At 42.3% G+C, this 288358-nt stretch overlaps 11 protein-coding genes and 1 long non-coding RNA gene across 24 annotated transcripts; 7 read left to right on the forward strand and 5 right to left on the reverse strand.

The window, feature by feature from the left end:
* Positions 1-3522: 3522 nt before the first annotated feature.
* dap1b (death associated protein 1b) lies at positions 3523-6047 on the reverse strand. Of its 2 annotated transcripts, none has more exons than XM_070976043.1 (4): positions 5806-6047; positions 4591-4687; positions 4176-4242; positions 3523-4043 (listed from the first exon to the last, which is right to left on the reverse strand). In XM_070976043.1, exons 1-4 carry the CDS (start codon positions 5873-5875, stop codon positions 3927-3929), a joined length of 351 nt encoding a protein of 116 aa, XP_070832144.1. In that variant the 5' UTR covers positions 5876-6047; the 3' UTR covers positions 3523-3926. The 2 variants fall into 2 exon arrangements, with proteins under 2 accessions (XP_070832144.1, XP_070832145.1); XM_070976044.1 differs by having other exon boundaries at positions 4176-4239; positions 5806-5964.
* A 2432-nt stretch (positions 6048-8479) lies between these two features.
* pkp4 (plakophilin 4) lies at positions 8480-82351 on the reverse strand. Of its 7 annotated transcripts, none has more exons than XM_070975934.1 (23): positions 82159-82351; positions 67082-67215; positions 51675-51787; positions 44475-44509; positions 39319-39441; positions 38726-38919; positions 37598-38180; positions 36136-36162; positions 29871-30041; positions 27489-27699; positions 26291-26423; positions 24861-25074; positions 18418-18601; positions 17458-17575; positions 16656-16847; positions 15831-16004; positions 15397-15547; positions 14289-14481; positions 13794-13878; positions 13460-13577; positions 13211-13351; positions 12364-12428; positions 8480-9536 (listed from the first exon to the last, which is right to left on the reverse strand). In XM_070975934.1, the coding sequence occupies exons 2-23, from the start codon at positions 67208-67210 to the stop codon at positions 9291-9293; spliced, it is 3600 nt and encodes a 1199-aa protein (XP_070832035.1). In that variant the 5' UTR covers positions 67211-67215; positions 82159-82351; the 3' UTR covers positions 8480-9290. The 7 variants fall into 7 exon arrangements, with proteins under 7 accessions (XP_070832035.1, XP_070832034.1, XP_070832041.1 ...); XM_070975933.1 differs by having other exon boundaries at positions 39313-39441; XM_070975940.1 differs by lacking the exon at positions 67082-67215.
* A 1448-nt stretch (positions 82352-83799) lies between these two features.
* LOC139340730 (coiled-coil domain-containing protein 148-like) lies at positions 83800-107309 on the forward strand. Its single transcript, XM_070976667.1, has 14 exons — positions 83800-83854; positions 84269-84390; positions 87598-87701; positions 89042-89133; positions 89240-89391; positions 91592-91687; positions 91836-92017; positions 92461-92599; positions 95729-95935; positions 103263-103403; positions 104730-104848; positions 106148-106265; positions 106452-106586; positions 107166-107309. Exons 1-14 carry the CDS (start codon positions 83800-83802, stop codon positions 107307-107309), a joined length of 1806 nt encoding a protein of 601 aa, XP_070832768.1.
* Positions 107310-107452: 143 nt separating this feature from the next.
* On the reverse strand, positions 107453-110966 carry upp2 (uridine phosphorylase 2). Its single transcript, XM_070975993.1, has 7 exons — positions 110125-110966; positions 109847-109961; positions 109600-109758; positions 109338-109452; positions 108988-109197; positions 108704-108850; positions 107453-108513 (listed from the first exon to the last, which is right to left on the reverse strand). The coding sequence occupies exons 1-7, from the start codon at positions 110175-110177 to the stop codon at positions 108371-108373; spliced, it is 942 nt and encodes a 313-aa protein (XP_070832094.1). The 5' UTR covers positions 110178-110966; the 3' UTR covers positions 107453-108370.
* LOC139340251 (uncharacterized protein C7orf57-like) lies at positions 110812-115260 on the reverse strand. Of its 3 annotated transcripts, XM_070975996.1 has the most exons (8): positions 115142-115210; positions 114825-114871; positions 114426-114581; positions 114228-114327; positions 113736-113859; positions 113073-113152; positions 111464-111561; positions 110812-111173 (listed from the first exon to the last, which is right to left on the reverse strand). In XM_070975996.1, the coding sequence occupies exons 1-8, from the start codon at positions 115150-115152 to the stop codon at positions 111169-111171; spliced, it is 621 nt and encodes a 206-aa protein (XP_070832097.1). In that variant the 5' UTR covers positions 115153-115210; the 3' UTR covers positions 110812-111168. The 3 variants fall into 3 exon arrangements, with proteins under 3 accessions (XP_070832097.1, XP_070832096.1, XP_070832095.1); XM_070975995.1 differs by lacking the exon at positions 114825-114871 and having other exon boundaries at positions 115142-115260; XM_070975994.1 differs by lacking the exon at positions 115142-115210 and having other exon boundaries at positions 114825-115035.
* A 2955-nt stretch (positions 115261-118215) lies between these two features.
* Positions 118216-145080, forward strand: LOC139340089 (activin receptor type-1-like). 3 transcript variants are annotated; one of them, XM_070975699.1, is made up of 13 exons: positions 118216-118257; positions 118439-118603; positions 130658-130731; positions 131336-131590; positions 132452-132724; positions 132953-133219; positions 135031-135236; positions 138544-138643; positions 139360-139506; positions 140259-140534; positions 141761-141958; positions 142851-142981; positions 143102-145080. In XM_070975699.1, the coding sequence occupies exons 3-13, from the start codon at positions 130665-130667 to the stop codon at positions 143234-143236; spliced, it is 2055 nt and encodes a 684-aa protein (XP_070831800.1). In that variant the 5' UTR covers positions 118216-118257; positions 118439-118603; positions 130658-130664; the 3' UTR covers positions 143237-145080. The 3 variants fall into 3 exon arrangements, with proteins under 3 accessions (XP_070831800.1, XP_070831799.1, XP_070831801.1); XM_070975698.1 differs by lacking the exon at positions 118216-118257 and having other exon boundaries at positions 118288-118603; XM_070975700.1 differs by lacking the exons at positions 118216-118257; positions 118439-118603 and adding an exon at positions 118629-118929.
* Positions 145081-147775: 2695 nt separating this feature from the next.
* On the forward strand, positions 147776-162503 carry LOC139340090 (activin receptor type-1C). 2 transcript variants are annotated; one of them, XM_070975704.1, is made up of 9 exons: positions 147776-148188; positions 152945-153175; positions 155949-156191; positions 156317-156547; positions 156641-156808; positions 157224-157380; positions 158118-158242; positions 158369-158499; positions 159245-162503. In XM_070975704.1, exons 1-9 carry the CDS (start codon positions 148119-148121, stop codon positions 159368-159370), a joined length of 1482 nt encoding a protein of 493 aa, XP_070831805.1. In that variant the 5' UTR covers positions 147776-148118; the 3' UTR covers positions 159371-162503. The 2 variants fall into 2 exon arrangements, with proteins under 2 accessions (XP_070831805.1, XP_070831802.1); XM_070975701.1 differs by having other exon boundaries at positions 158118-158499.
* Positions 162504-164649: 2146 nt separating this feature from the next.
* On the forward strand, positions 164650-168387 carry cytip (cytohesin 1 interacting protein). The gene is made up of 8 exons (XM_070976038.1): positions 164650-165187; positions 165543-165592; positions 165759-165813; positions 165956-166058; positions 166273-166366; positions 166502-166568; positions 166843-166909; positions 167131-168387. Exons 1-8 carry the CDS (start codon positions 165020-165022, stop codon positions 167607-167609), a joined length of 1083 nt encoding a protein of 360 aa, XP_070832139.1. The 5' UTR covers positions 164650-165019; the 3' UTR covers positions 167610-168387.
* Positions 168388-169895: 1508 nt separating this feature from the next.
* Positions 169896-171460, forward strand: LOC139340091 (surface protein-like). The gene is made up of 2 exons (XM_070975705.1): positions 169896-170641; positions 170721-171460. Exons 1-2 carry the CDS (start codon positions 170128-170130, stop codon positions 171110-171112), a joined length of 906 nt encoding a protein of 301 aa, XP_070831806.1. The 5' UTR covers positions 169896-170127; the 3' UTR covers positions 171113-171460.
* Positions 171461-171523: 63 nt separating this feature from the next.
* Positions 171524-178053, reverse strand: LOC139340088 (polypeptide N-acetylgalactosaminyltransferase 5). The gene is made up of 10 exons (XM_070975697.1): positions 176506-178053; positions 176261-176427; positions 175312-175431; positions 174298-174433; positions 174089-174208; positions 173886-174003; positions 173467-173796; positions 173196-173276; positions 172721-172870; positions 171524-172536 (listed from the first exon to the last, which is right to left on the reverse strand). The coding sequence occupies exons 1-10, from the start codon at positions 177612-177614 to the stop codon at positions 172396-172398; spliced, it is 2472 nt and encodes an 823-aa protein (XP_070831798.1). The 5' UTR covers positions 177615-178053; the 3' UTR covers positions 171524-172395.
* A 990-nt stretch (positions 178054-179043) lies between these two features.
* LOC139340214 (uncharacterized) lies at positions 179044-201533 on the forward strand. The gene is made up of 3 exons (XR_011602942.1): positions 179044-179090; positions 201141-201179; positions 201440-201533. It is a non-coding gene; the product is annotated as an uncharacterized lncRNA (long non-coding RNA).
* A 56485-nt stretch (positions 201534-258018) lies between these two features.
* Positions 258019-262244, forward strand: nr4a2a (nuclear receptor subfamily 4, group A, member 2a). The gene is made up of 8 exons (XM_070976664.1): positions 258019-258183; positions 258661-258762; positions 258935-259806; positions 260304-260433; positions 260612-260775; positions 261167-261369; positions 261537-261715; positions 261831-262244. The coding sequence occupies exons 3-8, from the start codon at positions 258937-258939 to the stop codon at positions 262085-262087; spliced, it is 1803 nt and encodes a 600-aa protein (XP_070832765.1). The 5' UTR covers positions 258019-258183; positions 258661-258762; positions 258935-258936; the 3' UTR covers positions 262088-262244.
* Positions 262245-288358: the final 26114 nt, after the last annotated feature.

Genomic DNA, 288358 nt, shown 5'->3' on the forward strand with positions numbered 1-288358 from the left:
CTATCGTTATTTGGTACTCTGCAGATTAAGATTTTACACAGGAGATATAAAGAAGCTCATAAAACACAATGCATCGCTGCATTAAATCATCTGAGAGCATACAAAGTAACATGGACCATAAAATGGTGCTTTGCATCAAAGATTTATCACTCTGAGGTTTTATAACAAGCACTTATACTATTAACACATTTTGCTGTCAGTGCATGTGTACTTTTACATATTTAATTTTATTCTTTTTATGTAAATAAAGAATCTGAGCACTTTTTCTACCACTGTCTGAGTAACACATGTAACTCATTTAAAATTAGATTTAATTTAAGTAGCCTTTTGATGCACAAATTAAAAATTACCAGTTGTCCCACTATTAGCAGTCTCAGCAGGTAAACTGTGAAACGTCCTGCTTGCTGATCACTAGAGGTTGAAACATGAGTTAAAGCTTTTATGTAAATGTTGTCTAATTGACTGAAGTTTGTGTTAGTGGCTGGTAAAAGCAGGATTTCGCTCAGTAGCTTAATGCTGAATCTGAGTCTACTGAAGGCACCTTGACTGCAGCGTACAGCTTCATTTATATGGAGAGGCAAAGATGTTCTCAACGTGCAGGCATACAAAACACTATCTCATGGACTTAAAATCTAGCAAAAACTTCAAAGGTGCGAATTAATACATGAGCTGCTGCATCATTGTAATAAAATATGTTGCAAGGCTTTCTGGACTGGTCATGTTCTGGCCAGTGAAGCTCACAGAACACCTTAGTCTAGGGTGACCTCATGAGGTAACAATATTTTACACAGCTTGCTTCATGTGCAAAGTTTGATACATGTTCAACAGAGGCGCAGCATCGTAAAATCATTTTATTTTATTGTAATTCTCAATTGTTTGCTGCCTAAGATGCAGTATGAGAGCATAATGACTGCACAGTACGCCTGCATGCGTAAAAGTACACTGTTGTGATAGGAGAACATTTTTGGGCCGCAAACCGCATCCCAGTCCTCTGTGTGAGGCGGTGTTATACAGTCGGTGTGTGCAATGTTTTCTCAGCAGTGTGGTGAACTCCGCGGGGTCAGCGAGGCCCCTCATATGGCTGGGAATGGGCAGGCACTGGCAGTGAAATGCACCATGTCTGCAAGTCAGAGGACCACCAACTGCTCCACTCCTCAAACAGAGCTGAGGAGGGCTCTGAACTTCACACACAGATGGTATCAAAGGCATGTGCGAACAGCATGATGAGCATCACAGAGAATATAAGGTCGACACGTCGTGTTGACAAGACTATCATCAAGTACTTTCTCGGCGTACCAACGAGCAGATATTGTTTGTTGACTCTGCTGATGCAAACAAATAGGCCCATGTATGAACACACACACAGGAAAGGGGGCAAACACGCATGCATGTTCACACAGAGGGGAAAGAGTTGCCTTTGTGTTTCTACACTAGCAGGGATGTTATTTTATTGAAACTGATAACTTACACACAAAGGCACATTCTGCAGTTTGCAAAGGAGGAAGGAAGCAGATCAGGAAGGAAACAGGTGCTCTTCATTGGTGCATGTGAAAATACAAAAAACGGGATCCAGGAAGTCTTGCTTAATGTTAAATGGTGCAGATAACCAAAAACCAAGAAACTCCATCCTCATATGAAATAGTGTATTGTAATACTAGAGTTATACTTTTTCAGCATGTACAAGGTATATTTTTATTTCAGAGACGCCCTCTCTGGGTTATGTACCAGGCCCCAAGAGATGGAAAGATTGCCACCTACTGAAGACTTACAGTCAATATGCATGGGTTGCTTTTCTGTCTTATACTCAAAGATAGATAGATAGATTTGCCCACTTTAGAGCATGATGACATGTAAATGTAAATGCAGTAGACTAGGGATGATGCTTCTCTTATTGCATTTTAATAGTGTTTTTTTTTTTTTTGTAGTTAAATCTTTGAAAGTGAAACGTTAAACAGCTTTTCCATTTTCATTTTAATATGGCCATCGAACACCTGTATGAGTGTGTGAAAATGAAAACGATAATTGGATAATTGCATTTTCATTTTTACCCAAATACACACACATAAAAGGCCAATTATGATGCTAATGTAGAATTACATTTTTAAATTTGCATTAGCATTTTAATATAGTTCCTTATGGGCTTCCATAGTACCGCATGCCTTGGTTTTTGAATGTCTGTGCCATTCAATATCAAGCAATAAGCAAGACTTCCTGCATCCTGGTTTTTTTTGCACATTCTGTGGGTGTGCACAGCATGTCCTATAGTCAGCTTACACCCCCTGTAAATTAAAAGTCAGTACAGTTATTGGACAGGAGAAGCACGTGCACAAAAATGGCATGGTTTAATCCAGCCAGTGTGCTACTGAATCTGCCTGGGAGGAAATGGTCTCAGCATGCCCAACGTGGAATTTCCTCAAATATATCTTAAAACTGGACTTTAATGGATGATGAAGCGTAAAATGAATTGCACTTTGTTTTATATTGGTCTTTACTGTGCATAACTATCCAAGAAAGAGGTTATTCAGAGGACATTTTGACTTATCACAGATGTAAATAATAAAATCAGTGATGGCTGTGAGCTGCTTCAGTTTCGGGGTCCTGGTACTGTGCATACTGTCGCACTGTCATGGCTCACTGGCACACTTGCATAGAGCAGAACCAGCATTTATGTTATCAGTTACACCTGCGCTTTTCCTACTATGGCAAGTCAGTTAGTCCCCTATGAGAAAGGCCCGTGCGCAATCAAATCCATCAGTTTGTTCAGCACAAACTCAATGACAGGAACCTGTCAGGTAAGCAGACTGAAGGATGCAAAGTGCAAGACAACAAACGGTTTAGGATTCAATTGGCCATCCATCTCCTCTATCTCTTCTTCCACCTCATTTGCACTGCACCCCAGGCCCGTGTTCATGAATACAAGCCGGCATTCATCAGTTATCCCAGAAAATGAGTGAAAATCTAAGAATCACTTGTCCCACAGCAACGGTGATACAAAATATACTGTGGTCTTTTACATTTTGCATTCTGCATCCAGTCTTACATAAACAAACCTCTGGGTGGTTGTCTTGTCTCATCCATACGGAGGCGCCTTTCTCTGCACATGTACACAGTGGTCAGGATACAACAAATTTGTTGTACATGCTGCATTTCGTTCCAGTGATTTTCTTCCATTCAGACCATTTAGCTATAAATCAAAGCTTGAACAAAATGCAGTGATCCAGAGAAAACAGTTCATTTGGCAACATGGAGGACTAGTTTTCTGGAACACTTCAATAGACAGGATTTGGTGATTGGAGCTTCTTGTTAAAACCTGTTATGGCAACACACAGAGGTATGCTTAAAAGGGAATACATGCTTTAAAAAGTGATCAAGTTCGGAATTGTTATGGTGCATGCACCTTAGGCTGATTTGGGAAGACTTTTGAGCCTCCAGTTTACAAACAGTCAAACGTTGCCATCTAGTGGTCACTGAAGCTTACAGCATAAAACACAGGAGAATGATGAGATCTGCAATCAAGAGGATGCCATGCAATGTATTTTTTATTAAATCTAATAAGTGCCAAGCAATACATAGTGAAGATTATACTGGAAAAAAACAGCCGCAAAAGACCCACTTTACAACCCCCAACCATCACATTAAACATACCTAAACAGCATCTGTTTTCCATCAGCTGGTAAATTCAACTACAACATTTCTTACAACACTAGAGAAAGGCATATTAAATGCTGATTTGCAGTATTCTCACAGATAAGCACAGACTGGAAAAGCTCATTTTCTCTTCTAAATACAGAGCTCGATGAAAGCTTTCTTTCCATTGACACTTCAGACAACCCGTCAGTCCCCTCGTGTGTCTCACACTTCATGTTTGTTGCTCACGGTTGACTTAACACGGCTCCCTCTGGGGCGCTCTTGAACACACATGTTGCTCAAAACTTCCTCGGCTGCTGGATGAAAAAGGTCCGGGGCGAGTGGGACTTCTCCACTGCAGGTCGCACCTTGCTGTGCCTCACACTCACGGGCGTCTCTGGAAAGTCATGGCTCAGCTGCAAACACGTCAGGCAGTTTATTACTACCCACAAGGCACTGGGGCATGAGAGGCAACTAAATAATCCAGTTTGAAACTTGTCGTGCAAAGTTATAAACGGCTTTTTAAAAAAGGGACTGTTGATGTTTACCTTGTCAAGAGTTCCTGCCAGAAGAATACCGACTTGTTGCATCCTGTTGGAGGTGGCGAGGGACCTGCTGCAAGATCACAGGCTTCAAACAGGAGTTTCGCTTCAGTTTAGAGCAAATTGCAGTAATGCTGCTGGGTACTCTAACATCCTAAGGTTTGAAGTAACATCCATTTTCATGTTCTTTGAATTGAAACTTCAAATAAGGGCTGCAACTAACAGTTACTTTCATTATCGATTCATTTTTCTTAAAGGCTAAATCAAATCCTGACATTCAAAAAGCTGCAACCAGCAAACGTTTGACATTTGATCTTTTATTAAAAAAGCTGGCTATTCATTTTCTTCCCATCAACTAATCATGACAGCTCTACTTCAAACCCATTTCTTCCATGCTGTAGATGCAGCAGACTGGGCTTACCTCAGTTTATCAGACCTCTTGGTCTCCTTCTCTGGAGTCCCATGGGTGGCACTCTCTTCCAAGCTTTTCTTGGCCACCCGTTTACCTCCCGCCTTCACTGTTGACCCAGAGAAGAGAGGTTATCTGAAAAAGCAGTATTCTGTATGCACCTGTGTTTGGCAGGGATGCCACCGCTGAAAACAAAATCCTCCATGAAACAACCTTCAGCCGAGAATCCACAGCAACAACAGTCTGAACCATTTGAGGTAGGACTGCTTTTGCTGTGGTATAGTGTTGTTAAAATACTAAACAGATGGTCAAAGAATGATAGCAGGTCATTGCTCTATAGTAACTTCAGCAGCCTACATCTTAAACAGTTGCTTGCAAGCTGGGGGGGTCAGGGATAATCTGAGAGGTCACAAGCGGATTAAAACAGGAAGAAAGAAAAATACTTTCCTCATGCAAAACTGCATTTTTCTCATTTTTCATGATGTCTAATTTTGAGGTCCCACTTTTAAACGCTCTTTAGGCTCCTAAAAATTATTACAGTGAAACGAAAATAACAAAAGAAAGCGACGCTTTGGTTCAGCTACTCATGTACACACTGATGTGGGGTCACACAAGTAGACTTCGCTTCATTTTTAAAGGAGTCACGAGAAAAAGAGCCACAGACTCAAAAGCTTTGACATGCAAAATAAGGCTATTCATCCATTTCAGCATTTTCACATAAATTAAGTGCAATGCTCACTTAATACATGCACGCAAAAAGTACGCAATTACAAAAACACCTGCAGTAAAGAGTCAGTTTAAAGTGACGCTGCATTATTAATGTGCAAATGCAAAGGAATACAGGCACCACAACAAAACAAGAGTTAACCACAGCGCAGGATGTTGCGTTAAGTTGTGCAAATCTGCGGGTTGAAGCAGCGGGAACACCGTGTCACTTTCCTGAGGCCTGCGGGAAAACAAAAGCATGTGGCTGAAAATCACGGCGGCACAAGCCCAGCCAGGCAGTTATCACGGAAATCAACAAATCACTTGGTTTCCCGAGGCAACCAATCAATCAATCAACATAAGAGGAGAAAAGAAGTGGATTAAAGTCCCTGAAGAGGAGTTTGGTCCCGACGTGCACGGACCTGTGCCTGGGTCGAGCGGTGAAGAAAAACAACAACGCTTTGGTTAAAAAACACAACAGAAACAAACAAGTGCGTGAAGTGAGAGTGAGCAGCAGTTTACCTGCTGGAGGGTGGCCAGCCTTCAGCAGAGGAGGCTCCTTCGACCCGCATTTGGACAGCTGCTGCACCATTTCTACAAACTTTTCCGGAGAAAACGCAAACAGGGAGCAAACTGTGCTGAACGCCCACTTCGCTGCTTTTATTCTCAAAGGCAGGCGACGTCAGTGTGTCTGCAGGAAGCCGGAGAAACGCCTGACTTCACTGCTCTCACTGCTGTTCATCCTCAACTCGTGAAGTGACACTGACACAGATTCACCATTTACTACAATAAACGCCTCAGAAATACGTGTTTGTGTGCATCAATTTAAACAGCTCTGACTTAGATTTTATCTGCCTCTTATTTTGAAAAGCTCGGGAGCCCATAACTCCACCCGCCACACAACTGCAATAACAACAGTGTGAAGTTTAATGCTGTTTAACAGTTATTTTAGGCAACTGCTCTGAAACTGTCAATCAATACTTATATAAATATAAGTATATAAAGTCAGCATATGAAGTATATTGTATATTACATGTATAAAGTCAGTAGAATATGCAGTACTGTGCATCTTGAAACACTGATGTCAGTGTAGATCTGCACTGTGGGGTTTATTTTCTTCATACTTTCATGGTTTAAACTAAAGGTCTTCTAGATCTTCACAGGTGGATCCAGTTTATTCTGGCTGCATATTGTCGTTTTTTTTAGAGCTTCTCGTGCTTCAAAGTGCCGTTTACCTTGGTGATGTCCAAACACACAGGTGAGTCAGGAGGAGGGCAGTCAAACTGTGTGCAGAAGAAGAAGCACATTTGGCTTCCAGCCTGCTCCTACAGTTACACAAAATACAGATCGTTTGTGTCTGCAAAGTGTCCTCTGTGGCTTCACTGCAGGTTGGAGCAGGGTCACTTAAATAGCTAAAATCCTCTCAGAGGTTTAAAACTCAGCTGTGCTATGGTCAAGGTTTTTTTTTTTTCAACAGTCTGCATGACAGATGTCCATGTGGAGTAAACTGAGGATCCTTTTGCATTTCTTTGACACAAAATGCTTTCATTGAGCGCATTGAGCTGTTTTCTCGTTTCAGCTCACCACCACCAAAACATTTATTTCCACTCCAGGTCTTAACCTGACATCACACAGAGTTCATGCGATTTGCTGCATTCTGTTACATCTACATATAAAAATAAATGCAAAAAATTCTCCCGGTAGAGACGTACAACAGAGTGTCTGTTTTCTTTCCTTGATGACCTCTATGACTTGTGCCAGGTGAGGCATCCTGAACTGTATGGGACGATGTGATGTTTCTCTTCTGATCAGACTCGTTTACAGCCCATTCAAGCATGGTGTTACTTTTTCCTCCACCTTCCTCTCCATTTCTCAACCCCACAGAGATATTCATCTCCTCGTGGAGGTGGAAAGTTTAAGACCAGCAGCCACGTGATCAGATGTCCCTCTTGGGCGAAGTGAATGCTGGATGTTTGGACTTTCCTGCAGAAGATTGCCAGTGATGGGTCGGGCTAGATTCTCTCCCAGGTGGATCACAGGAGAAGACATGAGGCTATAAAAGTATGAGAACTATAAAAGTATGACGTATAGTTTTGTACTGCATCGCTGAAATGACTTAAATTTCATGTAGTACATTACTCTCTGCAAGAATGGCAACATACAGCCAACGTAAGCACACTGCAGCATTTCTGTGACATATACTGTTGCACTATCCATTCAAACATGCAAGTGATGTCTGTGTTCTGGTGCAAGAGTTGATCCTGAGACAGGTGTGAAGTGTTTTGGTTGCATTAGTGCAACCTGTTGTGATGAACCCCATGTCATTAAAAAGAATTGTGTATTATTCATTTACCTACAGACTACTAATATCCTCTTAAAAGGGCATGTGAAAATGTCAAGTGCTGTGTTACTCCTCAGACTCTTCGCAGTCTCCTCTGCCATACCATTGGCTGGTAAATGCAGGGATTTGCAGCCAATCACAGACCATTTGGGTTATATGAAGTGAAGGCTGAAGAGCTGCACATCTGGTCCTCATGGCCTTTTCGTCATTGTTTGGACATTGAGTGCAGAATCAGTCCCTCGGTCATTGTTTCCTTTGTGTAGCCGGGGAGTTTGGTTTAATACTGCAAAGTGACATTTTCTACTTTGCTAGTGTGATTTTATTTACTTTTTAATCCAGAGCTAGTTTGTTGTTTTGGCCGGGTCCTCCGTGAAGTTTAACTTAAGCTTCCACATTTGGCAGCAGCCTTACCTTCAAATCCCTCACTGTTAATACATTTACACTGTGTGTTTGCACTCGGTGTCAGTATTTGGAAAGAACCCCTTTTTGAAATATTTTTTTTTGATCCCAAGGGAATAGCTGATTTGCCACAGTGTAAGCACAGGGTCACCGACTGATCATTGTTGGTAGGATTCAGCGTTCTGCTGGGGGCGCCTCCGCAGTGCAGTTTTATGAAACACAGGTCCGCTGGTTCAAAGAATGTTTGTGTAAATACAAGTTAATGAAACATTTTGTCCCACGGGAGCCGAAATAACTGCAGAGAAAAACCTTCAAAAAGAGACAAGTGTTTGATTTCTCCTCTGCATCTCCCCGCATCCACATTTGTTTGTGTGCACAGAAAGGCAGTAAACAGGGAGCGTGAGAGATGTTTGCTCTGTGGCTGTGAACAGACGCAATTCCACAAGGTGTTTAAAAAACAAAACTGACCTTTATTATTTTAGCATGGTTGTGTTATGATGCCATCTGTGTCCACATATTTCTTCATATATTTATATATCTATAGAGATTTTAACATGGCACAAGTTTGTTTTTTAACCAGTGCTGATGAGTGTAAACCAGGTAACATGTTGTTTTTTTTCTGTATTTACAATAAAATGAAAGAAATGTACAAGACTCCATGGCATTACACAGCTTCAACATTAAGTACAGGTACAATTTGATCCCTCTGTACAATCTAACATTAGTTTACTATCTTTTTTTTTTTTTTTTTTTTTCAACAGATATGAGTTCATGATCCATTTTGGCTTCGGCACATACATGATTCCCCATCTTGGCTCTTACCGCAGACCCTCGCTCACATGACTCACACCTTTCATCATGCTATCACAGCTAAGAGTTTCATAAAGAAAATAGAACTAACATCTAGACAGAGCAGGACGCACGTCTCCTCACGCTAGTGTCCGGTATCGTCCCTCCGCAGACCCCCAGCGTGATTCCCTCTTCCTCTTCTAAAATAAAAAAATAACTTAAAAAAAAACATTCCTTGATTTCCTTCTTTGGCACACATTCCATCTTTCCATCTGCCATCGCTCAGCTGAACTCCCCTCCATACACACACATTCACTTTACAACAAACACACTTATAAAGCCAAAGTTCATGAAAAAGTTTCAGTTCTTGTGTGCTGGCCGGCTCCTCGCCTCTGCCCCCAGCCCCTCCTCGCACCCTGAAATGAGAAATCGGGGATGTAAAGAGGTTCTCGATCGCAACATGGGACCGTCTCCACGACTATACCCAGGAGTCAGGAGAGCCGGGGTACTGCTCCGCCCTGTACGAAGGCCTCCGCGTGCTAGCGTAAAAGTCCACATAGTTGGTGGTGGATTTCAGTCCGTGAGGCTGGGAGCTGTAGTCGACCGTGGGCGGGTAGGTGATGACGTCCTCCAAGTACGGCTCGTCGTAGCCGTGGGGATGCTTCAGGTACATTCTGTACGTATCGTAGTTCCTCCGGCCCGGCTCCTCTGTATAATACACAGGCTGCAAGGAAAAGAGACAGGTCAGCTACGGTGAGCTGATTTCCACTGCAATATAAGCAAGGGGCAGCAGTGGCAGCTAACGAACTACATTTACTAAAGTTACGATCCTCACGAAATCAAAGTTACTGCTTTTGGTACTCTTCATGGTTGACATCTTTCAGCAATTCAGTGCATTTCCTTTCTGTTATGCCCTCTCTATGTGTAGCTCAATGCTAATGCTCATTAAAAGCATTCTACTGGCAAAACAACAGGTGGATTTTATTGTGAAGCACTGACAGGAAACACAGAGCATTTGTTGCTAAGGTTAGGACGGACTGCAGCTCACTGATGATGTGTCTACCGAACAAGATGTGGTCGTTTTCAACATTTCTTTTGCAGCGGAGCAGTTACTTGTGTGCATTTCCATTTTTATACTACTTAAAACTTCTGTATGTTTGTACTACTGTAAATACTGTATGTTTTACTCCACTACTATTATGTAACAGGGACAGTTAGTGGTTACTTTGCAGATTCCAATTTTCATTCAGAACTTAAGCTCTCATGATGCATCGTTACCTGGTAGCATATGAACTAACTATGTAAAATTAAAATGGTGCGCAGATATTAATTCATCATCAGTGTTAGCAATCTAATAATTTATTATGCTGCATAATAATTTAACACTAACAAGGGCCAGCAAGTGCTTTTATTTTTTGTTTTCCTACATTGTTCTACTTTTACTTGACGGAATACTTTTTGGGACATTTTGGGAAACATGCGGAGAGTTAGATAAGAGCATTGATATCTCTCTGCTCTCATGTCTGTCTGTTAAATGTCAGACTACAGCCAGCAGTTAGCTTAGCTTAGCATAAAGACTGAAAACAGGGGGACAGATCTCACCTGGGCCTGTCAAACAAGATCTGCCAGGCAGCATCTCTAAAGCTCATTAAAATGTAAAATCCTGTTTGTTAAATCTGTACAGAAACCATCGAGCTGTGGATTTATGGGGGTTTGGCTAACTAATCAAAGGACTTCAATACTTCTTCCACCACTGTCAAGAATACAAAGAAAGCATTGACAACACAACCAATCTTCCACTTGATGGCATTAAAATGACACAGCATACACTACCATCTCAGCAGCATCAGCATGATTTATCAGCCGGTAAGCTAATCAATCACCTTCTAGCACATGTCTCTGTCCATTAATGCAACAGGAAACTGCTTCAAGGTAAATGGCAGAAATCCAGAAGATAGATGGAATTGTGTTTGTCTGAAATAAATGGGATAATGAGTGTCCCCACGCATTAACTAAATGTGATGGGATGAAGGACACAAGAGAGCTCTCTCTTTGTCTCCCCCTTCTCCTCCCTCCTTCTCACCGTGCCCATTATCTGAATGGGCACACATGGACGTGTCCCGCAGTGGCAGGTGCCCGAGACGCACCCAGACCATCCCAATCCCAGCAGTCACATTCACTCTGGCTCAGACAATAGCTGATGTGCTGGGTCATTCCCAGCATCGCCGTTTATCCACAGTGGAATACGTGTCAGTCTCTTTGTATTAGTCAAGTGGGGTGGAAGAGCTGCTCGCCCCCGCCAGATCATACAGCGCTGCGCAGGGATCTCAAACAAGGGCCTAGTACCAATACTGTCAAACGTTTCCGACAACCCCCATTCCAAAGAAGTTTGGAAACTGTGTAAAACTTAAATACATAATAATCATTTGTTTACTGTGTTTCACGAAGTGTTCCCGAGTCCATGTAGTAACATCCTTTATCCAATCATGTGTTCACAAAGTGGTGAATCTCGCTCCATCCTCGCTTGTGAAGGACTGAGCCTTTCCAGGATGCCCCTTTCATACCCAATCATGATACTATCACCTGTTACCAATGGACCTGTTTACCTGTGGAATAATCCAAACAGGTGTTTTTGGAGCGTTCCACATCTTTCCCAGTCTTTAGTTGCTCCTGTAAATGTTAAACTTTATCTTGTTCAAGCTGCTTTTTCTGGAACTCCCCGCAGGAGGATCTGAGGCTCCAAGAATCAAGGACATCTTTAAAATAACTTTTTAGAAAAGCCTTTGTATTTATTAATGCTATGACCATTCTGCTTTATTTCCACTGTGTTTTATCTGTTTTATTAATATTAATATTGTTGTTGTTCTTATCTCTATTTTGGGGAGCTTTATTCCCTTTTATTTTTGCATCATTGTAAGCGTGTTATTTTACTTGCCCCAGTCCTTTCACGTTTTAATCCTGTTTCAAGCATGTGAAACACAGTAACTTTGTTTTTGTTCTGTATAAATTCAGTATTTTATTATTATTATTATTATTATTATTATCACCCAGGGCTATGGGAAACTGTGATGGGTGTTATCAACTAATTTCTGACATTTCATGGACTAAACGATAATCAGAAAATAATCAACAGATTAAACGATAATGAAAATACGCATTCGTTTCTGCCGCGGTGCAAAACTTTGTTGGTTTCCTTTTGATGTTGAGCTTCTGACTTCAAACATGCAAACTTATCAGACATTTCCACCAACAGCTGAAGCACAGTGACATCATGACAGCAATAATTAAAAATTGTACACGCACATCACTCTGTGCTACATGCTACCAGTGTGTGTTATTGTATGTGAATCCTGTGATGCTATTACGTCATTGTGATGGAAGCTATGTACTGTTGTCTACGTAAGTTGTAAACTACTGTATTAATAACTGAACTACGGTATAAATAAATAAATATTTTGCACAATCAACTTAAAAAATAAATGCACAGTTACAGACACAATGCAGAGCCAGTGAAGTAGAACCAAACATCTATGCAGAACGGCGACACTCACCTGTGTTCTTCTGGGCTCCTCTCTTGTGGGTGATGAGTAGTAATATGGAGAAGGCTGTCCAGACCCTGGAAAAAAGCCAAAATATAAGAAGCAGTTTTGTGGGACTTGCAGATACACTTCATTTCATATCAGTGAAAAAGTCAGAACATCCCCACTGGGCAAATGTCTGTATTTAGATAGAGCAGGATCAAGAAGTGCTATGCTGAGCTGGGGAGAGAAATAACACCAAATAATTGAGTTGGCCACTGCTGTTCTGTTGTTTACACAACCCATGGGATGGGTATTTTGGTTGGCACTTCATCTGACCGGTGGAATCCTGAAACACAATTTCCACTTCGCTATGCAGAGCATGGACTGTTGAGGCTGCGGCTCATTTTGTTTACTCTGCCCGCCCCCTGCGCCCGCCAACCAGCGCAGGCTGGCGAGAGCTCTCGACTGGCTGTAGTATGTCTGGGTACCCACTCACTGCCCCTGTCTGCATGCTGCGACTTGGGCCTGCTAACAATGGCATCATTGTGGAGCGTCCACCACTGGCTGGCCAGTTCGCTGTACTGCTGCGCAGACCATCACCAGCACAAAAACTGCTCTGAAGGGGTCTGAATTAAAGCAACTGACTGTCTCAGTGCTGGCAGGCTTTGGTGCAGATAAGAGAGGACTGTCTGGCATCAGCTTGGAGCTTTATGAGGGATAAAACAGATAATGCACCGCATGGAGACGACCACAGGGCAGCCTGTGATTACAGTCAGGTACAGATAGTGGATACTGTTTGAACAGGATTTTAAAGACCACTGATATGCAAGCTGTAAGTGCTCTAAATAGCTTTCAGATGTGTGCATTGTTTAAGTACCTGTATACTGGTTTTTATGGATACTGTTGTCCCCTTGGTAATTATAAAATTGCATAGTTGACTGTGCTCTCTGATAATCTCTGATAGCGTCTCTATGCTCTTTGATGCCCAGCACGGCAGGAGACGACGTGGCACTGGCAGCTGTGAGGAGGAGAAAACCACATTTTAACATTAAATTCCAGAGGTTTTCCTGTTTCACTGGCGGCGTCTATTTTCATCTGGCAGAGTCTGTGGCGAACTAGAGCCTACCAGGGTGGTTGACTGGGGACATCTGAATGGTGCTGGTAGGCAGTGTGGGTTGGGATTTGAACCGGTCCCGTTCAAGTGTTGACACTGGAGTGAGGAAATGGTTTTGGTTCCATCCATCCTGTTGGGACAAACAGGAAAAATGGTGGTTTGAATAACTAGAGCAGTGCTGGAAAACTCTGTAGCAGCTTTAAAACTGCTCTTTCATGGCTAACACATACCCTTTGGTATGTGTTAGCCATGTCTTTCTTTTCAATTAAACTCCAAACATGTTGTACAAATGTAACAATGTTGAATTAGGATCATGGACGATTACCATCAGTCTCAATGTTCTTACTTTCTTATAGATGGTGCGCAGATCCCGGTACTGCCACAGGGTGTTCAGCACCTGAGCAGTCGCTTTCACCACCTTCATAGAGTACCTGGAAAACAGACAAAAAGATAATCATGCATATTTGATTATTCCTGAATCACTTTTGTAATTGCACTGTAAATATTCCGGGACAGTTTGAACAGAGTGTCCTCAGAGTGTTTTTAACCTGACACATTGCTGAATATAAAGCAGGCTAGAAATAGCTACAGTACTGTTCCATCATTCCACAGAGACTTAAACCTCAATGCACACAAAACCACCTTCCCTGCAGCTATATTAAATGCCTGTGTGTGTGTGTGTGTGTGTGTGGGGTGGGGGCGGGGGGGAGTGTTTGTGCAGAACTCCCACTGTACAATGTCCAGGATAATCTGCACAGCACAGCCACATACTGCTGATGACCAGCAGTGCATCTGAGCATGTGCACATGTTAAATGAGAAATACATGCTGCTGTAACGTACCTGTCTCCTCGGCCCTTGGTGATGTTGACCAGCTTCTCGATGCCGCCCGTGTCGGCCAAGGCCTTGGCGTTCTCCATATTTTTGCTGGTGACCTCGTGCAGGGTGCAACAGATGGCCGCTACGGTCTCGTCCGACAGCAGGCTGGTGTTCCCCCCCGGGAGACGATTGACCAGGTCCCTCATTGCATACTTCCCTGAGAGGGAGGAGGGGAAGTGAGACATGCAGCTACCACATTATGACATTACTGTACAGCAGGTTTGTGACCAGAAGGTTATGCACGGGGGGAGGGGATGGGGTTGCCGCACATACACATTTTTTTTTTTGCATGCTACATAATGTATACGTGGATGGATAAGCCACAGTGACCTAAACTATATTTTGTTCTTTTTCTATCATGAATGATATATTAATTTTGCTTGAGACTGCAGGGAGGTAGATAGTTTTCCTAAATGACATTGCATTATCATCACAAGGACGTCAGACTGTGTGCATCCTGGTGTTAGAGAAAAGGATTGTTTCCCCTATCTCTCCTTCAGCAGAGCAGCCCAGCTGAAGGTCCTGTGCATGCAGCACAAACTCTCTCTCTCACACTCACACACACACACGCGCGCGCGCGCACGCACACACACACACACACACACACACACACACACACACACACACACACACACACACACACACACACACACACACACACACACACACACACACACACACACACACACACACACACACACACACACACACACACAAAAGCACCTTAAACCAACACTGCTGCAACTCCTCCCCCTCTGCCTACAGCCACCACCCCTGCATTGCTGGAACTGTAACTCCTCATCAATTCCACAGAGAGAGCACATAAAAACTTGTTTTTCATTAAATGCGACTGTTTAATGGAGTGAGCTGAATGAAAAACCATACCGAATCGTTCAAATCGTTACACAATGGCCTGTTTCTGTTTCTGCGGTTCACTTTAAAAACTGATTTTAAACACATTATTTTGACATCTTGGATGTTGTCAGCAGGTTAAAGTGCATGTTTGCGTATCATCTTATTCAACTCATCTGAATCCTTTACAGTCTGACATGTTTGTCGTGTGACCCCTGACCTATGAGCTCCTTGTTCCTGACATCCAGTGCCATGTTTCTCAGAGCGGTGGCAACCGAGCACACCACTCTGTCGTTATCCATCCGCAGCAGCTCCACCAGGATGGGCAGTCCCTTCTCCTTCCGCACTGCTGCACGGATGTATGCTGCAAACTAGAAACACAAAAGCACACACACAGATTAAACCTTCAAAAGAGTCTTGATGCCACACAGGAAAACAGACATCTTGATGCTGCATTTTAGCACAAGTGATTCCAAGTGTAAAACTGACGTCAGCTTTGACTGACACAGAGGAGGTGAGCTGTTAAATCCTTTTAAACCAGTTGAACAGATGCTTTGTTTCCGACAATATCACATTTAACAGTGTGCAAAAAAACAAAAGAGGATGTGTGTCTTTGTTTGTGTGTACACAGATACACAAATATTGGTGCAGTACCTTCCAGTTGCCAGCTGACAGGTTCTGGAGGGACCCAGCGGCGCCCTCCAGAGTGGCAGGATTTGAGCTCTCAGCCAGCAGTGTCAAATAAGGCTTAACCACCGAAGGGTGCCACAGCATCTCTGCCCCCTTGGGAGACTTGGAGAAGCCAGGGATGGGTCCCACACCGTCCCACTGAGTAAACAACCACAGTGTTTTAACATCGATAAGCAAAATTCAGACACCAAATGCATTTATTTAGATTTGTAAAAGTTTTGGACTAAGGAGGATCCAATTCTGATCAAGCTGAGCTCAGACTAACCTTCTATTTCTATGCTGAAGTTTTGTGAATAGCTTTGCTTGAGCAACACGCCTGTTAAATCCAACTTATTAGACATTATTGTGCACTTGACACTGAAACAGGACCCTGTTCCTATTTAAATCTGCACAGATTCTGATGCTTAGCTTCATTTTTTTCTTCTTTTACCAATGAGTGGTGAGTTCTTATATTATTATGTTGCTCAAAGGCATCTTTGTCTCTTTCTGTCCTTTCACTTGTCAGTCTGGTCCAACCATTATACAGCGTTTTGTTCCCCGTGTACAAAACACAGCTTTTGTGTAAACCCTTCATACAAAATAACATATTTGTAAAGAGGACTTTCGACAACATAAAAGCATGAAAGACCATTCAAAAATGTAGAGTAGTCCACTCAGCCACACTGTACTGAATCACACTTTTGTGACAGACGATTTCATACTTCTGAACAGTAGTTTATGTGTTGAACAAACGTTGATAATGCTAACTTTTCACTGATCTGAGCCTCAGTTTAAAAGCCCCATACTCACTGTCTCTTCCTGTGAGCTCTTTTTTTTCTTCTTTTTCTTTCTGCTCCAGCAGCTGGAATCGACCTCTTTACTGGGCGAGTCGCTGCCCAGTAAGCCGTCCAGCTCCTGGCCCCCTGTGAGTCGGGTGGGGGGCATCTCCAGCTCCAGACGATATGACAGGTTCCTTAGAGTGCAAATACAGTTCTCCACAATCTGACGGCAGGCAGAGGGAGACAGGGCTTTGGGTGGGTAGTTATAGCAGCAGCTTTCTAAATCACCATGACAAAAGCTTCACTACAATAAACTGCGTGCAGCACACTACAGTATCTACAGCCAGTGTGTGGTACACAGGCCTGCTATTTACAGCGTTACAAATCAATTAGCTATGAAATGCAAGGGTCTCCAGTTGGAAAGAATATCTGGACCAGAGCAAATAGATTTCATTCCACACTGTTTGAGTGCTGTGCAGGTTTTACCGCAGATAACGTCAATGAGCAGATGCATTACGACACAATTGAGACGCGATCTCCACATCGCAGACAAGCTATTTGACTTTTAATGTCTTTAATGGCGCACAGTGATTTAATTTCTGCTGCTGTTATTGAAAAATGTCGATACATTGTAAACCAGGCCACTGAGCTGGTCTATCCGATTCTGAATGTCTGCTGTTTGATTTGGGTAAGAAAGTACATGAAAGACTTGCTGAGAGTCAGACATTAAAATGATTCAAACAGGGTTAAGTGGGATTTTTCCCCAGAGCCTGTTATCATGTGGTAGCATGTTTTCCTCCTAGCTAAGTGTGTGTGTGTGTCTTAGTGCGTACCTTGCTGTCGAAGTCAGAAGTGTTTACACAGGCTTTGATGACATAGAGTAGTGAGTCAACTAGGCCCTCACAACTGCGTATCTGTTTTCTGGCCTCCTCACCAGCTGAACTCAGGTTCCTTTTAAAAAGAACATCACACAAACGCATGCACGCACACACGCACACAGACACACACATGCACACAAATGAATTAGGCCTTTGATTCAGGGCTTTGCTCAACAAACAAATGAGCATACCCAAATACACAAAAAGGCAGCTGTGTGTTTCTCTGTGTGTGTTTCTGTGTGTGTGTGTGTGTTCTACTTGAATGTGTAATGTGGGTTTTGCCATCCCAGTACACCATCCATAATGTATGAAGTGTGTGTGTGGTCTGACTGAAGTCATTATAGCACTTTGCTGAGTAAATAAAGAACTAAGTGTGCCTGCACACACAAACAGCCATATCTACACATGCAAAGAGATACACACACAAACACGCACACATACTCAGTTCAACTGGCTGTCACCAGTTAAAGGCTAAACTCCTCATACGCCACAATGTCTTCAAAGGAAGTAGCCTCAGGAGAGAATCTGGGAATATTACATCATTGACTGTGATAGTCTATGAAACGTACATGGCTAACCAAGACAGGTTAAAATACTAGCTTTTCATTAAAATGTGCATGATAACAAGTCTGTCCTCTGCACTTTGTGCATTAAGACCATTATTTATGAGAAAATACACACCGTTCTATGTGATAGCCACGTGAATGTGACTCATCACGGGTCTCTAAAAATGTCTAGAAAACATGTTTTTTGTTTATGTTTGTGGTGGGTCACTCATTACATACAGCATTACATTTTCTTCAAAGGCAACATGAACATAGCTATTTACAGTATGACCTCCAGCCACACTGGATGTAATAGCACCAGTTGTCCACCTTGGGGTGCTAGTGCCAAGTGTGTTCTTCAGGTGGTTACCTCAGACAGCCGGTGGTGTTCCTCAGCACCAGGGAGGAGTGGAACTTCAGCTTGTGGTCGTCGTCAAAGGTGGAGCTGCTCCATCCAGAGTGAGGGATGATCACAGTGTTGGTCAGAGTTGTTAAGGCGTCCCGGATGATTGTCATCTTGACGGAGTCACATGACGACAGGTTCCACAGCACCCCTGCGGAGACACCCACATGCAAACTTGTGCATTGAGAAGACAAGCATGTGAACCCCCAGTTATGTCAGCTGTCACGTGCAGTTAGGGTAAACCTACAGAGATACCAACAGCTTGGCCTTTTAATAGCTGAGTGTGTGGATGTGTCCACAGACACACACACAAAAACAGATTCTCTCTCTTTGTCTTTCTCCCTCTCTCTCTCACGCACACACCTAAACCATGCGAAAGTACTTCACAAACAAACAAAACAAGAGCTCTACCAAGGCATCAGACGTTCACATCAAATTTCATCTCAGCAGAATATCCTCGGAGCGAAGATTATTAGCTTGAAATGAAAAAAAGAAGGGAACAAGAAAGAGGACGGGGCGGAGATCCATATGGCAAAGGCTCAGTCATTTGAAATGATACCATCGTTTCACTCGATTCAAATATACTTTTGGTAACCACTGATAATCATGCACATGTTCTGGCAGCCTTTGATGCTGCATCTGCCGAGGATTAGTCAGCATGTAGCATGTTCTTCTAATTAGTTGCCCCTTGCTGCTAGGCTTATACTAAAGCACGGGCTGACTTCTGCCGGGCACCAGCCACCTTGGAGGAGGCTAATGCTGCCTGAGCTGGAACTTGCTGTAAGATGAAGGGCTACCTACAAAAATGCAGCTACAATAAAACTACAAAGTGCATGTACAGCATGCGTGCCAGTGATCCAAATATGACGGCCTCATGACTTACTTTTATTCACAGAACATGATCTCTGTGTGTGTCTGTACCTCGTACAGGAAAACGCCTCAAAACTAATCACTGACTTCTTCTTTCTTAACCTCACTGTTTATTTTCTCTCAGCATTCAGTTCCCCCTCTCTCTCTCTCTCTCTCTAATTGAACCAAAGGAGACAATAATAGTCTGTAATATGGCCCAGGAGCCCAGTTCAAACACACCGCTGGCAAGAAGCTATATAGACAGATACAGTATGCGTCTGCCAAGCAGCGTCTCTTCCAGCCATTTCACTTACCATTATCCTTATTAACACCACATCAAAGTGCTTTAAAACCAGTAAAAACCATTAACTGAACGTCCATCATTTTATTTTGACAAAATATCAAGACAAAACTGAGAATTAAGTGACTTGGCTATGAAAAGTTAGTATGCAGCGTATGCTTCTTATCAGAGCTTGCCAGCAGTGTACGTGGGGCTGCATGTCGAAACACTAGCATCAGGTGGGCGAACGTCTTAGCTCTACTCAGGCAGTGGGATACATTTCAATCAAGTCCTACCGTGGTGATCCTGCTCTGCTCCTTGCGCAAGTACGCTCAGGTCTGTGTTTACCTTTCTCACGGGACACTTGGACACACAAGGATTGCCCTGAAATAGGACCACTATTGCGCCAATAACACATTAATTCTCACGCCTGCTGACCAACCTCGCTGGTCCTTTTACCTCCACAGTCTGCATCCCTCTCAGGCAAGTTCCTCCACACCCACTCTAATGTCAATTTGTTCAACATTCTCTGCAGGATTTCAGACCGCTCCAATGGAGGCAGTAGTGTGTCGGAGAAATCAACAGATGAATTCACTGAGCTGTGACTGACAGCCCTGTCAGTGGTGCACCACTAGCGGCAATACCCATAAGTCATATCTGACAGTCAGATGGAGCAGACCTGTATGCGTGTGCGCCCTAAACTGTGTTTGCCGCACCGTGGCATGTTCTCAGGTGCCTTGGCCTGGCTTTGAAACACTGGCCTGACGTAAACACTATTGTGACATCAGGGCCAGCAGCCTATCCAGAGCTAAGCCCCAGAGAGCACATGGAGAGGGAGAAAATATGAAGCTTGTTAGAACGTCTAACAGCTATTGAAGCATTGATCCAGCAACCAACTGAAGTGAAAACTGGATGGACATTTGCCTGCCTCCGCTCACGTTATCCACAACTGTTCACTAGTTTTGTATATTAATCAATGATGCCACCCCTTTATTGAAAGTTTTCTAATTTCGCCTGCTCTTTTTCCTTTTCTTCTGCCACAAGCAACTCTGCAAACTAACAATGCCAGTGCAAAGAAACATTTTACAGTACCAGTTGAAACCTTTTATTAGGCATACTCTCATTCTTATTATAAGCATATAAAGACTCTGCTTAAACAGATTCATAGTGGTATGAAAATGTCAGTCTGAATTACAGATTAGAGGTTAGGGTTAGAGTTATAATCTGAGACCCCTCTTCCAGGACAGACATGTAAGATGTGATGTGTATAGAAGAAAACAACAAGAAAATTGTAAAGCATCTCAACCTGTAATTTTAGTATAATAGTCCATCATATCCAACTACTTCAAAGTTACCTTCTCTACATGTTACTGTATAACCTGTTAGCTAGCAAGCTAGTCACCAAAAAGATGCTTCTTTCCCAACACAGATTCACCACAGTGTATTTTTCACTGTTAATGCCAGAATGCTCAGTTTCTCCATGTTTCTAATCTATGTGCTCACTCACCAAGCTTAAATACAAACCACGACTACCTCTCTACCACACACGCACAGATTAAATTGATCTTTTATAGGTTGATTCCCAAGAAGTCGAGCGCTACTTTGACAACCTTCATCTCTTAAACCACAGGTCAGCATGTCATCGACTTTGTGAGGTGCGGTGAGTGGGTGGGCATTTACTTCACTCTGTGAGAAGCTGCTGACCATTCAAAAGCTGCCCAATTTATTAACCTTTCAATTTTTGCGAGTTGAACTGGAAACTTGTCAATGCTGCATCGACTAAAGCTCAGACGAGCAGCCTGATGTGTGCTTTTGAGGTTAGTGGGCGTCTCTAATTTTCTCCCTGCAATGGAAGTCAGTGCATTGCTGCTTACAGCTATAAACAGATTTATTTCTGGATCGAAAATAGTTTCTCATTTTCATATGATCAAAAGGTCTTAACCTCCTCATTCTTTGCTCTCAAACAAAACAAACACAGCAATCGACACCAGCACTGGGTTTCTGTATGCTGATGCTACTCTGCTAATCTTTGTGTAAACCCAGAAAACTTTTCCAAAGAAGTGTTAGTTTGACAAACTGGAAAAAAAAACAGTTAAATAGATGGAGTACTACATTTTTCAAGTTCACCAGTTTCCAAAAAAACTATACTTTTGATCTGTTAGATCAAACAATATCTGACCAGACCAAAAAAAAAAAAAAAAACCAGGATGGTGTTAAAATATGTAACCTTCACTGTGTAGTTGTTTCATATTTCACTGTTCTGTATGTAGGTCAGAAGGATTAGAGTTGTAAAAACAGGTTTTAATCTTAATGAGTTTGCCATTTTGCTAAAGTGCAACTGACCCCAAATGTAATTAAATTTGGCAAGTTCTTAAATGCCATCAAATACAGCGCTGTGTGTAAATACCACGACACTCGCTGCGGCTCAAAATCTCCACAAAAGAATGAAGCGTTTCCGACCAAGCCCTAGTATGACTGCAGTCCAGTGTGGCGGTGGACGGTAGTGTAATAGTACAGGAGGAAGATGATGATTAAGAACTGGCTCAGGTACTTTTGATAGCCCTACTGCTTAACCAAACAAGATCCAGAGTTTTGTCTTTTCCAGTAACAAATGGAAAGTATAGATCACTGCACTCGAGTTTGCCAAGTCAAGTCAAGATAAGGGGAGCAATTTAATATCTAACACTGGGTAACAAAACACTGCCTTTGTGTGTGTGTGGGTGGGTGGGTGTGTGCGTGTGCCAGTTTCAGGTGTCCCAAGTATATGGAGGCAGTGCTGTGAGGCTTGGCCTTTTGATCTGAGGGGCTGTTTGAGGACAGAGCAATAACCGCAACAGCTGCAGGGAGACGAGGCAGGTAAGGGAGCCGAGGTTGTGTTTGTGTATCCCCACAACACGACCTCTGACCTGTAACAGGGAGGGGGACTGCTCTTACAGCTACTTCTAATGAAGCACAGGTGACACCTGGACCTCCCAGCGGTGTCGGCAAAGAGCAAGGGACACAAAGGGAGCCCCAAAAGCTTCTCAAGCTAAGTTCTGGCTCAGAAGTTTTGACAAGAGTGATGCTGCTTTCAGAGGAGTTAGAATTCATTTATGTATACTACTGGCCAAACAGCAAAAGCAGACACGAGGTGAGTGAACGATTGCTGTCTGAACCACTTCAAGCTCTGGTGTGGGATGCCCTTGTCATCCAGCTGAAAGCTCTTTATGTGGATTGTTCTCATCAGCTGTAATTAACCAGAGGTGATGCAGCACTGCTGACCTTTTCTAATTGCTCCACATCCTGGGGCCTGAACTACCAATTAGCCGCAGCACACTCTCAGACTAGTGGATGGAAGGTAAAAAACTTAAAAACAGAGCTCACATTGAGGCTGCTTACTCTGATTGGGCAACACGTGTCTGTACAACCTTTAGAGATTTGAACAGGGAGGGAGCAAAGAATTTTTTTTTTTTTTTTGTGGTTTTCAGCCATTAACTCCCATGTACTTAATTGTGCTATAAGCCAAACACAAAATGAGCAGAAACAAAATGCTTTTTCAAAAAGTTGATTATTCTGTCCTTTGGTACGTGTTAAGCAAAGTAAACACTCAACTGAAACAGGAAACTGAAAACAATCCCCTCCTGGACAACATACAAAGGCTCCAGAGTGTTGTGTTCGTACTCTGGTTGTATTGTTTTCCTTCGAGGGACCGCTGGACCGTAACCCGAGACCATGTTAGAGTGTGGGCTGGAGTCGAGCTCAAACAGCTGACTCAGCCACCTGGGAGCCAAATGCCTTGGCTTGCTTATTTCTGTAGTGCTCCACCCTGATCCTAAACAACATGGATTTATACCCTGTTTGCAGAGCTTAGTGATCACAGTCCAATGCAGAGAGGAGGAGACAGACAAGCTGACTGTCAGCGACGGTTGTTTTCAGACAGAGAAGGAGCTAAATCTCTCTGCATATGAGCGCTGCGGAAATGTGGCTTCATTTCTTTGCACCTATAATAAGCAGCAGTGACAGCAGTCGCAGCAACTTAAGGAAAAGCGTGTATGACTGTGTTACTACGAAAATCATAATCTTAGGATTGACCACGTTAAGCAGCCTGTTTAACCGCTTAGTCAGAGTATCTTAATTCACTTTTAATCCCTAGGAGCAACACTGTATGGTTAGCCATGACAGGCAGCACCAGATAAACATGAACTACATTCAGAGACCACATCATCAGTCATGAGCAACCAGACCAACGCAGCGCTGTAACCAGCCCTCCTGAAACACCCCAAGGTTTGTCAGGTAAATAATTCAGCGCCTTCTGCACAATGTTCCCGTCCTGCTGTAACCTCACGACAGACAGCCTAAGGATCTAATGTAAAAACAAAAACAAGATGATTACAAAACAAAGGGGGTGGTGCTGGAAAACAACGGCACTGGAATGAGTCGCTTAATCTTTTAATCGTTTGACCAAACATTAGACAACCACTTTGGTTTGATTAATCAGTTAAACCTGCAATACCTGACTCTTTTGGCAGTTGTGAACACAACACTGATGCATCATCAGCTTTTCAGTTAATACAGTGAATTTGTTAGCAAACAGTTGCATATTTAAACATCCAGCAGAAAAACTTAATCATTAATTTCAAGCTATGTTTGTGTTCGCCTGAATAATGTAAGTCCAATATTCACTCTGTGCTTTGGGAACCATGAGACTCTTTAGCTGCTGCTACGCTACCAGCTAGCCTCTAACTGTCCGTCTCCTGTTTGGTGATGAGCAGGTGGTGTACAGTAGGTTTATAGAGCTCTTTTCACTGAAAACAGCTGCCTGCTGCCGTTAAAAACAATTCCATAAAGAGCGGTGAGAGTGAAGCTCGACAGCTAAACATGAGCTGATGCTCATGATGAAGCTTTGTGAAGCTGTGGAGCAGCAGATTCAGGTGACTGTTGTTCTCACATTATCATTTGATTTGTTATTAAAAAATATATTGATTATGTAAAAAAGGTCAAACATTCTCTGCCTCCAGCATCTTAAAGGTGACGATTTGCTGCTTTTCTCTGTCTTTGGATTTGATGTAACTAAACTCTGGAATATTGTGATGGAAATTAGTGAAGAAATTAATTATCAGTTCAAACTGCACATGAGAGGAGGAATAACTTTGCATTCTTTAATGCCACATGGAGGAGCATCGTTATGTGGAGGAATGTAACAATGGGGTGGAGGGATGAACGCTACATAATGCAGGAGAAACCATCAAGCTCAGAATTCATTTCACATGTGCAGATCTGTTCTCCACACACGCTGACTTACCTGTGACAAGCTCCCGCACTTCTGCATCTACAGTCTTTCTCAGCAGGCGGAGCAGAGCTGGAATCCCTCCTGCGTTCCTCACAGCAGTCTTGTTTTCATCCATAGATTTGCCATAAACGAGGTTCCTCAAAGCTCCGCAAGAGTTCCTCTGGACCTCGAGGACCTTGTGGTCTAGTAAGTCCACCAGATGTTTAATTCCTCCCAGTCGACACACCTATGGACAATGTGAATGAGATCACACACCATTATCAGGTGGGAAAAATATTCTGGCCACAAGCAGCATTTTTTTTTTTTTTTTTTTCCCAGCTTACGCTCTATGGAGGGAGAACTCATGCATTTATTCATGTAACAAGAGAATCTACACACAGGGAATTTATTCATACCAGAAAAAAATAAATTATTTGGAAAAGTAATGCTAATCCATGGCCATCGAAAAAAACCTTAACCACAGGAGATGGTACAGTAGGTTGACAGACTAAATTTACATTTTGATCTGAAGAAAAGAATCAAGCTACAAGGTAAGAACAATTCTATTAAAATAAGCTTCATGCTTTTTATTGTACAGCATGAATCATTTTGTGATATACTGGCACTTGACATCTGAGAAAAAAAACCCCACATTCTTCAAATCTAATCTTAGTCTTAATCCTCTTTCTGTGCCTTCTTATCAAAAGCTCAACTTCTTTCACCCAAACACATTACGGTGAGAGAGGACGAGCTTGACCTTTAAGGTTTGGTGAGAAAAAATAAAAAAAAGATCTTTTTTTTTTCTATTCAGTTTCTGCATGCTATGGGTATTTTATCGTTGGCTTATGGCTTGAGTGAGTGTTGTGAATGTGTCTATGTGAGGGAATCTGCAGCAGAAGGGTCTGCTGAGCCACTGTGTCTCGCTTTGGACACACTTTTGGTACATATATAATTTGCGCTGTCTACACCAAAATAATTTCTGAAGTCTTGGAATGTGTGCTAAAAGTGCTAAAAATAGGCCCTATCATGCAACAGCCCACACCGAGATTAGCCAGAAGATTTGGCAGATTAGCTACAAATGAACTGGGAGGCAAAACCAAAAGTGAACCAAACTTGCTTATAATCACCCGCTGCACATGAAAGCTGTGAGTGTGCACAATTACAGAACGTTTGCAAGGTCAGGCTAAAATAAGAATGTTGGTCTGTAGACGGTGATGCATGATTACATGTAAATTCAATTGTTCGCCTTTGATTTTTGAGTACAATGCAACAAATAGTTGTAGCTTCCAAAATAAAACCCTGGTTATAATAAACTGCAGCATTCCTTTAAACATGAAGCAACTGCCACTGATGAATGCACAAAAAGTCTCCAAAATGTGTAAGAATTACATTAAGTTAAGGTGGTTTGAGTACAGATGTTGACAAAGTCATTCTCTTTGACACAGCGTGGGATCAGTACCTACCTCTGCCTTAACCCGGTTATCGCCATAGCACAGGTGCTGCAGGTAGGCGGCTGCGTTAGCCTGCACGGAGGGGAAGTGGTGCTGCAGCATGTGAATCACCTCCGTCAGCTCTGGGTCACGCCATGCAAATTCTCTAGAATTACAAGTGGGGTGCAAAGGTATCAGCATGACGACAGGGGCAGAAAAAGAAACGCAGGCACAGTTTCCCTCAAAATGAATACTTCAGCGCCTCAGGGCAAACTGATAAGCCCAGGAAATGACATTCACATCCGGTTCTATATAACAATCCACTTTGGTCACACTTGGATTACTGCTTTTCTGTACGCAGTACACTGAAGAAAGGAGCGAGGAATGTATTGTCTCCGGACTGCAGCTGAAATATACTTAGGAACCATTTTTTACTCTCTAAAGTAAATAAAAAAAATGCTGCTTATACCAACTGGCATGTTACTTATCAACATTTCTTTTGTCTTCTTATTTGATGAAGAAAACATAATTAGCAAAGTAAGCAGCTTCCTACATGGATCCAAAACTAGTTGCAAAATAAGATTACCAGTGTTCGAGTTGTGGCAGACATGCTATTAACTCACTAGCTGTGTTTCCATATCATAATCTACATTTTGAAGTACTGCATTCAAAAAGTTTGATGGAAACAGCAAAATCTGAAAAAAAAAACTCCTCAATTTCGCAAAAATGTTTTCACACTCCCATGAGCCAATGCTGAAAAACATACAGGTGGATTTCCCTGGATACAAATCCTGTCAAATCTTCCAGGGGAAATGTACTCCTGGTGCACTCAAATGAAGTAGTTACACTACAGCGACATACATGGGTGTAAAGAAAGCTCCCAATGTGCAAAGTCAGGGGTTTACTGCAGAGGCCAACCCACTTTCTATGCTCACATGTGTCTGTACGACAAGAGCAGACGCAGCACTTCAGTATATGTGAGAATCTATTGTTATGTGGCCAGGCATAGTAGAGCCAGCTCAAAGGCCGGAGCTGCATGTGACTACCAGGGGGCTCCCTGTTTGAATAGTAAGAGGAGACTGGTGTTGACCCAGCAGAACAGGGATGCCTTATAAGCACATGAAGTCCCTTTGGATGACTGGTTCCTGCTACACTGGACTGATTACTAACCACTGACTACATTAGGCAATGTAGAAACACAGCGCTACAGTAAAACGTGAGCAGTGCTTACCTGGGATCCTTCTGAATGCTGTCTATGGAGGGAGAGCGAGTGGCACCGTCATCCATGACAACAGCCTGACGAGCGTAGTTGGGATCGGAGGGCCGGTACTGCGCTGAGCGATACGGGTCGGCATAGGTGGCTGCCGTGTTGAGAGCATAGTTGTTTCTTTGGTAGATCATGGCACTGCGCTGACTGGGTGTCCGCTGGAGACTCCCCACACCTGGGGGCCAAAATACAAAACATTCAGGAAAAAGGTTTTAAGAGAAAAAACACACACGAGCCAACAAAACCATGTGAGTGGAGATTAGCAGCATTCAGACCTTTTCAGCTAAACTCTGAGTCTTGCACGCCGGTAGCATACAACTTTAAACCAAGCTAAAATACAAACATGCGGCCGTTCCGACAGACTCAGCAACTTCTAAAATCTGGAACCAATTAATGACGAGGATAAAACACAGCTCCCATGGTTCCACAAAGCAGAAGTCCTCTTCAAGGGGCGGTTCACTCGTTGTTTTGTTTTCACAAGATTGTGTTAAAGCAGAGGGATCCTGCTGTTTTCAAAGAGGACAGGAAGCCTCAACCTGCTTGATGATCCACAAATCCTTTCCTCGCCGCGCTCTCAGTCCTTTGCACCATGGTATTCTGAGGCTAACTTTGCCAAACACAACAGAGAGGCAATGGTAAACTATGACCAGGTCCAGAAACAGTCAGAGATACACTACTAAAGCGGAAGCATCACAAGCACAAACATGCAGAGAAGCCATCCTTCCGGTCCAATATTTAGCCTGACAGCATCTCGCTTCAGCCATCTTTCCTCTTTCATTTGCTCCGAGTGATATTAGGACCTAGTTTTTTTAACACAATGGGTCACAAACACAGAACTGCATAAACAAGCGCTTTGGATTTAGCCCTCCTTCTCACCCGAGCCACGTGATGTGTGGCAGCATGACTGCTGCACCGGTCAGATCCCTATCAGCCTACCAACAGCACTGAGCATGTGCGTGCTCAAACTCCCTCCTCCCAGAAGCCAAGACGTCAACTTGTGGTGCTGCTCCAAAAACACAATTTCTCACATCAGTGCATTTCTGTGTTGGGCAACAGCACCATCCTGCAATATGTTTATCTACCAATGTAACCTAACAGAGCCAAAGACACTGCAAGACAAATTACAATCAACATAGTGCAGCTTGGCAGTTTTAGCAGAACTATTTGGATTCTATTCCTTATCTTTTCATGCAAGGATCAATACTTCTACTTAACATAAATATCTCCCACTCACACAAAAAAGTACAGTACAAGCTTCATGAAAAAGCCAAAGAATGCACGGAAAGCCTGTGGGGGAAAATGGCCCATTCAAAATTAATTTCTAAACATGACAAAGAAAATGCTGGGATCAAATTGGATTTTTCCAATGAGGTAGCTCTCACAAAGACTCCTTATTGAACACCATCCCTCCAGATCCACCCCACTCGCCTTTTCTCAATATAGCTGGCATAAACACATTACAGTGGCTAGTCTGGGGGCTTCTTCACAGCATCAATAGCATTTATTAGTGAACTTATCGGTCTAAGCAGATCTCCTGTGTGCCAAGAAGAAGGCTGAATGAAGTGTGCATGTGTGTGTGTGAGTGAAAGCTGAGCATGTGTATCTGAGGCAGGAGCGATGATGAGATGAGAATGCCAACATCCGAAGAGCTGGAAGGCTGTGGATGCGGGTAACCAAACTGTCCCCTGGCCCCTCCATCCTTCTTCTCATTCTCAGTGTGACACACGGGTAATGGACTCCTTTGTGGCAGGATGACATATCAGTACCTGCCTATTAACTCATGTCTCACCCTTTCTGTCTGACAGTGGAGAGAGGAAGGGAAGGGAGGCAGGGAGGGAGAGGGTGACACAGAGGAAGGAATATAGAAAGCAAGAGAAAAAAAGCAAGACAGAAAGACAGAACATACGTAGTGCTAAAGGGCAGATGGACAGAAAAATGGTTTTCTCTAAGAGTCAAGGGGCCCTAGATTACATGAAAAAGACTGAGAGATTTGAGGACAGAGGGAGAACCTGCAATAGATACAAAAACAAAGCGCTAATCTTGAGCTGCATGACTCCACAGCAGGAAGATGCAGAGACAGCACGAGAAAAGAGAAGAGTGTGATGTGTTGCCAGTACGCTCAAAACACAAAGGCTGCAAAGAATGACCAAAATAACCATGATCTTATTTAGAGTATCATAGAATATAATATGATATCCTCTCTCAAATGTGTGATTTTTTTTACTCATTTTAGCTAGCTATGCGCTAGGACACAAACTGCACCTTGGTTGGTGTTATAATGGTGTCCTTTGTGGGTGGTTTGTCATCCTTACATGAGCTTTACCATATAAATAAAGTGGGACCAACCTGAGGTGCTCCTGTAGAGGGTGCCCTGCTGGGTGTGGCTGGGACTGCGGTACAACGGGCCCTGGAAGGTGCGATCCTCGTAGATTGGTGCAATGTGGCGGTCCGGGGACATGGCTGACCTTATGTCCTGGCCCAGCTGGCTGTGTTGACTGGCATATGAGCTCCGGACTCCTGAAGATGTAAGAGAGCGGTTAGCGGATAAGTGGTTAGCAGCAGAGTGGTCTAGTGATTACACGGCCAGTTTCATAACTGAAATGTCAAAGGTATGAGCCCCGCAAGAGCAAAAATCTGTCACTCCACTCCCACCTGTCCTGTCAAAGTGTCATTGAGCAAGACACTGAATGACTTTCAGCTTATTAACTGTAATTCTTTCTGGATGGCAGTATCGGCTAAATGCCAACAACATATAAGAGTGCAAAATAAGAGGGAGATGAAAAGAAACAGTAACAGGACGGGATGTTTGCTTTATATATCAACTTGTCTTAGACTTTCAAATGCTTTCTCCAAACTTTCTAGACATCCATTGGTTTCCACTTATTCTGTTACAGTATGAAAAACAGTTTGAGAGACTTGACACAGGCTTGAGTCAGGTAATCAATCATATTAAACAACATGTCTTCTTTAATTGCTGTCAAAGCTAATGTCATTGTTGCATGGTCATGCAGTGCACTGCAAAGTCTGCTCTTCATTACCATCCAAAAATAATGCAGCCCTGACTAAAATAAAGGTAGACGTGATGTTCACTGTGAGCTCTCATAAGCTAAGTACGTTCATTTTCACACTGGATGGAAATGAATGCAAACCATTTGGCTGCAGAGAAGGTCAGAATTTGTTTCCTTTATTAAGAATGAAAAGAATTATGAAATGCTTGGAGATATGATTGTGAGTAACACGCACATATAAAAGATAAGGGCAGCAAATAACAATACATGATTTTTGTACAAGAGCATAGAATAGTCATCCCAAATAAATATATATATGTATAAAACTTCCAATTCTCCATGAAACCACACAAAGGCAACTTGAAAGAACTCTCATTGACAAAGACGGATGGCTGCATGTCCTTGTGTCTTGTTGTTCATACAAACAACACAAAGACTCATGTCCGGCAAGTTGCCAGTTGGCCGTCAAAACATTTACGTACACTGCGAACTCGCCTGAATGGAAATAATTAATCAGTATTTGTACTCCACAGAACATTGTGGAGAGAAGAACAAAACAAACTAGCCAACCATAACCATGCCACTGTGGATAAGATTAAACAGGCTGGTATGCTCAAAATACAAATTGAGAATATGTCTGATAAAATAATTTAAACTGGCATTGCATTTTTGTTGTTTTTGCTTTACATCGGCGCAGTCAGCCTGTGGTCCTGTGTTTGTGGAGGAAGAAAAGGTGTAAGGGAATAATAAATACGCCACTAAATTGTTAAAATCAACCACTGATGAAGGCCAACTAGAGCTGACAGTGTCGGACCGAGAAGGAAATGAACCAATCAAAGCCGGAGCAGATGTTAGGAAATGTGTGATGTGAGAAAACAGCTTCTGTAATCAGCAGCAGGCTAACGTGACAGGGGGGAGGAAAAAGAAACACTCAGGTGAGCTCTCTAATTAAAGGTCCTTTCCAGAAAAGTCACAGGCTGCAGAGGCAGCGTGAAGCAGCAAGTCCTGTCTGACTCAGATTCAGTCCAGATGTGAAACAATAACAGCAGAATGAGGTAACAACAATATCTGTCGCTCCTTCCAGGGCCCCAGCTGTGAGAGTCCTCACCCCACCCCCCTCTGTTCCTTGCCCAACGCACCTCAAAATGTTTTCAATGTTATTCACCTTTCATGTTAGTCCTGCCATTTCCCAAAGATCAAGAAATATTAAAAAACAAAACATCCTCTTGTATAAGTTGTTCACACTCGTGTGTTGGCTGTTCAGATTTAGCTGTGTTCAGGGCATTTTCACAGCAAGCCGGTGGGACCAGGACACCGTGAACCTGTTGCACGCCACACCCTCCCAGTGAAGCCCATTGCTGACAGGTGAAAGGAGCCTGTTGGTTTACACCCTCCCCAGATCAACAATATGGTTAACGGGGACAAATGTGCAGTTTGTGTTAAACCTCACATCAGTGAAGCTCACCAAACTGAGAAGCCCAGTGGACCACTATACAGTTGGCAACTAACTGCTCATTGCACATTTCACGAGGCTCCAAACGTCACTTGGGTCTTCTCCAACTGCAGGCGCAGACTGCTGCTTAACAAGAACTCTGCCATGCAGAACCAGCTAAATGGGGGATTCTTGTCACAGTATGAGACCAAGTAAATTAATAAATAAGAACGTTTGCCTCCTCTGGGAGCAGGGTGAGTGAAGATTTTAGATGTAGATAGCCAGCTAACATCTGAAGCACAAAGTCTTTAGGAGTTACGAAGCCAGGCTCTTGGGGGTTGCATCTGACAGCTGGTAAAAAGACCCCTTTAACCCCCCCAGCTGCATAACTGAAGGAATTAATTAAATATGTATTAAAAAGACGGTTGTGGTCCAGATTGTGTGCTGGCTGAGGCCGGTTAATAGACTGGACTATACTATATTCTTTTCAAATATTAATGCTCTGAATGAAAACCACAGCTTAGAGTATATCTGTACCCTAAGTTCTGATTGGGCAGCAGGTAGTGGCAAAGTGGTAATTGAGAAAAATCCCAGTGGGCCTCTGTCACTCTAGTCTGACAGGGTTAACACAGCTGTGAACTGAGCTTGTAGAGCTTTCTCCTCACACACACACACACACACACACACACACACACACACACACACACACACACACACACACACACACACACACACACACACACACACACACACACACACACACACACACACACACACACACTCTTTCTCTCTCTATTAATGTACTCTGGTATTCCATTCAATGTATATCAGGGTGTTTTCAGACCTGTAGTTTGTTTACTTTGCTCCGATTCATATCATGTTCAAGGGCAGAACAGAGCAGAAATATCACCAAGGAGATTCACCTCAAATGCTTCCTTCTCTTCCTGTTTTCTTCACTGTAATGGAGCACGAGCAGTGTGGAATGCTAACTGTTTTCATTGCGTTTATGCAGTTCATATACAACCAAACCTGGATTAGATCGTGGACACTACACGTTTTGAAAAAACTGGTCCAAACGAGCTAGGTTTGGATACAATAACGTGCATTTTGTGCAGGTGATCAGTGCAAATGCAAGCGATTATAAACACTAACTTAACTGTCAAGATTATGGTAAACTAACAAACGAACAAAAAGTCAGATTTTTATTTTATCACTGGCCATCTAGTTAAACAGACTAAGTTGAAAACGAGGCTGTGGAGGCCAGTTATTAAAGCAGTTATTAAATTTTTAGAAAGCTTATTTGTTGATTTCCACCTGTCAATTGAGTGCTATTCTGGTGGTGTGGTGTCTGATGGAGGATTTTGTGGTTGTGGCTTTATTACCAAATAATTCCTTTAAAAAAACTTAACATAAAATTACTACATCAACAATCCTGCCTACTTCATTTGCCTATGCAACAGGTTGGCCCCTCTAATAACACCCCACCTCCTGTAGACCACCCCACTTCGATGGGCCACCCAGCATTGATTAATTCCTGGACTGAGCAGTCCCACTCCACATGTGCTACCTGCTTCTTTCTCCATTGTTTAAGAATAGCCTGACGGAAAAGAACGGTCATTTCAATTAGCCATTAAAAAGAAATTCTTTTTCCAACACTGTTTAATAAAAGCAATGAGCCACTTAATGCAATGCTTTTAGAGCAGCTTAGAGGGTTTTAGGCACTCCAGTGCAAATGTCTCTTAGCTTTTAGTGTGCTCTCTCGTGGCTTTTTGCTAAATGAACCACTGCAGCTGCAATATATACTGTAGGTTCACAATATTAAAATTATCAGTGGGTTGTGTTAAATACTCAAACAGCCTTGAGACATGAAAGAGTAAACTTTACTACATAAAAAAAAATTGCTCTGAAATGGCAGGCGTACTGTAGTGCAGGGTTGGGAGTAAAACAGAGTAAACTGAATAATGCTGCTGCTGCTGCTGTGTGCTGTAGTGGCACGCTCAAAAGCCCAGGAAGCCTTTCACTCTGTGGCAGTGCACACAATAGCCACTAGCAGCAGCTTGGCAGGAAATCAGTTCAGCTTCTCTTGTTCAAAGGTTTAAAAGGAATGACGATGCGAAGAGAGAGGAGGTAGTGGGAAGCCATAAGGAAAGGCGGGAGCAACAGAGAAGAAAGCAGGAGAGAATACAAGAGGGGGAGGGAAAGAAAGGATGAAAATGAAAAGAGGGTTAATGAGGCAGTCCAGGACCATCAGAGACTTCTCATCCCATGTAAAGCCTGGCCACATGAAGCGGGCTTTTGGCACAGCTGTGACCGAGTGAGAAGGACAGAATCTACCACACACAGGGGCTTTCGTGCATATCTCTCCCTCTCAGCAGCCGACTCCTGAAAGTAGCAACATTTAAACAACCTTAGAGGAGACTAATCCGTCTGCCTTCTGTATTCTGCTCCCCTGATAGAAGGGCTGCAGTCCCTTCTAAAAGCATCTGCAAATTGTCAGGGAGAAATAACATACTGCTGTCTATTGAGGATGAATGGCCCACATTCCTGGTGCGTTATAGTCATTTAATTCTCCCCCTCAGCCCTCTCACCGTGGCTTTAACAGATTACACTTGGCAGAGGCTATATGAAGGGCGGTGGCGGCTTGGCGCGTGCTTGCTCTGGAGAAACAAACACTTAAATGGATGCAGCTGACTGCATTCCTCAACAAAAATCATTTTCAAGAAGCCTCTCCAAACAAGCAGGAGAACTGGCGTGATCACCAGAAAATTGTTATATGTAAAAAGTGAGAATAGCTGTAAAAATAGTGTTCCACGGTTAAAGCGACCATGTTGGGTTGGTTGAGAAGGCACACACCATTTCCCCTTGCTCTTTCTTCGTCCCACTCTGCTCTGAAATGAACAGAGCTGTAATGAGCACATTATTAGCGACAATTTGTCTTCATTTTCCATTTTTCAGCTGTAGAGGGAAGGTATGACTTCCTGCCAATGAATCCAGGGAGGGCAGCCAGGTGGGAGGTAGGAAAGAAGGAGGGAGGGGAAAAAGATACGTCACGACAGAAAATACACATGAAAGCATGGAAGTCCGTTGAAAAGAAAACAGAGGTGAGGAAAGGAGGAAAAAAACCCCAACATCTTCTTATAGATACCGACAGAAAACCCCCCACAGCAAAAATATCAAGGTTATGCTGTCGGATGGTGTTTGCTGAATTCTTGCAATTGAGCCTGATCATGTGGTTGTACCATTTCCTTCCACTACGGCTCATCAAACACTTGTGACAAATTACTGTTAGGGGTAAGGCCCCAATGAAGTGCATGTGAGAGTAAGAGGGAGGCGGGGAAGACAGAAGGGAGAGGAGAGGGAAGACACAGGAGGGATGCTTCAGCAGAGAGAGAGAGAGAGAGAGAGAGAGAGAGAGAGAGAGAGGGGAGAACTAGGCTGGTGTCTTCTTCTGCTCAGAGGACAGACATTGAAAAGCCATTTGTGTCTGCCTGAGACATCATCACTCAGCAGTGTGACATAACTGCGTACTTACAGGAACCTGCAAATTCCCCCGAAAATGAACGTCTGAGAGAAGGGTAATGTATCCCCATGAGATGGGGAATTCTGGCAATGAGAGGTCACACAGCCTCTGTGATTTAAAGACGGTTTGGATCGCTAATGTCCAAATACGTCCAGATTGATATCTGTTATGGGCGACCTGAGCCAACAAGGCAGGGAACACAATAAACCTCTTCCACTTTGTCTGACAAATGTACCACCTCACCCAGTTGACAAAAAGTGAAGAGATTGCAGCCCCAAGGTGCTAGCAATAGCACACACGGTAGCACCAACGTCAAAACAGTCAGCAGTGACTGCATTTTCAGCCTTTTTATTACACATGATTGGCTGGTAGTATCTGCTGGTAACAGGCCTGTCACCGGCATGCAGGCAGAAAAACACACTGTGATAATATTTTAGGCTGTAAGTCCCGGCCTTACTCAGTAGAGTGTGAAATAAAATCAAAACACTACAGTAAACACATGCGATGGAAAAATGGCGATTGGTTGGAGATTATTATTTCACAGAGCAACAAATACCAGACACATGTGTACATGCAACACCTACAGGCAAACACATCCACAGACTGAGGAAGATGGGAAACCGATGTCACACAACAACCAAAAGTGTTCACCTTGAACGTCATCATCAACCAGGGCATCTGAGGATATCCCCAGGCAGCGGGAAGTCAAGCAGAAAACAGTCCATTAACCTTGTAACAATAATACAGTGATTTGCTGAATAAGTGCTTCTTTTACCGTTTGGAGGAAAACAAAAACGTTCTTGGATTTTATGGCGGAACGCTGCTTGCAGCAGCGATAAATGACTACTTTAATTTCCTTCTCAAGTTGAAAAACGTTCACTGTATTTTATTATTCGCATCTACAGGTGAAACCTTAAAAGGTTAGGGCTGAGAATGAGGACAGGACACATGTTGGGCTAGAAAACAATAGCCAGCGCTTGCATTTTCCTTCTTTCTCCTAAAAGGAAGAAACACAAGCTAGTTTGGGCAGACAGGTTCTCAAATCATCATGTCGCTGAACATCCTGAATTAATTCTACATGCAAATAGTGACGTCATTTTTTTTCCCTTAGTGAGCGTCCACAATATGGAATCTTCCAAAACACTTCATGGTGACATAATAGCTATGCGCTACTATACAGTATTAAGACCACTAGATTTGGCTTCTATGCTGTTGTTAACAACAAAGCTAACTATGATTAGCTATTAGCTATTATACTCATCGAGCTAATATTTGTCTTCTTGCAGGAACTATGTTTTGGCTCCTCTTCAGGACAACCGCTGACCTCAGTCACTATTTGTTTTCACATTTAGTTTGCTGAGCACAGAGACAACAACAAGCCAACAAAAGTATACATGTATCACTGTCCAAATATTCACAGCCCGCATTTGCAAAAGAGGAATGTATGACAAGCAAGTCTGTGACAGCACACAGCTACATTAAATTACTCATGTTTTTTTATATGCTGGGAAGTTTATTACTTTCATTATGTCAATGTTCTGAAGTGTTATAAGATGTTTTAAAGTAATACACACTTTAACTCAAGATAACTTCTTACATTAATGGATTGAATTAATTTCTTGTATGTTACATTATTTGAAGTTAAAGCAAAAACTATACATTAAAACATTTTATCTGAATGTATGCCCTATTATTAATGTTGGGGTGAGGGGGTGGGGGGGTTGGCTCTATTAAACAGTTCATAGACCATGGTGTGAGTCCACATTGCCCTTGTTCCCATACACCACACCACACCACACCCACACCCACACAGACATGCAATGACAGAGTGATTCATACAGCTATGCGCCAATGGAAAAGAAGGGATACTGAGGCTAAATAAGGAGGAAAACACCATGTACTGTACTCTTTTCCTCTCTGAGTTGAGAAACGGTATTTCACTATTGCTCTTAAACCTTTTTATATAACCGCAGCAAAACAATACAAATATTTGAAAATAGTTATTATCTGATCTGAGAGTCTAAGTGAGTTAGAGCAGGCTGTTGAGCTGATACACTGTAAATGGCAGCATGTGTGTATGTGCGTCTGCTTGTGTGTGTATGCATTGGAGCACCTGTGAGGCTGTCTGGTCTCGTCATCCTCTCGTAAATGTCGTAACTCTGGGGTCCATAGGGGTCGGTGTTGTGGAGCATGGAGCGGGGCAGAGTGGAGCTGTAGTGCTGGGGCACAGCGGTCATAGTAGCCCTGACTGGAGACGACGAGTGACTAGGTTGCTTAGTCAGCGGAGGGTTGATGCCATCCACCATCGTCAGAGGTGAGCCCATGCGGCCTGATGATGACCCCGCAGAGGCCTGATAGGGCGAGGTGGTACGGCTAGCGCTGCCCGATCGCGAGTTTGTGGAGCCCATGCGTCGCAGTGCAGCGGGGGAGTTTTTCTGGGTGGAGTAGGGTGAGCTGCTGCCAACACCGCCGGTGGTACTGGTGCGCTGGGCAGAGGGCAAGGTTGTAGAGAAGATGCTGGAGAGGGGTTTGGGTTCAGTTACAATGGGGGAGCCGTAGGCACTGCCAACTGAGGTACGCAGGGAGCCTCGGGAGGGGGACATACTGCTAGCGTAGGCTGGCGAGTGAGAGCGAGAAGGCACTGAGCTTACCCTCCGCATAGCACGGCCAGGCACTGCTGTCGTCACTGCTGGAACCTGCATGGCCGAAAGAAAACAACATCGCTTCATGTATTTGTTTCTTAAGTCCTTAAGGACCTATAAAATAATAACAATCATGTTGTAGTCTCTGGTATGAATTGACTTTTGCACAAGTAATGACATGCTAAATTACACAGCATTGCATAAACCAATTCATTACAGAGCATGACTTTACTCTGGGCCATATTTATTTTCTCTTTTCCACCCCCCTCTGTTGTCTGTGACAGTGCCATTTGGTTTCTCAGTGGTCTCTGTGTACAGCGCTGTATGAAGCATGTTTATGTTGCAGTGTCGCGTGCGCCTCCTGTGCCCTGAAGCAGTTCATTGCTATCTCCTCAGAAAAACGTGCAATTTGGGTGTTTCCCATGAATTAAAAGCTTATGGTGAGTGATGTAATTAAACTCCTGAACACTGTGAACAATGACCGTTTCAATTCAAAATATGCTGTCTGCATTGTAGTGTTGCTCAGAAGATAACTCATACACAGACATATTTTGTGCCTGACAACAGGAATATGTTGCATATGCAGTTGCTGGCAGTACCTGGGTTGACGTCTGGCCCTCGGCCCTAGCATTCCTCACCAGGGTACCAGTGCCAGCACCTGGGAAGGAGTGCTGCATCCTCAGCTCAGCCTTCCCCAGGTTCTGGCTGCTGAGGTAGCCGCTGCTGGCGTCCTGGTAGCCGCTGTCCGAGTACGAGTTCATCTGAGTTGAGCTACGTGAATTCCCTGCTGACCCTGAGAGAGAGAGAGAGAGAGAGAGAGAGAGAGAGAGAGAGAGAGAGAGAGGAACAGGAGACAGAGACATCAGAAATGGTTTCATAATAGACCCGACCTTTACCTAGACAGCATTACTAATGACAAATGGCACAGGAGGAGGAGAACTGTTCTAACACCCAGTGATTCAGTGTGTCATGGCACATCATTCAGCCTTTCATAAGCTGTGATGAGGGATCTGTTGTTTTCCGTGATACTCGAAGCATCAAGGATCAGCATGGAAAAGCAACGAAACAGCACTCCATGTCATGGAGGAGCAAAGAAACCATTCGCAGCTGAGGAATTTTAGAAAATAAAGATGTGGGTTAGAGAGAAGAAAGATTAGCAGAAAATGAAGAGAAGGCAATAACAGACCCTCACTTTCATGGAGGGACTGCTCGGGGGAGTACAGAGACACCTGCTCTGACTCAGTCCTGATGCGGTAGCTGGGCGACTGGGAGCTGTCAGTCACCCGAGACTTTGTGTCCCCTGAGGCTGAGGCATCTGGGAAGACACAGCAGAGCAGGGAGTCAGACAAAGGGGAAGAGCTTTGAGTCTGGAACCATTACAGAGTTTTAGCTTTGGATGGAAAGATTATAAAAGTCATTAAAGCAGTCAAGAATTTTTGGAGTTGAGAGTAAACAATAACACAGTTTCTGCAACATTAGATTCATGCTTGAGTACAGTTGGTGTCATTAAATTTTACTGCCAGACTAATTTGGGATGGTAAAATTGGGTAGCTAGTCACTTCAACTGTGTATACAGCCATGCTCCAAATAGTTTCACTGCTTTTAACATTTCCCTGCACCCACACTCTCTTCGTGCATGACAACTAGCAATGTGGAACTGGAATTAGCCCTCTAATGTCGCTGTGCACAATGTTTTTCTATAATCACAATCTAGTTAAGCGTGACCAGTGTCAATGGGTTACTCTGCAATCACTAGAACAATGGACAGCAAGCGGAGGGGAACAGGGAGGCAAACATTGGCAGCCGGGGTCTGCCAAATCCTGCCCAGTTAGCTGCTGTGAGAATGAAAGTTGAACCCCGTGAAGAAGGCGCCTTGTTGCCCAAGCTGACCTGTTGAATAAATCTATTGACACACAGGCCTAGTGTGTTTGGCAACCTGGCACTTTGCACTCCCACCTCTGACGATGTCAGGGTGTTTGTCCGTTTACAGATGGGACTTACAGATGGGAGCGGGTCCCGAGTCAGACTGTCAGAATACACATCGTACAAGGCCTGTTGTGCCGGTACAGTGACTTCAGCAAGTCCTGTCTGTATCAAACATCCTCACGATTTGCCGAATGTGTCACGTTCAACAGTGCTGCTATTTGAGATTCAATGCACAACCCTGTTTGAAAATAACAACCTCATAATTTTAAAGTTTTAGTTTCTGTTTAGTCTTGCAGTATCGCTTGCTCACTTACTGTCTCTTTCTTTGTCTCTCTCATTTGTATTTTTAACAAAATGACAAAAGATTAATGTGGGACCTTTTTAATTATTAAAAAAAACAATAATGGGAAATCATAAAAAGAGTGTTGATATTTCCATTTTATTTTACTTTTAATTTTACATATATAGTTGGGACTAAACCAGGAGGGAATTGACAAAGCTAATATTTTTCAAATGTGAGTGATCTTCTGAATTAATGCATGTAATGCATTTGTAATTTAGCCCATAAAACCAGGGCAGTACAGTTAGACTTAATTAGACTTTTATAAATCTTGACAGAATCGCACGACATTCTGTCAGAGAAACAATGTAAGTGTATGAAAACAGCCTAGTTAAGAAATGTAGGCTACATTAGTCATCAGTATAACTACACTGTCACAAGGTCTCACTCATGCCAATGCCAAACCTGCTGTGCTGCCGTTGCATTGGACTGCGTTTTGTTCATGCTAGAGCTGCCGTGTGAATGTGGTCCAAACCTTCCCGCCACGACAGATCAATAGGCCTACAGACAAATAACTACAGGACACTGTACAAAATATTATACGAAACCATCTGGAAAGCACACGGCACCTGGGGGTAGGGTTTTTTTATTGAACACATTGCAGTGGATGGACCAGTCTGGTTCCTTTCATTGTACTTACACCCCCCTCATGCAGAGAGAAAGCTCACAAAAAGATCACATATGATATAATTAAAATTTTAATCTGGGTGATGAAATGAAAGAGACTATTTACAGTGCAACCAGACGCTTCTATAAGATCAGAATTTATATGTCCTTTAAACGCAAGTAATGACATTTCTGAACGAGTCTTTTGTCTCCTTCCATCCTGGCAGTGACTCCGTGTCTGGCACGCAGCGTGTCGTTTCAGACCACAGGGTTTTTATACGGAGCCTTGACCCTGTTTGATAAATGAGATGCCAAAAAGCCGGAACAGTGGAGAACAGGAAGAGAGGGAGACAGCAAGACAGAGAGGGACAGAAGCCCCTTTTTCTTCACACATTGAAGATGAAACATTACTGGCTTTGAATATCCATGCTTGGCAGGGGGTTTTGGCGTCCACAGCTAGGTCTCTTATATGCAATAATTTATTGTTGTCAGAGTTGTTGAACAGAGTTATCTGTTCTCACACAGGTCGCCTCTGTGATGAATTTTAAAACTTATTTTGCACTTGCTCTTGCTTTGGTAACCCTGGCTGTCTAAGCACCCTGTGGCCCTAATACACTGTCTCGTCTATTATTAATATATTGGAACTAGAGTACCGCTGCCCACTTCACAAAGTCCAGGAGCACCCACGCAAATATATCTATGTCTAATAAGAGTTTTAATCCCATTTCCCTCATGTGCTATTTTGTAGTTACCTTGCGGGGCAGCTGAATTTACGAGATCACACAAGATCACGTAAGCCGTGAAGCCATTTAGCCAGGCTTCAAGCTGGCTTGTCACTGAATCGCACTCATTTGGACCAATCAGCATTCTCTGAGAGCTACTGACAGTTATGGGCGTGTTCTATGTGTGTTTGTTCAATGCAATGGCAGCTCTGAAAGTGGTTAGCGTAGATGCTGCCATAACGAGTTTTATCTGAACTGGAGAGTATTTCTTGAGAGAGGAGCAAAGAACAGCACTGACGGCTTCTCTTGATGGAAAAGATGTTTCACTCCTCTCCTGCCTGGCTTCAGCAAGAACTTTGCTCTCCTAATAAGTCACACGGTTTATTGATCTGATTGATTGAAGTTAGCCCCTGACAGGTGGTGACAGACAGATGGTTCATCCAATCACCTGCCAAGCATTTTTTGACACTGCCTGGCCTTTTCTAAACCATGGATGTTTACTTTTGTAGGTGTTTTATAGAATTTAATGAGCAACCTTAAGTTTGCCGTCCTCAGTTAATTAATGTATTGGAAAATGATATGGACTTCCAAAAAGATATCACACAATAGAGAGTGCTAATTTTGAGACAGGAGAGGTTGAAATTACATATTCATAAGGATATGAATGATCATAGCCTTATAGTTTAAGCATCCAAGGGGCTGGGAACACGAAGGAGTAAGGAGAAATAACTGTTGTCAGTGAGAAATTGAGCTGCGTTGTCAGGAGAACCAGTGGAGAGCAGTGGAGGCAGGTGTCTTGGTGAGTGACTGATGAGAGCTACTAAATCCTATCTCTCTGATGTTTCACTTCACAATGTGGTAAAGTTTACCATCATATATCATGTGATATCAAACTTAGTAGTGATTGGCTATTCTTTCTTTGAATATCTACTATGAGGGCTTATAAAAAAACATGTAAATGGTGTATTAACTTTTCAAAGCATTATTTCCAAGAAACCTTAAGTGTAAATTCAGTCAGAAATTCAACCTACAAATTGCTTTTCGAAAACGATGAAGAATCAGTAGACTCTTGTCATGCATATCGCAGTTGTTTTTATCAGAAATGACATGGGGTTATTAAGGGTTTTTTCCTCCTCTTTCAACAAAAGTTGCAAACATCTAACTTAATGGAAACAACAAAAAAATAAATTGAAAGTTTAAACCCTTAACTTTGTTTCCTGTGTCCTTTATAAATATGTTTGTCCCTTCTTATGGGTCATAACAGACATGTTAAACTGTCATGTCTGAAAAAGAAAAAGCAGCTAAACAGAGAGAGACAGGGGACAGAACCAGAAACAGAGAGAAAGATTTCATTCTCGAGTATTTGTCTTCTACTCTCTGTGGACATGAGGTGTGACTGCATTGACATTTCCTGGGGCTAAAAGGCTTGTTTCCACTGTAACACTTCTATCCTAAACTCTCAGACAGTGGAGACATACGGTGGCTCAAGGGGGCCTCCCAGACAAATGTGTCCTATTATGCTCTGTGCCACACATCAAGACTTTAATTCATTCAGATTGGAAAAAGTACATTACCACATCTGACTATCGTTTGTCATCTAAGGTACAATGAGAAATCAATTTGAAGCAAAACAGTGATTGTGATTAGTCCCCGGCTCTGTTCCAACACTAATGAAATGCATTCAGCAAGGAAATGGGGAGTGGGCAACAAATGAGAAAAGCGTGTAGTATTAATATTCCCAGCGCATGTGTACAACTATAGCCTCCCATGGGCTCTTCTGACGGGATCGACAATAAAAGATTAATGACCACTGCAGAAATTCACTAAGTTCCACTACGTAATTAATAAGCCATGAAATACATTAGTATATTCAATTCATTATCTGTTCTCTGCTGAAGATCCTTGCAAGGATGTGGACTAAACAAACACAGACCAAAGGGGTCTGTGAGAGATCCTTCCGCTCCCCGTCACTGATGGTGTTGTGAGTGAGTGGGCAGAAATAGCTCAGTAAATATTAAAACAAGCACACGCCTTAGGCTGTCCATTACTGTGAGCTTGGTTGAAAAGGCTCATGTTTGCAATGATTATTGTGGAAATGTAAAACACGTCTGCAAGGGGACACACACACATGCACACGCACACACACACTCCAGACAATATTATACAATAATTCAAAAGCACTTAGCTGAACAGTTAGGCCTTACTTATGTTACGCATGTTCACTGTTTTAGCTCCATAATACCTAACAGAGCCGTCTCATCCACTGTCACTTGGAGTGGACGTCACAAGGTAAAACCAAAACATGGAAGCAGATGGGTATTTATGGCGGTTACTGAACACTAACTTTAGGTCTTAATCTGGGTCAAACATTAACATAAATGAAATATGAATACTTTGAGAATGTAAGCCAGCGTCATACACAACAGGCTGCTTCTACCATGTAGTGAGTAAATACATCCGTGTATTTTGTGACCCAGAGAAAGTAGGTAGCCTTGTGACCCATTATCTTACAGTAAAACTTAATGGAGTGAGCAGTAATTTGCTGTTCCAAGTTAATAGTTTGACAAATACTGCAGCACGCATAATTGTGTGATTACTTCAGGTCTGGGTGCAGGGTGAGGTGCGGGTTACGTTTGCCTCAATACTCCTACCAATGACATGAAAGGTGTTCTGAATGCATGTACACAGGGTAAACATGAAAAAAAAAAGAAGACTGAGAGCTATCCAATCATTTTAGTGTTTGAGTTGACATACCTGCAGTCCTCCAAGGCAGGGACTTCTCAGACGAGCTGTACAAGGCGAAAACAGGAGATGAAAAAAAATGAATACATGCAGTACAAGGCAGAAACACCACAGTGAAATACACGAGTGAAATCATCTGCAAGAGACATGTTGGGGCTTCATATACTCTTTCCTGGGGCCTTTCACAGCAGGGTCACTGATAGTAATCACTGTGTTTGAGATAAAACAGCTAGCAGGTCAGAGTATATCGCCTAAGTGCAGATTTAATGTTTACAACTCACATATAAAGTCCATTGCTGTCATCTGTGTTTATCAAGGCCTAAAGGTGCCTTTTGGTGACAGCTAGTGTTTTGTTTGAGGACCCATCAAAAAACTATAAATGTAGGACTGGAAGCTGTTTTTCACTTGCAGCTTTAATAAACATGCCAAGCCAAAAAGTACAAAGGGCCAGGGGATGGAAGAAATCCTGATGGGAGCTGAAACTGAGCACAGACGAGCGAGGCAAGCTACTATAGAAAATCAGAAGTGATCACACAGTACATTTGCACACACTCAGTGTACAAGCACAGAGTGTCCTGACATCCTAACATAATCCTGACATGCATGCCAGTGTATAGTGCAGCAAAGAGAGAATCTCACAGGGATGCTCAGTCTCTAGAGAGTAGTGCAGGCGGGAGAATAATGGTCCAGCCAGAGTGTGATGGTGGTTTGTGACTATTACTCAGCCACAACCGCTGAGGATACCAAGCGGCATAAACAGAAAGGATCTTGTGACAGCGTGCAGTGATTGATGATGAATCGTCCTAGATCAGTGGATGAAGGATGACACTTAATAGTGAGAGAAGGAGAGAGTCAGACCAAGCCGCCAGTAGACAATGGCACACATCCCGAAAAGATCCCAAATGAATTGTCAGAATCTGCATATTGTCACCAGCTTTTAATTGCCCTACTGCGCTCTTGATCTCATTTGGAAAATGTCTGGGGCCCTCAGTCGCTATGAAACGTGCCTGATGTTTTTGTCTGTGGTTTTCTGGTGGGCCACCCCACATCATTGACTTCTCTTCTGTTGCACACATTGTTTTGAGCTGGGTTGCGAGAGAAATGTGAGATGTCTTCTGACAAATGATCATGTCACATTTGGCCTGAGTTATCAAACCCTGACAGCAGGAAGGCTGCAAGGCGACATTTAGCTAGAGTTTTACTGGTTAAGAAGTGTCCAATCACAGAGGAGCAAGCTGTGAGAAGAACTGCTTTTCCTGCCATTTTTCTGCTTTGAGAACTATATTGCGGGATTTATAGCTGATCAAAGGGGTTAAAGGGAGTTCTGCCATTCATATCAATGGTGTAGGTTTTGATAGAGAGTCGAGCTTCTGATTTCACCAACTGACATTGACATCGCAATGCCAGATACTTGGATTGTGGTCATGCCTACATTGTATTTCCAGAAGTAGCTCGAGTTGAATTCATTCATTTACTGTGTGATACAAAGTGACTAGGCACATTCTTAGAACAGGAGCCGTATCCAGGTAACTTAATGTTATTTTGCCACGGCTCATTACTGAAAACTACTGCCACACAATGTGTTTACGCTCATTCAGTCATAGAGAGCGGCAATCTTGGTGCACAGGTCTGCAGTGTAATGGATTCGCTTGATGTGTGTTACTGAAAAGGAGATTACTGAGAGTTTCTTTTCAACTTCCTTGATGATATTTTCACTCTGAACAATCTCGAACAGCATCAGAAACAGAAGAGAACACAAGCAACTTATGTTAACCAATCACAGTTCCTGTTGTCTCCATGTAGTACCTCAGTTGCTGTAGTTATATTTTTCAGGAGCCTGTGCAGTTAAATGCTATAAGCACGACATAACCCTTTACCACAAAAGCATAACTCCAGCTTATGTTTTAACATTAAATTTATGTAAATTCAGCGCATGATCAATGCTAGTACATCATAATCAAGAAAACAGTTGAATCTTTAGAAGAAAACACTAATTTTAACCTTGTTAAATCCTACCTCAGAATGGTTCTAAAAATGCAAATTCAACCTTAAACAGAAAGCTGAAACTGAAAACTAAATTATAACCAGTCATTTTCAGAAAAAAAGTTTGTGCTGTAAATATACCCTGAAAGCTTAACAAAACTAAAGTGGAACTGCAAAGAGATCCGGAAATTACTTCGAGTCAAACCTTCAGCAGAAAGGAAAATGCAGAACAGGCATGCAAGTCGCCTTAATAGCCACCTAATAAATTCACCATAGGTATGTACCTCTGAAAATACATCCTGACCAAAGGGAAGGGAGAGCTGTCCCCTTTCTCAAAGCCATTTTTCCAAGGCTGGTTTTACCGACAGGCAGAGGCCAAGCAGGAGACCTCGGAGCAATGTTCCCACCCTTCTCTTATTAATACCCTCTATTTGCTGGTCATTACTATCAAGCGCCTGATGTTGCAACTGCTGCTATTTCTCCATCTAAGGTGACACTCAATGAGCTTTAAGAAGCATGGCTCTCAGAATTTTAATGAGAATGCAGGCAATTAAAAAGAGGAAGTTGGGTGAGTTGTGCTCCACTGAACCATGGCAGATGAAGTAGAAGAACGGCTACCATAATGATGATGCACCATGCGTACTGCATGCCGACCGGCTGGCTGGGTGAAGGCAGCGTAAAGTGATTGTAAAACTGCCGATGGTGATAAACAGCAGGCCTAACCCTGACAGGACACTTTATTTCCCATCAACCCCTTTGGCTGAGTGGAGGTCACATCTTTTAGGTTTTTTTGCCAGAGGTCAGGTTTGATGACCACCCCCCATATGCTTGTAGAAAAGGCGGGAGTGGTCAGCTCTGGAGGTGTCATGAAATGTAATGACTCCCATCAGAATCTCTAAGTGTGCTGTCGCCTCTGCTGCCGTCCTGCTGAGCTATTGAGCCAAGCAGTGTGGCCTCGATGGTTAAAGCTAATTTCCATTCACACAGAAATGTTTAGTGACAGCCATTTTACTTGTCCTTCTCTGGAGTGAAAGAAAGGTGTGAAAATGGTGTTACATGTTTTCTTTATGCAGTCCCTGGGGAGTAGCGGATGGCTACTGGTCCCCCAGTGTGACAAGTGGCTGCATTTACATGTAGTTGATTTCTGAAACATGCACATAAGAAACTTGGATCATCATTAGAAAAGGGGGAAAAAAAAGAAACCTGGATAGCTTAGTCACATTTCTGCTGATGAGACCTGATTTTATAGCCATTATTTCTGATAGGTCTCAGATCCATTTACATGCAAAAGACACGTGACTTGGAAAGTACTGGTATCTCTACGGCTACAGTGAGGTAAGGTCAAAGGAAAGTGCTTAACTGCTGTTTGGGGCTGTATCCAAAATAATTAAATCCAAACTCGAAATTTAACTGAAGAGGAAAAAGTATTGATTTTTCTGCTACAACTAAAAGCTTGAGCAAAATAAATCAGGATGCACAGCTAGGCAGCGGGTCATTTAGTCAATTTAAATACAAGGGCAGAGTGAAAACGGCCTAAGTCAGACCAAATGTTCAAAATCAACCGCGGCCTCGTATCACTTTACGGGCGATCATGTCCCCTTTTGACTGAACAGTCCCAGGAACTAAACCCTGGAATTAAATCAGGAACTGCTAATCCATTTTGAAAATCCCTGCTTGCATTCTCTTCACATCTGAAGAGTTGTGAAGATCAGGCGAGTAACAGACTTAAAACAACTTTGAGTGAGATGCATTTTAAACATACACACCAGTAACACAGAGACACCATGATGTTCTTTGTAGTTTACTGTTGCACCAGTCACACAACAGACATGCAGGGGTGGGGAAGGACCCTGAAAACACCAGTCGATTATGTAGCAGTAGAGTGTTTAATGGTGATTGATTTTTGCTTAACAAATAACATTTATTACAGTGTTCACAAAAATAGCCAGAGATTTCACCTTTAATACTGACATTAGCAGCAACTGGTGCTTCCATTTAGATCATTCCCAGGTTAATAGGAAGTGCAGTCCTGGGCCTAATACAGGGACTTTTTTTTTGAAGGGAGAGAACTAAATTTAAGCCTTTCGGTCAAAAATGAAGTAGCCTGAGTTCCAGCATATTTCTTCAAAGGTTTTTTGAGTTGAATAGTAGCATTTTACAGCATACCGATTTGGGATGTGTGCCCCTTTTAAAACAACACCACAAGTTAGAACAGCCACATCTATTGTTGACATGAGAGTTTCTCGTTTTAACAAAATACAGCTCTTATTCACCAGTTAAGTACATTTACAAAACAGAGAGGAGTAGACAGACAGGCAAGGTTTCTTACTAAAAATATGTATTCATTCTAAAAAGAATTTATAATGCAGGGATAAGAAATAAGGGCCGGTCTTTATTAGATACAGACATAAATATGTATACAAAAGTCCCTGTCCCTGAGAAATGAAATATAATATAGACCCACTTTAGGCTGTGTATGCCTGTATTATGCAGATATAAGCTTAAAAAGGGAAAAGATAAATAAAGGGTGACATTCAATGCTGGTCATTCACTCAACATCAAGTGACTGATGCTGCCAAGCCTCTCAGCTGCCAATGACGGGCCAGTGAATTAAGACGATACTGGTTTTCACTGTGAGTAGTATAAAAAAAAAAAAAAGGTTCATATTTTTAGACAGTCATTAGATTAAGCATAAAAAGACTGCTTGGTCCTCTAGCTTTGATTCTAAAATTAATCTTGATGCCACTCAGCATGTTAAATGTAAATGTGTGTGTGAGTGGCTGCAGCACAAACACAGGAAAGCAAATGTGACACTTATATCTCTAAATCTGATCACTGGCGTGGTTGGATACATTAAATCTGAGGTCTAAAATACAGTACTTCTTAAAGAGGAAATGAAAGTAAAGAGCCTGACTGTGAATATTTTCAGAGAGCTGTTGTCCAGACCTTTTTGGCAGCACTTGAAGCTGCTCCATACCTGCGCCTCTCTAAAAAGGGAGAAAGGGGAAATGGACTCTCTTACTTTTGAGTACTGCAATTTGCTGGTAGTTGGTGGGTGCCCTTTTTGCAAGTATGCAGGCTGGAGTGCAAGAATGCATCATGTAAGAGCATCACAAAGCCAGAAGAGACCACAGAGAGCCATTACAGCCTCTGCTGAACCAGCAAGCGGTGACCAAGTGTCATGTATCCGGATATATCCCGATCGTATCATGATCCATTTGAGAGCAAATGCAGCTCAAACCTGGTATCAGAATGCTTACTGCAGTTTGGGTGATGGTCAAGCCTCCAGCATGTTAGGAAAGCAATCGACACCTTTCACAGTACTGCTCAGCTAGTACGAAACAGTGTCAATAATCATGCTCTGTGAGGGGATGTTGGGGAAAAAGATGGCGTTTAACTTAACTAACTGCAAATGACTTACGGTTCAATTTGAAGTCTCAACATTATATCCTTTTGTCAAAAATAGAGGTCTTCACAGGCCCAAAAATTTGTGCCTGAACCCAAAAAGACCCGCAAACGTACTCCTTGGAACCAAACCGGATCCATCTATTGTTTGAAAGCTAGGACCTGGACTCAGACCCAAGTATCACCGATTTCACAGCTGATTGCCATTAACAAGCAAATATTAATTTACAAGTTGTCATAACAAAATTCTGTGCCTTAGCTAATGTAATGTTAGTAACCTTCTTCCATGTGCCTAACCATGATGCATCATCCATCCTCCTCAAGAAAGCTGGTAAAATACATCCAGGTTTTCTCTTATTCCTCTCTTGCTGATTGAAACAACATGAATCATCAATTCATTATTTCAGCTTTAAAGTCCACTTGCTGTCACGATGACGATGACCCAGACTTGGCTGACGGTATAAAATGTGGATCCGAACCCGTAGGGATTTCCAATTAGGTCTCAGGTTCTGGTCTACCTGTGAAGACTCTAATCAACAATCTTATATTCAAACCATAAACTTTCCAACTAGACATCAGATGACAAACATTTTTCGTTTAATGGCTGATTAATCATTTGTAAAATACCCACATAATACAGCAGTATGCTGTGCCATCAAAACTGCTGGCCTTGACTGAATCAAATAAGCAAAAGCAACAAAGAACCAGCATGTTCATTTTCCTGAAAAATCTGACCATTAAGCAATCTCTTAAATGTCACAGTCTATTAACCTCTATTGTAATTTCCCTTGCCACTTTAAGGAATTACATTCTTAACCAGACCTCAAAGACGGTCCTCATATTACTTGCTTAGCAAGTGCATGAATGTTACAACACACATAGATATTTAAAACCACCTTCCTATAACTTTCAATGTAAAATACCGACGAATATAACAAGGTTAGGTCTATCTCAATTATTACACCATGACACTTTATTATTCTGCAGTACTTTATTAGCAGCCCTAACCATTTTGGAAAAATACCAGCACTGGTTTTTACAGCTGTTATTGGTCAATGCCAATAGCATTCCTATATATCGCTGCATCTTGATGTCTCCTGCATCTTCCACAAATGACATTAAGGTAAACCATCAAAGCTGTCTGATAGTATCAGACTAGTGTCAACCCATCTTCACAGTGGGTCTGTGAAGCCCGCTGGGATATTGTACGCGGTATTGAGCTGTACAAATGAACCTGATATGTCTGAGCCACAGCAGACAGGACAGAATGTGCGGTCACTGAGGTGTGATGATCAGGCAGCCTAGTGCCGTAGCTGATGAAGTGGGAATGAGTTCCCAGAACAAACTCAGAAGCTCCATACTCCTTCCACACTGACAGCAGCGCTTCACTGAGCAAACAACACTCCACTATCATGCACATTCACAGACGCATACACATGCTGTCACTGATAAACATAGGCTTAACACTTTGCCTACAAAGTCAGTTGTATATATTTTCATTTCAGCTTAAAACTTAAAAGTGACTTGAGCCTTTAGGCAGGAAAAAATTCTGCACTGATGTGACTGTGTTTCTGATGAGCTTAGATAACAATGGAGCAATTCTATTTTAAAACAACAAACAGGATTTGCTATGTCTAGATTTACAGGTGAATCAGATTTCAGCACACTGGGTTGCTCCATCACTATGCCATAAGGTTACACTATGGAATATGGCCACTGCTGTGAAGGATGAAAAAGCCATGTGTTGGATTGTGGCTCTGTGTGTGTGTGTGTGTGTGTGTGTGTGTGTGTGTGTGTGTGTGTGTGTGTGTATCTCCTCATTACCTGCTGCTACCAGCGCCTGGTGACTCGGCCCCGAGTCTGCATCTTTCCAGCTGACTGGCCACAATCTGCCTCTCCACTTCCAGCTCCCTGGTTAGCCGCTCAAACTGGAGCTCCTGCAAATAAACACACAAAAAAAAGCATGGGCCAGAGGGTCAGGAATACATTCTCATCAGAGGGAGCTTTGCATACTTCTATTGACAGATATGACAAATTTGAAGTCAAGATGAGACAGTTTGCTCCAGTGTTGTGCTTCATCATGGCATTGAGGTTAATAATGACACAAAACAGGAGCTTAAGGCACAGCAAACAAGCAAATTCAACATAGAAATGTTTGCTCACAAGTGGCTTTAAAAAATAGGCACCATGTACATTCCCACACACAAACTTAGGGGATACACAGCGCACACAAGCTATACCGTACTGCCATTTTTCCAGCCCACACAGAGACAAGCACCACTTCAGTGGGTGATATTTAGCCTTGGTGCCACTGTTCCTATGGGAGTCGAGTAGAAATCAGCATTTGACTAATTATCTAGCCTGGGCGACGCTATTACTTGCACGGCTCTCTAGCTTCAAGGACTGCATCATGACACTTATAAGACATGCACGGGGTCTTCTGTACACAGAAAATTATTGCTGATGATAAAACGGGTCTGCACACACACACGCACATACACACACACACATTTGCATACCTTAGGAATACCTTTTTACTCACCCACATCACTACCATGGCAGTATAAAGAGTATCTGCACTCTAGCACCAACACTTATGTTCTCTTAAAAAGGCCTCGCTCACCATAACTTTATGTACAGATGGCAGGACTGTCGCCTTGCTATCCTTAGTTGTCCCTTATAATGTCCATTAACATGGTCAATTACATTCAGAGCCAGCTGCAGACACTCACGGCCCCACACTCACACACACACTCACACACACACACACACACCGGCTCTCAGCTTCTTTTGTGACCTGTCTGAGGAAGTTTAGTCAGCCTGTGGCACTTAGACCAGCCTACTTTTCACACCTACTCTCAAATGTTCCCTGAGGGCGCATTGAAATTTCCCTTTATATTGTAGACATGTTCTGCCCACCCCTCCCCCAAACTATTGCTTGATATCCTCCACTGCTCCCCTCTCCTCTACCTCAGTTGTAGATATGTGAAGCTTGACTGCAGTGAGAGGGAGCATGCAGGAGGGAAAACTGCTAAGTCCTATTTTCTTAACATTATGAATTTTTTTCCACGAGAAACCCCCCATTATATCTTGTCCTGATAAATCTATATTTATCCCAAAGGAAATGTTTGCACCTCCAATGGTTGCTATAGGTGGTGAAATGAACATATTCACACGTCAATGATATAAGAAGAACAGCATGATATGGAGACAGGTTATTGTTCACCTTCCTGATGTGGTGGAGGCTGTTGTTAGTTTGCACAAAAGATGGTAAAACCCTGTACCTCACAGTGGCTATATCCTCCGGTAACATTCTTCCCCTGCAATATTCAAACCCAATCCACTGACAAAATAGTGCAGAATATGTCCACATCTTGTTGTGTAAACCAGTTTTTACTGAACAATAGCGCAGCTTACAAAGCACCAGAAATCTTCAGGACTGATAAAAAGAATTTCCTGTAGCTGTTCCTCAACAAAAGCTTCCTATGGGTTCCAGGTGGAAACCTTTTAATGCTAAGATGCAGCAAAAATGTTTAGTTTGCATTAGCAGCATATTAACACAGCAAATACATCTCCAGTACAGCTGTGGTGATGCTGATATCAGTTTCAAAGTGTGAAGAGGAAACACAGAAACTAAACTCCTAATCACAGAAATTCAGTTACAAGCTTAAAAAAATGGTGCCATCTCTAATAATACCAAAGTGGCAGATAAATATGCCATGCCTTTCAAAATATTGGTAGAATCAAACAGTTAAAGAAAAAAATTGCACAACTTTTTCTGTAAATGTCATGTTTGATTACATATAACTTTACTCCTCCAATTTAATTGGCCTTTGAGCCGCGACTTGCCGTGAGAGAAACACTCGAGAAAGCAGTGTAAATCCCCTGGATACCAAAAAACTCAGCATAAAAAATGTTCATTTTCAGATCATTAGCCCAGCATTTGACAGCATTAAGAGGCATTCCTGATACAAACACACACTCACAAGAGTGCAGATACACTTCAGGAGCAGGACAGAGATAGATTGGCCACAACACTGATTTACTTAGAAGAAGAAATGGGCCATCAATCCTCTGTGTGACACAAAACCCCCAGAGAGAGATTTAGACACATGAAAATTGCCAATTTCAACCTTTCATGCCAACCAATCATTCTGTTCTCCATTCTTACTTTTTTTTGACTGATATGACAGATGTGACTCAGTATGAATAGTCAAAATTTGAAAATCGGAATTGTATTTTGACACTATGTATGTGCAGATCGTCAAGGGGGGAAGGACATATTCAATTCATATGCTGCATTTGACACAGCATTCGTTTTAAGAAATTGACTTAAAAAAACCTTTCTTTTAGTCATTAAATTTTGAGATCTGAAATCTTGGTCCAGCACGTACTCAACCAAATCCTTCCAAAATCCACATGAAGCCTGAAGGTCACCGACAATATGGCCAGTTCTCTTGCTAAGCCCCAGGACTGAACCCTTCTAAGTGATAGACAATTTGGTCGTGCAAGTCGGAGGATCGTCCCCCCCCAGAGACAGTCAAAGGATTGAGCTATTATGACACCATTTCTGAACTCACACAAAGATAACTGTATCTTGAATGCATATACGGGGCCTGAAATGGCTTCTGCTAGCTGCTGGTTTGGCACACAGAAGATAACTTTACAGAGGAAACCACAGGGCAAGAGTTCAGGTTTGGCCTTGGATGTAGAGGAGAGGGAGGACATGGGATAATGGTGACAAGAGGGTGAGACGATGAGAGAGAGCGAGGGACAGAGAGGATAAAGTCTAACTGTTGCTTATTACAAATGTAGAATAACTCCAGTGTGTGATTCTGCCTGCAATGTGCGAGACAGAGAACATAAGGTCAAAGTGACAAGAGATGGGTATAACTCACATGGATACTGACATATAAAAGGAAGGAAGGAGAGAAACTTAACATTCAAACATTTACATACAGCTCAGTGCCACTATATGGTAGTCTGAGAACACTAGGTCACTGTCATATGCATGACTGTAAATGGGACTAAGACAGTCTAAATCCACACTGACACATATGCTTTCTCACCCACTCACCATCGAGTTTCAGTATGCACTTCATGTATGAATATGTAGCAGATGCTTATGGAACAGAGATTAAACATATGGTGACAGATAGACCAAACTGTCTTGTTTACTGTCTAAATGAAGACAGAGATTTCCTGCTCCTGCAAATGTCACTATTCTTGGCCCACCATTCCTGTGCCTTCTTTCATTTAAGCTCATTATCCAATTGTTTTGTTTGGCAGCACATCACCTTCTCGAGTCCCGCGACTTCATCTTAGGCGGCACTTGTCATTATGGAGCGGTACACGCAGGCAGGGGAGAAATAAACAGCCGTGCCTTTCTTAATACCTCACATAAAAAGTTGGCCTTCAGTCCTGCTGATTAGATGGTCTGTGATCTTTATCAAGCACAGCAGAGAGAGACATCTGCTGTAGACATATGGCACAGAGGTCTGCCACTACTGATATTCATAGCTGCCCCAAGCCTATGGCGGGCGGCATCCTGCCTGCACTCCCAGCACAACCCTGCTGTTTTCTCACAACCCAGATTCCAAAAGAGTTTGGGCGCTGTCTAACACAAATCAAACAGAATGTGATACCTTACTAATCCTTTTTGACATATACTCAACTGAAAACAGTACAAAGACAAAAACAAAATTATGTTCTACCTGACCACCCTCATTGATTTTGTAAATATATGCTGAATTTGATGTCAGCAACACATTTCAGACAAGCTGGGAGAGGAGCAAGAAAAGACTGGGAATGTTGTGGAATGCTCCAAAAACACCTGGTTGATCATTCCACAGGTAAACAGGTTCACTGGTAACAGGTGATACTATCATGACTGGGTATGAAAGGGGCATCCTGGAAAGGCTCAGTCATTCACAAGCTAGGATGGAGTGAGTTTCACCACTTTGTGAACACATGATTGTGTAAAGGATATTACTACATGGGCTCAGGAACTCTCGGTTTGTTTGCACACAGCTTGTTTGCAAATGACTGCATTGTCTTTCTGTTAGCATAACAGTGTCCCAACATTTTTTGATTTGGGATTGTACTATTGAGAGGCATGGAGGCAGTCCAAAGCTTCCTGCATGGAGCTCCGTCCTCCACGTCTTTTCAATCACATGATAAATCATTACAGCACTATTCTCAGCTGCACAATTGTATCGTTTTTTGTGACAAAGTTGTTTTCATTGAATTGTGTTTATTGTTATTTCCATCGGTGAGAATAGCTAATACTTTTGAGAAACAGGAGGATGGAAGAATTAGGTGGCCAATTCACTCCGATCCCGGAGCCAGCCATGAAACAACAGTGCACCCCTTCTGTCATGTCGAGTTTACTGGCCTCTCAGGTAGCTTTGAGGATTACTGCCATGCCTCTTTACTCTGTCATCCTTAGGCTTTCCCTTGGGGGAAAAAAAGTTTGAAAGCTTTCTTTCTCTCGCACACATCAATAGACTTTCCTTATTCTGCATGACTCATTAACACTATTATGAATATGGATCCAATATGTCCATAATTAGCTTGTGATAGCAGGGCTATGTGCCAAAACGAGCCCTGGTCTGATGAAATAGGGACAAGGATCACACTAGTAAGTAGGGCTCACATTAGCCATGGAGGGAGAGTACTCACTGCTCTGTGTAATTCATTGCAATTTCCATGCTTGGCCCCTACACAGAACGGGACACATTTATTCAGCATAACGATCAGACTGAGCACAGCAGTAATGACCATTAAAACGAGGCCTATGCTTATTTAACGGGTGTGGGCCCAGCCTTGGTTGGTACCAGGCTTAGCTTAGAGAGAGAGGACAGGGACAATGGGTGGCCAGCTTTCCTGTACCAACAAGGCCTCTAATGCTTTTATTTGCCATTACAATGAGCCTGTTGGGTCTGATCTGCCTGTAGTCCAAGAGCTGATTCAGATCCTGTCCCCATGTGTCCTCCGATGGGCCCTAAAGAAACAGATGACACATGGCAGCAGACCGCGCCACCAATATACAGACTCCCTTGTCATCTTTATGGATGCTGACAATACAAGACCCATCTGAAATGCCTGAAGTGGCTTGTGCTTGCTGCTGGTTCAGCACATAGACTGTGGTGCAGCATACCTAGATAAGAGAGGCTTACACACACACACACACACACACACACACACACACACACACACACACACACACACACACACACACACACACACACACACACACACACACACACACACACACACATAAACCCCCAAATGCCATACAGCTAAGGTATCAGTCAAGAGTTTGGACACAGCTTTTCATTCAGTGGCTTCTATTGTTTATTTTCTGCATTGTATATCAAAACTGAAGAAATTCCAACTATAAAACAACACACATGGACTTATTTAGTAAGCAAAAACATGTAAAGAGAGCAAAATAATTAATTTTGTATGTATTTCCAGTAAGATGCATCATTTCACATCCTGTCCATAAAACAAGGAATCTATGACATCATTCATGCCACTTATATGTATGACAGATTAGGATAATGTGATGCTGTGCTTGTGATGTGAGAAACTGTGCTTGAATATTCTTGGTAACTTTATAAGATTATTATCTTTGCCCAATCCTTTATAGTGAGTGTCCAAATCCCACTATTAATTAAGACTTGAGATCTTATCCTTAACACAGTTTTAGAGCCTGTGTGAGCCTGTGTAAAAAGTGTGCTTTGGTAGTGCTGTGATTTGGGCTGGCCCTGTATGTTCATTTGTGATATTCAGATCCATTTTGCATAACCAGTGCAGATGGCATTTCCGCTTAACCAAAGATGGGAATCTACCAGAAATACGTTTGTTCATTAAGCGGCAATGAGGCTTGACAGCTCTGCGTCCTCACTGCAGTGTGGCAGCCCCGTTCCAACGAGAGCGCGACAATGCTGCACAGTGGGAGAATGACAGCAGAGGTTAAAGGATTTCTGCAGCAGCAGGGACAGAAAAGCAGGCCCGAGGTGTGAGCGAAGAGAACGGGCCTCAGAACAGGCTGTGTGACCAGACCTGAAGGAACCACGCAGTGCAATTACTTACAAAAACTGCCACAAAGTCACCTTGTTAAAAGACGAAGGTTTGAGGAAACTGGCTGCAGCGTCATGCCACCATAGCAGAATTATAATAACCACGTTGGATAGAAAGGCATTTAAAAATACAGTAAAGTGGCTTGCTGGGGTAAGAGCGTACAGCTGCAGGCATAGCTATAGGTGAATCAGAGGGAGAAAATTGCTTTAGCACCCACAGCTGCACCACAGCTTTTATACTGTATAAGCTGATAATGTGACAAGGGGCCACAAACAGAAATATGAAACATCATTCACTCACAGATAATGGAAAAGCAAGCTTACAATAGGACATCATTTCTGCAAGGGTTTCTAATGCGGCATGACAAGCATTTCTAGCAGGAAACTTGCAGAGCAACTAAAATGATTTTTTAAATTCTTCTATCAAGAGAATAATGACACAGCAATTATATACAGGCGTGGAATTTAAGGTCAGAGCAGCATAATACTATTGCAGAAGTTGAGTTCTTCCAAAGTGTCATTTTCTGGTCCATATCTGATGCGTTGCTGGCTCCCTATGTCCAATCCCACCCACCATGGTGACCTCTCTGTTGTGCGAGTACACTTTTGCTGCTTATGATTCTGCTCACCATCTTGGATCGCCACTGTAAGCAAGGTTCATAGCAATGGCTGAAAATGCACAGTGTTCTAACAACCACCAAAATACAATATAATCTATCGGACCTTGGCTGAAGTTTCTCTGTCCTCTAAGTTTGGTGAAAATTTTAAAATCCCACACATGGAGAGTGAATAAGCTAAACTTGATGCTTGAAGCATTGCCTTAAAAAACAACTGAGATGTGATCCAGAATATTCTGATTACTCCACGGATGACATGCATCATGTTAAAATGTTAGTTGCACATCCTATCGAAAAGGCTCCGACGATAACAGTTTTCTCTAGACCTCATCACTCCAAAAATAATTTTACGTTGGTGGCATTTCAGATCAAATATGCTGCCGACACAGATGAGTAAGACCGCTGAGAACATCGTTTTCCATATGTGAACAAGGAAAGGAAGTCATATTTGGGTTTGATAATTAAAGTGTCATTAAAGAAGCTGTCATTTGTGTGGTGAATGCTATTAAAGGAGCTGTCATCTGCTTTAGCAAGTGCTGCAGCTAGCACTTGCCACACAAGAGATTGACAACAAAAGAAAGACTGTCAATAACAAAGACATCGAGGATAGACTGTATGGGGGAGAGAAAGAGAAAAAACCCTGTCAGTGCTCACGAACATATCCAATAAGTTCAAAATCTGTTACCAGGCGACTTTTTTCCCAACAAATTCCTTTTGTTGGGAGGATTTTCCCATTCATTTATTTGTCCACTTTGGTAGTTCTGGCTTATTTACAAGGGTGGGCACAATGTCTTATTCTCAGTTACTTTGGGGGCCATGCCTGTCACATATTGTTGGAACAGGCCTCTTGTTTAATAGCATCATCTTACCCATTTAGCTAATGTGTAAAAGCCAAGAGTCAAAAACATGATTTCCAGATGCAAATTACAAAAGTCTTTCCCCACATTTAAAAATCAAGCATTGTTTTTCTTCATCCACCAGGTTGTTTGATCCAACTTTTGTACTCAACCTGCTGTTTAGTGCAGCTACAAGCTGTTAAATCTCAACAAAAGCTCTTCTGTGACGCCGCTGATAATAATGCCATGGCACGGTGGCAGTAAATGAGAGCAACTCACAAAGGCAATCTGTATCTCCTCGATTGGAACAAAAACCCCAAAATGCTGCCGCGGTGTAATCACACAGTCAGTGCAATTCATGTAGACCTGTGAACATACTATTCCTCTGAGAGATCAATAGCGTTGTGTCAGACAAAAAGAACATTGCTCTGGGCCAAAATCAGGAGAGTAAGCAATCTAGGGAGTGTCAATCTGGAGGTTGCTGTAGTGAACAAAGACTGCAGTGACTTGTGCGATTACCTCAGGATCAGTCGTTTAGAGAAACTCATCTGAGAGATGTTTGGGCAGAGGGTGATATACAGAGACATAAACCTCATTGGTGATTCACCCAGTCAAGTACCTTAACTTCCTCAGTGGGCATATGCCAGTCCAAGGACAGGCCAGCAGCATTTACTGTGCTTCCACCTTCCTGAGTACAACTCCTGCTCCCCAATGACCGGGTCCTCTGCGTGTGCTGTTGACAGTGGCAATGATTATAGTGATAATGATGATGATGACAGTGATGGTGATGAGTATTAGCAGGCTAGCTGGGGGGAGATCTCCCAGGGCTGGGTTCAAAACGACAGCGCTGTGCCGTGCCAGACACACACACCACTCTTTTGACATCATGTCACATTGGGAGCAGATTATCTCCTCTTCCTCTTTTCCTTCTTTTCTGTTTTCCTCTGCGTTGACAGCCTCCTGCCACAGCGCTTTAGAGAACCATTCACAGGTGACAGCCTCTCTGACTCTGCCTCCCTCCATCATTCTCACACACTCACTTTTGTCCTTTTCCCTTTACTCACCACCCTCTGCGCCCTTCCTCTGTATCTGAGCGTTTTGTCTTTCCTCTGTATATGAGCACTCTCCTTCACCTGAATCCCTCCCCTCTGAATCTGTCTCACTCTTTCTCTCTCACACTTGTTCTGCTCCCCCATGGGGTAATTGCTCGGAGCCAGGCTTCCATTTTTATGACTATAATCGAGGCCAGAATGCTTATGCCTCTAGATTTCTCCTTGCCTGTGTCACAGTGGCAGCATGAGGGAGAGGAAGGCAGATAAGACCCTGAGGAGTGGAGAAAATCACTAGTCGATTGTAATTAGAGTCCTTATTTCGCCTATGGAGGTGGAATGGACACTATGGCCTGCAGAGAGAGAATTCAACCTTTCTGCTGCACCTATGGCATGGAAACACATAAGGGCATTGCCCTGGCCCCAACTATTAACTCCTTAAGCCGGGTCACTCAGACAAAGATGACTTTGGCTTCATTAAAACATGACAGAAGCTTGCATTGGTATCTCAAGTAGGTAATATTTCAGCCAGCTCATCAAGTCCTTAAGAGCGTGCTGGAGTTGTAGCACTCAAAGCAAGGTCAGCTCATGGGCTTTGCAATGTACGCTGGAGTGTGTGTGTGTGTGTGTGTGTGTGTGTGTGTGTGTGTGTGTGTGTGTGTGTGTGTGCCTGATTCAGATGAAAAGCGGGTCAAAGAGTGGAACTCCACTTTGCTATGGAGAAGCAGGCGGCATACAGATATTTCATGTGTAATGGACTCCGAGGAAGTGGGAAAATTCCATTGTGGTGCTTTATGAGAGGTGGTGTGTTGAAACACCATAGCACGGCCCGCCTGTGAGGCCTTCTTTGCCAGTTGTGTGGTACATATAGGCATGTCCAGGCATAGCTAATAACAGCATTACTCTGAAGGCAAAGCCTCATAATGGAGGAGGAAGCACACCAAAAGACAGAGTTTTCAAGGGCAAAAAACCACAGTCCTGATACCAAAAATTATGTGCTCAACAGCGCTTTAGATTGCAAAGACCAATTTATCCACAGAATTACATTAATGTTTGAGGGGAAATCTCCCCACAACACAGAAAGGATAAAGAACCAAATCAACTTCCTCCTCTGACCCTGTCTGAAGCTCTTATTGCTACAAACCCATTTAAAGTACCTGTCAAGTAAAAAGGCACTGAAATCTGAACTAGGCTTCAGATCATGATCCATGCAGAAACACATACTATAGAGTTTGGTAAGTGTGCAGCTGATACATGTTGACAACAAAAACAAACCTGCTTTCAACACTATGGATGACGCCTGAAGTGTTGTTGATATTGGACATTAGCCAGCTGCTACTCGTATGTAGATAATAACTCTACATTTATTTTTACCTATCTTTGTTCAACATCTTTGTGTTTTTTTTAGTTTTTTTTCCATTTGTCTTGGAGCTGTGTGTAAAACTTGGTCAGTAGAGCAGATTTTGATTCACTATGACTGTGAATGTGTTGTGTTTCTGCAGTAAGCTTTGACATTTCCAGTCGTTATTAATGCTTAATAGGCAAAGCATACATAACAGGTTTACTCTCCAACAATGTGCGAGCTGTAAGGGAGGCACAGGCCTCGTCATCACCTACCATCCTTCCCACTCTTTCCGTTTCTCCAGCCTACTGATGGTGTAACACAAACATAACTAAAATAGGCATACTGAGAAGCCAGTGAACACGTGTGTGTACATTAAGGAGTGCTTGGCGAGGACAAAAATCAAAGTTGACCCAACTAAAAGGCCCCCCCACTCCTGCAGCTATTCCTCTCCTGGGAGATCCGGTAGAAAGCAGAGATAAGGGCAGAGTGATCAATGAGATGCTCTTTAAAGATCTGACCTGACACTCATTGATGCCTGTTATGTGGGTGCCACAGGCTCCCTTTCTAGACAACCTAAGGGCTCCTGTATACTTGTTTCAAAATCAAATCTGGCTTGTTGTCTCTCATAAGGACGCTGGATACAGTGCTGGGTGCAACTACGAGGGTATCCAGCATATACAGTCTATATGTATATTCATCCACATGTTACAGTATGTGTATTTACATTTGTGCACCTGAATGGAAATGGCAGAAATGCTTTGCAAAAACATTGTTCCATAGCGCTACAAGTGGTCAGATTTGGAAGTCATAGAAGAGTGGACTACTGGCCTTGGAGGAGGTCTGCGTTCTCTGAATAGCCTTCTAGTTGTAACATGGATTTGAGGTCTTAAAATCAGCTCTACAACCAGCCTTGCCGTACATTTGAAGGAAGCTATTCGAAAACGGAAATATCACTTGGTTTCCCAAAATGGCTTAAAGATATGTTACAAAGCCTTCACAACAGCCACTTTAATGATGTAATCTTGTGGCACTCTATTTCACAATATTTCCATAAATGTAGTTGGAATCACATTTTGATTTGCATTTTAACCAACATGTTGGAAACTCACCTGACATTTGCATATTATTTGGGTAGAAACAGTCATAATATCTCAAAGCAAAGCAAACTAAGAATGAAAACTAATAACAGAATTTTAAATTATTACCTAATTACCAAAAGCCAATTACCTTGCAGATCAGTCATACTCTAACGCCATTCCAGACCAGTTTTTACTACATTTCATATCTGCTTTCATATCTATGACTTTTGTTCATTTTAATTGAAGCACTGTGTTGTGTTCTGCTGTTGCAAAGGATTTCAACCAGACACAAAAGAAAAAGTATTTCATAGTCTCCTAATCGGGCAATGATGTGGTGTTTTTGTCTATGCATGTACATGCACACAATGTAATCTCAGACAAAATGCAGTCAACCATTTTGCATCAGTGAAAGCTACATGGAACCTGTACCTCCACTCCTTGTAACACACAAACTTGATATACTGGATATAAGCACGAGCTTAAAGGACTAACATGAAAAATGTTCAAGTAAAGATGTAACAGTATCCAGCTAGAGGAGTGTTTATGAGGGCCAGAAAAGAAACTAGTTCATATGACATAGTGTCCAACCACCATAGAAGGCAAAGTGTTGATAGTGGTTCTGAACGACCTCACTGGTGGTGAGGTGAAAAGCCTGCTGTCACAGAGAGGGGGCAGACGTGACAATTGTTTAAACATGGAGATAATGACACACGTTATCAGTCTCTCCTGGAAGGCGTTTGTAGTGCTACATTCGGTTGTTCGCATGAAAAAAAAAAATTGTTCAAAAGTTCAAACCCTTTTTTTTTCCCACTCCTCTGCACACCGGGCCAGTGTTGGTTTTGGGAAGTTACCAAAATTGTTGAATACAGCCTGATTTCCCAATATATCTATTCAAACAGTAACAGTCAAACTTCTGGTCCAAAGCAATTTGCATGGGATGCACCATACTGTGTGGTTTTGACAACATCTCATCATTGTGATATACAGGGATTTTCCTACCAATATTATACTACATTGATACTGATACATATTTATCAGTCAACACTGCATTTACTCCAAAAGTGTGGCATCACTGAAGGGTAGAAGCGTAAATCAACTGATTGTTGCTCCTGCATTTTTAAACTATTTATTATTTATTTTATTTTTTTTACAGCAGGCTGGTTATTGTGCGAGTCCCTGTTACAGTGTGAAACTGCAATTCAACATGGGGCGACCGACTCTAAACCTTTGTCATCAGTCTTTGACAAGCTTTCTTTTCTTTTCTTTTCTTTTCTTTTCTTTTCTTAAAAAAAAAAAAATCGCACCTTGGCAATTTGGAGATCATAGAAAGTCCTGACTTTATTTACCCAATTAACCTCGTTGCCTATCACTCATGCATGCTCCTTGACTGATAACAAAGTATGTTCATATCACTGGGATATAATTCTTTTGGAAACTGATAAATAATAATAATAGTACTATAACATTGACTTATCACCCTGCCCTTCTACGAGTTGCGAAAGCAGAGGAAAAACTGATTTACAGCAAAGATGACAGACTCTCTGTGAGTGATGGGGCAAAGAAAGCTAAGAAAAGGTTGTCAGATTTAGTGTTAAAACATATGGCTGTCGTGTCTCTATACTGAGGGAGTGTCTGACATCCAGTGAGGCAACATATGACATTCATGTCAGATGCCATTAAATCAATTATGCTTTCAATGAGGAATCACCTTGAAAAGGCACACAGTTCATCGTTCAACATTTTACAGTCAGTCAAGAAAACTCTTTTTAAACATAATAAATAAAATCTGATTAGACATATTATGTCTAATCAGACTTTATGTTCCCATTCATGAGGAAGTTGTTGTTTCCTACTGCAATTTACAATAAATAGGGTCCTCTTCTGGCTCAGATTATGCTTTCAGTAACAAGGTGTGAGAGAAAAAATAGGATAAAATGCAAAAGAGCTACTTGAGTGGACTGCCAGCTTTAGAGTTGAATACAAAAAATAATAATAATAGTAATAAACACAATGTACTGCATAAACTGCACAATGTATCAGCTGCAAATGGTATTTTGATAGATGATTCTCATAAGGAATTACTGAGTATTGATTTTTTTGGACACCTATTTTCTTTTTATCTATTCACAGAAACACCAAAAACATCTATGGGCCTAAAAAAAAAAGAATAAAGTCTAAAAAGAAAAAAGTAAAAGACATTGACTACACACACCAGAGTGCTATGAATGCTGAATCTACAGAAAAGACAATCTGTCTGGATGAGTGCCACAGCCGCCTACTGCTTCAATTACACTTAAGATGAAACCGATAAAAAACTAGGTCTTAGATAATCCTCGAAACAACCCCTCTGGGTAAATGAAATTTTAATAAGATAATAAATACTGAAGATGGGAAATTTGTAAAGTTAATTCTGAATTACACAGTTACATTAACACAGTTTTAGGTTATGTGGTTGAGTCCAGCTTGAAAAATAGCATGTGTGATTGTTCAAAGCAAGTGGAAATGTGCAGAAAAAAAAAAAAACATTGACATTTAAACACTTAAAAAGGTCTATGATAATTCATTATGGATGTGACATCCAGATGGTGAATCAGTGCTATTAAAGAGGCACAGAGCAAAGACAGGAGTCTAATAAGGAGGAACTGCAGCACGAATCAAATCCTCAAATGAATGGCAAAAAAATCTGGGGCTTGTTAGTAGTCAGAAGGGAAGGAAGAAGGAAGACACAAGTCAAGGCAAATGAACACACAGGGAGAATGCAACCATAATATGTCTGTGAATCTGTCCTTGTTTGGGCATCTGGGCAAAGCCTACGCAGCTGTAACCACAGCAGTGACAGAAACAAAAGTTTGGAAAGAGAGTGAAGAATATAAGTGAAGGCAGGGAAATCAGCCAATGAAAAGGCAACGAAACGGGGGCAAAACATAAAAGACAGCAGAGCCGTAAAGCAAACACTTACCAAACACCCAGTCATCCTAAGACCCAGCCCCAACTGCGACCACAGCAACAATGCAGCAGGCTTGCATGTTTACATCGACAGCAAAATCCCTCGAAGGTCTGCCTCTTAACAATCACAGGAAAACCTCCCGCAAAAGCACAGAGGGAAAAAACACACTCACACTAACCCAGGCTCTGACCTCCCCCCTCTATTAACTCTCACTCACCCTCTGATTTGCCTCTCCAAGTTAAATACTAAGGAGAACGCTCATTTTACAGCCTCTACTCTTTAGCAGGAATCCCCTTTGAGGCATGTCTCCAGCCAGCCACTCTAAAAGCAAGAGCTCAGGCAGGCTCGCTCTTCCTGCTTGCCTGCATAGATATCTGCTCTAACCGGACGAGCCACTGAGGAATACTCCAGGGAAGGAAGTGACATCGGCAGGTGCTCCCTCCTTCCTTCCTTCATTGCTCATGTAAACAATACCCATTTTCCCGCAGTAAGTCTAAATGCGTGAGTCATTCGTTAATAAATACCAGAGAAAGCGTTCGATTCATTTCAAACTGTGTCACTCTGGAAAGAGAAAGCTATGTGAGATGTCACAGAAGGAAATTAACATCATTAATAGCGTGTAGATCTCTTTAGCCCAGTTTGCCCTGTGCTGGAGTCCCAGGAATATGGAGGGCTGGAGGGAAGCCAGAGAGGAAAGGAGTGTGTGTGTGTAACAGAAGGGAGTGTGGATGAATCACACAGAGACAGGCATAGATGGAGTGAGTCAGAGGGCATGTCCCGCCACAGGCTCACGAACCCAGCGAGAGATGATCTTCCTAGTTGTCCATTCATGCAAGCCAGGCCATGACTGCAGGCAATAAACAACCAATAGCTCCTAGTCAAGCTTATTCCACTTCAATTTTTCCACAAGACAAAAAAGAAATAAACAAAGTCCACTCCGACCACAGTTCTGCTATAAACAAAAAATCTTTTCATCGTCCCACACACAGAGAAATGACAACTTCTGCTGTGAGCTCTGTGCCGCAGAGGTAAGTTATATGATTACAGTGACAACAGGGTGTGTGACACAAATTCGCAGGAAAAAAAAGGTGACATACGGCGCCCGGTGGATTTCTTCTAAGTCAAATGTGTCAGTCACCAGACAATTTAGTGTTCTATAAATGTCATTGTGCAAAAATGGTTCATAAAAGCTTTAACGGTGCCATAATAGGACAGCTAGGAGAGTGAATCAATGGGCTCTTAGCGGAGTGTGAACGGAAGAAACACACAACCTGTTCTTTGACGGAGGCCAGGATGTTGTTGGCGGTGTTGTCAGCCTCCATGTTGCGGCCAGTTGAACTGTCGCGGATGGTCAGCAGAAGCCCCTCCTCCGTCACTGGGCTCTGCTCAGGAGCTGGCATTCCTCCTGCGTGGACAAACACACACGCACAAACACACACACCAAGATCTGGTCACCACAGGCGCTCTTCTGGAATAAAAAAAAACAAAACAAAGAAACTCCACAATCTTGTACACACACACCAGAGTGCGAGTGCATGCATGTGCAAATACACCACACTCTTTGAGTAAGCCACTCCCCGATATACACAGGCGAGTGATGAGCAGTGACTATCAATGGTCACACGCCGCCACCGCCAGCAATACACAAATGTACACCCACACACGCCATATGGCCCAAAGAGGAAAAAGGCTGTCGATGTTTCACGTCTGTGACAGTGCAAATCAATGCCATATGGCCTTGAGACAACACACAAGTTAAATAATGATTTGTGTATGTAATACAATCACATAAAAAAATATAACACAAACAGAACAACAGCCAACGGTTCTACTGAAGGCGTAAGACAATGGAAAATCAAATCCTGAGGATGAAAAAGCTGCCCTAAAATACCAAGCATGTGTGCGCGCAGGTGATGACAACACACGTTTGTGTATAAGATGCAGTGGAAAGGCCGAAGATGAGTGAGGGCAGGCCTTTAAAAAAAAAACAAAAAAAAAAACTGAAAACAAGTCAGCAGCCCCACAGAGGAGATAAGGTGTTCCTGTCTCCTTCGCTCTCACTGGCCTCTTGTCCTGGACTGAAATGAGAAAGTAGAACGAATAGTTATGGTCTCATTATATCTGTTGACAGGGAGAATGTCAAGGGAACGCTGCTCAAGGTGGATCCATATTTACTAGAAAGTGCCTGTTGAGCCAGACAGGGCAGCTAAAGGCTGCGATGGCTGCATCACAGCTCAGGGCTGCAGCCGCAGCAGCAGCAGACAAATGCAAGACGTCTAATAACACAGGAGGTATGTGACTTCAGGGAAACAGGGATTTTATTTTACTATGACTTTTACTGCCTTCGAGATCCACTGCCAGTGTCATCTCCAAGATACCAACATAAAGACATATTCCACCCGTTGGTTTCTCCGCATCTATTGACTCGCATGATTTACTGCACCAGACAGAATGCAGGCGAGGTGATGCATGTTGTGGTGAGACGACATCTTTACATGTAGAGGAACTTAAGCAGTTAAAACCACCATGACCATACAGTAATTTACAAAGTAGCCCCATCGCTAGCAACTGAATCCTCCTTCAATGCAAGTATTACAGTATGCCAATCCATAATGACAGCCTTAGGGTGCATGGAAGACCTGATGTACAGTAGCTTTACTGAATGAGTCAATTTCTTGCCAACAGACACCATTTTAAGGGTTAAAGGGTCATATACTGTCAAGTAAAAGCAGATTTGAATGCTTCTAACACACACACACACACACACACACACACACACACACACACACACACACACACACACACACACACACACACACACACACACACACACACACACACACACACACACACACACACACACACACACACACACACACACGAGTAAGGAATCATTTAGCTCAGGCTGACAGCCAGTTTGTGTGAGCTGGTTGGGTTGTTTACAGTGAGAACATAAAAGTTTTTGGCCAGGGGATGAGGCAGTTGGGGAGGGAGGCAAGGAGTACGTGGGAGGTCCCCCAGACATTTGGACGAAATGTGACCTCGAGGTATTCTGGGAGTCTGTCACCAAGGCTAAACAACATTTCAAGGTGTCTGAGCTGAACTGAGTCATGTGCCAGCCCTGGTGTTAAATGACAGATAAGGTTTTATGACCACCAAGTATGTTAGTCCGCACAGGATATTCCATGTATCCCCCTGTCAGTCTCCCAAATTCCTTTCCTGCTCATTCACATTGTTGCAACATACTGCTTTGACTCCCGCCCACCTCCACTGCAGCCTCTGAATCAAGGACATGGCACTTGATTCCCAGAAAACACAGTAACAGGAAACGGGAAAAGCTGTTTGAATTTTGAGCTGTTGGAGCTCCTCCTCCCTGACTTCTGCACAAACACAGAGGGGAACAACACAGGACTGACTGAGTGCAAATTTTAAAACTGACAGAAGCTGCCAAGCCAGTTGGGGTGGACAAAATCCTTTCTGCTTTTCCTCTCAGCATCTTCTCACAGGAGGACACAGAAGTGCGTGGCTATGGAAGCTAAGCACTGTTATGGTAACTGTTATTTAAAATCACCATATGGGCTATATAATGCCTTTCTGTAACCCTTCACTTTTTGATAAAACATGCCATCCATAAAAAGTGACTTCCTAGCTTCTGAAAAAAGAAAAGTCCTCATGCTTTGACCACAATCTGTGTATATAATCTTTCCAAATGAATATTTCTCAGCAGTGTAAACCTGACTGTAGGAAAGTGCACACTAAGCAGACTGTAGGAAATGGAACCACAGAAAAAACAACATGCAAAAAGCAAAGCAAAACCTACAGAAGGCGGCATTAAGCAAAGAGAAAGTGTGATATGTATCTGAGCCTACCTCTGAAATTCCCCATTTTATCTGGTCCAGAATGATTTCACTTTGCTTAGCTTGGAGTTCTCAGGAGCTCTGGGAGCTCTGGAGTAAAACAACAGCGCTGCTGCCAACCTACCACAGTCCTATAGGCACATGGCTGACTGGTTCTTCAACATTTCTCTTTGTGCTTCCCTCCAAATGCTGAGGGGAACAATAACCTTGCTGAACTGCCTGGCGGTTAAAAACTGTGGTATGTCCAGCTCTTGGACAGTCTGAAGAGCAAGCACAAGTCTGAGAAGTAGGTGAGAAGCTAAAGCGGTGAGGCCAGTCTGTGCACACTTCAAGGCTGTCATTAGGTTAATACCTAAGGACCATACTGCTCAGTTCCCACAGGGTAAAGATGACCTCATCCTGGAGGCAACAAAGAGGCAAACCAGTGTCTAATTATTACCATTCAGGTTATTTTCCTTGACTAAGCAGAAAATAAACAGTCATGCATACGACAGCAGGACAAGCTTTTAGAGTATAGCTAATGACGAAAACAAACCTGCTTATTTTTAACAGTATTTCTCTCAGGGACAGACTTGTCCAGCGTTTCAACATGGAATAATATGCATCTCTTTTACCAGACATGCTTTCAAGCCAGAAGCTAACGCTCCCCTTTAAAGTATCATAATCCTCAACGTCTCCAAGCCTGCCAAGAAAAGTCTTAGTCTGACCCCACCCTGACTTGTCAGACCACGTGATCTGATCTACTGACCTCAGACTCCAGCCACTCCTCTGAGCTTCTTGCACAACCCCTTTTTCTGTGACTCTTGATTAAATGTGGTTACTGAAGGAAGGAAAAGGAAAGCTATGGTGCAAAAGTTTTAAAATCTGACTAATTCTGGCATGTTTCTAAAGGGAATGACGCTTAAAGGAGTTCAGAAAGATCTGCTGTCCCAGACTGAAATACTGCCTTCTTGCATCAATTTCATCTACAGACATGAATTCATCAGCTCTCTGATCCCTCTGAAAGCCACCTGTGCCTCGTGTCACCTTCCCCAAGGAGCACCGCAGAAGCAAATATAATATCAGCTGTCGCACAGGCTACGTTTACATGCACACAGGAAACCAGGGTACTGGGAGAAATCAGGTTAAAGCCGGAAAGCAGAGAACACGTTTACAGGCACCACAATGACATGATTATTGTGACTCCTGTGTTGACATGCATCTGGTCAGAAAAGCACATTTGTCCTGGAGCATATTTTGAGTTAGGACTGCTTATTTAAGTGTACTGGTGATTTATCATCCAAAAGAATAATTTTCTTTTGGGTCAGAGGATTTGGATTGATGGTGCAGTGAGAGGTCAGGCTTTATAGTGGGAGAGCACACTTTCATAGTGCAAGCCTTCTTATTTAAACTCAATTGTTTCAGTTTCTGTTTCAGTCTGACCTTAAATTTGCGTTCTATGAGTGATAATCTTTCCTTTCATTTTCAGAAATCTGACAGCTGACCAGGTGACTTAAATGAACGTGAGTGACTGATGTATTCCTTTGTTCCTCACTTTTACTTCAAGAAGAGATAAACTGCTGTCACCTGAACACATTCAGTGTTGCTGCAAGTCAAAAGACCCATTGTCTGCCAGTCAGCGGAAGGAAGATTTGTCTTCAGGAGGCCGAGTGACACTGGGTCACAGACATTCAATGCAGACAAATGGAGATGAACTGAGAAATAATTATACATTAGCCTGAATTTCAATTGCAGGGAGTCTCAGAGAAGCAGCGGTTCAAACGCTGATTGCTCCGACTTGCTGAGCTGAAAAGGGCTGGGAAATCTAGAGCACAAACAGAGCAGAGAGCTGCTTAAGGAACCTACAACAGGCTACATCTCTTCTATCTACTGCACAAAAGAAGTGATAAGTAACAGTTCGATACCATCTTCATAAAACTCTTTTTGAGTTCCATATACAATCCATAAAGTGAAAGCACAAAAGACCTTCTCGTAAGAGCTACGCTGTGTGCAATGAGCTAATAAATATTTCATCATGCATCAAGCTTAACATCCCATTATACCTCTCAGCCAACATATGCACCCACCAAGTGATCAAAGAACATGCTTGTGTGTGTGCGTGTACGTGTACGTGCACATGTATGTGTACATTTTTGTTCAAATTGGATATTCACTGATTCACCGATTTGTGCAGGAGGAGCCGATTAGGGAAATCATCTGGTGTATTTTTGATGAAAACCCACCTGCCCCCAGGCCCCTGTGGCACATGGTTGCTTATAACTCATCTAGAGTGGCCTAGCAGCATACGTAGCATGTGAAATCTTTTGCACTGAGAAATGAAGTCCCATTACTAGTCTCTCAGCAGCCACGAAAATGTCCCGCGAGACCCACAATGCTTAATTGCTTCTTTCAAACTGTGTATTGACTTGGCTGAATAAAACTAACATTTGTGGTCAAGTATAATTTATCAGAATTCACCGAGACGAACAATAATGCATTTTAGCCTCAGTAAATCCTCAAAGGTAGGAAAACACTTTTGCCTCAGCTCAAAAAGCATTCACAACCACCAGCATTATGCTTTTACAGCAAGTCGCTGAATTCTGAAACAATTTCTGAAATCCCCTACTGCACACACTGTTAGATTGACCATGTGGTTGAGAGTGCTGAGTGAAGCCCTGACAAAGTAATTGCTCCGAGCAGATTGGAGAATTGTGGGTAAACACAAATATACCAATGGTCCTGTGCATACAGCGTGCCCCGGATTAACTGTAAACTCAGACAGTGCATTAAGTATCCACATAGTGTGACTTCTTGGTACCGTGGGTGCCACACGTGGAAAATTCTTCCTAGATTCTTTTGAGGAGGATGGCGAATTCTCTCTGAGGCACGATGGCCTTGCCAGCAGCAAAACACAAAAAGTTATTATTAGATCCCTAGATGTTTCACTTTATGCTCTCAACTGCTGAAAAGGCTTTGCTCATTTTGACACACCCAGCAGCAGGAATGTCTCCTTTCCAGAGCGCAAACAGCCTCACATGCACAAACAATGACTCGATCAATCATTACCCTCAATAAGCTACAGAGAATGATGTAGTCTCCTTTTAATAGACACATACCTGTCCTTTGCTTGCTAGAGGATTAGACAGGGTGAGAAGTGCAGTGCTATACAGGGTGGAGACAATGTTCCGACAGCATCTCCTCCACCTTCTCAACAAAGTGGACATGCAAAGTAAATCATGCAGACGCTTCACCCATGCCTACCTCACACCTTGAACCTCACCCCGACATATGTTGCAATAATCTAAGGCCTATCTGAACATGCGTATCCACAGGGCAGGGCTCGCCTCTGAGTAAAGGCAGGAAACACACTCACTTTACAGTCAGTGCAACACAAAAACACACACTGACTAATGCTGCACGGTGCATGCATACTCTCTGAGCTGCACTTTCTCTTGCAAGATATGTTTACCCAAAGAGGACATGGGGAAGATGACTGCAGACCAAATAATCAATGTTTGCACTGTGCAGCAGTAAAAACACAAGACTAACTTTCCGTGAACAATCATTCACCCTCCACCCCATTTCCTCAAAATACCTCAACTAACGGGGAGCAGAGCGGCTCAGCTGAGGTCTCATCAGCTGTTTTCAACATGTCACCAACACAAATATGTTGTGACAGAACAGGACTTAAATTATTCTGATTGCATGTAAATCCCATAAATAGAATCAGAGTTTCTGCTAGGCAGACTTGCTACATCCTGTTACACATTGTAAGACAAATGCATTTAACACCCGAATGCTTTTCTGCATACAATTACAATCCAAAGACAACAAGTACAGCAGCAACGCTTCCCAAGAAGGAATAACAGCATAATGACCTGTACATCTCCAGAGAAGTCCAAAAAACTCACTCCTCGTGTAACAAATGTCGCACAAGACAAAGATTTTCGAGCCAACTGATAAAGTTGAATGAAGAATTTGATCATGGCATGGGACCTCCATTATTGAACCTCATTTAACAGTTCAGTTAAAAATGTGTTTAATCAATGCTGCAGTGTTATCAACCATACGCACTTCATTTGCTGTGTCAAACGTTTCCCTAGTGCTGAGCCATCAGATGATTATCAAATGATCGTGTTTCAATTTTATGTTCATGCAGGATTCTGAGAGAGAAAGAGGTTTGACAGAAATACCGAGAACATCCAAAAGGGAAAATTTTAAAAAGGAAAATTACCATAACAAATGTTCCTGCTGCTATTGGCAGTCTCCTGGCCCTTGCCGCGTAAGGTGAGCCCACTCAGCACCTTCTATAAAGACCGATTACAGAAAGAGATCGACTGCCCACAGAAAATAATCAATCACAAAGCTATGAGTTGTACAGATTTACCTTAGTTGACTGTGTCTTCATGAAAAAGGACAATTTCGTAGGTTGTTGTGATATGAATTGGGAGATAAAATGATGGCTTTGAAAATCTACTGTTTTACTAGCTCTGACATATTAATGAATGTTTCATGTGCATGAGTGACTGTGTGATAAATAAAGACTATTGATATGACCACATATCCATTTCAGTTTTGTCCATGTCTGGTTGTGTTCTTGTGTTTGCAGGGAGCTCAACTTTTGTTTTCACTCCCACATCAGTGATCCAGTTAAAAAATAGCAGGATTTTATTTAATGGTGTTTATATTGAGAATACTACAAAAGATAGGGAACACATTGCAATTATATGGTTGTATTTCACCATGTTAAAAGGCTAAAACTTATGGATTCCTGAGGCTATGAGTATGCACACGCGCATCATATGAATGGACACAAATGATTTCTCTATAAGCTAATTGATAAAACTTATTGCAAGAACTTAATTGCCCTAAATAAAAAAATATATAAAGATACCGATTATCATGAAAGCATCAATCCACTGTTCAGAAATCTGAATTTGATATTATATCCCCAATGAGAGTAATACATTTTGAATCCCAATTAGATTACGATCTCAAATCAAATCATGGTTATATGAAACATGTTGTTTTACGGCAACACCAACCTTACAATCCCTCAAACCTTGCTGCCAGTATGCTCTGTCCAACTTAATCTCATTTAAAGCAAAACCCCTGCAGTATGACCAAAAATCCAGCGCAGCAATAATTGCAGCTGTTCTACCTGCACAAGAACCACTATATATAAAGGGAGACTGATATGAAATTGATTGATTCATTGAGTTTTTATCTGCCTAGATTGTTGAGCTTGGAAATGCATTTCTGACATCGACCAGGGCCAGAAAGATAATTTTCTACTGATGCAAAACTAGCCTCCCTTTAATTTCAATGAAAAGCTCCAGGCTACATCTACATCTGTAAAAATACTCTCTGGTCAAGCTCTGCTAAAATGTTGTTTGGTGTATTAAACAGGCTGTTGCGGGGAACAAGGATAAAATACTGAGATTGACAGACTGAATTTCTCTGTGCAGCAACACCGACTTCTGAACTTTGATGAACTAAGGAAAACAAAACACAAGAAAGGAAACTCCAGTTCCTGTGAGGTATTATGAAACCATCTTAAAGAGGGAGATGGATAAGCAGAGGCCTGGCCATTTACTCCCGACGTCTGATTTGCATTGGTGCAGCCTACTCAATGCTCTGCGCTTCGGCGTGGACAGGCAGGGGTCATGGAACAACGTGCTGCTATCCATTCAAATGTGAGTGCAGCTACTGATAACTGCACAAACAAACTTTTAAACATGAACAATGGTGATGGACATGAGACCAAGTTGTCCTGAATAAAACAAGCCAGATGATCAATAAGTTTTGGTACAATCAATATGCATAGTTTCAAGGCCTTTCTGGCACTATAAAGTCCTACGACTACTACTGTTAAGTGCAAGGCATTAACTTTTTCCAATATGTGATCATGCAAATTTTGACAGAAATGCCCCAATGCTAAATATGTATTTTTAAGCAATTAAGCTGACTGAAATATGCTGCACTCCAAAATGGTATTTACAATTCTTTGAGCCTCCACTACTTCTAGCATGCAGGTCGGAAAGTGATCTCTCAAAGTCCTGGGATAGGAAAAACCTCATCTATAATTCTGAACACCAGCTCAGACTGGTCGATTCCCTTCAGCAGGTGGCCTTGCATTGGCCTAATCTGAGCTCCTCCTTAACATCAACCACACATTAACATTCACCTTCACTTGGAAGTGAAGAATGAAGTCAAAACAAAGAAAAATGGAAATAAAAAACAAATGGATGAATACATTTGCTGTGCACACTGATTATTTCTCCACACCCTGCGGTAGGTAGTTAACTGTGAGATGTTTCAGAGATGACAGGTTACTGTAAATAATACAGCTTAAGTGGTAATGAGAGTTTAAAAAATACACTTTTATGGGTATTGCACAACTATTTTTTACAGTGCACAATAAAAATCTGACATGCTACTGAATCTTGTCCTTGGTGCACCTGTTAGTGAAGATATTAAAATGAGGGTCGGCACTAACCTTTAACTGATGTCAGAATACACATACTGAATAAAGGCTAGAATATTTCAGTGACTATATCTTACTCTGCTTAACACAGAGTGCTTAAGCAAAGGTAGAGAAAAACAGTCCAGGTCTGTCATTTTGCTTTGAAGAAGATAATCCAAATTGTCTGCACAATTTCTAACAATAAAATCACCTTCAAGATCAAAACACGCTGAGATAACACAACTGACGACTGAGAAAAAAATAGCAATAACTGGAATAAGTGAAACATGTAAACTAATTCACCTTAGCTGTCAGGACACTGGCATGCATTGGCCCATGATGCAGAAAGACAGAAGTAATGTAGTTACTTAAATATCAGGTCAGCCAACAGGCACCAGCTGGCCTTTTTAAATTCTATTTAGTTCATGTGAATATACATGCTATTGGATATCCAGACTTTCATTTATTGGCATAGTTCAGCAAAAGATCCTGGGACTCTTACACAGACTGACAAAAGCCGAATATCTCCGACAGTAATGTCACTGCGTACTGAAGGAAATGTAGGGTTTCTGTCGGCACCATATGGATAATCTATCAAAGGGGATTTAATTGAAAAAATAAATCACACCGCGCAAGTTGTTAAAATAAATTCCCCTTTAGTTGTACTCTGTAATGATTCATGGAGGATGTGTATGACTTTGCAGTTCTGCAGAGGGACGTATGGTTTTATTTGAGGCATTGCTTAGAATTTATATCCTTCGGGTGGAACAGACTACAAGTGTGGGTGCCATCGCGTTCATCACATCACATAGAGATACTCCTGCTGATCTTTTGTTCCATCCAGAGTATGACATAACAATATGCTATTTCTTATCCCAGTCGCAAGAAAACACTTGCAACTCTTCTACTATGTGTAACTAATGTTTTTCAGCATTTCTGGGCTTATCTTGGCTACAATAGGAAATCTTAAATGACGTGTGAGCACCTGGGAGTGGATGTCCATCCAAAAATGAGAGGGTTTGGCATTGTTCAGGGTTACTGGTGCATGCAGAACGGAGTGCGCTTTGGATGCCAGAAAATTGTTCTTCTTGAGATGAAAACAAGTCCTTTAACAGGCTGGATGGACTATTGGCTCTATTCTGTAAGAAGTCATAGTTTCTCTACTTTAGACATGAGACATAAAAATGCTGATTATTATAGGATATTTCTCTGCTATCTAAGCTTTGTCCTAAAGAAGAAAACTTAAAAGAGCAACGTCTCATTCTTTTAAGTCGTATCAATATGTATACAGGTTTTTCAGCTTTGATCTTGTCACTGCATCAAGTTATTCTGACAAAGAAAGAAAAAAATACAGTATAAGCTTCGATATCACACAGTCCATACCTGCCTCTCAACTCCACAACCAAGCGCAAAGCTTGGGATCTAGAAAATGCCATTTTAAATGTCATGTGCTTGAACTGTATTTGTTCATTTCCAATGTCAACAGGTCCCTTTTCAGAGACAATTGTACTTTGCAGCAGTCTTTTAAATGCCTTGACATTTAAGATGTGATTCTTCTGCTTCTTGGTAGAGTTTTATGGAAACAGCTGGGGCAGACAAATCCTGCAGATTGTTTCAGTTTTCAGTTGTAGTTTGAGAGCAGGCGTAACCTGTGGTCATGTAACCTGACATTGAGGAGATGCCTTCACTGTCCGACTAAATCCAGTCACCGAGTCCACGCACATACCACTTTGGGACGTTACCTGATCCCACAAACAAGCTCTTTGAGTTAAAAAAAAAAAAAAAAAAGTCAAAAACAAGCAGCACACAGCCTAAATTTATGTTTGCTTATGGTTATGTGCTGAAACAATGAGCCAATTAAGCGATTAGTCAACTTTAACTCGAGAAAATCAAATGCCTGCTAATGGGCTAATGGTAAGGAAATAAAGGAAATATCCAACGTTTGTCCAGACAAGTTCAAGTCCTTTTTTCACTGCTTTAAACTATCTTATGGCAAGGCATAGACTTCATAATTAACTCAACAAAAATAATCAACATATAAATTAATAATGGAAATAATTACTAGCTGCTGCTGTGCAAACATCAAGTAGAGCTAAACAAAAGCTTAGTGTGTGTGGTTGTTGAATTATTTACAACAGTATTGCATCTGGCTCAAAAATTCGCTGTTCAGCATTAAGTGTCATTCTAGGTCATGACACATTTTTATGACTGTAGTGTTTTCAGGGGTGCTTATTTGTTATGTCACGCACTTGACTGAGATGGACTCCTGCACCACTCCTCCTTTTACCGTCAGTAAAGAGAGAGCTTTCGCCTGGAGTGATTATATGAGTAGCACTTTGAAATATTCAACAAGGTATTATGTGCCCTGTTGAGGTAATTCCACAAGCCAGATAGGCTTAGATAGATGGGAGCGTTTGAGCAATGAGTTTGTAGGAAGACTCCAGTAGTAAGGATACATGTGGAGCAAACAACGGTGGAAAAGCCGCTGTCCACATAGCAGAAACTGATGAGGGGGCGTCTTTCAAACTCAGCATGTCGGGCCTATGGAGGGCTATTTTACCGGACAAAAATCTATTGTGCACCTAATCTCTAAAAGCGCTGACATGCTTTGTGTTCTGTATTATCTTTAGCTGTCTGGCATCCAACCAAGGCATGAAATCTGGGGCTCTTTCAGGAATCCATCTACATATCCAGTTAGATCAACAATCAGCCAGCAGCCGCACATGCCAAGGCTTATCCACAGAAGCCAGTGCAAGGCTGAATGCACTCTATAGAAGCCGTACGGATTTTAATTAAAAATCAATTTTTATGTATGATAAGAAACCACATCTAACACAGGAGTGGGCTGCGGCGCAAACTCATGATTAAGTGTTAAACTTGGACTCCTTCAGCATACTGTGTTGTATTTTCACATTATACAACCCTGATTCCAGAAAGGTTGGGGCACTGTGTAAAGCAAGAAAACATAATGCGATAATTTGCTAACCTTTTGACATATACTCAATTGAAAACAGTACGACGACAATATAATTGTTTTACCTCATCAAGTTAATTGATTTTTGCAAATATGTACTTATTCTGAATTTGATGCCATGTTTCAAACACGTTGGGACAGGAGCAACAAAAGACTGGGAATGTTGTGGAATGCTCCAAAAACACCTGTTTGGAACATTCCACAGGTAAACAGGTTCATTGGTACTGTAGCAGGTGACAGTATCATGGTTGGGTACAAAAGGATGGAGAGAGGTTCACCACCTTGTGAACATGATTGTATAAAGGATGTTACTACATGGGCTCAGGAACACTTCGTAAAACTGTTGTCGGTAAACACAGTTTGTTTGAAAATGGTTGGTTTTACACAGTATCCAAACTTTTTGGAATCAGGTTTCAACATTAAGAATTTATCATCTTCAAATAACTGGTTTGCTTGTTGGTTTAGTCTACAAGTCTTTAGAGCGATATAATAAAAATTACCAGTTCAAAATGGAAATTCCCTACTTTACTCTATGTGGTTTGTTTTAAGGGAGGCAAGAGAGAAACATCAACTTGCTTTAGACCACGCCGTGCAAATGTGGACTGGAAAGAAACTATGTCGGGTGGGATTTGATCAAAAAAGATTTGCCACACCAAAGAATAAATAAGGCTTTTCTTTGGTAGATTGCCACCATGAACTATTATCATCCGACACTGGAGCCACAGCACAGTAGCTGTATCTGTCTATAAATTCTGCATTTATGTTAGAATATACGGATACAATGAAAGATAAATTGAAGGCTTAGCGACAAACTAAATAAAACTCAACAATCTGACTGTCACACAGTAAAAACTCTTTCACTTTTAAGAACACTTGAACTGTGCATAAGGGATGCTGACCTTCTCTTGCCTGACTGATGGAAGAGGCTGATACTTCAGCACTTTATTTAATGCATGCATTCAGGCACAGACAGAAGGAAAATAACCATTTTTTCCATGAGGCAAAGACTGCAAATACTTTCCCTTTCTTAAAAGAGGGAGAACACGCCTTTTGATCATAGCAGGGGAAAAAAAGCAAGTCTGACGTGTAACATAGAGGTGAAGGCTTAAGCCTTGGTGTAGGGCCAGAATTAGGGGGTGAAAGAAATACAAGGAGGAGAGGCCCGCCAAAGGGCGCTGAACTATTCAACTGTTGTCACTTCCCATTAAAAAGAAACCACCAAGAAGACTGGGTCAAACAATCACACCAACTCACAAAAGGTCTTTTGCAAGCATGTTTGTGTTTTTGTCTGCTGAGGCGTTCTTCAGGCGAGTAGTAGTTTAGCACTAGCATCCGCATAATCAATACAGTTTCACAAACATGCATCACTATCTTGCACAGCAAGAGTGATAAACAACATGCAGCATGGCAAATGAAACTGACAACCGATTGGCTGAACGTCTGACCTGCTAAAAATCTCGTGCCAAACACATTGTCACTGCTTAGAGTACAAGCAGAAACTACTAGAAAACAAAAGCAGAGGGAGAGCTGGACTCTTCGAACCAACGTCTCACTGTTCTTTCAGTACACAGTAAACCAGCCTAAATGGTTGTCAGCTGTGTGGCAGTGTGTGTCTTGTGCGGTAACGTGAATCACGAGGGGAGTAACCTAGAGATTCTTCTCTTGAGTGTGTGTGTGTGTGTGTGTGTGTGTGTGTGTGTGTGTGTGTGTGTGTGTGAGTGAGTGAGTGTGTTTGTGTGTGTGTGGTGCAGATCAAGCCGGTGTGAGAGAGAGTTCACACATGATCTCATCTGCCACATGCACTTCCACTGTTGGCTGAAATGGAAAAAAAAATGAACTGCACTATGGTCACATCAGTGATGCAGGCAGGTCAGGTGACCTTTCCACACCTGCATGGCAACAGGAGAGACTTGTATCACTGCTCCCAGCATCTTTGGTGTGACGATAAGAGGGTGAGACTTGACCTTGATTATCCATCATAAAAAAAAACCCCATATGAATAACTGCTTCGGCAATTTTGGGTTTTTTTAAACCAGGCTTCAACATGACACAGAGGGATTAAAGTTGAATGGTAAATTCTCCATTCCCGTTGCAATGACATTTCTCACGCTGGGGTTTAAGTGATAGTTCACACAGACGAGTATAGAAATATGAACTGAAGACTGAGCAAAGGGGTTTTGGTCGCATGTGAGACACACTTTTAAATCAAAGCGGCACACGGTAATGGACATGTGTAAAGGCATAAATCCTGAGTGAGTGTCCTACGTTGTGAGACACCGAGCTCATTAGAAAAGATAAAAGAATACTGCAGCTAAATGCAACCGTCCAGGTAACTTGACTGTTTCTTCGGCAGCTTCCGGGAAAACAAAGGTGAGTCTACCTTATCCTAAAAGGTAGGTAATTCTTGCACAGTGCAAAGCAATGAGGTTCACGTTAAAAGAAACGACCCTGCTTACAATGCAGATTAGGGTAATTAAATATGGCGTAGTTTGAATGTAGCAAGTGAACGTGAGGTAAAGGTAAGCTTATCTGGTGGGAGCAGAGAGCCTGGATCTCCGCCCCTCGGCGACCTCGCATTCCAGAGATTCCCACACTCAAAATCTCACCTGCCTTTTCCTTCACCTCTCAGCACGCTTTCAAGGGCAATATTAGTGAAAAGTGAGGTTTTTAAAAAAAAAAAAAAAAAAAAAGCCACCCGAAAACTAACGCCGAAACAGTTTCTGCACGTTAGCCAGCTAAGTTTTCATCCCAACGGTTATGAGCACGAAATCGAAGACGGCGAGTGAAGGTCCCTCAAAGGTGCGCTTTTGTCGGCGATGAATCGGTCACAAGAACAAGATTAGCGTAGTATTAGATTCTCCCCCGCTGCGAAGAAGAGTAAAGAAGTTTCTCTTGTGCTAGACGCACGCAAAAAAGGGCTAACACTTTCCCTACACAGTGAATTCACGACTTTCTGAGTTCAAGTAGCAGTGCATACCCTCTTGCCTCGCGCACAGATGCTTTTATTTTTCCCTACGTTCTTACAATTATTCAGCAGTTAGTGGAGGAGCGGGGGGGAAAGCAATCAAATACCTTAGGAGGACTGTTGCTGCGCTGGCTGAGCTGCGGCTCGGGTCAACATTGGAACCTGTAAGTTCATCGGTAAAGTCCTGCCGTTTAGTCCCATGCGTGTGGAAGAGTGAAACGCGCCTCCATAAAGGCTTCAGTGGAGAAGAAGCCAACCCCTCCGCTGCTCCCTGCTCCCACCAGCAGTCCGAGGCAATGCGAGCGTGCATGACGTCAGTGGGAATGTGGGGAAGCAGTACGCACTCCTGATTGGTTGCGACGGGAGTGGGGGGCGTTCCCAATGAGGTTCGCGCTGTTGAATTGAGCAATGACAGACGAGATGACAGTTTCCTTGGTTACAAATTTTGTCAAACCGTACACTGTACATGGAGGGATAGTACCAGGTAAGCTAAGCTCAGGAGCAGAGGGTACATGTTCATTTTACTCGCATAGCACAGACTTGATACTAGTCGTGTGTGTTGCATTTAATTATAACACGAGGCTCTGTAAAACTCCCTTCTTGTTCAAAATGTTTGTTACATTTCCAGTTGTCTGACTTCAGTGTAGACCTAGCTAGCTAACTGACAAGATAAAACAACTGCTCCTCCGTGAGACCTTTCCAGCTCATGTGGCGTTTTGTAAGGTTTTGTGCCTCCATATTATTGCAGAACTAACCGCAACTAACTATTCTAGTTCTGATTATTGATTATTTCCTCGATCAATCCAGGAGCTAAAGCTAAAGCTGTGAAAAGTGCCAACGCAGTTTCTGATGAAAGTTGTTTGACTCAGATATATCCAAACAACGGTTCAGTAACCAAAGGTAGGCTTTTCAGTTTGCTATCATAGAGGTCCAGCAAATAACAATCACACATGAGAAGTTTGGTATTTTTGTAAAAAAAAAAAAAGAAAAAAAAAAGATCGAATTGATTAATGGATTATCAAACTTGTTTTCGATTATATGACTAATGAATTGATTCGCCTGTAGTTTCTTCTCTAAGCTGTGTATTCAAAGGTTTAATGTTCCTCTCAAGTTTGGACAATCATCCTGAGAAAAGCAACAGATAATGTTAGACTGCTATTGTGTCCTGAATCATATCCTTAACTTGCCATTTGTTGTTAATGTGAAAAATGCTAATCAATGGTCATCGTTTTAAAAAAGAAACATTTACTTCTACTGGAGATGAGCAAAAAAGCTATTATCCTCCATGGATCCATATCAGCGCATCAGTTTTTATTTCACAGATAAATTAAATCCTTTCCTTCATACTTCACGCCAGCCCTTTACACATTGTGCATCTTAACTGACACATTGCCTGCCTGGCCAGAATTTATTTAAGCTTTATCCAAAACAAAGGCACAGAGAGACACAGAGGCATATCTGACCACACTGGGTGCACCATCTGTCCCCTCCCGAACACTTAAACTTGTAAGAGTTGGCTGATTTTCTAGCAATGTCATGCAGACCTTGATGGCAAAGTTTGGTTTTTGATAGGCTTTATTGCATTTGGCTTGGAGTCTCCTGTTAATCATTTGAATCACCCCACCGAAGCCACATACCTGTGCAGGTGGAATGTTTTATCAAGTTTTGCACTCCCTATTTTTCACATGTAGTGCTATATCTTTTTTTTTTGCAGGGACTATAGTGCATGAAAATAGAGCTTTACAGTGATGAGTGGAAGAGATCTGCATAAGTTCAGTACAAACTACAGAGCAGAGGATGTCGGTAAGTCAGCAGAAATCGCTTTTGAAAACATTGCTGACTTGTGACCCATTGATCTGTTGAACAGATGCGACCTGAAGTCCTCATGTTGATTTCACCAGGTACTGTCAAGTCTTTGATGCTTTTCAGAGGCAGCAGTGCTTCTGTTTATTCACCTGCCTCTTTGAGACACAGCTGAAGTACTCAAAAAACTGTCTGACACAGTTAGTTTGGTCTCTGTAACCCCCCCACACACAATTTCCAAATTACTCATACAATCCTTTAGCACTCATCTGGTGCTATTCCTTTGTCTTTACCTCTACTTCTGTCTTTGCTGAAGTCAGCATAAAGACTTTACTTCAGACATTAAAAGTGATGAGATTTTCAACAATTCCAGTGATCCTAATTCAGCCATATCATTTGCTTTCATCCATGCAGAAAAACTGACACTGCGGATGAAAAATGGTCTTGGCAGCTCAAAGTACAAACCGGCTGAATATAAAAGACTGCAAGCCATTCTTGATGCCAAACGCCTGGAGTCTGATGTAATTGGAAAAAAGGTAAATATTGGGCGCTATCAATATCACGCTTGTGTTTAAAACAGCAATTTATTCAAAAATCTATTCCTCTTACGTTCAATAACATGGTGATTCAACCGCAAAAGAGGAAGAATGTGCAAAAACACTATTATATGAAATGCTTTTCAGGAGAGCTAACAGTCCCACCCCAGGAAGAGCTTGAACTGACAAAAACCCGATTTTAATGTGAGGTGATAAAGCAGCATGTCTCCATTAGTAGTAAAAAGAGCCATTTCTTTCTGTTTGTCTACCTTTCTTTCTTCTCTCTGACACACCACATACTGTAAAGGGATTTCCTTCCATATAAAACAGGCATTGCATAACCTTTATAGTTTGTCCAACAACATGAAACAGAGCAATAATATCACTGCCATACACAATAGCATTGCCAGTTTCATGAATATTCATTTAGCTGCCTGGGGTTTTCTATAAAACAGTTTGAGGTTCATAGTCATCTGACTGAGCAGAGCAAAAAGTTAATGCTGGGGGCAGTGGAGATAAGGCTGTTAGACCTGCGGTGTTTTAATTGGTAAACTGTGGCAGAAGCCTTTTAGTATCATTATGGTTGCCCGTGGCTCCTTCCAACCCTGCTCTCTGCATACCCTAGATAAGACGTGGCTATGTTCACATTCGGTTGCCCTGCTGAAAGGCAGGCTTTCAGAGCATCTCCCGTTGGTGATGTGATAGAGGGTAAATAAATGACCATGAGTTGCCTCAAGCATGGGATCATTTTTGCTCTCCAGGAAGGCACTGGCAGCATTGGTAGATACTAAAACCTTTAAATTTTGCCTTTTGATAAGATTCTCAGCAGCACTGTATGAAAATGTAAGGATATGGCTAACTTACATTACAGTAAAAATATTCAACAATAAACATTTGAAAATGAGGAAAAAAAGGCACAATTAAGGCAAAATCAGAAAGTACGGAATGGAAACACCACCATCCTTGTTAGTTATTTATTAATTTACATAGACACAAAGATTATCTCCGTTTCAAGATGTGGGTTCAAGAAAATATAAAATAGCAAAGACAAGCAAAATTCGAATAAATTCTAATTCGTAGTCCAAATTAGAAAATTGATGATGGCTGAATTCCATTTAGTTGCTTACGTTTTAGGATCCTGGGCTGTGAGCTCATTATTTGCTATTCACAGTAGTGCCGTTTATTTACCCCCAGTGTCCAAATTCTTGGTAAAAAAAAAAAAAAAAAAAAAAAAGTGAATGCATGATATAGTGTACTGAAAAAATCCCACATTGGAAATGAAACCCTGTTGTCTGTGGCATGTACACTGTTTCCTGATCCAATCCCACAATGCAATGTGTAGCATTTTATAGATGCGAGTATAGAGTAAACTACTTAGTGTCTATTATAAAGGGAGCAGTAAATGAGGAAACAATAGAACAGAGTCATTGTTAACACCTGTGCTTTTCCTACTATGACATGGCAAAATGGCCGATGGCAAGCAAGAAATGTATATTACACAGTCCATTGTGATTGGGCAGGAAAACCTGGTATTTATACAGTATCTTCATAGTGAAGTAGAGACAGGACTTGTGACTATATTATGGTCTTCTTACAAGCAGTGGAACATCATTCTTGTATCTTTGATTTTCAACTCAGGTTTCCCATGTGGGTCATAAAACAAAAATATGTTTGTTCAGCCAGATTTTGTTTATGTAGTGTCAAGGTTTTGATTGAGATGTCTGAAAGGCATCAAATATGCCTGGAAATATACAATGGCTGGATTAAGAGATGATATATGAAATGAGATATAATGAGAATTGGGTTACTGCCAAGTAGATTTTCATATACAAGGAACTTGCTTTGGTATTTTGGTACGTAACAATAAATAAACAAATTAACATAGTTGTAGAAAGGAAAAATGAAAAGCAAGTATGCCAAAAAACACATCAATATATAGAAAACATGTAAAGTATATTTGTTTTTCAGATTTTCTCCACATCAGTTTGATCCAAATAATGAGAAAGTAGTGCTCACTGAAATGGTGGAGATGTTTTTTCTTGATGCATTGGGAATGGGAATCTGACTGGACCATCTGCGGCTTAATGTTTAATATAAGATCGATAAGGGTGTATATTAACAGTTTGTTTTATTTGGCATTTAGCCCAGAAATCAGTTGATGCAAGTTTAGCTCCAGGCACAGTTTTTGCAGTTTGGGTGAGTTAGAGGCAATATAGCATATTAAGATCACCTATTACACATTCCCTGGAAGAAGCATGGGATGACATCAATTTGGCCTTTTTCTTTCAGAGCAGCACTAGTTCCTGATTGAGCGCTGTTGATTCCAATAACTATAACATTGGCGTCACCCTGAGGGTAAATGTCCAGCTCAATACATTCAAACTTCTTTTGCAACAACAGCAACAGCAGCAGCAGCAGCAGCAGCAGCAGCAGCAGCAATTTGACACCCACATTGACAGTCACGACATAAATCAACACCCTAACTCCTTTAGATTTGCTATGAAATTGATTGTACCCATGTATTAGTTATGTCAGACTTTCCTTTGTACAATTATCTGAGCCAGTGGCCTGTGTATGAAAACACTGATAAAACACAATGAATCGCTACACTGAGAGTGCTCTGAAGGAGGGCCTTGTTCCTGCGTAATGAAAAAGGAAAACAAATGAGAGGAGATTAAGACTTCTACCGCACCCCACCCCCCATATCATGCTTCATGCATGTTTCTACTTGATTATTTTAATTTGCTGCTGTTTATTTTGCTTTCATTCTTTAACAATGATACGTTTCAGTTGAATTACCTCAGTTTATGAGCCTCCCACAGACACAATAATACTAATAACCGCTGAAGCAAATGCCTGTGCGAAAACATCCCTGACTGCAGAGAGGGAAGGAGCAACTTATTCTTCACCATAGGACAAAAAGAAAAGAAAAATTCCCTATTTCATGTTTCACCGTCCTTGCAACATCGTGATGTATTCACTTTATATTTGCTGTGCTTTTCTGATGTTACAAAATGTTCCAGATAATTGATGCATTTAAGCACTCCAGAATCAGCTTTGTCCAGATGAAGTTCATTATTTGCAGGAACAAGTAAATGTCACAGCTAAATTGTATTTAAAACCAAACACTACAGCGATTTATTGTTTTGGTTTTCCAGTTCCAGGGAAACTGTTTATTCCTGCTGTGCATTAAACCTTGTCTTACAGGTTCAAAAGACTTGCTGTGCAGCCAAGGCAACCAAGGAGAGCTCCATATTACGGCAGCACAGACAGGTGTGGAGCAGAGAGTGCCCCAGGCTGCAAAAGGCTGAGTAAGAGCCCCCTATTACTCCCTGTCATTATCTGCTGCAGTTTTCTGAATCTGCTATTACACCACGCAACCGTTCCACTTAAGCCCCATTGAGCCCAGACAGGAACCTGCATGAAAAAAACAGGGTGTAAAGAGAGGTGGGGGGGACAAAAGTAAGCCCAAAGAGAAAAATGTATGTATGAAAACAAGAAGTGAAGGGATGAAGAATTTAAGCTGATTTTCTTGCAGTGATGACATTGAATTAAAGGGGGAGAAACAGAGAGAAGTGGGGGCTTAGAGCTGTGTAGGGACAGAGGGGTATACCATTCAGATACCCCTCTGTGTGCATGCTGAGGCAGACGTGTGGTACTGGGGCCCCGGCGGTGTCATGCCTTGTGAAGTGAGAAGGGCAGCACTGGCTCTGGGGTGCAGCTTGTTTAGCTGCGTAATGACTGTGTCTGAGCCACCCAAGGTTAATGATGTACACAAGCGTGAGTCTCAGTAATGAGCCTAGTCATGAAGATATGCCACTGCTTGCGACTCTCTACACATATATCTAGTTAAATTACTTTGGGATTCAAAATCCGCCCTATCAACAGGGAAAACAGGCAAGTGTATCTCTATGGTTACTCTGCCTACATTCACAATCACGTCAACCACTGGACCAGTTAGTAAGAAGTAAACAAGAGCTGTAACACCCTCCCTTGGCCTGGTAGAGTCTGAGACAGTGTGTGTGATAGTCAAATGCAAAGATAGACCTGGTCCTTATTCCACTGCATCATAGCAATAGTATGGAATTGGGGCAAAATAACTAAGTAATTTGCATAACGAGTGATCTTAATTTGGATACTTTAAGCATATTATGAGTGTAATACTTATCTAATTTCACAAAAATAAATAGTCATTTTTGAATGCACACTTCCAGAGGACTTCTTCTAGGATTGGTTGCGTGTATTCAGTAAGGAGAATGGTTGGTCAACTCAGAGCTTTCATTGTTGTCTTGGAAAATTGGTCCATTGATTTTAACTGTTCTAACAGTTAATGGTATTCTATTCTGGTGCAGAGCAAGCAAACAGTATGCTAGTTTGCTCAGGTGAAATAAATGTATGTAGGTTAAAAAGATCAGAGTTGAAAGTTCCCTGTCAATATCTTGGAAGCTAATCTTAGCTTAGCAATGCTTCTAGCGAATGCTGGGTATAGATGTGCCCAGAATTATTTGTTTTTTAAAAAGAAATCATTTGAACAAAGTGCCATTATCTTGCTGTCTTTATGGATTATCTAATGTAAATGGTAATTGTAGCTGAATTAACTAATGTCATATGGTTGTATTTAATATGGTTTTATCTTTCTCTCACGAAACAGAGAGAAGGCTGAGAACGATGTCCATGGTTTTCTAGAGCAGATCAGACCAAATGGTGGAACAGACACTGCCATATTCTCACTTCAAGATTATGGTAAACAACACTAACAGTTTTTAAATGGTATAAGTAAAACAACAGTCTGTGCTGGTTGGAAATACTGTACTAATATGTGTCCTTGTATGTCCATGTTGGGGTTCAGGCCTGGTCCTCGAGAAGGAGCGAGAGGCGTTCAGGATAGCCACTGTGGAGCCTGTTCATCAGCTCAAAGATGACCTGTGCTTCAGACTGGGTGAAGTACAGCATCAGCAGCTCACTGCCCATCGATCAGACTGGGAACAAGTGATACAACAGGTATCTGTGTGATATGAAGAGAAGATATGTCTGAGAGTCCGCTGTTGTGACCATAGTTAGTCTTAACAGACCTGACTTTGTAAAAGGTTGCAGAATGGCAAGATTTCGAAATCTCAGAAAAGTAAATTGATACAGTCTTTTACTGCACCTGGCTAGAAAAATAACATGGTTCAGCTTTTGAGAATCCTTGATCTCGCAGCCTGTGTCCTCGGCGATTAGCGAACCATTTGGGAGTGTTTTATTCCATCAGTACACTCAAAGCCTTCAACAATGAATCTTAGCTGTGCTCACTCTCTGCAGGTACCAAACCATAACAGTCTGTCTCAGCTTGCACACAGTGTTGCATTCACTGTCCATGAATCTCTTGTTTGTTAGATGTCCACAGTCCCAAAGTCATAAATGCTGCCTTTGACTCTCAGAGGCTTTTTGCGAGATCTAGAGATGAATGGTGAGATTAAGGAGTAAGCGGGGGTCTTTAAAAACAGACCATACTTGGAATGAATTGTCTGCCAGCCATTTTGTCTCCTCTGTGCAGCCCACTCACGCTTGTTTCTTTCCCATGACCCCCTCTACTCTTGCTGGCCCACAGCCCCTTGCCACCTGATTGCATGGGCACAATAGCACAACCCCCACCCCTCCTTTTGTCTTTTCTTCTTTTCTTTTGTCCATTTGATCTGTTTTTTATGCCACCATGTTGCTTTACTGTCTGACTCACAGCACATTCAGAGAGAGATTCTTTTCAGGTGCTATGTAATTACACTTCCATTCCTGAGTGTTTTAAATGGAAACAAGAAAATGAAGAAAATGGGCACTCTACTGCTGTGGAAAAGGGAATCAACATGTATGAAATTTACCTGTTACAGACTGTGAATTGTTTTGGCACTTTATAGTATCATCCAACAGTCAGATTTGAGAGTCAAATTAAAACTGAAACTGTGAGAAGTGCACCATTTATTTCTATCAGGTCTAATGGCCCAACAGTACTTCTCCTTAATCATTCATTTTTGTATGAGGTGGCGTCTCCCTTACCTCTGTTTATCAGTAATTAGAACATGGAGCACGTCTATGAGTTTGATGTTTTTTTCCTGCCTCCTTTCAAGGCCAAACTGTTTGAATGTTTGCTCTTTCATATGACAGAAGTGCAAATTAAACTCTCATTTAATCTGTCATCATTTTGCCATCACCATAAACAATGTACAGTATATTACATCTGATGGAATAGAAAAGGAGACGCAGCAATGCCCCGTCGAGACTCAAGTGCTGAACTCTGAGCAAACTGAGTGTGCAAAACAACAATTGACAAGCATCTAATCACAGCTGTAGTCTGCAGTCAAGTCTGTAGTCATGCTCGGCTAAAAAGGGTGCTGGTGGGCATGTGATCACTCTGAGGGCCAACAACAAGCTGCTTGAAAACAGACTAGAGGAAACTGAGACACATGTCTTCACTGAGAGGGCAAGATGAAGAAAATGTGTTGCCTTCAAGGACAGAGGAGCTGGTAAATGTCACTTAAGAACTGAAAGGACTGATTTCTTTCATTGCACTTGCATTTTGAATTGTTTTAACATAGTCTTAGTCATAGTTTTTCCCTTCATTGCTCTTCCACAATTTGTCCAATCCTTACATTTTTTTAAATTTCCTTTACTATTTGTCTAAATAAAGATAGCTACCTCAATTTCAATTCAAATCTCTATGTTCCTTTTCTGAAACAGAGAAACAGGCCTAATTAATTTGATAAACATTGCCTCCGCTCCTAACCAGCTGTTTTCCTTCTTCCTCCTTTTCTAGCATCTTGAAAAATAAGCACTGATTACTTGCTTTTACTGAGTCACACTGTCTGACAAATGTTTTTGGATCAAGATGTCTGAGAGGGCAGGGGGGACCTGAGTTCAACCAGTACTGTTGATTTGAGCAGACGTAGCATAACAAGAAGGAAGAAAGTGTTGCAGTCAATAATCTGCTCTGTGGATCCCTACGGTCCAAGATTTGTAGCTGTAAGAAGAGTCTCTTTCAAAGCATTATTGATGTTAGAGGAATTCCTGGATAGTCAGGGCAAGATGTGGAACTCCTGTTGCCCAAAACAATTTAGTCCATTTGATAGTTAGGTGACAGTTCATACTTGCCAGTTTGATTCCCCTGCATGAAATAAGGTGTAGCTTGAGTTTCAGACTATTTTGTGTGCTCATGTCCTCTAATCGCCAGATAAACTTTGTTAAAGACCAACAAGATGACATAGTTGCAAAACTCCACGCAGACTACCTGGCCTTAGAAGAGGAGATAATTGGCCTTGGATTGGAGGTAAGTTTCTCTCTGCTGGTTTTAAATATTCTCCTTCTGTTTCAGCAAATCACCGTTCTGTATTATATCTTACATTTGATCTTAAGAAGTGATCAGTGTCTAAGCATTTCATTCAAAATCTCAAAGACGGCCATATTGTCCTTTGCAGAAATATCTTACTGGTTCTTCAGATAATCTGATGAACACAGAAAACATTCCAGAGGAGGTGTTGGATTCAGACTGCCCTTACCCAGAGCTGAAGGACTCCCTGATCCAGGCCTTCCACTCCCTGTCAGGGAGGTACCAGAGCAGGCTGCAGAGTCTCCAAGAGCAACTGCAAAGAACAGACAGGTAGGCTTGAGGCAAGCTAAAGTTCCCTCTTTGCATAATTGCTAAGGGCTTGCACATTGACTAAATGAGAACACTGTAGTGATTTTTGCAGCTCATGTGTAATAAGTGTATGACGACAGACAGGCAGATCAAGACGGGAGATGTAAAGCTCAGCAGCTCAGCTATCAAACGTGACAAGTCTTCCTCACCAGGAGGTTGATTCTGTCAATATCTCAAAGCCATTTCATAACGTTATTTTTATTTCCACATGGTCGCTATGTAGCACTTCTGGTTTCTATGAGTAGTACGTGACTTCTTATATGTACAGTCTGGAAATGAAATGAAGTGAAACGAAGAAGAAGGAACATAGTGTTGTAGTTTTATTTATATATTTATATTTATTATTTACTTCTGTTTATTTATTTTTTGATCATGTGTTTTCTTGGTTCTGGAATCTGTTGCAGGTTCTGTGGCTGGCGTGCAGATGACCAACAACGCTTCCAGTTCACTTTGTCTCAGTACACTCATGACGTCCCCAACCACAGAGCACTCTGCATGGACATGCTGCAAAGACTCTTCCCTGAGAAAACTAGGCAAGAGCTGGTCAGTCCTTTGGTAAAATATGCTGAGGAAAAAGAAAACTGGTTTAGTACATTATTAAATAGATCAGCTAAATTGATCCAATAAAGAGAAAAAGCTCAATGCATGGACAGTAAACACAGAGGCATGCACACACTGTTCGGCCTTGGCCTGGAACATTGAACATGCAATTAATCAGCAATAATTCAGCAATAATTTTGATAATCAAATAGTTTAGATTATGATTTGCTGGACGTTTCACTGAGAGTAATGCTCTCTTTTTCAAGGGACTCCTGTTCATACTCATACTGAACAGTTCCATTCACACCTGCTTTATGTGCCTTGCTCAAGAGCACTACTGACCACTGCCCTTTAAATGTGTCCCCATGACTGCACTGCACACAATGTATGTGGATGGACACACACACGTGCTCATACTGTATATCAATACACTTTGACACACACCCATCTATAAATGTGACTCCCTCCCTCAGTGTGAAGCATCCCTGCAGTGTGAGTCCCCAACTCCCTGATCAATGCAGCTCAGTAGCCTGAACAGAGTGGACAGACGCACAGATAAGCCTGGACAATGATCCGCTCAGCACACTGCAGGATGTGCCATGTCACCCAGTGTGGACAACTCGCTCACGCCACCGCCCAGCATTGCCATGACAACCGCCAGCCCCGCTCTTCTCCCTCACCCGCACCCAGCGACCTGTCCTCATATCAGTTCCAGCTGGGTGCTGCATTTAGAGCTGTGATCCTTCAGCTTTCGAGGGGAGTCGGGGGGGTGGGGGGGTATAGATGTGTGTCTCAACAGTCTTTCTCCTCCTTCTTCAGTTCCTCAGAAACAGACCCAGAGTTGATGTAATACTGACTCCACCTAATGCAGCTATTAGTCATAATTAAACTGGCTTGTGTGCAGTGGGTAATCAGTGTGAATTACAGACTGAACCCCACTGATTAAGTGCATAAATGCTATTCTGATAGTGTATCAAATCTTGATTTTACACAGGCTTTTTGGGCATTTTCTGTTTCCGAAATCTAAATTAAGTGAACAAGCATGACATCGATTGGTATCCAGTAAGCTCAAAAGATGGTCCCCGAGTTGAAGTGAGCTCTGTGCTGTTGAAATTTTGGCTCTCTCTCCGAAATGAAGTGAAAAAAAGAATCCTGTCTGTTTGGCAGCAGGCTGCTTTGGGCAGATATTCCCCTTGTATTTGTTGTGTGAAAAATAATTCCCATTGCTCTTGGAGACATATGGGTCGATTGGAAATTCTATAGTTAGCACTTTAATTACAGAATTTTTTGTATGGAGTCAGCGTCTCAGCTCTGAGCTTTTCTTATCATTTTTACTTTAGAGTGTTGAAAGCTATTCCTGTTTGAGCATTAATATTTTGCTCACCTGCTATTTAGTTCCATCTGTGTGCAATTATTTCAGGCTGATTGCATCATTTTCTGTTACTGTTGTCCATCCTTGTTAAATTCTAATGCAGGATACAAGAGCTCTGTTACATAACTAGATAGCAAGTGTGACATATTACCACAGTTAAAGGGTTTGTGCAGTGTAACAATATAAGAACCTTGGTGATAAATCAGCTCCTATGCTCTGCTCACTTGCTTGCAGTATCATCTGTTTTGAGCCTTTTTCCCATTTTGATTAAGATTGAGAAAAGTAGTTTGAGAGAGAACATTTTTTAGTTTTACTTTATGCTTTGTAAAAAATATTGATCGTATGAAATTGTTCTCTTTGATTTTGAAGAGAATTATCCTGAGGAAAATAGAGTATGAGAGAGTTTAGAGATTTATAATAGTGACATTTACTCACTTTGCTCTCTTAATTCCAAAATGTTTGACAAAATCATTTCTTGCAACATCGCGTATCAGTGCATATCAATGTCTCAGCAAGGTGCCGCTTTATACCGTCTGCAGAAGCATGTGGACGTGTTTTCTGTGTTCGTTTGCAGTCTCTCAGTTTCACCACCATCAGGAGGCGATACTCCAGCTAGCTCAGAGTGGACATCTCCCTCTGCTGGATGGGGCTCTTTATTGTCTATTATGAGGTACTCTCTGATGCTCTCTCATAACAAGAAGGAGGCCAGAAGAGTACCAGCAGGACTGCATAGTAATGCCCTCATAATGTGGCATGGCAGTATTAGAAATAATTCATATCTCTCACCTATTCTGACTTCATCTGGGAAGCCATTGTTATTTCCTCCTTTGTATGGCTCGATCCTCGTGGAGACAGCACTCCGCAGAGGGAATGTGGATGCAGCAGCTAAACTAAGTGTCGTGCCACTTTAAGTGTGCACTGCAGACACAGTGCGGTGGATGCTTCCACATACATTCTGTATGTAATGTGTTGGCAAAAGTGCATACCTATGTGCAAACACACATTGCGTGACAAGTGCAAACATGCATGCATGCACATACTGTGGTCCTGGTCACTCACCTCTAACAACACAAGAAAGGAAAGGATAGTGAAGGAGAGGACACAGGAAAATGAGGAACAAAGGGTGGATCTTCCTCAAGTTTTAAAGTTGTGCATTAATAAACAGGGTTTGCTTGACTGCCTCTGGCACTTCTGTTCCGTTGCCAGGTCTGTCAGCTCACTCATTTTCAATAAAACCAGTCAGCCGTCTAATGCCATCCCACCGTCAGTTAGCCGCTATTAGCTCATAGATGAATATCATTCCCTCTGTTCCACTGAAGCAGCCAAGTGATGCAGCCTCTGTGAGCGCTGACACAATGATGAATAGCTACAGGCATCCCTCACACAGAAAGGAACTGTTTTCCTTCAGGACATTTCACAGCCAGGAGAGAGGGACCATTTTATACACCAGCAAACCTAGATCTGACAGAGTTTTCCTTATGGTCCTGCTGCCATGATTATAGACAGTATATCATGTTGGTGTGTTTTTGGATTTCTGTTTGCATGTCATCAATTTGGCACAGCACTGTGTAATACAAGTGTTGCCATTTGGTCCGCAGTACTTCAGTCTTATACACTGTTCTTCATATTCATCTGATTATTGTTCAGTTCTTATAAGAATGACTAATATGCTTGACCAGTGAGGACAGCCAGTAATGTCTTTGCGTCAACCCCATCCGATGTGCACACAATGCCTAACTCCATGCATGTTGTTTGTCCAGATGGAGCATGAACGCATGTGGGATTGGCAGCGCTTCAGCCAGGCACAGCTGAAAGCGGTGACCCAGCAGTGGCAGCGAGACCAGGAAGAGCTTCTGGCCAGGGCCCTGGTCACCCTGCAGGAGGCAAGACATGCCCACCAGGAGGAGCTGGAGCTCCACAGAGACCGCCAGCACCAGCAGGACATCTGCTCGCATCTCAGGGAGAAGGTTAGTGCCTGGCATACCTTCACACCAGGAGCTGTCACGTTTCAGGAACATTTCCAACTGAATGACACGGCCCTTTTTATGCTAGCAATTATGCTACATGTCCATGCCTCCAACTCATATTTCATCCCTGCAGGAAGTGGATGTATAACTTTAATATTATACTTGTTCATTGTTCTGCAGCTTACACAGTATGAGCTCTCTGTGGTTCTTCTTCTTTATAAGGCACACTCACTCACATCTACCGATGGAGTGGACAGAATTGTGCATGTTTCCAGTATATACTTAGCATGATGCATTTTTTCCTGTGTCTCTTCCCATCACATGTGTAGATGTGATAGTTGTTGAAGAGACATGTGAGCGACCAGACAGGCAGCAGTGTCTGACTGCCTTCTTGTGTACAGTATATCTGCTGACGAGACCACATTCTACGCCAGGCTGCCTGACAGCATCGCTCGCTTTAGCTGCCACTTGGGATGGGCTGTGAATGCAAACAAGCTAATAAGGATGGTCTTGCAAACATGATGTTGCTGTCTCTGAGGGGTGCTAGTTCGCACTCACACAACAAACAAATTACTCATGTGAACAAATCCATGTGTTGTTGATGCAGTGCTGTACAAATTGAATTTGCTTTGCCTGCTAGTTTTAAAGAAAGTGGTGCTTATGTCCTGTGGCTGATTAGATAACACGACACTCTCATGTGCTAAAGTAGGATCGGTGTGGGCCATCATGTGGGCTGTCTAGTTCATTCACATAACAGGACGTATCACCAGACAAGGGACAGAATGGTTTTGGTCCTAGCTTTGCTTCCTAGAGTTTGCATGTTCTCACTTCACCTGCAGCTTGAATCTCCCCAGATTTAGCTTCTTGTGGACATGCGATTCTACTCTGCACCAGCCCATATTACTACCTAATGCATAGTTTAAGAAGCGAGAACTTTGGGAATTTGTGTATGCACATTTATAGCAATTGCGCATATTCAAGCCAGGTATGTTGTGAACCAACGTACTGAGAAGCCTTCTGCTGCAGTCTTTTCTCAGGCCCTCAGAATCCATTTTTACAATCAGCCTCCAGATACATTCTAATTATTTTTTTCAAAATTTTCCCCTGCCTTTGATTTTCAGTGTTGGCATTTAATTTTCTAGCAAAACTGTGTCATAAAAGCTGGGGCTTTATTTACAAGCTGTGCAAACTTGTAAACATAAACACTCTGATTTACTGCTGCATGCCAGATGATTGTCACCAAAATCTCTCTCTAAACCTAAAACAAAGGTTGGACCGGAATGCAGTTTCAAAAGAGGGTGACAGGTGATTATTTGGAGTTTAATATTATTACTATTATTACTGCCTCACCTTCAAGAAGGAAGGTGCCATATCCAAGCAGCACCGTCTCAAGTGGATTTACTCTACCAAACATGCAGAGCAGTATATGGGAGAAGAGAGGGAAGGGCATGCTGTGTTATGTGTTATTTTCCTATTGCCTTAAGTATCTATGAAAAACATTAATTAGTGTATTTTTCACAGTGAAGGCCTATTTTAAACTGTTTTGCTGGATGTTTGCTTTGAGTCATGGAATCAACATCATGCAGATTCTTTCACTCTGAGGAACATAATCCATAACAAGACTTGTATTGTTGCTCTCCTAACTCATTTTTATTATGCAGCTGATTACTGCATTTGATTGGACTCTTTTCACTTCGTCCATTGCTGTGCTCCGTCTTTTACTACTGGTGCAAGTGAAGAATCAAATTCAGTTCTGCCAGAATGGAGCTACTTTCGGCTGATGTGTCGGGAAAAAACACATCACAGGTTTTTAAATAATGGAATACAACCTTCAAGACAGCCATGTGTATCTGCAAGCTCCTATTTAATGTATTTTTGACATCAGCAGGGGCCTTTGACTTCCAATACAGGGAAACCTGCAGTAGGACATAAACTAAACGCCTCTGACTATGGCAAACACATTTCTGAGTTTTGTTTTCACGGCTCTCTGAGGTAATAAGAAAAATAAAATCACTCAGCCTTTTTCATTTTGGCTTTTCCACATCTATGTTTTTTTGTTTATCCAGTGCATGTGCTCATGTTTGAGTTTGTGTGGAGGCTCAGATGGACGCCTGTTTGCATCCAGTCTTTCTTCCCACTGCCTTTATCATCCCAGCACAGTGACAGTGGTGAGACAAGATGGATTCTCCTCCTGGTGCATCTGCTTCTTTAACACTTTGTTTTCTGCAGCTGCTCCCTCTGACCCGAGCGACTCTCTCACCCCTTTTGAGATTAACCCCATTTCTACACTCCAGATTTTATTATTGTTATTTTGCTTCCTTTTTTATTGTGTGTGTCGCATGGTGGAATGTGATTTGATAGAAGACTTGCACAATGTAGCTGGAAGGGTTCATCTTCAATTGTTTAACTTTGCTTTTCTGCATTTTGCACTGTATATGGGTGAGCAGCCCAACTGATTAACACAACTAAACAAAAAAAGTGCGATTTGATCAAAAAATGTATCCGCATATCTGTGTTAAGGAGGAAAATAAACATCCAAATTGGATTACAAATAGGTGTAATTTTGGTGGTGACCTGTCAGCTGCCCGCCTGAATCAGTAACACATTAACACCAGCTGTTGCAGTTGACAGTCTGTGAAAACTAGTTAGCATGTGACTAGAAAGGTTGAAAATAGTTCACTTAAAGTCATGAACAAACAGCTCAAATTGTTAGTTCATAATAATGCATGAACAGTTGAAATAGTGATTCTAGCTGAACATAATGTTAATGGATAAACTAAAACTAATGACTAAAAGTAATGGATAAATGGTTCAAATGGTTTCAAGTAATGTTTATTGAAAAAATAGTAACCATGCCCACTTTTATATAATTTTAAATAACATCCAGTTAATAATGCATTCATAACATATTGGAGTGGTGCCAGTAAAGTGGTACTTGAGCTCTGTGGAGGTATGCTTAGAACCAGTGGTCTAGATGATACTTGATTGCAAATTTGTAAATGAATTCATTTAACAGAGACCCTCTTGCAGTGGCCTCTATCGATGTTGCAAACAGCATTTTAAAATAGATTAAAAAGAAACATGAAGGATGACTGTAATGGTGCTTGTTGGGTAAGATAGAAGGGTAACATAACTTACTTACTCGTCAAATTTTCTAGCTGTGATTATGCAAATAGCCACCCTCCACGTCTCATCTTCTCTGTGCCTCCGTGGATTCAGATGAGAGCATATATTGGATGATTTTTGGTCAGTGCTGGTCTGGTTCTTACCTCATTATAAGGAGCACGGCTGTGTGCTGCCAGCTCTCGTCTGAGAGACGTGTAGTGGAAAGAAATCCAGGGTAATTGATTTCAGAGTTACCGTGTACCCCTGTTTTGGAAAGGGCAGGGCTGTCACACAGACCACAGCAGCTTCTTGAGAACCACAGATTGGCCATGCAAAGATGACTGGCTGGATTCATATGTGTGGACACAGATGAAATTGCTGATCATATGGCTGTTGTTCAGTTTTCAGAGGGAGCTCCAGATGTGATACACAGTATAAGAACTATAGAAGGTGTTTATTGTGAAAAGTAAAATGAAATGGATGATTAAGATAACTGCTTAACATTTCATGCATGAGATATGGCTTATTCCCTTCTAATTTATCACTGAAAGACAGACTTTTGAGACTCTTTTTCTCAAATCATCAGCTGTTTGTTCTGCAGTGTTCTGGCTGCTGTAATTAGCTGGCATTGTTCTCTGTGTTATTGTTCTTTCCAAGCCTTTTATTCTATCCTTGCTTTAGTTTTGCCTCCCACTTATATCTCACTCCCAGGCATCTTTGATGAGCGATTGTGTTTTCCACATGAGTAAATAAAGCCTGGAGGGATGGCAGATTGTTGCAACATGCTCAGGTGGGAAAGGAACGAGCGGGCCAATAGGACAAGCGACAATAATCAAAAGAAGAGAGATTTTAAGGAAATGTTTTTTCTTTGGTTTATTTTTACATTTCATGCTCTCCAGAGTACATGGCAAAACAAACAGATTAATTTGTGTGTTTATCGGTGTGCCCCTACTACAGTAAGCAGTGTATTCTCTAGGACACTGTGTGCCAGCAGATCCCCTGTCCCTGAGTGTTTCAGTACAGGTCTTCATCCCTCTGGTGCCTGAATGGACGCGACAGAGTCTCGGTAGCTGAGACGGTGTGAGGACCACACGGTGTCTCAGCTGACAGCTCTCTAAGGAGTTAATTGCTCATATGTGCATAATTTATCCACAGCGAAGTGATGTTCTTGATATGGACTTGAGGAAGCTGTGGAAATACAAAGATGACGGCACGGTTAAGTTTTTCTCATCTCTTAATGGATATTAGTTCGAGCCCCTTTAAAGATTCAGAAAATCTCATGTGTCATTAATGTGACTCAGTCGAGTGGTCCCACATATGGAGGAGTGGTGCTGGTCTTATAAATACACCACTCATTCTCTCCAGTTTGCTGCTCTAATTCGCAGCAGAGACACTGTCTGAAGCTCTGCAGTTTTGCATGAGTTCATGCCAAATCTGTTCCTTTCATTTGGTGTGTATTGAAAGTTTGTCATTAGATGACCTGCAATAGAAAATGTGATGGCTGCTGCAACGCCCCCTGACAGAAGACATCATGATAACTGTACAGTTGTATTAACAAAGGCTTCGAGCAGGCTGCAGTGTGCAGATAAAAAGGCTATCATTCTTTTGTTATTCTGACATCTCTGCAGTCATTTTCTGCTGCCATGAAAAAGGATGGAGTCCCATTTCCCTTTGAATTCACAGAAAATGAGATTCCAGTGACAAATTACTGTAGACTGTACATAATGACCATTTTATTCTCTTTGTGCTCCCTAAAAAGCCTTTTCATCTCTACCTAAACAAGAATACATTCAGCCGCTGTGGCTCTTCAGTGTTCACAGTGGATCTAAGCTATAAGGACACGTTTCAGATCGCTGTGTGACCTGAGGTGATCACTGCAACCGAACTTTGAACTTTTTAGTTTATGAGAGTGTGGAAAATAACAAAGACAGTGTTATCAGTCACATGTTTGCATGCTGGTATCCTGTCTGCACACTTGTTTTTTTTCTGTATTTTTAAAAACAAAGGTCCTTTAAGTTTATTTAGAGAAAGAGAAAGATGGGGAATGATCTGCAGCATAAGTCCCTTGCTGGACTCCAAGTAAGGCTGTTGTAAGTACTGTAACGGTCAGGTTTTATGTTAGAGTCCTAGGCCACGAGGGCGCCATGAAATCTGAATTATTTGAAATGTATTTAAGCCCTGTATATGCATGACATATACAAAAAAATCTAAGGTATTTTATACTCTATAGGTGCTTTTTCTTAAGGCCAAAAATAATGTTGCAAGGCAAGATGTCCACAATGTCTACTGATGCATTTTAGACATCTTTTCAACCTGTGTCGAAACTTGAGTTTGTTATTGAGGTTTTGTGGAGGTTTGGTGTTTTACTCGGGGCAGCGGAGGTAGTCACTGGAATCACTCCTGTGACCTTTCACAAGCACAAGATTATATTGCACAAGGCAATATTGGAGTAAACACCAACACCAATGGGTGTACATTTCGTACTAAAAACCGCAGGAATGGCGAAACAGGACAAATGGACTGAGCAAGACTGCTGGAAAACAGCTTTTCACAGCATCAGCATAAATACAACCCTGATTCTAAAAGAGTTGGGACGTTGTGTAAAACCTAAATGAAACAGAATATGGTCATCCTTTTTGACTTATATTCAATTGAATTTCAATTCAATCATCAATCAATCATCAACATTGATTTTTGTAAATATGTGCTTATTCTGAATTTGATGCAGCAGCACGTGTCAAACAAGTTGGGAGAGGAGCAACGAAAGTCTGGGAACATTGTGGAATGCTCCAAAAACACCTGTTTGGAACATTCCACAGGTAAATGGGCTCATTGCTAACAGGTGATAGTATCATGAAAGGGACACCTCGAAAGGCTCAATCGTTCACAAGCAAGGATGGAGGGAGGTTCACCACTCTGTGAACTGGTGATTGTTTTAAGGATATTACTGCATGAGCTCAGGAACACTTTGTAAAACCGTACTCAGTAAACACAGTTTGTTTGCAAATGATTTCATTCTGTTTTTATTTAGGTTGTACGCAGCATGCCAACTTTTCTGGAATCAGGGTTGTATTGACATAATGCTGTTACTATCTTTACCCCATCGTTCTCACTGTCACTGCTCTGGATTGCTCTTCAGGTCATGAAAATTGCATATTAAACCAGTTCCAGGAAAATAGAGCCCCAAATGTCCACACGGGAGAACATTTTGATTTCTAAGTGAGAAGAATCCTGTTGTGTTTGCAGCTTCTACGCTGGAAGTGGAACTGGATTAGAGGCTGGATTGTTTTGAGACCCCTCTCAAACACACAGCTGCTGCAGACATCAAGTATGATTGACTTGATGATACTGCTGGTGCTAATGTGTGTGAGACCATGTTAATTTGCAGTTCATTCCTCCAGGGATTCCTAAGCTCTCCTCTGATAGATCTGTGAATCTGTCTGCCCGGTCGGAATGCAACACTTTAATACCCGGCACACCACCGAGAGGCTGCTGCATAACGAACCTGTCACTCACTCCCCAGCAAATGTTGGACTGTGTGTGCGTGTGTGATAAGTTTAGACCGTCTGTTTCCACATATCTAGCTTGGCGAGCGATGATTGCTTTCACTGCAAACATATGAACACAATTTTAGGAGAGAAGCATTTGTCAATGTTTTGTCAAGCGATTGTATCTCCATGTTTGGCGATTGCCATATTTTCCATAACTTAACATGTGGTTTACTCATGCTGTTTATTTTAACAAAAGCCCTTTAAGCTCAATTGGATAATGAGACAAAATCATAGTCATTAATTTGCTTTTCTTTGATAATATAAAGCTGAAACTTCAGAGATACATTTTTTGCATGAGGCTCAGAGTCTTTACAGTGTTAACGTTGGATGGGTATCCAGGTGAAAATGAGTTTTTTTATACTTTGTGGAACTGTTTACAACACTTGACCTGAGTTGCTGTACAGCGCTCCTCTCGCTAGAATAAGTTCTGTTTGTAATAGTGCTCAAACATGAAGGTGTCTTTATGATTCAATATTTGATAGGTCCTGAGGTGACGCACAGTGCGAAAAGCAGTTTTGACACCTCTTCTGAAGTTCATGCCGCACTTCGGCACCGTGGCAGTGGGGCCCAGCTGGTTGTCTCCATGTGAGAGATTCTGTCAAGACAGCTGTTGATGGCCAATAACCTGCTTTTTGTTTCTCCCTGGTGTGTATTTGCATCTGTGTTTGTAGCTGCGACAGTGGCGGGCCCAGCAGGAGGAGGTGGCGAAGCTGGAGGCAGTTATAGCCGCCAGACAACAAGAGGAAGAAGAGGCGAGGTTAAAGAGGGAGCAGGAGAAGGAGACGGCCATTAGAGCGCAGCAGAAAGAAAAAGTAAACACGTCCTCAACACACACATCACAGTCAATGTGTCCCTTTCTTCCTGCAGCACTTGCTTAATATCACCGCTTATGCGTGAGTGTGTGCAAAGCTTTTGTATGATTTGACTCCTTACTATCTGTTATCAGGTGTGTTATGATCAAGTTGGCCGAAATTACTATTGTCTAAGAGATCTCCTTCATAAATAGGTACTACATTGCAGTAAATATCTTTCTAGATGATAAATGGTATTTTTCATTCTGTCCTCACAGCATCCATATGCAGTGTGCATAACTTACTATCTTGCGCATGGAAGTTTATTATCTTGAGGGGAAAAAACAAGATAATTTACAGCTGTGCTATAAATTCCTTTGCTTCTTTATCATGCAGCTAGCCCACTTAAGATGCACACAGCTAGCTCAAAATGGAGAGAACTCAGTCAATCAAAAACACAGAACTGTCCTCAGCGGGAATGATCTCCTGTATATCATAATGGACAATAGGTGTAGATGGGTTAGGTTTCGATGGATGTTTTCAGTGCTGAGAAAATTGCCTCAAAAGTGAAAAAAGCGAGGAAGAGTCATATTGGCTCAGCTGGCTCCCAGGCAGTGGGCAAACAAATAGCAATGATTTCACAGAAAGGAAAGTACGTCTCAAAAGCACCAAATAATATGTGGTCCATCAGCTCAATGTACAGATGTATGAATGACTTCTCACAGAAAATAATACAAAGTTGTCCCAAACTTGTGGCCATTTTTAAATAACTTGCATCAGGTAAATAAAAATATATTTTCTTTTGGGCCATGGAGAGCTTGTATGAAATATAACCATAGTACTATACCATAATTACTCTAGCTTCAAGATGTTTCAAGGACCTAATTGTGGATTGATCAAATTGAAAGCATATGTTGTTACAATTATCTGGGTATTCTGATCATTCAATTTAATTATTGTCCTCACAGGTACAACGATACCAGAATCTATGTGTGTGTGTGTGTGTGTGTGTGTGTGTGTGTGTGTGTGTGTGTGTGTGACTGTTTAATTAACTCTCTCCTCAGGGGTCTGCTAGAAGAGCATGGGCACCCTGAGACACTCTGATTAATGAGAGCATTTAGGCTGCATTGGATTCCATATAATTTAGCACAATAGTCTGTCAGACATTGAAATATCATCTCATTCCCTCTATTTACACTTATCTGATTCCTGCTCTGTCACAATCAATAGGACATGATGATCTTAAGAGTTCTGTGGGATTCGAATTAGTGGCAGTGTGGCTACTGTTCCTGTGGCTCTTGTTAACTTTTTGTTGTTCTTCTTTGTAAATTGCTGTTTCCCCCCCAGGTCAGGCAGTTTTATTTAAAGCAGAAGAAGAGGATGGAGGTGCTGGAGCAGAGGGATCAAGAGAGACTCGCTTATCTGAGGAGCGTTATGGAAGAGCAGGCAAGGCGAGATAAGGAGAGGTGAGTGTTGCACCATGGGACCTTTAGTTTTCAAAGAGTTGTTGAAAGAGAATTCCGAACCCTAAAAAAACATTATTCCCATCCATTACCATACATAACGTGTGCATTTACCTTTTTCTTATGGGCTTACAATCAAAAAGATTTTGCAAATCATCCATCCATCCATTTTCTATACCGCCTATCCCTTTTGGGGTTGCGGGGGGGCTGGAGCCTATCCCAGCTGTCAACGGGCGAGAGGCGGGGTACACCCTGGACTGGTCGCCAGTCGATCGCATGGCAGCACACAAGACAAACAACCATTCACACTCACACCTAGGGGCAATTTCAGAGTCACCAATTAACCTAATGCGCATATTTTTGGTCTGTGGGAGGAAGCCAGAGTACCCAGAGAGAACCCACGCATGCACAGGAAGAACATGCAAACTTCGCACAGAAAAGCCCCGCCCGGGGATCGAACCGGCGATCTTCTTTTCGTGAGGCACGCGCACTACCAGCTGCGACACCGTGCCGCATTTTGCAAATCACATTTTTTATTGATATATTCAACATCAAGGACTAAAAGTCAGGATATCTCAGCCTCTGCTGCCTCAGTGTGTTATTTTGTATCCATCACCCAACTTTATGGAAGTTATCTGAGGATTCATTTTACTTTTATGCCCCTTAACAAGCAGCACCTGCTGTCATGCAACATTTTGTGCAGCCAAACAATGTTTAACCTCCCAGAACTTCATAGAAATTTTAGTGCAGTGTCCCAAATTTCAAACAAGCTTATATGTGTGATGATGCCAGAAAATGTGGAATAAGATGTTTTTAACAACCTTAGAGTTGAAAAGGGGATGTTCAGGGGCCAACCTCTGTATTTGATGACTCCAGATTTCCTAAACTTCATGCACTTTAACAGCAGCTTAGCAGCAGCTGAAAACTTGTTTTTGCTAACCTCTAATGCCTCAGTCATGTAGAGTGCATCCCTGTTTCACCCAGAGAGGGCAGTGCTTTTTAGCTGTTAAGTTACTCTTTGAAAACAAAGGATTCTGCTTGTAAAACATCCTGTTTGTTGTGATTTGATTAGCATTTCTCTGCAGACACTCACACAGACTGGCATTAATACCAGATAATGGTGTTGACTCATAGGGGGCTGAGAAAGAGATAAAAACAGGTGATGAGCTCCATAAAACCCTCCACAGCCTGCAGGCCTGCTGTGTCAGGAGTGATAGGTAACGTTGGTTGTGGCAGAGGAAGAGGAAGAGGAAAAGAGGAGCTGTTTAGGTCTGATGTCCACACCCTCTGTGCTCCCTCTAGGGTGCAGTTTCGGGCAGATATGTTGCAGTGGCGAAGGGAGGAGAGAGAGGCGCGGGAGCTGGAGCGGCACAGAGAAGAAGAAGAGAAACAGCATCGTCTGGAAGTTCTCAGAAACCAGGTGGATCGTTATCTGCCCTTAACCTTTTCGACCACTCTGATTGTCTCTGTCAGTTGAAATGACCCTCAAGGGAAGACCTGCGCTCATCCTCATCTGAGTCGAGGCATCACTGCCACCTTATGGCATTAAGTAAGAAGACAGTTGTATGCTATCACTATATTAAATGTTTTTTTCCCCTTTTATTAGATTGGAGTGGTGGCAGAGGCAGACCCAGAGAGGATGATGGCAGATACAGAGGCTTGGAGGAGTCGACACTTGAATGTAAAGGAGTTTGAGCTCCAACAGCCTCTCTATAGTATTAACACATACACAGACACACAGGTGAGGCATGATGACATCTACTCTCCTATAACCTTTAGCTTTGTCTGCTCCACAGCTGCATGGTCATTTGCCCCATATTCCTTATCTCTGCTCTATATTATGAGCCTGCAAAGGTCTCTTTCCTCAGTCTGATGTTCACCTGTTGACCTGTTGTTTAGTGTCATCTTGAGTGAGACTGACCACTGGCCCATGCAGTGGGAGAAAATTATACAAGCTGGCTCACTGATCAAACAACGTTTGCCCTCATGTCAGAGACCTTTAAACACTGCCTTGATCTCAAGGCCACCTAGTGTATCAGTGTACTTTAGAGTCCTGTGTGTGAAGTTTTGTCATAACTGTAGAGAACAGGTCAGCATTTGGTTATTGTATAACACAGGCAATGACTAATGATTTTCAAACTGTGCAAATCTTCTCCACCAATACCAAACCGCGAAGGATTAGTGATTAATCTTGTTTCAAGTATTAAATCTGTAGTAAACCATAAAAACAAACAACGGTAAGATAGTGAGTGTGATCCAGTATGACACAGCTGGAAATGTATTATTTATTGTGGGAGTTTTTTCCACATCTGCTTTCCAGATTGTGTCTGATCCAAGAGTGCGGGTGGAGCAGGCCCTGCGGGAGGCTGGTCTGCACCACAGCCAGTATGCCAAAGAGGTTCTTTCTGTTATCAAGCCCCTTAAACCACCAAGACGAGATACCGCATCCATACTCAAGTTTTGAACCGGGGCTTGTTCTGGTATTGTGCATTAAATTATATGTAAATAATACATTTTACTTTGAGTAAGAATCACAGTCGTGCTGTTCAGAGCAAAAAACAAATTGATATACAGCAAATTCAGCATTGACCACAAAGTGACAGAGTGTGATTGCTGTTATTGACTTTTATTGTAGGTTTTATACTCTACAGCACCTCGTGGGAAAAAATGGTATCATACAGTACCTCTTAGTCACGATAAACACGTATCTCCACATTTGTCACTACTTACTGACTTTTTATGTTACTTACTATAAAGTTTGAATTTGCATAAACAAGATTGCATGGCAGAGGCTACAACATGTGATGCATTGATTTTTTAACTTTATCTTCCTGTATTTCAAGAGAAAGGAATAATAACTGCTTCTCATCTAACAAGCATCTGAAATTTTCAGAGGAAAAACCTTTCAAACTAGAGGCCACTAACAGACGCAGTGAATCATTTCCTGGCTTGTTATAGTATTATGAGGGTGTTATACCCAAAGATTTCTTTTTCTCCATCATGAAGTGGGTTTCTTGATGCTACAAACAACAAGCTCTCAGATTTTAGCGTTGTCTCCATATCTGTTAGATTTGTGGTTATAGCAGTAATGATTATTGGATCACCACCAAAATATAATCAGTTGTTCATTTTCCAAAGGTCAGTCAGCATTTTTTGACATGTCTTCCACACGGACAGATAAAGGAACGAGCAGATGTTGAACCTTTGGACTTTCTTGGCACAGTTATGAGTTAAATATTGAAATCAACACACAGAATATATATATATATATTTTTTTTTAGAAAATTAACGTTACTTTACATAAGTACCACAGTATTAAATATTAAAAGCTATAACACATACTTACATATATATGTGCAACATAATATTTTAGCTTCATCAAATAAATCATACAAATCTTAACAACTTTTAAATAAGGGTCTAATGCACATATTAACACGTTAGGTACAGTATATACAGTATACATATCCACACATCAGTCAAAGCTATGTACACTCTATTTGAGGGGCTGGGACGTGCTGGGTCTCAGACAATATGTCCCAGGCGTTTCTTGATGAAGTGGGACACCAGGATTTGAGGTCTCTGCTGATACTCCACCAGAACATCATGAGGGGAGGTGATCTGGTCTCCATCAAAGCGGTTCAGCAAGGCAACACAGATCACAGCCGCTGGAGAGAAAAAGGACACCATCAGTCACACACAAGCGACACACACGTAACTGTCTATCCTGTACAACGTATGTCTTCACTGACCAAAATCAAAGTAGGCTAATTAAAGGATATAGAAGTACATTTCCAAAGCCATCAGTAAGCTCTACCACCTTACAAAAGTTTATACATTTTGCCACAAAGGCAATACCTTTGAGGCCGCAGACACGGCACATAGCAGCAAATACAGTGGACTCCATTTCAATATTCCTCACTCCGGCCTCGTATGCTTTCCTCAGATACTCCAGTTTTTCTTCGTGAGAGAAGGAGCAGAGAGCTCCGTCAAGTCGGCCTTGACCTAGAGAGACACAGCACAGGATTTGTCACTATCTGACCAATGGTTCTGACCTGTCTGAAGCTCTCACTCGTGTGCCTCATGTGGGACAAGCTCATTACAAATGATGATACAGCCTGAGCGCGAGATGATGTTCATACCTTCGTAGAAGTCGTGGGTGCACATGGTGTTTCCGATCACTGTCGGAAAGTTCTGAAGCTCAGAGGAGCACTGCAGAAGCTCATTGGCCACTCCCTCGTCCAGCTCAGTGCTCCTGGTGATGACTTTACCCAGAACCACCTGCTCAAACTGAGGACGGAAGGAGTAGTCCACCGCTTTCTCCGTGATCACCACTGTCCCCGGAGCCAGACCTGGAGAGACGAGAGCAGACAGAAATGTATTTTGCTCTGAACTCTCTGCCTGATAGCCAGGACAGAGCTGCGATTTAGGCAAAGCACCATTTGCAAAAAATTTCTGTTGCTTTCAAAACCAAAAATTACAATGTCCCTACCGACTCCACCAGATGTTCCAAGGCGAAACAGGATCACGTCACGGCACTGAGCGTGGTGCAGCAGTTTGATGAGCTCGTGCAGCATGATGGAGATGGAAGGGACACCCATGCCATGCTGCGAGGGAAACAAGATCGGGATGGAAATGACTTTTTAAAAATATTATTATTTAGCCAGTAAAGCTGCATCTCAAAAATTTGCCATTAGAATTAGATGGGAAAGTAAATGTCATTGACCTGTAAAAACTGGTTATGTAATACTTACACTTATAGAGAGCACTGGTCCCACTTTATACATGCAATAGCGGTCAGTTCCCTCACAGATATCTCTGATTTCCTCTGGGTTTCCAGACAGTTTCAGCTCCTGGTGGATGAACTGGGCAAACGCCTTCATTCGATTCGCGCTGCCGCCAACACACACAAACTGTGTGAAAGAGTGCAAGTCAGTTCTGTTTTCAAGCTTTAGAAACCGAAAACTCAGAATTTGTTTTTTTACTTAGCAAATCACAAACCTTGATATCTCCGAACATTTCTGGAAGGTTGTGAGTCTTGGTGCTCAAGCTGAAGTGGTAGAGAATATCCTCCTCCATGGTGTCCAAGTAGGGATTCTTCACTTGGACGTGTTGTCTGAGAGCAATATAGTACAGCATATTAATAAATGGACAGAATGCTCAAGTGAATTCTGAGTATATGCTCTGAATGGATTATCAAACACAATTACATTGGATTTTGAAGAGCAACAAAAACAAATGGTCTGTTCAAAGCTTACTTGAGGTTCCCAAATACTTACTTGATATACTCATTGTGGTCATTCCCCATACACTTAAGTAAAATCGGTGCCATGACTGCAGGAGACACTTTGAAATTCAGTTTAAAATGTCTTCAAAAGTTGTTCTGCTGTGAAAACTTCCAAATACTGGTTGCGGTTGATTTTGAATAAGACTTATGTCTGACTGCAGAGCTCATATAGTGGTGACCTCTGGCCTGGCCACTGATTGGTTCCAGGGAGAGGAGTAGCACCTGTCCTGGCTCTCACAAAAACATCCAGCAGCTCCAGACAAACAAAGACGGATCAATCGAGACCAGCAAAAATGGTGATTGGCTCGCTTCAGGAGTGCCGGCACACCTTCAAAAACAAAACGGTATCAGCAGCAATGCAAACAAACTATGTGATGTAGACTGGTGTTATGACTGAACTATGCAAAAGCATGAGGTGGAGTGTGTCTTAACAAAAGCCAGCCAGAAGCCAATGAATAACTATCAGGTTATAACATCCAGCCTTCCCAAAGAACGCTGAGGCGACCTCCGTCATTCACCTGCAATACACCGGAATGCCAACACAATGACGCACATTGTCCACCATTTTACTGTAAGGTGACAGTATTATGTGGCAAATAATTAACATTCAGATTTCAGCCTCTGGAACAAAAACATTTTTTCTATGCAAGGCAAAAGTAAAAACAGTTGGGAAACATTTGGTATAGCTGATTTTATTACAATAATCAAACTTTGATTTCTTAAAGCTGCCTCTTAGATTTACAGACACTGCAAAAACAAAAAAAATAAACAAGTTACTGGGGCCTTCTTTGCGTAAGTAATGCGGTTAATGAGGCACTACTAACAGGCACAATAAATAAAAGGTCCCGGCTTTGACTCAATGAAGCACTTTCACACTTGAGTGATACATCTGACATGACAAAACAATTGAAACTAAGTCAAACGTTGGATGTGGCTCAGCATGAAGGGGTAAAGAAATGATGGATGGAGGATGGCAACTATTCCTGTTGGAAGCATTTGTGTTTGTGCATCCTTCTCTCCACGCACTGGCAGTCTTCTAATCTGTTGACACGACAGAAATATACACGAGCGCTGGTCATTCACCTAATCATTATCACATAATTCTGTAATGATCTCGACATTAAACTGCCAACAGGCGTCATAAATTCTAAATGGCTGAAATGTTAAAAGTTTCACACCTCAGATTTTGTGCTGTCATTTCATTATATACTATATCCACATATTGAGTCACATAAAATCAATATGCTGCTAAACAGTTTGGCTTCATTTCATGTTATTCTAATAGCAGAGAAGATTGTAACTCAAACTGTCACAAACACTGTGCTACTTACTTGACAAATCAGTGTTGGCTTTGGGGTTGTCGTCTTCTGCATAACCAAAGCTCAGCAGCTTGGTCATGTCGACGGGAGCTGGTTTCTTGTCAAATACTCTGTGAGAACACCAAAGACATAAAGTCCAAATGTGATGGAAAGGCAATTTTTGGAAAGCGTTTTAATGGAAATCAAACCCGGTGGTGCTTTTGCAGTTACAAATATAACGTAATGGTTTGTCATCGCCTCAAAGTGCCTATTAGATTAAGCAGAGAGGCTACAGCAGACACAGTTTTAACAATAAATATGGACCCTACCCTTCCAACATTTTATACCGAGACAAACTCTGGCTACTTATTACTTAAGTTCTCTTCCAACAAAGCACAGAGTCAACAAGTGGTATTTACAGTTGATAATTTTCTCCTCGTCTCATCAAACCAAACCACCAACTCTGCACAATCATCCATCAAAACAAGTCATTTCATCTCAGATTTAGCCTCCTTATCTTACAATAAAGCAAAAAAAAAAAAAAGGTGAAATAATAATTTTCACTCAATCAGATGCATTTGTTTCAGAAAATTTCCATATTCTCTGTTGACTCTTAGAGTCAATATCTTACAGCAAGACAAGCTGATCTCTGCACTGCAATGACGGGTTCCGTTTCTGCTTGCTTTAACAAATCAGACTTGAATAACTTTTTTTTACAGTGGACCATTTGGGGACTTGTTGATGTACAGCATGTATTAACATGCACTGTCTTGTCTCTGTGGCGCTGCATGTGACCTTATTTTGGGATTTTAACAAGTCATTGACATTTTCCTGAAGGTACAGGGAACACACTGCACAGATCAGCTGTGAGCCAAAGCAAACAGGTGAATGTTCAGATTTGTCTGAAAACCATTGGTCTGTGTGCTATTTGACATAAGTCAGAAACCAATGAACATTTCTAATCAGCCATTACAACATATGGTCAGGACATATGGTCTGAGTTTATCGACAATACCCTTTTAAGCACAGAGATGTTGAAATGTCTATCAGCCATATGTCCTGTGTGTTGTAATGCTAAGATCTACACTGGAAAAGTCCAACAATTCGCAGATTTCCTAACGAACAACACTTTTTTTCTAAAAATGCACTTTAATTTTCACTCACATTAAAAGCACAACAGAAAGGGATTTTTGAGTGGCCAGCATGAACAGGATAAACAACTACAGCAAGCAAAAACTGTTTAAGGGTAATAAGAAATTGTGAACCCATCCTTTAAATACGCTACCAAAGTATAGATTTTTTTGAAATGTTTATTCATAATTAACTAAATTACACATAAAGAACTAGTGATCATAGATTAGGTAGATTAGGTTAAGTATGTATTCTGCATATTACCGTCACACATGCTCCATCTAATCTACCTGTATTTACCTGTATTTATAACTCCAATAATCATGTACTCCTTTGACTCAGTAACTTCCACTCTAAATGATTGATATGGTCTGAAATAATAAGTGCATAACAAATCATTTTTACTTTATGCAATTCTATTTCTGAGAGTTATAAAAGGTGGTATTGTAAGTCACCAGCACTTACAATACAGTAAGGACAACAGCACCATCTAGTGACCGCATAAACTTACATTCTCTTGAATTTGCTGGTCTGATGACATTCACTGGGTGACTGCAATTTCTCCATCTGGCTGTAATGAACATTGTTATTCTGCAGAACACAAAGCAGAGCCACAGTGTGTAATGTTTAGTCTGTGAATGTAAATAAATATAGCCAGGGTATCATTTTTATCCATCTCTTGATTCAATTCGGCAGAATGTTCTTGTTTTGATAACTGAGAAAGAAAAGTACCCGAACCACCTCGTCGGTCTGCCCAAACAAGAAACAACTAAATCAGCATCACTAACAATCCTTCTAGTTTGTCTTAAAACATCTGGTCATAACACAGTTAACCAAGAGACAGAATAAATTGTGATTGTAGTGACTTGTGGCTAAATTAAAACCCTTATTCCTGCAGAGATAGGATGCTGTGTAAAATGTAAATAAAACAGAAAGTCATTTGCAAACACACTGTTTTTACATAGTGTCCTTCCCAGTCTTTTGTTGCTCCTGTCCCAACATGTTGCTGCATCAAATTGAAAATAAGCATATATTTACAATAATCAATGAAGCTGATGGGGTAAAACATTAAAGGGATTAGCAGTAATGTTTTATTTGTATTTCACAAAGCGTCCCAACTTTTTTGAACTTGGGATTGTACTTTTAAACAACTTTGGTATATTTCTATATTTACCTTCTCTTTTCCATTGCTGCTGCAATCGTCCCTCTCCCAGGCTGACTTACTGTCTGTCCCAAAGGGAGGCTCTAGCGGTTTAAAAGCTCCAGGGTTTTTCTTCTCTTCACTGTTAATGAGACTGCTGTAAAAAAAAAAAAAACAGAAAAAACAATGTAGAGATATGAAATGTATCCTTCGTGTAATGATAGCTGGCATATGATGAAGATTAAACCGTAAAGATCAGCCATTATTATGGCTGGTTGCTTCTCCTTCTGTTTAAAAAAGCTTGTTAAAAGTGCTATAACTGTTGTACTGTAATTGTTAGTGTTATTAGCAACAGTCATAGTGGCGGCAGCAGGTAGTAGCAATGGCAGCACAGGTGTAACAGTGTGGTAGCATCATTAGCAGTATCATGACAGTAGTAGTACTGTCGCAGTAGTATATTAGCAACAGGTAGTACTGTTAGTAAGTCAGAGTGCATGATAATAACAAGACAGGTGTTACAACTACGTCAGTTTGCTGTTGTCTCCTGATACAGTGCAGAACCAGTCTGGAGGTGTGTATGAATCAGCTTCTTTAGAACTAATGGTTTCTTCGTGCCACAAAAGTCCTGTTGAAAAAGATGAAAAAGGACACAACTGTAGACAAAATGGGTCGACAAGCAAGAGGGGTGTGTGTAAATATAAGACAACAACAGGATGGCTATACCCTTATGCCCTCCTTGTTTTGCAAGTTTGATGTAGTCAGAATCACTCTCCAGGACTCCAACCCTTCGTCCTTGGGCCCTCTCTTTAGGAAGAGCGTTGATGGTCGGGGACAGTCCTGGGATCTGGGAGATCTGGCCATTTATTCCCGGTTTGGCATCTGTAATGTTAACACACACACACACACACACACACACACACACACACACACACACACATACAGTGAAGAAAGGAAAGAAGGAAGGATATTATTTTTCATTTATTACTTCTTATGAACCACACGTCCCCATGTACTACCCCACAACCTGCCCCATGCGAGTGTCTCCCTGCTGACTTCTGCTACACAGATTAACGTTGCAACGTGAAGTAACTCCACTACGCCAGTATAAACAGTTGTACTTGCCATATTTTGTCGACTGGAGATCGTTACTCGCGAGAGCTGAGGAATATCTGGTGGAAATGGGAAACAAAACCCGGGAAGCTGTCAACCTCTTCGACGACAGTCTGTGCGAGCGAGCATCGCCATTAGCATCAACTAAGAGCATTAAGGTTAGCGTTGGTGAGCTAAAGCTAGCTGACCAGGGTTAGTCTACGGGACCCTTGAAATTAAACACAAGCTGTAAGTGACGGCACTGACGAGACTAGATGGGAAACAAAGTTGAAAACACGGTAGTCACATAAATGTTCTTATTCGGCTTCAGAGGATTTTGTTGTACTTACTCTGAAAACATCTTGGAGGAGAGCAGCTAACTGTGCGGAGCGCAGACTGTTTGGAACGCGTGACCCCCGTCGCCATGGAAACGGTCTGTAGGTCCCACCTGGGGTGAGTCACGTGTGAAGCAGAGAGAGGAAAAGGAGTTAATTAGTTTTTAATCTAGTTAGCTTTCTTCAGATATGGCTACAGCTCACGTACAGTGCTGTTTGATTAGCTGTGAGAAACACTGTCAGACCGCAAAAAAATGTGGTTTTATGTTCTGGTCTGTCACACTTATGTTATTAGCTGTCACAGACCGGCAGCCATCGAAGACAAGATCAATAAACAAGATTATAACTGTCAGGAGTCCGTTAAAATCCTCTCAAAGTTGTTCTGGTCAACACATTCCTCTAAGCAGTGGTGGAAAGTATTAAATAAGTAGTCACATTCACTGTACATGAATCATAATTCTTGTACTTCACACGGATATTTCCGGTTTCTGCTATTTTATACATCTACTCCACTAATTTCAGAGGGAATCATTGTAATTTTTCACTCCACTACATTTATTTGACACATTTGAATTGCTAAGAAATTTGCATATTCAGATTAATAATACAAAATATTTTCAGCAATTGAATGATGATGTGTCATTATGAATAAAGATAAAGTTTTATTGATCCCCGGGTGGAATTCACAAGATACCCAGTAGTAAGAAAAGTGACGCACATATTAATGCACCAATAATTATTATCCAGTAATATAATATATATATATATATCATTCAGAAACAGGCCAGTCTGTAAAATCAGCACTTTCACTTGCAGTGCTTACAGTATATTTTGATGCTTAAACCTTTGCACTTCGTATTTCAGTAAGATTTTGAATGCAGGACTTTTACCTTGAGTATTTCTATTTATGTACATGGTATAACTATTTTCAATTAAATTTAAGATCTGAGTACTTCTCCCACATTCTTTCCTTTGGGCTGTATTGTGTATACAATGATGTTTGAAGAGTTGAAATTTTGAAAAAAATGTCTGTAAGAGTTGAACAATGACTTTAAGAAAACCACTAAGGCATTCCACACTCAGAAGAGATGGATCTCTGGACATTTTCCTGTAAAAGAAGTGATTTATTCTAAGTTATTACTGTGAAATTAGAAGTCTCTTTTAATGCAAATGTGCCAAGCTATTTGAAAGATATTCAGTGGTTTTACTGCAGATAAATCAAGATGTGCTCTCTACGGTCCTAAGGCCAGCTCTTAATTGCCTTTTTAGTGGCCTGTCTCAATATTTTAACTTTGTCTCACTGCTTGATTTTGGCTCCCTTATTAAATGAAATATCTGAGAATAGGACTATCTTTTAACCTAACCTATATTAAATTAGCAGTCGATGCACAATAGGCTGCTTACTGTAATCAATAAAGTAACCCTTAAAACTTTCTAGATATAATTGATTAAGTCTGTAAGTGACTGAGGAATAAAATGACCTCATTTGCTAATTCTACGTATAAATACCTCATAGGATGATATATTTGGAAACACTGAACTGATTTGATACATTTTTTCTGCTGACCACGACACACATATCATTTTTATTGCCTGAAATGCACCCAAAAGCTTGAACCCGTCGCTCCGTGAATGCTGAGTCGGGAACATGCGCAGAACAAACCAAACAGCAATGGTCCTTTAACTACCCTGCACGTCAAGCTAGAGGAAGTCTGTGACAGGAAGTGTGCGCTTATGTTTCAGCATAAAATCACACAGTATTACCGAACTATATTGTATTGTTAAATTTCAACAACAAAACAGAAATAACAAAAACATGCCTATTGATAAGCCTTATTCAAATAGTTGTAAGTCAAATACTGAATGTTTCATAAGCACAATTTTGAGATACTTGTACTTGTGTATACTAATTAAGTTACTTCATACTCCTCATGCCTTTCAGAAAGAAATATTGCTGGCTGTTTTTATTTATTAATTTTAAATTCAAGTATATTTATTTAACACTGTGGTGTTGCACCGCAGAAACATGTAATCATCTTTTAACATATGATGCATTGTGATAGCTTTAACTTTAAAGTGAAGCGACTGCTGAAGTGCCCTCGAGCTCCAGGGGCACTGAAAGCGACTGTGTGCTTCTGATGAAATTTTCTTTGGGAATATTTACTATCAAAGCACGAAATCAGCTGACAGGATGGACCTTGAGGTTTGTTCTGTTCTTCTATCTGATAGTAGAGACTAGTTTTGAGACCTTTGTTATTGTAGTTTTGTGTTCACGTTGCATCTTTCTTAATTGATTTGTGTTAAATCAAATTACCGCACTGCACAGGGACTTGGCAGTATTCCAAGATGGCAAAGCTGTACACAACTGATAGCGTATAAGAAGCCTTTCTGTATAATTGGTACTTTGACCTTTGACACTTCAGTACACATTTATCTTAAATAGTAGAGGAAGTATTCAGATCCTCTACGGCAGTAAAAACAACAATACCACACTAGACAAAGGTCCTGCATAAAATATTAACTTTATAAGACAACAGAAATATTATAAGCCAAATATATATAAAGTTTTATACACACACACATATGTGTAGGTTGGTATCTTAATCTAAAACAGTGCATCATCTGATAAGCTCATGATTTGTTTTGTATGCAAAATCTCCATTTTTACACTAGTTAGTGACTACAACTCTGAAATATATGAAGCAGAAAAAAAAGACAATATTTTCCCCTGAAATGTAATAGAGTGGAAGTATTATTTAACTATTTACTTCATTATTATTATTATTATTATTATTATTATTATTATTATTATTATTGTGGGTTAAGATATCTGTCAGGTACTCTGATCAATCACTGATTATAATCCAGTGTTATTATGTAAACTACCTTATTCTGAAATGGACCATTAAGTATAATGAGTTATTTTACTGTTGCTAAGTATATATTGATGCTAATACAAGCTTTTACTTAAAAACGATTTTAATGCTTGTAACACAGTGTTTGTGTGTTATTGGGAAAAGTATCATTGAAAAGAAAAACAAAGAACATGTTTTATTTTGACACTCCATACCGGAAGAGCCTGTGGTCACCCCCTCGCTTGACGCGGGTTAATTACAGTGAGTTGTAGCAAGGTAAGTTCCTCCTCCAATCCCGTGTTTTTTGTTTTTTTTCCTGCCTTCGTGGTTTGGGGTGCGAGTTGTGAAGCCTCGACATCGCTCACGCGAAGAGGGACAACGCTGCAAAATGTGTCTTCCTGTTTCCTCTCCACTGAACATCGACTGATTTTGTCACTTTTGTTTTTTTTCCCTCCAGCGAGCGAACGGCGGACGGTCATGTTGGCGTCATGTAGGCTCCGCTTTTCAGACTTTGGAAAACAAACCGGGTATTGTCGGTGAATTCTCGGGAGATGGCAGAATAGTTCGACCTACGCCTCTTACCGAGCCCTCTGAAAGCACTTTTGAAGAAATAACCCGAGAGGTAAGTGAAATCCTGGCATGCTGGAGGTGTGATATGAACCCTGTGTGCTGTGAGGTGTGAGACGTGGAGAAGTTTGCTGATCTGCGGGAAAAAGAAACGCGTCGTGACGCGCTCTCCCAATAAATCCGCTCTCCCTCTGGGCTCCTCTTCGCTAAATCTTGGCCTGTTTTGTTATTGCGGCCACACACGTTTTACTCACCTCCTCCAGCTGAGCTCATGTGAACTACAGACCTCCATCTGAATCAGAAACGCGTCGTGGCTGAGGAGTGGCCTTAGCGCAGCGGAGTCCAGTATTTCTAAGTGACCGCGTCAGGGACGCGTTTGTGGTGAGTTGTTGATGAATGGGGATGTTCTCCGGGCCAAAACACTGAAAATCAATGTTAGAATTGGGACTTTTCGTGGTTGTAATTTCGATTTCACAATCAAATCAAGCTCACAACGTTACAACTAGTTGAGACTTTGATAAGTTTGTTTTCTTTTTTGTCATGCAAACAGTCTTTGGGAGGGTCGTTCCTGCTTGATCGTGTGTCTCATCATCCCATGCTGAGCACTTTTTACATCACAATCGCAGCCCAGGAGAGGGGTCCTGGGGGTGGGGGTGGGGGGGGGTGCTTAACAGTGGTCTGTGCTTTCATTTTTCACGAGCTGGGAATGAAGAAGCACTTTAATATCACCAAGGTGCGTCTTGTCCAAGGTGCAGACGTATTTGCTGTTGCAAACAGGAAATGGGACGAAACGGGGCCGGCAGACCAGCTGATGAGGAGGTGCAAGCTTCATTACAGAGGTGTTAATGCCGGCTCCCAACATTCAGAGATAATTGTGCAGATTAAAGGACGTGTGAATGGGAATGTCTCACACTGAAGTGTTCTTCCTCAGAATCAACTCAGTGTGCTGCCTCCTCGCTCTCACCAGATGACATTCCCACATACTAATCAGGTTTTCCTCCAACTAGTAGCCCAAATGCCTGGGGAGCCCCCCGACGGTGCGTTTGTTGTCGCTGTGTGGCCTGTGGGATTGAACGCAGCCTTCTCATTGTGTGGTGCGTTCAAGGTGTCTCAACTGTTCAGTTGACCTGCACTTAAACGCACATGCATGACAGTCTGATAGCGTATTATTCTGGGATAGAAGAGTGTTTAATCAATAGGGATTACGCACTCAATGTGAATTTGAGCCACCAGTTGAAGCTGTAATCCACTGTTGTGGGTGAATTTTCCTCAGACTTAGAAATACACGATCAAGGTTATTATCAGTGATTTCTGGCCTCCAGTGTCGGATGGAGGGCTACTGGAGATTTGAAGAGGCTGTGACAGGATTAGAGGAGTCGCAGTTGATGTTTTTTTCTGTGATTGGTGGATGATCTGGAGAGTGTAACCCCATCGCTGACCAGCCTGGAGGTCGGGCCTCTTCGGTGGACGCCTCTCAGCTGACTTGTGTCGTGGAGTCTGGCTGATAGCGGCCAGATAAACGGGACGTCGGGCAGTCTGGGCTGAGGGCTGGTGCAGCTCCAGGGGATCCTGTTCTGTTCGGCTCAGGTTGACGGCCACCAGCCCGACGGTGACCGGCTCACCCCCGCCTTTGTGATCAGTCGCCTTCTCCTTCTCCCAGCGTCTCATTCCACAATGTTATTGTTTGTCTTCGGGCCTGTGTCATTGTCTCAAGCAGCTTATCTGTGGTAACTTATTCCTCAACCATGTAGGAGGTTATCTGTCCCTCTGAGACGAACAATGCATTCCCAACAATAGGACCAGTTTGGGGTGTCTTGGCCTCTGTTTGAAAAGAGACGCCACCATTTCTCCCTGTTTCAACGAGGCCTTATTTATGATGCTGCGTGTTTATCTTACTATCAGCTATTACCTTAGAGCTAGTGCTGCAACAGACAGACAATCAATTAGTTGATCAACAGGAAGTTAATCAGTAGCCATTTTTTTATCGACAGATCCTTTTAAGTTAATGTGGCTGCAACTAATGATCATTTTAATCTATTAATGTACCAGCTGCTCTGTTGGTTGATTAATTGTTCGGTCTATAAAATGTCTGATAATAGTGTAAAATCGCAATATTTCATGTCATTTTTTGATATTATGGCAGCACAGAGCCCCAGGATGTTCAGTTTACCGTCACATAAGACGAAGACAATTAAGCATTTAAGTTCAATTTCAACGAAAACGGCTTCTCAGTTGTGCATATTTGCTGCTAGTTGGTGATTGATTTCCAGTCGATTGAGCGATCCATCACCTCGTCGTTGTAGCTGTAAAGTAATCTATCGTGTGTCGGTTCCAGCTTGCTGAACGTTGATGATTTGCTCCTTTTTTGTGTTTGTAGATTTCAGCTTGGACTGTGGCAAGCTGTAACTTTTCCCAACGTTTTATAGACTAAACCATTACGCAGAAGAATGCACGTGTCGGATGAACCGATGGTGAAAAGAGTCTTGAGCTGCGGCCCCACTTTCAACACAGACTCTCGATCGCAATCCTACACATGCCTCGTTCAAGTTTTCATTTCCTCGTTGACTCCCGAGCTCTTTGGCCGCAGATATCTTGGCCTCTCCTCGTCCTGACGGGCAGAAAGTGTATCGTTCGCCCGCAGTAGGCCTCCGATAGCGATCATTTCTCTGTGCGCAGTAATTTGGCTGTCAGAAGCAGCTGGCAGTTTGGGTTGGAACAATATGCAAGTGGAGGGAGAGGGAAGTGTGAGCTCCAAAAAACCCTGAGAGAGTGTTGGAGGGGGGGGTTGGGTGGTGTGTGTGTGTGTATGCATGCATATGTGTGTGGAATCAGGTTACACAGTCTGTCATTAACAAGAGAGCTGCAGTTATGAGACCAAGATAGACTGCTTCAAGTCTGAGCAAGAGTCTGAGGCTCATCGCTCTCCCATGGAGGTGGCTCTCTTAGGGAAGGAGGGGAGGGGGCGCGTGTGTGTGTGTGTGAGCCGGGGTATGAGTGTGTGAATGCAGGTGGGAGGCGGTGGTTGAAGGGTAGAGAAAGGGGGCAGGATTTGGCTTGAAGTCCAGCTCAGAGCAGCAACCTTCAGCTATCTTGCCTCAGCTTTCGACCATGTGTGCTTCCTACGTGTGTGCGCGCACGTGCATCGATGTGTGTACATGCTGACTTACTAGAAAGTTTGACTAGCAACAACCCTGGCATCAGATGAGGCAGCAGACTGCAGAGGAACACAGCATGTGGGTTGAATTTGCTCCTGCTCTATGCTCGTGTCCAGCTTTTTAGAAAGGGGCCCTCTGTCTGCAGTGTTATTTTTAGTTGAAAAAAAAAAAAATCCTTGAGCCTTTTTAATAATCATCAGCCTCATGTAGCCCAAACATATCACGATGAGAAAAACTGTCTGGGACTCGCGGGCACTGCAGTCTCAGCATGACGCTGGAAGTTGGAGGGGAGAGGAGAATGAGATAAAAGGCCGCCTGTGCATCTGCCAGATTCTCGTCTTGTTTCTCCGGTTGCTGTTCGGGAGCTCGCGCTCTTCCTCTTCTGGTGGCCCTGCACAGACTTATTGATTTCTGTTATTGTGTGTTCAAATGTGGATGAAGACCAGTGGAGACAGAGAGAAGGGGAGACAAGACGCTGCCGTCTGCGCACACAGACAGATCTGCAGTGCTCGTGGCTCCTCTTCCTCGCGCCACGCTAACCCCAGACTGCACTGGAGACAGTCTGCAATACACATTTTATGAGCCCTTCACTCGCTCCAGTGCTCTTGTCTTATCGCTCAGCTGTTAGTGGGGAAAGTTATGGCTTTGTTTCAGTTGCCGCCTCCCTCTGATCTCATTCCCAGGCTGAGGAATGGGCTCTTATTTGGTGTGGGCACTTTGTCCACGAATTGAGAATAATCTGTGTTTCATCTCTGGGGTCGGGGGTCGTAAACTGGAGTAGCTCTGTTATGATGGTGGTACTTCAGGGCCACTTTGATGGGGCTTGTTTGAATTCGTCCAGTCCATTTCTCATGCACGAGCTAAATGGAGCATTTCTAATCAGAGCTGGGCAATATGGTTGAAATCAACATCACAATATGCTCAATAAATGCAAAATCTTTCTCTCAGAGTAATTGATTTCATCATGACTTAATCTTAATTTTTTGACTTAATCAGTGATAATTCATTTAAAAAAATGTCACCATTTGGTAAAGTGCAAGTTGACATGTTTGAATTGTTTTTTCTGACCGGCAGTCAAACATGCATTAGTACTTTAGAGTTAAAAAAAAAAAAGCTGAGAAGCTGTAACTGATGATTTTTTGGCTTTAAAACTTAAAACATCAACTTAATCAGTGAATTGACTGATCTCTTCTGCTCTATAAACTGCGTTCCCATGAGTGAGGCACTGAATTTTCACCCACTCCTACATGCAGAGTCTTCATCTCCCGTTTGGGAAGTGACCATTAAAGTTCGCTTGAAACTGTTTATTACGGGTCTATCCCTCAGAAGTCTCTCCTCTCCGGAAGGCCAGGAAGCTCCCGGCCGTAAAGAGTCCGCCGGCGGCAGGATGTAATGGTCCGGCTCGGCCGTGCTGCGCGTTGTTGCGAGCAGTTTGCTGAGCGATTATCATCACGGTGGCGAATGGTTTGCTCGATGTTTGTGGGTCACACGGTGAAGGTTATCATGTTGGCCCTCTGATTCCTGCGGCTCTGCTGGGCGGGACGCAGAATCAATCAAGACTAGACACCGTCAGAGCTCTGAGGAGCTGCACGCACAGCTCCATGGGCCTGATTTAGCTGTTTCACAAGAGGGAAAATATGTTTAAAGGGTGTACCGCGATACAAATCAAGGTGTCCTTTTGAGTAGAGTATTGCCCCAGAGCGGTGAACTTTGTGAGATGGTCGTTCGGAGGCAGAGTGTTTGTGCATTCCTCTGTTGGCAAACGTAGCCAAGGGCCATAAAGACGCTGTTTGAATTGGCTGTTTCTGATGTTTTGATGGCTGTGTGAAAATGAATGTCTAATTGCTATGGTGACCGTTACGTAGAAGGCTTGTTTAACGGTGTCCTAACAGTGTTGTAAAAAAAACCTTTCGAGGTGTGTCTCGCGATGCTTCGCGTCGCACAAAGCCGCAGTAGAACCTCGCGGGATCACAGAAAGTGCTCGTACTGTGCAGAAACGTAAGCGTGTTTGCTCAAGTTTTGGCTCTTTGTGCAGGTGGCGTGTCTGCAGAGCAAATGGTGTCCTCGTTGTCTGTGTGCAGGACTCCCCCAGACCTGCAGTCAGTGCGTCTGTCTTCAGATGTCCTCTGTCTCCCTCACCACTCAAACTTTGTCACGAAGCCTCAGCAGAAACGAAAGAGTCATCAAAAAGGCTTGTCTGTTTAGTGGTGGGGGCCTGGCAGAGTGTGTGGGGGTGGTGGAGGCTGGTGCAGAGGTGGAAGGTAGGGTGGGACTCCAGTGGGAAGAAAAGGCAACTTTTGTCTCTGATTACATTTGATCTAGGCCGAATACTCGGTGTGTGTGTGTGTGTGTGTGTGTGTGTGTGTGTGTGTGTGCGTGTGCGTGCGTGCGTGCGTGTGCGTGTGTGCGCGTGCCTGGGCTGTACTGAATCCAACGGACAAAAAGCTGCTATGCTCTTACAATGAATGTGAGAGCGAGAATTGAACATAAGCAGGGGGCATTTGCGTACGATTCCTCGCATTGCGAAGGGAGGCAGCTGCGGACATACCGCAGGGTCCTTAGAGATGGGGCTGGCTCGACCTGATGGGGCTCCGCAGATTCCACGGGCTTTTCCAAGGGGCCACTGAAGTCCCCCTTTCATCTCCCATTTGATGAGGCCCTTGGCCGGCGAGGTGTGTTTCCAAAGGTTAATGAGCTTCGCTTTCTGCCTTGTGGACGGATCCGTCCCATGCATGTACGACGCTTTATATCAAGTAGGGGTCAACCTGCGTCTCAGTGTAACACCAGAGGTCACAGCGCTGCATTGAGTTCAGAAAGGACGTCACTTCCTAATGGGGGGGGCGATATGGCCCTAAACAAGAGTGTTCTGCAGTGACATTATTCTTGACAATACGACAGAACACTGAAAAATATTTCAGGCGTCGAGCTCACAGTAGCTGCTGAGCTCTCCTTGTAGGATTTCTGGCTCCCCTCGCTCTCAACAGGGTGCCTCTGCTTGAGGCGGTGAAACGAGTTTGTTGTTTTGACCACTTTTGTGGTTTCTTGAGCATGCGATCTTTCGCACGGTTGAAGTCGCTCCGCCTTCTGGAACTAACTCCTACACAACGGAGCCAATAGCGATGTTAGTTTCGCTTGCCGCCGCGCTCGCTGTTGCTGTAGCTTCCCCTCGAGTGCGTGCTGCTTATGGCACCTGGTCGCTACCTTTTCGCAAAGTCCTGACATCACCTGCATGAGGTGTTTGGCTGGGGGCTGCACGCGCACTGCCCAAAGGTTGCAGCCCAGAAACATCCCAAATTCAGCAAAATAAGAAGGAATAAAGGCAGAGTTTCTGCACTTAAACGCACCGACACATTCTTCTAGTGGGTTGTGATTATTGGGGGGGATTATTATTTATGGAAGTCCTGAGTAGTGCATCTTTAAAATGATTTTATTGTGAACTACTTCCTACATATATCAGTATTTAAAGGTGTGGTGTTTTGGCCTCGTTTTGCCCTCATGGGGTGATGTTTTGATCAGCTTCTGCCTCTTTAGTTTGTATATTGTGCTCTGCTAGCATGCAGATTAAAGCCCAGTTGGGCCAGAGGAGCACTGTAAAGAATTAACTGTGATCTCAGGGCTCGATTCTTCATGACTCAAACCAGCTGCTCACTCGATGCTGTTTTATCAGGGGATATTTCACATTATCATGCGAAATACCCATTTGCTGATCCTGCTGCTGCGATGACATGCAGATTTTGGAAACTCGACTGCCATCTTGTTGTCTAGTTGGCCTGAAGATGCGCCGAAAGCATCGGTCCCAGAATCACACCGAGAGTGTGACACATCCACCGATTTACAGCTTCGGTGACAGCCTGTGCCAAAATTCTGACAGTCTCAGAAATTTAGGACCGAGTTCCCACAATGTGGCTGCTGTTACAGACCAACTGCTGAAAATACTGCATGGAATTTAAAATGAAGTAAGGCCAAACCTTGTTTATTGTTCTGCTGCACGATTCGACTGCGTGACATGACTCTGCTTTTTTGTCTGTAGCCCTACATTTCATCAGGCATTCATCACACACTCAAAACTGATACCGTACAGCCTGACACAGATTTGGAATCGAGAGTTTATTAGACCCATCTTCCACAGTGTGACGTGCGATGAACCTGCAAGATTACGGCTACCACGCAGTGTGCAGGGGCCTTAAGCCTAAAGCCAAACACACAACAAGCCTTCCACCAGATGACGAGGCCCATCGGATCCGTCCCGAACTGGTTTGCCTTGAAGCATTTTAGAGTTTACACAACCGGAGTTTAACTCACTGCCTGTAGCATGTACTTTACAGTGGCTGCAATAACAGGCAGGTACATGTCAGGCATACACACATAGATAGACGCAGATATACTCCCCAAAACACGTGATGAGCTACATCACCCACACAGGTTAAAAACAAGGGATTTATGACATAGCCAAATGTAATGTGGAAACCAGTGTTCTTAATGTAAAGTGCAGTTTTGTTTATGTTGGCCTCATATTATGTAGACGTTTGAATCGTTCGCGTTCATGCTTCTTTTTCATGGTAAAATTCATTTCTGTCTTGTACTCCTCTCAGTTCGTACGCACATTCCTATCAAGTGAGTGTGTATTCCCTCGTAACCTCCTGAAAAGTTAAAGTTGTGTATTCTTTAAACTTAGTTTTAGTCATCCCAAGTGTTGTGTTTTACTGTAGGCAGAGAATGTTTTTCCGACTGAGGTGAATGTGCTGATTTGCTGAGCTGTAGTGTGAATATGAATGTGGGCTGCTGCAAAGAGGAGGACTTTCGCCCTCAGGTCTGTATTACACCCACATCCACCTAGGAGCGAACCATCTGCGTGTCCCTGATGGCATGCTGGCACTTTGGCTGTCTGGGTCTGGAGCCGGGGACGAGGACAGGGACACGAACAGCAGGCTCCGCATTGCCCCAGTCTCTGCCTGTTTCTTCCCTCGCCGCCCTGCAGTTTGCTGCAGTTTCCTCGGTGCCCGGGCTATTTGTGCCATGGTAACTGTGCCAGCCTGCCAGCTCAGACACAGATTCCACCTCTCGTCTCCCCCTTCGCCAGCATGATGACTCAGCAGCTCCTGCAGGGCTTCCAGCCTCCTCCCTCCTCAACCTCAGTGATGCTCATCAGACAAAGTAGTGTTTTGTCATTCTCTCCTTCGTCCTGACCTGAATACAAAACGGACCTAAAATAATAAAGCATCCGACTAGATTAATAGGGTTTGTTTGTTGTTGAAAGCTATTTCAACAATCACTTTGAAAATGTCACCTAGAGACAGCAAGTGGCGGTAAAATATGAGCTTTAACATGACACGTGAAGATTTAGAAGTGGGACTCCTCAGATGGATTTAAATCATCATATCTGTCGACATCCTTCTCGTTTTTGGGCTCAGTTGTTTCGGCGTTTGAGTAGCACGTTTAATCATCTCCATCTAATCACTTTAAGCTCTGCTCAACTTCGCAGAGAAGTGCTTATCGAGATGGCCCTCTGGAGTGGGATCACTGGAAAGAGTCAGGGGAGGAAACGTGCCGTCATAAAATGGGAGCCTTGATATGTGGGATCACTTTCAAGTCCCTCTCGCGGCACTCGGCGGGAGTCAACCCTAACATACTTTTCACTGGGCCAAGTCTATGTCAACTATTTCTCTGCGGGTTGTGTGCACTTTGGCTACCTTGTGTTGAGCTCAATGCGGTCTCTATGTTTCCATGCGCAAGGTCAGTGCTTACGCATCTCGGAGAAATTGATATCCTCATTCAAAATACCTGCGGCGCGAAAAGAATTTGGATTATTTACTCAAGTAAAAGCATGAATCCATACAAAATATTCTGTTTGTAGGAATGAGCCTGCATTCACTTTTCTTAAGGTACGGAAGTCTTATCATGCTTTCGTATTAAGGTACACATATTCAGCATTAGCTAGCTGCTTATTAGCATGCTATATGTAGACTGTTGGGTCGTTATTAATGCCCTGAATAACCTCTCAATTACTGCTTATTGATACTAAGTAAGGAAGTAACCTAATCCCCAGTATAAGACATTAAGAAGTGCTTTATAATGACCAACTAAAGCTCAAATATGCTGCTAATATGCATGCTAATAAGCAACCAATGGTAAATAAGTTTACCTTAATATAGTATAAACCTACATGTGTTGTTATTTTTACTGATGCCTTCATGTGTGTATCCTTTCAATGTTGCAGCTTGGTTGCAGTGACTACTTTTGATACACTTGGCTACTTTAATCCTCAACAGTAGACTGTATTTTACAAGTTTTGCGTCTAAAAGCAAAGTACAAGTACTTCAATATTGTACTTAACCGCAGTACTTGATCGGCTTTCTCCCGCTGCTAAAGACGAGGTCACACAGGACACTCAGAAATGGCTGCCAGTATAAACTGCCTCACCTTTGAGAGATTGAGGGAGGGAGTTAAAGAGACTGAATCGTGATGCATTGTAAGACCGCTTACTCACAGTTTTACTTTATATATTATACTGTAGTCGGACTCATTTGAGTCTTTAGTTTCAATAGCCATAAACATGGGAAAATATATCTAAGTTATAATTAACGTGTGGTATTTATACTGGTTTCCTATTACAACACCACATCAGAGGATCTAGGAAGATGGAATAAAAGGAAAGATGGGGGGTTGAGACACATAGAGAAGGGGGAAATGAGAGCACACCCTTGGCAGGATGTCAGCTCTGTGAACACACACTGCAGAACACTGCCAGAGAATTCAATACGCAGGGATAGAGGGCTGCAACAAAGACACACACACACACACACACACATTCACACACAGCGCCATGAAGTTGTCTGTTCAGATCGCAATCGGTTCTGCAGATGCTCGCCCTGCCTCTCTCCTTTCCAAGAATCCCTTCTGAGGTTTCCAATATCAGGACTAGTCCTGGCTGTGTATTCAAGCAAAGCTGTTCGCTGGCTCGGTGATGTGTTACCGGCCAGCTATGCCTCATGTTGTGCATAGATGTGGAGCAGTTTGCCTTTGCAAAATGATGTGAGTAAATAGATATACATACAGGTGCATGTTGCATGCATGTAAATCCGAACATTGGCACATGCAGGAGAGCAGGGACCTCGGTGGGCCCTCAGGTTTTGCAGTGCATGGATCGACATATTTGCTGTGCACATTACAGCCAACGCATTAACAGGACGACCTAGCTGCTCGGCCGTCAGTGCGCGCCTCACTGCTCATGATAGCTTATTTAAGACGAAGTGTCTGCGTGGGAGAGATGAATCGAGACGGAGATAATTTCAGTGTCCCGTCGAGGGTCTTTCAGCAGCAAATGTAAACAAAAACGCAGCAAATCATTTACCTACACTAATTGAAGCCATTAAATGGAGCCTCTTGACATGCTCTATTTGGTTAATTGAGGTGAGTTATTGATCCGCGAGCAGCGTGAGTGTGGATGTGTTCCTTTTTGTTGTCTTTGCACATGAGTGATATATGAGTCAATATCAAGATAACTAATCAGACACTTTTTTTCCAGGCTCTAGTGTGGGCTCCAGACTATTGTCTTTTAGTCCTCTGCTTATCTCTTTATCCTGTTTCCTCTGGCCCCCTGGCTTTACCGTAACCAGCGTCCCCCGCCAGCATGGTGCCCTTCTTCCCGCTGTCCCCCTGGGCGCTGACACCAGACACCTCCTTGTCCCACTTCCCTCCCTTTACCCTACCTCAGTGTTGCAGCCTGCATGCCTCTCCCGCATTGGCCCCGTTCTCTGCCCTTCTCTGACCCACTGTCCCTCAGTTGCCCCCTGGCTATACCTCCCTTGCCTCCTCATGGTCTCCTGCCCGTTCCCTGCCCCCCCATTGCTGCCCCCGGTCCGAAGGGAGCAGACAGAGCTCCTGATTATCGCTGTGTGGCAGCCTCTGTTTTGTGCTCTGATTAAAGGAGCAGCATGTGGTCTGTGTGTGAGCAGCCCGCTACAGACGCTGCCGTTGGGCTAATGCTAACATTACGTGCTTAATCATTTATGTCTGGGAGACGGGCACAAAGGCCTGGAGGGGGTGGAGGTGGGGGGGGGGGGGGGGGGGGGGCACTGGGGTATTTATCATTGGCACAGATGCACTCAGGCGCACATGCTTCCAAGATAACGGCCCCAGTGCTTAGCATGGCATAAACAGGGCACGCTGCAGGCTATGATGTCTCCACAAAACTCACATATCATCTTCATAAAATTGGTAGCTCAGGACGGGGGGTTTTTCCCCTGAGTTTACAGTGTGAGTTAAACTGGTGGTCTGTTCAAATCTGGCACTGGGTAAAGCAAACAAACAAACATAACTGCATGGCGTATGTGGATGCTTCCACAGACGCATTAAATATTGAAGGATTAGACTGTCTCCAGGTCTCTAAACGATAGTATTTGGGCATCCACACTCATTCTCCCCGCTGCGCTACGCTCCTCTCCTCTTTCTCCTCCTCCTCCTCCTCCTCCTCCTCCTCTTCCTCTCTCGTCTGTCTGCTCCTCTCCCCTCACTGCCAAGCAGCCTGTCCCTCCAACACACACAGACATCAACACACACACACACACACAGAGGCAGCCAATAGGAGATCACCAGTCTCCCCATTGCTTGCCACTCAATGCCTTGTTGCCAGGACAACAGGAAGGCATGAGACCCACTTTACTTGAGCGTTTTAAACTTGGTGTTGACTCTTTTTCTGAAAATAAGAAAAGGTCCCCCTCTGTAAACTTGCTCTCTCGAATGCTCTCAGGTCGACGGCAGATCCTGTCGTTGTCTGTCTCTGCTCTGTCTCACTGAACGGTGTCCCGAAAGATGTTTTGCAAAAATAGAAAAAGTCATTCTGATGCATCAGTATAAAAATCGCCTTTAATCCCCCCCTTTGAGCACAATTTCAGCCCATTCATTGCAGTGCAGCCCTCATTTTTGTGTTTTTTCCTCTCTCCCCACCCCTCTAGGTCAACGATGACGACTGGGGACGTGTTTCTCTTGGTTTTGATAGTCACGGTCCTTCCCTGTTCTAGCTTGGAAGGTAAGTGTCTTGTCACAAAACACAGCTTGTCAGACCTAAAGGATGGCTTTCGCTGCAGGTAGGAGAGCTTTGTGCTCGCATAGACAGACAGGATCTGGTTGAATTTAGCTCTCTCGCTACCCCCTAGCCTCCCCACTGCAAAAGAACAAGCTTGCACTGGGTCACACGCCGTCACTGGAGGTCCCGAGCACATGCAGTAGTTGCAAAGATGTGTGCTGGATGTCTGTGTTTCCCCCATCCTCTTTCACTCCAGTTACCACGCAGTCTTTCAGCCTCTGTCTTTTTCTGTCCCCCTCAAGTCTCTTACGTGCACAGACCAAAAATTCACACAATTTTTTTTCCTTTCCCCGCCCCTCCTCAGTCTGTCTCCCTCTCATCTGCTGTCTCTCAGTGTTATTTTAAACAACTGCAGTGGCGGTGGATTGCAGTGGAAAGTGGAATTTTTTTTTTAGGGTGGCAAGCCACACTTGTCCTCATACTTAAGTTAGATATACATGCATACTTACAAGGAGAATGAGCAATCATTAGAGAATTAGAGAGAAGCTTTCAAAATATTTTCAATAATGAATTCTGACTTGTTTGGTAACGGTTTTGTCTTTTGTAGGCGATGCCAGCGTGAGGAACTTTGAATGTGTGTGTGATGGAGCGTCCTGCAACAGTGGGGACCGCTGTTTCGCCCAGCAGTGCTTCACCTCCCTCTCTGTACTGAACGGGACGTCGGTTCTCCAGAAGGGCTGCGTCCTCGCCAATGAGGAAGGGTCCTTGCGCTGCGGAAGCCCACCAACTCCTGAGCTAGTGGTAGAGTGCTGCTACGGAGATTTGTGTAACATGAACGTCTCCTTGCAGTCACCGGTTACAGGTGAGGTGTTGGCATCTTCACTCTGTGTGGAGAAATATCTTAAACTTGTGTGGGATTTTGTTTTTAACCCCTCTGGAACAAGGCCGTCAGCTGCAGTTCATCATCCACTCTTTTTAAAATGCAGACGAATGAAGAAAGTGCAGTTTTACCTCTGCCACTGCTCTCCTCTACCATATTTTGTGCTGTCTCAGTGTTTTCCACAGTTTGCACGATTTATTTGTGATAGCTGACCCCTTGCAGAGAGCTGTGCTGGTGGGAAGCACAGACATATCTGACACTCCAGAGTTGGCTGCGAAACAGCTTTATTAACCAGCCCACCACCAACTTGGGAAATAACTTTACAAATCTGTACAACTGTCCAAGAACAAGTCAGCAGTATGAGCTACATTTCCATTAGGACTCCAGTATTACTGAAAATATCTACTATGTTAAGATATAACATGAACAAATGTATGCAAAAGTCACCCATAAGATAAAAAGCTTCATATGTGGAAAATTAAAACTTAATAAACTACAGTTCGCCAGGAATCATTTCAACAACATAATTTTTGAAAAGCAGTGACATGATCATCATATTATGCTAGTGTGATTCAGCCATGGCCATGGTCAATGAATGAATTTCAATATATAAAAAGTCAGGCTTGGAGGAAGTCTGCCTGGGTGGGCCTCTTAAATAAATTCAGATTTTATATTGGCATCTAATTTCCTGTCAAAACTCACATGATTGGCCTCTCCGGCAAGCCAGCAGCAATACATTCCAACACGCGTATTTTCTGATCTGAGGGAATGCCATTTAATTTAATGGGATACTAATGGCATTGCTCTAATGGCTTTCTCCATATCTCTGCTTCCTCTTATCAGATATAGAACTGTCTGCTGGCAGACCAGCCCTCAGAGACCAGAACTGTGTGTGCGAGGGTGGTGAGTGTGAGCGTGACCGTCGCTGTACAGGCCAGCAGTGTTTCTCCTCTCTGAAGATGATTGATGGCGTGGCCGTCCAACAGAAGGGCTGCCTGAGGGACGACGAGGAGGGTAGAGCCACCTGTGCCATGCCACCCTCATCGGCCCATGTTGTCAAGTGCTGCCAGGGCCATCTGTGTAACATGAACGTCACTGTGCAAGCTCCAGGGAAAGGTGACTTTGTACACATTGTACACATTTCTCTTGGCTGCCGCTCACCACAGACCTTATGTCACTTAAGATTCTCCAGAAGTTCCGCTTTGGATCTGACGTCTTAGACCAGTTTCATCTCAGCATAAAAGGCTGTGTGTGTTTTTATAGAGTTGCGAGAACGGCTTTAATCTTTCCCTGTCCAAGGTTTACGTGTTTACCAGCCTTGTCTTCATCCTGAATCTTTTGCAGAAGAGGAAGTAAAGCCCCCAATCAAAGAGGAGCACGAGTGCGTGTGTGAAGGCAGCTCATGTGTAACAGGGAGTCGCTGCATGGGCCACCAGTGTTTCTCCTCTCTGACAGTCAGCGCCGGCTCTCTGGTGTACCAGAAGGGCTGCTTCAAGGTCTATGAGCAGAGCACGTTGACCTGCAAGACCCCGCCTTCCAGAGACCAGATTGTGGAGTGCTGCCACGGGCACCTGTGTAACATGAACAGCACTGTGGAGCTGCCTGTCAAAGGTACAGTACTACACTACCCAGAATGCCTTTCTGTCCTTCTGTCTGGTGATTTCAGCGTTGAACTCATAGGTTTCTTCTCTTCTGATCGTGTGGGTTAGTTATTAGGCAAAGCAACACACATCCTTTCACCTCCATCATGCTCTGCTGAGAGGGCTGCACCAGCGGCTGTGAAATTGTCTGCCACGGCCGTTGTGGATGGTGTCTGTTGGCCTGAGTTACACCTCTGTGTGGTCACACTCCTGGCACCTTATGAAAAAGAAATGGGGGAGACAGTGGGTAAACCAAGGGGAGGTTTTTGAATATTTTTTAGTCATGGTCCACTTCCCTGCTCTGGCCCCTCGGAGGCCGTCATATCTGGCTGACAGGAGCCCAGAGGGTGAAGCCACCTGGGAGTGAAGGAGGGCCAGGCATCTATACACCGAGCTGTTGTTGCCCTTTTTGTTCATTCCACCTTTACTTTTCTCTCTACAGCAGTCTGTATTAATATTTAAACCTAAAATAGCTGTATCTTTTTATTTATACATCTAGGGATTTGGCCAGCACTCAATAAAATTTGCAAATTGGAAATATGTTGATCTGATTTAACTGGGTTCTGTTTAACACTGTTTTAACACCTCATAACAATTCACATATTTTTTTTTTGCTCACAGTGTTGCATATGCTGCAAACCTCCACTGTGTTGTTATGTTGCCACAAATATAATGATCGTGTTAAGAAATAGATTTTTCTAAGTGGTCTGGATAAATGCATCCCTTCCTATGAGTTTGATTTAGGTATGCACAATCTATATTGATAATGCAGAATTTATATTATTATGCATTACTGCAATAATGAAATTAAAGCCAATAAATAGAGTCGATAGTTTGCTTTCACTGACTTAACAAGCACAGCATCTACACACTCATGATGCAGTAGGTGGCAGTATGTTGGTTTTGTTGCCCACCAACAAACACGGAGGAAAAGAAGAAGAGCAAGTGCAGCACACAGTGTGGACTAGAGAAGGTAGAGAGGGAAAAAGTGTGTTTTAACTTAACAAATCTCATATTATGATGCCAGTTAGATTTGGTTAGGTCGGAGCTTTGTGGTATTAAATCATCCATCTTTGCTCACTACATCTTTGTCTTTCTAACCCTCAGGTGTGCATAAAACACAGGTTATGAGCTCCTTTTCAAAATACAAAATATGAAATTATCTTCTTGTATTGGCCACGAAGAGCAGGTAATTATGAATTATTGGTGCATCCACAGTTTTGTTCAGGTCTGGTGAGTTTCTGGTGAGGTGGTCGTTCTGTGTGTGTGTGGGAGAAACAGTTCAGTATTGGACTAGTTGAGAAAAGGGGATCATTGTCTGTGCTGCAGGCAGAGCTGAGCAGTCTTTGCCCTGCAATGTTTGGAAAGTGTGAATGGTGGTCAGTTCCTCAGGCCGGCCTCTGCTGACTTGACGAGATCCACTGTGTGTGCGTGTGTGCTCACGTGCACGTGTGCTGTCTGCGTGCAACCCCGCTCCTGAGCGGGTTCCTTCAGTAGGTCTGCGGAGTGCTGCAAACCTGTGATTTGTGTATGGCCGAGCCTCAGTGTGTGTGGTCCTGTCAGAGGAAAAACTGCAGGAAGAAATGAGAGTTTTCTGTCAGCGTACATCATTATGATCACCTCTTTGAGCCAGTGCTGAGTTCTAGTGGACGCGCCCATCGGTCACTGAAGCAGCTATACTGAAATCTTTACGTCCAAAATGCTCCTCCAAAATGTCAAAAACAATGACCTGACGCCTGACGTCTGACGTCAAGTGTTGTACCTGTTTGTCTCCCATCACAGCTGATGACCTGTCCAACTACAGCGTGACCACGCTGGCTATCGTCATCGTGGCGCCCATCATCGTCCTCATCGTCCTCTCTGCTATCGCCATCCTGGTGTTCAGACGCATCCACCACAACCAGATGGAGAGGCTGACATCACGGGATGCAGAATACGGAACCATCGACGGCCTCATAGCGTCCAATGTGGGGGAAAGCACTCTGGCGGTGAGTAGTGGACGCTGTCTTGGACGCTCCCTCCCAAGCTCATTAGAAAGAAGGGCGAAAAAGCTGCTGGAGGCACATTTTATAATTGACTGCTATGTTGAATATTAAGCTAAATCAAATCCCAGTCCTTTTTTCTTACTCACCTCTTTCTCCTCTACGCTGGCTGTCATATATTATACGGGTTATAAATTGACCACAACCTCTGCAGAGGCAACGAATGTCTGCTGTTTGAATTAGTGAATAAAAACTGTGCATCGCCTCCACAGCCCAGCCCATCAGACACTTAAGAAGGCAGCTGCGGAAAGACACCTAAATGGAGTTGGTTGTACCGACTTGATGTATCCGAAATGTGCAGCTGTATCATGTCAGAAAATATGTATCAGTCCAGGACTCAGTAGAAGATTTTAATTAGAAAATAAGTCGGATCAGGATCAGTGAAAAGGCTTTTTTCAAATCCTTCACGGTACATTTGCTTTTTTCATGGAGTAGCTCCAAAAATATGTCATTTTTGGCCGCATGCAGTCCGTATTTTCACATATGCAGTTGAATATGGATGTGAACCAATGAAAATTCAAACTATAGGTTCTTTTATTTCAGTACTTAATTGATGTAATGAAGCATTTGACAGCACCAGGAAACATTCATAGTTTAGTATAGCTGTCTAATGTGAGTGCCAGTATTTGAAAACAAATAGCAGGTCCAAGTTGTTTTTTGATTTTGGGTGGTATGGTGGCTCTTTTCTGCATGCTTGGATCATAGAGTCTTTAAAGTCACGCTGAAGTGCAAATGTGTACCAACAACACTGATGGAAAACCCCTCCTGAAATTATGTGTTGCCTTAACTCAAGGGATTCAGCTGGTGAGCCAAAACACTGCTGGATTAGCGGGGACTTCCGCCTCTTCTTTGTACACAAAATAATATACAGCAGAGACACGGTGGCACGACAAACCTTGTGTGCCTCTTTTCTAATCCAGATTTCTGATCAAGGCGGTCACGTGGTGGCACTGTAATCAAGAGTTTAGCCTTACATGCCCTGATCGAGCAGTTTGAAGTTTTCAAACGTAATGCCTGCCTGGTCCATTGAACCACTGTTGTGAAGCAGAAAATGCTAGTCCATTTATCGGAATTGCTTCCGGAGTTATGTTGGTTTTATTTTGAATCACACATGCAGAAAACTGTTTAAAAAGAAGCTGCAGCTGCAGACTCACTTCTGAACTTTCCAGATCATAATCTCAGGAGTGTTTGCTCATTGTTTTGGAAAAATATTTAAAGCAACGCATAATGGCTGCAGATGCATCATGGGTGTGTGTGTGTGTGTAGGTGGGTGGCGCTATTGCTGGAGTGAAATTGTTGTTTTGCATCTTCTCCGTCATTTTTCCAGTCTGTTATAGAGGAATGTCTTCTGCTGTTTATTTTCTCTCCACTCAGCCATGAATTGTAAGTTTTCTGCAGAGTGGTTTATGTTTTGAGGCCCACTAAACTGATCCAGAGTTTAGGTGGAGTCCTGTGGTTAGGGTTTAGCCTGAAAGACAACCCAGTGCATTCACTGGCTCACCCACTGTGTAATCAAGTTCAGCAGAAAAAAGCTCTCAGTCCAGCTTGTGCCCAAACAAAATACATGGCTGTTAGCGTCCATTCTGTGATTCTCTGTCCTCACACAAACATGTGTCAAACATTAAGATACATCAGTAAACTTTTGCAGTGAATCAGGGGTTGTACAAAGTCTTTCTAATTTTAACCATTATGGGTTCGAGGTTAGGGGTATGCTTTAATTTGAATATACAGGACAATCTGGTGTCTCATCTGAAGTCACTCATGTAAACAAAAAATATTTGTTTACTTTTAATATTTGTTTATTGTCTCCTGGTGTCGAAATTAGTACTCATTAAATAATTATGATCAGAACACACAATCAAAGTTAATATGAACAGCTGGTAAAATTAACACGACAATATGCTTTGATTGCTTTGGGTATAAAGGATTTTTTTTTTTATAATTGCCTTTTATAGTAACAGTTTAGATGCGATGATAAAGGCTTCCAGAGTGGAAATATCTGTTTGAACCTGGAACATTTGCTTCTCATTGAACATAGGATCTCTTTTGTCGTCATGTCTTAACTCCTCAAAGCCCAGATTATCCCATTTATCTTTAATTATGAAACTTGTAAATAGCATGTACAACAGTTAAAGTGTGATCATTCATGTGTGTGTGCACGGGCGTGTGTGTGTGTCAGAGGAAGAAATGGATGATTTTGGCTGTCTGTCAAGCCATTTCCAAAGTCCATCAATGCATTTGGCAATGGAAAGCCCAAATATGGAGCCACAGAATGTTTGTTTCAGCATAATTAAAAAGTGCTTGGCAGCACCATGAGAAAGATTATTAGGAACAGTGGTGTGGCTGTGAAAAGCAAATCGGACTGAAACACATGTGCTCGTCTCTCTGCAGCCTGCTGCCCAGAAGTCGTCTCTGATTATAATGATATTGCAGCGTTCTGATTGCATCCTGCTGCTTAACGGCCTGGCCCAAATCTAGCCTCCTAAAGACAATCCTCCTGTACCAAAGAGAGGGATTTAAACTCTCTGCAGAGTAACTCATCATTCGTTTTATAGCCTCTGTCTTGCGCTCCTCTGTTGTGATTCCAAATTGTCTCTCAGGCAGCTCTTGCATTATGAATCTGTTTATCTGAGGCATCACTCTTCTGTGCCGTTTTCAATCCTCATCCTCCCCTCTCAGTTTAGTGGTTTGTGTTGCTCGGCAGCTGCTGGCTCTGTTGCGGTGCACTGCCCTCCTGTGTCGGCACCGGGATGCTGCACGTCTTATGGCCAAGATAAAAATAAAAGGCTTAGCAGCATTGCGCCTGTTTTCCAGTCTGGCCCTTGGATTAGATAAAATCTCCAGCGCCCACACCAGTCATCAGGGAGGGGGTGGCACTTCTGTTGTTTACACAGCAGGGGGCACTCTGCACCTCCAGCACAGACACACACCCACTCGCACATGCAATATCCTGATACACACACACACACACACACACACACACACACACACACACACACACACACACACACACACACACACACACACACTGCTTGCTCCCCTCTATCCCGTGTGGGTGCCACATCAAAGGCGGCCTGCTTGTATTAGTCTCCATCTGAGTCCCAGATGCTCCTTGTTTCATCATTTTTTAAGCTCGAGCAACGGGATTCCTTTGGGGAGGTTTTCATTCAAATAGCTCGCTTGCAAATACACACACAAACACGTGGAAATGTACAAGCCTTTTACTCTTCGTTTCTGTTTCTCTCCCACCCAGGATCTGCTGGATCACTCCTGCACTTCAGGAAGTGGCTCAGGACTCCCTTTCCTTGTTCAGAGAACGGTTGCTCGACAAATCACACTCAACGAGTGTGTGGGTAAGTGTCCCGTTAAAGGTTGTTTTCGTATCGACAATAGCACTGTGTCATTCAATGAGGCCCTCCCACTGTGCTGACACAGGGGGTCCTGGCAAAAAAATGCAATGACGCCACACCAAAAATGACCCTGACTCAACTTAAGCCTCAGTTCAGCCGTACACCATTCAGCAGCACGCTGTGATGGACACACGCAGTATGTGTAAGGGCTTATAGACCAGGTAGAACACATTCAAGCGTGTGACAGCTCTACCGTTGACCTCGCCTGTGTTGACAGAGAGCAAGTTATTGATGCCATAATCACTTACCAGAGTTTTAAATTTTCTCCTTTCTACCTTCATGTGTAAGCCTGGTAGACCTTCAAAGACCATACGTGCAATACAAGCTCTTTATCTGCTTTAATGTGCAGCAATCAAATCCCCAGAGCCAGATTTGCCCAAAATTGGTTGTAGCACATTAAGTGTCAGAGAAAATGTAACTCACAGGAAGCCTGTTTTCATATGGACAAATGTGTTACCATGGTTATCAGGGTCACTCGTGTTGAAATGATACGTTTGCTCCTCAGTCACCACTTGTATTGCTGCAATTGTTAGTTGCTGCTAAGCTCCACAAGCTAATTAAACAGTTCACCAAATTTAATTAGCATGAAAGCGAAACAAGAGCAGGTTCACTAACCAAACACACGTTGATTCCTTCACACCGATGTTTTTGCCTGCCAGGTAAAGGCCGTTACGGTGAAGTGTGGAGGGGTCAGTGGCAGGGAGAGAGCGTCGCGGTCAAAATCTTCTCCTCCAGAGACGAGAAGTCCTGGTTCAGAGAGACTGAGATCTACAACACGGTGCTGCTGAGACATGAGAACATCCTGGGTACGTACTATATTTTATACATTCGGACTCAGCGAGCTGTGACAATTTGCTGCAGGACACAACTAGTGTCATAGTTATTGTAGTATCCTGCTGCCACATCTGTCAGCACTTTTGTCTCAGAGGATAAAATGATGAAGTGATGACATTTTATATCCAAAAGGTCAAAGGTCAGCTTCACTGTGACCTCAAAATGTCCTTTCCTGGCCATTATTCAACACCATAACTCAGGAACAGAAGCAAAGATTGTGACCATATTTCACATCTGGTCAGATACTGACTTGGTGCCACTAATCTTGGATGTCCTCCTTCAAACTGTGCTGATTCTTTATATTTGAAGCATCGCAGTCCACCACAGTTTTGCTGATATTGAGCTTTGAGTGACTGTCGTTGCACCATGTGATGACGCTCTCTATCAGTCCTCTGTGCTCGTCTGTAAAAAAAGTGAAGACAGCAAGTTTCCCACTGGAAATTATTCTCTGGAATCGTACATGTCAGTGCAGCGACGACAGCCATTTCACCAAAAATACATTTAATACCTTTTATCAAATTCCTCCAAAGCCTTCACTACATATATTATATGAGTCTGGAAAGACATGGATGTATTTCTTCATTTATAAGTAAGAAACAGGCCACTTTACCTCGTATTAATTGAGCTCCAATACACCAACATGTCCCGTAATTTGCATACAAATTGGTAGTATACTAAGGTGTTGATCAAAACTTTTTATGATGATACATTTCTCTCAATTTAGGCTTCATAGCTTCAGACATGACCTCGAGGAACTCTAGTACGCAGCTGTGGCTGATCACTCACTTCCATGAGATGGGCTCCCTGTATGACTACCTTCAGCTGAGCACCCTGGATGCGTCCAGCTGCCTCCGCATGGCGCTCTCCATTGCAAGCGGCCTGGCGCATCTCCACGTTGAGATCTTCGGCACTCAGGGCAAACCGGCCATCGCCCACCGAGACCTCAAGAGCAAAAATATATTGGTTAAAAAGAATGGACAGTGCTGCATCGCTGACCTTGGTGAGGATACTGAAACATCTTTGTGATAAATACACTGTTTTTTAGATTTCCCCTCTCCTTGTGATCTAATAGCCAGTCAATATAAACTTATCTGTGCAGCCAACAAAATACGTCAGGCTGAATTTTGGGGAAATGTGTGTAAAATGAACTAAAATATTTACATTAAATTGCTTAAGCTATAAAAACCACTGAGTTTTGGATTTGAATATTTCACTCCGTGCACAGATAATTTAGCTTGAATAAAGAGCTGATAAAAGCCGATGCCCCATAAATGTGAGATCATTTTAGCTGCCTTAAAGCTACCGAAGGGGTTAATCGAATGTCATGCTTCGCGGGCATTGCGCAAGAGATGCATCTTCAGTAATATCACTCCACTTGCATCTGTCTGCTTAGCCATATTTGTTTTTAATTTAGGAAGAACAACCACTGCTAAATGTACTGCTCAGCCATAATCAAAAACACATTTAGAGGAACTCAGGCCACTTTATCTAATACACCAATGTTCCATTTGCAGAAAGCTTGGATAAAACCTAATTCAGGTACAAGCCATAACCTGGTGACGGCTCGACATGTTTACGGGCTCGATGTATTAAAGTCTGCTCTGGATGACGCATTTTGGTGTCCCGGCAAACATAGGGCTGTTGTTTGCCTCCCAAGCGAGTTGTTCTTATGTCAGAGTACATCCTGTGTGGGAGAATAGGACTGTTTACGAGGAACTAGTAGTGTTTCAGCATTTAAATCAGTTAATCCAACTGTTTTGTTGTCGCCAGAGTTGTTTGAGATGGAAACTTTGAGTCTCCCTCCACTTAAAAATATGTTAGTTTATTGTTTCTTCACTGTGCAGATGAGATACGTGTATGTTCATCAGCTTAAGGGTTAATTAGATTAGATTCGATTCAACTTTATTGTCATCGTCATAGTGCAACACAGAGACAGCAAAATGCAGTTTTATGCAAGTAATGTCTATTAAAACCACAAAACATGTGCAACACGGAATGTAAACAGGTGACATGTGTAACAGGTAGTAGGTGGCAGAGTTAAGGGTTAATATTTTGCCTTAAATATGAGTTTAAGTGGTGTACCAGGATGTCCAATGGTTAAATTTTTAAAATAAACAATATTTGCAGGTTTATAGATTCTTTTTCAATGAAGCTCAAGAAGAAGAATATTTTTCTACATTTCGTGTCTTGAGCGGATCTTTAAAATGTCCTGTGTTTCCCTGTTAGGTCTGGCGGTCATGCATTTTCAAGACACCAACGAGCTGGATGTGGGGAACAATCCTAAAGTGGGCACGAAGCGCTACATGGCCCCTGAAGTGCTTGATGACTCTATCCAGATGGACTGTTTTGAGTCCTACAAGAGAGTGGACATCTGGGCCCTGGGCCTGGTCCTGTGGGAGATCGCCAGGAGGACAGTCAGCAATGGTCAGTACATGTTCTACACAACAAGGTCCAGCTGGATTCATTGAAGTCCTGCCATAGTCATCCTGTGTCCCCTCCCTCAACCACATCAGTTCACCTGTAGTCCATGTGTTGGGACAATAAAACAAACACCTCATCGTACCAACCTTGTTTGCAACCTTGGGGCTTTTTTTTTTTTTTACATTTCACATTAAATCAGGTCAGTCCAATCAATGTGCGTTCATGATCCTGTAGTCAAAACCATCCAGTTAATTCATTCAAAACCAGTTAATATAGCCTCAACCTTCAAGCCCTGCACAAGCTGGCACACAACCACGCGCCACAAACATGGAGTCAGTCTAACAGGTAAAAAGCTGCGTTCCGCCCACACGCCTCGTGTTTCAGCTGTCAGTGATCAGAAAAAACAACACAGTGGCAGATTGAGTGTTTGATGGGTAAAAAAAAAGTAATTGTGAACATGCGGTTCTCTCCTGAATTAAGACATCATTGCTTTAACGCGGACAAAGTAAAAGGTTTTCTGCTATTGATAGAAGGGTTTGGCTTTGGTTTGCACTTCGGCATCCTCTGTTTGTGGTCTGTCAGAAGCCAGAAGCATCTTGTGTGTAATAAAACCTACTTCCTCCATTCCCTGTCAAATGGTTTTATTGCTTTATAGTAGGAACTGGGCTTTCAGCAACACTTAAGATATTGATTTACCCGACACCGTAACCTCACATCTATATTTTGTCCCACGGCTGCACTTGAGAGTGAGTTCAGGACGAAACGCCGACATGAGTCCTTTTTGTGCACCTTAATGTATTTTATATGTTAGTCACATGTCAGTATGACTTGTGTTTTACACTTAAAGCGATGTGATCTTGAAAGAGAACTTTTGCCTGCTCTGCTGTACTTGTAGGCATTGTAGAAGACTACAAGCCACCTTTTCACGACGTGGTCCCAAGCGATCCCAGTTTTGAGGATATGAAGAAGGTTGTGTGTGTGGACCAGCAGAGGCCCAACATCCCAAACAGATGGTTTTCAGACCCAGTGAGTAATATTCATACTGTCAGTAAGCAGCACATAATTCAAGACCTGGTGCTTTTTTTAATCCAGCAACAAAATGCTCTAATATTGGTGTTTGATTTATTTCTCCTCATTATTTTCCAGACTTTAACCTCCATGGCTAAACTCATGAAGGAGTGCTGGTACCAGAATCCGTCGGCCAGATTAACAGCGTTACGCATCAAAAAGACTCTCACAAAGATCGACAACTCTCTGGACAAAATCAAAACAGACATTTGAGCCTGCCTTGAGAAGACGAGGCAGACGTACTAAAGGCCTTTGAAGACATCCAGAGGGTGGACCACCTTAGTGAAATCTTACAAGACAAGAGACTTGATGGGTTTAGTGCCCTTATAGTGGCACAGACCTATATTTATTTTAAAACACTTGGCGCGACACATTTTGGCATCCAAAGATGGCTTACCGGGCATTTTTGAGACTGCCAGTGGTCTTGGAAATAGGAAAGTATCTATTCAGTGTATGAGATAGGAGCTGGACTGTTAGCAGTGTTCTTCAAGGAAGAAACTGTTACCTGGGCATTTGAGTAGGCCTGCTTTTGTTAAAACCGCAGATTTTGTTTGACACAGTTTTTAGTTTGAAAAATGTCTGAACATATTAGCAATTTCACTTGACCTCTTCTATCGTACTGCATTATTCATTTGCATTATGGCGGATTCTTTTGGAAAAGGAAGTCGACGTGCCAATTGAACTTGCCAGTTTAATCTGCGTATTTTCTTAAACGGTGATCACAGTAAGCAGTGTTATGTTTTACTTTGTGTGTCATGCACCTCTGTTTACAGTGCTGTCAGAACAGATTTCTCTGGATTTCACCAATCCTGTAACATTTAGTTGTATGGCTGTGTCAGTGGCACCGCTCTTTTCCTGAGATATTGTCCAACTAAAGGTACTCTGTTTCAAACCTTTTGTATATCACCATGAATTTTACATTCAATCATGTACTTGTTCTACATTTTGTTTCTTCAGCTTTACAGAGACAAATGCTAAAAGAACAAATAAAATATCTGCTAGATGATGCTGAACTCTCTTCCTCCAGAGGCCTGTAAGTAAGCCTGTAAGCCTGTATACTGTCTTAGCACGTGCATTGTTGTCTTAATGCGTGCATTGTCGAGTAAATGAAGTCAAACTTCAGCCTTTTTTTTTTATTTCTTTAACATTTTATATCAATTAGTGATTTATATTAATTAAATAGAAAAATGTGTTTTATCTGTCTCATTTGTTTGTCTTGTCGGTCCAACACTTTGGTCCAGACTGAAATATCCCAACAACTATTACAGACAGACGTTAATGATCCCAGTGATCAATCCACGTCCTCCAACGTCACCAGTGGGCCGACATTTTTGTTTTTTTGGTGACAACTTTTGGATGGCTTGTCATATTATTTAGTGCATATAACGTATCCTGACTTCAAAGTCAAAGTTTCAACCTACCCTGTAAAATACTTCCAACATTTCCTGAATGGATTGGCAAAAAATTTACAGATGTCAATGGTTCCCACATGACAAATCTGACTGACTTTGCTAATCATCTGACTTTCGACATTTGTGGTTTTAAGTGATGAATTGCCATGAAATGTGGTTCAGACATCCATGTTCCTCTCAGGATGAACTGACGTAACTTTGGTGATCCCCTGACTTCTCATGTAGCACCATCATCAGCTCTTGGTTTATGACCAAATACCAGCAATACTAACGACATTCCCATCATCCTCAGCTGTAGTAGGTATTAAATGCTAATTAGTAAATGTCAGTAGAGCCCAACAGAACTGCTAGCGTGGCTTTATTTTATGTTACTGAGAACATTTTTGATTTCTCTGCTCATTTTAATTTTGATCTTTCTGTGCTTTGGTGTTTAGACAGAAGTATTACAGTTGTGATTAATCACTGTTAATTATTTAGGATCTTTAATATCCAGTAATTTTATTTTATACCATCTGTGGTTTCACATCAAACCCTGTCTGCCCCCATTGAACCATTCTCCGTTGATTTGTGAGTCAAATAGGAAACTATGCCTGCAGTATTTCCAAATGAAGTCAGCCTTCCAGCTAAAACCCAAATTCACCCAAACCCAAAGTGGCTGCCTCTATGTCCATCCGTACAGGTAGAAATGTTACTTCATCCTGAAGTAATATACAGTTAACTCTACACAATAACATATTTGCAGACTGGAAAAAGCTCAACATCTGCACTGATAATGCAACAAATTGATTTATATTCATTTGAAAAAGGTCGAAAGCCGAGACCTTTTCCCTGCCAGCTGTATTCTGAAGCTGCGAGCACGGCAGATATATCTTGGCAGATGCTAAACAGAAACTGGACTCCTGATGGTTCTCTGACTGATTAATATGCCAAAGAACTTACACACCAGATGATAGAAACAACAGTGGATGTCTGACAGTGCTGAGATGTATCACCTTTCTCCATAGACCGCCCTCATATTCAGTATCATTTGATCCACGCTGCACCCACAGAGCACAGGGGTTCAAGTCAACCAGTTTAAAAACCCCATCGTGTTTCTCCCATCGAGGTGTTGTGCTGGGTTTGAATACATGCTGTGTACTTACAACTGAGAGGGAGGAGCAGAAATCGGTAGCTATCCTGCAGAAAATCAATTTATTATTGCACGCTAAAACGCACTGAGTTTAAAATGGATCCCACGTGGGATCAATATTGCACCGATGCAACACTGGGTTCATTTTACCAAGTACCAGTGGGTAGAAAGCCACCCAACAGATGGCTTGTTTTGATCCAGTAGCCCAACAGCATTATGAAAATAACAACACGGGGTCAAATACTCCACTGTCGCTGGGTCAAGTCAACCCAGTATTGCGTCAGTGCTTTATGGACCCCACACTGGGTCAATTTTTAATCCTGAGGTTTTAGTATGTATGAGCTGCATAATCATTAGAACAGGGATCAGCAGGTACCAGTGCCTTCTGTTATTGGGTCATTATCTTACGGCATGCTAACACATTCCCGGGCAATTATGCATTTAAGACTGAAATCGGACTCAACTGATACTGATCATTTTTAACTGTTTAAATGGCTGTTTCACACTTCCCACTCATGTGTCTGTGTTCAAGTGTTCTCATTTCTACCTGTGTTGGCCCTGTATTGATGATCTATTGATATGCCTTGATGACTTACTTTCTTAAACATTTCAACAGCCACAGGTGGTACAGCCACAGCAGAAGGTACAGTATTAGTGGTGCTGGCAGAGCCCATAATAGAGTTGAGATTTCTGGATTCAGTAGGTAAATCAACAACTGTCTCCCTCTTGTTTCCAAAGCTGTGCTGTTTGTACAGAACACGTAGACAGCCTAGACTTTGCTGTAAGTACACTGAAAATTACATTTTGTACTTGTTTTTGCTCATGTAGACATTGGGTGTAAGCTCAGTTCACTCATTCACTTGCCATGGTGGTTGCTATGGAGCCTGAGGAGCAGAAACACAACTTGGTGACATATGGCCTGCAGTAAATAACTCACTGCATGCAGGTGAGTTAAATCTCCTCTTGGTTGGACCGGTTTTGTTATCACTGCTATCTGTCTAGGTATGGGTTTCTTCAGTTTTGCTGACCTGGCTTTGCTCACCTCCAGGGAGAAAGGTTGCGCTGACCATGGGGGTGCATAATAGGTTGGATTAACAATCAGGCAACTGCCAGTCCCTCAGGGATCACAAACCTGAATCGGTCTTTGGTCATTTAATTAACTGCATATTTGTCAGGGAATTTGCACTTCTCAAATACAGTATCAGCAAAAGGTTGGTCCCGCATTATTACCTCGTATCGTGGCCTCACAGTCTACATCTATCATTGGACCTTCATTAGTTTGCCTTAAATTGAGCCTATGTGGTGCATGTCTGTAGTCGTGTTCCCCTAAAATAGTTTGTTGCAGAGGTGTCTTGGTCTGGGGGTGTATTTTCAGCAGCACAGGCTCCACTAAATGATCACAGAAATATTGTAGGACTACTCCAGGCAGCAGTGTGTCTCTGTGATCCTCTCACTCTTTTGTGACTTGTTACTGTGATCATGATGGTAATGCTACTCTACGGAGTATGTAGACTACAATACAGTATAGATTTGAGTATTTATAATATCTAATTTTGACAATGTTATAGACACAAGATGGAACTGATGGACAGCGGCATGATTTTATCAATACACAGCACAGGTACTCTACTGATGTTTCAGAACCACGGTCTGGGCCATAGGTGCTAACTTTCACAAACCTCAGTCAGATAAAGGATCATGAGTCAGCTAGACAAGACTCTCTCTGCTACCAGGGGATGGAAACGGGGGATGCATTATGGGCATGAATGGCACCCCCCCCCCTCATCCTCCCTGCCACGCATAGTTTGCTGTGTGCACCATACTTGATGGGAACTTGGAGGCTTCAGGGTACAAACACTGGAGGAGCACAACAAAAAATGTTTGGTTCCCCAAAACAGATGAATCCACCCACAACTACTGGTCTGTGGAAACCAAAGCATGTTAGAATAGACCATTTATTCACCCACTAGTATGCTCACATGGAGTTAGAGAAGAGTCAGTGCATCACTAATATTCACAATCCTGTTTGAACTGTGTGTGTCTGTTGTGCTCAATGAGGAGTTCACTGCTTTATTTGTTGTATACAGACTGATCTTTAATTTTGTAGTTTGTAATGTCCTCACAAAAACTCTAGATTACATCAATGTACTCATCATTACGCAAACAATTTGACCTATTTCTCCATGCTCAGCAAGGACTTTAAATAAGTGACACCTCTTGAATGAATTAAATGGCATTTCCATATTCAATAGGCAGACAGGGAGGTGGTGTTCTGCTGGACCTGCAGCTCTTAAATGGATGTGCAACACACTTTCTCCCTGGCTCTCATTCACATGTCTTTATCAGAGGTCTGCAGCGCTAATCCTCTTAATCCCAGTCAACAGAGGCGGAGCAAAGCCTCTCGTTGCGTTTTCCAGTTTCCTCCCCGCACTTACTGTGAAGCGTTTGTGCGCGGTGCGTGGCGACGGACTTCACCGCGATGTGCAACGTTGCGTTTTCCGTAGAGTAGCTGCGTGAACGGTGCGTCCGAGAAGGAGCAGATGCCGCTCTTGCCATGACTTGTCCCGGGAAGCAGAGCTTTCAGGCGGCGCTGATCTTTCTGTCCGTCGCCCAGCTGACTGCAGGTACAGTAGCTGACAGACACTCACTCACTCTGCACTGCGTTAATCTAATGCATTCATTCTGTAAATGCCACTGTGTTACAGTTTTGTGCGAGTCGTTAAAATGCTCACGCTGTAAATCGGTGGTTCACCAAGAGAAGTAGTTCAGCTGACTTTTAAAATCGCCCACATTGGATTCTCAGACAGCAGTTTAACGCCGTTTTCAAGAATTATGTGTTATGTCACAGAGCAGCATGAATGAAGTTTGTCTGTGAGGGATACACGATTGAACACGCGTTCGAACATCACATTTGTTAAGTCAAACATAACAAAAGACATGCAGTTTGTATTATTCTTAATTTCTTTTATTGTTAAAGCTCTGAATGCGAAGGAAGTATAAATAGCCTGATTTTCCACGTGAGGTCTGTACCTGTAAGGCACTAGGTGTTCAGAGATTGTGTGTTGGGTTAATGTTCAAAATAGCTTACTTTATAACTTCAAGTTATTTGAAAATTAAAGCAGAGAGTGCTTGAGTGATAGAACAACAGTTTGACAGGCCTGTGGTTTAAATCTCTCACAAATATGCAGAATATTGTCACTTTTATTCTTAATTTCCATTTCCCAGCCAGTGCTGGTGCTGTATGGCAAGATCATGCTGCCATTGTTTTAGTTTTTAGTAGAATAGCTTTGTTTCATTTACACTTCAGATTAAAGTTGCTTGCTTAATAGATTAAAAAAATCTAATTTCATATTACAGCTGGAACAGTTGGTTGATTAATCAGAATTAATCTGCAGCTGTATGATCACTGATTACTCATTTCAGGCATTTTCCAAGGAAAAACAATACCAAACATTCTCCCATACCAGCTTTTACAATATGAGGATTTCCAGCTTTTACTTGTCATACATGATAGGAAACCGAATATATTTGGGTTTTGGGCTGCTTGTCACACAGAAAAAGGCAATTTGAAGACTTCACCTTTGGCTTCAGGAAGGTGTGATTTGCATGTTTCATAATTTTCTTGTATTTTAAAGATGAATCAAGAGAATAATAAGTCAACAAGTCATTTATTTCAGTTACTGCAAGTGGTGATCCTCAGGCTGTAATACTGCATTTCATACAGAGTTCAATTAAAGTATATTTTACTATTGGGTTGCATTGTATCTCTCTATAATAATAGTATTAGTGCAGTGCTAATAAAAAAAATACAAGTCTCTCAGCTCTGTACTTCTCTAACTTGGAATTGCATCTGAATAATTACTTGACAGGTTGGTAAGAATAGTTTATCCCTTCATGCCTGCTTTGTTGAACATCTCAGAGGAGGAATTCAGTCCTAACTGACTGACTGAGGCTGTACTTTTAAGCTGAGGAGTAGATGCATTTTATAAACATTTATAGGAGATGTGATAGCTGCAGAACTATCCGAACCTGATTAGAGTTCTGGAAGAGTGAAAGGAAACGTGTGCACACATTCCAGGGTGTGTGAAAATATGCAGAGTGTTTTATTTAAAGTAACAAGAAGCTTCTTTAAACTCAAAGATTGGATTGAACCTTTCGTGATACGTTTTCTAACAGCTTTATCTACAAAACTGTGTCCACAACCTTTACGCCCTTTAGGGCAAACAGCCACAAAAGCAACAATAATCCGTTGTTGAACTATGCTGTTAGACTTCTACTGCATTCACTTTCATTGATTTCTGCTTGTCTTTGCACAGTTTGTTTTGTTTGTTGTGGCTCTAAATTGTGTCAAAATACACGGATGTGAATCCAAAATCAATATGAAGTCACATGCTAAGGGACTGTCCAGTTTGGACACCTGCAGTATGTCATAACTACAATCACTGCCTCACAGTTACATGCCCCCGCCAATGGTGTCACAGTGAAGTTCACCCTTTGACCCTTTAGATGTAACATGCCATCACTTTATCCTTTTGTCAGAATTAGCGTATGAATTGTTGAATCAAAAATGTGTTTTGTGTGGTCACAGTGACCACTGACCATTGACCACCCAATTCTAATCAGCTCATTCTTGAGTCCAAGTGAATGTTTGTGTAAATTTGAAGAAAATTCCCTCAAGGCGTATCTGAGATGTGGCTTCATGAGACTTTGATGGACAACCTGAAAACATAATGCCTCCGGCCACAGCTGTCTCCAGCATGGAGGCATAAAAATGGAAACAGGGAGAGTGGGAAATGCAGCTGTGAGATGTAGGGACGTGTGAATGTAAGGTGGGAAATTCAATGGAGGCAACTTTGTTATGGTGTCATATTAGACTGTAAGTCTATTAGGTCTGATGAGTATATAACACTTAACATCTATGACCAGATGTAAATCATGGAGCAGGAAACAGACCAAAATGTTATACTAAGTTTATTTAAAATATTTTAACCACCATCAAATGAATTGGATGTCGTGTTTTGAACATGTATTTCTGTTGTTTATGGCGCTTCCTCACCAAACAAATCCTGTTGTTTGAAATGATGCTAAACACTAGAGAGCATATATTAATGACAATATATTTGTAATAAATCACTTCCCTGCCACAATCCTTTATTAAAGAAGCAATTAAACACATACGGCAATGCTCAGTCATTCATCTGCTTTAAAAAAGCTTGAAAAAAGACCAGCCCTGTTATACTTAAGTTGCAAAAACTTCATTAAAAACCTTGAGAGAGTTGTTGCCAAGCAACTCCCAGGTAAAAAAAACAAAAACCCAAACATGTTTGCCATATTTCAGTAAGCCTAAGTCTTTTTTCACCTGCTGATTTTATCAAGAGGTCTGTGTTACTGCTGGAGGACCTTTACACTGTCCTTTAAGAGATAAGGTTGGACCAAAACTAAAGATGAATTCCTGCTAAAATGTACACCACATCATGTGACATCTTCCTTCATTACAATGAACATGGGCAGTGTTGTTTATTTAGAGTCAATCTTTGGTCATCTCTGTACAGTAAATAGTCACCGGTGGACCAGATGTGCATTAATCAGCACTTTATTCCTATATGAGTAACATTCGCTTTAAACTAAAGTGCCCAGCTGATTTAGGAGATTACTTAGACGTGTAAAAAAACTAAAAGTGTATGTACGTTGGCACAAATGGACTTAGGACTGAGTGCTATAAGCTCTAGTTAGCTATTATCCTGCCATTATCTCCATATATGGTACCCAGTGTAAAGTGAAACAAAACTGCATTCCTCCAGTGTACAAAGAAACAGGACAGGGAAGTAAGATAGCACTAAGAGATGGACTAACACAGTTTTTTTTTTTGCATGGGCTGTGTTGGCTTTAAGAACAATGCCAGCCTTTTCTTCTGAAGTATTTATCACTCCAGCATCATGAATGAGACGCAACACTATATGGATATTTCATGGACGGCTCTCAAATGTTTCTTTTCACATCTGTTCAATAGGGAAGTTTAACTGCGGAGTGCCCCAGGGATCAATCCTTGGTCCCACCCTGATCTCTTTTTATACGAGTAGCCCTCACATTTTTCTGGACTGCTACATGGATGACACACCTCTGTAAGGAGTTAAGAAAAGTGGGAGTCACTTGTGTTTATGAACCCTGACCACCATCACAAGAGAGGAGCCAGATGTTGTTGCTTCCAGTTGTGAAATGGATCTAGTTTAATGTCTGTTCTTATCTGCCAAGATAAAATATTTATGAATGCTTGTGTTCCTCTTGGAAAGAGTATTGCAATAAATCTAAGTGTACATGCTTGGATTACTCCACTTCCAGGCCTCAAGTGGTCAAAAATGCCACTGCCAGATTTAGTAGGTTTAGGTGTTTACTAAGGTATACGCTCACGTATGCTTTACGTACTATCACTTTGACAATATGAACAACAGTTACCTGTCAGTACTCATTAAGACTTTATATCATGGAATCTACTTCTTTAGAAGTTATATTAATGTTCACTCAACAGTTTTTGTTGATACATAACAAATCCAAGTGATGTAGAAGTGACAAGAATAAACCTGTGCAAACAGGTGACATATAAACAGGTGACAACAGGTTTATATAAAGTGACAGCCGTCAAAGTTAAGGTTTTTGTTCACTGAGTAAATTAAACTGCATGAGAGCAAAAGAGTTTGTTATTTAATATTCAGTGTGGCCAAAATTTCAAAAATGCTTTTGCTGTGCCAGTGAAGTATAAAATGAAGATTTTTACAACTTTATAATATGATTTACTCACCTTATCTTATCACAGGCAGTTATACATTTGAGCTCCTGTGTGGATTAAAGTAGTTAATAGTTTGATTGTATAACATGTAATATTCTTCCCATTTATTTCCAGGTTCTTCCAGTGAGCAAGCAGTGCAGCCATGCTTATCACTCACTCACAGTCTTATCAAACAAAGCATGACAGCAGCTCCAAGTAGAATACAAGATTATCTGGGTGTTAAACTAAGAGGCATTACTCTGGTTCCTCCACCTCCAGCCCTTTAAAAGCATGGACCTCCTTACATAACAGGAGAATCCTGCCTCTAAAGAGTTAAAGACCACTGGCTGTGACAGTTTGTGAGTTAAACTCCAGTTACAGAACATTATTAAATGGTTGAAAATTAACAAATTGGTACTGAACATTGGTAAATCTTAACACATTTGGCAGTAGGCATGTTCTTACTTATGTCACTGCCCTCAGCTTGTCTATAGATATAATGTCAGTTGATCAGGTCACCGAAACCGAATTACTGGCTGTTAAATTAGACGATTTACTTAATGATTACATTGTCTCTGAAGAAAACAGTTATCTCACCATTTTACAATGCGTTTCAGGTCTGAAGTGCGTGTGCCAGCTGTGTGCCAACCACACCTGTGAGACGGCCGCAGACGGCGCCTGCTGGAACTCTGTGATGCTGATTGACGGGAAGGAGGAGACCGTCAAGTCCTGCCTGTCGCCCTCTGAGATGAAGGGCCAGGTCTTCTGCTACAGCTCCCGAAATGTCTCCAAGAGGAACTGCTGCTTCACTGACTTCTGCAACAATGAGACTCTGCACCTACATCCAGGTACAGACAGTATGATGCTTTCTATCACTGGTTTTTAAATGAATGTGTTCTAATTTAGACCAATCAAGATGAATATTTGGAACATATAGAGACAAATGTATGAAATAGAGGAAAGATGGATTCATCCAGTCACACAGTCAGTTAATGACGCTGTTGAGTAGTTACAGTATTCATTCGACAGCAACACCAGCCCAATCAGTGAGGGATTTCCCACTCATTCTGGCCCTGGCTAGACGAGGTGGATGCTGATCCTACCAGATCCTGTGACATAACAGATCTGGCAGAGGCAAAGGGACGGCGGTTAGTGATCCTCCCCCTCCCTCCCCTGATTTATAAATAAATACTACTTTGTCAGCCATGTAGTGCACTGCAAGTTAAGAGCCTCTCGTAGCTCTACTGGGTGGAACTTGGCCTTAAAGCAGAGGGGGATTACTTACACCTGTGGATATACAATTCAGTGGAAAACTCTGGGAGGTCAGAGTTACACTTAGCATGGTGGTTCATGGGGGTTTTGCTGTGGTACACTGCTGCACTACATAGATTAATGTTTAAAGTATTGTATGGGATTTTTTTTCTCTTTAACATACCTTGTTAAATTAATGACATTTTTCTTACCAAAATATTGATTGAAATAAAGCCTCTGTAACTGCGTTGTAATTCCCAATACTGAGCAGCTTCTGACCAGCCTAGTTTGAACTGTATTTTTTGTGTTCTCTTTGACAGAATGACAGTCGTATCATGTGAACTTTATATGCATTCATATTTATTTCAGTGCTTGCAAACACCTAAGTGATTTCATTTTTCTAGTCCATAGAGTTTCTCATGAATACACCAATCTGGTCAACTATTTTCATTAATCTGCCAAATATTTCGTCAATTAGATGATTAATTCTCATTATCCAACAGGAGGTCTTCAGTTGTCTTGATTTGTTCAACCAACGGTCTAAAACCCAAATATATTCAGTTTATTATCATACAGGATGATGAAAACCAGCAAATATTTCACATCAGAAATGATGACTTTAGATCAGTTTATTATCAAATTTGTCATTTGATTTATCGACTGTTTCTAATTTGCACACAGACTTTTTAAGGGTATAAACCGTAAATAATAAAAAAATATAAAACAGATCCATTCAGGTATATGCACCTTACAGCTCTGTACTTTGTCCTGATGTTTAAACTCTTGACAATATTTACTTTTGGTCACAGTGTTAAATAAACAGTCCTTTCATAATCTTTGACACCAAGTGAAAGAAAAAACCTACAAGTTTGCATCCCCACAGATTTATTTGTCTGTAATAGTTAGACAGCATTGTCAGACAGTGGTTACTTTCATTAAATGTAGAGGTGATGCCGGAGATTTAAAGAGTAAAGTGCTGCAGACTGTTGATGAGGACCCTGAGGCTGTGATGGTGCTGACTGTGAATGGGGACACCAGAATCAATCTGTTCCACTGCTCTGCTAAATATCAGCACGTGAGTCCATCCACTGTGTTATTAAGGTGAAGTTAAAGGTAGCGGTTTGTTGTTTTGTGTAGCTGCATTGTCCTTTGACACGGATAGTTTCTGTGTCCTTCTATCCCTAATTTCCAAACACTTATTTAGATGTTGTGTCACCGACTGCTGAGATTACATCCTAGACCCATGCAGAGTCACCTAAGTCAAAGAACAGTTGCAGTTTTTGGGCCAGAGGAGAGCAGAGTCTTGTTTTGCATCATATCTGCTGAGCTCCAGTCGTACACATGGCAGGATATGTTTTTAGGTAAAAGGCTAAGGCTGTCTTAGGAAACTGTGGTTTAGTTCACGATGTGTTGCCTTGCACATTGGGCCATCGGCACATGCTGCTTGTTCGGGTGTGGACATTTCATGCTTTGGGGATTTGAGAGGTCGGAAAGGCTAAAGAAACTTGGATTCGTTTTTTAAAGTCTGTATCGTAACAATACTCTCATGCTGGTGTTTTAGTTCAGTTATTAGTTCCTAATGAGGCTACAATAATCTAAGTCGGCCAAATCAAGTGAGTATCTTCCAAAGTACCAAATTCTTTGTATTTCCTCAGACCTCCCATTTAATTGCAGTACTGTGCCACAGTGCTATTACAGTGGTCACCGTGCATGTCTTTAAATCTCATATAAACACAGCGCCCACCGCCTCTGCTGTTTTTGTTTGTGTCCAGGTCTCTTCTGTCCACCCACAGGCAGAATGAAGGTCAGAGACAGAAATGCCAGGTTACCTTGTTTTGCCAAACCCACAATTTATTCCAAGGCCTCATTGTGCACCTGTTTTTGATCAGTGCATGTCACTTATTTTAAATGAAGAAGGAGGAGCGTGCATTGGCACGAAAAGATTCTGTGTCTCTTCATCAGCTTTGATTCATGACATTTATGGGCAGACGTAACTTTGCGTCTGCCAAATGCACAATTTCCATCTCTCTAAATTTTAAGTTTGTCGACACATTGATGGCTTCATTTTGCTGAGCTAGTGTTCAGGTCAGACTTGTGTTTTTCTGAAATACACTACATCAGCATATTTCAGCAGGAGTTATCCACAACTGATAATATAATGTCCTCTTAAGAAGATGATTTCAGTCCGCTCTACACTAACCCTAACACGCACTGAATACCATAATAACAGATGACCACCAGAGGGTGCAAAAATCACAAGGTGCTCAGTGAGTCATTTCACTGATTGTCTTAAGAATTCACCTTCGGCGAACAGTGGTATGCTAACAGCATTGGCTACCTTCTCATTGTTGGATGTGCGTGTTTTATCAGAAAGGCCTTCGGAAGAACCCGGCTGGAGCAGCCTGCAGCTCGCTGTGGTGATCCTGGTGCCCTCCTGCCTGTTGTGTGTGGGGATCCTGCTGGGTGTGTTCATCGTGCAAGGCCACCGCTGTGCCTACAGCAGAGCCCACAAGCAGGACCCAGAGGAGCCTCTGGATGACCAGATGCTCATGTCACCGGACAGATGTCTTAAGGATCTGATCTATGATATGAGCACCTCTGGCTCTGGATCAGGTCAGAGAAACAGATATGTTGACGCAGACTGTTTGATTCTTTCTGCGTTAAGTAAAATTTAATGATTACATAGAAATATCAGCACATGGTCTTGGTGGTGGAAGTCATTTTTTTGTGTCTTGCAGGTCTGCCACTGCTAGTCCAGCGGACTATAGCTCGGACAATAGTCCTGCAGGAGACCATTGGGAAGGGTCGCTTTGGGGAGGTGTGGCGGGGAAAGTGGCGAGGAGAGGATGTGGCGGTGAAGATCTTCTCTTCCAGGGACGAGAGGTCGTGGTTTCGTGAAGCTGAGATTTATCAGACAATCATGCTCAGACATGAGAACATCTTGGGCTTCATCGCTGCTGACAACAAAGGTGTCAGATTCAAACCAGATGTCATCAAATTCACATTATAGTTGTGTGATAAATGTTCCTACATGTGACTGTGTTATTCGCTGTGTGCTGCAGATAACGGCTCATGGACCCAGCTCTGGTTGGTGTCAGAGTACCATGAGCATGGCTCCCTGTATGACTACCTGAACAGGTACACAGTCTCTGTGGAAGGCATGGTCGTCCTGGCTTTGTCCATAGCCAGTGGTCTGGCACATCTCCACATGGAAATCATTGGCACGCAGGGTAAGGCTGCGTTAAAGGAATTTAGTCTCTAAAATGTCCAAAAATAGTGAAAAATGTGTGTCACAGTTTCCCAGAGCCCACATCCAACATATAAAACAGCAAATGTTTGGTATTTGGCTTCATAAATTACTTCAAAGATGAACAGATGATGAAGTTTGTTGTCGAAGTATGTCAATCAACTGTTAGTATCAGTAATTACACAGTAAACCTAATACAAGTCAATTGTGTTACTTCATTAATACTAACTTTAATTGATGGCTGTGACAGATTACTACACAACACTGGTGCAGATATTTTTTATGCATCCATTAATCCTTCATTTCCATCACTTTCATGACTTCAAGATAAAAACATTTGTGCTGATTTAAAGCACATTTTTGGTCCTAAACTTTCTTTATGGCCTTCGTGTTTCTAGGGAAACCTGCCATCGCTCACAGAGACCTAAAGTCTAAAAATGTCCTGGTTAAGAAGAACGGCACAGCAGTCATCGCAGATTTGGGTTTGGCTGTGAAACATGACTCCACCACCAACACCATCGACATCCCGTCCAACCACAGAGTGGGGACCAAGAGGTTGGATTTACATCACAAGGCGACACATAATTAACATGCAAAAAATAGAAATAGGAAGTGAAGCTGCAGCGACTTTAAACCTGGTCCAATTTATTTGAAATGCTAGACTTCCCATAGAGTTTGCATGGTGTTCAGCTTCTGAAGTTCTGCTCAGTCAACATGTTAAAATTTTTGGCCAATACTATTAACTTGCTCACAGCATGGAGTGAGCCAGGCTTTTTTCTGCAAAAAAAAAGAAAAAAAGAGCAGAAACCATAATCCTGTGAATTTCCTCTGCGTTATGCACTTTCAGCCCCACTAGTGATTCGTAAAATAATATGCTGTTTGTCAGTCGTCTCAGCTGGGTGTGTACACAGTGCAGTAATGAAATGAACAGTGTGGCTGAAGGTCTGTTGAGAAAAATGCTGAACAAAAGTCATTAAGTTATTTTGTATTAGACAGCAAACAGGACTGATGCAGAGATGATACAAGTCATACAAAAACATACAGTATTTTATCTTTATGTAAAGTGAAATCACCAGTGAGTGCTGTCAGTTGGGTTTTAGAAACATGATGTTTGAGTCTCTTTATGTGCAGAGTGATGAGCTGAGCTTGTTTCTTTGCAGTTGCTCCATATTTAGGATTTTCCGTTCTGATGGGACAGAGATCTAGAACAAACCCACTCGCAAATCAGTCAAGGATATTTGAAGTACTAGCCTTTTTATTTCATTAAGCCTTAATGACTTTTTCCTCTGCAGGTACATGGCCCCGGAAATCCTGGATGAGACAATCAATATGCACAGCTTTGAGTCATTCAAGCGGGCGGATATCTACTCACTGGGCTTAGTGTTCTGGGAACTGGCCCGAAGATGCTCTGTTAGGGGTACTTTAAATGACACGTGCACATATACACCCACTCGTTTATTGATATTTATCGAAATATTTGATGGAAAAGTCATCAGCAAGATCAGCACCATCAGCAAACTGTCCATCTTTGTCATTTTCCCAGGACTTCAAGAAGATTTCCAGCTGCCTTATTATGACCTGGTGCCTTCTGATCCAACCATCGAGGACATGAGGAAGGTGGTGTGTGAGCAGAAACTCAGACCCAACATTCCCAACCAGTGGCAGAGCTGCGAGGTGAGACAGACAAATCTGTCATAACTGATTTCAAAAGAGTTGGGGTGCTGTGTAAAATATAAAGGCTTAGCTGTTCACAAACAAGGATGGAGCAAGGTTCACCACTTTATGAACACATGATTGGATAAAGGATATTACTGCATGGGCTCAGGAACACCGCTCATTTGCAAATGATTGCAATGTGCAATGTTTTTATTCATGTTTTACACAGTGTGGCAAGTTTTTGGAATCATTGGTTGTAATTTGGTTGTAAGTTATCACTGACAGAATGATAATAACTCATCACTAATGTGTGTTTGAAACTGTAAAAGTCAGATACAAAATAGAAACATTCTCACTGTGTTTGCAGAATGAATCTGGTTTCAGTACATGTATGAATGAATTTTTGAGCTCAGTTCCCTGAATCGTCCTTTTCACTGACTGAATTAATGGACTGTAGCATTAGCGCTCCCCCTGCTGGTGACTGGAAGCACTGTAGTCAGTGCTTTGGTTGGATATGTTTCCATTCATTTCACTTTGAACCAATATTTAATAGAGGAATTGTTGTGCTAAGACACTATTCTCACATATGACATTATTCATATTTGGGCACCAAAAACTTAATCTACTGTCAATCAAAGTAATGGAAGATTTGATGTATGTATAACTGAAGCTCTTGGTATTTATGTTGCTCAAGTTCAAGTATGAAAAAAGTGACATTTTGGCTTTTATATTAAATAATACTGTGTCCTTGTTGATACACCAGGCTCTGCGTGTGATGGGCAAACTGATGAGAGAGTGCTGGTACGCCAACCCTTCTGCTCGACTCACTGCTCTGCGGGTCAAGAAAACTGTGTCTCAGCTGTCTGTCATCAAGGACGTCAAAGATTAGATTGATTTGTTGCCCTGCAGATCGGCACCGGTGCTGGCACTGGTGCAACACGATGGACTGACAGTCGTTGGAGGCAAACAGGGAGAAACTGCTCGAACTGCCTGAGGCTGCCCTCTTCAGGATGACAACCACACTGTTCACCCCCAGAGAGCAGAATCAGGTTGTTTGATGTGCCAAAGTATTGTAGGAGGGGTGTCTGTGGCTGCTTTGCATGTAGACACCTAATAAAACAATTTGAACCAAACAGTTGAAGGAAGAGCCATATGCAATAAGAATATGTATAATGTATATACAGATTATTTTGCTACCTCAGACATTTAAGTGCCCAAAGCTTAAAGTTGCACATTGTGATGTTTTTGTGCCATATCGTGTAGCAAACACAGTGCTGCTGAGTAGGTAGTGTGCTAACTGACAATCACAGAGGATACGGGATAAGTCATCCTAACTGGTACTGACTCGTTTGAAATGACACACGTACAGACTGTCTCTGATAATTAGAGCTTTACTGTTTTGAAGTGCTTTTCCATAGTTATTGCTTCGGTAGCCCTGAGGGGCGAGTGAAAAAAAACTTGTGGTGATCTGTTTCCAAAGTCTGTACAGGTGGAAAAAAGGGTTTTGCAAGGATTGAATTTCTGAAATCCTTAATTTTTCTTTCAGTTGTTTGTTGTTATAATACTGAGGTGGAGGAGGTTGTGGAGGGTTAATTGGTCAAACACAGAAAGTTCCCCCTGGAGACTGAGATTCATCTCCTGTGCTACATCAAAAGTCATTGAGTTATTGTTTTACAGACTTCATGGACTTTTCATTTTTAGAATTATTTTCAGTTTTCAGTGGTTTTGGTTAGGTTTAGGCACCAAAGCTACTCGGTTTACTAGGTTTAGGAAAAGATCATGGTTTGGATTAAAGTAGACCCTTTCACAATGTTAAACATCTGTTAGAAAGGCTGTCTGGCAGAAAGCCCTGAAGTCAAACTTCTGCTATTTGCAGTGCACTTCAGCCTCTTGTGGCCCAAATGAGTATTACAACAACAAAACAAATAGGATTCTAACAAGCTAAAACTTAAGGAACGTAGAAAGATTGTCCTTCTTAAGTCGTAGACACCGGACAAAAAAAGCATTAAGCATTAATTAAGACCAGACTTGGAAAATGGATCATCAGACTTTTTTCTCGCTTGTCTCTCAGCTTTCATAGGTTACAGCACCATTACAGATAAATGGTTTGTTGAAAGTTTTGTGGAAAGGTCACTATATACCTAACAGGAAAACAACTGTGCATTTCCAAGTGGAAGACGTCCTTTAGCTAAATATGAGTTTTCAGTGCGATGACGAACCACTGTGGCTCCACAGAGGAGTCAGTAAATCGGATCATTGGTCGCTCGTTCTGTTGGTACAAATACCTCGATAAGTATTGAATGGATCGCGATGACTTTATGCACAGACAGTCATGACCACCGGTCATGTTTTTTAATAATTCTGATGATCCTCTGACTTTAAGTCAGTACAGCTGAATCTAATAAGAGATAAGCCTTGTTAAGTCTGGTTTCACTGTAAACTTGTCCCCCCCCCCCCCACTGGCACCACCCTCAGGCCAAACTTTGAATGTTTAGACTGATAAGCGGTAACAATTATGAACTCGTCTCACCACATTTTAGCAGCCTCATGGGATCAGCAGCACAGCGATGAACTCCTAAATTTTGCACATTTAAAGCTTTCAGTTACTGAAAAAAGCTGCTTTCTGACAGGTGAATTCTAGTTTGTCGACAAACAAAAGCTCAATTTGTGAATGTGAACGTTATGTTTTGTATTTCTCAAATATATTTATTCACACTGGAAGCATGTTGTTGAAATGATGAAATCTTAGCTACCATACTTAACAAGTCAAAACTTCAGAGGAATTGAACTCTAAGTAAATTTCAGTTTTATTAACATCAGCTTAAATGTAACACCTACATACAGTCCATCTCCATTTTATAAGCCTGATGCTGTTGTACAGCAGGTTTCTCATTTTACCAAATAACTATGATAAAGATAAGGATCTAAGGATCAGATCTTGATGAAGGTAAAAGGTAACCAGTAAATCAGTTGAAGCGACTTCACTCGGGGAGCACAGTTTGGCTGATGGATGCACATATGATCACTAGAGTCCCTGTCTGATGAGGCCTGTAAAGCCTTGTCATAACAGCTTTAGGGAAAGCGCCCTCGGGTAAATCTGTACACCATGCGTGCTTGTACAAGCCCACGTGTTTGTGCACGTGACTGCGTGTGTTTCATATCATGTCAAGTGGTCCTGTATTTCAAGATGTGAATGTGATTAGTCATTGTTTCGGTGTTTATGAAACCGGTGCTGTGGAGGAAACCTTTCCTGTCCATCATGGCTTTTAGTTCACGTCCAGCTCTGCATCCTCAGTTAGCTGAGTTACAGGCTTTCATGTAGCTGCTTAGTGTTGACACATACGAGTGTTCTGCTGTTATGAAGGTGTCATGATTACTGGATGATATGTAGCATCGGCTGTGTTGCCTCTTGAAAATAAGCTATGTACAGTAGCCTGTTGCTCTCTTGGCTAATATCAGCTGTTTTCTTTCTTTCTGTGAAATGATTAGTTGACTTTAATCATGGAATCATTCGACTTTATGTGTTGCAGATCACAGATAGTGTAAATGCAGTATTCAAGCGTGCGGCTCTGCCTGTGTCCTTTGAAAATACTTGTAAAGTAAATTTGTTTTTACCTGATGTTGGATCTATGCTGAGCCAAGCTTCTATTTTTTCTATTGTGTCATATCTTCTAATCCCACAATCAGACAGGTGACATGGAGGAGAAATTATAGTGTATAAAAGACTTATCAGTCATTCCAAAGAGGAGTGATCACCACGTGCAATTTCTGACTGGTGTCTTTTTTATATATTATATATGAAATTGCTAAATATTAACAAATGTGATACTGCTTTTGTAAAATAAGACCTACGTTCGATTTTGAAACCATCCAGTTATTTAGATTCATATTTTGGATTAATGTGAAACTGTTTTGTGTTGTTGCTCAGATTTCATGCCATTGCATTGTATCTTTTCTCTTGCACTATTTATTCTGTATATAAATAAGTGATATCAGTGGTCAATAAACTGTTTTTCATGGAGTGAGCTGTTTTTTCATGATAGACAGATGCTGTTTTTCTCAGTACAAAGTGTCTCACATGGCAGTTGTAATTCTGAAAGCACTGATTGTGCAGAGCTGTGCACATTGCTGCACGTAGTGAGGCAGAATTTCCCTGAGCAGTTTATTTGAAACAGGTCATTTTCATCCTCCCCATCACACATTTACCTTAACTGATGTGACTCATCTCTGCTCTCTGCTCTACCGCTTCACTTGTGTGTGCTGTTTATGATATGGATGTGTCCGTTAGACAGAGGAAGTAAAGCCGTTCCACTGAGGCCATCAGCACTTTGCAGATGAGTCAAAACATTAAGATTGCGATGCGAGAGATTTACCGCATGTTACCTCAGACCAGCTAGATTACACAGTTTCACATACAAGAGGTTTATGGACACATTCTTATACTGACACAAGTAAGCAAAGTAAAGAAAAAAAGTACCAAAGATATTTCAGCTCTTTAGCTATTTTAACCCCTTAAAAGATGGATTCACATTTCTTTCAGCTATGTCTTTTAACAATGTCTCGCAGCAAGAAAGTTCTGGGTTTGAACCTGCCGCCTGGGGCCTTTCTTTGTGGGGTTTGCATGATCTCCCCATATTCCTCTCACAAAGACATGCAGGCAAATGGGTGACTCTACATTGCAAGTTGGTGTGAGCGCGAGCAGCCCTGGTGCACCCTACCTCTCGGCCAATGTGAGCTGGGATCGGCTCCAGCACCCCCATGACCCTTCAAATGATAAGTGGTTATAAATTGAACCAAGGAAACAACGTTTGTGAATACAAAAAGAGAATTTGGTGCTAAGATTTGATCATCCATCTTCTATGCCGCTTATCCCCTTCGGGGTCGCGGAGGGGCCAGAGCCTATCTCGGCTGTCAACAACACCCTGGACCAGTTGCCAGCTGATAGCAGGGCAACATATACAGACATACAACCATTCACACTCACATCTAGGGGCAATTTTACAGTCACCAATTAACCTAATGAGCATGTTTTTGGTCTGTGGGAGGAAGCTGGAGCGCCCGGAGAGAACCCACGCATGCATGGGAAGAACATGCAAACTTCACACAGAAAGGCCCGACCCGGGAATTGAACCTGCGACCTTCTTGCTGTGAGGCACGCACACTACCTGCTGCGCCACCGTGCAGCCCTAAGATTTGATCAACAAAGACAAAAACTCACATTATCTTCAGCTGAACTTTACAATGCATTTGAGCACCAAACACACAGCCAGTATGGACAGGACGAACGAATACAGTGGCGAGTAGATGCTCGGTGTACATATGAGCATGTGAGCATTGTTTTAAGAAAGAAAAAATATGAAGCTCTGCTTTGTCTCACTCTGTTTCAGCAAATTTCTCATGTATTACAGAATCACTGATGATTGATGCATCCAATGATTTTCTGTTGTCTTCGTCACTCAAGCAGTAGGAGAGCGCCTGCTATCAACGAAGAGAACAAAGCGTTTATATGTTTTATACTTTATACAGTTTCCTGTGCTTACAGTAGTATAAGTGTGGAAGGGAATTAGCAACATCCTGGCGAAATGGGATATCTGTGTTCCAGACGGTCCCGTGGTCGGCTGGCCAACGGCCCTGCTGAGGGTCAGTGGGGCGGAGGGGATTGCTGTGAGGCAATCTGCTGGTTAAGGAGTATTTCAGCTGGCTTATATGTACAGTAATGAGCCTTAAAGTGAATTAGCCTTTTTCTCTGGTTTTCTGGCCACCACAGAAATGTAGCTTTTGTTCATGGTGAAAGGTGATCTTCTTTTCTCACAGAGTAAACGGTGTACCTATTGAAGGCATGGGTGTGGTGCTGCACTGTGGTTCAGTTTTCTTTAACCCATCAGCCATTGTCCCTCTGACTTCCAGCCTGTGTGTGTTATTTCCCTTTTGAACCGAACCATGTCTGATGCCTTCTGCCCAGTGACCCATGCTGTCTGTTTGGGGAGCGTGACACTGGCCCCAAGCTAAATCAGCCTTTTGTCTGTCCTCATAAGACAAGTCTCCCTGCTTGGCAGAACACAGGACTCGGGTTCAGGCTGAAGCTTAGCCCACTGAGAAAGTGAGAGAGAGAGAGAGAGAGAGAGAGAGAGAGGCTGAAAGCAGGTGCTGGTGGAGGCGTGAGGTGGCAGTTTCTCATGCATTGCTGATTTCTGACAGACCATAAATCGAATTGCAAAGACTGCAAAAAGGGAAAGGGACTGTTTGAAGGGGAATAGCACGAAAAAAAGCCCAAATACCCTCCTTCCTTTGCTTTCCGAAAAAGCAGACCAGCCCCTCTTAAGAAACAGGAAAAAAGAAGAACAAAAGTTAAAAGAGGTGAACAGGAAATTAGGTGCGTGAGGCTGAGATCTGCAGATGCAGGTCCACCACAGCCATCACATGACGTGGATTTCCGCTTTGACACATTTTGCTTTTGGCTGCACAGCAGGGCAGGGCCACACAATCACTGAAGAGCTGCTGCAGCAGAACATGATGGTGCTTTGAGGACTTCTCTACCATGCAGTCCACCATGAATTTCAATGGACTTCAACGCCAGGCCAGTCAAGAGAATTACATTCTGGATAATACTTTGAGGAAGAAATGCTCCCTGTGGTACAGGCGTTCACTGAAGGGAAACAATGATCGACACCGGCAGAACACAGGCTCCCTGCCCAGAGTCCGCAAGGTGAGACTATACATCAAGTGCAATGAATACAGTAGCCTGGATATGGATTGTAAACACACACGCACACACACACGTCTGCAATTTAGATCAAACACTGATATAAAACATGTTAAGTTAGATCTGAGATTTTTCCTACAGAGTTTTGTAATGAGAAGCAGTTCAATGATTTACCACCAACTGTGTAACAAGAATACAGCAGCTCTGTGCAACTGGACTAAAGCTTTTTAACAATTTTAATCTTTTGAGTTATGCAATACTATAGGATCACCATGTTCTCACATAGTTTCCTGATACGCTTAAAACTTAAATCCATTATATGGTTTTAAAGAGGAACTCTGCATTTCTCCATTTGCAGCCCAAACAAAGCCACTCCAACTCCCTGGTTGATTACTCTGACCCACAAAGGTAAAAATATCAAATCTGATGTGCAATTCATCATTCAGTACAGTGTTTCACCTTTAGCCTTACTACATGCAAAATACTTCATACTTATGAAAGAGAATTAAATACTTAAAGAACAGTTCCTAAAATATCCGTTTTCTCTTGTTTTGCATTTGTCTTTTTTGCACAGGATCACAATTGTACTGGAAAAACAAGACAACGAAACATTTGGTTTTGAAATTCAGGTGAGCATTATCACATTTTATACTCACTAAGATGGAGTACATGTGGCGTGCATCATTGTCGTGCTTTTAAATCTCTAATTTTAGAGCGGTTTTCACAGTGTTGTTTCTGCAGCTTTTGTGACAAAACTGTCTCTTGTTGCAGACCTACGGCCTGCAGCTGAAGGACAGCTCTGCAGTGGAGATGTGCACGTATGTGTGTAAGGTGCAGGAGGGCAGCGCTGCTGAGAGTGCTGGCTTGACCGCAGGTGAACCACCCACATCCCCTACATAGGCCCTATGCATCCTCTCATGCACATACAAAACCATCCGACCTTTTCTGGTGAACGTAAAGATTAACACATGTACCACTTAGCACACATGTAAAAGCTATTTTCCACCCCTACACACACGCGCACTGATGCACAAATATAATTGATAGTGTTTGTTGAGTTCCATTTGTTGCATCCTCATTTCTTGCAGGAGATATTATCGTCACAGTCAATGGGGTCAGCATTGAAGGATCATCTCATGAGCACATTCTTGATCTGATAAGAGAATCAACCAACAGGCTAAAGTGAGTGACAGAAATGACTTCCAACACTGTCCTGGCAGCACAACAAGGCACCGCAGAAGGATACACTGCACAGAAACTGTACATCCACTAAGAAAAAGACAGTATATGTAATTAGGTGCTATTATGTGATTGCAGGATGGAGACTGTATGTGGGAATGTAGTGAAGCAGATCGAGCTGGAGAAGAGGATGAACCTGCTGAAGGTGTGTCTCTTCAGCCCTGCCTGTTTGCTGTTGACATTGTGTAGCTCTGTGCTTATATTAAGCAGCATACAAGCCACACAAACCTAGCTGGTAATAATGAGAGCGCAAAACTGCCACATGTAGTTAATTACGGTCTGACCTACTTCTACATCACTGTGAGAAACAGCCTGACATTTCACAACTAAACCCACACTGCAGAGGACTTGTGTGCCCTCATGCTGAGATGTTCTTAATGCACAGGCTAAAAGAATTTTTCTCTTTTCTGCCTATGTAGCAATCACTACGCGAGAAATTGGTGGAGCTGCAAGCGCTTACAGTACAGGAAAAACGCCTGATGCGAGGTGAGAGGGTTCGCTCGACTGTCAAACCACAGCACTTCCTTTCTCACAGCCATTGTCCTTTTTCTTCAGCTTCGCTGTTTCTGATGTGTACTGAAGTGTAAACTCCAGTTAAATTACATGAAGGAGTTCCCCTGAGAAATGAACACAGGGGCTGCTGACGAACTTCCTGCTGCAAACTTCTCGGCAGCTGTAGCTTTTACTAACATTCGCTGTGTTCTCAGGTAACTTGAACAACAGCAGCCTCCACCTCTCCATGGACTGTTCAGCGGTCCTGAACTCCCCCACAGGCCGCTGTGGCCGGCGTTTTTCCAGTGACAGCAGCTACAGGAGTGTGATGACTGATGACAGTGACCAGGCCAGCGTGTTTGGAGATCTGAGCTCCCCCAGCCCCTTCAGTGCAGCCAGCACTTCCGACGATGGCTGCTTCTTCTCCAGAGATTGTCTCTCCCAGGACAGCTCCGGCAGGTTTTCATCAAGCAGCAGCAGCCACCATCAATCCCTCGGCCGCTCCAGCAGCTCCAGTTTGGCTGGCAGCAGCAGCTCCCTCTCGCCTTCATGGGAGGAAACAAGGGTCTCGTCCTTGTTCGGTACCCTGCCCCGTAAAAGCAGGAGAGCCAGTGTTCGCAAACACATCTTCAAGTTAATTCCTGGACTCCAGCGATCAGTAGAGGAGGAGGAGATGGGGACAAATGCTCAGTGAAGGGCTGTTCACGTGCTCTTTGTACTAAGATTCTCTGAACAAGATTCAGAGAGAAATAGACACTGTAATGAAGTGTTTGCCCATAGCGAAAAGGCTGGGATAGCCCTTGAAAAATAATAATAGGGGTTTGCTTTTATGGGGGCGCAGAGAGGACACACTGTAGCACTTGGCATTAAAGATAATGTCAAAATTTATTCAGGAGGGTCGTGAGCTTCTCAGGTGAGCCTGGCTCACTGTTTGGCTTCGCTGGTGGTGCACAGAAGCATTATGGAAATGTAAAATATTCTTCCTTTGAGCAGGTGATTGAATGAATGTACATACAAGATGAGTGTGATCAGCATTAATCATATCAGTGTGAACTGCAGCAGCTGTGTCCATGCAGCATCTTGAATTTTGAAACGAGACGACTGGGACCTGAAACTCATGAGAACCATCATCATCACCATTCATTGTTCAGACAGCAGGCCTACTTCTGTCACGTTCAGGTGCTGAAAACCAAAACCAAACCTCTGCTCTGTATAGCCGGCTGCTCAGCTCAAAACAGGATGTGGGTATAAGAGGTACTACTTAACTGTTTTCATTTCCAAAATTACTTTCAACCGACTTGCGTTGCTCGTTCAGAAACACTGAAACTGTTTCTTGTCTGAAACTAATGAAATTTGAATGTTTCACTTTCGGTAGCAAGAAAATACAACTTTTTAGAGGATGTCACGCTTTATTTTTTGGTACCAAATCCAGATTATATGTATGCAAAAATAAATAAACTTTTGAAGTCTTATGCACCTGCTAGTGTTTTCCTTCAGATGATGATAACAATGCACACTCTATTCTAAAGGTCCAATTTCAACTGCAAAGGCGACACCCACATTGAAAACTTCTGTTGATGATGCAGCTAAATATTAAAAATAATTTACTCGTAAACTCAAACAAATAGTATTCTGGGGGATGCACAACATTTGGCAAAGATGAAGCTGTAAAACCTACACATTTCCTGTAACAAGTCGCACTTCTTTGGTTTCCTGCTGCTGCTGCCTAAGACGCAGAGAGACAGAGGGGCATTATCACGTTATGTGTTTCCCTGCACTTAATTACTATTCATGAAAATTTATTTTGAAACAGCAAAACTGAGAGGGGCCATTCAAATAGAGCTATGAAGCAGAAAATGAAATGGTTCAAATAAAAATCGTTATGAAAGCAAGTTGTGTTGCGTGCAGACTGCGGGGGAAGAAGTATTCATAGCCTTGAGTGAAAGTACTGAAACAATGAAAAAATACAAAAGTCCTGCATTCAAATAGTCCTGCTTAAGTAAAAGTATTAGCAATAAAATGTACTCAAAGTAAAAGAAGTATTTCTGCAGTAAAATGATTTATTATAACATGTGACATCTGATGGTCACAACTGCATCAGTGTTTTAAGCAGCATGATACTGCTGCAGCTGTTTGAGGTGGAGCTGCTCTAAATACTATAAGTATAGTTGGTTTAGTCCAGTGGTTCTCAACCTAGGGGTCTGGCCCCTCCAAAGGGTCACAAGGTAATTTTTTTGACCTTTCTCTAATCTTTCCTTTTCTGTGAAATACTGGAGAAGTTCACACCTTTGTTTGTCAACAGTTATTTAAATTAAACCATTTGAGAGAGAAGTTAGATGGGGAAACGTCTTTTGGGTGGAGTTGTTAACAGCTCAGAGAGATCTGAAACGTGACAAGGGGCCCCAGTGACAGTTTTTTTTGTATGCACCCTGGTTCGATCTTTAATAATGTGTTGTATCTTATAGACGAATCATGTTTTTCATGTAAAATCTTGAACTGAGAAGTAAAAAGTAACTGACAGATGAATTTACAATATTTGTGAACTTTGGATTAAGTAGCATGGAGCCAAGATACTCAAGTGGCTCAAAATTGTACTTAAGTACAGTACTTGGATAAATGTACTTAGTTACTTTGCACTACTGCGTGCAGAGAACCTCAGTTCTGACGTGTGTTTAACATACTCTAAGTTCTCCCAATGTTACATCAGCACTTCAGGTGATGTAAAGGTCTTTATATGCACTTAAAGACATAACATGGCTTAGCTTCAGCACATGTCCAAAAGAAATCCTGTAAGGAAAACCTATAGGAGAATGTTAATCCACACTCAAAATGTTTCAGGGTGAAAGTGGTCACCCAGCACAGATTATTAAAGAATGAGTACAATCACTTCATGTGCAGATGCCAGAGTCACAAAGAGTCTTTGTAGGGGCCACAACAAAACTGCCGTTCTTCTGTGATTCGACGCGTACACAGAATTACATGGTACTGCAGAGCGCGCCAGACAGCTTGATCTTGCACTGGCTGCTGAATGCAGGAGAGTCTTTCTCCACTCTGACAATGTAGGATGACAGCAAGTATTTTGGTGGCACACTTGGAACGCTGGAGCGGACGACGTGACAATGCAAAGTCGAAGGTGGCTTGATTCGACAACTCTGCAACAAAGACTCTAGAAGCACTGGACCTTGACTGCTTTCAGTATCGTAGTGGAAAGAATGGAGATGGAGACGAACACGATGCCTCCGAAGGTCCCAAGGCTCTCGCTAGAGGAAGATGCACTCGCATCCCAGGTGCTGAAGATAATTGGTGGGGTGACTTTTGAAGCCCTTCAGAATCTGGAGGGATCTGAGGAAAGAGACGTGTGGTCGATGGAGGAGGGAGATGACTCTGTGTTCTACAGCGATGAGGAGCAAGCTCATCAGGACGTAAAAGCAAGCACGTCTTATGATTTTAGCACCAGGGAGTGTGAGCATCTCGTCAGCAGTGTAACAGCTGACGATGAGCCTGTCCTGCAGGAGGACGATGGTAAAGAGATGGAGGAGGAAGTGACTCAGCGGGCCATTTCGAATGAACAAGGAGAGGAACGTCAAGAGCTCCAGACACCAAAAACTGAACCTGTGGATCAGTCAGATGCAGCAGATCCAGGAGCGCAGTCTGTGAGCACCTGTGAAGAACCGAACTGCACCAACATGCAAACCCAGCCTGAGCAAAATACATCAGCAGAAAAAGGTAAGAGGATTTTGGTATTATTGTGTTTGAGGAGGTGGTTTTGTTTACAGGATAAAACTCCCTTCTTTTTATATTCCAGTGAATCCACCAGTAGAGGAGGAAGATGTGATGCTCGACACACCAACCCTTCAACCCTTTGATGCGGCTAATGAGGAGAGTATCACAAAGCTGAACGCAGAGGCAGAAGTCCCAGAGCAGACGTCCAGCGGTGCAGTCCACAAATCAGGAGACAGGCAGCTTCAGGTGGACTTGGAGCCAGAGCAGGACCCTGACGTCCATGCTCCTGTGGGCTTTCATCAAAACCCCAGTCCAGGCTTCTCCACTCTGCCCCTGCCGAAGAAACCCGGCCACCAGAGACCCTTCAACCACCTCTCTTCCTCCAAATACAGCAGCGTGTCCTACCGCAAGATCCGCAGAGGAAACACCCGCCAGAGGATTGAGGAGTTTGAGTACATGATGATGAATTTGTAAGATGATTGTTTTTCAGGAAACTGATCGTACATCCACGTCATATTGTACACAGTTGACATATTTATGTTCTAAAAACTACTTGAGATGGTATTAAAAACATCTGATGTAACCCTCCAGGTCACACCAACCTCACACACAAGATTTCTATCTGTTGAGCAAAGCCTAACAACCATGTCATCTCTATGAGGCACTCTATGTTTTTCATTTGGGTTTAGGAGGAAAACATCTTGTTATGCAAGGCAGGTAGTGAACAACGGATTAAATAAATAAGAAGCTCAGGCCTTTATAATCCTACTACTTAAAATAAGTAAGATGTTGTTTGGTGTTAGAGCTTCAGCGTCTTAACTTCTGGAGCGAGACGGAGTCGTGAAACTATTAGGGGAAGTATTTTTGACTAATTAACTGTATGTCCTAATGAGTCGTGGATGAGAAACAAATAAAAGGAGACACGTGCTGTTGAATCTTTATCTTCATCAATCTATTTTTACATTCTTAAGAAAAAACAACACATTTCCGTTAATCTGTGGTTAAAGGGTTTGATAACAATCATGAAATCACAGCACAGGTTTATCGGGTGTTTTGAACCAACACTTCCCTCTAGTGACGAGAAGAAATTCATAGAAAAAAAAAGGGACAGCTGTGACAAGGAAACCTACACCTACATAAAGCATCATTTAAAACCCACCAATCGTGACGACCACAACGTCCGAAAATATGAGGCGTTTCAGAAAAATGAATAAATTCTATGTTACATGCAGTTAACTCATTATTCAGTCCCAGCAGAGCAAAAACACACACACACACACACACACACACACACACACACACACACACACACACACACACACACACACACACACACACACACACACACACACACACACACAAAATCACTTTTTACATCTCAAATCTAGGAGGCACTGTTTATCTTCTTTATCTTTGGCAGTGAAATGATATGTTGTGCTCGAGAACGTGTTCGGAGTGTTTTTCACCTTAAGTCCTGAAGCCTTTTCTTCCAAACGCCAGTGCAGAGGAGCTTTCCTAAACTCAGCAGACTCCAGTCCAGATCTACATCTTTCTTCTAGCACAGGCCTGATTAAACTCAAGGTCAGTCTGTGCTGGTACGACATTAGAAACATTGCACGTCCCCACACCCTCTGCTTTACACCACACATGCTATCAAAGCACTTCCCCACCTCCTCTGGACAGTCGTGTGTGGAGGCTGGATGGCAGGCCGGACCTCACAGTGCATGTTTTCACGCACAAAACTCATTCCAGTCTCATCAGTGAGAGTGGTAGTGCGTGAACTGCCACTTCTGGAAGGCGTTGCTGGGTTCACATGGGTTGAGGCGAAGAGTGTCCCCCTGAGGACCGGCCTCCAGGCACATGTGGTGGGACACAAACTCCGCTATGAGGTGCTCCGCCTGCCCAGAGACAGAAGAGGAAACATAATGAAGGATCAAAGCTCGGCTGCACTCATTTTCAACTGACAGCTACATTTTTCGCTCGTGGTGAATTAGAAGCAGGCCCGTCCTGCTTGAAATATGTCTGACAGAGGCTAAAATTAGCTGAGAAAGAACAAGGCAAACACAGGGAAAGTCAACCTACCAGAGAGTTGGAGGACTTGTGGAACCAGCGCAGTTCAGCCTTGGAGTTGTCGCACGACACTAGAGCAAAGCTGTTGCCTTTGCCTTGGGGAGCGACGCATAGGTCCTGCTGGCGAACGTGCCTCATCCAGGTGTAATTAAAGTGCTGACTCTGACAGAAGAGTGACAAGGATGTAATTACGCTTCATGGAGGCTGAAAGATTCTGAAGGACGGCTCCGTGGGGCTGCTCTGAATCCAAAAAGACCACATTTAGAAATGCTCGGTCTCGTCTTGGACTACACCCTTGTTTATCGTGGCTTGGGTCCTGTCTGTGCTTGTCCTGGTCTGGATATTTTTGTTATGCCCCCCCCACAATTACCACGGTCACAAGGCCAGAATTGCACAATATGTGCGTATCTTCCCAAGAAGCACTAAGGAAAGCTTAAGAAAACGATCTGCTGTCAAATAACGCCTAGAATAAAATAGCGACGCCTACCTGCTTGCTGAGATCACATATCTCAAAAAACAGAGAGCCGTTCTGCAGAACGAGGCACTTCCTTAAGCCACGACTGAAGATCTGCAAGGAAGAATGACACCATCAAAATTTTACAGAAGTGAAACGACAGCACTGCAAACATTTGTTCACCAATTCAGAGATGTGCATGAAAAGAAGCCTTGCTGCTGTTCTTATTTCCTTCAGTGAATCCTGACACAAAGCTGTCACAGGCTTTAGGGAAATGTTAACAAAAGCGCCTTCGTCCACATACCAGACCCTCGGCTTTGACTAAGGGAGCGTCCATATCTGGATACACGTTCTCCAGGTACCACTTGAAGCTCTTGCATTCGAGCCTCTTCCTCAGCTCAATCTGCTCGGTGAGGTTGCCAATGTCAATGACCTTTTTATCCAGCAGGTGGTGGTACCCGTGCCCGTAGAAAAGGTCCTTGTACTCATCCAGCCAGACCTCCGCCACCCTCGCCAGGTTACGCTCCACCGTCTTCTGCCTGTCCTTGGGGAACTTGTAAGGATTCTGTCCTCGGAAGATGTGTCCCACTCGAGAGCAGGGGATAATCTCGATTTCCCCTCCGCACATCCAAATCTACTCAAATGGGACAAGGAGTCATGTGAGAGAAGCTCCGGGACGTTTCCAAACACCTAATGCATGTCTGAATGAGACGGGTGATGTACCTTAAATGAGATCTCCATGTTCTCTCCACCCCACACCTCCAGGCCAGGATCATAGGCGCCAAGCTCGTAGAAGTATTTTTTGTCTATGGAGAAAAGGCCTCCAGCCATAACTGGACATCTGCCAGAAAAAAAACAATAAACAAACATGTAGCAGAAACATCAACAAAATTAAAAACAAAACTATAAGAACCGACTGTCGGCACCTGATGGGATCCGAGATGCTCATATTATGCTTCTTAATGTACTCGTCTGGTAAGGCGCTCCAGCCAAACACCAAAGGCCATTTGAAGATGCCCCTCTGAAAGTTGTCAACCAGCATGTAACTGCGGAGAAAGAGCCAGAACATTTTCTTCATTCCATCACACACTCGACATTGTGCGACACTCAGATACGGCGGGTGGTGTTGAGTCACCTCATGTCCTTATCACTGATGACTTCAATAACCGGACAGGGCACCTTCTTACGATCCAGGTAGATTCTCTCCAGCAGCGGCTCCAGCCAGCCCACGTTACATTCGACGTGGGAGTCGAGGAATGTAAGAACCTCACCTGCATCGGAGGAAAGCAAACCTCCTGCTGCGGTTAAACAAGTCGCCACATCTGTGTTTGAACAGCGTGACGCTTCGAAGGCGTAACAAACAGGTTGTTTACAAGACAGCTGTTTGTTTATGCAGTCACATCAGTTTTAATGCTATCGCTCTCAGTCCATATACAAACTTCGCAATTGTGTCATTTCATGCACACGTCCACTAAAATATTTGCACCTTGCAAAGAGGTTTGGATTTGCGAGATACAGAGACTGGGTCGCAGACTTTCTGCACTTCTGATCTTTTAAAAATCTATTTATCCGTGTCAGTTTGAGGTTTCAGAAACAGACAACTGAATGTGAGACAAACACTCCATCAGACCAGAGTGGAGAGCAAACGAATACTCACCTGAAAATCTTTTGTCGTTACATTGTTTCAAGCCCGCTGTTTTTATTTATTTATCTAACAGTCTGAGTTACTTACAGCGTAAAGAATCCTCGTTTTAGTTATCTTACATTAGTGTTAATAATCAACAAAACACTGTGACAATTTTTGACGTCTTATCTGACATATGCAAACATGAGAGCTGAACAAACATGTGTGCACGTCTTCCTGAACTGTGCTTCAGTCCAGGTCACGTTGATAAGTATGATACAATATTTACAGTTATAAACTTGCGCAGCAGACAACCCGCATCTCAAATTACGTCCGGATGGAGTGTCGACATCCTGCACTGTGAGCCCCTGAAGACTTGGGTTTTCAGTTTAGCACATTCACATGAATTCTGTGGCTGCTCTCATATTTCTGTTATGTGGGACATGCCTGCACCGTCACTGCACATATGTATATGTGAACCAAACATGAGAGACACTGATGATAAACTGATCAAAGCAGGGTTACCTTTGGCTACAGCAGCTCCAGCCAGCCTGGCTCTGATCAGGCCCTGTCGCTCCTTCAGACGGATGATTCGCACTTTGGGAAACTGGGACATGTACTTATCCAGCGGCTCCTTCAGTTTGTCTGATAAAATATTACATATGATTTATGGAGCTTTAAAGGGTGACCTGAGGCACTCAAAGGTCCAGTGTGCAGGGTTTAAAGGGATCTACTGGCAGAATGAGCTCTTTATATTTACAGAGGGAGCAGGTCCTGTTCCACGTGTTGCACAGCCATGTTTCTACAGCGGCCCAGAACGGACAAACCGAACAGTGACTCTAGAGAGCGACTTTTGGATTTTTAGTGGCCGTCATAAGTTCTCCTGCAGGCTTGGAAAGGGAGGGGTGAAGTTTACGGTATTCAATTGGTTGCAATCTGCCACCTCACCACTAGATGCCACTAAAGCCTTCACATTGGACCTTTAAAAATCGAACTGTAATCAGAAGCACACAGGTTAAACGTACTAATTATGGGTGGACCTTTAATTATAACTGGGGACTTTTTACTCAGATAAACACTATACTGACATATTAAGTGACAAACTTCATATCAAACTGTTCGTTGCCACAGATTACCGTAATTATTAGACATTTTTGTAGAAAGATCTACACCCAGAGACATTCATGAACATTTTGCTGCAAGAAATTTCAATATAGTCTGAAGAGTGAGGTCTAACTATAAGACAAACTATCATTATGAATACTGTGTATATATAGTTTAGGCTATAAACAAGGCTGATAAATGGTAAATGTCATCTCTTCTGGCGTACTGTGCACTGCAGACCGGCCACAACGAATGACCTCTGATAATAAAAGCCTCAGTGATGTCATTAATAGCAGTTTTCTGGTGCTTTAGCTGCATCACTTGTCAGTCTCGACACGCCATGGTGAGCCACTCAAAGAAACAGGGTTACCTTTGGTGCTGAAATCATCCACCAGAATGATCTCCTTGAGGAGGTGCGGTGGAGATCTGTTGAGCACGCTGTGCACAGAGCGGAGGAGCGTGGACCACACTTCATCCACGAAGCAGAAAATCACACTGGTGGACGGCAAGTCATCGTGGACCAGATTCTGAGCACACCTGGAAAACAAAAAAAAAGGAAACTCAGCTCGGCCATCGCGGCAGCTGCAGAGGGACAATGCGCAGAAGACGACTCACATCTCGGGCCTGGTGTCCGGGATGGCCCGGTCCACCGGGATCTGGTCACTCAGGTAGACATTGAAATGCCCTTCGTCCCACCTCTTCCTCACCTCGGACTCTTCGTTGCTGGCAACAAGCGCTGCCTGCCCGAACTGGCCCACCGCGTTGGCGTCTCTGGGGACGTGAGTCGTGTCCAGAGAAAGCACTTTGTGGACTCCTGGTTTCCTGACAGCGGTGGAGTTATCCCTGGAGGCGTCTCCTGCTTGGAGCTTCATCGCAGGTTTCGGGGTTTCCTTCGCTGCATTCGGATCGCTCGTGGCGAGCGTTCTCAGGTGTTTCTCCTCGGTTTTGTTGCTCACCTCCTTTCCTTTTACTTCTTTGCTCGGAGGTTTAGATGTTCTCACAGGGCGCGTCGCTTGTGCTCCAGCCTTAGTTTCATCCTTGACTTTTTCGTTTGGCTTTAAATCAGATCTGTCCACAGCTTTCTGCACAACATCTCCAGCTTTAAGGGGGCCCTTCTTTGAGGTCGGTAGCGGAGCATGTTTGTTTTCCTGAACACCAGGTGGCACTCGGGTTATATCAGACCCGCCTACAGGTAAGATCACTTTATTAGAGCTGTCTGTTTCTCTGATTTTCTCCAGTTTTGTCCCATTTACTACTTTTTTCTGTGCAAGAACGCCCTGCTTTGGTGTGACGTTTTGTAAGCCGGCTCCTTCTTTATGTTCAGCAGCGACATATTTAGGGAGGTCAGTCTTGGGAGGACGATCTCCTTGAAAAGAGTCGAACTTTTTATCCCCCATCATTTGCTCCTGTTTCTTACCCCCCTGTCTGTACACATGGGCTAGTTTGATGCCTGAGGTGAGCGGCCCTTTGCCAGCCTGTGTGGCAGCCAGGTCCAGCCACTGCACCGGGTGTTTAAATCCCCTTTTCATCAGCTGTGTGACCCTGGACTGCTGTTTGACGGCCTCCCTCTCTCTTATCACTCGCTCCTTCAGCAGCTGACCGTTCACGTCGTTTATTGATATGCGGAGCGCAGCCATGTCAAAGAGCAGCCAAATGACAGAGGCAACGAAGACGAAAGCCAGCACCCTCCCACTCCCCCTCAAGTATCTCCTCACCTTCATCATCGTCGGGTTTTTAAAGCAGGAAACGTCAAACGCAGAAAACGTCAGAGTCTCATAGTTGGCGGGTCGCTCTTGACTTGTTGGCAAAGTTTTCTTCTCTTTGGAGGAGTTAGCTGCCTGCGTGGCATGCTAACATGTGTGACACGGAGCAGCAGCGGTGGTTCGTGTTGTCAGTCAGGAAACACAGGAGGGTCTCACACCCACAGCCCAACAAAAGGGTCCAGTGTGAAGTTATGTTCTCCTACCGTGTCGCTCCGGACGTCTCCTGCCGCCGGGGGACATTACGGCCGTGTCGCTAAGTTCACGCAACTTCCCCGTCACCGAAACAAACTTGGCTGAAGTTTTGAGTTTCCTGGCTGAAGCTCCACGCCACAACTTCGACCCACACACAGCTTTGTATGAGGACGTAGCAACCAACTTCCAACTTGTCAGTCAGCTCTGATTGGACAGATTGACAGGAACGTCTCGGCCTTCGCCAAGCTAACAGCAAGCTTGCCGGACCTAGCTAGAACGGTACAGGAAGTGCGGTGTTTTACCTTCAAAATAAAGTTTTGGGTTTGCGTTTCAGGTATGGAGTAGCACAGCGTCAAAAACGTTTTGTTTAAATGTTTCCTACACACATAACGCGATGTCTTAGTGGTAGATCAGTGCAACAGTCTCACTACTTAAGTAGCTGTTCTGGAGACTGTGATCATAAATACAACATACACACTGATTTCTCAACTTGTTGAAAATGAAGAATAAACAACATGAAGAGGAAGTCCTTGGAATGTTGACTCAATTTTAATATATTTTATGAAGGTGTTTTTCCTAAATTTTTGCATGGTATTTAACTTTTTTTTATGTTTTGATGAACTGCTACATGGGGAACAGACTATGTATACCTTTATAAAAAGTAATGAGATAATCTAACGAGAGCTGCAACAATTAATAGATTAGTTATTAACTACTGAAGTAATTACCAACTATTTTGATAATCATTGATAATATTTTGACAAAAAAAGTCAAAATTCTAGGTAGAATTTACTAACTTTGTCTAAAACTCTGCAAAGGAAGATGAAATGAATTATTCTGATTTCTCCAGGACAAGCCAATGAGTTTCTAGAGTGAAAAGTAGTGACAAGCTCAAAAATCAACATGGATAAGAAGTCCTAGCTTCTGCTCACAATAATGGAAAGTTTGATGACTCGCATTTATAAATGTCTGCCAAGTCTGCGCTGGCCTGCTGATGGAGACTGTGTGCTTTCTGAGTGGAGCGTGAGTTGCTATTGTTTGTTTTAACTGCCGTGTCAAAGAGTAAAGGAACATGCGCAATTATGCCAACAAATTCTCTTTAATAAGCACTTTACTTTGTAGGTCTTTGACCGGAAACGATGCCTTACCTCAGTAGCTTTACTCCTTCACATTGACACAAAGTTTAGCCACGAGCCAGCGAGACCAACGCCAACCTGCAAGCGAAGCTGAGTGAGCAGCGCCGGAGTGAGTGGATGTCTTTGTTCACTGTTTGTTTTAAGTGCTGTTTTAAGAAGTGTCCCTGACATCATCTTTTTTTATTGACATTTCACGTCGATGTCACCCACGTGAGCAAACCGGACCTGTATGTCCTGCTCCGCACACACACCTTAAAATGTCACATAACTTGATGGACCGCTGTGATTCATCTCCACTGATAATCTGAGGCGTAACGTTACTTGTGGTGTTGTCAAGCATGTCATACTCAGCGTTAGAGGGTTTCTAATCAGTTTTTGCGGCAGTCAAGAGTTGCATCAACTTAAACGGCTAAAATTGTGGCTGCAGCTCACATCATCATCATCATCATCATCATCATCATCATCATCATCTCACAGTGACTTCTTTCATTGACTGCCACTATGTTTAAGCAATAGCTGTATAAATTTAAGGCTGTAAAGAGAGTTAGGCCTGTTTTAGAGCTGTTTTGTAAATATTATGTTTGTAAACAGCAAAGAAAAAAATTATTTTCAGTATTGCAATTTAGATTTTTACAGTTTGGCTAATTGATTCATCATATCTTATATAAAACATTAAAAATGCCTTTAAATAGCCTTTAAACATCTCCTTTTGTTTGGCCAACAGGTCAAAACCCCAACATATTCAGTACTTTGATAAAAAAAGAGAAAAGCAGTAAATCCTGATGAAATGATCAATAAATTATGAAAACAGTGGCTGAGTGAATTTTGAATTTCAGTCAGTTAACTGATGCGTCCTTTACTTATTTTGTCCGTGTATTTAGAGACAGTTTGAATGTGATAGCAGGGATTATGTGGATTGTGAATTGTACCTTTAATGACAGACAAACAAACAAACAAAAGCAGCAGATGTTCATATTTTCATGGTTTGGTGATGCCGAATCTGACAACAACAACAACAACAACAACAACAACAACAACAACAACAACAGCAACAACGACACTTGTAGTGCAGTTTCACCAAACACCTTTGGTTGCAATATATGCACACTACCAAGCACTGGAACACAATAGATTGTGAGATTACCCATATCCTAAAACTTCAGTATCCCCCCCCCCCCCCCAACACACACACACACACACACGCACAATCGCATTTGTAAAACCTGTGTTACCGCAGCCATTAGGCAGTGATTAGTGAGGGCGACGACAGGTTTTCCTCTTCATCAGCAGGCCTCTCCTGGGAGTCCCATTGGCTCCATCCAGCCTATTAACAGTCCCCAACATGAGGAGGGAGGGGAGTGGTACCTCCCATGGTGGCTGCCCTTAGCCACACTACACACGCTTTCATTAGTGTGTTAGCTAAATGATTGGCCTCAGGATAGCCCCCGAGCCCTGCAATGCATGTGTTAGCTTATATGTTCCCTCCACTGGGCAATTTATTCATTTATTCATCCGTGTCTGCATTCACACTCATGATGGCATCATTTGGTAAATTTGATTGTATTTTCTCTAAACTGAATGGGCTCAGGGTCAGGAAAAACAGCAGCGAGACAGAGGTGACGGAGCATATAGCAGTGAAAGTCGATCAGCGGTGTAATAATCACGCAGGATTTCGTTCGTGCTGACATTAACGGAAGCGGTGTGCAAACATACAGGTGTCTCTTACATATGGAGTGCACCGTAGAGCTGAAACGATTCATCAGCTCACTCCTTAGTCAGCAGTCATTTTCACAACTGACTGTTAAAAATGCAAACATTGTGTTTTTCATTCTGAGCTCCTCATATTTGAGGATTTGCTGCTTTTTTAGCTTATATATCAGAACGATGAACATCATTCATTTCACTATTTTCTGGTTTTCTTTACTCTCTGTGATTGCGGCTTCAGTGCGATCGAGTGAGTAATTGGGATGAGTGTAAGAAAAGAGGCAGCAACGGCGCCCACCTCCGTTAGAAATACTTTAATTTACACGTAATGCTCTCTGAATGAGCTCAGTGTGAGTCAATGCTCGCAGCAGTCTGGAGTTTAGAGAGCCGTGAGTCACCCTGAACACAAAGTTAATTCAAGACCATGAAAAAATAACAGCCTTTTTGTCATAACTGACATCTGTAACAGAAGATGTCACGATGTCTCCCATCAAAGGGATTACACGAGACGAAGGCCAATGGAAATCTTCGCGCTGCACGTGTAAAACGAGCTAAATGTACTCGTATGATATCTTTAGAACGTGTTAATTAGACCCTGGAATTAAAATTACAACAGTTGGTCGGTGTAATTTCCATAGAGGTCATGTTGTGCTAATATGGCACTCGTTGAAATAGACAGCCAGCAACAATATGGTTAAGTCTGACCCACTGACATTTTCAGCTCCAAATTATGCACATTGTGTGAATTAAATTAATTAGAGAATTCATTAAGAAATATGGCTTGCGGAAATGAGTATAATATTTAGTTATGTGATGTAATTTTCTTTCATTGTTAAAGATAATTTGTTTCATAACAGTTCCTGCGGTAGTTTCCCCCCCGTACTAACTATGATGTATGTAATTTGTTAGCCATTTAATTAATTATGATTAGAATTAGTGAATGTACAGCTTGTTTTGACAGATGGTCCCCATCAGGGAGACCTTTGCACAATTAACTTATAATCAATTACATCCCATTTCTTTCCATTTTTTCCCCCCGTTTGTTACATCTTCAAGTTTGTGTGGAAAATATCCACAGCGTAATGCATCGTATGGACTCTGAATACATCAAATGAGCAATTATCTGTAATTTGCTCAATAATACAAAGCAGATAAACAACTTGGATTCATCTCATGCTTTGTGGGATACCTGAAGCCAGCGTGGACTGCTCGTTTAGGGACTGTTTCATCAGTCATTATGTCCTCTGTTTGATGTATTCATGGGAATCTCAAGTCATGAGTGTTTCTCCCTCTAACTGAGAGCACCATAAAATCTTTATTGATCGCTTTACTGCAGATTTTTACAAACACACAGTGCATCATTACGCTCACACTGAAGCGCACGGCTAATTAGTGGCTTGTTTATGCCTGTTAGCATATTATCTTACACCTTTTTTATCATTTCAGGGGCTTATAGCACACATATCTGTTACCTGACCTGTAAATAGGACCTGGGAAGCCGTTCTGGTGCCTCTTTGTTGTACTTGTTTTCGTCCACAAGATGGAGCTTTAGTTCTGCTCATGTTGCGCTCCGGCCGGTGGGCTGACGATCATCTGGCTCCATGGAAGAACCTCATGTTCCCTTTGCAAAAGATCCATAAGTTGAGAAAAATATAACAAGTCAAGCTTATAAACTGACTGAGCACTGAAATATTATTTGTTTTTAATGCTTATTGAAAGTTTGTGTGAATGCTAATCATAAAAAGAAGCATCAGTGGCACAGCTGGGGGTTTTGTATCATAGCGTCCTTTTGATTAAAGTCAGGTGTGATCCTTTAATGGGCTCATAGCGAAATCTAGGCCGTTCACTAAATCTGTTCATTTGTTTTGCTTTTCTTCTGACTTAGAGGAAATCGTCACCACAGAGCAAAGCAAAACATTCTGCAGCGTACAGGTAGAAAATCCTCTTTGTTACACCACTTTGTCTCTGTTTCGCGAGGATCCACAGAAAGAGACGAGACAGCCGGGATGTTTAGCTGCAGCCATCGTGCGATTGGGTGTTTAGGGAAAGCTGTGAGGATACGCTTAAGTCGCAAATTTCCTAAAAGAAATAATTTAGCTGGTTAATGTTTACCATTGAAGTCTCTGCAGCACATACCGATCAGGCCGTCATTCAGTTCTTGATTTGTATTTCACCAGACCACCAGTTAAATAACAGTCCACAGCCTTTATCAAGTTTTTTTTTTCCAGGTGAAATGAAGGTGATACTGATTTGGCTCCCACTGGACATGACTTAATGTCTGACATAAAAAATAACTACATAATTTGTCTCAATCCAGAGGGCTGACTTGGCATGGACAGCAGCAGTCCTAAATGTCACCCTATAATGAGTTCTGGCCAAAGGTACACAGTTAGGACAGTGCCCGCTGGCACCTGGGATGCCCACTGGCTAGCTTTTTACCCCACAGCCATTTGGACAACCCCGGTTTTCTTTGTGAACACTGCCGTACACCATTTGCATCCAAACAAAAAGTTTCTGTGTTGTGAAGTTTCGTTTTGCCCCTCACACAGAGCAGACTATAAGACTATTCATTTAGTGTCATAATGCTGAAATAAAGCAAAAATAATGAATAATATTATGATATAATACAATAGAGTAAATGTGCAGGCGTTATAAAAACCCCTTGACATGACTTGGTCTTCTATTACACAGCGCTGCTAATGAAGATAATGCATTGATGTCATGGACGGAAATGATTGCAGTGATCATCCAACTCTTTGAGCGATTCTCCAACTCGCCGTCTCCTCAGAATGAACGCACGGAGACTTTCAGTTTTGAGGGACTTGACTTCTTTTGTTTGACTGGTATGAGACCTATTGGCAACACGCTGCGTTTATTATCTTACAAAGGCACAGGAGATGAGCGAACAACACTGTATCTAAATTAACTTTTTCTATTTCCCGGTGAATGAAATCAATTCCATCCCTTTATGTTACTTTTCATCTGCCTTTTGTCTTGTTGCGGAATCTTTTCTCTTTCTCCCTCATTCATCTGTTTTGCCCTTTCCTTGATCTGATAGCATTAAACATATAATTAAGTCATAAAGGAGGGGACTGATGAGTGTAGCAGATGGTAATTGCGTCCTACATTTGAATGAAATGATATGCATTGCTACAATTTACAGCCTTCGCCTCATATTTTATTCAGCAACCTTTTATCTCTTTTCCTGCAGAATTATTCTGCAATAAATTTAGACATCTTATCAATAGCTGGAGTGATAGTGGCAGAAACATGGAAAAAATGAGCCTCTGCCGTTTTATGCTGTTTAAAATAATTTTCCATAATAAAGGAGCTATCAGAGCTGCTCTATCACTGTAGAGGGGTGGATATTCCTGTGTCTAGTAAGGCTGCCCTTGGTTTGTGGACAAGCTGTCACTCTCTTTAGTCTGAAGAAATGTGAAAGGACAGAGGAGGATGGTTTTAGCAAAGTTCAGCTGAGGTTTGCGAACCTCACACTGGGAATATAAAACAAATAGAACAACTCGGAAAGCTAGTGACAAGTTAGTCTACATGTTTTCTACATAAAGTATGAGCTGTTTCATGAGAGAAATAAGTTGTCTGATATTGTTAGAACTCCTGAGGCAGTGCTGTACGGTACATGCTGTCTTGCAATCAGGATGGTAACAAGCATCCAACCTCACCGTGACCCCTAACCTTCTTGGGTTCATTGTGGACAATGTGAATGTCTGGGAAAAAAATGCATCTGGCAGGTGGTTGTGCACCAAAATTAGCAAAAATAAAACAGCACTATGACGTGTAATTTTAGGATCAGATAGTTCACTTTCTTAATCCAGCGGCCGACACCTGCAGCTTACACTCAGTTGCCAATTTATTACGTTTTATTATTATTATCTATTTATACCAATGAGCGTAGGCTGAATGTTAAAATTGTGTATTGCAGTGTGATTCAGTGTGAAAGTACCACAAGTTACAGCCTCCAAGACGATTAAGTTGAATGTCTCACACACTTTCAACAAAAACTGCACTTTTCCCTGAACGTTTTAGGCGTGTGTGATGAACTTGAAACAGTGTGCATCTCGCTCTCTGCTTTTCTCTCAGTCACAGTGAAAACACTGAAAGAAATAGCAGAAAAACTAGGCTAAACGTTTGCTGTAATTCTGCCTCATACTCAGCTTCATTTTACCCATGAGACGCACGTTAGATGAAGCACAGGTACGTCACTTTGCCATCCAGCCGGTTGGATTGATCCCTTCCTCGCAGCATCATATGTATCTACTTCCTTATGAAAACTTTACTCCTGTAAAAGGAGTGAGCAGTTGAGTGGAGTCGTGCCAGAAGGAGCTTTTTGTCCCATTGACATGCTTCCCTCTCATCGGTCCCTGGTGAAGTGCTGGACTCCACTGATATTTGAGAAATGGTAGCTGGGGCGATATAGGTTTAATTCTCATGTTCCTCCCGACTTGCCAAGTACAGGCGTTGGGTGCCAGCTGGAAGGCTTTCATATGTTGGTGTGTGCATGTGTGTGTGTGTTGGGGGGGGGGGGTATTAGCAAGGGCAGAAGAGAGGAGGGCAAGTATACAATACATACACAAGTGTCTCTAGACCTTGAAGGTGCTACAGAAGTGCTTTCCACATCCAGACACCTAAGGCACTTAGCGTTTAGTCATGATGCAGGTCCATTACCTTTAAGTACAAGTACTTATGTTTGGTCGCCTGTTTTTACAGCCCTGCTAGCTTGAAAGGAATCTACCCGGGGTGACCCAACTCTATTTATTGATGCCTCCTGAGTTTCCACTTGCTGGTAATAGACTGGAAAACACAGATAATGTGTTTGATCGATCAACGTGAACAAATTTCATTTGTTGGGATCAATAACAGTTTACAGTTGACAGAGCCCGAAGAACTACATTTATTTGAGCTTTATGATTGAAGCTGTCTTGGCAAGCCGGGAATGTGAGGCACTCCAGACGGGGCATATGTGGCAGGCATGGACTCTTCTGTTCTATTATTGCCAGCAATCTGTATTTAAAACTAATATCACTGTGTGCTGCATGGCTTGGGGCAAAAGGCACCAAACCAATCTGATATACAGCATGTGTTTCTTTTCGGTTCCTTGTGATGTGAATTAGAATGTGAAAAATAACAATTCCCTTACATTTTTCACTGGTATCCATTTTTTCATTTGAGGGTGTAATGATTAGATTTTTTTTTTCCAGCAGCGTGATTTGTATTATGTTTTCACTGTGTTCGAAACATAATAGAAAAGTGATGTGGAACCAAAGGGAGAAAGAGGAAATTAACGGACGCGCAGAAGAAAGACGTTTCCGTGGCTCAACCTTTTGCAGTTTTCTTCATGTTTCTGCTTTTCATGATCATGCTCTGTGGAACGCCCTGCAGACATGAGAGCCCTTGCTCTGTGTCATACAGTTCCAGGCCAGGCCGCTACCTTCTGCACACACAGACAGAACAGCATGAGATGGGAAGTCCACATGGATAAACATTTACTACGGTAGGTGTTGCTGCAGGCAAGTGCTATTCAGGGGGAATTTACTGTGTATACACCGGTGTTACTGGTGTTATGGCAATAACCCTCTTATAGAAGTGTTTCTGCAAAGCTTTTTACTCCAGTGTAGTAAACTGGCTCAAGTTGGCTTTAGTGTGAAGGGACGGTCATTTGTGGATATTTGGCGTATTTTACCAAACTTAATGTATTAGTCTGATGATATTTAGCTCTTTTTTTTTTTATCAACAAATCCAATAAACAGACAAAAAACTACAATAAATTGATGGAGGTGGGAGTACTTAATCCCACATGTGCTCTCCTGCTGCTGTAAATACTCACTCGTGCACCTCACTGGTGGCTGAAAACAGTTCCCAACAAATGCAGGACTTGGCCCTGTTTCACACTGTGACTCTATTTAAGATTTACATCCTAAATTGGAGTGAGTGGGCTGAGCCCATCAGAGTAATCAGTGGATGAGGGAAGTCAGAAAGTATTGAGACAGACTAATTTATTGTTGGTTTTGGTCTTTTTGTGAAATTTGCTGGCACCAGCAACTTCTTCATCCTTAATTCTTCAGATTTTTTAAAGGTCTGGTAATTTTTTATTTTTTTTTTTTGGCCACTTGGGGGCAGTGCAAACAAGCTGTAAAAAACATCACCAACATATTTTCACCTTTGAAGTTAATAAGGCAAACTAGTTAGCAAACAGTTGTCTATTAGCATTTATCATTTATTGTTTAGTTGTGTTTGTGTCCATCTGATGAAAACAAATCAAATATTCAACATGTCCTCATACAGCTGGAAAGGACAAATATGATTGTTCCTAAAATGACACACACAGTACATCACCATTGGAAGGTCCCAGCGACGGGCATGCCAGACCTTCATCATTATTGTTGTGAAACGGTCTACATTGTTAGATTAGGCACCAAAACTACTCGGCTAGCTGTAGGAAAAGATCAGGGGTTAAAGTAAGTACATTACTGTTACATACATGTAACTTAAACACATTATGTAAGTTAAAAAAGTCATCACTGACTTCGGGTTTCACACGGGACACAAACATACACATCCTGGGTTAAAGTCTTGTGTTTGTTTGACCCATCCATCCACCCCACCTTCTTCTGTAAGCAGACTTTCTTCCTCTTTATAATACGTCACCCTTTCTCTGTTGCTCCCGTCATAATTACTGCAGCCTGTAGAGGTCACTGCCGAGTTCTGTTCTTGGTCTCCATCAATTCGTAGGGGACACATAATAAGCTGAGTGCACCTGCAGAGTTGGATGCAAATTCTTTCACCACTATTAGCGACCCCTTTTGCTTTACACACAGTCATTCGATCCATTGTTGCAAAATTTTTTATTGTAGACTCTTTAATGATCTAGATTTGAGATTTTTCAGTACTAGCCAGCATGACAGCATCTTTGTCATTTTCTGTTTTGCGGTGGCTTGAATTGCACTCACCCATAACGTTTTCCTTTCCCGTGTGACCTCCATTCCACTCTGTGGCCCCACTACTGTAGACTAGAACTATAATGGCCAGTGTTAGTGCAGATGCTAGTGAAGACGGCGCCTTTTTGCCGTGCGCTCTTACTGCAGGCTCTGTGTGTGATTGCTGTGTGGCTGTATTCACAGGGAAGGGCACGGACTTGAATTGGAGGACAATGCATTAAGACTGCTGGTCCCTATGCCTTAGATTTGGCACAGGTTAGGGAGAGGCATGAGATGCATATTGTTTGTGTTCATTTGAATAAGGACAAATGTCAGATTTCCATGGCTCCGGGCAGCCTGCATGTTAGATGATCAACTCTTTTGGGCCCCTGGATGTGGGGTCATCAGTAGCGCTTCCAGGTCACTGTCACTGCATGCCGGTTTGGGGCCATAATTGACCTTTTGACAGAGAGCAGGGAGACAGCCTTTCTCTAAGGGCAGGAATAATCACTTTAGATTTACTTGTGGCTCAGCTCATGCTAGCTAATTAAAATGTTTTCTCTGTAAAAATTTAATTTGTGATTTCAGAAAACTGTTTTAGAAGTGCTTGTTTGATATTTTATCAGTCGTGGTTTAGAAATTCTGAATACTTAACCTAACAAAAGCTAATAAAATGTTCTAAATCATTGGGAATCACAGGATTGATCTGTTTTTTGCATGTGAAAATACATGTATTGTCTCAATGATGAAAGCTGTGATCAGTGTGGCTGCAAGCAGCACGAATGACTGCAGTGCGTCAGTCATCTGTGATGTTCCCAATGACTTAATGTGAGTCAGTCAGTCATTTACTTTTTGTATGTTTAGTTAACATTTTTGACATGTGTGAGCGAATGAGTCAGTCCCTCTCATGGCGTACTGTAAACCTGCCATCATTCCATGTTGTTGTGGTGTGTGCGGCTGCAGAGAAAGGTTGAATACAGCCCGTATCCCACAAGCCCTTGAGCTCCCTCAGGCTTCTTTCCGGTCCAGGATCTCCAAAGAAGCGTGCGTTTACCCTTCACTGTGCATGTTATTCCTCACAACATAGCACCCACGGCCATGTCTCTGTCTTCATAGCCCTTAACATTAACTTTCATTCACACCATGTACTCTGCTTACAGAGGATATTTTCTTATTCCAATAACTTTCTATTCTCTGGCAGTTATTAAACCTTTAAAATCCATTTTGCATGTTTCTTCCCAATTCTCCCTCAGTAGCAATGCTCCTTCCTCGGTTTCTTCTTCTAATTAAACAACATATGCCGCAGTGTATTTTCTTTGCTTCCTGAGTGATCACATACTGCTAAAAAACACATTTTTGTGCACCTTCAGAATGCGACAGTGTTCGTTTCAAGCATTATGTATCAAATCCAGTTTCATGACTTGGAGTGTGCAGAAAAATGCTCCCAGCATCTATGTTGGGATCTTGAGAGTATTTACAAAAAAAAAGAAAAAAAAAGAGGCAAGAATGCCAGGGGTCAAGGCTTTGAGACCAGGGTATTACATTATTAATTAAAATACAAGTTGCCTTGTTGCCCATGGGTATACAATGTAACACACTTGATTGAATCAGGTAGTGGCAGCCCAGGCCTTTTGTATTTTGCGCTTGAAGGGACGAGAGAAATTTGAGCTCGGCTGTATTACTCTACACACAAAAACATGTTTTGAGAAACGGTTGTGAGCTGTCATTGAAAGCTACAGCAGATTTAAAATGCAGTTAAATTCCCATCCAGTAGCCAGACTTGATCAGTCGACTAACTTTTTTCTCTTATGTTCAAATAGCTGTTATGCAAGTTTAAATGAGTGTGTTTCTTTCATTTCTTACCATCCTGTATCTGTTATATTAGACACATTGACCCATGAGTCCAATATCATACAAATGTCCAATTATCAGATCTATCAAGATCTGTGCATCTACCTGTTTGGCTTTTTATTTCGAATGATTTCATTTAATTTTTCAGGTCTCAGTGGGATGTAGCAACATAAAGCAGCGCATGACCACAGTAAACAATGTCTGAAACAGTGTTTTTGGAGTGCGCCGTCATCTAGAGTTGGTTGGTGATTAGTTCTCACTTGCTAACTGTATAAACCCACTAAAACAATATGAGGAATCACTGACATGAGCAAAATTTTGCATTTGAGAAGTCTAAAGAGTTTGCAGCCCTCATCTGTCGCTGCAGCTCAGGAGAGCATGAGCCGCCCTCCTCAATGGAAAATCTTATTGACCTCATAAAAATTTGATTCTTCTCAAGCTTTTTTTTTTCTTGTACTCTTTTTATATTCACAGTTACACTATTTAGGTTACATTAGCAAATGCAGGTTTAACAAAGTCTGGTTAGTGCTGGCTAGTTTTACCATTGGTTTGTGGACTACAGTTCTGAAGCCTTGAGTTTGGCACTATGGCTGTGACGATCTTAGTGTTTTGGAGCCAGAAGTGACCATATTTGGACGAGAGGGTGGAGCTAGGGAAGATACGCATTGCTACGCCTCTATCCTGATCTGATCTTTGTGACAACCTGATGACACGCCGTGGTAACAACTTGTCAATTAGTTGTCTATTTTAATCTAAATGGGACCATAATTTGCAAAATGAACATCATACTGGACTGAAGAAACCACATTGAGACCATAAACTCATTAGGAAAATGTTAATGAGTAATAAATCAAGTTAGAGTAAGTTTACATAAAATCAGACCTCTTTTTGCAACTAGAGCAGTCGCCCCCTGCTGGCCATCAGAAAGAATGCATGTCCTGGACGCGACAGACTAGGACAGGTCATGCTAATAATTTTAGCTGTGTGATTTGCCAGGACTGTCCTTAACATCTACATGACAATAAAATCTTTGGAATCTGTATGTATGCTTACAATATGTATATTCAACCATATTTTTAATCCAGTACTTTTGTACTCGTTTGTTTCTGCCAGTATCTAGACACCTCCTTTCTTCAGTATCTATGCTCAGACTACAGGTTAGCTTTTCCCCTTTCATCAACACCTTATTGCCTATAGTTTGTCATAAAGTGAGGAATAACTGTAGGAGTCTTCTTTGATCCTCATTAAGAGTCTGCGCTACAGAAGTGTGAATATATAAACTTTTAATAAGCGCTTTTTCTGTGCTTAGTCGCTTCAAGAGTCAGAATCTGGAGTAAAAAAAGACAGGGAAATTTTCAGATGTGCCCCTTTTCTAATTTTAATCTCTCCTCTCCTCTCCTCTCCTCTCCTCTCCTCTCCTCTCCTCTCCTCTCCTCTCCTCTCCTCTCCTCTCCTCTCCTCTCCTCTCCTCTCCCTTGATTCCTACTGACCTCCAGTCTAGGTCTGTTAGATGTAGTCCAGGTCATAGCAGACAAACGAACGATGGAAATATCAAAGCCAGCCCAAGGCCTTTACATTCGGTTTTCTGCTCCAGGTAATCACAGTGTGTAGATCAGTGCGGTGCACAGCTGAGGCCTTGTCTTCTCCTTAGCCTGTCTTTTATTCCTGTGTCCTCTTTCATGGGGCCGAATTCGCCGACTCCACTTCTGCTGTCATAAGCAAATCGCAAGGTTAATTATGTCTTAATACGGCCACTAGTATCCAAAATGGCAAATTCTAATGAGATTTAATTAAGTGAAATAGTGTCATCCAACTGATGATACTGTATATTCAGCTCATGCTCTTTGTAAAGAGTATGAGGCGAGAGCTTTGGAATGATGGTACCGTCTATCCATTAGACATAGACCTGGATCCATCTGGAAACAAAGTGTTTGTCAGAAAAGCAGCCCAATTGTGTGAGATCATGGCTGGCTGTTCAGCGTGCGAGGTTCTGAAGTGTATCGAGTGGCACAGCTGAGTGAGTCGAATAGTCTGTGGTCTATTGATAACTCGCGCCTATTTTAAAATCCTGGCACAACAATGCAACTAGGGCCTTGTGTGCTCCACTGAGCAACAATACCTCCTCTCACTGGCAGCTTCAGTGTCATGATGACAAACAACAATAAAGGAGCTCTTTTTTCACGGGCCCCTCATTCCTGGCACCTTTTGATAAGAATATTTTTTAAGTTTATCCACAGATATGCTCGGGGTATTTACAGGGAACGATTCTGTTTTAGTTTTGGTCTTGCTGCACTTGGTTGAGCAATACCCGTTAAAAGGAAGAGATTACTTCCCTTATCTTTACTTTACTATCTCCGCTTCTTTGCTCCTTGCCTCCCACTGCTAGCTGCCCATCTCCATACCCACACATGCTCACACATTGGCGGTCTTCATCTCTCCTGCCTTGCTCCTCTCCCTGTCTGTCTCAGTGTGTGTGTAGAGCTGGTTGGCCGGGCCTGTAGCTGGGAGGTATGCTGGAGTGTAAGCAGTGTTGATGTGGATGGCCCCTGGTCAGAGGCCAGGGCCTGGCTGTTAAAACGCAGCCTCTTTTGTGCGTCAGAGCCAGCATTGCCAGTCGTATTCCGCCCCTGTCGCTAGGGGTGGGGAGGCATTTACCCACCACATGCATTCATTCCACTGGCGTCGCTTGATGCAGGGCTAAATGGCATTGTTACAACGTGCCTCTGAGAAGTGTTGACAGGTCCGTATGCTAATTTTAATGAATACAAGGGAGCTGTGGTTTTATTCACCTCAACTCAGCTGCAGAATCCGATCTGCACCTAGACTAGCAAATATAATTGCAGCAAACTCAAATGAGCTCATTAGGAAATGTATTGAATTTACACATTATTTCCAGTAGTTAAGCTGAGTTATTTTCCCTAAGGACTCAATTACATACTCATTTGTGACTCAGGTAAATGGCTTTCCGCATGTGACTTTTTCAACTGCAAAATTGTAGTCACTGAATAATTTGTAAGAAAGCTGTTGTACAAGCACATCTATTGACATTCATTTGTGTGAGGATTTCAAAATGGAGAAAAAAGTGCAGACAAGATAACGACTCGCTTTTGTTCCTTTATTCACTTCATTTGATTAACTCATAACATTTCGTTCACTCGTGAGTTATTTGAACGCGTGCTCATTTGTCTTCAGTGGGTTTCCTCGCAATGTTTTGGTTCACAACAGCCGTGTTGTCTTTCTGACACGTGTAATTTCACCAGCGAGTGTGTCTATGAACTTTATCTAGTCAAAAGTGCGAGTGCAAGTCCTTTTTCACAATGGAAGAAGGACAGAACGCTCAATCTAAAAAAGACCTGGTGAGTCAGGGTTCAGTAGCAGAGATTATGCCAGCCTACTGCGCTCTGAAATGAAAGTGAACATTCATCGAGTGACTCACTTCTTGAACTGCATCCTCCCTGGGACACAATGAGGAGATTGTTGGAGGAACGGACATGGTGTGGAAACTATGTGACAAAGAGGAGTGCCCAAAATTCAAATTGTTGTTTGTTCTGTGTGAAAATGGCCTGATTCGCTGGAAAACAACAAAGAATTTCGGATGGGTAAGCATAAGGGTTTCCACAGAGCTTTGTATTGGCTGGTGCTGGATGAACTTAAGTGACTCTGGCTGTTGGCAGAGATCCCAGGAGCACATTGAAGACAGTTTCAGGCGGTTGTAGCCGACTTCAGTGATCGAAATGTGCTCCTGATGTCTGCATGATATAACGTTCCATAACTTTGCTGTGATCTCTTCATGATTGGGAGAGTGGTGCACCGTGGGGAAACAACTGGGCCAGCCGTACTGAGGGCTTTTTTTTTTTTTGCTTTATTGGATTGCACATATTGGAGAGTGACAGAGGAGATTTTGGAGAGGATGACTTGTCATAAAGGTCATTCTCCAGATTCAGGCTCACCATATCACATGCACATGGCCTACTCCTTCCTCTGCTGAGCCAGCAAGCTGTCCAGGGTATGTAAAATGTAGTTTTGTGTCATTCTGTGCACCTCTGTTTTGTGATTTTCTGGTATCTGTGCTGGCTGTCCTCGCCCATGGAGTGGCCATGAGGAGAGTGGGACTGGGCCTAGTGCTGCCCTGGCCCTGCAAGCCTCAATCCAAACACATCCTCTGCACTCAGCTGTAAATATCACCAACAGCTGGTGGCACACAAGTTAGTCGTGCTTAACAAATTACTGGCCTACATGTGGAGATGCAGGGGGCTTCACTTGCCTCCTTGCCAACCAAGCGGCCACAGAAGTCTGCAACACACCGGTTCTTGGAGTTAAATAAATAAATAATTTGAGCACAGCTTTTCTGCAAGGCAGCACTGGTAAAAGAGATTTTTATGAAGTAAAAAATCTATAGAGAGCTAGCTTGGCAGCGTTGTCCAGAATGTCAGATAAAGCACGCAGTAGTGATTGCTATTTGAAGACACCTTCCACCTGAAAACAACAGAAGGTCAAACTTTTTGGAAACACAAACCTGTTTGATCCCACCCATCTCGGCTCCTCGTAGGCACTGAGCTCTGTTTAGAGAGATAGGAATTATCAAAGTCACCTTTGAGCTCAGTAGCCCGTCTAGTGCAGGGTGGTATCACACATAATGACATTCAGTGTAGCCCAGATCACATTTATGATAGCATATTTGATACAGCTGTACACCAGCAAAGAATAAGGCAGCCTAAAAGAATAAACCCCCCCTTTTTTCTCAGTTTAAACACAATCCATTTTCCAGTGTAAATCACTTGTCACTCTATTGCAAATGTAACTGCTCTGATCTGAAAGAGAGAGGTGGAGAGAGAGAAAGAGAGAGAGTAAAGATTATCTTTTGGGCCATTTCACTGGCACCGTTGCGTGACAGAGACTGACAGCTCTTTCAGATGACTGACAGGTGTCCTTTGAAATGCCGGTGAAGCAGCTTCTGTTCAGACTGTTGAAATGCATATTTGGAGCTCTTATCATAAAGGCATGGATGGCCCAGATAGGTGCCGTTAACATTGCAAATGGCTCCAGAATTATTCATTGTCAGTGCTGCGGGAAAGAATGGGGGGGTGAAGTTTGATTATTCTGCTCACACAATGGCAGGGTGCTTAATGATTCCTCTCCACCTTGGCAGCGGCATGTGCCGACTTCAGGCGCTAGCGGCGGGTGACACAGGTCTGGCCAAGTGTTAGAGCAAGATCATACGTCCGGGCCCCATTTTAATTTCTAATACATTAATCTTTTCCTCACAGATCCTCCATGAATATTCCAGGGCTCCTTGTTTGTCGGGAAGGCTGTCTCGCTTTCATCTATTCAGGTGGTTTCATTCACTGTGAAAGCCAGCTAAATGGACCCGATCAGTCAATGACAACCGGGATACAATAGAGCCCGGTAACACGTCCCTTTTCTCCTTTCAGCCTTCTGATAGACAACCCTGACACCTGCTCCCCGGGGAGACCCTCCGCCAAGTCGGTGCACTGTTCCTTGAGAGACTTCCCTTACTTTATCAGCCCATAAAGGATTGTCACAGGTGACTATATCAGCTGAGGTATGGAGCTGCTCCCCGTGACCTGCCCCTGCGCTGCGAGGTCGAGCCACCATGCGCCGCATCACAAGCGGATTAAGGTAGCTTAAACGCTGTCATACAAGCAGACAGTGCTTCACACTTTCTAAAAATGTTAAGCCTTTGTTCTCCTCCATTAATTAGCATTGTCTTAAGTTCATTAGACCACTGCTCGTGTTGTTTCTAATGAGGCAACGTAGGCCACCTACATCAGCCTTAGCTTTGTAGAGCCTGACCTGACAATGGCTCCTGTGCTTTCCTATCCGCGGTGTAATGACATGCTCAGAGAGGGATGCAGCAACACAGACACAGCCCCAAGTGGGACTCACACTAATTAATGGTTAAATTTCTAAATTTAATGATCATTAAGTATTAAAAACACAAGATTGCATTGCTATGATTAAGAGGGCAACACTAAACGTGCCCGAGTATTAACATGTTAACTGATGATGTGCTGATTTATAACGGTGACCAGTTTTCCTCATCTCTTAATAGCTGAGGTTGGCTGTGTGAGATTTTTAGTGGTTTCACAGGTAGTGTAAAAGTTTGTTCTCTTCTTTTCTAAGAGATATTTCAGGGCAGTGCATTTGTGCTTAATCCAAATGAGCCCATCAGTCAAAGCTCCCTTTTCCACAGCTAAATGAGACTCACCGGGGCCTGTATTCTAGAGCGGCACCACACAGTCCTATAACTCAACACAGAGAACACCTTAACAGTGGAAACTTAAATGTGCATTGGCATATATGGATATTAGAAGTGTCAAGCCCAGTGATGTAGGCTGGGTGCCATTCATAATTATGATATCTGATTTCGGCTCAAAAGGGACGCTCTAGAGAGAAAGCGGGGGGAGAGCACCAATATTTTAATGGAGAAGAGACAGCCTTCTCCCTCAAGGAACATCTTCACTGACACTGGCTGCTGGAAAATTGGGATTTATACTTCCTGTTTTCTATTAATATGGAGATGAATACAGGTGTTCCTGTGTCGTAAAATTAGTTTAGCTCTTGCAAATTGCAATTACACGTGTTGGGGAGAGAAAAGTGATGTCTACGCATTTTCACAGGCAAGAGAAAATGTGGGGAAATTAGGAAAAATATCGAGATTTAAAATGAACATAATAACGTGTAATTCTATCCTCTCCAGCCCCCTCAGCCCAGTTTGGCAGCTGTACCTATTTGTTCTGGTGGTGGCTTAACAGACTAGTACACTTTTCCTCGCTGCTCATGCAAGGAAAAGGCGCAGCAAATAAGCTGTGAAACGTTTCCCTCTTCAAGGGTTAGGACTTGGGAAGGGTTTCAAACCCCAAGGAAGTCATCCAAAATTCCCCGCTGCCTTCCTAAGGGGCTTGTGGAGGGCATTGTTGAACAGAGGACTCTGGTGAATGTACCGGCAAGGTGAGGTGGGGCTAGCAGCAGTGATCGGCTTATGGCTGGTGCACGCTGGCACAGCAGCCCACCAGGACAAGTCACATTCCTCCCTGTGAAACTGTAAGCCACAAAGGGTAGAGGAGAGTTTTTCAGACTGTTAGACGCACAGTATGTAATTTCTGCTGCAAGGGAGTCTCTCAATCAAAACAATAACAAAAGACAGAGTTTGATGACATCATGAAGTAGCATGGGATGATGGGAGTACCATTGCCAATGAAAAAGAATAATTGTGCTCTATTGCGAGTTAGGACAATAGTAAACATTAAGTGGTTAGCTAGCTTACTCCCCGACTCCCTTCCTCACTGTCTGACATATCTGCTGGTGTTTCTCGTGTTTTCCTAAAGATTTCTCTGGGTTTAAACACTGTTGGAAACAAAATAGATAACATAGGTTTAGCCGTTTTTAGACACTTAAATGTGTAAATGTTACATATTATACCTTTAAATGAGAAGACACTCTCACATCCGTGCGATAAACATGAAGCTGCCTCCAGCAGCTGGTTAGTGTAGCTTAGCACTTAGACTGGAAATTGGGGGAAACAGCTAACTTGGCTGTGGCTAAACTGACAGGTAAGACAAATTATGGTGTTATGAGGGATGATGACTTGGACTATTGGATGGCCAGTCACAGTAACTTCCTGGAGTCTCTGCTGTTGCCTGGCAACCTCTCATTGACATCGTTTTTTTTGTGTTTGTGTATTAAACAAATGAGTTAATAAAAAACTTGTTAAGGTGTAGAGGTGCTGGTAGGACCTGGATTTGGCTAAGCTAAGCTAACAGGCTGCTGGCTGTAACTTCATATAGTTAGAAATATTAAACTAAAATTTCGACTCAGCTGGTGACTGTCCATCCAGTTTTTGTTCCTTGTGGTTATTCTAGCCCTGTGACTTCATTAGTATCAATGTATTTTCACTTCCACTGTATTAGAAGACAAAAATTGGTTTATAACAAGATGTGCAAGCAGCAGCATGTACCTGGCAATGGGCTAACTTTCTCTCCACAGCAAATAGAGAGGCTCTGGTATTGAGGCGAGACATTAATTCATTGTGTCAACCTGTCCCCCTGGAATATTTATGATGCTAAATACATTTAATTAGGCACTGGAGCTCTGATGGGAGAGAAAATGCACTGTCAGTAAAAGAAAAAAAAAAAAAGAGATTTTGTTAGCTCTAATGCTGATAGGCTGGTAATGCTGCTCATTCTCAGCGACAGAGGGACCAAACACACGGCAGATGGAATTTGAATCACTCAAAATCATTTGTGGCATGTTCATTACAATGTCATCATCGCACCTGTGGAGGATAGCGCAGATGCTTATAGAGAGGAGGAATTTTTTCCTGAGCAGGTTTTGGCGTGCCTAAGCAGGTATTATGAATTGCCCTTCATTGAGAGTTTTGCACAGGATACAGAAGGCATTATCGAGTTAAAGGCATTGACAAATAGAGCAATATGTTGTGTGTGTGATGTAATGAGTAGATGATGATGATTTGTTTTTCCTGCCAGGATAACACTGGTCTTTTTAGAAAGTTCTGTTTAACGTATTGGATGTTTACCATGCAGTTCTCGATTTGGGCAATCACTACTATTATTGTAATTTGCCTCCTGACAGTTGGGGCCAACTTAACAAATTTAGTTACATTAATAATTAAAAAACAACAAAATGGATGTGTACGTTGTACTGCTGTGCTCCAAATATCACAAAAAAAAGAGACAAGTTTTGATGCATTGGCTGACAGCTTGGAGTAAAGTGAGACATCATGTCTGTCTGTGATAAAAACATGGCTACAGTAAATAACAGCCAGCCATCTTGACATCTGTCATCTGAGTGGAAATGGATGGGGAAATGACCAGCTCTTTATCGTCCGAGCTCTGGCTGTGGCACTGGCTGAATGATGCAAATAGAAGATAATATCAGTGCTATACTGAATGGCATTACTCCAAATGTAATGTCATTAAAAGGGTGGGTATTAGCTTTGCTGTCTGGAGGTGGTGGTGTGGGCTGCTCCGGCTTGACTGACACACAGATTAAGTGCAGTGACAGGGAGCACAATAAAGTCATCAGAGAATGTGACATGTCAGTTAGGGGGGATGAAGGGATGAATTGTCACTCTCTGTCAGAGCCCATCCTCTCCCTTATCCATGATGTCCCATACACCACCGTGGGAAAACAGGACGGCACGGCCGCTTCAGACAAATATTTATTCAGGGTGAGGACAAGTATACCCACTCAAGCTTTCCTGTTCACTACGTGTTTGTAAATTTACTCCCAGAAGAAGAGCAGATGATGGATGAGGAGCAAAAATGTGTCCACTTGTTTTGACACAAAAATTTGTAAGTGTGATATTTGAAATTGTACAAGACATAATGTCCAGTTTCTTTTCTTTCAGGAGCTCTTGCTGCATGCTGTTGCAGTATTTTAATGCACAGGTGATATAAAGGTTGTCTTGAAAGAGAAAATGCAAAGCATTCAAAATGCATGACAGTCAATATTCTTGTAGTTTGAACTGAATAGACTTAATTCACATTTATTTTCTAATTCTTTTAATGCCAGCTAAAAGACAACTCCTCCTCTCTCTGTAACAAAAGAATAAACCCATTACGTACCTTTGTGTCAAGCTGCCTTAGGACCTCAGTGTGGCTGTGGAGATGCAGTATCCCTGGGATTTTACAGAGGAGTATACAGTCTGGCCAAAAGATGGCAATGTTGCAGTGCTGAATTCCAAATGAGTTTCCTACCGGTTGGCCCCCCATCGCCGACTGGCCACTGCCTTCCCCTGCAGCACTCTCCTTTCCAAACTAGCCCAGGAATTTGTCATCCTCACAGGGTACAACTGCACTGAAGTGTAAGAATAACGTTAGAGTCGACCACTAAAGTTCCACCGCAAAAGTTGATTACATGGAGGATGAATGAGGAGAAGTTTGGGGTGATATGTTGAAGGAATTATTCGACAATGCGTTGAACGCACCCGTCACACAGTTTGTGCTGCTTAGGATCCAGTTGTTGCTTTGTCTCTTGTTTTATATCAGAATTATTCTTTCTTTTTTCAGATCACTTTCTATAATTATGAATAAAGCTAAACTATTTTGTCCTTTACAACTCCAGCTTTTAAATAAATCTACCATCACCCCCTGAACCATGTCCATACATTATGAAATTAAGTTTAGCTAGGTTAAGTGCAACCTGCGCACAGAAGATTTCCTTTTGAGTGTTTCTGAGTAGTTACAGACAGTAGGAAGGCTTTTTATTGCCTTTGGTGAAGCCAAATAGACACCCAGCCGGGAAGCAATTGGGCAGCTATTATAGCACTAAAATACTTGAAATGTGCCTTTGTAAATGGATTATGAATTTATGTCCTATACTGAAAGGGTTAACTGCTGAAAATAAATTGTCTATTTGCCACTCTCAACAAAATGACATCCCTCTTAGATGCTTGCAGGGGGAGATTTAGAAAAAAAAGCCTACAACTGACAAGACAAGAGTTTCATTAATGCAATCAAATAAGAAAGTTACAAAAAAAGAAAAGAGTAAAAACAACATAACTAAGTTACACGAGCACCTGGTTCAGACTCTTAAGTGACACTTGTTTGCTCCGTTGTTTTGAAAGAAGCAGCAGTGGAACCCTCTCCATGGCCACTTTGCTGGCCTTTATTATTGGCTTATTGCCTTTAAGCTGTCACCACTCAGAGCATTTCTGCTCTCAGGGGATTGTCTTCTGGGACTCGGGAGAGCTCGGCTGGCTGGGACTACTCAGCTCTGTTACACACTGCTACTGTGTCATGTTGCATGCAGTGTACTCTCATACTGCTCATTTGCCACTGATTTACATATAAACCCCCCCCCCCCCATTCAAACTATGCATCCATGTGAGAAGTGTCCGAGTTGACTCAATATTTTAATTTGCAAAATCAGTTCATCAAGCTTTTATTTAGGTGTATTTATTGCAGCATTTCTGCAGTTTTATTGTGTTTACTGTAGTACCATAGGACAGCAATTCCCCTGTTTAGAGCTGCTTTATTCTTTAAGTGTATGAATTGCATTGTACAATAGGCTGTTTTACTGCATGAGGTCAATACATATGAAGAACACAAGAGCTGAATGCCAGTCAAGCCTCAGCCAGGTAGCCTCTTTGCCTTGGGCAACTGCTGTTTATTGGTTATTGCATTAAAGAGAAAGTGTACTGGGTAGATGTTCAAATAAAAAGCCAGAGAGGCAGAAAAAAGCAAACATATTGTGGGGAAAAAAAGAAAGTCACATATGTCAGTTAATTATTGTATTGATGCACAATTAAATGGTTGTTGTTAACTTTACATGCTGTTGGTAGAATAAAATCATTTTCAAGCTTTTGTTTTGGAAATATGACAAATGGTGATTCGCAAGGAGAAACAGTTGATTTGAAGTGCATAGAAATCCCAAGATTTAGCAAAAGGGTGTGATTTTCTGCTCTGTAGCCTAATCCCACCATTCCTCCACCTCTCCTCTCTTATGCCAGTCACATTTTCTAATTAGCTTTCCCTGTGGAGGAAGAAGATGGATTATATTTTAATATCTGGGGCCTAAAATTAGTTTATATTTTAGCAAGTTAGCACTTCTCAGAAGTTGATTTACTCTTGAAGCTGTAAAACCCAGTGAGCTTGCAATTAATCATTGTCTTTGGTCTTGTTCTCAAGGAAAAAGAGGCTGCGGTGTCACAGGCTGGATCACAATAGGTAAACACCTAATTTACACTATTTAGAAATCACCTCTCTAGCATTGTACAACACATGACACTCGCCCCCTCGATTGTTCCGTCCTGCTCCAGTTATTAATTACAGCACACTTTTAACAAAGCGACATTGTCTATGACTAATCATCGACACAGAATGATTAAAGATGTTCCTGGCTTTTTTGAATTACTTGCCCCTCCGTCGTCTGTGTTCATTCATGAGATGCATGTCGCTGCCTTTTTTTCCCCTTCTTCCTGGTCAAGACTTCGTTTTGCTGTTATCCGATTACCAGCATCCTGAGAGGCTTCCACAGGCCCATCCATCAAGACTAAGGGGTTGAGGGAGAGCCTCGACAATGCTGCTGCAGTGATGTAAAGCACAGAAGGATTCATGGTTATTAAAAGGTAAGCAGGGTTTTATATAGAAATACATACAATACATAAGCTCTGATGAATAAAGGTGTCAGCGTGTAAGTGTTGATAGTCACATGATGAAATAGATACAATTTTTTTTTAGCTTTAATGTAAAACTACCATACAGTTACACCAACTGAGCACTGCAGAAAAGTTGCCATGGCTGAACCCCCTGGCCCCCCATCCCCCTGCCCCCCACTCAATATGGCTTGAGTGAAATGTGCTTGACAGAGGAGCAGCGGCATGGATGCTGTTCTTCACCACGCTGCCCTCCCTCACAGCCACACAATGTGAGCAGAGTATCTCCTAAGCCTGGATCTGGCATGGCTTTGGAGTGCTGTTTGGTGACTGGAGGCAGAGTGGTGTCGGGAGGATCATCAGTGGCTCTCTCTCAGGGAGATGAGCAGCATAGGCCAATTTCATATGCGGGGCTCGGCCCCTGGGTCTGAGTGGAGGTGGGCTGGGTCCACCCAGTATCCTGGCTTCATTAATCATCCCGCCAAGGCTTACCGGCAAACCCCCTCTCCGCCCTCTCCTAGACAACCCCTTGGATTACACAGAGCCAGCGAAATGTCAGCCCAAATCTGAGTCTTGATGCAGATAATCATTTCAATAATATTTCTCCATTTGTGCCCCCGATGCTAGGGGAATAAAGCTTTTCCACTGTCAGGTAGCATAAGACTACAGTTGGTGGGAATACTTGACTCTGAGCCAGATGGCTTAGCCATGCTTGCAGCATATGTTCAACAAGCAGTCCTGTGCCAAGCACGCATTAGGTTTTTATTAATTTGAAGCAGGCAGGAATGCATACATATATATTTACCTGATCCCGCCACTCCTTGCCACCCCACAGCCCCAGTGCTCCCAAAAGACAAGTTAACTAGACTCTACTGGTGTCTGCAGCATGAAAAAAATCTAAAACAAAATAAAATAAAACAAAAGTAAAAAGATATTTATAATTTCAAACATTTCTAATATTACCAGAAAATATCTAATAGCTAGATATGTTAGAGAAAATTAAGTTACAATTAAAAAGTATCCTCTTTCCTGTGTCCTCTTTTAGAATGAGATTGAGTTTGTTACTAATAAAAGGCAATTATATATTTATGGCTCTGGTATCTGCATAGTGGTGCTGGTTGTTACAAAGCAAATTACCATTTAGATGCATGAATATGCTTGGGTCCAAGACAAAAGAAACAGTACTGCATGGGAGGGCAAATTTATTCATTACCACTAAGTTGAACTTCCCTTTAACAGCCCTGTGCTCTGCAATCCTGGGAGTTCTTCTCTCAGTGACTTATGGTAGCGCAGGGGGAGGGGGGACGGCGCGCCGAAAATGTCAATAGAAATAGTAAGTGTGAGAGGGAAGGCTTGCCTAATTAGTGCCCATTTAGATTTTATGACGGCTCTGAGATCTGCTCTTCCTGACAGAGAGCACTATAGTTGCATATTGTCCTAGCCTGAGGGAACCATAGGAAAATCCAGATTTATTGTACCTATCATACCAGCATATTTCATTTGCCATTATGAGATGCCATCTTGCAATGATGCGAGATTATTTATTACAGATTAAATTGTGGGACCTGGGTGGTTGAGGAACATTTCAAAGTACCATTCCTCTTATTAACTTCTTCATTATCTGCCCCACTGTGATCTAAAAGCTCCCTCCTCCCCGCCTGCGTTAACAAATACATTACTGATTGGACAACGGCTAACTGTTTTTCTACTCTCTGCATTTGTTTCCCAACATTAGTGCTGGTGCGCACAACAACTCATCTGTTTCCTCAGTTCAGTGCAGACTGTGATTTCATTAAGCCTAATTTCACAGAGAAAAGTTCTGTTTCTTTTGTTCAGGTAGATTTTTTTTGTTATAATCAGCAGCTGTGCAGAGGCAATGCTCAGCTTTTTTCATTGAGAATTATTTTGCAGGTGAATCACAGAAGCTTTGTGGAGCGTCTTGGGTTTTAATTACATTGAGAATTACGTCATTTTGTAAGCACATAATGTTGTGGGGTACACTAAAGGTAGACAGTGAGTGTCTCTCCTCTCATTCATCCCTGTCTACTGCTGCAGTTTCCAGACGCTTGAGTGGTTTTATATATTTTGCGTATTAGGTAGTGTTTATTTGCTATGTCCCTTAAACCCCAGGATGTTGGCATTTATCCTATTTACACATCAATATTACATCTCCACCAAGGCCTTGAGAGTTGCATTTAAGTCATTGTGCAGGGTGGTATTAAAATGTACTCCATACTGTGAGGGGAGCTCGTCAGGGAATAGCTGGGCCCTGGACTCCCATTACCCAGCATAAAAGTGTCAGCCACTTTAATTACATTCATGCCTTCCCCAGTCCATTTTTACTGCTGCCGCAATCAGATTTCGTGCAGAGATCTCATGCCTCTGTCTCAACCGTTTGGACATTGCTGGTGGTGAGATGAGGATCTAAGATGATTTTTAGAAGTTTTTTTTCCCTGTCTATCTATCTGGAGTCATGATATATGACTCAAAGCAGTGTTTAGACGTTAAGTGATTACAGGTGTTTCCAGCTGGTCATGGATCTGCAGTCACAGGGTGAATGCTTTGTCTGCTGCTCTGTCCCTCAATGTGAATTTGAGTATCTGTCCCTGGAATTGTTGATTAAGTTGGCATAGCCGGCCACTAAATATCAGTGCACCCCACTGAGAGTGGAAGAATCGGTTGTACACAGGACACCCTCGCAGGGAAGGGTGACGGCGGAGGGGAGGGGAGGGGAGGTGGAGGGAGGGTCAAGTTCCACCGGTCAGACTGTTAGCGAGCACAGAAGAGGCAGTGTCACTTACTGTTTCACGGGGAAGCTTCCTGACCTTCTAGGAGTGAAAGCGAGATCCTCTCTTGTTTATACTCAGCCATGGATCAGTGCGTGGAATATGTCTACATCCTCTCAGCCAATTTCACACAGAGGAGGCGCAGTGTGGGCGGCCGACACAAGCCGTTTCCCCTGGACGATGAGGCCCATCCCTCACGCACGTCCTCTGTCTGTGACTGGAGGTGTGGAGACAGAGGCACTCTACTGCTCCACTGGGCCACAGAACTATCCCCTCCCTGGGGACCCTCATGTTGGGACCAGACTCTGACTCCTTATCTAAGAGATGAGGTACTCTCTCAGCCAAACAGCAGTGAAATAATTAAGAGATTTATCGCTTTGGTGGCACTTTCAGGATTATTCTTTATTTGGGTTAGGGTTAGGGTTAGGGTAGGGTTAGGGTTTTATTTCTCTACAGTTTGAGCACATTTCACATATTTGTTGTAATGTTTTTTTTTTTCTTTTTTGCAAATGACGCATCATGGAGGTGTATCTTCTAGAGCTGAGCAATGAAATGCTGAAAAAGCATTGATAGGGCCCTGTTTTGAAATGACAAGAGAACAAGCCCCTCTAAAGGTAATTTATAGGCTGAATAAATGGACATAAAGCACTCAGGTGAATTATCAGAGAAGCCATTAATTACCTCTAATGATTTGAAGGTGACACCCACATTTGCTATAAAAACTATTTATGATGCACATTAAGGTCAAGATTTTCTTAAGACTAAGATTCAACCGCGTATCAGTCGGTGCAAAAGAAGCTCAAAACAACCCTCCAAACTCTTAATTAGAAAATAAGGGATTTATACCGTTGTGGCTTGATCCAATTTTGCATTAACAATCAAAAGGTAATCAAACCTCAGTCAGTGATCCCACTTCAAAACCACGCACTGCTCTTGGATGAAGCCTCTTTACTTCATGCCCAATTGATCTAATTACATAAAGGGAATTCTCTCTCTCTCTGTCTGTCTGATATAGTGGTTCCTGTTAGATCTGGCTGTTCAGTTAATTAAGTCTCCATTCTTTATCACAGTGGTGGACCTGGGAAGCCCATCCAATATTCTGCCTTCCCAGAACCCTCTTTTTGCACTTTGTCTTGTTTTTCAGTACAGCCAGAGGTGAGCGTGGCTCCAACCACTGTCCTATGTTCCTCCATGCTGCTTGCCTTGTAATCAGCGACCCCTGTTACTCAATTATGGGGTGTGAATTTGGGCTCTTTGGTGACCTTCTCCCAGTGATCCTACTACTGACCCTTCAATAAGAGAGCAGCCTTCCCGCCACTGCTTTGTGTGTTGCATCGCATTTTTTTTTTTCATTTGTGGGATCTTTATGAAGAGGGAAATGAAAGGAAGCGGGTCACTCGTGTTGTGTTCTCACATCTACCCACTTCAGAGGCTCTGAACAGGGGCTTGGTGTTTACTTTGATTCTATGTAGGGTACACCTTAAGTTCAAGGGTTGGAGGGCAGGAAGCATCACTCTCCTGTAGGTAATCATATCCAGCTTTGTGCTCCTTGTACCCCGACATTGAGGGTTGCAGCTTAAAGGCTGTCTGGAGCCTTGTTCCACCACTGGACCACACTTTTGATATCCACAGCAGCAACACCAGCAGCAAGCTTCCTACACCGGTCTGTGTGATCCTGCAGGATTCAGCTCTGCTCTGTGTTGATGTACAACTCTTCTCTGTAGCAGACCCTTTTTTATATACCGTACCTCATTTCTAGCACTCCACGGTTTTAAGATGACATATTAGCCAGCTCCAGGGTGGTTAAAGGTGATGCAAAGATTACAGCTATTTACTGAATTATCTGTCTGTGAGACTACCCTCATATCTCTGCATATATTACCTTGAGCTTGAGTTTAAAGAGCGATTGCTCAGAACAAGGAAGTTAAAGAGGCAATTACATAATGAAATGGGCCATCAATTCTGTTCGTGGCCTTTTTCTCTTTGAACAGAGATGGCCCAGATATCCCCGGTTTAGCTGACCCAGTAGAAGTACAACTGTTTGTATTAAACTCTCCTTTATCAAGGGACTAAGAAGCTGCATGGGTCTGTCTGGCTTTCTATCTCTGTTCTGTAATTCAATTATTAATTACCCTTCCTCTAGGAGCAGCAGCGGCCATTGTATTTACAGTGTTTCCATGGTGACCCGAGCCCATTTATAAGGTTTGTGTCAGTATTAAGACAAGACCTGTATTCAAATGGCCTCCATCTAAATATAGCAGTGTCTCATAATGTGAGGTTATTACAGTGAAATTAACACTGCTCCATTGCAGGCTGGATTATATTACAGACAGCCTGCAGTGGAAATGTAGGAAAGACCCCTTTCAGGTTATGTCGCACATTTGTATTCAGGTACTATTGATGTTAAATATTTGCATTCTAGATTATATTATGCTCGATGGACTCTAATGTATATTATATATAATAAAACAATACATTTATTTTAGAGTAAAATAATCTAGTATGTAAAAAGTAATTTGAGAACGTCATTGCTAAGTAAAAACTGGAATTATGTTATTAATAATTATTGCAGCAAAAATGTATTTGTAACTTTATGTAATAAATCAAACATTGATTAGAGGTAGAAAAATACAGAATGCTACATTAAAAATACAACATTTAGGAAGTAGTGAGTATGAGAGTAATGCTGTAATTGTTAATAGAAATTAATGTACTTATTTGGAGAGAGTATAACATAGTGATTTCCTTTTGTTTACCAATAAATACTTTATAAAATGCTTGCATGTTACTTCAGATCTGCATACATCAATGTATGTTATGCAAATGCACAAAGTAAAAATATGTAAAATTGTTAAATTAAGTGAACATAGTTTTCATAATTTGGTCACATGCAGCCCACATTTTTTTTCTTTTGTCTAATGATCCTCTTTTCTATTCTCACATACTGTATTCACTTAAACAAGGAGCGATCAAGGCTTGTTTCTTTATCATCAATCACTTCTTACCACATCTTTAATTTGATATGTATTTTATTTGTACTTACTATAGACTGTCACCTTTTGTTTCAATAATTACTAACAATTTACGCAGTAAATATATGTAATAGGTAACGTATTTGTATTTTATTTTCCTGAAAAATACCCATTTATTACTATACCTACAGTATTATCACTTTGCATCAACTATAGATAATAAATTTTTTGTACCAACCGTACATCATAATCAGAATTTTAAATGTAGTTTTTGTACTTTAGAATGATATATAACTTTCTGTTCATGAAGCTTCACCTTCTATGGGCTTGCATCATACAGTAAATGTACTCTAAAGTTTCTCCTGTGTTCCTCTCAGTATTACGGCTTTAATTTGTCCTTCTGGTGTGGAGAGTCAAAAAGTAAGAAAGTCCGCGGCTCGTATTCAGGCCCAAACAGGACCCACACCTTCTGTCACAGCCTCCAGCCCTGGGCCCGACGGCAACCTGCTGCCAGGCCTATGCACGCTGCCAGTTGTAGTTTTTAATTGGCCATCTGGGGAAAGCTGGATCTAGTGGCTGGATATTAATCAGTAAATTAACCCAGCCATAATACAGCTTCCTCCCAGTGGAAGCCCGGCAGCTGTGGGCAGAGAAAGAGAGAGCTAGAGCACGAAAAGAGAGATGAACCATGGGCTGGAGAGGCTGAAAAGGGAGGCTCCCGAATGGGCTGGCTCGTGATTGAACATTTCCTCTGTGTCCCTTGCCACGTTCCCCTGTCTGCAGCGCCGCTGACCCCCAATTTGTGCGACAATCACATGGAGGATTATCTCCAGCATGTCAGTGCAGATGTCACAGGTACTTCCTCTCACTAAGGACAAAGCTGCAAATTCAGAGTTGAAGCTTGCTTTTCTGGCCAAAACTGACAGCTGTATTGAAAGCTGGAGTGATTGGAGGGAGAGTGCTCTACAAAAGTTCAGGGGGAGGTTACTTCTACAAGGTCTCTCTGTGTGGGGAACTATTGTGTGTGTGCATGTGTGTGTGTGTGTCATTAGTGTATTTGACTGACTGGAATTGCTGGCGGTCCCCAGAGTTAACCAATTAAAAGGCTAATGAATATACAACAGCTAATTATTATAAGTAAGCTAAATTATCATAATAGCCCGTGCTTACAGTTTCAGCATTGAGTTTGGACATCGTGAGCGTAGTAGCCGACTTTGTAAGGGGAACACACACATCGCTAGATGCTAAAACAACAAATGATTGTGCCATTATGCTCATGAAAGCACATCAAAATAAGCAAGGTGATGCTTTTCTGATATTGGTACATGCATTGGGCTGAGAAATACAGATCCAATTTCTTATCATAGTGGAATTTTATATATGTGTAGTTAGTAAATTGGAAGGTGATGCAGTATATTTACTGGAAATTAAATTGAGATACCAGATTTGTTTTTATTTTGATAATCTACTCAATTAAATACCCAACAAATCAAGGCAATTTATCGCATTAATGAATAAAGCCTGCAACTCCAACATTGTCATGAAGTCCTGCTAATTCATTTGCAACATAAACCCACAATGGTATATTTGCAACCAAAGATATTAAAGAGGGAGCTGCCTCTGGAGAAACAGTAATACATGTCTACCAGTTGACAAATGTATATGCTATTGTCATATTGCCCGCCCCGTGTTGATGTAGATGTAGAAGGCTTGAGGGACTTTTCTTTATCCAAATGAAACGCTGAGTGAATGAGTATTTATATTATTGAATCAGCTCCTTTTAAAAAGCACTATTCATGTTTTTTCTCTTGCTGGATCAGGATCTCCAACTTGTTCCATTCTTGAACCACAGCGGTTCATGTGGTCCGACAGCCTCGGCATTCAAGAAAACAGCATAGCAGCGGATGTCACAATACATCACAGGAAAGCAATGTCAACCACTGACCCACTCTACCTCTTATATATTCATGCATAGCAAACACAAAGACTCAAAACCCGTGCGGCATATGCCATCTGACCCCTCAGAGAGCTTTTATGGTGTGATGTCATCACGCCCCATTGTCATAAATGAACCACCTCACTTCTCCGCCTGCCCGTCAATAAATTTTCAAGGGGCCTCAGTCATACGTCCCCACTCTACTGTGCTCGAGATGGACATGAAATAATTGCCATGCAAAGAGTCGCACGATTCCCTTTCTAATTTTAAGGGTCAACAGCATTTTAATACAATTTTAAACACACACACAGTGTTTTTTATGATGCATGTACAAGCGGCTTTTGATAGCTTAACCAGCCAAGCATGGTTAAAGAGAGAAACCATTGCAGCTGCTTCCAGGACCCACTTAATTTAGTCTCCTGACCCCGGTTCACCTGAGTCTGCATGGAAATCATAATGCAATTCAAGTGTGAAGAAAAATGATATACTGTGTATTTACCCCAAATATTTATGCAGGGCCTACTAACAGTCATGCTTACTCCTAATAAAGGGAAAGTGATGCCTTGTAACATTGGCGGTGCTGGGTTGCTCCTTCATCGCCTGAGGCCATTGTTTCCTCCATTATCATTTTCATTGGATCCTATACAGGGCAGTGTTTCCAGTGTTTACAATGCCTGCCTCATACACTGTAGGCCTTAGGTGTTTTACACAGCAGTTTGGGATATTGAGAGACTTCTTCTAGAAATTTTGACTTTATTGTCAATAAAAAGTCCACAGTGTTGTATTATTTAATCAGAAGGACACATGTGGCATATTCTGACCCACATTTACAGACACCCTGTAGGAAATATCTGCTATCCACCCACAATAGGTGCAATAACATCCCACATGGTACCCAACTATACAGTGATTTGCTATGAATATGTGTGTGATCTCAAGATTTTTCTCTTTCTCTACCATATTCTTTAAGGTTGCAGTTCACTCAGACTGACAGCTGCTGCGGGGGTCCAACAATGTGTCTGTTGCTCTACGTCCCCACTATCTGCTGACCTGATGATACGATGCGCTACCACGGGGATGAAAAGCCAAGTTGGAAAACACAATAGGATAAAAGAAGAAAGTCTTCTGTACAGTTACACCCTTGAATTGGATTGTTATTCTGCAGTTCAGTTCCTTAAGAAGTGTGTCAATAGCTATTAGCTCCCTAACAAGGGGATCAGGTGAGGTCTGTAACAGCGAAGCAAAGCTCCCTGAGGCACAATCATGTTCTATATTTCCAAAGAGGAGGTCTGTACTGTACTCTGGGTAGCAATCTTCCAGAGGCCTATTAGACTACTGTAGCTGTATAAAGAGTCAAGCAGAGAGGGTGTCTCATCAGTGCTGATAACAGGGTATCTGGTCAAGTCATTAGCTCTCCTCTTATTGAATTCCTCCAGCCAAATAGACCAAATGAAGCTAAATAAAGCTATAGATGGTGAGAAGCCTACAGCTCATTAATATGCTGCCACCTCGCTCTACTCCTCCTCGTCCTCCTCCTCCTCTCAGAGCCACACTTGCCTTTCTCTCTTTCTCTTACTCTCACTTTCTCTCCCTCACATTCCCCCTTTCCTCTCCCTCCATCCGTCTCTCCCTTCCCACTCTCTCCTCCTCTGTCATTCTCAGCTCGTCTCCGCTTTTCTCTCCCTCCCTCCCTCGCCGGCTTCCTTCCCTCCTCACTCCTCCCTCGCTTTCTCCTTGTCTGGGGGCCCTAATGGCGAGCATGTACAGCAGCTCTGACACCGTCACATCTGCTGGCAGAGAGGGTCTCTCCCTCACCACACAGCCTGCTAATGAGATCTTCCCCCATTTAATTAATACCATAAGAATTTTAATTCTGACTGAATCAATTTAATGTGATGTGATTTTGTCAGCTCTATTCCCCAAGTAAGGAAAAAAACAGAGCGGGCCCTGATGCTTATTACATACATCATTTCACGGGCCCTGCATTCCCTGCTGACTTAAACAAATTCTAATTAAGACTAATTAAAGCATCATTTATGAAAACGCTTGTGATAGTTATGCAAACATTCTGGGTGGGTATGCTCTGCATGATAATTACCCCCCGGTTTAAATTAAGACCTGCTCCCTGGCAATTATGCTAGCCACACACCAGCACCTCATGGAAAACGTTCTTTATTCAATTCCTGCAATTAAATATGAGACCTGGCTCCTGAACTATCGCTCAGAATGCATTTTATAAGAAGAAAAAGGATGATTATGCGTTGTTGTTTTTTGCCCTCTGTCAGGTGGAGTAAATGGAGCCAATCCAGTGTTCAGTATCAGAGTTACATTGGGGTTAAAGTGATGATCATAAAGCAGCCAGTGGTGACTGATATGCGAGCTGACACCCGCTGCATCTGGTGAGGTGATTAGTCTGTGTTTTCTAGGTGAGTTTTTGTCACATTAGTGCTGGTTAGGCAGATGTGAGCAGATGCACTCAGTCTCAGATCTCCACCTCCGCTCACTTTCACTGAATTACTTCAAACCCACAGCACGCCTACAACTGCACAGTATGTTTTTGCGACGTGCTTTAATTTGGCTCTTTTCTCTGACCAGAGTTAACACTTTTAAAAAAAATTGGCTGTGATCTTAAAAGAATACTTGAAGTGGGTCTGTGGTCCTTTTTGCTCAGTGGAGAGAGAAAGCTGAAAAGTGGGACTACAGCCCTTATTTTACCTGCATATTTTGACATTTTGGGAAATGTTCTTTCCTGAGATAGACGTAGTGATCCAACGATGCTCTCATTTCCACACGACAAATATGAAGCTACCACCAACAGCTGGCTGACTAAGCTCAGCACAAAGACAGCTAGCCTGACTCTGTCCAGAGGTAACAAAATCCTCATGTAATGCTCACTGATTACCACGTTGTTTACTCTGCACAAAAAAACGAAGGTTAAAGGATTCTGTGCAAACTATTTCTAGAAGTAACGCGTTAAATTGTTTCTGTTTGTGTGCAGATTAAACAAACAAGATATGACGTGGTTGGTGGGCTTTGTTTTGCCTTTGGACAGAGCCAGGCTGGCTGCTTCCCCTTGTTTCCAGTCTCTTCACATGTAAATAAGCATATTTCTCCAAATGTTGAACTATTCTTTTAAGCTCTTCAGGGGAATTGTACAAAAGTTTTATCAAATCTGAATACTGCAGTGAGCTACATAATCAGATGCTGGCCTCCACGTTATGTACAAGGCTGAGCAATGGTGAAAGTATATTACGAGAACAGGATTTCCCCCCTTTAAAGAATGTGCTGGTCCAGTTGCTTATGTCAGCTGGCCGTTAATAGACATCCTGCAGAACGCTGCCTCTTTATCAGGCTTTTAGCAGGAGTTTACAGTGTGACGCCACTACACCTATCAACTCTGTTGATATGGCAGCACACTCCCAGCAATACATTGTTTCACAGACCTGAGGACTGAGGCTATTCTTACAGCCCTGGATCTATTTAAAGTGCTTCCGACGTATTAATGACCCTGAAACTGTAACAGCTCTCTCTCAACGCTCAAACTAACATGTTTATCTGAGTGATTCCACCTGTCTTTTGCAGGTGTTTCTGTTTTTGTAAGCAGCTTGCCTCATGTACAGTGGTAAGAAGTAACTAAATACATTTACTCGAGCAGTACTTGTTCCTGAGTATTTACATTTTCTGGTACTTTACACTGCATTACTCACATTTACACCCACTTCACTACATTTTAGAGGAAAACTTTAACATTTCTAAAATTAGCTCCACCATAACCAATTACAACATTAGAATACTGCTTACATGGTAATGCATGAAAATCAATAATCCAGCAATTTAACAACGTAGCACTGATAGGGCTCAGTCTGCAAAATAAATACTTTTGATACTTCATGTATATTTTGTTGCTAATACCTCCGTCCTTTTACTTACAGGTGCAATATGTAAGATCGCTGGGAGGAGGACGTTTTCAGGCCAGGTTGGGTGAGCTGCACCAGAATGGGCACCAGAACTGGGCCCCCAAGGGCAGGCAACAGAAACCGGCTCATCAGGTTCTCAGTGAACGTGGCCAGACCAGGACCCAAGGCAGCTCCCGCCAGGACTCTGACTCTGGGCTTGAAACGGGAGAGGAGCCAGACGGGAGGACAGGGATCAGTCAGCCTCTTAAGGTACAAAGTGGTATTATGAGACAGGATGAGCCGGGGCTAGCTGTTAGCATGCTAGCTTCAGTAGATATCTCTGCAACACAATACAAAGACGCATGATTTGACATGATGACAAAGCCGTTATTTCCTCACTTTGATGCTTGTAGTTGATTTTTGGATGTTTGATGCAGGACTTTTACTTGAATTGAATATTGTTATAATGTCATTTTTGCTATTTCACTTAAGTGAACCATCTGAATACTCCTTTCACCACTTTCATTGTTTCTTATCACTATTCAACTGGCCACTCATTACATACATCTTTCATGTTCTAAAGCTGCTGTACAAGATACTTTGTGTAGCTTCACAAATAAAACAATGAACAGATGTGTAGCTCTATACGTGTGGCATGGTAATTCATCATACTTTTAAATGCTTTTAATAAAGTTATGGCTTCACTGTGCTCAGATGGCTCAACGCGCTGGTGTTGTTTATATGTTTGCACAACACTTATCACTTCTGTCATGTTTGTTTACTTTTCTCGGAGTGTTCGATTTTGGCAACGGCGCAGCATTATTGCGTTTTACTTCATGAGAGGCAGCTGGTTCAATAAGATGAGAGAGGAAAAAATAAAAAAAAACAGGCCCTATTCCCAAATCAGTTGCTGGTGAGGTTGAGGGAACTGGAGCAGCAGGGAGCAGACCCCGGTTCCACCCACGTCCTGTTCTACGTGCACTGCCTCTCCCTGCACATGCAGATGGCACAGCGCTCCCAGATTTCATTTGAGGTAATCAAATCCCTGCACTGCTCCCTTTAGAAAGGAGGAGTATTAGCGGCCATATGTCAACCAGATTTGTCAGATTATTCATTACAATTAATTGCTGTTCCACTTAAGGCCTTTAAGGCTGTGAATTGCTCCGAAATCTATTGCAAACACAAAAATTATGAGTAAAAGACTTTGGCCCTGTCATTCAAATTTCAGGCTGACCTTTAGCGGAGCCTGGCTTTTCTGAGAGAGTGCAGGAGAGAGAGCCTTTCTAATTGGTGTTTCTTCAGCCTTTTTTTTTTTTTATTTTCCATCTACAGGTAGAGCGTCTGTCTCTATTGACAAGGAATACAGGAAAGACAGTTGTGCCAGTCCAGAGTGATTACACCTACTGCCCACTGAAGTCCACTGTTCACATTTTGTTGCAGCACCCGCTCCACTAAATGTACTTACATATTGGATATATTCATATCTGCAATTTGTTTTGCTTATTGTTGGGATGCAGTAACACCATAGTTAGCTTTCTGCACACTATACACTGTCAACTGAATTTCAATGTGGACCTTTTTCGAAGGTTGGCTGCGAGGCAGCCTAATAGCCACCTGAATTAATGTGCTGTCCAAGGATATGAGCCATAATACTTTGGTGATTAATGTTTCACTGGTGCTCTGCTTCCATAGTTAGGGCTCAGACCCCAGAGATAAACTATTCACCACATACTCAAATCACATTCAACCAACTCACAGAATCACACTCAACTCTAAATCAGATTTCTTATTTGTGTAATTTTTTGTTTTTTCGCTCCGACAAATCAAACCTGACTAAGAAATATTGATTTTTAATCCTATTAGCTCAAATCACACCAAGTAGTCCTTGAAGAAAAAGTCACAGCAAATTATAGCATTGCGAATGACTATGATTATGATTGAAATCTGTGGGGCTGATGATGTATTTTGGTTAATTATGGAGTTAAGGCACTAGAGGAGTGACTAAGCCCGTCTGATTGGCCCACTTAATTGTGCTTTATGAGATAGGGCTTACCAAGCAGGGCTTAGAGACTCAGTGTTAGGACTGAAGTAGGAGGAGAAAATCTCTCTCAGGTCATATTACCCAGGCCAGAGTTAATGAGAAGGTGGAGGTAAGAGAATCCATCACCATATCAATCTGCACCACCTCTCCTTTCACCTCCGCTCCAACTGTTTTTTATCTTTTCCACACGAATCATCATTAGTGTGATACAACATTGTCATATTCCTAGTTATATTAGATCTACGTGGTTTCTGTTGTTTTACTGAGAAAACTAATAAATACAGATTTTTTTTTTAAAAAAGCTATGTTTTACACAAACACACACACAGTTTGTTTTAACGCCATTGCTAATATTGTGTATGATTAAGGAAAAAATGGATGGATCTATTGCTGATCATTAATCACAGACAAGAGAGTCCATACGCCTCTGTCTTGTTTCTGATTGTACTCAAACGCTCAGACTGCCTCAAGTGCCTCAGAGCAGCTCGATGAGATCTGGTATCCACCTGTATATTGGGAGAAGGAGGCGTTGAAATATTTCAGATTCTCCTCTATACTCACGGTGCCGGCGGATCGATGCTCTAAACGCCGGTTGCCTGGCCTCGTCTCATCACTGTACTCCTGCCGACTGACACATCCTCATTATATTACAATACGGTTGCCACTAAAGGTCATTCTCCCAGAACATAATCACACACAATCAAAACCACAAACTTCATATATCAAGGAGACAGTAAATAGCCTCAGGGTTTATTTTCTACTGCCACAGAAATGCTTTTGGTCTATTCATAATCTGACGTTGGGGTGACATGAATTAAGATCTGATGGCACATACACATGATTCAGAAAAATCATTTTAGAGATGAGCAAACTCACTCATTTTATTCAGAAGCTATAAATAATTGTAAACATTCATACAACTGTACTTATTATCTTTTTGTAGCAGCAGTTAAAACCCAGTATTAAAACTATTATATTATAGTTATTATAGATATTCGGCTTTAATTTAATGAAGATTTTATCAGCCATTTATCAGATTATTAGTCGCTGAAAGAGATGGCTGTTGTGACCAAGCATCTAATCTTTCCCTTCCTCCTCCATCAGGAGTAGGTTGTCATGAAAAGAAGTGTCAAAGTTAAAAAAAAAAAAGAAGCGGAAACACACCCCTCTCCTCCATATTACCATAATGAGGAAAACACACTTAGTGGGCCATGACCTGATGTCATCTGATTATACCCATGATTAATGATATCCTTTTACCAAAACATGCCACTACTGTAACTGTCTGGGATTAAAAGCAGCAGATGGTAATGTATTCATGCTTTCAGTAGTGTCTTCTTATATCCTGTGTTAACCAATGTGTGTGTGTGCTGAACACTTGCGAGGATGCATTGTTTTTTCCGATATTTTCTCCAGAAGACATTTAGCTTTTTATTTTTTTTGACTCTGGTCCGTATAGCTTTTTTACGGGCTCGATGTGAAGATGCTGTTACGAACACGTGTGCGTGAGCTGTAAACGGCATGAGCAGCCAGCACCATCTGTTGTAGAGTTTTCACATTAGGTCTCACACGTGCACATTGATATAAACCTGTTTTCTTCCCGATGTAGAAAAACTGTTTGATGCGCGGTCCGTAATTGGTCAAACAAACTGGTGCTGACACGTTCTGCTCCTTTTGGTGTGAAGATGATCTTAATAACACCAGAGAGGGGAGAAGCTGAAATGCTCGCACAGCTTTAAAGCATCTTGTTTTGTACTCAGACTCCAGTCTTCGGATACCAATGTCCAGTCGATGACTCAGTTGAAAATATTTTCCTCTGGTTTTTCCTCCATCCAGACGCCATGTCAACAAAGCCCCCACTGTTGCGGCCATGTAGGAGCTACAATGTCAGTCTGTCTGCTTAATTGCGAGTGGGATGAATGTTAATTTACTCAGTCAAGAACCCTCTTTGTAGCACTTTTATAGCCCAGAGGTGTAGATTTACATCTTAGGGATACAATGAGTTTTAGCTTGTGCTTAAAGGGGGGTGATAAGGCCCACATTCCTCCACCTCCCACTGCATATTGTTCTATTGTATATGAACACCTCTCTGTCACACAACAGCCCTGGTCAGGGTAGGTGTTGAAGATAGGGGGGGTGATCCTGACCTCCAGCTGAACTTGGTGATAAGCAACACTGAGCAGAAGTGATATAACAGCGCACGGCATACCTGTCAGCACAGCGCTGCTTCGTCCGGTACCTGAATGTGGCGTGTGCATTAGTTTTGTTTTTAATCACTGAAACGTATCTGCAGTGTTATACTTTAATGGACAAATTGAATTCCTGTATGAACATTTCAGACGCTGCGTGACTCTCAGGGAGATCTACTTCACTAGTACAAAGTATAGTACTGTGTAATTATAAGAGAGGTGGTCCTGGCCTCGGGGGATTGCTGCTAGATTTCACAAGAAAGGTTCCCGTGCACTACATGAATTTGCTCAAGAAATCCACCCCGCATTTGTGTATTGGGCTGTCAAAAAATTAAATGAAAAGTCATTCTAATAGGCGACCCCTGGCCTAGTTCATATTTCCTGTCAATTATGAAAGTATGAAGTCATGCATAGTTATGAGGCATGGGCGGGCCTATTAAAATTCATAAATGAACTGTGTTTATGCCAGGTTACCCTAAACCACTTAATTCCACGTGGTCATGTAGAACTAATGCATCTCTCCACTGTATACCTTTCAAAGAGGCAGGTGCATTGTGTGTCTCCCAAATTTTAATAACTTCATTTTTAACGTTAGATTAAAAAAAAACACAATTGAACAAATCAGACTAGCTTATTCTTGCTTTGATATTGACAGCATGCGACAGCGTTTTCAGTTGTTTGTTTAAAACCAGAAGCTGCATTGAAAGAACTCTCTTGCCAACCGTCACGACAATGGGCTAATTGTTTTCTGGTAATTATACCTTCTTTACCAGTAAACGTTTTGCGGACCTCTTGGGCTCTTGTGTAACTCAGGTGTGTGTAATTACATTTCTTAAGGTCAACCTTTCACCAGGATGAATTAGTGAAATTGCATAGTTGACCACTTCAGGGCATGGATCCAAACGCAATTATCTTTGTTAATAGATCTGCTCTTCAGTGGTAGGAGATGATTCAGAAAGCAACTGATTGACACAAAACACGTGACACATTTTAAAGTTATCTCACAATATCTCTAATTTAGCTTTTTTTTTAATAGCAAGTTCAAATGGACTGTCCTCTCATTACTCCAAATCAAGTGTTTTTGGTATTCAAGCCTGAATACCAGTGTGAATACACAAACACTTGTGTTTTCGCTCACCGTGCGAGCGGCCTGCTGTGAGATATTGATCAGAGCATATCCTGGTCAATCAGACTAAATGATTGCCTATAAGCCCCTAGCCTCTCCTGCTGGCTGGAAGGCATGAGGGGGATCCGGAGGAAACCAAATTATAGGCAGCCCAGATATGAGCTGCCTGGCCACTGATAGTTCCCAGCAGCCTCGTGGAACTGAGCAATGCAAATGTACAATAAACAGGGCCTAAGCTGGTGGAGGTCTTTCAATCACACAGGGGCAATAGTTCAACCCCCGCCATGCATAATCCCAGCCTTGAAACCCCTGGGACTCCAGCCTCCAACCTGCTCAATGGCACAAAGATATTAGATAGCCATATGTAGATTCACTAGGTAAACAGACTCTCATGATAACACAATATGCTCTTTTTTCTACCAGGAATATATTTGAAGTTAAGTTCTGCTTTCTTCTGAGGGAAGGCTCAAATTGAAGGCTTAGCTTAACGCCATCAGAATTCGATGCAGCTGTTTGCTTTGTTTAACGTCCTTGATATATCTCTTGCTGAGAAGAAATTGGTATCTCTTCTTTGTGAATTACATTGCCTGGGTGTTTGCATTATAGAGCGGGCTAGACTGAAGAGTGGCTGATAGAGGGCCTGTTGGGGGGGGGGGTGAAGTGTGTTTAGACGAATGGTAAAGAGATAAAAAGAGTGCGCCCAAACCAAGAAAATAAAATGCTAATGGTTGGAGGACAGAAGAGGCAGAAACAGTTCGGTTTTAGAGTCACACGATTGAAATGGTTTCATTCCAACAAGCTGATGATTTAATTGACATGTGGCTGAAATGTGCCCTGTGTGTGATTATCTTTCTACAGTATTTGACATTTATTGTTGATGTCTCCCCTCAATGTTTCAGCTCATGGGGTTAATCCCTTTCTGGGACATGTTTACTCACTCTGTCACTCACTTACACATACACGACTAAAAATCATTCATACACAACACACGAGCGGACCTGCGTGAAAACACACACGCATGGTCTCTCTATCTCTGACGCATGCATCCACTGGAGAAGACAATGTGGAGATAAATGACAAGTGCGCACACACACACACACACACACACACACACACACACACACACACACACACACACATATATATATGCGCACATACAGCAAGAAGAGTGTCTGTCTATATGTGGGGGAGGGTAAGTAGGGACAGAGGAGAGTAGGATGGGGTGGAGGGTGATGGGGAGGTTGGGGGCTGTTGACAGTGTTCTCCAGGTCTGTGTAACCCCCCACCTTTGTCCCTCCCTCCCCTCCTCGCCAGCGGCTCAGCAGTCCCAGCAGGAGCCACTCCAGCCTGGGGAGAGGGTCCTTCCGGCCAGCGGGGGCTCCGGTGGGGAGGGAGAGGGGTGGGGGCACAGAGAGAGACACGACACGGGCCACTTTAGGCTTGCATCACATGATCCATGTGAAAGGAGGCGGCTGATGAGGAGCTGACACCGATCATCCAGTCCTGCCCATCCATTATGTCAGACAGTGTGAAGTGACAGGAGGACGACGTCTTCAAAATCCAGTAGATCGACCTCTTTTTGTTTGGAACAAATGTAGTAGAAATAGCCACAGGAGTCCCAGACAGGATATGGCTAAGTCGCTCTCAAATAGCTCTGCTCTAATGTGATTGCCATTTTCCTGACTTCTAATTGCTTTAAGAGTTGATTCTTTGAATTTCAAACCAATACCATTGACTTGTCCGAGCAGTTTATCTGCGTATGTGCTGCTAATGATGCCTCTGAGGTACATTTTATTTTGTCACAGATACAGTGCTGTAATTAAGTGGCTCTCAGTCCTGCTCCTCAGTACCCAGAGTGCTGCTTGTTTTCAGTCCTACTAGATACTTAATTTCATTCAGCTGGTGTTCTAGGTCTAAATCAGTCCCTGATTACATGACAAAAATGAAAACCAGCAGGGCTCTGCCTCCGAAAGGACCAGGAATGAGAACAACTGAAACTCTCTGCGCAGTAGAAAGCGAAATGCAAATCAAATCATTTAAAAAGTCGTTAGAAAAAAGTCAAAAGTTTGTACATTTTAAAAACTTGTCCCTGGGTAAGCTGAGGGCATAAACGGGAGAAGCTGCAGGCTGTTAAACGCATGTGAGCCTGTTCAGAAATGTAAGCACTTGTGAGTAAGAGATGATAATGATGGGATAATAGGAATCTATTAGTCCTTCAGTTTTTGTATGCCTAATAATTAGATTAATTGAATGACACTCATTTAGAGAAAATGAGGGACCCAGTGGTGTTAATTCAACCTGTGTTTCCAGATGCTCATTTCTAAACAGCTAAGTGAACTACCTAATCATTGCCCACCATCTGGGAATTCCCCTCCAAGGCAGCAATAGGAGATGGCGCCATAATACGTTTTAAAGACATCGACTGATGGTTGCCTGCAACTAAACATACTGAAGCTGCCGTTTAGCCTCTCCAGCTAACAAATAGGGGGTAAAAGTGAGTGCCTTGATTATTAACTCCCTGTTCATTTAGGGCACCTAATGCTAATTTCTGTCTTTTATATGAAGGTAAATAAGGTCATTATGGCAGTGTTAATGATTAGCATATCTCACAGGTGTAATTCTCTGGGAGTATTGCTCTGAGACTCCTTCAGTAAAAATCACTCAGTGCCATGCCAACAAAGATGGGAGACTGACTAATTTATCCCCAAATTTGCACCATGTACAAAAAATCATGCAAATGAACTGGGTTCTCATTTGGAAGACACAGCATTTGGGTGACATTAATCAAAGAAAAATATGCAGACAAAGGTGACAGTAATCCCAATACTCGTGCATAAGTGGCACAGCTGTGATTTCGCTCACTGTATATTTGTACAGTACCTGCATGGACTGGAGCAAAAAATGGAAATTCTATACATTATAAAACCACCTCCTCTCATTATTTTTATTTTAGCGCACAGTGATCAAGTGGACTTCAAAAAGAAAAAAAAAAAAAAAAAAAAATCACACTTAGGTGCTCAAGCCCTCCAATTACAATAACACAATTACAAGTATCTGTTGGTTTTTCCATTATCACTTAAAGTTGGCAAGAAAAAAAAATCCAGCTTGTCAAGAGAGAAGAAATCTTGTTATTTGAAAGCGAACATGTAGTTTTGTAGCCAAGATAAGATATAAGGTGCTCGAAGAAAGCTGAGGGAATTCAAATGACGTGAAATGTGGCAGACATGCGTCAAGATAAATAGTGCGGGTTCATATATGTTTTTCAGTCTGGTTAATGATGATTGATATAGACATGTGATAATTGTAATTATCTCCATTGCCTCTTGCTCTGTGCACATATGCATCTTCATTAGCTTAGTCAGCCTATAGATATAATATGGCCATATACAATTCCTTGGAGTGTGAAATTTCCCAACAGTCGTCTATTCATGTGCTCAGTGTATGTGAGAGCAGTGCAGTGCCACAGCCCGAGCTCACCTAAGCTCTCTGCTGAGTTGTAGTGCAACGTAGCCTAATCCCCCAACAGAGCCGTCAAGCCAGCCTGCAAACAGAGCTCACTGCTGGCTCTCTCTGCGTGGAGGGAGCAAACCAACATCATAACAAAGGGTGTTTATGGAAAAATAGATGCTGGCGCAGCCGACCAGAAAGGGCTTAGCAGCGAACAGACCCCGCTCCCACCTTTATCCTTCACCGTTCACATTGAAATGCAAATATCAAGGCAGGGTTTCCACCCGCGTGCCACTCACAAATTGAAAAGCAGTTTTTATCTATGCAAATGCAAGCATGGTAATTGAAGTTAATCAATCAATGCTAGCTTTCACTAAAACCTTGAACATGATTGAATAAAGTAATTATCATTCAGGGGAAAATGATGAAGTTGTAGACAGCATGAACCTTATTAAAGGAGGATTTTGAGTCACAATGGCTTAATTTAGCCAGCAGCCCCCTCTGTGTCTTCTTCCTCTTCTCCCCTCTGTCTCCCTATCTCTTTCTCACTCCTCACTTCATCCCTCTTTTCTTCGCTCTGTGACTCAATCTCGTGTGAAGCATTATAGCTCACTGTTAAGAATATTTTAAGGCGGTGTGAAATATGCCCAAGTCAGACCACTTGTGGTACATGGCACAAGGAACTCCTGATGGAAGAATTTATTTCAGATTTAAAACTGAGTTACTTTTTTCCCCCAAGATGTGACAATCATGCACACGGCAAACTCAGTCTGGATGTATTATCGTAACATTGAGATCACAGAGCTAAGCATCTGATTTACTGGCAAATACTTAATAAGGGACCTTTGAAAAAAAAGAAGGTTGTTTAACAGCACTTACAGCTGTTTGGAAGGTTTTCCAGACTCACTGAAGACTCAATCATCTGGATTAAAAAAAAAAGAAAAAATCTATCTTGCACACAAAACTTTTAACCTGTTCCCAAATTGTGACGGTAATCACAAATGTCTTGCCTTTTTTGTAAAACAAGCAACATCAATGTGTTGTTTTGTTTGAAAATGTAATATATTGCAAAGAGAAATCATTATATAAGAAAACAGGAGATAATAAAATCTTTTATTCATGTTGAGATGCATAATTTCTGGCAACCATCTTTGCTTGGGTTATGGAAAAGAGCGGGAACTTGGTAAAGAAACTGAAAAACATATTCTACGTGCTGCATTTTTCTTCATGCAGGAGTCTTTGAGAATCCTGAAAACACCTTTATAACAGCTGAAAGTGTCACTGAACAACCTTCTGGGCTTTTCAAACATCGCTGGGAAATTGTTTTTCCAAAAATTAGATGCTTAGCTCTGTGATTCATTGGTAAACCATGAGAGGCACAAACTGGGTTTAGCACCCCTGATGCTTCTATCATTCTGCATTTACCTCAGCAGCGTATTGTGCACAAATAAGTGACTGAATAAAAGCCAGAGGAGACGTTAAATGTAGACCTTGAAAGAAAGTCCCCTCAGAGCTTACCCACACTGACCGAACCCAGATCTTCTCTGATGTATCTGGTCTTTGAGGGTAAAATGACACTTGTACATAATTGTTGAGATTGGGGATGAAAAAAAAAAAAAGAGACATCAGTGTCACCATTTTTAAATTAAGAGCCCCCCGCCCTCCAGCTTCCACCTGTCAGCCAAGACGGTGGTAATTGAGACTTCCAGTGTGCTGTGGCTGGCTACCTTACTGTGGCTCTCCCGGCTGCTCTCCTCATGGCAGGGCTAGTTAAAGGCCTCTTCGGTTTGTCACAGAGTTTAATATGCACCCTACATAATTATGCAGGATTCACAGTGCTATCAAACTGCAATTCAAATTAGTTCAGGATTAAAGGCACAGAACAGTACTGGTTCCTTAATTGCATTGTACTGTGCTGATCACATTCAAATACCCATTACTCATTCCCTCTGCGGAGCAATAAGTCAGAGGGATTAATACTGAGGCAGGTGACAGGGCCAAGCCATTAAAAGGCAGTTATGCAGAAAGCATGGCTGGTTTTATTCACGTTAATGAAATCAGCGAAATGAAACTGTAATAGATTTATCAAAGCTCAGATGGATTTGCAGTAAATCAGTTTGATTCAGGCAATCAAACTGGACAATGGAGATAGTTTTCAGCTACAGCAGTGGATATCAGGCAGCAGCATGTGAGAAGCGCTGATATTCTTCTTGTGAGGATTTGGTGAACACCCGGTGCCTAGGCCCTATTCCCAGAGCTGGGCCTGCTCATTTTTGTCAGCTAAATGGTGCCAGTGACTGATAAAACATACTGCCTTCCAGTTAAACACCATATTCTTCCACCCCCTTCTCTCATCTCACACTCTGTCTCTTTCCCTCTTGCTCTCCTCTTGAATTTATGGACCGTGTGTTGCTGATTCTGGCTTGTTATACAGTGCACAAGCCCATGAATTAGAACCTAAATTCACTTACATCAAACGGATTAGTGTTGAAATCCATCCGTCTGAGCTTGTCTCATGGCACAGGGCTGCAAGTAGCTGTCCAACACAGGATGCTAGCTGGACAAAACTCTGGAAAGAATAAAAATACAGTCAGTGATTTAAAGGAAATTTTCAGATTGAACACAGTTTGTTAACAGTTAACTTTAAATCCTATTTAGCATTCATAAGCAGTATATAAACGTTTAGGAAATACATGGTACGCATAATACTGTAGATTGATGCATGTCATTCAATATCTGTCTATAGACCAGCCTCCACTGATGAGTGTGTACAGGAGGAGTTATAGCTGTCAGAAAAGACATTAATAAATGCTTATATCTGCTTACTACTACATTATAATGTTTTATGAACCATTCATTACATGTTTAAATACTGTTTTATAATATAATACTAAATAGGAGGGCTTAAAGGAAAATGTTACCATAGTTTAGCATGAGTACCCTGAATAAATCAAACTGTTTTTAAGTCTGAAATGGAACCAAGCAAGGAGCACCGATTGACACGGAGTGACATTTTGCATTTATACATATTCGGTCTGTAGGCGGTTACATTGGCAGAATTACACCAGCTATGCCAGTTTTTTTCCAAGTCCAGCTTTACGCTTTTTCAATGTAAAAATGGTTAAATGACCTGAGCTCCAATGACATTATTTTTAAATGTGTTCTTAATGAGTCGTCCACTGTACAGTATAAATTCCAATTACATCCAATTAACCCCAATCAGAAGCACCTCATCTCTAGCCTCTTTTTTTATTTAATGGTTGGCTGCGGCTTCAACCATTGATTAGGCTGAATGAGCAGCACTACTAAATGACCACCTTGAAGGAGACGGGAGCTGTTAGCCTTAATAGAGACAGCCTGGTCATTACACCTCTGTGTGCACAGTCCCCCTCTTTTAACAGGCTAGATCAACTTTTATATTGGGGTCTGACGGGCTACTATCCCCGTTGATTTTGACTTTAGCCCATTTGCTTCCAGGGAAAATGTTAAGTAGAAACCTCCCATCCATGAACACTAGCCCATTATTTTCTAATTACAATGCATTTAGGTCCTCCAGTAGGCATGCATGATTATACACAACGCCATTTGAATGTGTACACAATGGAGGTGTTCTTAAAGCAGCGATTAAGCCAAATGTTACTGTGTGAATAGCCTTGTGTCTTGTCAAAAGATGCACTCACTGAAGACAAAGTTAAAAGAAATGATGCACATGCGAAACTGAAAATATCCTAATAATAATAACCAATGGTCACTATCATTTACTCCAAATGCAGTTTGAAGTGATCACAGCGGCGTACTTCATTTCTCGTTGCTTTGGTCAGGATCGAGACGAGAGTCGCCCGCAAGAGAGAGACAGTGAAGATTAGAAAATAAAAGCACAAATCCATTCAACATGAAGTATCCTCGAGTGTTAAAACTGGCAGCAGACGCTCGGATAAGCCCTCCCACACACTCAGTCTTGAGAATTTCCATGTTTGTGTTCTTTTGAGGAGTTTGCATTGCATAATACCCATGTGGCTAGCCACAACAATCTGTAGATTAAGCCCGACAAAAGTATGCATTAGAACTCTCTGGCTTAAACAGTTTTATAAGTGCATTCAAAATACAATTCCCTCATAATTTGAGCTTTGTAAAAACAAAAAACAGCGCTCGTTGCTTAATGAAAGCGCCCACAGTCGACACTGGAAGTGGATTAACCAGAAGAGAACGAGAGATGCACAATAAGTCTTTGAAACAGCCTTCATATACAATTGTCACAGCAGAGCCAAACATATGAAGCCTTCATTTTGACACTGTGTGTGTGTAAGAAAATAATTGCTTTATTTATAGAGAGTGTGAAATTAAGCACACTTAAAAGCCCGGGACAGTATGGTTTAATCAGCCGCCTTGATTCATGCTCACAATTCACACAGCAACTGAAAGCGGACGGTATTAAATACATTCCCTTATTACTCTATAAATGCAAGTGGCCAAGCAGACAAAACCAGAGTAATAAATTAATAGCAATAAAAACACCAACTGCACGGACAGATAGAGAAATTAAAAGCCAGCATCAAATACAACACGCCATTCAGCTTAATAAAGTGCAAGACAATAACATTGCTTGGAACCAATCCCATGCACCTACTGTAGGATATTTAAACACATTTAATGTTGATTTGTATCTCGTTTAGCTTCGGCTGGATTAATCTAATAAATATCAAATCCTTTTGGGAGGGATGATGTACAGATCCTGATGGCTGAGAGTAAATAATAATAAATTCTAATTATGCATTGAAGACTGATTGCATTAAAGCACCAATTCACCCAAATCACACAAAAGTGTGTTTTCTTGCTTCCCCTGGTGGTTTCCAGCCTCACACAAAGTTCTGGTTTTACATGCCGAGTTTTGACACATTTGCCTCTGAAGCCTTTATCACCAATATGATCAGTTACACCTTGTTTGAGCTGCTCAAAGCGTTGAAAACTACTTTCTAACAAAGGAATCGTTGTTAGCTTTGTGTTGGCATGTGCAGTGTTTAGAAGAATGCTACCAATTGAGAAAACACAACCAAATACAGGAATGCTGCAAGTAGCACAGATGGCAATGGAAACTGTTTCCAGGGGACACTAAAAAGTGATGAACACATTTGTTGTTTCCATGATTTGTTACTCATGAAGTTATTGAAGTAGGCTTTCCGTAAGTGGGGTTGGAAAAGTAGCAAAAAAGTTTTGTTTTTTGTTTGTTTTGATAGGGCAACAAGCATGTCTCAGCTGTTTGCATCACTTTTTAGTGTCCCCTGGAAACAGTTTCCATTGCTGTCTGTGCTGGTTGTGTTTCGTCTGTTTGTGGAAGTTTTCTTAAGCTGCAGTGCTTTGAGCTCTCAGGGCCACCATACTGTAGCACATAAAGATGATATCCTCATTGTTAATCCTGCCTGCAAAGCTCTAATTTGGCTGTTTTTACCAAGTGAAAATAACCATCAATAAGCACATGGACCTACTTACCCACCTACAAATGTTGAAATCAGGCCAAGAATACTCTTTCCATTATAAACTAACATGCACAACTGAAATATTCATGGAAAAACTGACAGAAAGTCTGAGGTATGTGAGAAGGGATTGAATTAAAAATCATTTAAAAATGCATTACTAGTCATTCAAAATAGGAGTAAGTGCATACCTACACATTTCAGCCATTAAGGCCTTCTTTAGGGCAAATACAGTGGGAGATAAAGTTACTAGATGTGTAGTTCGGATCTCCAAACTGAAGAGCACCAAGACCCTGTGTTTTACACCCAAGCAGAACTCCTTGTTTTTCTTCTTCTGATTAAAACATCTCTTTCTTGTTAAGACATCAGGCAGCGTACGCATCATTGAAGACCTCAAGCATCATGGAGGAACATCCTCTGAGTATGAACAGTATCAACAGAGCCTGAGCTGACGCCACACTTTTCAGATCACAAAAAACACTTAAAGGTGCTGTTCAATGTGAAATGCAATTTTTGGTAAAACCCAAACAGACTCAACCCACTGCTGCCATTTTCGTGGTACTCTCTAGAGGTCTAAAATTATATAGTGAAAAAAAAAAAAGGAATAGAAAATGAAATTCTCTGAGGTGTTCCCGTTGAATTAATCTCTCGCACAGCGTGGTAAACCTCCTCCTCTTGTGTGGTTCGCTCCAATTACCCAGCATCAGCGTGATGCTTTGTAACACTGAGGGACGTACAGTAAGTATACAAGGTTCCTCATTTAAAACCAGAAGCTCAAAATAAAAAACTCTCCTAATTACTTAGACTTCACCGGAACGTGTTATCAAAGTGTCAGAAGCCTCCACACTTTAAACACGTCTTGCTAAGGCTTTCGACATCTCATACGAGTAGACTCCACATATGACAATGACAGTCTATTGCTGATGAAGTACTGTGCAGAGATATCTCATAATAATTCAGCTCTGTGAGTGAGATCAGAAGCCTATAGCATTATATGAAAGTGTGACCATTTGGACAGTGAGTGGGGAGTATTTTTGAGAGTGCGTCCGTCTCAGGTTCGAGGATGGCTTGAGATTCCTGTGACCTCCTGCTTCAGCAGCAGGGGCCTTATCTCTGGAGGGTCAATTACCATTCGCTTTTGCCTGATCTTGTTTGTTTAACTTGACACAGTGAAGAAAGGCCTGACATTGACCAGAATCCGTTGCATTAATGTGTTTCATGTTCTGCATTCATCATTGTCACGAGCCGGAGAAGACTGCCAGTGTCACAGGAGGACAGGAGAGAAGAGTGTGTGTGTGTGTGTGTGTGTGTGTGTGTGTGTGTGTGTGTGTGTGTGTGTGTGTGTGTGTGTGGAGATGGCAGGAGAGAAACATGTATGTGTGTAGAGGTGAGGATGGAGCTTTATTCATTTTTAACTTCAATGACAAAAACAATAAAGATTTTCCTCTTTTTTTTGGACTGTAGTGCAAAACATTAAAGATTATATATAACAGAAGTCACAAATTTATGACTGCAGACAAAAAAAAGATACAAACTGAATGATAAAGAAATGTATTAATAAAGAAATTTTCATATTTTCAACATGATCAGCATATGAAAAATTGATAAAATAGTCAAAAATGCTAAAACAGTGGTCAAATTCTGCTCTACAATTCAAATCTCCTGCCTCATTTAATCATTAAATAACATAACTCATTAAATAATTTAATACGCGTTGAAGAAATTCCAGAAAGGTGAACAACGTATCTGTCTGCCTATAAAGAACGAATAAAAATAGTTTGAGCTATACTCGCATTTCTACAAGAAACTTTGTAGGCAATCGTACATGTGTTGTTCCAGCGGTTCACAACTCCGCCTTCCTGGAGTTGTGCAATGTGTGAGGACAAGTGAAAACTTGCAAATGTAATTCTCAAGTGATCCTCGATATATAGGGTGGACTGTTACAGGGTGTGGACAGTTAATTCAGGGCTCAGTTCACAGTGTGTCTCATACTCTCTGCGCGACTCCCTGCCGGTCACTTCTGATGCAACCTGTCACCACCTTCACCTGAGCAGGGCGAGAGGTCATGCCATGATTACTTACGTCTTTTTGTATTACCTGAACACAGAAACTAATCAGTCATCATTCGTATTTGTATCTATCATTTAGCGTCAATGTGATTGACGCTAAATGTGTAAGAGTTTAATATTCTTATCGAGTCTGTTGGTGTTGTTTTGTTTCTGTTGTTTTACTTAACTGTTAACTATATGATGGTGTATCAGAATACGTAGGCAATGTACACATGTATTAGTTAAATAAATCAAATCAATAAACGCCTATATGTCATCTAATACATAAATCATCCATCCATTTATTTTCTATGCCGCTTATCCATTTTGGGGTCACGGTGGGGCCGGAGCCTATCTCGACTGTCAACGGGCGAGAGGCGGGGTACACCCTGGACCGGTCGCCAGCCGATCGCAGGGCACAAGCACACAACCATTCACACTCACACTCACACCTAGGGGCAATTTAGAGTCACCAATTGACCTAATGAGCATGTTTTTGGTCTGTGGGAGGAAGCCAGGGTACCCGGGGAGAACCCACGCATGCACAGGAAGAACATGCAAACTTCACACAGAAAGGCCCGACCCGGGAATCGAACCGGCGACCTTCTTGCTGTGAGGCACGCGCACTACCTGCTGCGCCACAGTGCAGCCCATACATAAATCAGGATTGACTTATTTTATTTTTTTTAAACCTGCAAATCTTTTGGCCACTTGGAGGCGCTGACACAACACTGTCATATTATAACATGTTAAGTTGATATAGCAAAACTGTTGATAGATCCTTATTTATACATTAGCAGATATGAGCAACATTAGCATTCATTTGACAGTGTGGCCCCCGTTCACACCTGGTATTACCTCATGATCTGGATACTTAATCTAGATAATGACATCCGATCTTAAGTCAGGAAAAAGACGGCATTCATTTCTCAATCACTTGCGAGGGCATTACCATCTTGCGTTAATTTGTGTTTTTCCTCATCCAGAAAACTTACACGAATACACAGTAGATTGCATTTTAATGCCTCGTGCAAATGGGGTATTTAAGTCCAATGGTCACTCCACTTGTTGTTCTGTTTTGTTCTCCACCAACTCCTGAGGTAAATATTGGCTCTTAGCGTAAAGTCTTCACGGTGTTCTCCAGCTGCTTCTGGCAACAATGCCGATGAGAGCGTGAGAGTGAACCAAAGCTGTACAGTTGCAGGCCAGAAAACAATCAAGGAGTGGAAATATGCTGAAATGTTCAGCAATGCTGAAGGGACTTCGATGATTAGGTGCTAAGTCTCAGCATGTTAGTCACAACGAGCGACACCTTCCACATACTGTACACATGGTGATTTCATCCATCGCTAACAGACAAATATTAAATATGACAGCTTGAAGTACGTGCTAATGTAAAGGCTCTAATAGACAGGTCAGGTTGGGTTTAGCGGTCCTCAGTCAAGTCAAACATTCACCTCCATATAAAGGGATCAAAACTCTCTTTTTAAAACTAAATGGGGCTAGAATGATGTGTGTTTGGTGTATTTAAGTGTTTCAATGAGGTCAGTCAAACTCAAAATCAGAATCAGCATACAGACATACAGCTCGATGACCGTTGTCTTGTTCAGATAGCTTCAGAAAGCCTTAAGGCATTTAAAACTACTGCTGACATAAACCCAAAAAACACAACTTATCTCCTGTTGTCTGAAGACCTCACATGATCTCACTCCAAGTTGAAAACTTTAGCTACAAAAGTGAAACTGAGATGAGCGGCTGCCTGATGGAGCACATCTCTACAAGGCCAAAACTCTTCCCGAGCAGGTTAAATGCAGAATAATATAAGCATTTCATATCAGAAATGATGAAAAATTCTTATGAATATGTCTCTTCAGTATTTGCTGTTGCTGAAATGTGTTTAATTTAGAAATTGTGTTGACAGAAACTCCCACACGAGCCCCTACAGCAAACCCACAGCTCAATTAGTAGTGCAGCAGGGTTCACTTAGAGAGACCTGTCACTAACTGAATGTCTGTTTACAGGTAATCCATATTCTTCCTATCAAACTGAGGTGAAGTGGCTTGAACTAACAACAGGGCCAAAATATAGTCCTGTTTGTCATCCCCTGGTGGCTGCAACACCACTGATTGAATGTTCCCACTGTTTAAGCACACTCTCACTACAACGCTGCAGTGCTGGACTCCACATGACTGACTGTAAGTGATGTACAAATTTAAGGTACTTTGCCTGAGTATTATCACTTTAAACGTCTACTTCACTGCATTTCAGTTGTTCAATTATTTGACTGACTTGGTTACCTTACAAATTTAGATTTTTGTATACAAATCATATGAAAATTTCCATCTGAAATAAAAGTAATTTGCAGCCATTTAGATCAGTTTAAGCTTCACGTCTCCAGCTTTAAGAAGAGTGAACATTCACTGAGTCAACTATTTCATTTTATTTGAATTTTGTATTATTGGCTGAACAAAAGAAGTATTGTGAATGTGTCACTTTTGACTTTTTCTCACTATTTCCAGTTTTAACATTTTACAGTTCAGTTTATTTACAGTCTAAACAATCAATTAATTAATGGAGAAAATAATCCATAATGAAAATAAAGATTAGTTGCAGTCTTACCCAAAATAATTCAAACGGAGCTCCACCTTAACCAATGACAGCAGTAAAATCCTAATAATAATATGTAATAGTAACAGTCACAGGGACATTTTTCTGCATTGAAAACTTTTACTTTTAAAACTTTAAACTTTACTTATACTTATATACTTTTACTTAAGGACCATTTAATGCAAGACTTTTACTTATAACACCTTATAAGTAAGTAGTATAAGTACCTTTTAAAGTATGATATTGGTACTTTTACGTAAGTAAAGGATCTGAATACTTCCTCCACTGATTGCACAATTGCACTTGAAACTGAAACATTACGTCTGTCCTCATAACATTATTATACTTTTTCAATATGTCTTTCCACGTTGGCCACATCATTTCCATAACGTCCAGGTTTGCTCATAATCACAGAGGGAAAAACATCACGGATGTTCTGTTCCCGTCAACATGCGGAGTGTTGTTACTGATCCTGCGTTTCAGACGGGAAGAGTCTGACTGTCATGGTTACTGAGCTAAAAGAGGATCATCAGCACAGGGCTGCGATGAAAGGAGAGAAATCTAAAACCTCTCCACTTCTCATAAAGGCACATCAGAGAAACAACGCCCACCGGTAATAATCAGATACAAGCATGTTCACGCACGCACGCACGCACGCGCGCGCACGCACGCACGCACGCACGCACGGATCTTAACCTCTAATATTGTTTTCAACATTTAAGGTTGATCAAACCTTTGACTTCTTTAAAGTTACGTACAGACCCTTTTCATGTATTTGTCAGAAGAGAAACGAAGAACACCTGTAAGTGGTCCTAAGAGACCACGATAGATTATGGGATGGTTGGCAGAGGTCAGAAAGTGTTTACAACTTGTGAGTGTGACTGGACAACTTAAGACGGTTGTATGACAGTAGAGTTGGCCATGTAAGGGTTAAAAATAGTGGTACGTGCTCAATATACCACTATACTGCACTGTGGCCATTGAAATAGTTTTAAATTATCTTGAATCACAGACTTTGGCTGAAGTGAAACGTCTATATTTACTTGTACTCTCATATTTTTAAACACTTGGTCGGCACTGTCATACTTTTGAGAAAATTTGTAAGTATATCTTGGCAGTGAACAGTAAATTTGAAAGTATTAATTATGGTAATTATGTATCATCTGGAACAATAAAAACATTTCTATATCTATGTGTATACACACATTACGTTTTACAAATCTATCAGATCAGTGTTAAGCTCTAATCTTCGACATGTGTTTTGCAACGCATACTTAAAAGTTCTCACACAAAGAGTCGTTCCCGTCTCATAAAGGTGCTGCGAGGAATGCGAGGACAGCAATCAGATCCACATCAGAGCTGCACGTCAGATGACTCATTACGGAGAGAATGACAGGAAGGGCAAGGTTTCAACTAAGCTCAGCAGAATCAAACTGTATCAAAAGTACTACTAGGTAGAGCGCTAATAATAGACCAATACAAACAAAACTCCCGACTGGAATAGAAAGATCAAAACAATGCCTATTTAGTGCTCACGCAGGCAGCGTGAATGGCTTTTGTGTGGTGCTTATTATTGCAATCTCAGTGTAGCAACGGTACAGAGCAAATCTCAGTAATTAACCTATGGTAATGACAAAAGCCAATTTATGGCTCTTAAAGATCAAATGTATCTGGGTTAATGTGAGGTCAATCTAATGCATGTGCGGGAATAGCAGCGCTGGAATTGAAGTAGCTGGTTGGGGAGAGGTGTACTGGGATTACTGCCAGTGTGAATGGTGCTGTCAAAAACATCCATTCTAAATAGACAGTAATGCGCAAGCTGGTGTCGGGCTTAATTTGACGTGCTAATAGTACACATTTTGATTGCATTTGTACACTAAGTCATTGGTCTCTATAAAGTTAAGTATGGTGAGTGAAACAGACAGAACAGACATGTTTTGAATATCGGTTATGAATATGAAAAATGAGTCGTCTGCTCACTTTATTTCACATGCTTTGCCATGAGCTTCACAATTCAAGGAAGAGCCTCCTTTGCTGCCTGCATGCTCAGGAAGCCCAGCAGTGTCTGCCACAATGACTCTGCCCCCTGTACAGCTCTTTTACAGCATGAGTGTGGTTGCCACTGCAGGAAGTTTACAGCCCTGAAACCTGGTGCAAAGACCTGAAGTCTTTGTCTCGCCTGTCCCGGTCTAAAGAGGGAGCTGCTTTAAAACGTCATCGACTCAAGACAAGCACGTCATCATTCGAAGACGCAGCTTTAAACGGGTAGCCTTGTCCTGCCCTGTAAATGGGGCTACAGCTATGATTAGCCAGAGGGTATGGAGATCACTCATATTATCAATATATAACCTGATGCCAGCATCAATATGCCACCCTGTTCTTTGAATGGAAGCTCTCGATTGAAGCTGTGCCTGAGCAGCTGGATCACCTTTTCACCTGCCTTAGCGAGACGCCGCTGGGTCGCTCTCAAGTGATCCTGAATGCTGCAGCAAAGCTTTTCACTCGCTCTTCTTAAAAGGTCTCTCTGGACACTGATGTTGATTTCTCCACACTGCCTTCCCATTAAATTCAGAATGTAATCTAAGATTGTTGTGATCATTTCTGGAGCTCTGCATGTTTGGGCACCTGCCTGCTTTGTAGAGCGGGAGGACTGTCTGCAGTCTTACATCACCGGGACTTCATCAACATCAACTTCAGAAGACCTCAAACACCTACATCATCAGGTGTTTGAGGTCTTCTGAAGTTCAGAACTTTATCCCTTTTGGATTTTGGATTAATATTTTACTGCTATCCGGCTTTACTCTTCTCATGCTTGGTTGTTCTGTATTTTGCACTTTGCGACATCTGCTGCAGAAACTGAAATTAACTGATGTACTTTTCCTTGGTTATATGAGCCTCCTTACCACTTTGTGGGGCCCTGCCTCTGTAGGTAGGGGCCAGATGTTGGGCCACCTGGACACGGCGACAGACAAAACAGGCATTAGCTATTCAGCCTGACTCCAAACAGAGCCTACTGACAGATCATGGCTCCTGGGGAGTTATGCTGCATTTAAATAGCACCTTTTGATATTAGATCAATACGACGGATTAACAGTCAAGTCACTCATGGGCAGATGCTGCGGGGAGACAGCATGCTTTGACTGTGATACATTATGTGCCAGAACTAAACAAAGAAGTTATTTCAATTCCAATGGTTTTGTTACTTTTTTCACAAAAGGTCAAGCGCTGTCAAAAATATCAGCATATTGACCTTTTTAAACATTCCAGAAACATTGGGATCATAGATTATGCTTTCTTCCCCTCTTTCTCTCTAACAAAGGGTTAAAACTCATTCACACCAAAGTCACAGGGGGCTGCAACTCTCTGCGCTTGTCATTTGCAGGTCATTGTACAGTTCATTTGAAGTGTAACATGGCATGGACTGTCCTGATGATATGTGTGTATTGTCACGAGGACAGAGACACTGTGCAGGGTGACAGTAGGTTGTGTTACTACTTGAGTAGATCTGTTCACTTCTCAAACACACACTGGTGGCTCATTCGCGCACAGTCCAACACCTACAGACGTCTCTTCATCCATGTTTACAGTCTGCCACACGTTTTTGTGTTTTTTGAATCTCTGAGTCTTGTTGTGTCTGCGTTAGAGGACAAAGATTTTTCTGATAGCTTGAAATACAGCAGAGAGTTATGGAACAGGAAGGAGCAGCCACAGTGAGCTGTGAGATGAAGAACTGCAGGCAAACAGGCTGCAAACCTCCAACTTCACAGCAAGGTAACAAAGTCCTTTCACTGTGTCCTGCTGCTCACAGACTTTGCTCAAGCAATGATGGAAAAAGGACAATTATGGAATGAAATCAGGATTAATATGACAATAGTCTGTTTTGCTGCCCTCAGAATTATATGACCTTGTAGTAATAAACCACATGTGTTGTTACCACGGGCTGCACGGTGGCGCAGCAGGTAGTGCGTGTGCCTCACAGCAAGAAGGTCGCTGGTTCGATTCCTTTCTGTGTGAAGTTTGCATGTTCTTCCCGTGCATGCATGGGTTCTCTCCGGGCACTCCGGCTTCTTCCCACAGACCAAAAACATGCTCATTAGGTTGATTGGTGACTCTGAATTGCCCCTAGGTGTGAGTGTGAGTGTAAATGGTTGTGTGCTTGTGCCCTGCGATCGGCTGGCGACCAGTCCAGGGTGTACCCCGCCTCCCGCCCGTTGACAGCCGAGATAGGCTACGGCCCCCCCCCGCGACCCCGAAATGGATAAGCGGCATAGAAAATGGATGGATGTTGTTACCACCAGTAACCACAGGACTGAAATCTTTATCAATTTAACTCTGTTTCCCCTAACTGCTGCTTTGGTTCAAAAAGAACACTTTCCTTGTCTATTTCCTTGATATAAGTGCACCTCGAGTCAGAAAAAAATGCTATCCCTCTCCTGTCTGCACAGTAAGGGTTGCTGGTGTGGAGGAACAGGATCCCTCACTGGCTTCCCACACACTAACATTCGCAGTAGTGTTTGACTGGGTGTGGTACCGCATGAGCTGTGGTTGTTGGTATGCAAGTGCTTTTTCCACCCAGGTGCCCTGACACTAGTTGGCTCAAAAATAAACTGAAGGAAACAGCCAGTGCCAACAGAAACAGAAGATCTGACAAAGTGTAACTGCATGTGTTTTGGATGGAGTCGACAAGACAGCAACATGTCCTATTCTGAGTAGTGATACCAATCTGCTAACAGCTACATTTACTGAGTGGGTCCTAAACTGGTCCCCAGTTCAGGGAGGTGGAGTCGGACGAACTGTTTCAGAGCAATGGAAGCCGACCAAGAATCTGTGCTGGCAGTGTCGTGGTGACAAGGTAGAAAAAATGTGCCTCTCAGCCAATACTGGGTGTGTTTTAAAGCATAAATGCATCCATGAACACAATTACTGTTCAGCACTGGCATCCACAGCAATTACACCGAAGCTGCTTTGTGTCATTAGTATCACTGGGTTTCCAACAAAAGTCTTTTTTTTGATCATGTGTTCACACATACGAAATGGTCACCAGTTCATTGTCACTGATGTCGACATTGTGATTCCTGCAGATTGACAGTGTCCTTGGAGTTTATGACCAGCGGACAAAAAGCCCTCCGGGATGCAGAGACATCTCCTCTCCCATCTCCTGACAAAGACGGCAGGGAAAGACACGCTGGCTAACATAAACATGTGGTCACCTACGTTATGAAGACACACACATCCTGCAGATATGCACAATGTGTGTGTGCCTGTGTGTGCACCCTGAAGTGAGCTGCCGGCTCTCTCTATTTCACTGTTACAGCAGGAAAACAAACGAGCTCCAGCTGCTGCTTCTCAACAATCCACTTTTTCTTATATCGTAGTGACATATAAAGAATTAAATATTAATGCGCTATTGTGTATCGATTGAAAAAATACCTGCCACCATAATGGGCAGGTTGATATTTCTGAATAAAACAATGACAAACTCGTTATCAAAGGGCATTTTTTAAACATTCATGACAGTGGAGTAGCTGTGGAGCAGAAGGCCTCACATGGGCAATAAAAAGCACGCAGATGAAGACAATACCCATTTATAGTTGTTCAAAATGAAAGTTATGCATGATAAACAATGTCTCTTGAGCTGTATTAACCTTGGAAGACCTGGCACAATGGATTCAATAGTCCGATTGATTATTTTGATGGGTGGAAATGCTCAGCTAACACTTCTCCTGAATGCTTGCAAGTCAGTATAGTGTACAGCTCCGACAATAAAGCACATCTCGTAGAATTTTAATGCAAATCTTGACAGTGAACAAAGAGAAGATGTTCCTTTGGATGTGAGGGCTAAAGGATTGGCCTGGAAATACTCAGTGAAAAGAAAGTTTTTCATTCTTTTATTCCAGAGGCACTGATGCCTCCTTTGTTCGGCTGACTCATGGTTGGGGAATGGGAACTGTTGTGTCGTGTGGAAAGATTTCACCACAAAAACAGAAAAGAGAGTCCACTTCAGGCTGCAGGAACTGAACAAAGAGAGTCTTTAAACATGCCAGTGCAGCCAGTGGAGAGTCCAGTAGAGTCAGGCTGAGTACAGTGGAGTGGAGATCTACTGCCAGACATGCACAGAGTCTGGTGTGACTGTGAGAAGTCATGGAGACCGTTCTCCCTTAAGGGGTGGACTGGGGGTGACACAGGCTGTCCACTGTGGAGGCCAGTAGGTTCTTCTGAGGTGTCACCTCCACACAATGTGACAAACCCCTCTGGTATGACCCTTCTTCACACTCCCCCATCCCCTTCCTTCCATGTTCTGAGACAAATGAGTGAAGACCCCAGCCCAGGCACTACCACAGGCAAGGACGGAGACCGTGTGGACTGCGCCAGTCACGGCTTCTCGCTCCATCACTTCACACTTGCATCCCCTACGCTCTCCTCCGTCCCCGTCCTTTCTCTTTTTTTCTCAGGCTCCAGGCTCTCTCTGCTCATTTTGTGACTACAGGAGTTTTACCAGGGTCTCGCCCAGACATACGCCACATGTCACCCTGCTGTCCGTGGCCACACTGCCTGAAGCCAGATGTAGTCTGAGGCTTGAAGTGGAGAACCACTGTGACACCTCCCCAACAACCCTTTCTCTGTCTTATTCTTTATCTCTTACAGTGATGGAAGAGGAAACTCGGATCATTTAGTTGAGTAAAAGTAGCAATGCAATAGAGTAAAAATACTCCACATCTAAGTCCTCAAACTTGCACTTAAGTTTTAGTACATGCTTGTTTTTGGCAAAAATATTTAAAGCATCAAAAATAAAAGTAACAGTATGGCATTATATATTACATTATTGTATGTAGATTGCTTCATTGATTCCTGCCAAAGATACAAGATAAATTAAAGGGGTCTTGATATGAACATTGAGGTAGTGAAGAAGAAACAAGACTAAGAGTATACACACAGCAGTACTTTCAGCTAAATGCTAAAATCAACTTGCTAATGAGCACATGCCAGCGCAGCAAGGGAATAATGTTTAACATGTTGACCACCTTAGTTTAGCATGTTAACAAGCTAGTTTAGCATGTGAGCATGCTAATGTTTGATAATTACTACCAAACTCAGAGTAAGTTGAGGGTGATGGGAATGTCATTAACCACAAATGTTAACCTCATGGTGGCGCTAGCAGAAAAGTCAGGGGATGAACACAAGGATGCACCATCTGGGAAACATGAATGTCTACACAAAATTTCATGGAAATCCATCCATCCAGTTATTAAATTAAATCATCGGAGGAGTTTAGAGGGGAAATGTCTCTTTGGTGGAACTTCGAACAAATTAGAAACAACTTTTGAGTGTAATGACAATGACCTGGGTGAATTAACCTTGTTTGAATATTTTGCTCTTGAGCTCAAAGCAGAATTATCATATTACCAATACATGAAAGTAGGTATGTTCCCAGATGCCTTCAAAACAGCTGTTGAAAAACCATTATTAAAGAAACACAACCTTGACAGTAATGCACTCATCAACTGTGGGCCGATATCCAATGATCCATTCATCAGTAAGATCCTGGATAAGATGTTTCAGTGTAAATTAAAGTTTTAGAGCACAACACAGCACTGAAACTGCTCTGACTAAAATAATCAGCGAACTTAAACTAAATTCTGATGAAAATAAGTCCTCTTTAATCTAAATTCAGTGTTTGATATGGTTGACCATGACATCCTAATCTAGAAGAACCACTGGTTTATTCTAGAGCAATCAACTGTATTTTAATTTAAGTTGTTTTTCTTTTAATTGAACTTTTAATCCAAACAAATAACTAATAATTAGCTAATAAAGAGTAAAAAACTACAATATTTCCCTCTGAACTGCACTTAAAAGTGCAGAGTGTATGCACACAGTGACTTTGCACCACTGGTCTTGTACTATCAATCAATCTTCCTCACATGTGTGTATCAATCTGTCTATAAGTGTCTCACAATCTCTCAATGGAGATCAAATGGACTGTATCAACCGACTTTTTCTCAGTTTTATTCCTTTAGCATAAAGAAGGCAGAGCTAATATTGCGGAATGCAAAAAGAAAAAAAAAAAACCCTCATGGACTAATCTTGTGCTGAGTACAGCCATGATAATGATGATGGATTAGAAATACAGCAGTGTATTGGGATTACAGTGCTATTAACTGGCCAGGGGAGGAGGATGAGGAGGCAGACCAGTATCAAGCTAATCAATCAAATAATCGGGACAAGCCCTTGTCTACTAGAAACAATTAGACCACTTCTCCAAAATCAATAGCCCTGCATTCTGTTTAGATACCCACTGGTCACTCATTCAATAAAGCCTCCATGGGTTTTGATAAGCCTGCCAGTCGGCAAGGGCCATTTGAGGCTCCGAGTGGGAACAAAATACATCAAATAGGCTCCAGGAAGGCCTCATAAAAATTGCAAATCGAAAACAATATAATTTAATGTGGCAAAGGTTATTTTTCCACTTGTTCATTATCAAATGTCTCATGTGAAAGCATTGCAGTAAAGGGGAAAAAAATCTATTTTGTCTTGAGTGTTTGGGGAAAACAGGAGGCACATGTATTATATCTAAAGGAAAACAAAATAACGATGGAATCAAAGGGGTTCATAAAGTTGCTGTGAGGAATAGTCCTGGTAGTAGAGGTGTCTCCTGTTTCCAGCACAGCTCCCATACATAATTAAAGCAGGAATTTGTATCTGTCTGCACTCTGTGGCCTCCTGATGAATTAATATCTGGTGGAAGTCCTACACAGCCATCAGATTAGCTCATTTATTTCTGTCAGCTGCTTGCTCTATCAGCTATTTGTAAATCAGAGAGGGTGGGTGGGTGAGTTGGGGAGGGGGGTGGTTGTTGAGATTGTTGGACGTGTATTTATTATCATAAATGGCTGTTATGAATTAGGTCTGATTCAAACGTCCAGGCTATAGTGCCGCAAGTGTAAGTGCACAGTGATGACTCCTTTTTTTTTTTTTGTTTCCTGGGAGAAATGTTATGTTGACATTGTTGTGCTAGTTATTCTTTACCATCACAGCTGTTCTCTGCATATACTAACACCATACTGTAAGACTGACTACAGACACAGAGTTATATGACAAACTTCATTATTTCCAGTTTGGTAGAATTTTGTGCAAAAAAATAAAATAAATAAAATAAAATGTGAACACCTCTGCTGATCAGGTAAGTTTGCATGACAATCAGTGTCACAGTCTCCTCTTATGACATAGATGAGTAGTGGTCTTCAGTCAGGATGAAGTTGCTGTGGTGGGTGTGTTTGGGCACCATTTCCAAGTAAAAAGATGACATGACGGCATCCAGCGGCTCCATGTTTGTCCGGACTGGAGATGTGTTCATGCTATGTGCATGGAGGGAGCAGGGGTAGGGTGGGGAACAAACAAGAAGACTGCATTAACCTTTGGTCTGCTGGGGAGGGGAGGGCACAAGCGGGCCGGCCTGGTTGAAGGGACACCCCATAATCAGGCTCCTGTCAGCGCTGTTTCCAGGAGATTAATTCAGCTGGTTTCAATTCCAGGCGCTGCTCCCCTAGACTCAACCCAGGGTGCACATATTGTCCTGTTTAAAACACATGCACGTGGCACTGACTCAATTTAACTCAGGCATAGCTGAGGGGGAAGGCTGGGTCACAGGAGTGGCCTTCCTCCCTTGCAAACACAAATAACATGCATCAACAAGAAAGCAGAAATCCCAGCTCTGGCCGAGGCAGAGAGGAATCCAATCAGAACGGAGCTGCAACCTCCACAAGAGGAAACAATGTTTGATCAGGCTGGACCACTGAATTACACTCAGGAGATTCAGGAGATCTAAATTTCTTGCAGTTAGGAAAATCATGACATGACTCCTCAGCTGCGGTGCTCATTTTTACTAAGCACCTGCTCTGAGCCACCCACACCAACAGAGCTGCCAGACAGTGCCTGGTTGTTGTGGCCAGAGCCTGAGGAGGAGTCGCTGCTGGAGCTAGCTAATGAACTGATGAGACGGCAGCGCTAAGGAGCAGGTGATACAGGGGGACAGTGACAGAGACGTAGGGGCCCACCGTTAGTTACCTGTAATAGCCCAGGATGACGATGTGCACCCCAGCACTGGGCTGACAGATGTCGGGGTTCTTCTGATCATCCATTTTCCGCAGCGCGTCTGTAAAAGGTCCTGTGGCATTGATAACACATTTGGCTCTGACATCAAATTCCTGCCCTATGAAAGAAAACAGCATCAATCACCAGGGGCTATTCATCTGTGGCTGGTGACAAGCCGGATTATTAATTTATCAGCGAACGCCCCCCTCTCTCCGTAATAGAGTGGCTCGAGTGTGTCCATGGGAGACTTCCCAGGATTGTAATTAATAGGAAACAGACATACCTAATTTCCCTCTTGCCTCTTTGTGTCACAGAGTAGCTCAGTGGCAGTGACTGAGGGAGTCTTTTGAAATTGTGGAAGGGAAATGTTTGTTAATGTGAAGCTTGATGTTGACGAGCTACAGTATATAATGGGACGCATATCAAAAGATACCATGAGGATAGCAAATGATCTGTTTTGACAACGAGATGAATGACGGACTACCCTTTGTAATTTGACATGTGATGCCGCCACTGCTAAGAGAGAGGAAGAGGAGAGATGGAATGACGAGGTGCGCGAGCTCGAAATTCACTTTTCTTGCAAGGAGGAAGAAAAAAAATAGAAAAAAGACAAAGAAAAAGCACTGATGACAAAACTGTTTTTATTATCCTTTCAGTCTAAGCCCTCCCCATGTGAGGCCCTCCTCTCACATTATTAAAGTGAGACATCTCCTCCAAGAGCACACTTCCATCTTTTAAAACATCAGGGGGTGGTCATGTGTTGAGATCCTCAAATCTTGGTTATTCATGAAATGTTTCAGAATACCATCTTTTACCCTTAACTGCTTTATTCTTCCAAAGCCGGCCCTATGCATGACATTTAAAAGGTAAGTAAGGCCATTTGGAGTACGCTAATTCCGTCTTATGTTCCTCCCTACAAGATCTGAAGCAGCCCTCTACACCATAAAACGCTTATAAAATATTAAAAGCCCCTGCATTAGATGTGCAATGACTATGTGCAAACTAGCACTGAGTAAGAAGTGCTGGGAGGGCCCCTGTTGTGAGAGCTAGAGAGAGTGGGAATAGAGCGAGGCAGGAAGGAAGGAAGCGGCTTTTGTTGGATTTACCTGTGATCACATCCCTGCAGTGCGCTCCGCAGACCCTCTCCTTCCCCGTCTGAGGGTCTGCCCTCTTCAGTAGGTGCACCACTTCAGTGTAATTGGCTATGGCAGCCCCATACCTGGCAGCAGTGAGGGCGATGGCGAGGTTCATTCGAGCATCGTTGTGTTGTCCTGCAGCGGGGGGACAGGACCAGAGCAGGGGGATGTGAGTCACCCCGAGCCTGTGACTGGTGGTATGGAAGTGTGTCGGAACCGATATGTCACATCTGTCCCTGTCACTTTGCATCAGCGCGATGGCTGCTCTGGCCACACAAGGAGCACACTTAAAGCCACAGTGGCCCTTTGGCCTGAGTGTGGGCCCCCCCGACCGCCCCTCCCCTCTCCTCTCCTCTCCTGCACTGGGAAGGGGAACTGCTCCTCGGGAAAAGGCAGGGAATGCAGGGATAAGGAGCAGACGCATCAAAGCCTTAAAATATACCAAGAGTGCAGAGGTAGGAGCTGATGAACCTGTTGTTTTTGCACTTGTGTGTAACATGTGACTTTGTTATTTCTGCCTTTACAGGACGCTCAGTTACTATTAATATATTCTATCGGCATTTTTTTGAACGAACTTCCACCTTCATGTTCATTTGTACACATTTTACTAAGTTGGATGGGGATGAAAACAGTACAAACAACTCACATTTTAAAAAGACACCACATCCAGTGATCACGGAAAACAATGGCTTCCACTCCTGATAAGCACTTAAACACCTTCTGACAGCAGCTGATCTGCGTTTCTGGCTGAAGATCCTCTGGCAGAATCCTGTTAATGACCGCAGAAATCTAATATCAAGATTTATGGATTAATCCCTCTTCAGCTCTAAAATACCAGAGATCTATATTCAGAGTCACAAGGTCACAAGTTTTGTAATTTAAATGAAAGGGTCTAAAAGGTGACAAATGAACAAAGCCCGGTTTCATTAGGAAGTGATTCTTATGTACATCTTTGAAGATTTATTGCTGGACAATCCCTTGGTTCAAAAGTAAAGAGAGAATAGAGATGATTAATCACTTTTAATGTTGGTGTCTTGGGTGACTTTCTTTCTATTTGTTATTGCCAAGGAAGTTCAAGTCCTCATTGTTGGCCGGGGAAAATGTTGCTACTTTGCAGGAATGAGCCGGGTCCTTTGTGCCCTGATTTATTTTACGTTTGAGCGACTTGAGGCTAGCTAGCTGGTGGGCTCTGCTTAATGCTACGGCATGCTGGAAGCCATTCCCCCACTACGGGAAATAAATAAATAAACTGAAAGCAAAAAGTAAAAAAAAAGAACACAAGAAAACAACAGATTTAAAGGCCACATTTTAGAATGAATTACATACAAGAGTATGCACCCTGCCATGATGTATTAGGAAGACCATGGAATCCACTTCTTCATCTCTGTAGGGTGAATGTGACCATTATAGTATGTGGTTAGCAAACTTATGCCACCAGTGGTGTGCGTGCACATGCATACACAAGAACACACAAGCACAAGCGGCCCAGGCTCGAGAGGGGCCCGGCACCAGTAGGCAGTGTCTGATCCTTGGTGATTGCTGAGCTTCCTGATGACCTCTGACCCGGTGATTCACAGCTCTCTGTTGTGAGCCTGTCACAGATTGGCACTGGGCAAAGAACAGGAGCATTAATACTACATTAAATGTCAGGAATTCAGGGATTAGTCAGATCGCGGTACCAGGATTTATGAATGAATGGCACAGCGCGGCTGTAACAACCTGACACACTGATGAAGATAACAATAATGATGATGATAATTATCATCAGCAATTAAAAGGCAAAATGGCCGAATGACAGAGCAAAGCTAAATGAGCATCAAAGCTCCCTGGAGGAACAGGAGCCCCCCCCCCCTTCCCCCGCGCTCCTCCTCTCCTCTCCCCTCCCTCCCGTCCCACCCCTACCTCCGCTCGGCTCACACCACCACTCGTTCCAGCCTCCTGGAGGTACAAAACTCAGTGGAGTGAGAGGAAGTCTGCGGCTGGACAAAATGCTGCAAAATGACAGGGACAATAATGACAATGAATTTCATGTCTCCCAGTCATAGAGCCAGAGATGCTTGACTGGGCTGACTCGTCCAATTAAATTGTTACAGGTACAGTGGGAGATTAAGTTATTATCCCAGATGCTTTGTCAATTACTCCTCTAGCACAGAAGCTGAAGTGCACAGTTGAATGGTATATAAACACACAACAGGAGGCAATATTTCCTTAAAAGTTTAAATACCGTCCAGAATTGTTGCTTCATATTTATGACACAACAGGATATTTAGACAATGTCTGCTGCGTGTGGATACTTTGAGTTTATCAGGTCCCTTCATGAGAATATTTGTGTGTGTGATTCATGCGTATGGACAATCTGTTTGTCATTTCTCACTGAATTTAATGTTTGCACAACTACGTTTTTTAAGGCTAAAGGATGTCTACATGTTGAAACTATCTGACCATGATGGCTTGAAAAATCCCGAGGAGATGAACCCGAGCAGTCAAAGCCCGATCCCCAGTAAAGAAGGTCAGGACAGAAAATGTCACTGCCATAATGTACCCAGTTGCGTATGGGAGAAGGGGTGGAAAAGACAGCTGGAGGAAAAATTAAATATATGTAAAGGGTCTAGTGTTTTTAATTTTCTTGTTCCTTTGTCCCTTTTACACTATTAATAATAGAATTTTTATTAATATTATAAAACTACAAGCAGCTTTTTATGTTTCCTTTCCAGATTTTGCTGCTTTTTAGAGGTACAAAAGGAAAAAAAAAAATCTGCTATTATAAAACTGAACAAATATAAATAGCACATGTAAAATACCCCCCTCTCCTACTTACTTCTGCTAAATGAATAAGGTTGACAGATCACTGCTCAGATAGTGGCCGTATTCCCTCAGAAGTATGTTGCCTTTTTGCAGTACATGGGAATCCACATATCCTCAAATGCTAAATGAAGTCTGACAGATAGCCTAGAGAAACAAAGTTGGGAGTTTGCAGCTACAAGGGAGACCTTGAGTGAACAGGACATGCTATGTACACCCTGGCTAACAATCAACATATGCTTTGTTTTTCTGATGCCAACACGAGGCACATATAGCCTGGAGAAAGATGGATTCCTGGGACTGGTTGGAACGCGATGCCTACTGGCTATTTTCTGTTTTAAAAAATGCTCTTTCTAATTTGTTTACGCTCGCATAGACAGCAATTACATGGCTGTGTGAGACACAGGATATTTAACTTAGAAGGTATGATCGAGAATTTAAGATTACTAATGAATAATAATTAAAACCCCCTGTATTTAATTGTGTTTTTTCATGTCATCCAGACATCTTGTCTGTACTGCTCTCATTTAATACCTAAAGTTTATGGTTGTTGTGTTGAAGTTATAACTATTAATGAGATTAAGAGGACCTGACTTAGGTCCATCCATGTGTTATATGCGGTGAAATCCGTCATCAGTGCAGATCAAGTATGTGTTTTTCTAAAAGCACTAAACATGAATTCCTCACACTTGTTGTTCACGTAAAACAAGAAGAGACGACAGCTTTTCGTAATCACACGAAACAGATTACAGGACCGACTGAGATTTGTACAATTTGCAGTCAGATTGCTGCTGCCAGCGCCTCCAGCTGTGATAAGTGCTATCATTTTTAACATTGCACAAAGTGATTCATACACTTTCACTGTGCATAGTAATGCATACAGCAGACTATCTATACTGTTCAAGTCTCTGAGCATCATAATAAACCATAGATTGTCATTCATGAGCCTGGAAGTCAGAATCACCACCTTGAAACACCAGGAGAAATACGACATCTGCATGGCTGATAGCGTGTGCTGTGATCACATGCTAAGTCACACTCTTTTATTTCCTATGATCCTGTCTGCAGCTTCCTGCTCTGTGACAGTGCTTGCAGCACTAAAACGGACTTTACTCTATGATGGGCTTGAACTGCGGTTTGACTGATGATCGCTGGGTCAGGTATGGCTTTGTGCGACTGAAGGAGGGGTTGTAGGATGGTGACAGGCAGCGTGATGAGTTAAGACGCTGCCAGGGCCCAGCAACGAGAGAGAAATCAGAAAATCTCCTATCCCCCTCTCAGTAATGAGCCACACCTGTACACTGCTTTAAATACCAGAGAGAAGCTTTAAATGTCAGGTGCAATTAAAGCTTATGATTCAAGGCAGCACAAATCAAATCAAGGCCCTTGAGTTCACCCAAGTCTGAGAGAGCAAAGGCGAGATGGTGCTGAGATGCCATGGACCACTCTTCCCTTTTCCTTACACTTCAGTGGGCCTCTCAGCCCAAAGGTGATTGTAAAGTTTACTACCATTCTCCTAAACTTCTCCATCTTCCCAACTCCATGCCTTTATCAAGGGAAAGGTTTACTGCTTCTTTGTCTGGTATATGAGGTGAAAAATGATCAGAGTACAGGAGAAGTGAGATTTTGCTTGTCCACCTGAAGCAGTATGGATAGGAGTACTGACAGATGTGATAGTCAACCAACTGGACTAGAAATGGACTGGACATGGGCTCATTTTCTATCATAAGTGGAGGACAGGAGAGTCACACTGGACCATCCATCCATCCATTATCTATACCGCCTATCTCTTTCGGGGTTGCGGGTTGCGATTGCAGGGCAACATACAAAGACAAACAAACATTCACACTCACACCTAGGGGCAATTTATAGTCATCAATCAACCTAATGAGCATGTTTTTGGTCTGTGGGAGGAAGCCGGAGTGCCCGGAGAAAACCCACGCCTGCACGGGAAGAACATGCAAACTTCACATAGAAAGGCCCCCGCCCGGGGATCAAACCGGCAACCTTTTTGCTGTGAGGCACGCGCACTACCTGCTTGCGCCACCGTGCCGCCCTCACACTGAACCATTTGTAAGAAATAAAACATTCTATTGGGGCTTTTCAATGAAGGACTGATTAATCAATGAATGGCTCCATGACATAAAAAATGGTTTCCAAGAGTCCAAGGTGACACCTACAAATGCCTTTTTTGTTCGACCAATAGTCCAAAACCTTGAGATAATCCATTTATTTTCATAGAAGACAAAGAAAGCCACCAAAAATTCTCATTTGGGCAGCTGGAACAAGTGAATTTTGGGGCAATTTTGCTTTAAATAGATGACTTAATCGATCTATTTTTCTCTCATGAGATTCAAACTTTTATTCAGACTTAATTTAGACTCAACAATAAATTAAATCTAACACAATCTATGCACATATTTGAATGTCAGTGACGACACAGCACAGTTTACCTCGCCCTGCTGCTGTCTGAACATCTACAAAGACTCAAAATTAAATTCCCGCACTTTTGTTTTTCATCTCACCTGAATTAGATTTTAGGTTTTGGGGGTAAAATGTCTTCTCAGTCCCATAAACTGTTGCTTTAATTTGCCCTCTGTTTCATCCAAGACGTGCAGTACAGTCTACGTTTTACTGTCAGGCTGCTGACTAGGCAGTTTCATTTCCTCCAATCACACTAATTGGGCTCTTCTGCTGCTCACCTCCAGGACCCTCATATGTTCATACAGATAGCAAAATAAGGCTCCTAAAGAAAACACAAGCTGGGAATAATGAGATTTCTGTGATTATACTGTGAAATGTAACAGAAAATGGTGACATTTCAGCTTGAACCCGGGTGCCTCGTCTTAAACAATTTACAGACAAAGGAGGACACATGGGCTTCATTCCACCTATTACTGAGAGATAATTTCATGAATTAATTCACCATACGATAACAACAGAGGTCTGCCGCGTTGTAAGATTTCTTTAAAACAACTTCAGAAAATTCCAGGCAGGCAGTCATTCAAGGCAAACATGTCACTGCTTCCCGTGAGTGAAAAATGAACAAGGGAGGGTAAATAAAGCAATATGACCAGAGGGACCAGGAATTCTGCGGATAAGTGTCAGCTGTGGAGAAAAAATGAAGCATTTACCTGTTTGTAATCCAATTTCATGATGGCTTTCTGTAGATATCGGACTCCTCCGTGAATGAGCTTGGTGCCCCGGCTGCTGGTGCCTGATGAGAAATCGTCTCCCTGCACGAGGGCAGTTTTGAGATCTGACAATAGGTGCCAAGGAAACACATCAACATTTGGATACTTATTGTCCCAAATCCTTAGAACGGATCCGGATGCTATTCACATATGCACAACTTTCCACTCTAATATTCATGGCGGGAACAATATTGTGAGGCCATACATATTCCATTGGTTAAAAACAACAATCATTTCCACCAGTGTGACAGCATAAAAAAAGGAACTGCATATTTTTAAAGCACAGTAATAGAAACAGAACTAAACACAATAAATCTAGAAAAAATCAGTTTCCTTTAGAGCATTTTTTATGAATTTATTTGAGGGGAAATCACGTGACTTTTATAACATTTTTAACTCTGAAATGGCTCTTTATTTTGCCTATTAGAAGCTTCTTTGCTGTCCCAGATGGTCTGTAAATCCCAGTTTTGAAAAGAAGAAAGGAAGAATAACTGAGGATTAGAAGAAAGGGTTTGAAACCCCCCTACACCACCATTAGACAACACGAGTAAATAAAGGGGAAAAACACATTTAAGAAGGCTCCGACTTGCAGCATAGATAATTGATTTGGTATGTAATGGTAACCACAAGAGGATGCTCTCCCTCACTGGAAGACGACAAAAGAGTTATCATTTATTTTTTTGGTGACTGGACTAGAGCCCATAGACGTGTTAAGGGGAGAAATCCTCCCACTCTAAATATGCTGCTGCTCTAGACTTCACAGCAGACGTGCGAAGCGCCTTACAGATCAAGCCCCAGAGAGACGGCTTGGAAGCAGCTCCATCACAATGGCAAGGAGGTTATGCAACATCGGGATGGAGAATGCCCATTTGTGGTTGCAAGCAGGGGCCGAACAAGCGTCTGCCATGAAAAATCCTCTCAAAAAGCTGCCCCCAAAAAACGATGGCGCTGAAGGAAAAACTGGGATTTATCAGTTCTTTCGCTCATGAAACGCCAAGACACTCCTAGCACACAAGATGAGGTGTTTAAGTCAAAATGTGGCAGATAAACAATTGGGCTCCGTACAGTTTAGCAAATGTTACTAAGTAATTAGTGCATTTGTTGGGGACGATTTCACCTTTGGATTGATTCACATTTGTTGCTCTAATGAGTGTTAACAGCAGCAGGACAGTGTGTATGTGTTGACCCTCAAGCTGCAGGTAGGCTAACGGTAATAGCTTTTTTTCAGGCCACTGATTGGCCAACAGGGTTAGCATTACATTGCCCCCTGGTTTGACATGCTCTGACCGCACTTCAATTGTGTTTCTGTGTTTTCATATGGAAAGTTTTTTTTTTTCCAAACAGTGATTGTGTGGACAGGATTTGTTTTTGAGAGCGACGGAGGAAAAACAACAATGGCGATGGCACAGAGGAATGAAATATATCAGGATTTGGGGATACAGTTAGTGAGATCAGTCTGTTGTTGTTGTTGTTGTTGTCTTTTCATGGAATTTGCTGATAATAAGAAAAATATTGGATATCACAAGACCTTTACGAGGTTGGAGAAACATGTTTGCTTCTATATACATCCACAATCTCCATACGAGCTGGCAAAATCTACAGTGTAAATCGAATAGAGCCTTTCTTGCCTTTATTCTTACAAGTATGAGGTTGTACCAAACAGTTAATGTCTCAGAAACAACTGCTGGGAACCAGAGGACAAAAGCAACTTACTCTCAGTAAGTGCATCTAACCTGAGTCAGTGGCACCTCCTCCACTGTGGAACCCATTAAAGTCCTGTTAGACCTTCTAAGTCCACTATCTGAGCGCTCTGGATGGGAGCTCATCCATGTGGACGGCCTTAACCTGTTCTGTTCCACATGCAACACACAGGCCTATAGCATCCATTCAGAAGAAAACCAGTCATCCATTTCATTGTCATGTGACTCCAGGGGACAGTGCACATTAATAAATGTGTTTCATTACTATGCATATGTCTTAATATTCCTCATGATGGATTTAGGAAAAAAGAAGCCATGCATTTTCTGTGACGGAGCTGTCAGACACCATCAAGCAATAAAAACCAATACATCACATGCTTATTTATATTCCACTCCCAATAACATTTCAAAATATTGTCTTTCTAGATTAATCACAAAATCTGCATGTGGCACCAAGACGGGCTGCCCTGAGACATGTTAACAAGCAAACTTGACTAATTGCATGACATGTAAAGATGATGATGGCACAGGATTATCTAAAATAAGCAAAACAGAAAAAGACAAATGGCAGCCGCTCTCAATTCCACTGCTGTTATTAGTCTTATAGAGGCATCATACAATCTACCATTACTATTGGAAAGAATAGTGAACAGGATGCAAAGACTCTAAAAATAGTCCCTGTGTAGTTCCTTATTATTTATCCCATTTACGGTCTGTGAAGCATAGAATAAAAATCATGTTACAAGTATAATTCATATCTAATATAACCAAACTTTTTCATTTTTCAACTTAATCTGAGGCCTCCTAATTATTTTAATAAGCCTCTGTTAACAACACAGCACACTGAGCATTGCTTTGCAACACTTGAGAGACTCTCACCTGTTTTCTCTTGTATTCTGCCAGCTGAGTGAGGCTATAAAATGCAAACAAGCCTCCTCTTGCAGTGACAGCAGTTCCCATTACTGCCTTGTGCAAAGCTACGCCTCCTCCTGCAATGCACAGATACAGCTCAGCTGGTGATCAACAGGAAAAAAGAGGAAGAAGAGCAAAGACTGCAGTGTACGAAGTCCAAACAAACTGCATACAGCAGGCCTCGTGTGGCAGTTAAGCTGCACTCAGAATTTATGGATTTTATCTTTTTCTTAGTTTCCCAAAGTTTGCCAGCCATTCGATCCATTTTATGCTTCTTCATACTTATACTCCACTACATCTCAGAGGAGCAGGCTGTACACTGCATTTATTTTACAGTTTATTCCACATAGTTACTAATTACTTTGCAGATTAACATTTTACATTAAACACATGATAAGATGAGAAGATCCTAAAATTCAACGCACTGTTAAACCAGTGGTTCCCAGCCTTTTTGACTGGTCGAGGCTCTCTATCATGTTTCAGATGTCTGTGAGCTGTGAGAAGTTCCACAAAGAGACTCTTCCTCTATAAACTGCTCACATGGTGTCATTTGATTAACTTTTGCAGGTGGAAGGGGGTCAAACTATCCATTACTCCCCTCCAACCCCCCCCCCCAAAAAAAAACAACGATGAAAAAAGTCGAAACAATAACGAAAGATTTGCGTAACAGAACTTTATTCTTCTGTCCTTTTCATTAATCAAGTCACAACCCATCAGAGGATCACGTGAAACACCCTAAGATGAGGAAGCACTGGACTGAACTACCTCTAATGTAGTAAAAACCAGCTCGATTTTGACCAGCTACATAGAAAAGTATATGCTGCTTACACACTGATGCATTTGATTGAGCTAATGATGTGATACAGATCAGTTACAGGAGACGTTTTAGTGCAGAAAGAGTCTTGTTACTTTGAAGCTTCAAGTACATTTCACTTGTGACATTTCTGAACTTTTGAATGTAGGATTTTTACATGTGAGTGTTTATACATTGTTGTATTGGTACTTTTACTTCAGTATAGGATCTGAATACTTCATCCATCACTGTGAGCATGACTACTGTCTCAAAGCTGCCCCTCATACTGCTCTCAGGCTGGTCTGCCTCCTTACACCACAGTCTGAATGGTGCACTGCACTAAGGAGAAAAAAATCCTCCCATCCAGCTGCTTAGAGGAGAAAGACTCACAGCTTAGGCAAAGCTTTCCCCAATTCCCTCATCATCTATTCTAGGACACTTTAGTGGGGCTGAAATGGAGTCGCAGAAAATTCCCGGAACTGCATGTAGCACCGTTCCTCGGCTAACTAAGGGAATGAAATCATTTCCTGTGATACTTTTTAGGCAAACGTCATTAATACATTTTACCAGTGATCTTGTTAAAGCCCAATAGCCAGTGGCAACGACATGGTATATCGGAGTCCTTAAGGTCTGCATTCATAACTATTACAAAGAGATTGTCTTTACGCTGTTTAGAGTCCTCCCACCTTTTAGAATTCAGATATATTATTAATCAAAGAGATTGACAAAGAAACTAATGGTTTGTCTGATTTTTACTGGGGCACAATCCAGCCAGCAATTGATTGTGGCACCAGGGACACCTGCAGCTTCAGAATACATTTTCACTTTCAGGAGGAGAGAAAAAAACAGCACCACGAGGAAATATTGCCCCACCACATGAATATGCAGGGACTTGATACCAGCAGTGTCATTACTAATGTTGCTGCCAATTACAGAGCATGTCATGACACTGTGATTCATGAATATTCATCGTTGACTGATATAGACAGCAGCAGTATGCAGAGGCCTCTATTCCCATTTTACTGTCTCATTGTGAATGGTGAACAGGTACCTTCATCATGCCATGGAGGCGCCTTCCAGCTGCAAGACAAGCTGTTCCATAAGGCATTGCTAGTTAACAGTGTGTTATATAAAGGTGTATAAAAGTGATGAAGTGCTCCCCGGCTCTAAAGAGCAGGCATTAAAGCATATTAAGTAGACATTTAAGCTTGTAAAGAGGGAATCTAGAAATGGAAAGAAGACACTGAGCAAAGGGATGCCTTCAGGGTCGGGCTGTTCAATTCTCAGAAAGTTTGATACCTGCTGGTGCCTGGAAATGAAATGAGGTTTGTGTGAGCCACCAGCAAATTTTGCAAACTACCCAGACTTCGGTTTAAGATGAGTGGAGCAACTCCCTCCTGGTTTTTATCCACTTTCATGGGGTAACTTATGCAAAGCAGTGAGGGGATCAATCAGTGAGTAAGAAATTGAAAGAAGTTTGAACACATTTTTGTAGTTTTCTCAAGTATTTTCATACTTTTGTCAAATAATGTGCTTAAATACAATTTTGCAGAAAGTGGTGTTTCAGGGTTGTATATGAAGAAATGCCTATGAGTTAAATTAACAGGCTCTACCAGAACAAGCTGCAACAGTGGTGGAAGAAGTATTTAGGTACCTGATTTAAGTACAAATAGCAATAAAACCATGTATAAACACTTCATTACAAGTAAAAGTTCTGCATTCAAAGTACAGAAGTACTACAAGGAAAATGTACTTGAAGTGAAGAAATACTCATCATGCAGTCAAATGGTGCTTATCAGAATTATGATATTAGATTGTAGGATTATAATTACTGATGCACAAGCGTGTAAGCAGTTCTGTGATACTGCAGCTGATCAGGGCAGAGCTAATTTTAGCAAAGTCTGTGCACTATTTGGCCGTTATTTCTGGAAGAATTCGTCATTATGAGCTGATCTTGACCTGTTTAGAAAATGTTAATCTGAAAAACAACCCGTAATTGTAGCTGTCAGATAAATGTAATGGAGGAAAAAGCTCTGTAGATGTAGACTGGAAATATAAAGCAGCAGAAAATTGAAATGCTCACGTGAAATAAAAGCACCTCAGAATTTTAGTTGAGTGCAGCACTTGAGTAAATACACTTTGTGACATTCCACCTCTTCACACAGATGCCTTATTTTGAGAACTCTGTATGTTATCACACCCACACCTCTAATGAAATTTAGGACCGATTTAGAACTTAGTTTTAGAAAAGTAATTTTCATTATGAAACCACTACTAAGTATCTGAATACTGATCTTCAGTACTCCAGCACTTCAGGATTCCAGAAAGACTGGACGTGGTCATGTCCACGTCCAGTCTCAGACAGGACTAAGTGAGCTCAGTGCAGCTGTGCCACATCTGAAAAGGCTGCCAGACTTGCAGTGCTGCAGTCACGGACTTTAGAAAAATGAATGTAGCCTCTGTGACTTCACTCATAGGTTTCTGAAGAGCCATTGGGAAGCTCGGTGACATCTTGGCGGTGCCTGACTATTGGCTAATCCAAAAAAGGTGGAGTGTGGGTGGAGCTGACTGACTCCTCCTGGTTGCTGAAACCTGGCAGCTAGCTGTCACTCAAAGCTGTCATGCCATGATTATGCAGAACTTCAAGCCTTAATATGGTTTAATCAAGTGAGCTTTATGAAAATGAGCTATGAGTGGGGAAATAAGCTAAGCTACATATTTATTTCTGCTGTAAAGTTGTGAATATTGGGGTCTATGGGGACTGACTTGCTTTTGGAGCCAGCCTCAAATGGCCATTCAGGGAACTGCAGCTTCCGGCAATTTCCCATTGGCTTAATTTTTCAGCCCTGGAGGTTGCTGCTTGTATGCAAAGACAAAACCTGGATTTTGAAGTCACATTCATCTAGAGCCAAATCAGAAAGTAGCTGGTTCGTGATCACTGTTCACTTTCCTGCTCTGACCCTGAGTCGACCCTTCAGGCAGCAAACAGCTGCTGGTCTCACTGTAACTGGATCCTGAAGCATCATGTGACCTTGACAAAACGACGGTGTCTTGATGATGTGCAATTCCTGCAGATTTCCAGATTGTACCTGCAGAGAAATTAATAACTGAGAGCTGTGATGGTCTGTACAGCAATGAAAAAAAAATATGCATCACACACACACACACACACAGTGTACAGTCGTGCACGGTCGCACGCCCACACACTAAAACTGGTAATGTCAGGAGACATTTCTTCAAACAAAGTTAAAAATGTTATCTCAGGAAATAACTTCTGTGTGATTAAAACTAACTCCTCACTTTCAAATGACTGTCAATTAATTGGGCATATAAATGGGAAGTTAATTATTCTTCAGTAAAATGGCCAATTAAACTGCTAATTGTGTTTTCATTCTAAACTCTAAATGGTAAATGGATAACAGAAACAAAGCATGACCATGCAGGGTCCTGTCATCGACTTTTAGAAATAAAACGGTTTAAATCTGTTAAGCAGAGGTGCTTCACATGCTGTATGTGTGCATGTGTGTGATCTGTAGTCTACAGCATGTGTTGACAAAATAAAAGCCTCCTGTAAGAGATGCAAATGGATGATGGTCAAATTAGCAACCACCATGAAGGCAAGAGGGAGGTCAAGATCATTTCAACTTATCAAAAACAACACCAGAACTTTAACTCCATTATTTAGCTGCTGAATAGTCACAGTGCAGCGTGTGGGGAATTTGTAATTTACCCACCTAAAAACGACCAAGCATGACCACACAGCCTTAATGGGGTTAGGTTAATTAAAAAGGTTAATTGTAGGAAACTGGAGCTGGTTGATGTATGGCTGGTGAACAATAGTGTCCTCTAGAGGTGAGTGTAACCATGATCTACAGTTTTCTTGTCCCCCCTCCATGCACACTCTGTCCTTGTATGCACCGAGTACAAGGCAGCCAAAAAAAAAAAAAAAAAAAAAAAAAGCTGCCATGGGACTGATGGCTGGGTCGAACAATAAAACATCATTCCACTAGAAAAAACACACGGTGCTGCACGCTATGCGATGCCGGCTGCTGTTACGTGCATGTGTGCATACATCTCCACACATCACCCCCCCCCCCCCCACCCCACTTTGGCTTGCTGCCCAGGCCAATATGCATGTAGAAAAATTTAGCCCAACTTGATTGGCTACAAGGTGCTGGTGTAAGATTACACTGAGATCAGTTATTCCATCGCTGCAGAACAATAAGGCCAAAAGATTGTTTTGGCGACTGCGTCAACTTGAGCGTTTTCTGCGTCACTCGCCATTCTGCCCGCTCCTATCACGTTTCCCTCTCTGGGGACTAAAATTGGTTCCCCCATGACAACTGGCTACAGGCCCACTAATTACCCTCCTCCCCACGCCCTCCTCCTCCAGCAGCTCACATACACTATACCAGCTTTATGAATAGGCAGCCCACCCTGCAAACCCCACCCCATCTGAGGTCTAAATTTGGAACACAATTGAGATACAGAAATCCTGTCAGAAGATAACGAAGAATAATATTGACCCCCCCCCCCCCCCCCCCCCTTTCATTAGGCCTATTTCAATCGAGTGTAGTGAGTCTGGCGTATCAGCCTCATTGTGACATAACTGTGCCTAGATGTGCCAATGCGCACTGAGCTCACTTTTACGCTAAAATAGCAACTATCAGGCAATAAGTACACTCAGTACTAGACAGCAGAGGTGTTTCTACCTGTGAGCTGCGCGTTGTGCGCCGGCCTGCTGCAACATACAAGTTTACCTTTGATGCATCGTGCGGGATATTAAATGAGATGACAGTCGTAGTCGTGCGTGTTGATGTGATGGAGAAAACAGAGATTACACCATCACGAGTTGCAAAAGTTAATCAAGTGCGCAGAAACTACCAGCTCATCATAACCTGACTCATTTACTTTGCACACCTGTGATAAACAGCACATCACAGCGCACACTCATGCCCCCATCCCCAAAATATAAATAAAAATGAAACAAAGCAAGCGTGACTTCAAGTCCTCTGGAAACACAAATGTGTCTGAGCTGAGCACAGGAGGCTTTTGCCCTCCACTACATCTCTGCTAATGTCCATGTGGGAAGCAACATAGAACACATACCACAAGGCAAACATACTCACCAGAAAAATTGGGGCTTGAGAAGGCTCCCAAGCGGATTGGTCCTCGCCGGTGTCGACGCCGATGACGTAGCGCTGTGAAACACGTGGGCCACGGTATCCGGAGCTCACATAAACAAAGCCACATTGGCCAGACTGGGTAGTCGAAGCTCGTGTCGCTGTCAGTGCACGGAGTCACACGGTGTGCCTGGCTGGCATTGTTGGGTACCGACGCTCGTGATCTGGAGCTTTTACCGAAATTGATGAATACCCCCTGCATGCTTATCGCATGGATTGAAAGCCACGATCCTGATGTGAAAGAGGTAAGATTCGCTCATCTCTTTTCTTTCGTCTGCGCTTTGCTTGCAGCGCCTTTTAAATCATTTTATTCTTTTAATCTTTTTTCCCCCACTGTTGAACTGACATACAAAACTGAGCCTGACTGTTCAGATGTGTGGGTGTTGCTGATATTTGACCAGGATTTATTTTTATTTTTATTTTGTGCGGTCCGCTTTGCAGACAAGTTGCCACTAATGTCAAGTGCGCGAAGTTCGTCTGTTCGTCACGAACACTTTATAATAGTAAAAAGAAAAAAGACGACTCATGCTGTTTAATTTCCACCCGCCCGTATTTCGTCGGGATCATTTAGCATTTTAATGACATCTTCCAAAATGCTGCGCGCAGTTAGAAATCTCTTACACTTTGTGCGCAATCGTGTGGGTTAAATTTGTCTTTCTCTGGGATCTTGTGGTCATTTTTAGATTGTTTTATTTTATAATCTAGCAAATGTGTTTTATTAGGGGAATATCCAGACCAGAGCCGCTTTCTTCAGTCCTGACACCCATACAACTCCTGACAGAACCCCTTTCAAGTGTCACCGAAAAACTGTCAGAAGACTTGAGGTATGATATGAAAAATGATTTACAAATAACACACGTGTATTCTAGTTCCATGTTATTTTAGCCTGAAACTGCTCATTAACTGACATTAAACAGATTCAAGTGTAAAAGTTTTTGCACGGTCTGAACATTTATTTGAGTAATTCTGATGTGTTTTCACCCGTCTGGTTTGCAGCCATGCCCTGCGTTCAGGCTCAGTATGGATCATCACCTCAAGGAGCTAGTCCTGCTTCCCAGAGCTACAGCTACCACACCGCAGGAGAATACAGCTGCGACTTCTTAACACCTGAGTTTGTTAAGTTTAGCATGGACTTGACCAACACTGAGATCACAGCTACGACTTCTCTCCCAAGTTTCAGTACATTCATGGACAACTATAACACCAGTTACGACGTTAAACCGCCCTGTCTGTATCAGATGCCCCACTCTGGAGAGCAGTCCTCTATCAAGGTGGAGGACGTCCAGATGCACAACTACCATCAGCAGAGCCACCTGCCGCCCCAGTCGGAAGAAATGATGGCTCACAGTGGGCCTATGTACTTCAAACCCTCCTCTCCTCATGCCCCGAGTACGCCAAACTTCCAGGTTCAGCCCAATCACATGTGGGAGGACCCTGGCTCCCTCCACAGTTTCCACCAAAACTATGTTGCGGCCACGTCTCATATGATGGACCAGCGCAAGAATCCGGTGTCAAGGCTTTCGCTCTTCTCCTTCAAACAGTCCCCGCCTGGTACTCCAGTGTCCAGCTGTCAGATGCGGTTCGATGGGCCCCTGCACGTCTCCATGAACCACGATAACCCGGGCGTGCACCGCGGCCTGGACGGCCAGAGCTTTGCGGTGCCCAGCGCCATACGGAAACAGGCTGGCCTGGCCTTTCCTCACTCCCTGCAGCTCGGCCACGGGCACCAGCTGGTGGACAGCCAAGTGCCATCGCCCCCGTCCCGAGGATCTCCGTCAAACGAGGGTCTGTGTGCGGTATGTGGGGACAACGCAGCCTGTCAGCATTATGGAGTGAGAACCTGCGAGGGCTGCAAAGGATTTTTCAAGGTGGGCTGACATGACAGCAAAAGAGAATCAGTGTAACTGTTACTACATGAAAGATAGTCAGTGCATTGCTTAATATCCAGTGATGAAATCTGCCGTTTTCTTAAAAAAAAAAAAAAAAAAAAAAAAAAAAAAAATTAGTGACACATCCTAAACATTTTACAGAATCACATTTTCAGTGCGGGCTACACTAAACATCACCTCGTGCGTAAATGCGTGCGTAAAATAACTTTATATGGCAATCTCAGCTACCCACACAGTTGATCTCAAAGGAGTAAGTAAAATATGAAAGACCACGAATTTGTATTTGCTGACTGTCTATTCCCTCTCCATCCAGCGCAGTGCCAAACATGAGATGTCAGATATTATATCGTTTTCATCTTTTCATTTTTACATCGTGCATCACTTGTGCAGCAGCACACAGTCCGTGCATGCTCTGTGTGTGATATATCGTGGAATACAGGCCTGCAGAGTGACATTATGCTTTTCTGTCTTTGCAGCGCACCGTTCAGAAAAATGCAAAATACGTGTGTTTAGCAAATAAAAATTGTCCTGTTGACAAACGCCGAAGAAATCGTTGCCAGTTCTGCCGTTTCCAGAAGTGCCTTGTCGTCGGAATGGTGAGAGAAGGTATGATTAGAGCATGTATTTAATTATTTTAGACCTGTCGCTTGTATTTCCCCACGGTTAGACTGAGGAAGCATGTGCGTAATAGAGTAATGGATTGTAATTTAAAACATTATTTAAGGCTTTCCGCACAACAACGGCAGTACATATGAATGACTGTCACCTATTTCTTCCAATCGAGTTGTCCGAACGGATAACCTCAAAGGTCGGAGAGGACGCCTACCATCCAAACCCAAAAGTCCCCAGGAGCCCTCCCCACCCTCGCCGCCGGTGAGCCTCATAAGCGCACTTGTTAGGGCCCATGTGGACTCCAACCCCTCCATGTCTGCTTTGGACTACTCCAGAGTAAGTAAGGTACCACGATCCCACAAATAAAACACACACTACACATAAAAAGAAAAGAAAAGAAAAAAAGTAACAGCTATTACTCTGGCTGAAAACAGGAGGAACGAGATTGACGGTCTTTTTAATTCAGTCCTGCTTTCAGGGAAGAATTTACCGCTTTTAAAGTTTTCTGTAACACATCGCTGAATTCCAAACTTTGCCAGGCTTTTAATGTGGCATATTTCCCCCTCCAAGTAAATTGCGTTGAAATAGGGAACTTAATAAAAAGAAGACATGAATTTAATAGTAAAAAAAAAAGCACCCTCTCCCTCTTGGAAATGGGCATTTGCAATTTCACGGATTATATATTTTAAAGGGACCTCATTAAGGCGCTGTTTAAATTAAATTCCAGTTCCAGGCTAACCCTGACTACCAAATGGCTGGAGACAACACTCAGCACATCCAGCAGTTCTATGATCTCCTGACGGGCTCCATGGAGATCATCCGGGGCTGGGCGGAGAAGATCCCCGGCTTTTCTGATCTACCGAAGCAAGATCAAGATCTCCTCTTTGAATCCGCCTTCCTCGAGCTTTTTGTCCTGCGGTTGGCGTACAGGTGAGCAGCGTAAATATTACGCAAAAACAATCTAGGCTTTGGTTAATTATCAGCTCCTCCTTCAAGCTTCATTGCTTTGGATTTTATTAGCTGCCCAATAATAAGAAGGCTCTTAAATTCCCATTTATTGCCGAGCGTAATTAATGGCATTCTCTTATTAATTGCAGGTCCAACCCAGTGGAAGGCAAACTTATTTTTTGTAATGGAGTGGTGTTACACAGGCTACAGTGCGTCCGTGGATTTGGCGAGTGGGTGGACGCTATCGTGGAGTTTTCTTCCAACTTGCAGAGCATGAACATAGACATCTCAGCTTTCTCCTGCATCGCAGCTCTGGCCATGGTAACAGGTGCGTAAAGGCGGCTGTGCCTCCGGACACCCCGCCTGCGCAAAACAGTACATGCAAAACAGAGAGTTAGTGCGGCGGAAATAATTTATCAAGTGTCATTTCTTCTATATTTCAGAGCGACACGGGCTTAAGGAACCCAAGAGAGTCGAGGACCTCCAAAACAAGATAGTCAACTGCCTCAAAGATCAAGTGACATTCAATGGCGGTGGATTGAATCGTCCCAACTACTTGTCAAAACTCTTGGGAAAGCTCCCTGAACTGCGCACACTATGTACTCAAGGTCTGCAGCGTATCTTTTACCTAAAACTAGAAGATCTAGTCCCTCCGCCAGCAATAATTGACAAACTTTTCCTCGACACCCTACCTTTCTGAGTCTGACTCCACGGAGAGACCTCAAAGAACTTTCGAAAAGACTGTTTTGAGTCAGACTTGACAGATTTTTAACGTTATTATTATTATTATTTCTGAATATTTGCAAGCTCCGTAGGCTAATAGAACAACATAACCCTATTATGAGTAAGGATTCATTAAAAAAAAAAAAGAAAGACAGAAAAAAAGAAAAAGAAGAGGAGGAGAGTTTGATTGTTGTGTAGGCCTTTTTAATTCACTGAATTTGTTTTCTTGAGTGCCAAACCAGTGAATCATCCCGGGGAACTTCTCTCCGCTGGACAAATTGTCAACAAACTGAATCCGGTCTTGCAATCAACTTACTGTTTATTTAACATCGGCTCTACTGATTCAGCATACTCAGATGTAATATATTCCATTTATATATATGACCACACGCACGCACACGCACACACACACATACATACACTGTATATTGCGATAGATTATGTGATGCCTCCAGCGCATCGGTTTATAACATGTGTACAAAGTTTGTTATAATGAAAAGATTTCATTTCCTTTTCTTTTCTGACTCGTGCCTATGTGTTTCTGACAGGATCCCAAAAGTATCCAGAAAAGACAACGCATGTTCTAGTTTTTCTTTTTCTTCCGTTTTATTTTCTTTTATAGGCACTTGCTGAGGTGATGTCTATATATAATATATACCGGACACTATGTAGTCTGCTAGATTTGATACAGATTCGTAGTTATGGCACTCCTTTTATGTATGACGCATATGTGGAAAAATATCTCATCTGTATAGAAAATGAGGGACCCATGGTGTTTGTAAAACTGTCAGACATTCCTTGTTTGTATGTGCTGTAAGTATTGTTGCTGTTGAATATAAACGTTTCTATATATTTATTATTTCTATTGCCAAGAGCTACACTAAGCATGGTGCAATTTAAACGATTTCAAACCATCCGGGTTCATGCTGAGCACGTTGTCTATGTTTTATGTCTTATAAACGTCTAGGTAGTTATGATTTAACACGTTTGGAAATGGAAAACTCCATCTTATATCAAGAGGTTCATGAGTGTGTGATATAGGCCCACATCTTTGACATCCTGATGTACTTACAACTTCTGTAACGCATTTGGTGCCGAATTCAAAAACTTTAGAGAGAAAGAAATATTTAATGTTTACAAATAAAACTTTTAAATCAATCCTTTGCTAAATAATTTCTCTGAAATAAATGGATTCTTTAAAATCAGACCTCTCTGATCGGATGGGGCCACTTTGGCACGAGAGGGGAAAATAGTATTTTCGAGTTCACTTATTCTAATTTCCTGAAGTCTTGTGATCAGCGCTTACAGGCCGCAAAAACAAGCATTTTAATAATGATGATGATAATAATAATCACAATAAGAAGTTGTATCTTTTAGTGTCTTTAACTAAATGTGAAATTGTGTAGACTTATTTAGTTGATGAAGTAAGTTATTGGCTATATTGGAGTATATCGCAAATAATCATCAGGCCCATTTTAAGTTTAAATTCTCTATTTTGTTTAGACAAAAATATTATCACGCACCATATTTATTATTTGACAATTTTAATCGTTTGATCTGCGCCTATGGAGCAAACATTTTCAGTCCAAATGACATTTCAATACACTTGATTTGGGGAACTCCTTAAAGCTTTCTCCTGCATGCGTGTCTATATTTGTCATATTTGAACTGTTAAAAAAAGGCACTTTAATGAACAGATCCCAGGCGGTGGAAACCTCTTTTCATTTCCTAAAGTCTACTTGTATCAGGCAAAGAAAAAGGCTACAGAGGATTAAATATAGGAGTCTTCCTTTTTCGGCTGAATTCCAAGTAAAGTCAAAATTTTGAGCGAACAATTAAAAAAAAAAAAAAAAAGAACATCGGATTTTATAATTCAGTCTTTTCCTCTGGATGTTCTTTGCTGGTGCGAAAGTCAATGCAAATAAAAGTTTAAGGCTGTCTCTCTGGACGGACTTTCCTTGCTGCCTAATAGTTACTGGATTAGAAATGTAACGTCCACCTGTCTATTATTTTAATCCGCACACGAGATCATTCTTGCGCTAATTTGCGTATTCTTGCCTTATATTTTGTAAAACTCCCATTTTACCCTGCCGACAAGTCAGACCAGAACCAGAACATAAACTTCTCGACTACCTGCAGCCTACGAGGAAAGCGCATTCCGTGTTCAGCTGCCAAGAACACATTTATTGTGAAATCTTGATCGCGCACGGGTGGCACAGCTTTCCATTGCGCGTCACAGCGGTGCGCTTGTCTGTGTGATTCTAAGCGAGCAAGAAAGATATGATGCTGCCACACACGGGCACATTTTCCTCTGAAGTTACCCGCGGTTGATGAAAAGATAAAGTAACTTAGTTGTTGTATCGCAGCCTGTTAGTACCGCCAGCCTCCCTCAAACCCTTGGAGAGTCCGGCTCCGCGCGCCTGTTTTCAGCCAGGTAAAACTATTGCTTCATGTCCCTTAATCCCATTTGCTGATTGCGTACATACACCTGCAGTTCAAGCCACATTCAAATGTTGCTGCGCACCAAATCTGCACATCGTAGTGCACAAAATAATTTAGAAATGTATATAAAAGGTCAGTAGATTGGCCTGCGTGGAGTGAAGCAGTACCGCTGTCACAAAGCCTTTCCTTCAGTCTGTCAGAGGAGAGAAGTGACGCCAGGCTCTGAGGCATGTCTGGGACTTATCCTCAGTGATTCCACATTTATCACACGATCAAGATGAAGGGAACAGCTTATTTTGAGAGATATTAGCAGCAGGCAATAAATTGTCTAAATAATTAGATCGTCACTGTAAAGTGCTAATTCCAAGGCAAATTGGGATTACACTCAGAACCAGTTTGCTGACATTTAGCAGATCTGTTGAAAGGGTGCATTACAATGTCACAAGTTCTCTCTATTGACTCAAAGTACAGTTAGGTTTTAAACACGTCTATCTCGACACAATAAAACATGACACAAGTAGCTAATACTTCTGTCAGTGTTTGTGCATGATTATATGTGCTGGGGGACTTGGAGTCTAAATTCATTAACGGCCTGTGACTTCATTTCCTCCCCGTACTTGACATCAGCGGAAGGTTATGATGGTGTCAGCGTGAGTCGGGCTAGGAGAAAGAAAGGAAATCATTTTCCAGTTGTTCAGCGTCGTCTCCCGCACAGAGCCGTGCAGGTGAAGGCGGCGTCTGCTCTGAGGACAGAGCCCGTGTGTCTGCTGCTAAGTGCTTGTGCACAAAGTGAGGAAGGAATCAAATTATGAAGACTGAGCAGCAGCTTCTGAGAACGCTGCTTCACACTTCACACTACTGGATGCTGCAAGCGGCGTGCACACGGCGACGATCAGGGATTATGTTGCATGCACAGCTGCACATTGCTGCGCTTTTGTCTGATTCTGTGATGCGGCCTGACGGGTTCACATGCGTGGTCCTCGTGGATGTGAAGTGTGTTCAGTTTGGCGGCTGCCTGCACTGGTTTGTCCGAGCTGACCATTAACATCAACACTTGCATCAGCAGCCATTCCCAAACAAGAGAATTAACGAGGATAGACTTCCTTTTGAGTCAAACGTGTTATGTTGTTGAGTGTCGGCAGTGACTTTGGTTCAGCCTGTGAATTACCATGTAGGGAGGCCAAGATTAGCCAGACCATCTGATCCCTGTGGTGGGAGAGCACTTGACCTTTCACCTTTGCACCACACGACAACTTGATAGGCAGACGTCCGAGGAGGAAAACTCACTGTTGCTCAAACTGCTAATGGAAGGACGCTTGCCAATGATATTTTTAACCGTGGCAGCAGCAGCAGCAGGTACAGCAGCAGTCAGTGAAGAACAATTACAAAGATGCTGCTACAAACTTCTGCAACGCAGCCCATTCATCCATCCTGTCTCTAGTCAGCGTATGAGTTTTGGACACAACGTGTAATTTTCTCTGACTTGGGTAAAGCCGAGAGTAAATTACAGTTAAGTATTACCTTTCGTCACTTTTTCTGTGAGTGGCACTAAAAGTTATTTTGAGGTACCGACTGAAAATCTTATTAGAAAGCGTGCGAGCAAGACCTGAAATAGATCCGCATCGCATTATGACTACAGCGCTATAACATGCTCTTTATTACCTGACTTTCCTTCAACTGAAAGTAGTTTTAACAACTCATCTGACTTTCTCAGGATGTCAGTGCACCCGGCTTGTCATGTTGCTATTTCCCATAGATGTTATCTTCCACCTTGTCTCATCAGCAGTCCCTGGTTACCACTTTTCATTAATTCTGCTGCTTTTCATTCACCCGGCGCTTGCAGTCTACGCGTTCTTCAGTCGGGATCGCTTCCTTTCATGTTACCTTTCCCTCTGTTAAGGCAGGCCGCAGCGCGAGCTCGCAGTAAAACATGTTGATTACACAACTTATGAATCTCATGAGTCCCGCCGACTATAGCTCTAAACAAAATGAATGAATAATGAGTTGAATGATGGCCCTTTGGATACGACTGCCTATAGTTATATTACTGTGACTATTTGATTTACCATATTGAAATGCTGATGATTGTCCAATAAATAATGCAAAAAGCAGATTTCCAAGTGGCGAGGCAGGAAAAGAAATCCACCTTGCATATAGATGGAAGTGAGCCGTGTCTGTCCCTCTCAGCCTGTGGCCCAGAGCAGCTTTATCATTCATAGGACTAAACAGACAATCAATTCAGCAGCCATGTATGAAGGATGAAGGGATGCGACAAGCTGTGAATGATGAGGAGCCAAAAATCAAAGGCCTCACTCCTTCTTAGCTCTAATGGCCATTACCAGCCCAGACAGCACCAGTAAAATGAGGTTAATCATTTGCACAGATCCTTTCAAAGAAGATTGACCGGACTTGATGCCTAGTCAGATCACTCATAAATATTTACTCATATTAAACAGCTGTGTATGCTCTGTTATTGCACATTGATTTCTGACGGATGCCATCAAATTATTGTTTCAAGTGTGGTCGGTGAAAACCATTAACGCAACGCTTGTACCAAGACTCAATTATGCTAGCCTGAAGAAATTAATAATGCAATGAAATTGACAGGACATTATATCAGAGAGGAGTTTCTGCAGGTTTCCACGATAGATTTTGAAAAAAAAAAAAAAAGTTCATATAATCAGAAACCACAAGAGTTTGATTCGTACAATCAGCGCTGATAGATTGTCGGCTCTGTGCCTGAATTAAATAGCACTACAGTTTAACTTTATGGGCACAGAATGTATCAGTATTGACCACACAGGCTCAGTCCTTTGACCTTATTGACAAAATGAAATCGGAAATTTCCTTAATAGAAAGAGTTAATGTTTCCTCGGGCGGACATGTTTCCGATTCAATTAGTTTTAATGAAGCCGGTGCTCAGTGGTTACTGAAGTAGAAAAAACAGGCATAAACGCCTGATGGTAATAGAGGACATATTAAGGAGGAAGGGATCGCACACACGGTGCGTGTTTCTAAGTGGCGAAAAATGCCTCTATCAGGCTGGTAGGAGCCCGTGGCTTGGGAAGCAGTGAATTGTATGAGCCTCAAATGATGCATTAGGTCTCTGGGGCGAGGCCGGAGGAGACCGAGGAGCAAACTGTAAAAAAAAACAAAAAAACACAGACGAAGAATCTGGTTTTGATGACGTATGCGGGGTGTCACCATGCAGACGGTGCAATCATGCCTCTCTCAAAACCACAGCCATCATTTGGTCATCGCAGTCTAACCTACGAATCTATTTATCCTGAGATTGATGCATTTTGCAATATTGTATAATATACTGTCAATTTCTTTACCGACTAAAAAAATGCTCCCCCTCATTTACACCTGCCACTGTGATAATGTGACTGAACGCAGGGCTGCAAACTATCCCCGCTGTCTGATGTCAGTGTGTAAAATGTCAACATGGTCAGATGCACTGGCTCAGTTCCCACAAGAATATGCCCTCATCCTGTGCTATGGTTTGTGCCGCTGCTCCATGTGAAGTGAAACATATTAAAAAACACCCATGCGCATGTAATCTGTTCATGTCTTTGAGTCAAATCCTGTGTGTGTGTGTGTGGTCTTCTATCATCTGCTAAGTGTGAGAGTTTTCAGTCTTTTGCAGCCTTCTCCATATGCATTTGCTGGATTAAAGCAATGCAGATGAAAAAGCAGGTACATTGGTGCCTTTCAGGCGCTGACCATGTAATGTGACAGCGAAACGTCCCTGGCTTGACTCCAGCAGCGGTAAGGTGAAGGCTGTTTGCCTCCCCTACCTGTTATCTCACAAAAAGCATAAAATGTCCTCATTAGCTCTTAAAAAATGTTCTGTTTTTTATCCTCACCGATTTACTATAATAGCTTTATTTGGTTAGGAGCTCACAGGTGTAGAGGTTATTTGCTTTCTTTGGTCAAATGCAGAGCGACGCAAAAATGATGGTGTCGTCTCTTGAAGGATTTTTGAGGGTTCAACCAGAAAATGAGTTCTTACAAGCACTGAACGTAAGACCCCCGTTGTGTCCCCCCCCCCTTGATTACACAAGCAGACTTGGAAAAAGGTTGCAAAGGTTTTCCAGCTTCCCCTTAGTGTAGTTTTTGCTTCCACGCAGAAGCCCAGTGGAGCTCAAATCAAGTTGAGAAAAGGAAATAAAGGAGCTTGCTTTAACGTGTCTTTCAAACACTTTGCCAACAACAACTTCTTACTACTTGTCTCCATCTACAGGGAGTCTGATGCCTCTGCTCTTATTTGCTGCTAGTGTATGCATTAATTTATGTGTGCATGAATACACACACGACAGGTATGTACCCAGAGACAAACAGATGCATGCAGTGATGGTTTTACAGAGCCGTCGTAGCACATATGAGGACACACCAACAGTGAGAAGGTGCCGATAGATAGAGCAGGGGCGTCTTGAGGGGTCAAGAGGGGAGTAGGATGTGTGTGTGTTGGACAAAAGGGAAGGGGAGAGGGGTTTGTGGGGTGTGTGTGTATGTGTGTGTGTGTGTGTGTGTGTGTGTGTGTCACAACAGTCAGGCGGGATCCAGCACAGGCTCCCACACAGCTTTGTCATATCACTGGGAGATTAGGAACACACACATGTCAAGCTAAGGCAGAGCCTGCTGCAATAATGCACCTGCCAGCTCTCAAGATCCACTCAACCCCTGCTCAACCCCTCGTTCCTACACGGCAACACAAAGGCACGCACGCACACATAAATGTGCCAAATTTTTAAACATTGATCCCCTTCCTGAATGCGTACTAGGAAACTGAAGGTTATGATTGGAGATCAGTGGGAAACAAATTAATTGAAAACAGCGTTAAGCATGTTAACTTGTCACAAAAAAGAGGAATAAATCAAAAGCAAGTTTTTTTTTCTGTAAGTATGTTAAAGGAAAGTGTAGTTCAACACACAGAGTGAAAAACATAAAATATCAAAGACATGAAAAGGTTGGGATGTTGGAAAAGTGGATATTTTACATGAAAAGGCTGATGGGAGAAGGTCGTTGTCTTTCTTCATGACAGAGTTCCCCGAGAAAAGAAAAGAGGCTCAAAGAGATTCATCTCCACCAGGATTCAAGGTCATCCAACCTAGTCATCCTAGAAGCACTTGAAAAAAATATATGGAGTGAAGACTGGAGATATTCTTCCCCCCCAAAAGGAGTGCTGAGGGAAGACTCTGACTGAAGAGAATCACTGACCTTCAAACAAGCTCTCTATCCATATAGAGTAGGGGAAGACATGCACAATCCATCAAAAATGCACATGAACTTTCCCTCTTCAAATAGTTCCCGCTTGAATAGCAGTCAATGGATCAACTATGAATATTGCATGTACTGAATTGCAGAGGATCAGATTGAATTCACTGTGAAAAAAAAAACAAAAAACAAAAACAAATCTGCGATCATATTTTGAGATTGTTTGATTGTATGAGAGCAAACACTGGATATGAACATTTAAAATCATCTAAAATGCACAGAGAAGAAAAGACTTGTCAGATATTAGTGGAAAGAATTCAGAATCCACACTATGGTCATGAAATTGCCTTTTGCTTCAGTCCCTCTTCAGCAATGGAAAGATCAGCGTTAATTTTCAGCCCTTCTTTGATTGGATGAACCTGCGTCCCTCTTGCACGACATGGCTACCACAGGTCAGTGGCTGGTGCACTGTAGCATGAAACAAACAAATAGAAAAAGGCACCTCGTGGCACTTGACTCTCGCCAGAATGCAGCTGACGGCAAGCCTGCCAGCGTCCTGCATTAAAAAACCGCTGCCTCCAAAAACAAAAAAATGGGAGAGAGAGCACAGGAAAGGGTGGAGGGGAGAGAGGAGAGCGAGCGTGCAAATGGAGAAAAGATGGATTTAAAGGTGGAGAAGTAGAGGAAGGTATGTTAGTGCTCTGAAATCCAGGTGAACAGAGTAAGCTGCAGCAAGAAATACAGAAAAAGTATGCGACGGTGTGTAGAGGAGTAATATAAATAATAAATTGTGTGAAAAAAAATCTGATGATCTGATAGTGCAGCAAAGTTCAAGAGTTTAACGACAAACAGAGCGCTTTGAAACAAGTATTTCTAAGTAAAATCTCAAAGCTTTAATGCATGTTCTGTTTATTTTTTCTGTCTGCTAACAGTACCTGATGAGTGCATTGCTGTGGCATTACAAGTGTGTTGGCTTTCATTTAGGGGCAACTTCACCATGTTGGTTTTAACTTGACCGAAAATCACTGAAGCTCTGGGTATCTTTTCAGCCACTGAGCTGCATGGATACTATATTTATTTAATATTAATCAGCAGAAATACAAAGATGCTGACAAAGACGCACATAATGCTAATTTGGAAAACAGCATTAAAGGGGAACTCCACTGATTTTATGCATCAAAGTGTGTTTATGGGTCTTGGGGAGAACTACTGCATGTCTGAAAAAGCTGGATGAAGCCTTTTATGGCTCCAGAGGGAGCTGTGCAAAATCTGACAAATCGCCTCAAATGATGTCACTTGAGGCAGCATCAAGTTGGAAATAAAAAGGCAGAAAATTAAAGTTGGAATTAAAAAAAAAATAAAAATCTGATGGAGCTAGCTTATGGCTAAAGGCTGGAGGCTACATTAGCCACCACCCGGCTAACGCACCCAAGTCACTGACTGAATTATTGGTGGTTGACTTGCATTGTGGGTAATGTCGTAAGTCAGTGACATGCAACAAGAAGGAGGTGATATCTCCGGTACTTCCGCATCATTTTTTATTCTTTTTTTTTTAACTGTACTCTAATGGTCTCTCTAGAATCAGGAAAAAAATATAAACAGGACAGGACAAGGCAATGAGGGCAGGAGGAGAAGGGATGAGACAGGGGAGAGGGGAATGGAGAAGAGGAGAAGCAGGCCGATCATCCTGTGATAAGACGAGGAAAATAAGTCTGATCATCACAGAGGCCAGGAGCATTAGACAGACAGTTGGGAGTCATCTCAAAACTCAGGAGGGAAGAGGCAAGACAAGAGGTCACAATTATGCCCCGCGAGCTGCACTCCCCTCCTCCTCATGAAGTCCTCTAATATATTCAGTTAGTTCCTGTATGGCGCGAAGGGGAAATTCTAATTAAAGGGTGGGGGGAATTTTGACACATGTGAGGCAGAGATCAATATTTAGCACCATAATCAGCCATTCCTGATGGCTTGACGGTGTCACCGCGAGCACGCTGCAGCTCTCCATTAGAGGGCTTGAGAAGGAGCAGACGGGCAGGCGGGCAGGCAGCCGAGCAGGCAGGCTGCGGAGCCGCCAAACTCCCAGCCATTATGAATCAAAGCAAGTGATGCCTCTCATGCTCCACTTTGCTTTGCTTTTTATCTTCATTTATCCTCTTAAAGGAGAAAAGTGAACTCTGTCAGATTGGTTTGTGATGGGGGTGCAGGAGAAGTGGAGAAGAAAGGAAGAGAAATGTGACAGAGGGGGTGTGGTTGATCAGGAGGAAGTGCAGCTGTCAGGACTTTGGACGGTGAGATGATTGTAAGGTACACAGATGGTCCTGGTCCTCGTTTTGGTTTGACAAATATCTCACTTTAATTTCAAACAGTGGTCGAAGAAGCATTTGAATCTCTTACTGAAGTAACTGGCAAAAGCACACTGTGAAAATACTCCATTACAGGTAAAAATCCTGCATTGAAAATATCATTTAAGTAAAAGTTAAAAAGTATTATGAGCAAAATGTACCCACAGTATCTACAGTCACAGTACTGTATGTGTTGTATTATCATATGTTGTTGATGCATTTGACTGTTGTAGCTGATGCAGCTAAATTGATCCATTTTTCACAGTGTTGGCGAGTTCAACCTATAACAGTGTGTCATATCTTACCTGCTAATTGTATGTTTTGTGTGTAAAATCTCAATCTGCAAAGTGACAAGTAATTAAAGCTGTACAAAAAAGTTAAAATAGAATCCCTCTTGAATGTAAGCAGAGTTCATGCATGAAGTAGCATGACACGGAAATACTCCTCATTTGTATTTAAGTGCAGTATTTGATTAAATGTACTTAAAGCTGATTTCAAATAAAAATTCTTTTAAAAAAAAATGCAATTACTGTGTTCATTTTCCAAACAGATACACACACACACAGACACACACTCACACAAGCACATACAACACATTTGTGTGAACAAGGCTGCTCAGCTGACACGGATAGTGATAGTGACCACTGGCTCAGTATCAGGAACATGGTGTTGTTTCCAGAGGGCAAGGAGAGAGGGCGAGGGGCATGTGGAGGTGTGTGTGTGTGTGTGTGTGTGTGTGTGTGTGTGTGTGTGTGTGTGTGTGTGTGGATGTGCGTAGGTGGGGTTGGGGTGCGGGGCAGCCCAGCCCAGGGTGTCCCCTGTCTCCATGTGTCAGCCCATCTCCTTGTTCTTGCATGTCACTGACACACACGTGGGTACTTACCAACCCAAGTTGCTCCAATTAACGGCTGTCCCACTGCGCTGTCCGTTGTGCGGTGTGCTAGCCTGGGTGACAAGATATGGTCTGGGATCTGTCTCTCCAGTGACATAAGGAAGGAATTTTAAGAGGGAAAAGTGATGCAAACACACACCGCCTCATGCTGCGCCCAGATAGGTAGATAACAAAGACTCTTGCAAATGAGTGGCAGCAAGGAAGGCAGTGAGGATTCTCTAATTACTCGCTGCAATCTATCTAAGTCACTGGCTTTCTAATTTGATTTATCAGAATGCATGAAATCCCTTGGAATAATGCCCTTATTAGAAGGACAGAATTGACGGGGGGACAAGAGGTCCGCCGAGAGGAGGAGGAGAGCGGAGATTTAAGCATCAATTACAGTCAAAAGGAGAATTAATAGTTATTAATCCACAAACATGGCTACCGTTCTCTGTGCTACCTCTCTGCAGCCTGGAGAAAATCCCCTTCACACTTGCTCTGCCACACACGCACAGACATACACATACCAGCATAAAAAAAACATGCACATTCCTCTGTTGGTGCACATAAACACGCATGTGCACACCTAAAAACACACAGATGCAAACAAACGCACCCACACACATGTATTCATGAGTCGAAATGAGCAAATACAGGGGCGAAAATGAGCATCTAAAAAAACTGCATGTGAAATAGGAAGACAGTAACAAAGGCAAGACGCCATAAATACCTCTTAAGCTGGATGTTTCAGATTATTGTGCCCACCGGTAGGTCAGAGGTCTTTAACTCTTTAACTAAATTCTTGGCTGACAAATTCAATTGTTGTCAGTCTTCCAGGGCCCTCAATGTAATATGTGCATTTTGATTCAATTTGTCCTGCAAATACATACATATACATATTGTTTATCTGGTTATGGGCACAAAAAAATCAATACTTATATCTGTGCTTTGTCATTCCTAAGTGCATCATGAAATAGCAAGATATCCTTCTAATTGAATCCAACAAAACCACACAGATTGATAATTTTGTGCTATTAAGCTTTTGCAACATTTACAATGTCTTCTTTCTGCCTGTTGATGACTCTTGTTTGTCCCTTGTATGGAAAAAGAACATTTTATATATCTAAAAATTGAATTTAGAAAGGTCAATCTCTAAACAAATAACAATAAATCACAGATGAAGCTAACTTGTACCATTTCCAAAGAGAGGAATTCAAAGTACACAGGAACAGTTTTCATTAGCTCATATCATTAGTAAACAGAAAAATACTGCATTTTGCTACGTGAAGGACAGCTATTTTGTGTGAAAAATTACAATTATTATTCAACTCACCCTAATTAATTCATATGTTACAACAGCACTTTTTTTGAAACCCGCAAGGTCATATCACATGCACAAGAATAACAACAAAAGGACAGCTTGTCATGTTAAATAATTTAAAGAGCTGTGAAGGCAGCAATGCTGCATTAGGTGACACACTGCTCTGAGTTTTATGTTAAATCCTGTGGTTTTTGTTAAAGGGTTGCTGAGTGGCTGAAAGGAGAATGCCAGTGTGCTGTTGCCTTGCTGTCAGTCACACAGGAGCAGTATTTAGACAGGGAGCTGAGAGGTCTGCTCCGCTGCCAGCTTCTGCCTTTTAAACAGCCCTTTCCTCAGAGAGACAGCTTAGCACTGAGTGCCAGTCAACCTCGCCCGCCCAGCCCAGCCATACCCCCCCCCCCACCTCCATGCACACACGCGCACACACTTTGATAGCCTCTTTGCTAAAGAACAATTTGGCAGAAGGGGAGAAACGATCATGTATGGTCAGACCAAAAACTACAAATGGGTCCGTCCCCCTGTTTCAACAAAGTGGAGCAAAAGGCGTCTGGACAGCAGATTCATCAGCATTACTTGAATGGAGGAACAAGCTCATACAGCATTACGTGGCTGACAGGGAAGATGAATCTAGGCAACTCGGCGCATCGGGGATCCTCATAGGCCTTCAGTCATGGCCTGTGGTAAAGACTGAAGGATGGGAGAGAGGTTGTGGAGATAACACATCACGCTTGTCTACGTCCCATATTATGATGCTGTCCTGTAGAGTGTCTGGGACAATACTGTGTTAGCTGCCAGAGTGCCGTTGACATCATTGACAAACCTCTGTGGTGTCAGGCAGTCACTCACACTTCTACTGGGTGTCTGTCATCATGCTCAAACGGTCAGGCACTGACACCTTTTCACGTGAATGAAGATTCTCCAGTGACTGACAAAAAATAGTGGATGGCCTTTAAGGAGGAGAGAAAGACACAGCAAGAATAGCACCTCTCCTCAAAAGGAGAGACTTATAATTTGCAATAATGGCACACCAGCAGCTCTCAGAGAGAAAATTACAGGAAAAAGCAGATCTGAAATATCCTTTTAACTGGCAGAAACACATCCATTGTAGACAGAAGTCTTGTTTACTTGGTAAAATGGCATCAATTAGGAGCGGATGGCAAAATTAGCATATTCTCTTAATGGACTGGCCTTTCTTGTGCGGCGCTCTCACACTGATTGTATGGAAGGGACATGTTAAGGGAGACTGAGAAAAGGTCAGGTGTCTGCACCGTTCAGGTGATCATATTTTTCACCAAACAGTTGTGCATTCTCCATGGCTATTGTCATGTTATCCTGCAGCTGAGAGCAACATTGCAGTGTGCGGGGAAATTCGAATTCAAATCATTGCAGAAAATAAGTCACTCATTCTGACACTTTCAAGATGCTGGATGCGTAACCCCTGAGAATATCTGCTGTGCTTAAAATGTTCCATAATATAATGTTTTATTTAAGAATAATATGGGTCACAGTGTACAGCTTATTATTAAAGCGCACCGATAAATGTAGCTACTTTCAAAAAATTTTATTCATTAATTTCGGTGAAAATGCTGCCGCTAAAGTCTTAGTTATAGAAATGTAATAAAAAGGCAGCTCAGCAATACAAATCTGGAAGGCATGTGGCCAAAACTTGTGGGTTTACCTTCCTAATTAACGTCAGCACGCTGTTGGGATTCAAGAAAATCTTAAAAATCTGACAAAATATATAATCAGAAATGGGAAGAATTAACAGACAATTTGAAGCATCCCAGCACTGAGCTAATCAGTTAGAACGATTAGCCTGTTTATTTTCATTATTAATAGCCCCCCATCACTTTGGAAGCTAATTAATTCTTAAAATGATATTTCCTCATCAGTGCTGCAGTACGTATCTGAAGAAAGGCTCAGCTCCTCCCAGCCAGACCAAAGCCGCAGACTGCAAATTCTCTCCCCCCGTCCCCCACCCCCTCCTCCTCCCTTCCCTTGTGCCTCTGCTCCCACCACCCCAAATTGACTGGTCTTGCACAGTTGCAGCTGAACAAGAAAGGAATTGCTAGTGTCAAGACACAGTTTACAAATATGACATCTCCTCTGCCATGGCTGGAAATATGAAATATTGATTTATGTGCAGTAAAAGGTCTTATAAAAATGATCACATACACATGAGGGATTAATGCGCAGAAGATCAATAGAAATTTCATTCTTGACACTAGACTGTCACCTATGGTGAAATGCTAAAATAAAGAAATCAATATTATCTATGAAATGTCAAATTTATTATAATTATGTGGATGAAAGCTGGCCAAGTGGCTCCCAGGGGGCTGAGAGGGATAGGGTACCGCTCTCGAGCATCCCTCATGTCCCTCCTTCTCAGGCTGCCAATTTTGAGAGCAATATTGGTGTAAAGGGTTTTCACCCGTTATGTATGGCCTTGTTGTAACAAATTCCTCCTGGAATATTTAACTGTGGAGAGACTGACAATGGACAGAGCTGCAGTTCATAGCCTGCAGGTTGCGTAGTTAACAGCTGTTAGCTTTGGCACATATTGTATGACTCTGCCCTCTCGATTGAAACCTATTTGGCAGCTGCTGCTGACACAGACAAGTCACAGACCACTAAAGTACGACATCTCCGCATGCATCCTGGCTCAAAGATGACAGATTCAGACTGGCTATGTATTGATTTGAGGCTATTTAACGAGGAAATAATTGACACAAAGCCATAAACAAATCATACTAATCAAGAAAAACAATGCCATTTTCAAAATTATTTTAGGGAGGATCCAGAAAGTTTGCGAGCAAGCTTCTCCATATCCAAATGATAACAGCAGACTTCAGGCTTTATGTGTTATTGGGCTTCCTCAAATCCCTCTCAATGTTTTATTTGCTATTGCATTTAAACTAAGAGCTATTTGTGTTCATTCACTTGTTTTCCATGTCTAATTAATATCCTTTGAATGTGTGGGGATCAATTTATTTAATCAATGTTGGGTAGTGCCTCTGGCCTTCTAAAGGTCACTGAGATATGGAATGGGAAATCATCAGAGTCAGATCACAAAGGGGCGAGCAGGTAATTTGAATGTGGCAGGCAAACTTTGCATGTATGATCACACATTTCTGAAAAACTTATTTTCCTTTCCGCCTTCCCATTTCAGGCAATAGTCTTTTTTTTTTCCACCAGAGGCCCACTGTACACACTAGAGTGTGGCAGCTGTGTAATCCCTTTAACAACCGACGGGGCTATTAAATGAACCGGCGGTGCAGCTGCAAATAGCCAATAAAGCCAGCACAATATCATCCCTATTAAACAGTAATCTCGGCAGGCTTAAGAAGTTCTCTGAAAAATGGGAGGAAAACCATAACAAAATGTAATCAAGCAAAACATTGGGATTTTCCTCAACAAAAAAAGCCAAACAATTTTCACAGTGGCTTACATGAAAGATGTTGAGCAACAGCGCTCGAGCCTCAGAGTACTTCTCGGCCCCTTCAGGTAACCACGGTTCGCTGCCTTATCACGAATACAGAAGCGCACAACAAATAAAATGAGCCTGTCAATCGAAGCAATTTATCGCCACAGATATTAACAGAGAAAGGGAAACAGGGGAAAATAACAAATTGTGCAGTTACATTTTAAAAGTGACCAAATCGAATTCATAAGATCACAATTTGAGAGATAGAACCCAGTTTATATTTGCTCCCTTTCACCGGCTTATGTGCTCTGTCAGATGAAAGTGGAGCAGAGAGCCGCTGTTGATGGAGCCTTTGAGCCTGGAAGAGGAGGCAACGCAGCCTCTTGAAGGGGTGCCGGGGACAGCGATAACCAGGGAGGCCGCGGGAGCTCCCTCCGCTGCCGGGGGAAGGTGTTCCAACTTATCAGAGTCTGCACGCGGGGAATGATTACCCCTCTGCCGGACCGATTACTGCTGGCTCTCCGGGTCAAAAGCAGGCCAGGATGAAAGAGACAACTGAAGCCTCCTATCCTGCCTCCAATCATCCATTAGCACTCAGAGCGAGGGGCTTGTCTACCCCTCCACCCCCCTCGCACCCCCTCTCCGACATGGGCTTGTCAGTGTGGTGCATAAGAAGAAGAGGGACGTAATCACTGGCGGGACTCTCACTCACACCAGTGTCACGGAGGATAGTGTGGGGTCTGCAGAGGTAATTTATGGATCCCAGTATAAGCACTTCCTTGACATATTATTTATTCATTTGAGTTTGTTTAAGAACAATCCTCGTCATGTGCAGGGCGAGTCGCAGTGTTGAGCAGTGTTTACACTATTGATGTATGGTCTATATGCTGATCCACTCACATGAATAAGAACGTGAAGCAGGGCAGAAAGCACAAAACAACAGACACATCAAACAATCACTGATTGCAACACACACCACTCGAGGCTTCCCTCCTTTTTGTTTGCAGTATTCTAATAATGTAGGAAAACGCTTGCTGCCTGCCTGTCGGTGTATTTTTTCCCCACCACCTTCGCGTAAACACATTGTACTCTCTGTGCAATATCACTACGCACTTGACCAAACCACGGCAGCCTGAAACTGTTCTACTGGCTCTCGGTGAGTGAGATGCTACATTTAAGAGTATCTACATTTAATGCTTCACTCTGTATGCACTCCCCAGCCACCGTGAAGTTATGGATGGACAACGGGCTGGTGTAGCACAGCTGACCACACTCACCTCTGCCTATAACAGCACAACCCTTCAGATTAAGGTCAGTGCTTCAGTCAGCTACCTCTCACTCTCCTCTCTTTAATACCAGGAAAAAACTCCAAGCCAATTGCTAGTGGCATCTCTGATGAACACAGTGTAAAAATGTGTCCCCCTATGCTTCCTTGCACAGGTCAGTGTAGGGGTCTTTATATTACAACAGAGTAATGCCTTGCTCAGAAACCCCAATCGTGTCATTCCACTGACCCATCTATTTGGTGGTATGGAGAGCTGGGTCTCATGGGAGCGGGTCTGGCTATGTGAATTTGGGACAGATGCGCGTGAAAGCTGTGCCGCCTCACCCACAGGTAAGCTAAAAGAAAGGCTGCAGGTCAGTCCTGAGAGAGGAAGCGTGAACGCTGCCATTTACAGGCTGCAGTCACACAAACACAACACCTGCTCAGTTTCAGGTTTCAGGCCAACATAGACAAGTCAGTAATGCGCAAAGAAGACTGAAATTTACTGAGGAAGACCATGTGATACAGACTGAAATATCTGAACAACTATTAGATGGACTGACCTGAATTATTTTGTTCCCCAGAGGATGATCCCTGCTGACTCTGGAGATGCTCTGACTGTCATCTTGCACCTCCATGACAGATACGTTTGCGGTTTTCAGTGAATTTTGACACACAAACATATTCCCTTCAGGATGAATTGTGATAGCTTTGGTGATCCCCTTACTTTTCATATAGCTGCATAACCAGGCCAATTTTTTTAATGTGTCCCATTTATTTATGACTAAATTCCTGCCAAACCTTCCCATCAGCCTTGCTCACATTTTTTGTTTATAGCTAATTAGCAAGCGCCTGAATGCTACATGCTAAACTAAGATCGCAAACATAGCCTTGGCCTGCAGAGTTCCCGTGATTTAGACTGTTTCTTGGAGAATAAAAGGATAAAAGGAAATACAAGGCATCAGATATGTTGAAGGCAATACCGCACCAACATGAAGTCTCACTAAAGGGCTGAGTGCTTTATGCACATTTCCTGACATGGAATCAATCAGATAAACCCTAATATGACTGATAAATTCTAATCATGACTTAAACAGCAATTCAGAGTGTCCATCTTCATCCCATGATGCATATCTTTATTGAAAGGGATGATATGTATCTTCCAGGCTGACACTGAACCTATTAGCAGCCATCCATTGAATTGCAGAGCAATAATGTTGCCTACATGTCAAGGGTGTAAAAAGATGTGATCCCTGTTCTGCATTTAGGAGATACCGGGCCAGTTTCCGACTGAGTGCTTCCTATCTCATAGAAAGGCTCAAAATCAGCCTTCACGTTAGGAGAGATAAGAAGTGACCTTGGCCTTGTGAATTTGAGCAGACAGAGCACATGAGAAACAGAAACCTGCGCTACTGCAGTCATAAAATATCTGAGTAAAATCTTAATGCTGTTGCTCCTTCTGTTTTGACCACGCATAATAAAAATGTTTTTGCTAAAACCGAAAGGAAGCACATTCATCATTCAGCGTCATTCAGATGACAGCGCAAGTTGAATGAGGTAACAAATTTGTGAGGCCTTCACAAGCAAAGAGGGAGAGCTCACTGCGTGGAAGGACCTGTGGAAATGCTGTTTTCAATGATCCAAAGCATCTTGTCTTGTCCTTTTCACATGCTTCCAATGAATTATGTATCTGCAGTGATTTATGGTGCGCCATGCTCAACCCTCTTCCTCTCCCTCAATGTGGAATCCTACATGGATTTTTCACAGGGAGGCAACTGGGAAAACCAAAATTGCTCAATTTAAGGAAGTAATTAAAACTGTCCACAATCAATATTTATCTTTAGACGGACCCTGGTGGGGGTTTAGTGCCTCACCATCCCCCCACCCTGGCCCATGTCTAACCCTATGTCCCCCTGCTCTTCTCATTGACAGCTGTTCAGCTCCGACAAATAAAGCAGAAACAGGAGCAAGCTGCTCCCACTCAGGACTAAAATGACATGTGTCGTGAATAATAACGGCGGTCATATGTGATCCAGCACAAAACACGTTGAGGAAGTTTAGTTGACTATACAGATCAATTTGCTTGTCTATCTATAGAGAGAACTTGCCCTTCATTGTGTATTTATCGCAATTATCAGCTGTAATTCTAAAACAGCCAATCATCATTTTCTCACAAACTGACACATTTCGATATTATGAAACTTTCGAAATTCATGAATAATCAAAAGCTGAGCACTCTCCTCTTCTGATGCTATGCTGCCGGATAATTAGTTTGACATTATCCTCTCACCTGTGCACAAGTGGAAGCAGGAGAGCAACACGGATTCCTAGAATGATATAGAAAGCAGAAAGCTAATATTCCTGCTAAAAATAATTTTAAATAGGTTGAATGAATTTGTAACATAATGCTTGATTAGGTCTTAATCTTAACCCAAAAAAATAAAACAAAGCTGTTTATTCAGTGTGTTTTTCCCTCACCCCAACATTTTTCTACTTTATGTTTATGATTGAACTTATTTTTCTTTAGATTTAACTGAATAAATTTAGTACATGGAGTCAACGTAAAATATTTTATGTGACTGATTACTTCAATTTTCTGCTTGATCTAAGTTTTTTAGTAATATGCATCATATTAATTGTTCATAACACACTACAATGTAGTTGTAAGCAGATGTAATGGATTAAAGACACTTCATTCGTTACCTTGTCAACAGACGTTTAACAAAAAGCAAACAAACCAGAAATTGCAACTCAAAGTCCATTTACTATATTTCTTCTGGAAAATTCAAAATATACTAAATACTTCAAATTATAAGAATGCCTCAAAGAAGAAGCTATAACTGATGACAAATCCAAAAATGTCCTTAAATCTGCTGAAAACACTTTTCTAATTTGTTACACAACAGTTCATGTTTGTGTACTGCTTATGAATGCTAAACAGGGCTGTTAAAGTAAAGTCTTGATCAGTCGACATTAATGTGTGTGTCCATCCACTACCTTTATGTCAGCTGGTTTGTAAAGATAAACAGCTGGTGGCGCTAACTTTCCAGGTGTGTACCATTAAATCACTGCAGAAGAAGAGGGCACACCAAAATAACGTAATTAAATGAGCACCAGTCAAACCTCAAACACAGAAAAACTAAGATGGAAATATGGCATTTAAGTCTGTTTCATGTATTAATGTGAGGAAGGTTACAGTATGACCCCTCCACACAAATCTGACGCTCAGTGCACGTTTAAGTCACATGCTTCATGTCATCCCACTCGGGTTTCGTTTGTGCACAAATTAAACTGTGCATGAAAACAGGTGGATGGAAACCCACCTACATACTGTGTATATAGTACTCTTGTCTAGACTGATGAGCTCTTTATATCAGAGGCTAAAATCCACAATAGTCCAATAAAAATCACTCACATTAACCCAACCATGATAAAGGGTCACTGAAGGACGACTTCCATCAAACAAAGTAACCTCGAGTCCCCAGACTGATATATCACACTTTAATTCAATAGAGGGTATTTACTCGCAATCAGTTTAGTAAGGTGAAACAGTCATGTAAAACAGAAGAGCGGTGGCATGACAGTTTGGTTACACTGTCTTCAGAGACCTCTTGCTGCAGGCAGAAATCATGTCTCTGTCATTCTATATCATCAATTTTAATTATCCTCACAAGTGCTCATTCTGCTTCGGGCGGCAGTGGGAAAGGCAAAATCTGGGAAAGATTCCTTTAATCTATTTGGGACGTGAAGTGTGAGGTGAGACCTCTGTCTGTCACAACCCCCCCCCGCATGAAAACCACGCCACCTCGCCCCAAAACCACACATGCACACACACTTAATGGGATTGTGCTTGGGTGCACACATACAGTATGAGGATCAAATGCAAGCGTGCAGTCCACAAAAATGCACGCATGCTAAGTGTAGAAATGAGTCCTTTATCTAGTTTATCTGTTGTTACAGTGAAAAACTTCTATTTTTTCCTGTTTTCCCTCTTTTCCTCTTCAATGTTGTTTCTTGTGTTGTTGCAGAACCCCGCCAAGAGTCAACCAGTAGGTCAATATAGCAAAGGTCACGCACCTCCTTGCCAATCTCCTGCTGTAACTGAACACCACACACATTTAGTGATCATTATGACATTCCCAGTTCCTTCTGTCCTCAATAACTTGGCAGGGGTCTCACTGGCCACTGCCCCCCTGCTGAGTTAGACCACCTTCTGTCTACCAGCAGTTCATACAGACTGCTCAGTCACTGTTTGTGGGGTTTTCTAATTGGGTAGCTCTGGGTTGTACTATTGGCTTGATGCGAGTGCAGTGACACTGAGCTCTGGGTTTGCAGGGAAGGACTGTTGACTGGAGTTGCGATCAACCCCAGTTGACTGGGGTTGATCCTGAAGATGAAAGAATATTTTGGTTTCTCTGCTCATCATTACACAGTTAGGATTAGGTAAAGGTAGAAGTCCTTATGCCTAATAAAAGGCTATATGGCAGTACTGGATGGTTCTGAAAAACCCAAAATCATGTTAAAGGTCTACTATGGAGGATTTCCCTAAACAAAAATTAAAACAGACTTATAAAATATTTAATGTCTCTCAATCTCAATCTTTTTGTTGTGTTCGGGACATTTCTGTGTGCAGCCCCCAGCCGATAACAGCGCTCAGGTGAGGTCGGGACTTCATGAAAAGGTAGCGAACAGGTGCCAGGCTTTAAGCAGCAGATATCCAAGAAGATCCAAAAAAATGGTGGACACACGCTGAAAAAAACGCTAATATAGAGAGGCAAAATACCAAGCAGACAAAGCTCGGTCCAAAATGAGAGTTAATGCGGGGTTTTACCTGCTGGCTGAACTGCAACCATGATTACTATGGTTACGTGTGGGAAAAGATTGTGACTATGGTAAATAATTCATGGTTAGGGGTGAGCATGAGGGGACGTACACCACAACACAGGTAATGTTGGCCTAGCTTCTTGCGGCGCACGCTGCCTCCTGCACTGGCACTGAAGGTTGGCATCAGACATAAATCTTTGAGGGTGAAATCATCAAATATGGAGGGTAGTAGGCTGAGAAGATAAAAGGGCAGGTGCGTGCACACTTCACATACCTCATCTTACGCTAAACATATTACTGGTTAATATTAGCCTTCAGAGATGTCTTTGGCCTGAAGATGATTCCAGTATCCTTACATCTGTAGCGACAGGACAGAAAAGTTTAAGAGCCCTTCTCTTACTTATAGCTTCAGTCTTATGATGTAACATTCAATCATTATAGGAAAGCGGTGGTATTTCTTGGCTGTTCATGCCATTATTTACTATACAATGTCTGACGCTCAGTCAGACCTCCAGTGATTGGAAATCTGTAGCACAGAAGTATACAATATGGTTAAATCCAACTGAGGCAAATTGCATGCATTTTTAGGGATCATTAAGCTATTAGCATCACTAGAGGGGGCAGAAAAACACTTGAAAAAATTTCTGCTAATTGCAATCAATTTCTCTTTCAGAGAAACTTCTGATGCCTTCTGGTAATCTGCTCTTCATGGATTTCAGGTGGGGCTTCATGGATCTCATCTTAACAACAACAGCGTTGTTGGCCACTGAGAAGGGATCTGCTAGAACACATCTGAGGATATGCAGATAAATATTGCAGTTTACCGCAAGAGCTGTGCAGGTGCTGCTCTGCATACAGCCTCGGCCATAAAGCGCAGGCAGGAATGACCCATAAAAAGACATAATTAATAGAAAATGGGTAGCCTATGATTGGCAACCGCTGAAAAGTGAAACAGCGTGAGGAACTGATAATGAGTTCAGGCACTGGTGAAAAATTTCCTTCGCTCCAGGCTGAAAAAGAAAGGTACCTCCCCATCCATAAAAAGAGAGGATAAAAGAAATAAGTTCGAGAAAATCACTGGCCAGCTTTAATGTTTCACTCTGTCAGCTGAGTGTCAGGGATTTGCTGTCATAAAGATAGTGAAAGCTCAAGAGCTGGTGCTTACCAAGAATTAATCAGTTTAGGTTTTGGTCCTGAACATAAAATGTCAGACATTGCCTCTCAACTCTTGTAGGTGATTTCTTTGAGCCGAACAACACAATAATCCCACTCTCACTTCTATTGAAGGTCAAAGTTGGTCAGTGAGCCAAGAAATACCATATCAGAGCTTCCTTCCTCCTCAATTGCTGCGAGTATAAATTACAGAATTAGTGCATTGATTGCAGACTATGGCGTCGAGCAATCACTTTTACAGCTGTGACAAGATTATTTTATCCTACTTTTCCTGTATTATTATATGTTGTGTTTGAGTTATTCTGCCAGCATGGGAAGTGACAGCTTGAATTTATTCAATAAAGCGGGGCAGTTAGGGAAGCCAGTGAGGCAAAAAACAGAAGACATGGTATGAAGGAGAGAGACGGCGTTCCTGCCTGCGAGCCTGCCATCCGAAAATAAAGAAAGATATCTGCCCAAATAGAGCGCTGATCAATACATTCATACAAACACAAGCACATCATTTGTTACAGTAAATCTTGGGCGATAACCTCACGGTGATGCACATGGGAAACAGCAGGAGTGAGGAAAAAAAGACATCATAAATTACAGATAATAGAGTTTATGATGATTTGTGATACGGCACATAAACTGGAAATGCCCTGTTATGTTTCATTTCATATTTGTTAACAAATTACAATACATCAAAATAGACAAAAAAAAAAAAAAAAAGAGAGAGAGAGAGAGATGAAGGTAAAGAGTTTTTGACCACTAGTAATTTTGGTCCTCACAATGTTTGTGTCTTCACAAGTACTCACGTGCACAAGCACGGACATGATGTGATGCACATTTCTGCAGCCTGCAAACGGTTGTAAATTAGCAGTTGTGGCGGTAATTCGCAATGAAAGTTGGGCAGAAGAGCTCTCGACGTGTTTGCTAGGCCTTGATGATAAACACAGACGCCGCTGTTAGTGAGAAACACTGAACGTAAACAAAATTCACACAATGAACTCCACAGGGCGCCGTTAAATAAGTCAAACCTGAGAGTGTCTAGGAAAAGGTCAGATAGGTCTCAAACTCTTTTAAAAGATCATCCTTAATTATTCCAAGTTGTTTTCATACTTTTGGCCATATTTTCTGTGGGTTGGAAAAACACGTGCATGAAACAAACACTTGATTACTGTGCACAACTACAGATTAAGCAAGGCGTCAAATTTGAACCACTAATTCTGTCTGCAAACTCTGATGGATTTTGGTAATCATTCTTTCCCGTTCACCTTTGTTTTCTTTTCCAAATAAGTACCTGGGAATTTGTTTAAAACCTGCATTCTGTTGTTGTTTTAGCAAAGCGGCGTTTTCAGTGAACTTGGCGAGTAAATTGTTATTGTACAGATGAGATAAAAAGATAAGGTACATAAGAATGCAACTGAAATTATTCTTTAAGGGCAACTGACTATAAAATGATAGTGTGGGTGATGATGAATCATGCTTATGGTATTACTTCGTCAAATGCGTGCACAGACACAAGCACAGAGACTACACACCCACAGCACGCACAGCGAGCACCCTCGCACAAAAATGTGTGGCACGGATTAAAGTTGAACAAGAAACAAAATAAATATATGAGTTAACATGTAATAAAAAACAGATTTTTGCCTCCCATAAAAACAATAATTTGACTAACTGAAGATTCATGCTCTTTTGTGCTGCAGCAGCTGGTCGAGTAAAAAAGCAATAATACACGTGTACTGTGATTGATGTAGCTTCCCATTTATAATATAATTTGTATTGGTTTTCACTTTTTCCCAAAGTGCTTCAAAATTATAAAAAAGGTAAAGTGCATTAAAGCCAGTACAACAAGAAGACAAACTACAGACATTAAACAAAGGGAAATTTAGACCTATATATTACGTACTTTACAGATTTCATTACCACAGATTGGCAACCCTTTACATGAGCTAGCATTGGGAAAAAAACAACCATTTTTAGAGTCATACTGATTCCTCAATGACCTGTGAACAAATAGACAAATGCATGACTCTACAATAGCTGATAATAACCTACGATGAATATCTAGGAACAAGCCTGCTAAAAAAAAGGCATTAAAAACTGAGGCAATGCCTCCGTCTGCACATGACAGACAAGCATCTTCGGTCTGCATTGCATCAAAATGACAGGACCCAACACGAGTAATCTGACACATCTTGATCACAGCACAGTCCTGATCTTTCTGTCACACTAGGGATTAAAACAGAAACACTGGGCTAACAAGGGTCAGATATGAAATTTCAAGGAAGTGACACATGACAGGACAAACAATTAAGTGTCAGTACGCTGACCTTGGGGCAACAGTTTTTACACCATGACCCTCTATGCATTAGTCATTCCACCAGCAGCATGGAGGGAGGGAAAGGGGAGCCTCACTGCTCTTGCTCATCCGATGCCACAAGCCTAGTGTTGTTCATTGTTTAGTCATTATGATTAAAAGATGTACAGCACTATGGAAATGGGAGGGCTTGTGATTTGTCTTTGTCCGGTCAGCCTCCTACAGCATTCTGCCCGAGTTGCAGAGGTGCAGCTCAAGGTAGCTGTGATCTTTATATAGCACACACAAGCACGGATCACGCAATATATGAACACTCACGTCATTGCGTTTCAGAGGTCATAATATAAATGAAGATGCGATTCTCTCCTTGTTTTGGTGCTCGCCGTCCAAGAAGCAGATTTTTAGCATTTGGCTATTTTAAAAAAGGGAGTTCTTCACTGGAGGAGTCTCTATCAATCTTAGGATGTTTCTACTGTGGAAACTGTACAACCACACTTCGGAAATCAAGGATGTAATTACTCATGCAGAAAGTACAACGTGAAGGAGGAGAAAGCCATGTTCTGCTGAGCATTGCTTTTAGAGGAGGCGACCAAACAAGCAATGGTAGCGCTGTAATCAGTCAAACCCGACTGCTAATTCTTCAGGTGGCGAAGACCACAGCGTTTTTACCTCTGAAGTATCAGTGTCCCTGTTTCCCACAAACTAGTCAGAGGGCTTCCCTTTCACATGTTCCAACCCCGTCTGCGACCCTGAAGTTCTTTACCTGGAACGTGTACACTTCTTAATGCTTCAGATAATGCATAGAAGTGAAGGATAAATCAGAAAAAGAAAGAAAATTCAAACAGCTACTGTAGAAAAAGCTGCTGTACTATAAGAACGTAACGCTTCTCCTTTTTTTTGCTGTCCCAGCCTTTTATTCCACCTGTTGAACATTTTAAACATTAACTTGTTTGCTTATTATTATTAGCATAAAACTTTATTCAGAATAACTTCCTCAAAGAACTGAATAATGACCAGTAATACTACTGCCTTGCACATAAACAAATATCAGCTAATTAA

This window comes from Chaetodon trifascialis, chromosome 12 (genome assembly GCF_039877785.1).
Source record: "Chaetodon trifascialis isolate fChaTrf1 chromosome 12, fChaTrf1.hap1, whole genome shotgun sequence".
NCBI classification, from domain to species: Eukaryota; Metazoa; Chordata; class Actinopteri; order Chaetodontiformes; family Chaetodontidae; genus Chaetodon; species Chaetodon trifascialis.

What these genes read in the sequence shown, in the direction of transcription:
- upp2 (XM_070975993.1), bottom strand. Translation starts at nt 110,177, where the DNA reads ATGGCACCGATTTTACTTAAGTGTATGGGGAATGACCACAATGAGTAT. An exon ending in AAATGTTCGGAGATATCAAG is followed by an intron (nt 109,759 to 109,846) that starts GTTTGTGATTTG and finishes TCTTTCACACAG; the next exon opens with TTTGTGTGTGTTGGCGGCAG. An exon ending in CACCCACGACTTCTACGAAG is followed by an intron (nt 108,851 to 108,987) that starts GTATGAACATCA and finishes GTGTCTCTCTAG; the next exon opens with GTCAAGGCCGACTTGACGGA.
- dap1b (XM_070976043.1), bottom strand. Translation starts at nt 5,875, where the DNA reads ATGGTGCAGCAGCTGTCCAAATGCGGGTCGAAGGAGCCTCCTCTGCTG. An exon ending in GGCTGGCCACCCTCCAGCAG is followed by an intron (nt 4,688 to 5,805) that starts GTAAACTGCTGC and finishes CTGGGTCAACAG; the next exon opens with TGAAGGCGGGAGGTAAACGG. An exon ending in AAGAGGTCTGATAAACTGAG is followed by an intron (nt 4,243 to 4,590) that starts GTAAGCCCAGTC and finishes GTGATCTTGCAG; the next exon opens with CAGGTCCCTCGCCACCTCCA.
- nr4a2a (XM_070976664.1), top strand. Translation starts at nt 258,937, where the DNA reads ATGCCCTGCGTTCAGGCTCAGTATGGATCATCACCTCAAGGAGCTAGT. An exon ending in GCTGCAAAGGATTTTTCAAG is followed by an intron (nt 259,807 to 260,303) that starts GTGGGCTGACAT and finishes CTGTCTTTGCAG; the next exon opens with CGCACCGTTCAGAAAAATGC. An exon ending in GTCCTGCGGTTGGCGTACAG is followed by an intron (nt 261,370 to 261,536) that starts GTGAGCAGCGTA and finishes TATTAATTGCAG; the next exon opens with GTCCAACCCAGTGGAAGGCA.
- pkp4 (XM_070975933.1), bottom strand. Translation starts at nt 67,210, where the DNA reads ATGCCAGCTCCTGAGCAGAGCCCAGTGACGGAGGAGGGGCTTCTGCTG. An exon ending in ACCAAGGGCCGAGGAGACAG is followed by an intron (nt 13,879 to 14,288) that starts GTACGTTACAGC and finishes TCTGTTTTCCAG; the next exon opens with GTACTCTATGAAGGTGGTGA. An exon ending in GTCCCCAGTCAACCACCCTG is followed by an intron (nt 13,352 to 13,459) that starts GTAGGCTCTAGT and finishes TCCTCCTCACAG; the next exon opens with CTGCCAGTGCCACGTCGTCT.
- LOC139340088 (XM_070975697.1), bottom strand. Translation starts at nt 177,614, where the DNA reads ATGATGAAGGTGAGGAGATACTTGAGGGGGAGTGGGAGGGTGCTGGCT. An exon ending in CCGGACACCAGGCCCGAGAT is followed by an intron (nt 176,428 to 176,505) that starts GTGAGTCGTCTT and finishes TTTGTTTTCCAG; the next exon opens with GTGTGCTCAGAATCTGGTCC. An exon ending in TGGAGCTGCTGTAGCCAAAG is followed by an intron (nt 174,434 to 175,311) that starts GTAACCCTGCTT and finishes CCTCCGATGCAG; the next exon opens with GTGAGGTTCTTACATTCCTC.
- LOC139340089 (XM_070975699.1), top strand. Translation starts at nt 130,665, where the DNA reads ATGACGACTGGGGACGTGTTTCTCTTGGTTTTGATAGTCACGGTCCTT. An exon ending in CTTGCAGTCACCGGTTACAG is followed by an intron (nt 131,591 to 132,451) that starts GTGAGGTGTTGG and finishes TCCTCTTATCAG; the next exon opens with ATATAGAACTGTCTGCTGGC. An exon ending in CAGGAGGACAGTCAGCAATG is followed by an intron (nt 141,959 to 142,850) that starts GTCAGTACATGT and finishes CTGTACTTGTAG; the next exon opens with GCATTGTAGAAGACTACAAG.
- LOC139340251 (XM_070975994.1), bottom strand. Translation starts at nt 114,966, where the DNA reads ATGCTCTTAGTTGATGCTAATGGCGATGCTCGCTCGCACAGACTGTCG. An exon ending in AAAACAAGGAGGGCATAAGG is followed by an intron (nt 114,328 to 114,425) that starts GTATAGCCATCC and finishes CTTTTTCAACAG; the next exon opens with GACTTTTGTGGCACGAAGAA. An exon ending in ACCAGCAAATTCAAGAGAAT is followed by an intron (nt 111,562 to 113,072) that starts GTAAGTTTATGC and finishes GTGTTCTCACAG; the next exon opens with AGTATTTGACAAGAAACCAG.
- LOC139340730 (XM_070976667.1), top strand. Translation starts at nt 83,800, where the DNA reads ATGAGTGGAAGAGATCTGCATAAGTTCAGTACAAACTACAGAGCAGAG. An exon ending in CTGATGTAATTGGAAAAAAG is followed by an intron (nt 84,391 to 87,597) that starts GTAAATATTGGG and finishes CTTGTCTTACAG; the next exon opens with GTTCAAAAGACTTGCTGTGC. An exon ending in GAGCGCAGCAGAAAGAAAAA is followed by an intron (nt 103,404 to 104,729) that starts GTAAACACGTCC and finishes TTTCCCCCCCAG; the next exon opens with GTCAGGCAGTTTTATTTAAA.
- LOC139340090 (XM_070975701.1), top strand. Translation starts at nt 148,119, where the DNA reads ATGACTTGTCCCGGGAAGCAGAGCTTTCAGGCGGCGCTGATCTTTCTG. An exon ending in GACTCTGCACCTACATCCAG is followed by an intron (nt 153,176 to 155,948) that starts GTACAGACAGTA and finishes GTGTTTTATCAG; the next exon opens with AAAGGCCTTCGGAAGAACCC. An exon ending in CACAGAGTGGGGACCAAGAG is followed by an intron (nt 157,381 to 158,117) that starts GTTGGATTTACA and finishes TTTCCTCTGCAG; the next exon opens with GTACATGGCCCCGGAAATCC.
- LOC139340091 (XM_070975705.1), top strand. Translation starts at nt 170,128, where the DNA reads ATGGAGATGGAGACGAACACGATGCCTCCGAAGGTCCCAAGGCTCTCG. An exon ending in AAATACATCAGCAGAAAAAG is followed by an intron (nt 170,642 to 170,720) that starts GTAAGAGGATTT and finishes TTTATATTCCAG; the next exon opens with TGAATCCACCAGTAGAGGAG.
- cytip (XM_070976038.1), top strand. Translation starts at nt 165,020, where the DNA reads ATGCAGTCCACCATGAATTTCAATGGACTTCAACGCCAGGCCAGTCAA. An exon ending in GATTACTCTGACCCACAAAG is followed by an intron (nt 165,593 to 165,758) that starts GTAAAAATATCA and finishes TTTTTTGCACAG; the next exon opens with GATCACAATTGTACTGGAAA. An exon ending in GGAAAAACGCCTGATGCGAG is followed by an intron (nt 166,910 to 167,130) that starts GTGAGAGGGTTC and finishes CTGTGTTCTCAG; the next exon opens with GTAACTTGAACAACAGCAGC.